This window comes from Colius striatus, chromosome 1 (assembly GCF_028858725.1).
Source record: "Colius striatus isolate bColStr4 chromosome 1, bColStr4.1.hap1, whole genome shotgun sequence".
NCBI lineage: Eukaryota > Metazoa > Chordata > Aves > Coliiformes > Coliidae > Colius > Colius striatus.
This window is the reverse complement of record NC_084759.1, coordinates 193,297,989-193,581,213: the sequence shown is the minus strand read 5'-3', so window position 1 is coordinate 193,581,213 and position 283,225 is coordinate 193,297,989. Positions and strand designations below refer to the sequence as shown.

At 41.3% G+C, this 283,225-nt stretch overlaps 1 protein-coding gene across 1 annotated transcript; it reads left to right on the top strand.

Moving 5' to 3' along the window:
• Positions 1-60,426: 60,426 nt before the first annotated feature.
• LHFPL3 (LHFPL tetraspan subfamily member 3) lies at positions 60,427-236,469 on the top strand. The gene is made up of 3 exons (XM_010195960.2): positions 60,427-60,895; positions 235,178-235,414; positions 236,450-236,469. The coding sequence occupies exons 1-3, from the start codon at positions 60,427-60,429 to the stop codon at positions 236,467-236,469; spliced, it is 726 nt and encodes a 241-aa protein (XP_010194262.2).
• Positions 236,470-283,225: the final 46,756 nt, after the last annotated feature.

Genomic DNA, 283,225 nt, shown 5'->3' with positions numbered 1-283,225 from the left:
GTCCAGATTAAAACCTGCCATTCCATTTTGTACCATTTTGCAAGTGTGTTATTTAAAAAATTGCATCATTAAATGCACACTAAAAGAACATTAGAAGGGCAAAAGTATATTGGACCAAGTAACTTTAGTCTGTCTGAAGTACACTTACTCTGTTGCTGGCCGTTCTGGGGAGAGTAGCTCCAGACAAACTGTACAAAGTTGGTCAAGTGCCTAGCAAAGCAGTTTGAACATGTTTGAAGTGCCCACCATAAACCAAACAGTTATTACTTAATGCTAGTTGAAATCACAGATAAATCGATGTGTGAGCCCATGTTGCACTTGTAATTTTAAAAAGTTATTGAGTGCCTTCAAGGTACCAGCCCCTCACTCTCGCACTACTGAAACAAGGAAGATCAAAGGTAGTTAGGCTTTGTAAGAGTAGATTTGGATAAAAAAGGTTCACCGTGATGAACAGGCCCTGGAGACAATTCTGTGGGCTTCAGGAGTGCAATACATTCCCTTCACATCCTTTGCTATCTCTCACTCAGCCCTTGTGTCGGTGCTGGGGGGAAATGCCAGTGGGGAGCAGGGATTTTCTTCCACCAACACTTAGCAGTAGAATCAGAAATAGAGGATCTGATCCATAATTTCTCATTAAGTTTGCTTAAAGATAGAAAACGACGAATGTTTGACAATCTAATCCTTAGTGATTATAATCACCGACAGTGAATTTTCAAGCAATTAGTAGTAATTAAGCTCTCATTTGTAACTCATTAATATGAAAAACAGTAATTCTATGGATGACATACTCCCATAGTGTCTAATGCAGGGGATTTTGGAGACAGAAATATAAAACGAACCATTTAGAGTTTCAGATCTGCAGATGAGATTTAATAAATGTATCATCAGAGCCAAATACTGCTCGAATTCCAGCTGGTTGCTCAGGCAAATCTATTGCACAGCATCGTAACAGTTTGCTTAGAATTTAGGCCCCAAGGGGAGCAATCTGTTAAAGGTGAGGGAGAGAAAATAAATATTTTTCCTCAAACTTCCAATAAACAGCATCAGTTCATACTGGAGATAGTTTTATTTAGTTACACTTCTATTAATTCTAGGCACTGTTTACTTTCCAATTTATTTTTCTGGGAAAATGATGTCCTGGCGCCAGCCTCTTCAATTAAATTAGTGTGTTAAGCAGAATGTGTGTTTTTTTAAGAGAGTACGTGGCAGTTTGCAGTAATGTATGTACTCCTCACAGAGAACACTTTGCCAAGAGCATACTGGTTTTGCATACAAAATTGTTGAGTTTTTGTAAGTAACATACCCTTTATAAACAAAGAAGACCAGTGGAGATAAATGTCACTATACATTAAGTAACCAGAACTTTTAATTTAACATTACATATTAAGGTAAAGTCATACCAAGGTGACTGCACTTCTAGCTGCAGTCAGTCCTACCTGGATGACCTGAGTTTACTTGCCTGAGCACCTGAAGCTAGACTGAATTAAGTAGCCATGTGAGTTTGGGCTTCATAGCTTTCCATAACTGGCACTTGTGGGTGCTCTTCAGAAAAAGGAACTGTTATGTGTGAGACTTACCAATCCACTTTCAGAATTCAGTAAAAAGCATAGATTTATGGCCTGTAAATTTAAGCAATTCACCAGCAAGCCAAGTTTTCTCTGGTTGTATTTTAGACAAGTCTTCTGTTCATGTTACTTATTGTCAGGTGAATCGAGCTTTTATTTCCGTATTTCAATATGCAAAACTATTTTCTGCTGGAATCAGACTGAAAACTGCTTCTTATCACAGGATCTTAGAATTGTAGACTGATTTGAGTTGGAAGGGGTCTTTAAAGGTCACCTAGTCCAACCTCCCACCATAGGCAGGGGTATCTCCCACCAGATCAGGTTGTTCAGAGCCCCATGCAATCTGACCTTGACTATTTCCAGTGATGGGATATCAGCCCCTTCTCTTGGCAGCCTGTTCCAATGTTTCACCATCCTCATCTTCAAAAATTTCTGCCTTATATCTAGTCTGAATCTGCCCTCATTTAGTTTAAAACTATTCTCTTGTCCTATCAAAACAGGCCTTAATAAAAAAATTGTCTTCATCTTTCTTATAAACCCCCTTTAAGGTCTCCTTGGAGCCTTCTCTTCTCCAGGCTGAACAACCCCAACTACTTTCTTCTTCCTGCAGGGACCTGAATAGGGTCAGGACTGGGTGGAATTATCAAATAACAGTATTTGTTTTTTCACAAGATAGTGACAGACTCAGAGGAAAAGCATTGGAAAAAAGGCGGTCACTTTTAGGTGAAAAGACCTTTTTCTTCTGTGCCTGCTGCTAAGCAGCAGTTTGGCTACCTAAATGTGGTATCTGTAGTTCAACAAAGGAAATATTTATCTCAGCTGACCTGTGAAGATGAAGATGAGTCCTCATGCTTACTTATTTCTTCAGTTATAGTTTGTTATCATTTTCATTGCAAAGTTTCAAGAGAATAAGCATACATCTGCATATTAATGAGTTGTAAATTAAAGGGATGTACCGTTTCATGACGTTATTTGTAATGCTTTACTTTTCTTACTTCCTAAAATATAATAGTGTGCAACTACTGAGGGAAAATCAGTGCTTAACGAAAATCTGCACCTGAACAGGTTGCCATGCTGGGAGATGTTCTTCTCTCACAATGCTGCAACACTTGCTGCTCTGAGGCAGAAATCAGGGCAGTAACCAGTATCTCCAAGCCTTTCTGGTCTACATAGCTACCTGATGGGATTTCCCAAGTTTCTGCTGTGAAACACAACAATGTTTGCCAAGTTTCTCTAAATACAGTCAACATGACTCTATGTGTGTTCTCCTATTCATCTGGTAGTGGAAATATTTACAAGGTATCAAGCCATTGTAAAGGAAAATCACCCATTCACAACTGCTTAAGAGAGCTTTCCGTGTTGTTTTAGTGTCTGAAGTTGCTGGAAATGCAACGTCTGAAAGCTGAACCCCAAGAGAGATGGAATCTGAGTATCATGTGAGGATATGCCTGACGTAGCCATACATATGGGACGATGCAGCCAGTCAGTGTGATGCAATGCAGCTTATATCACTGTTCCCTGGAACAGAAGAAATGACAGAGTGCTGCATTACCTGCAAAGACAGATTGTAAACTGTAGATGTGGCTTCTCAGTACACTGACAGCAGAGCAAAGCACCTCGAGCAACAGGAAATTAACCAAAGAGTTAAAAAGTCTCCCAGTTAAAAGTTGGGAGATTAGCTAATGATTAATGTTACTCTATATGCATTTCTGATATGCAAAATCTATAATCCCAGTTTTTCATTGGTGATCTGAACCAAACCCATGGCCTCTGGTCCTTCCCCCTCCAGTCCAGACACATGTAGCTGTGCCGGGGCAAGGTAGGGGCTACAGAGCTGCATGGACTGAATCATGTGGCTTTAACCAGGGTGCAACTATGGGCGATTGTCCTGGTTTAGCAAGGAGCAACTTTTGCTTCGTAACAGGGGGAGCAGGTTGCAGTGAAGACCCGGTAAAGAGTTTTTGGACTCTCCCCCGGCTCCTGGGTTCACACCCACCTTCGGCCCAGCTGGGCCAATCTGGCCCCTCTGCCATCACTATTTAGGGGATGGGAATTTGAAATGCAAGGCAGGAGGTGTAAGAGTGATACAAGATGGAGGCGACCATGCGGACCCTTCAGCCAGAGAAGGAGGAAGGAAGGAGAAGCAGTAGACCAGAGACCCCTCTGCAAGCCGTAGCGAGAATGCAAGGTGTGCCCCTGCAACCTATGGAGATCCATGGCAGGGCCGAGAGTTACCAGCAGCTCCATGTGAGTGAGCCCGGATGGGCAAGGGACTGAGACGGCCATGGCCCAGGCCGTGTTGGAGAGCCTGTGTGCCGCAGAGCAGCCCCACACGAGAGGCAGAGAGGAGCTGCAGCCTTTCGAATGGGTGCGCGTCGGAGCAGCCCGTGCAGGGCTGCCATGTGTGAGAGTTACCCCACGGACTTGCAGGGAGGACTGGTGCAGAGCCCACCTGTCCTGAGGAGGAACAGACGGCAGAAGCCATCGGGAATAGACTGACTGAAACCCCCACTCTCTGCGCCCCGGGGCCGTTCAGGAGGAGAGGAGGTAAAAACCCCGGGATCAGGGCTCTGAGCCCGGGAAGAGGGGAGGTGCGGCAAGAAGATGTTCTTAAAGGGCTGGTCGGACTCTTCATTGTTGTACTACTCTGTGTCGTTTTATTTTGGTTATGTTTTGGGGTTTTAAGATTATGTTTTCCTTGATGTTGCGTTAAATTATTTTCCATTTTCTTCCCCAAGCCGAGTAGCCTGGTCTGTTTTGTCCTAAACCTTAAGCGGCAATGAAGCTCTCCTTGCCCTTTGGCAATTCTCAGCCTCTTCGGTACTTGAGGCTAATGGTGGTCTTTTGTTCCCTGATGGGCCTAAACCACGACAGCGATTTACACAGTCACTTTTGTTAGAGACCCCTTAACGCTTTCATTGAATCTACTTCATCTGCATTTCTACAGTTGTAGGCCTATACAGCAGCTTCTTTTTTCCCAGTGTGAATTGAATTAAACCTAGAGTTCTTTTCACTTATTTTAAACTCCCCATAGTGCCAAGAAGTAACTCACACTGCATTTATCTTAGCCCATATCCTGAGGTACCCTGAACAGATTCTCTTGACAGCCTTGGCTCACAGCTTTACTCCATTTACAGAGTCTTCTGTGCTGGTGCATGACATCCTAGAAATGTTGAAGTGATTTTTTTTTTCTCCTATGACATCATCTGTGATGCAAGATTCACATTCCATGGGAGAATAATCTGTTGGGAGAGTTTTCATTTCATTGAATCTGGCACATAACTGCTGAAACATTCATTGTGAACTGGCTTTCATTCATCTCTGTTTGGGATTATTTTAAAAGCTGTTGAGTTGCTGTTTCATGGTCATAGCCATATCATGTTGGGTTTTATTTCTGGGGTGTTTCTTTGCTAGCTTCCAATAAATTATGAGAGAGAGATCCCAACACATTTTTGTTGGTGTAGAATTGAAAATGAATTTTATCTTTAAATATAAAATCAGCTATCAAGGCTGCAGGAGGAAACAGCTACTGAGTAATCACATTTGTGAACTAAACTTTAAAATCACAATTTTAATCTCTGAAAGTATAAAAGCAGCTAAATTTTGCCCTGGACAGATAGACTACTTACTGAGACTAATAAAAAATCCTGTCTGCTTCTCAGCTTGAACTTTTTTCTTCAGCTTATTTGCCATGGCCATGCAACTGTCTCAGTCTCATGCCAACCTCTCAGCAAAATAAATTTGGCATTTAAGTAAGCATGGAGGAGAAAAATTATATGCTAACAGTTTTTAATAATCTTAATTCATTATTGATTAGTGCTAATGACAGTAAGCAAAAAAATTGATTTGCTATTTGTACTGAGCTTGTAAAATTAAAGCAATTAACCAATAAGACTAACAGTGATAATGTACTAATTTCCCATTTCTAATTCACTATATTAATAAAATGATGTCTGTTCAGTGAGTGATAAGCAGAGGAATTCAAGTTAGTTTTAGGTAGTAGGTCTTTCATTGCATTTATCACTAGCATGTTCTGTGTTTTTTCAACTACAATAAATAATACATGATTTGAGGAGAAAAGCGGTACAAACCTTGGTAGATAGAAATTTTTTCCTTTACAAGACCCTTGGGTAACAATAAATGACCATGTAGGACTGACTTCTTTCTTCTTTGTGTATTTCAGCTACTTTGTCAATATTTATAACAACCCTATTTTTTTCTCAAGGCATTCCAGCACTTAACCTGCAAAACCTATACTTGGCTTTTATCTAAATAAAAATCTGTGCTGCCTTTGAGAATTTCTGCACTCAGAAATTTTTTTTCTTTACTTTCTAGCATGGTCTTGTAGTCAGGTAAACCTTGTGCTTGTGACACAAACAGTGGATTTGCTTGTTATACTTTTAATAGTTAAAACCGAGTTTATAAAATCAGTTCTGAAACCACATGTAGTGTTTCACTGGTATCATATTCTGAGCTTCACATGCTACCTTCAAGCTGTGTTTCTCATGTGTAGGTCTAGCAGTTGTTGGCCTCAATATACAGCTGTGTGCGAGAAGTTCACAATCAACAGGCTCATGTTGATGACTCTCCCCCCCAATCACCCAGGATCTTTGTATAAGATTATTTCATTCCAAAGCGTAATCATATACTTCATAATTATCACCTACATATTGTTCCTATGTGTATGTGTGAAGTTGCAGTCCAAAAGATTGGAGACAAAGAAGATTGATGTCCAGAATAAGCCACAGTCATAGGGTAGCAGAAGCCTAATAATTGCCTTTTTTTTTTTTCCCCCTTTTCTTTAGTATCTGTTGTAACAAAAAGCCATGTTTAGGTAGAAACTGGGAAAAGATAGCTCTGCTGATATTTAAGAAGATGTACAGAAACCTTTTAAGTGAAGGTGGTGTTGATAAGAACAATGATGAATGAGACTATGAGCTAATCAGAGATGCTAGCAACATTTCCTATTAAAGAATGAGGAGATGTATGTGTAGTGAGGGACCATGTATGCAAAAGTGCTGTGCTGAATAGAGACATCATTTCAGAATAGAGAACCACGGTGGTCCTTGGGTTACAAGCAACCAGCAGGATGGAGATGTTGCCCACAGAAAATCAAGAGAGGGAGAGTCCAGTCAGGTTAAGAGCTCTGGTTTAGACCCTTTTAGCTCAGCGTGACTTTTAGTCGTTGAGAACTGATGGGAGAGAGGCTGTGATTTTTACTTTTGTACAAAAAAAGACTGACTTGGAGAGAGAGGGTTAGTATTACTGAGCCAGAATAGAGGTCAGAATCAAATTTGTATTCTGTAGAGAAGATCTAAAAGAAAAAAAAAAAAAGTCTGCTGATATTCTGTCAAGAAGTATTCTCTCAACTACGAGTGGAAACAATTTTCATTTAAGGACATTTCAACTGATGATTTCAAACTTCGAGAGTACAGTAACTGTTTTCTCTGTGAAACTAGTGAAGCTGCCAAAGCCTGCCTTTGTGTCAATATGTATTCTGCTGATACCTCAGTTTTATTTGTTTACGTCTCAGGACACTGCATGTGTTGAATTCTGTTTGATTCTGAAAAGATCAAAGGCAAGACTGTCTAACAGCCACATCAATTATTTATTAATCAAGTCACGATATTGAATATGTCTTGATCAAAATACTTCTATGGTTCAAAAGGGAATACCGACCTCTACTTCATCCCAGCATAATTCAGAAGCTGATATGTCAAAGCTACTGATTTTCAAGTGGTCAGTGGCAGACATCCTAGAGACTGCTAAACCTGTTACATATATTCTAATAAGCAAGTGACTGACTGAATTAGGAATAGCACAAGAGCCCAGAGGGGAACAGCACATATGAGAGCAATGGGCCTTGAAGGAGGAGCCTGGAGGGCCCTGGGGAGATCACTGAGTGTGAATACTGGGCAGAGGACAATGAGACCAGGCTGTGATGGAGAGTCCTGGAGGTGTGAGCATCAAATGAGAAACAGTGTGCAGGAGGTGCTGTGGTAGGCTTGGATATATCCTTGACATCTAGTAAAACAGTTTGCAACACCCTTTAACAAAAATATCTCCCAGAAACAGTGATGCTGGTTCTAGAGCAAAGGAGTGGCAAGCCATCCAGCAAAATGCTGTCATTATATGATAAAGTATTCTAGGGGTTTTTTTTCTGTAGTTCAGGGTGAAATGAGACACGTAAGAATGGACTAAATCTTGACAATATTTCCACGACAATTATGAAAAAAAGGTGTGATACCCTATGTGTTTCTGTAATTGAAGATATAACTCATTTTGGTGACAGCTCAGATAGTGTCAGTGAAATAGCCTTGACCTAGAAAATATTAAATCTGGAACAATCACACAAGGAGTGCAGGTACGATTCAGACAGATTCAATGAGAGACTTCTCAGTCATTTTCTCAGAAGAAAGCTGTAATATAATCGTCTTTCTGAAAGGGGATAACAGTGGGACAAAGACTGTCTTGCCTTAATGCCCTGCACTGGCAGATGTGGCCAGTGACTTGATGATCCCAGACCAAGGGTAGTACAGAGAATGTCCCCAGCTCTTATCTATGCCTGTGCCTCTGGACTTGGTGAGTGCTGCTGTGTCTGAGAATCAGCAAGGATCAGACCCTCACTGCAGAAGTTAACTGCCAAAGCATCCAAAGCATTTGCATATCATTTAGTGGGAGTAAGCTTGCTTTCTGGACTTCCTAAAGCAGATTTCCATGCTGTTACCCCTTCAGACCAACAAGACATGAAATAAAGAGTAACTATTTTGCCTAAGGTTTAATTTTTCAAATTTACATCCCAGTAAGTATCAATTCTGTTTATGAATAAGTCCAGGTTATCCAAGGAGAGAACTAAAAAGCTGTAACTTAAGAAAGTGTTAGCTTAGATTTTTGATTAATTGTTTTGGAGTGTGAGAACTGTCTTCAATTATGAAGAATTATGTTGATAGTTGCTTAAAACTAACATATACTAGTACATGGTAGCATTGATAAGAATAGATTTACAAATTTAATGATAACCAAATCATGTACAATTGATTTTTCTAGCCTCTAGTGAGGCTAGAGATCACATGGTCAATTACATGATTTTAGTTGTATTGGAATTTACAAGATCCCTTTTTCTACATCTCATTGCATTTATATAACAGAACTGGCATCTAATTTCAAGCACTGACATCTCAAACTGGATTAAATTTTTTTAAAAGATTAAAATTGATTTGTGGCACTTTCATATGGCATCCTAGAAGAACCCAGGTCTCAGAAATGTCTAATATTCACCAATATTCACTAATATTCTTAAATGTTTTATGCTGTGCATCCTGAAATGTAACCATCCCAAATCATCTCCTGTCATGGGCCATAGTTGAGCCCATGTGGATCTTTTGTGGCCTTTGTGACATTAATTCAAATTTTTAAAAGAATGGAAAGGCATGGCTGGCATGTTTTGCCTACTTGTAGAGCAACTTCTTTGTTTCTTATGTTTAAAAAAGAGCTGTCTTATGTTACTTGGATTACAAAACTGTGCTGAGGCCTTCCACCAAGCAACAGATAACTGGGGAGACCTTCTGGGAAGCACTGAGATGCAGATGCCTTTCATAGTACACCAGTTAGTCCATTCCTTACTGGCCTTTCTCTTTGAAAGAAGATTTTAAAGCAAAGATTTACCTCACAGCACTAAGAAGTCTGTGTTAAATAGAACATGCAGACAGTAAACATTTCTCACACCTGCACAGTTTAGAGGCCTGCAGCTCCATCTAACACTACCTGGCTTTATCATCTGCAATGCAACAAATGTATTAGAAGTAGGTGGTCAATCCAGAAACTGCTTCTTTTTGCCCCTCTTTCCTGAGGACATTGATGCTGTTAGGAGAAAGAAAAGTTTCTACTTGTATTGCAGCATCATGAGGAGCTGGATTGGTGCTGCAGCAGTGAAAATGAAGCTATTTAGACTCCTGGCTCTATGGGCTACTGCACTGGGGAGCCTGAGCCTTCTCCTGTCCTTCACAGTCACTGCATGAATAGCATTGGCTTAAAAGAATACACTTGTCTCCATGACAGTAAGAGATAAATCAAGAAATAAGAAAACTTGGTACAGATTGCAGGGATGATCCCACACTCTGCATGCAAAGTTATTGATAGAAGATGAACACATGCTGCAAGAAAGCCTCCTTGGAACATCTGGCAGGATTATAAATAGATGCATATTCCCAGAAGATAGGAGAAGGTTAAAAACAGTCTCTGCTTTGTGCTTGCTGTTGCTAGCCAAATCATACATCAGTATAGATCAGGAGGTAGAAGAGAAAGTGTTAGCTAGTGGCTGGTCAAGGTAGAGTCTGTTTTTTAGTAGTAGCTCCGTTCTGATACTCCACAAGCATCAAGGAAGCCATGGGGGAGCAAGCAGAAATAATTAGGGAACTGGTATGTCTAAGTAAAGTCCCCTGCTGCTGACACCTACTTCAGTGCTTTGCAGGGCTCAGCAGTGCCTACAAATTGCCAAAAATGTGTCAGTGGAGAATGAAAACAGGGTTATTTAAAGCAGGCAAGAAGAGCATCCTAATGTCCCTGTGCTGCACCCCTGGCTAAGCTTCACCTCGGAGCCCACAGACACACAGTACACATAGCCACAAGGAAAAACCAGGCACACAACAGGAAAATCAAATTACATCATGTAGGCAACTTGTTTTCCTGGTGTCCTCTGGTGAACAGTACCAGTTTGGCCTTTGTGCCTGACTTAGTTACCCCAGAGGCTTAAAAGCATTTTGGAAACCAGCAGGCACTGTTTCCGTAATAACAACTCACAGCTTCCAGGCTGTGTGGGATAGTCACTCCATCTAACCTACCTGCGAGGCAAGGAGCCCCAGCTACAGCTCCAGCTCAGGAAATAGTGAAGGAACTTTACTCAGCCTTTGTTAGAGTGTTCTTCTAAATGAAGATGAATTTTATCATACAACTAGGATTTAATTCAAGACAGCACTTTTCCTTCCCCATGCGACTCTGAAACAAATTCAGATGTATTGCTTTGCTATTAAATTTGTTTGGGAGCTCCCACTGTTATACCAAAGCTTTTTCACCTCCAAAGCATTCTGTTGAAGCAGAAAGATACTTGCTTGTTGGTTTTTAAAACAGAGTTGCATTTATGCTAGGAGAGGAAATAACTTCTCCAACATTTTTATTGTATCATTTACATTGCAGTCAGGTTCTGGATAGCTCACCAACTATTTGGCATTTCCCACCTTGCACTGTAGTCTCTGTTAACAAACCCAGACCGGAGGGCAGGCCACATGCCACACCATTTAGTGATGGCCAAGCTCACACCCAGCTCCAAAGCATTCAGCTCAGCTGGCTCATGCCAAGTGAGCTCACACAAGCTGGATGGAAGAGATTCATTCTGGGTTTCTCCTGGCTCTGGGATTCTCTGCAGCCTCTTCCTTCAAACTGTGACTATGTTGCTTTTCAGTGGTCCTGTTCTGCTGACAGGAGCTCTAGCTGAGCACAGAGAGTAAAGGTCTGCCTCTGCTTCGAACTCTGCTCAGACTATGCTGGGGCATAAAAGCTCTTTCCTGCTCCTTTCTCTTTGTCCTAGGTCTTCATCCTAGGACAGGTGGCTACAGACTGACAAACAAACATGCATATGCTTTGTTTTAAGTAAATGGGTATTCCACTGAAATGAGCTAGGTCTGTTCACTTAGTTAACATAAAGCATATGCTTAAATGCCACCAGGATAACTAAATCTTCACAGAATTGAACAGCCTGTACTGGAACAAACCTCTACTGTTGAAAAAAATGCATTTGAAGCACAGTGGTTTCAGATGCATTGTCAGTGCCTCTAGTAACCCTTATGCATGTTTGATTTGATTGCTGCATGCCGTAGCCTCAGGGAAACTCATCTATCTTTTTAATGTACTATATCAGTTGCTAAACCTCATGTGAAGGAAACCAGCATGAAGTATGTTAAACATGAAAAAGATTAATATTCATACTTCTACTGCATCACTTAGGCTGTAACTAATGTCAGTTATTCCTGCAAAGGTAAGGGCTCTGAAAGAAGTTCATACACCATTTTACTGATGGCAAAAATAGGAACCTTAAATGTGGACTCCAGCCTGTCTTCCTCACAAATGCAGGTCTTCATTAGAATTGGAATGACAAGCAGGATGGGGAGCAGAGAGACATGGATGGATTGATGGATGGATGACACACACAGAGGAACGAAGGGTGCTTCACAATGTTTTTCTGAGTCATTGAACTCACCAGACCTTGTGGTTCTATTTCCATTGTTACAAAGAATTAATCTTTGCATTGTGCAGCATGTTCTCTGCAAGAGACTAAGAACAATGATTAGCACCAATGCCACCTCCTCTCCTTCCATTCAGCACAGGACCTGCAATGGATTCCCCATCTGCTTCGGTGTTTTGGCTGGAGGCTGCTCAGGGCTGCCACCTTCTGCCTATTTTGTCTCCTTTTACAATGGCTCAGAGAGGAAGGGGCTGTTTCACGAGATTAGTATTACTATAAGAAAGATCATTGAAAGGTGTCGGTTTAAGCATTGGGAGCAGTGCACTGCATGCCAAAATCCTATGACATTCTCTGGGTTTACTCATCTATCCATATAAACTTGGATTGGGCAGAATCCAAGCAGAATAATTAATAATTAACAAAGCATTAGTTTGATGACAAAATACTTGCAGATTTGTCTGTCTTCTTTGGGATTTCTCTGCCACACAGGCATTTCTTTAGTCCCAGGTTTTGTACATCCAGCACATCCAATCCTGGTCTCTGGAGAAAGAGATGAAGCACTGAGCATCAGATACAATCAAAATGAACTGGAATGAGTAAGGTAAGAGGCAAACCAAACCATTCTCATTTAATTACATGCCATGTTTCTTGCAACAATTTGTGGGCCTGTCTCCTAGATTATGTGGGCATACTTCTCACCAGGTGTGGGAGAGGGAAACACATCTTGGAGCTTACCTGTAAGCAGAATTGTTCAAGCCCACCTTAAGAATGAGTAGTTATTAAAATAAAATAAAATAAAATAAAGAGGTATTAGTGTCCCTTACAGCCTGTAGACACCAAGTACAGCACTTCAATTAACCCCTGGTCACTTTGGGAAGAGCATACTATTCCATGGCCTTGCACGAAAGTGGGTCCAAGGCAAAGGGACACTATAGTGTTACTGTAAAAGTCAATAGCAGACCTAGCAGATTTTTCCGTCTTTCAGCCTTTGTTCAAGGCATCAGTAGCCTGGCCCCAATGCATTCTTTATCTCAAGTACACTGACTGACTAAGCCTTATTTTAGCTTTATCATTTATATTGAGTCTCCGATGAAGCACAGATGCTGAGGTGAGCTCCAGCAGAGGCAAGAACTGAGTGCAGACATTTCAGCTTGCAGACAGCCTTCCTCAGCAGCCATCCTTCCCCATAGCAGCAGCAGAGGAGTTAACCAGGTGGTATGAGACACATACTGGCCCATATGATCAAAACAAAGCCAATGTCAGGTGACAGCCTGCTCTCCTGCAGCTCCAGCTACAGAATCCCTATGGCAACTTAGCCAAAATGAAACTTTCTTCATCCACATGTCTCTGCAATTGTGTGAAGCTCTCTTTGAGTGCCCCAAAAAGCAAGTGAACCTGACAGCAGATATGCTTTCTTGTCACCACAGGGAGAAGGTATATATATTCAGTGATTTTTTTACAGAGATCATCTTATTCACAGAATCACAGATTCACAGAATGGTAGGGGTTGGAAGGGACCTCTAAGTATTAACTAGTCCAGCCTCCCTGCTAAAGCAGGTCCACCTAGATCAGGTCACACAGGAACATGTCCAAGTGAGTTTGGAAACCTCCAGAGAAGGAGACTTCGCACCCTCCCTGGGCAGCCTGTGCCCCGGCTCCCTCACCCTTACAGTAAAGAAGTTTTTCCTTAAGTTTAAGTGGAACTTTCTGTGTTCCAGCTTTTTTTCACTACCCCTTGTCCTGTCACTGGACACTACAGAAGAAAAGTATTGCCCCATCCTCTTTACACACAGCTTTTAAATGCTTGTAAGTATTAACCATAGAATTATAGAATCATTCCTCAGTCTCCTCTTCTCCAGGTTGAACAGCCCCAAGTCTCACAGCCTTTCCTTACAAGGAAGATGCTCCAGCCCCTTGATCATCTTGGTGGCCCTGCACTGAACTCTCTCCAGAAGTTCTCTGTCCCTCTTAAGCTGAGGAGCCCAGAACTGGACACAGGACTCCAGATGAGGCCTCACCAGGGCAGAATAGAGGGGGAGCAGAACCTCCCTTGACCTGCTGGCCACAGTCTTCTTGATGCATCCCAGGATGCCATTGGCCTTCTTGGCCACGAGGGCACATTGCTGGCTCATGGTTAGTTTATTATCAATCAGGACTCCCAGGTCTCTCTCTACAGAGCTGCTCTCCAGCAGGTCGACCCCCAGCCTGTACTAGTGCATGGGGTTGTTCCTTCCCAGGTGCAGGACTCTGCACTTGTCCTTGTTGAATCTCATGAGGTTCCTCTCTGCCCAACTCTCAAGCTGGTTGAGATCTCAGTTAATGGCAGCACAGCCAGATCGTCTCTGTTAACAAAATCCATGACCACATTCAACTCTATTTCTAGAAAAAAAATTCCTCACAAAAACACTGCAACACTCAGCAGTGTATGATTCACTGATCCCTGCAACAGCCACAATCAGCAATAACTTGGTCTCTTGAATATATTGTAGCACCACAGAGCAAAGATCACAGAGAGCGTTAACAGAGGCTGAAATAGGTGAGTACAATGAACACTCCTTAATTCCACTTCGGTATTTGGTTTTACAAAGAGTCTATGGTACAAGTTTTTTTTGTTTCAACATCTGTACATAAGCAAATACTGCTAGAGTGGTCCCAAGACACTTAGATTTTTAAAAGTCTAAAAAATCTGGAGAAACCTTCAGAAAACATAAAAAAAAATCCTTAAGTCATTCAGGTTCCCTACCAGTAACAGGTAAGATATTATAATGTTTTATGCCTCTGAGTTTTTTATATTACCTCTTATTTCTGTACTGCCTCAAAGTAAAGTTTATCTGAGCACAGGGAATTAATATTTACTTCAGTCTGCCTTCATGTCGTGGTTTAGGCCCATCAGGGAACAAAGACCACGATTAGCCTCAAGTACCGAAGAGGCTGAGAATTGCTCAAGGGCAGGGAGGGCTTAATTGCCGCTTAAGGTTCAGGACAAAACAGACCAGGCTACTCGGTTTGGGGAAGAAAACAGAAAATAATTTAATGCAACATCAACTAAAACATACCCACAAAAACCCAAGACATAACCAAAACGAAAAAACACAGGGGAATACGTCAATGAAGAGTCCAACCAGCCTTTTTAAGAACACCTTCCCGCCACACCTCCCCTCTTCCCGGGCTCAGAGCCCTGATCCCGGGGTTTTTACCTTGCCCCCCCCTGAACGGTTCGGGGGCCAGGCAGTGGAGGTCTCAGTCAGTCTGCTCCCAATAGCTTCTGCCGTTTGTCCCTCCTCAGGACGGGTGAACTCCACACCAGTCCTCCCTGCGAGTCCGTGGGGTAACTCACACACACAGCAGCCCTGCACGGGCTGCTCCGACGTGCACCCATTCCAAAGGCTGCAGCTCCTCTCTGCCTCTCGTGTGGGGCTGCTCTGCGGCGTGCAGGCTCTCCAACACGGCCTGGGCCATGGCCGTCTCCCCACACAGTCCCTCGCCCGTCCGGGCTCACTCACATGGAGCTGCTGGTGGCTCTCAGTCCTGCCACGGATCTCCACAGGTTTCAGGGGCACAGCTGCATTCTCGCCACGGCTTGCAGAAGGGTCTCCGGTCTACTGCTTCTCCTTCCTTCCTCCTCTGGCTGAAGGGTCCGCATGGTCGCCTCCATCTTGTATCCCTCTTACACCTCCTGACCCGCATTCCAAATTCCCGTCCCCTAAATAGTGATGGTAGAGGTGCCAGATTGGCCCAGCCGGGCCGGAGGTGGGTCTGAACCCAGGAGCCGGGGGAGAGTCCAAAAACTCTTTACCAGGTCTTAACTGCAACCCGCTCCCCCTGTTACTAAGCCAAAAGCTGCTCCTTGCTAAACCAGAACACTTCACCATTGTCCTAATTCCTGATACTTCAGTTCCTGTAACAATAAACAGCATCTCAGTTTATTTCAGTCTGTTTTCATCTAAATATTAAAACCCTAATAAAGTTTCTCCAAATGTAATTTTCTAATTTCCCCATATCAGTGCCAACTGCAGACATATAAACTGCAGCTCAGGAGCCCCAGATAAAAATACTTATAGTCTTGGGGAGTCAAACCAATTTTTCTATGTGTTTACAATGAGCCTGGTGTCCGTCTTTTGATACATCCCAGTGAGGGAAACGTCCATCATTTATCAGGAATTTTAAGTAACTTGTCACTCAGGACCTAATTGAGGATGACATTTCTTGTTGCTTTCCTACACTGTGAAGCAAGGAGGACTGTGTTTTCAGGTGGACTGGCTACTGACAGGGCACTAGATTACCCTGAAGGCTGATAATCCCTAATCTCCAAAAGAGCAGTAGGGTTCTACGTGGAGAGAAGTTCACTAAAGCTTAATGCCAATGAGTTTTGAGGGCAGTTAGGTTTCACATATTTCTGTGCTCCGTACTTCTGACACATCAGGAATGCAGGAGACACACCAAGTACATGCTGTCTACATGACTAGATGTACAGTAGCCCCTTTGTTTCTAAACCTGTACAAGGGCAGCCCATTAGATGCTCTTAATGGAGGAGGCTTTTGATCACTACTGCTGCACGTTTAATTGTTTAAAGCTCCAACACATATTGCAGCTATGAGAATATAGTCATCATTTAATATTTAACCATGAAAAATGTTGAACATTTCTAAAGGTCATTGTCTTACACTTATTTTTTGTATTAGTGCATTTTGGAGAGGTTTTTTTTTCTAGGGAAGTAACTGCAATCCTACCTTATATATGTGTCAGAAAACTTACTTCCCTGTGCATGTTTGTGCACATATTTCATCTTCACCTTCAGAGGAATACAGAAGAAAATAATCATGAAATCATAAGTAATCTACACTTTTAACATAAGTTTGAAGTATGCTTCAGTTAAATCTTTTTGCATCTTGGGTTAGAACAAAAGGCAGCTGAAATGCCTCTAAACAAGATATCAGTTTGAGGAAAGGCTGACTTATTTCACTATAATCTAAAGAGTGAAATGACAGTATGTGAAATGGCTAATATCCACAACTGTATAGAAAGGCACATTGACTGGTAAAATCTTCAACAAATATATGAAGACTTTAACAAAGTTCATTCTAGGAGCCTTAAAACTCTACAGCCAGCTGTCTGGGGTTTGGGCTGCAGCAATCTGGTTCATTTATGCACCTGATACAATAACATTTTAACCTATAGTTGTTGATCCAGAAACTCTGGAAATAGATGTTTCAAGCCTCACCTTAATGTTCAACTAAAGGACATGCAGGAAACTCAGTAATTCCCCTGTTTTATTTCACTTGACTGAATTTTCAGTCCAGTAAACGCCATCACACCCATGTGTGCCTGGCTCTTAGTGGATTCGATTCATACAGAGCTCTGGTTCACACTAACAGAGCACAGACAGCAGCCAGGAAGGGAAAAATGTCCTTGAAGTGCTGCTGTCAAAGAAGTAGGACATGTGGGACCTTTCTTTTTCTGTCTTTGAGAGTAGGTCAGGCTATAAAATACGAAAGTTTCCCTGTAGCCCAGGCTGGAATATTTAGAAGTAATAGTAGCTGTTTTCACTGCCTAAGGGAGAAAAAGGTGCTGTTCAGCCATTCTTTCTGAATGAATCTACTTGTTTCTGAGACTGCTGAGAAGTTGAGACTCCATTGTCTGAGGCTCAAGAAGGTCTCTCTTGTGTTCAATAGACGTTGACATAAAATGTTCAAGAAAAGGATTGTTTAAATTGGAGTCATATCTGTGATGGTTTAAGAAGATAAGCATGATGAGCCTTCAAGGGAGTGGTAACATCTTATTAGGCCAGCAGAAAGTTGGGTGAAAGTGCTGTGCTTTTCATCTTGCCTGAAGGGCTTTTGTGCCTGAAAGCTCTTCTCTCCATCTCCAGCTGCATCAGGCAGTCAAATGGACAGGGAACCTCTCCACACAAGCCTTGTGTCTATCAGTAAGAAACATCATCTCTCCTCACCTGCTCTGATGGGGAATTGCTATAATTTCTAAGTTGATTTTCTTCTCAAAACTCTTCTGTCTGTCTGAGTCAGATTATCTTGGAAAGCTCTAAACAGTAGCTCTCTCTAAGAGAGAGTTGCACCTTCTGTGGTTCAGTGCCACGGCAGCATAGCACAGGGCTGACTGCGGGCTCAGAGCAGAAAGAAGTTTGCATCTGCCAACACAAGAACACACAAAGAGGTGTCTGTGCCTCAAGATCTCCTCTCCCTCATCTACGTGGGCATTTTAGGTTTTAAGGAGATTGGAACAAGAGTTTTACATCCAGCATCTTACTCTTGCAGTTAAACTGCCATCTTCTTTGAGATGATCCTATGGAAATTGATAATTAATATGCCCCATTATTTAATATTTAAAATACACTCTTGTAAAGTAAAGTAAAGTAAAGATGTAAAGTATGAGGTTCATTTGCATTCTTCACCAGATAAATCTGGAGATGTAGCAGTACATGCTAAATGGTGAAAAGATGTTTAGGTACCTTTCTCAGGAAAATGACTTCTCTTCCCTGGTGGGTTGTTGTGATTACTCAGAAACTGCATAATCTGAGATGGTGATGCCTGTCTCTTCTCTTGGATGATTAGAAACTGCCGCGATTGAGAGACGGAGACGCAACTTGATGCAAGCAAAGTGTCCACTTTATTGAATACAGGCAACATATTTATATATTCAGAAGGCCAACGAGTCACATGCTGATTGGAACAATCAACTAATCATCTCATACATATTACAAAAGCTGAGCTCCTGATAGGCTAATAAAGAACATACGACCCTGCCAAGAGGTTATTGTGTTGCAAAACTAGATAAGTTTCAAAGTTTACTTAGCAGGGTCACAAGATCCTGTTCTTTTGTGCTTACTTCTGCATGTTGCAATTCTCCACCACCCTCGGCACTTCTCCATACTGACACAACAAGCCTAACGGCCAAAACCAACTTTATTACTTATATATATCTATATAATTACTAACACCCTATAAGCTCTACTAACTCCTATTCATACATAACCCACAAGAAACCTTTCTTGTCAGAAAATATTTAAAGTATAGTTTGTCTTCAGGTGCTTTCAGTTCCCAAAGCAGTTACATCAGAAAGACTTAGAACTGGACCAGTGTTATTTTCTTCTAACCTGGTGCAGTTTTATCACTAGAAAGCTGCTATTGATGCATATGCTGGATGTGTGGGTGCCTGTTCTGACAGGATCATTGTTTCCCCAATGACATTGCAAAGTGTCTCCAGATGAAGAGGATGGTATTGCTGTGCCTAAGCCAGTATGGATAACATTGTGGGAATTCTAGTTTGGGCATGACTTGAGACAGAGATACAAATTTAATTTAGAGGACACCCAGGCTTCCCATTGCTCTCTGCTCTTGGTTGTGGTTTCTGTACTTGACCAAGAGCTGTTACTGCTCCAAGGGCAACAATTCTGGATTGTCTCCAGCCATTATAGAGATTATGGAATACATGTCCATAAAGAGAGATGTACTTTCTCCTTTGTTTATAGTGCTGACTGATTGAGTAATAGTGTGTATTTGTAATTATAACATCTAAGCGTATTTGGCAAATATCTCCAAGGCACACATGATCACACAGCACAGTGCAATTCCTCTAAATATAAAGGGAAGCACTAATAATTGTATTTAGCAAAAGCATAAATATGCAACTAAAAAGTCATATGAAAACAATTCAAAGTCTTTCTTTTTAATTCCTCCTTACATCCTCAGGGAAGAAAGCAAGAGACAGCAAAGCAACAGCAGAGAACAGAAAGAAGATACGTGGCAAGTGGGTCAAACTACTTAGAGATTTAAGAAAAAAAATAAAACCAGCAAAACAATGATTTTAAAAGATTTGAGGATGCAAGGGGAAAGAGACAGAAAATGCAGAGTATGGAGAGGAGACAGCTGAATGGTCTAGTTGACACTAGACCTCCTCTAAAACAGACCCATAGAAGTTTACTGGCATTGGACTCAGCTGTGTTTTGCAAAAATCTGTCTCCTAGCAAGCCATCCAGCCCTGGCCCGTGGTCTATACTTCACAGGGAAATAAGTTCAGTTCTCTGGTAACACAGATTAGGAGAAGGATTCTGGAAAGAACAGAGAGAGATTGAAAACTGGACTGGAAAGGCTGAGTGATTTTTTGAGAGGGAAGCAGGGCTGGGGGAAAGAGTGCCTGCCCTGGTCAGCTGTACTTCTAATCTTGTTATCTGTCATACAAGTGTCATGGTTTAAGCCTATCTGGGAACACAGCACCATGCAGCCACTTGCTTGCTTCTGAGGAAGAGAAACTGTAACAAAGGACTTCATGATTTGAGACAAGGACAGGAAGAGTCAGTCACCAATTTATGGTCACAGGCAAAAAGAACTCAACTTGGGGAAAAACAGAATCTATTTAATCTGTTACCAATCAAAACCATAGTAGGATGATGAGCTTAAAAAAACTATTCCATTGCTCCTGATTCGTCTACCTTCTGCCCACCAGCGGTGCAGGGAGATAGGGAATGGTGGTTACACTCAGTTTATCACACACAGATTGTCTCTGCCTCTCCTTGCTCCTCATAGTGGGAGGATGCCTCACACTCTCCCCCTACTCCATTGTGGGGTCTCTCACAGTCTTCCTTTAAATTCTCCCACATGAGTTCTTCCCACAGTCTGCGGCTCCTCACAAACTGCTCCAGTGTAGGTGTCTTCCATGGGCAGCAGTCCTTCAGGGATAGAGTGCTCCATCATAGCCTTCCCACAGTCACAGCCTTTAGGCATCCCCTCACATTGGGAAAGAATCGTTCCCGGGCTGCACGTGTATCTCTGCTGCCTCATGGCTTCCATGGCTGCAGGGGCAGGGCCTCGCCATGGACTGTACCACAGGCTGCAGGGGAACCTCTGCTCTGGGCATGGAACATCTCCTCCCCCTCCTTCTCCACTGATTTCAGTGTCCACCTGGTTGTTTCTCTCATCCCAATTCGTTCTTCCACTGCAGGATTTTCCTCTTAAAGATGATATCACAGAGGTGCTTGATTGACTTGGCCTTTGCCAAAGGCAGGTCTGACTTTGGAACCAGGAAAGCTTCTAGAAGCTTCTCATAGTGGCCACCACTGCAGCCCCTCACCCACTGCCAAAAAAACCCACAGAAACCCAATACATCAAGAAGTGCACATGCACATGTGGAACACTGGTTCCTGTTCTGGCTAGGACACAGAGCCAAATAACTTTTAAATAGCATATGTAATCATCCATGGTCAATCTATTTCAGACAGCCACAGCAAAGAGGTCAATATATATCTCTCTGGGAGTGGGAGACAGTCATCTGCTAAGCATTAAGAACCATAATAACTTTGAAAATAACTTTGAAACATAATAAAACTATAGACCAGTTTTTAAGGCATACACAGCATGCAACACTTTCTTTCCTCCTATACATCAATGTCTTTCTCCTTCTCTCGTTCCTGTTTCAGAACAGACCTCTGAAAAGATTAGTTGTGTTTCTATAGTAATCAGAAGAACAGAGTAACTCAAAAAGGGAACATCTTTCTGAGTGTGTTAAAACACAATCCTAGTGTATCCTCAACTATTTTAAGCTTTCTTGCTTCTCTGGTAACAACAGTTCAAGCTTTCAGGCCTTGTCACATCAAAGAGCGTTAGCCCCATGTTGCTTTGAAATATTTACAGATTTGCAAAGTAGCTTTGATGCTTCCTCCCACAAAGAGAAAGAAGTCATTTAAAAAAAAAAAGGGTGCCACTTAGAAAGAAAAAATGGTGCAACTTAGAAATGAAAGGCTCAGCTTCCACTTCATCAGTTATGTGGCACTGAAGGTTAGTGAAGATCATCTCCCTGGTGTTCAGAGGTCACCTGCCATCAGCTTCAGTATATGCTGGTATTTTGGTAGGGTTGGGGAAGCGAATGGAGGTCTCATTGATAAAAGGGTATTTCATGCATGGCAAAGTCTGAATGACTCCTCTAAGCAAGTTATTCCAAGCTTTCCATAGAGCCTCAGTACTTGCCTGAATGCATTCAATTTGGGTTGTTTTCAGCAGCTAAATGTCACAGGCCTGTATCATTGCTTGTAAATATTGGGTACAAGGGGCATAAATGAAGGAGCTATGGCAAAACCAGGCAACATACTGTAGAAGCTGAACAAATTGCTGATAGAGGTGGAGAAGACAGAGTAATTTTGACCTAAATGTGCTTTTCAGATTTCGCTTTCAATAACTTTTGATATCATTAAGGTGTCAAAATAGTAACAAAAAAAAGAAAGGAAAGACCAAAAATTAGAGCAAGCTGAGACATCCTGAGGTAGCAATGGATGTGTACCTCCACAGTACTTCAACTGCTGCAAATTTAGATGCCAGTTCAGTATCAAACACAAGAAATGCATGCAACGTGGAGAGGGCATAAGTACATCACATAGATGGGAGGAAGGACCATGATTTTGTCTGACCTTTCTCTCCTTTTTATAGGTAACCTACCTGCATTTCCAGGAGGCCAGTGGCACTTCTTGAGGCTGTTTCTGGTTCCCAGCTCACATCTCCAGACTGGCAAGCCTTTCTCTGACAATACTTTATCAGCAGACAGTATCTTCTGTTTAGTAGTTTTGCCCTTCTAACCTGTCTGCCTTGCTGGCTGCTCACATTAGGTTGGTTTCATGTATTTTTCTTTATTGCATTTGTCTGCCAAGTTTGAAACTCTTCCTGGTTTATGGCTTCCCCTTTATCATTATCAACTCATTTGATAAGGTCCTGGATCAGATAATCTTACCAAAATAAACGTTATTATATCCACATCTCTTTGTCAGTCAATGTGACTGCCTCCCATCACTGCCTCCCATTTGGTTATTGACTAGGTTTGTGTGTCTGCATCATCTGGCTTGTGGTTTCCTTCTCTTCTCATGCCTTTTTGTGTTGGGAGGGTACTTGACCAAACACTCTTCAGGCAGCACATACTCTTCCACAAACCCTCACAATTATAATTAGGATCTTGCTGAGCAGCGAGGTGCATGCTACCAGACACCAAATGGAACTGGTCTCACATCCAGCACATTCCATACAAGTAGCAGGACTTTGAACTTGACACAAAATTCCACAAGAAGCCAGCACAGAGATTTTAAAATAGGAACGTTATGTTGAAACAACTGAGTGCCCAAAACACTGTGAGCTGCTGCATCCTGTATCAGCTGTATTCAGGAGATAACATGGTTGGTAACTCCTGCAAACAAAGAACTGCAATAATCCAGCCCTGAGAAGTCAAACCAATTCAAAATCCTCCCCTCTGAGGAAGAGACACAGCCTGCTGATATTTCATAGGCAGCACAAAGATGGCCCAGTAGTACAATGCAGACATATCTGTTGATCAGACTGACAACAATACGAGGGCTTAACTCGGAGAGATGGATTTAAAAGTGCAAGAGGAGGTGAATACTGGGATGGCAGTCACATTCAGCAAACGTCTCATACATGAGCCCCATCCAGCTCAACAGTGATTGCTGTGTCCAAAGACTGACTTCTCTAATATCTCCTTACAACTTGAACTAATACAGTTACTGGTGTCTCACTTGCCTCATCCTGGGCTTATCTCCCTGCTGCTTGTTTCTTTTCTTTGTTTTTTTTTAAAACAAAAAGCTTAAAACTGCGACACACAGCCACCAGGACAGAGCATAAGAGATTTCAAAGAATCATAAGGGAAAACTTCTTCACTGTGAGGGTGAGAGAGCACTCACTGGAACAGGCTGCCCAGATGGGTTGTTGAGTCTCCTTCTCTGGAGACATTCAAAACTCACCTGGAGGAGTTCCTGTGTGACCTACTCTAGGTGGTCCTGCTCTGGCAGGGGTGTTGGACTGAATGATCTTTGGAGGTCTATTCCAACTCTTAAGATTCTGTAATTCTGTGCTTTTGTGATCCCTGTCAGATAAGATATCTATTATGATTAAAAATAAATTTCAACAGAAACTGGTAAGGCCTCTGCAGCTGTAACCATCAAACAAAACAAATTTAAATGATGGGACTGAATGATGCCAATATAGCAAAAAAAAATGAAGATTCAAACTTGCCACTTTTTTTCTCCATTGACCTGTCAGCAGTTGCAACAGTGAACATGGAGTAGGACAGGGCACAGGGAGGGAGAGGTTAAAACACCCTCCTCTTTTCATAAAAATCTAGACCACAGGATCTCCCCAGCACTGTCCATATTCTCACCTCCCACAGGCACCTGTGTCCATCCCCCACCATGAGCGACATTCTCCCTTCTCCACACTATCTCCTTCAGAAAATCCTGCCTCTATGGGGTAAGGCAGCATTAATTGAGTCTGTAGAAAGAGCAGAAAGCCTGAGTCATTGCAGTTAAGAGAGCAATGTACACAAAGGTCAAAGAGGCACCTCTATCTTTGTGCTAATCAACATTTCAAATCCATCATGTGCCTCAAATTAATTTCCAGCTGAAAAGCAATCATTTTTCAAGCACTTGATACAAACCACATGTAGAAATTAGACGTATGTTTGATTGATGATAATTTTTTCTCATCAGAATGGTTATTTATGACACTTTCAAATTTGATGAAATCAATTCATTTCAGTAAACTCCAATTTTTTTGTTGACAAAACTGAGGAGCATTTCCTTGGCAATTCCTGTGCCAAGTACCAAAAAGATCCCACCTCACCTTGTGTTTTAGTATCATCTCTTTGGCACGATCAGACCCAGGGAACACCTTTGCTGCAGTCACAGGGCTGATTATATGCCATAGAAGTGCTCACGTTAACTCTGAACTAGCAGAGATGAAGGAGATTGTGCAGCTGATGGGACACTCGTTACTAGAGCACAGGTGAGGTATCATGCAGTACAGTGGAGCTGTGCAGTTCAGCTTCTCCTTCCCTCTCCCCTCAATCAAATCAAGCTTGATCCAGTCTTGGGGGGAGCCCTGTCAGTCCCGTGACAGCTGCAGAGGGCTCAGAGAGGGCTAATTATGGCTCATCAGTAGAAAATAGTTAAGGAAAAGAGCTCTTCATTCCTCAGTCACCACTGGGATAGAGCACAGAACTATTTGTCTGGGATTGTACTAAACATGTGTGTTCATTCCCTGAAAAAGTACTAATCTCATCAAATTACTGCAAGGCAGTACAAGTATACGTGGCTGGCACATTTGATCTGTTATTGGCTGGCTCTAGATACAGTGCTTACGTCCTCAGAGTTCTTGCAGAACCAGCCCAAGACTGAAGTAAGCATCCAAGATCTCCAGAGTACATCTCCTAGGAATTTAGGTGGGCTTTTTCAGTGCTCTGGTTGGACTTGAGCCCTCCTAACTTCTCATCTTTCCCACCTGGGAAGAGGGGAACATAAGCTTGGGAATGGGTTGATGATCCTTCCACCCTGAAATTTACTCCTGATCCTCTTTACAAGACTAGGAGGAAACAGTGTCCCATAGGAGCAGGCCAATAGAGGAGAGAGAATGGTCCTCCCTTACCTGTTGAAGGATGCCCAAGTGACAGTTGTTTAGTGAAGCATTCTTCCCTGTCTGAGGAGCTTTGTGAGATCCAATACAACAGTCACACAGGGAGTTCACCCTCTGATATGGGCATTCCCGCTCCCGCCACACTCTTCAGAGTCAATCCAAAGTAATTGCAAAGCTGTCTACTGGTGATAAGTAGTGAAAGACCTTTATGGGTTTAGGAGGCTGCTTGTGGTGTTATGGGAGGAATTCACAGTGCCTCCAAGAGAAATAATCTCAAAGTAGGTTTGCTTAGCACTAATGAGAAGGTACTGGTACTCAATTGCCTGTAGTTTCCATGCATGCCAAAAAGACATGTAGTCTCATCAATCCACTTTAGTTGTGAGCCATTTTTCTTTCACTTTTAATATTCTCAAGCCCAGGAAGTGCCAAGGGGATTACAGGACAGGCTGACTACAGAGGAGTTATTTCCTCTGAAATCATGCTCATCTATCTGTCAGGAATTCTTGAAACAGCTGCAATAAATATTGAGGTTTTTAATATGGTTCACGAGTTCAGAGACAGAAAAATCAGTGCTCAGACAGCTGAGATTGCAGTAGTTATCTACGATGTCAGGGTACACATGTTTCTGTAAAAAGAAATCAAATGCAAAACTGCTCTAAAAAAAGTGATCAAATATGGTTAGAAGGCAAAGAATGACTGCTGGAGGAAACAGAGGAAGATAGAATCATAGCATTGTTTCAGCTGGAAGAGACCTAGCCCTATCAATCACTAGACCATTTCCCTAAGTACAACATCCAGATGGGTCACTAGAAATGAGTATGTGTAGTGGTTTTGCCTCGGCCAGGTTTTGGTTGCAGGAGGTACAGGGGTGGCCTACAGTGGTGAATAACAGATTTGAGAATCATAAAATCACAGAATGGTAGGGGTTGGAAGGGACCTTTAGAGATCATCTAGTCCAACTCCCCTGCAGAAGGAGGTTCACCTAGATCAAGTCGCATAGGAGAAGTTGTTGACAGTTAAACTGCAGCAGTAACAGGGAGTGAGAATGTGAAAACATCTCCACAGACACCAAGATGAGTGGAGGAGGGGGAGGAGGGTGCTTAGGCCCTGGAAAAAAGACTGCCCTGTGACCTGTGGTGAGGACCATGGTGAGGCAGCTGTGCCCCTGCAGTCCATGGAGGCCACTGAGAAGCAGAGATCCACTCACAGACTGTGGAGGAGCCCATGCTGGAGCAGGTGGATGCCTGAAGGAGGCTGCGACTGGGGGAAGCTCACCCTGGAGCAAGTTCCTGGCAGGACCTGGGAGTCTGTAGGGAGAGAGGAGCCTATGTCAGAGCAGGTTTGCTGTCAGGACTTGTGATCCTGTGAGGGACTCAGGCTGGAGCAGTCTGTTCCTGAAGGACTGTTCTCCCAATGGATGACCTACATTGGGGCAGGGTATGAGGAGCTGACCCCATGGGAGGCCCCATGCTGGAGCAGTTCTTGAGGAACTGTAGCCCCTGGGAAGCACCCACGTTGGAGAGGCTTCTGGAGTCCTATCTCCCATGGGAGAGACCCCACGATGTAGCAGTGGGAAGTGTGAAGAGGCCTCCCCTTGAGAAGAAGCAGCGGCAAAGTCCATCTGTAATGAACTGACCGTAATCCCCATCCCCTGTGCCACTGGGAGGGAAGAAGAGTCCAAGGAAGAAGGGAGGTGTTTTAAGGTTTGGTTTTATTTCGCATCTCCCTGCTCTGTTCTGGTTGTTCATTAATAAATCAAACCATTTCTCCCCAAGTTGATTCTGTTTTGCCCATGACAGTAATTGTTGAATGATCTCCCTGCCCTTAGCTTGACTCACAAACCTCTCGTTATATTTCTCTCTCCACTGTCCAGTTGAGGAGGGGGAGTGATAGAACGACTTGGTGGGCATCTGGCACCCAGTCAGGGATAAACCACCACAGTATGAAAGGGCCAGGAAAGAAATATTAGCTCCTTGCTCAATTCTAAATTGTTCTACAGTATAGTTGATTTCGTATGGTATTTGCCAACACCATATATGTACCCAAACAGCATGACATAGGCTGCTGTGCTAGTTCTCAAAAATCAACCAAATGCTTACAGGATTATTGGTTGTAAACACGCAAATGAGACATGGCTCAAGAGGAGCTACAGATTGCTCTGAAAGGCCTTGCTGCCCACAGACCATTGACTGGAAACAGATCCTGTGGGCTGAAATCTCTCTCACAGTCCCCTCAGCCTTAGAAGAGGGGTGCCCAAGGCATATGAGGAGGTGCACACACATGCTGCACTACATGTGCATTTCTCAGCTGCAGCTGTGGTCTCACTGAAGCTGGAGTGTTTAACCCCACACTTAACGTCATCATGGAAAAATAGATGCAATGAAACACAATTTACACTAAAGAAAACAGATACTCATATAGGCATAGACACCCAAGCATGCTAAGAGATGCAGCTGGGTCAGAATTTACTTCAGGAGCTGCAGTAGGCTAGAGGCCTGAGGGTGAAAGAGGAAAAGGAAGCATGAATGTCAGCTGGAGATGAATACAACAGAAAGAGGATATCATTCAAAAACTGCAGAAGACCTTGTGTTATCTTACCACAGCAGATAAAACAAGAAAGTCTACCTTCCCCAAGTCCAAGACAACCCAGTCCTGCAGGCCAAGGGCCAAACTGCTATAAAGGGAAGATGGTCTGAAAGTCAAGGAAAGACAGAGTGTACACTGCAAGCAGGTGAAATAAAGATTCTCACCTGTCAGCTTTGCTGGTGCAACAAATAAAAGCCTGTGATGAAAATAGGGAAACCTCAACGGAGTTCCTGTGTGTCCCGTATCGCCAGTTGTCTGTGGTCCCATTAAAGCCAATGGCGGTCTAGTCAGTGTAGTCAGTAGCACTTAATTAATGTAAGGGGTAATTAATCTGATAAGAAGTAAGTTTCTACTTTAGGATGAGATGAATTACGGTATTGACTTTATTGGCTGGGTTTCTATTGACTTTGATGGAACTCTAGGGTTATTTATTGAGAAGTAGATGCCTACATCTGGATAACCATATGAAATCCAGCTGACTATCCCTAAAGCAAAGAACATGGAAAAGTCAGTGACAACAGCAAATTCTGGCCATGGCATACAACAGCATTACAGGAAATAAACATTAAAAAATTGGCTTTCTTCAGCCCTGGTCTAGAATAGGAGCTAACTGTTCAGTGTTTTAAAGGTGGTCAGGAAGCTTGGACTTTTGTTAGGTGATGAGGCCCAGCTAAGACTGCGGGGATGTCTGGTTAACCACTAACTCAAATACACACCAAGGCCAGATAGCAATCAGAGAAACCTAGACAGCCCAGCACGTGGGAATCAGTCCCTCCTGAGCACTTCACAGGTGAAAAATTAAGCAATTGCCACTGTTGAAGAACACAGGCTTTCAACAGAAGAATGTTGCTCTGCAATGCTATGCAAACCAAGAAGAATGATTGCTAAAAGGACTTATTATGGGATATTGGAGTGCACTACATGTGGTGATCCTTAACAAACACCCAGAATGCAAATACATCTCCACAAGAGTCTCTGTGGAGAGGCCATCCACATAGTTGCATCTTTGGCTGCCAAAGACTATTCAGGGATCAACTAGGTCAGCCTGAAGCCGATGTGGAAGAGCTTGGCAAGGAAAACCTACATTAAAACCTACCTCTCTGCATAAAACAAATAGGATGCTTGAGTAGGAGTGTCTCCCGAAAGGGTAGGAGAGCTTGGGTTTTTCTGTGTGTGCACATGAACTTGACTCTGTACTTTGTGTATTGGGGACATAGGACCTTGATGTCATGCACCAGATTGGTTAGCTGGTTTCATCTCAAATGTGGGTCATGTGAAGAGGCAAAGAGGAGAAAAGAGGAAGAAGTACAGTCCCGCTAACCATGGGGACGAAGGCTGCAACCAGGTCTGCCTAGCTGTTTTCTCTTGGTGGGATCTGCACTGCTTTACACACCATGCACACAGCAAGCTGTCAGAGGGAAGGTTCTCCACTGTGTACAGACAGACTGCCAACAACCGCCCCCCTCACCGCTCATTCATCTGCACACAAATCAATGCTCATGCTTTGCCTACAGATAGCTCTCATCTGTCACAGCAGTGACAGCACCTGTGGCATCACAAAAAACAGAGGCAACTAGGTGGCACAGGCTGCTGCACAAAATAAAACATAAATGATGAGAAATATGGAGTGGGTTGGTAGGGGCTAATGCAGACGTGGCTTAGGTGCTACTTTGGTTTTTGATTCTTTACATATACAGAAAGAAAGAAAAATGCATTATGCACATAGAGAAATACACTTTGCTATACAGAATGTATTGAACAGTGCAGATAGTGCACAAGTCTAGAAGAATGACAAGCAAGGCCTTTTTTGTTGCTTTTTAAAAACAACACCACAATTCTTACAGTTCCTTTTGTATGCCATGGATTCTAGTGAGAGCTAGAGCTAGTTTAGCTGTAAATCAATAATGACCAACCCTCTTTCAAACATTAATTGTGGATCTGGGGAGAAATCCTCTTTGTGTCTCAAATGACCACTTTCTGTGAGAGGAGTTGTCAATGAGAGCAGTAAGGAAACCCTTCAGTGCTCACAACCAGGACAATGGCTTGAGGGTGGCTTGAGTATAAATTAAGGATAGCATGAGGATAGCTTGAAGATGGCTTCCATGTACTGATTTACCCAGGATTTCCAGGTGGTGAGTTGCCTGGAATGCCAACTACCTGAGAACTGGTAGGATGCTAAAACTGTCACACTTCTGGTTAAAACAGGAGTTTGACACCAAAGTGAAAGATGCAGCAAGTGTGTGTAATGACAGGAATTTCTGCAGTAGTAAAAGGTCAGTTAATCTTTCTGAATAATTTCAGAAGAGCAGGAAAAGCTAGTTCCTTCACACAGAGTATGTACGGCCAAATAGTCATAACAAACCCCAAACAACCAATCTTCTTTCAAAAATCAAGGCCTATTTCTTGATTTTGGAGTTTCGACTAGTGACTTCAGATCATGAATGCAAATCTGCATCTTGACTCTTTCATTTGTCACTCCAAAGTGGAGCTCAGGATGCATTTTGCTTCCATGCAATTGGCAGATGTCCCTCCCTGATTGCAGGGTCATTGAAATCACCAGCCCAAGAGCAACCTTCTCTGCAGCAGTATACTTCTCTTTATCTGTTTGCAAAAACACAAGATGGACTTTGGAAACTATCTACTACACAACAAAATCAGTGCATATACAAGAAAGCAAATAGAATGATGAAGGAGAAAAACAATGGTTAGACATTTAAAATTCAACCAGGTCTTAACATTGCAAATGAATACAATTACAGCAACAAAACACTGTGCATGCTGCAGAATCTTAGTGTCACCAAACCAAATAGTGGAAGTGGGTAGGTTTCTCTGGAGGTCATTATTCCAATCTCCTAGTCAAAGCAGGACAGCCTACAGCACATTGCTCAGGAGTATGTTCAGCCACATTTTTAATATCTCCAAGGAGGGAGAAGCCACAACTTCCCTGTTGCACACAACTTGTGCAAGTACTCAGTCACCTTCACAGTATAAACTGTTGGATGCTTTTCCCAATATCGATATGTAGTTTCCCATGTCTGTTTCTTCTGGTTGTTTCTGGGCACCACTGAGAAGAGTCTGTCTCCTTCTCCTTTGCTCTCCCTCATCACATTGATGAGATCCCCCTTTAACTTCTCTTCTCCAAGCCAAGCAGTCAGTCTGTCTGCATAGGAGAGATGCTCCAGTCCCACCTTCATCAGCTTCATGGTCCTTCACTGGACTTGCCACAGTATGCCTGTGACATTCTTGGACTGGGAAGCCCAGAACTGGAACGAGCACTCCAGCTGTGTCTCACTGGCCGTGAGCAGAAGAAAAGGATCACTTCCAAGATCTGCTGGTGATATGTTGCCTATCACAGCCAGGAGGTTAGGGAGAATCATGAGACTCTGAATCAGAAGATGAGGGTACTTTGGGGCACTATGGCTCTGGATGCACAACTCAAGTTTCATTTCTAAAGTGTTTTGACATTCAGTAAGGGGTATATTCATTTAGACCTCAGAGGACTTTCTCATGATAACCCATATTTGTTTGATCTTGCAGTTGTATTGTACTTGAACAGTTGATCAGTTTTGCTTATGTTGAAGTAATTTTTCACACAATTAGCTGGAGGGCGACAGTAAGAGAGTTGGTTCTAATCCTTTTACTTCCCACAGGTAAGATCAACAGCCAGGCATTTTCAGAAGGTTCTTGACAGGAACATGGTGGAAGTTTAAAATAAAAAGCCTACTGTTGACGTCAATGACACAGCACTCCTTGGCTGAAGCAAGAAACGTTCAAATTAGCTTGCTTTTTTCCCCTTAAGACCATTAATAAACGGGTATTTAGTTTGCTTTGGTTTTCCCTCAAAGTCTTCACAAATGTGTCGAGCTGTTTCAGCTGTTTCACCTACAGACTTGAAAGCAGGAAACAGACAGACTGTCATTAGCTGTTTGAATTTTGAAACTGTACTCACTCAAATGCCACAGTGCAGGGGCTGGTGAGGTGGGTGCAGGTTGTTTTGCAGCAAGGGCTTGCACAGCACCAAAACTGGCAGAGCTTTCAGGTACATGGAATGACTGAGCCCTTCCTTCTTCCCAAGTGGGGCAGATGACTTCAGATCTATCTGAACAAGCAGCATGGCTTTGAGCCTAGGCTCTGAGACATAGCCATGGCCTTGGCAGGAGAACCAGCAGTCATGCTCATTTGTACCCAGCTTATTAAAGTGGATGATAAGACAATCCTAGCACCATTCATATTCCCAGTACAGCACCAGAAGTGGTGACATTTACCTTCTGTCACTGTGATGTGATGACATCGCCCAGGAGAGCTCTAGCAGGCCCTTGGTTTCAAAGCATCTCAATTTGTTTCCAAGTTAGCTAAGTCCAGACTTCAGGTGTTCAGTGATGGAAGATTCAGAACAGCAGCTGCACTGCCTGGGCTGTTACATTGACACCTAGGGCTGAAACCATCAAGTAAGCCTATTGCAGTCCCACTTGCTGTCCTTTATGGCCATTGGCATTCCTTGCACTGTAAAATTTCTCCTGTATGCAGTTACCACAGCATTAGTGGCAGCCCATTCCAATTGATTTCCTATTTATGGTCCAGAACAAATATAATAAATAGATGTGATTATTTCAGCAGGACATGTGATAAACTGTGGACTCATCTTACATCTCCTTCTCACCATTCCTGAAACCTTATCCCAGTTCAAGCATCATGTGCACTTTCTTGCAGACTCCACTTTTGCTCTTTTCCGATAACTTTCTGCTGCTTTTGCCCATGTGCAAATACTTTTTTGTTCATGACCTCTCCCCATTCTGGCTTGATTACTCTGCTAATGTCACTCTGGAGAAAATCCTTTCTCAGATCTGTATGGGCTTCTTGCTATTGAAGGAGGTAGTTCTGAGATGATGCCAACACCTCTGCTGTCTGCCTGTTCCATCCAAAAATTCCCGCTGAACACAGTTAATGTCCGTGTCCTCCTCTGACTGCCAGGTGCACTCTGTCTGCATGTAAGTGGATTAGTCCATGTACACTCACAGTAAATCTGCACATTGTCTCCCTGCTTTTAACATTCAACTTACTAATAATACTGAATTATTGATGTAGTTGACAACTTTTTTTAGTACCTCTGTGCTTCCAGCACCATGATTATCTCATACACTGCAGTAGCTCTCCTCAGTGTAAGTATACAGGCACTATTTCTCACTCTTAAAAGGCAGTAATGGTCTTTTTCGTGTTTCCAGACCTCCTTTTAATGGATAATGAAAGGAGATATGAACAAAGAGAATGAAGGAGAAGAAATAAAATAGTAAGAAATCAAAAACAGGAAACTGTTCACTAGTTTGGAAAATGATTAAGTCAGATGTTGAAGGAAGAATTAACAGAGAAGTGGAGGTTGTGAGGAGAAAGAGACAGTAGTGAAAGTGGATAAAGAGAGTAGTAAAAGTGGATAAAGAGAATGTTTGGTGGAACAAAAGACAAATTAGAGACCCTGATACATCTGCTTTCTGGAGGAAGAAAGATCTGTCCCCAAGAAAGACAGGGAGCAATAAAGCTTGCAGAAACTGACATAAAAAAGGGAAGTGGGACTGCAGAAGTGTTTATGGGGAAAAAAACAATCCAGAAACCAGGGGTACACTCTGTGTAAGAGATGTAGTTCCTATTAAAGGAGAGACACAGATTTTCTATAACCTAGGCATTCTTAGAAACACGGAAGAAGGGGAAAAGCTACAGCAGAGAAGCACAAGGAGTATTGGCCTGTTCATCTTCAGTAAAACACCCTTCACTTAATTGTTGACAGGAAGATATTCATCTGCCTTGTGAAAAGGAATATTAAATATTTGAGATGCCATTCTTGACCTAGAATCTGTGCATGTGGCTCATAAGTGCTGGGAATTGTGCCAGATGACATAGCTCTTGCTGCCCATCCCCACATCCTCCCAGCTCTACACTCTTCTGCTGATCCCCACTCTGGGGGCTGTAGGTCGTGCTGCCTGCCCTACCTGGACATGCAAGTCAAGTAGCTCAATCTAATGGTGAGGAAAAACATTTTAGGACATGTCTGGGTCATTTTATGCCAGGAGACGACTAGCAAAATGAGCAGGTGTGCAGAGAGCTTACCTAATCCAATTGTGCCGCTGATGTCCACAGAGATAATCCATCTGGAGTGCTGCTTCCCCAGGTAACGGCTGTAGGAGCCTGTCACCAAGACAGTTATTTACAGGCAATCCCCAGAGACGAGTGACTGCATCTTTGAATTCCCTTCAGCTTTCACTCACATAAGGTAGAGCACATATGTCTCCTGAATTCAGAAGAAAATCCAATATTGAAATTGCCATGGCACCTGATTCTCTAGCAGATGTGCACATTGTAGACAAGTGCTATGTGCATGCAAAGTAAAAGTCAGGGTCTGCATAAGCAGAACTCAACACCAGACCTCCTCACTTCCCAGTGGGGACTGACTTCATGAAGTATTGTCAGCCCAGAGGGAGCTCCATGCTTCAGTTACAGCAGCAGCTCAAGTATAGCTTATGGTCACTTGTTTTGGTGTTGGGATAGATTTTTGGTTTGACTGCCTGCAGTCTTCTCCAAAGCAAAAGATGGAATGAAATTGCCAAAGGCAAGTGAAACGCTTCAGCTAAAGGAGGATGGAAAAGCTTAACTGGGCAGTTATACTCAATGAACATTACCAAAAGTTTCTGGCACTGGCAGATCTCTGCTGTGAGAGCAATTGCTGGCAGATGATAGAAGGATTGCGGCTGGAATGTGAGCAGAAGCATGTTGACGCTTAGTGGATCACACAGTAGCTTCCCTGCAAGGGGTTGAGGGACCAGTTCACCTGCCTTTACCTACAAACACAGACCACCAAGAGGTGATCTGTGAAAACACATTCTCCAAGCAAGCCATCATACTAGTGAGTTCAAGTTACCACCACATCCTAGCTAAACTATTCTGCACCTGCAGGACAAGAGGAGGAATATTCTTACTACATCCTTCCAACTTTCTGATGTAACACTGCATCCTGCCACATCCTATTCTGGGTATGAGAACTTCACTGGGAGACTTCTCAGACTGCTCAAAGTGTGTTTCCCCCAGCCAATGACCCTATCTGGGTAGAAATGCACCATTTTTCATCATTTATACAGTAATATGGTTAATTTTCTATTACTCTGAAGGCCATATTGACGACTCTAGTGCCATACTCAGATCTACTTTAGTCCCTCAGGAAACCAATCTGCTCTGAAAGTGACTGCTTCATACAGAGAAGGTTTCATTCTCCATTTGATTTGCATTAGCATGGTACAAAGTGGCTGTGACAGATCACAAAAGTTAGTCTGTGTCTTAATGGCTTTTTTTTTTTCACCTCCTTCCACCTGGACAGACCGCTTATCATAGTATCTATTATCACCTCCACTTCTTGTTGCCACTTGCTGACATTAGCCAATTTGAAATCTTCTTCAGATAAGTCTGTTCCCTCTCCCACACTCAGCTCACTGTGAGCTGGGGCAGGTTCATTTCCCCGAGTTCAGCGCCCAGAAAGGAAAGGTACATTTGCCAGGAGAAACCCCCACAGTCACACCCATGTCTCATCCATCACCCTTCTAAACTACATTTTAAGTAAAGCCCACCATTCTGGAGTCACCCTCACCTGAAGGCTGGTCTTTACCCTCCTAGTTGCTGCATTTTGCAAAGTTCCTCATTAATCTGACTTCTAATCAGCCACTCTGGCAGCTGCCAGTTGCACATCTGCACGAATTTTCACCTTCTGCCTGGGTTATTGCAAGCCCTACCAGTAATAGTTTCAGGTCCTCTCTTGAAAGACCTCTCTTGGCCTCCTATTAGCTACAAAAACACTCTCATCATCCCAGAGTTTCTTAATGGGGCTGCCAGGTGGTGTCTGTGCACATTGGTGCAGTTTCTTCTGCTGACCTCCATGTTGTGGTTCTCCTTGGACCTCGGACCTTGGACCTTCGCTCCCATCACAGCAATCACTGCTGCTGTCACACCAGCTACAAATACAATCGTTTTGCAGGCTGTTATACACCTCCCTTACTAACACAGCTCTTTCAAAATTACAGCTCCAAAGTGCTCCAGACTGTCTTGCTTACAGCCTCGCAGGCTGTACCCCTAAGAAAACCTTCCCTAGTTTATGGCCCCATATCTCCTCTGATTTTATACCGCTACATTTTACAGCGTTTTCCCTTGCTGCAATTATTGTGCTTCCTAAGGTTTTGTATGCATGATGCCTTATAAAAATAAATTGAACCTCTGCTCTTTTTACTGTTTTCTAGCCACAGGGGAAAGTAATTCATTTGTCTGAGGAAAGAGGGGTGGAGAAGGCACCAGCTCTAGGTCAAAACTCCCCAAACGTAAAACAGATTACGCTTTGCTGAAAGGCAGAGAGATCAAAATGTTTCCTTGAGCACCTTCCCAGACATATGGAGATTAAAGTTAGAAATAAAATTGGTTTGTATATATTTCCCTTCCCTTATGTCACTTTATCAAAGATAGTGATTTTCAAAAACGTCTCAGTAATAAATCAGAAATAAAACTTTGGAGAAACTAATGAATCTTCACTTATTTTTTCAGAGATGCTTTTAACTGGCTAGCATCCCACAGATATGCATGATCTCTCTCTGCATGGGTATTTATTACTGCTTCACCTGCCTCACGTGCCTTTTAATAAACATATTAAGGTGTCAACTAGATGCATTGCATCTCCAGTAAGAAGTAATTTTGCATCCTTCACTTAAAAACTAGTTTTGAAAGGTCTCAATTATTCCTCACTGAATCACAACAGACAGCTTGATGTCATTGCAGAAAAAGTGCCTAAGGGTGCTGCTCTTTCCTTTTCCTCAGGAACCAGAACAACGGCAATGGCACTCTCTGCACCTCTGACCTCTCTACTCTCCATCTCTCAAGCCAAAGAAACTTTGCAATTACAGTGATGATCTCAAAATGTGTAAAAAAGCATTTCAAAGGGCAGTTATATAAGAGTGGAAGAGAGTATGAAGTTAGTTAATAGCCAAAGCTAGACAATTTTTTACTCTGAATCTTACAGCATTTATTGCTTGAAAAATAAATTATTTATGACATCTTTCCACATCAGTTCCTCATAATGTAATCCTTCTAGGAGGCATTACATCAGTGTCGCTCTCCTCTCTCACAGCAGGAATTGTGTGCAACTTCATTTGCAGTTTGTATTAATTACAGAAGATGGCAGTACTAAAAGTAATCATGATGCTTGGCTGATTGGAAGATTACTGCATCTTTTATTCCTTCCCAGCCTGGCTTTACGGAGACCATAGCACACCAAAAACAAACCAGGCTTTGAGGCAGAAAATGTGATGAACTCCGGGACAAAGAGAAATTTAGTAACTTCAGGTGAATTTAAAGGGTTGGGTTGTATTCAATACGAGTAGGAATGGTTCCTTATATTATTTAATTACATTAATGTTCCTAGAAATACTATTTCTCTTAGTTCTATATTTCCTTCAACTTTCTGCAGAGTTTTGGAAACTATGAAGGGAGATGGATCTGTCGGTACTGGAGACTTTGTTCAACGTGGAAAAAGTATAGGAGGGGTCATCCCACCATACTCAAAAGGTGCGGAGTCATCCACGCAGAGAAGACATGTAAGTAAATGTCTTTGGGCTACTCTGGGTGGAACATCCCAGTAAGGATCTGTGAGCTCACCCTTTCTCTGCATCTGAGAACTACAATTGGTTCTCAGGAGCCTGCCTAACCTGGAACATGACCGCAGCAGTGATCGGAAGTCTTTGGAATGAACAATTCTGCAGGCTACAGTCTGAATTATTGAATGTGTTTTTCTTTTAATTATTAGCTTCCCTAAATCCACATGAAATACAGGAGATGATTTATTACTGGAGGGTTTTTTTTTTTCTTCTGAAATCCTCTGCATAAAGGTAAGCAAGTAATTGACTTCTGGGGATCATAAGACCATTCTGGCAAGTAGCTGGAAAAATTGCTCTCTGCATTTCTGTTTAGAATCTTTAAGAGGCTAATTCTGCTGCAAGTGCACAAAGCTTCAGGAATGAAACTGATGCAAAACACTGAAAACTTGAGCCACCAAACCCAGGATTTAAACCCTTAATGTTGAAGGAATAAATCAAAGAATTTGAACTGGTTACGTTATTTCATTTTTATTTGTGTCTGGACTTGGTTATTTATTTTCTTGGATACAGAGATCCTGTACTGAGAGATAAAGACAAAAAATCTAGTTTTACTGCTGATTTGCATGAGAGTTAATAGCCCAGTGACTTCAAAAGGATCAGCACATAGCTCACCAAGCCTGAATTTGGTTCACGTAAGAAAAAGACGAAATGTGCTTATGCAAATAAAAATCGCATAAAAGCCTTAAAGGATGAAATCTCACAGTCATGGAACCCACAACAGAAGAAAAACTGAACAGGAGAAATTCAAACTCTGCTACCACAGAATTTCACCATTTTTTTAAAAGTTGTGTGTGTCAAGTGATTGATTTCTTTATGCAAGTTATTTCTTTACCTAAAGCTCCCCGGTCTTCAGTGATAAGCCTGCTGCAAATAACACAAGTGAGGGTGTGCAGATGATATTAAAAATGTTGCAGAAATGGAAAGGATTTTCTTCTGAACAGACCTCAAGTTCTCATTTAATTTTTGGTAATACTGCTTTTATGAAATTATTTTCTGTAACTTCAAAGCTAATTCCAAAAGGAATTGAGGATGGCAAAAACTACTTAAAGAACAAAGTGGGAAAGCCTACTTTACATTAACCTGCAAATTGAGACAGGCAACAGAAGAAACAACCTTGAAGATCCACTTATGCACATGCATTATACACAGACACAGCCCTCACTTTGGCTCTGTGTTCCCTATTGAATAATCTGCCTTCCCAGAACGAATGTTGTGAGCAATAACTACAAAGAAGAGGGGAAACGAGGGAACTCCATTGAAATATTACTGGGGTGAGTATGTCCACTGGTGTTGGGCAGATTCTCTTTCTTCCTGAATCAGTGCCTTTGTGCCATATAGGTGCAAGCTGGGAATTCATAACTGACTTAAAGTTAGTGTAATTAAACCCTGTGCCTGTTAATCTGTCTCCTCTTGAATAAATTACATCATTATATTTTTAATCAAGGCAAAGACAGAGCAGATCAGCCTATGGGATCAGAAACCTGGCTATGCCCTATTCATCATTGCCTGGCTCTTGTCTCATCTAGGAATATTTTGAAAAGTATCTTGCCTGAGTGGCACTGCAAAGCATCCAACCACAGTAACAGGATTGAGTTTTGCAAAATGAGGAAAGGATCATGATCAGTGAAGAGTAACTTGCATCAAACTTTCCCTTTTCATCATCCCTTGCTCATAGGTGCTTTCAGTTGTGATCCTCTTGTCTGACTGCCAGGCATGACTTCATCGTCCAGGATGCTTCGGGTCATTGCTGTGAAGCTGCAAAAGGCTTGCTTTATTAAACAAATCCTCCTCCTAGATTTCCACCAACACAGCATTATTCTACTCTTTTGGCATACACAACACATCCAAGTGCACGTTATACCCCATATATTTGTTCTGCCAAATCCGATTGTTTTACTGATGCTGTTCAAACCAGGACCAGTTCTAGCCCAGATCCTACCAAGCACTGCTTCTCGTTCTGAAGTGACCTACAGGCCATCACTTGTTAATGTACCCAATCGCCAGAGATACAGAGGAGGCAGGAGATCTGAAGCTCCAGAACGCACATTTTAAAGGGCAAATACAAAGGGTGTTTGTGCTGTGGCAGTACCAGGTAGGTGCCAGTAGGCACACTTGCAGTGCTGATGTGGCATCAGAGGATTACATACCAGTCCTATTTCAAACACTGGTAAAATAAGAAAAGAAATGTAAAAGAGAGAAGTATTGTGATTCCTTATTAAAAAGTAGGTCACAGGTGTTAGTTTATGGCTTGGGAAAATGTCATCAGCTATGAACTTTTTGTGTGATTTAGCCACTTTGAGATGATATTCAGTAAAGCTGGTGACAATAGTAGAACTATAACATATGACTGGTTTCAAAACCAAGCACCTTATAAAAGGATGTGAGAGTGTTCAAGGATTTAACAGAGAAAATAGATAGCTCTCTCTTTCACTGGTAAGAGACCCAGCACAAAAAAAACCCTTAACAATTACATTCTTTTAGTGCCTTTTACTTAGTTACCTTGGGAGTCTTTGCAAAGCAATCAGGAGCCAAAGAGGTCAAGCTTCTTCATGTTCAGTGTTCCAAGGTCAATCACTCTGAGCAAATCGGGAACAAGCATCCAGCTACTCTGATCCCTGAAGTCTCCTCCAAACTTATAGAGTTCATATTGATCAGTATAAATACAGCAATATCAGTTAACAAAGTCATTAACTATCAGATGGACTTTTGCAAAAGGCCAACCCTGGTTGTCTTTTCATAAAGTATTTACTATGCACAAGAGCAAACAATTACTTGTACTCTGTTTGGATATGATGATGTTACAATTCAGATACCAACAAGCCTCTCCTATAACTCACTTTGTCCTTTTATAATAATGTGATGTCTGTTTCATTCCTACTGAAAAATAGTCTGAACTTCATACTGGTTTAAAAACAGAACCTACATTGACTTTATTGATCTAGTTCTTAACTTGAAAAAACTTCCACTGTGTCCCTTTGAAGACTCTTTAATAAAAAGAAGCACAGTTCCCTCAACTTTTCTTTATAGCCTGTTTTGCTGAGCTGGTGCAATCTTTGTTGACGTAGCCTGTACCTGCTCCAAGGTAATAATAACATATCGATGTATGCAGGGACTGATGCAGGGTTCAGTATTTGAAATAGTGCTTGACAAGTATCTTATACTTGTAGCTTGTCTTTTTATCAATACAACATTAGGTCTATTTTTCTTTCTGAGACATTAGTTGGGATGAAAATTCCAATTATTGTTTTCATACAAGCTCCCCCCGTCTTCTGTGATTGTTCCATTTAACACCTTTTCCTTGTGCTGTTTACTCTATTTTGGACTAATTATTTTACAGAATTCTACACTGAATTTCCTTTGCCATCTGCTGGTCTAATCAACCTAATGATCCATGTCCTCTGGAAGCAGACTGCATTATTCCTCATTATTTGCTCTGCTTCCTACTTCACCATCATTCATTCTGCAGACTGACTTGGCTCCAGTTCTGGGATACTGATGAGGGCAGTGACAAAACAACTTAAAGCAGATGTTAGGTAAGGTTGCCTCTAGGAGTATTAGTATCTTCTCCTAGTGCAACTCAAAGTAGCCTAAAACCCACCTGAAATGAGAGCAGGCACCACTGATCTCCGTGGCTACAATTACTTAATGTTTTCATCTAACCTGTGAGCATTGGTGTTTCTTAGCCATGCTCTGAACGGTGCCAGAGGAGGGGGAATAACACAAACTCCACTTACTACTTACATGTTACCAAAGATTTCTTCTACCAACACTGACTTAATGGCAATTTTATACCATCTTCAAGGTATAAAGCAATTGAGCGCTGTCATGAATGAGCTCTTGTTTTTAAATACTTCTGTTGATTGTTTTGATGTAAAATTGTTGAGGATGTGAATCAGGGCCCTTAAAACTGACTCATAGCTACTCCAACTGTAACACCCATGAAGCAGTAAATTATTGTTCAGGATCAGAATGACTTTTTTTTTCTGTTTTAAAAGCATGCAGCTCTACATTCAACAGAAATAAGCGGAAGGTTCAGCAACAAACGGTGTTTAAGCTCATATCTGGGTTCTAACACAGCCATTCATCCTCACTACGGCTTCTGCAGAGGCAGTTTCAGCAAACACAGTGACCACAGTCAGACTCCTGACTGAATTAGTAAATCTATTCAATAGGAAAAGTACCTTTTTTTTTTTTACAAGCTGAACAGTTCTCTGCTCAGGTATAGAAGGCACCGAAACTATTTATAACACATCTTCAGAATTAAAGTATACAGCTATAAGTTTTTAGGGGATGGGTGTTAGTCACTGGAACAAGTTTCTTTAGAAAGGCACCTGGATTTACATGTGTCTCTGAAAACAAGTAACTGCTTTTTTTTCATCTATAGCAATGAACATTAAGGAGTCTAGATCTGTTTTGCCCTAATAGGTTGTAAAATATCCCAGGGTATCAGAAACGTTTTTTGAGATCCTTGGGAGATCCTTCTGAGCTGGCAGCAGGAGGTGAAACTCTATTCTCTTGGTGATGTTAAAGAGTCCCCAACACCCTGGCATGGGTAACCAAACTGAGCCCTGGATATGGCTTCAGCCTATGTACCAAAACTTTCTCTGAAATGACATGGAGATACTTGCAGAGACTATTTGTGGTAGTGAAATCCCCTACAAATATTGAACAGCACCTAAGAAGAGCAAAGTAGTGGGGAGAGGGTGTTCTGAATGACAAACTGGTTGTCTCTGCAATGAATATGTCAGGTGTTATTTTTGCAAAAAAGCCAGTGGAGCTTCACATACTGCCAGCCTACCAAGGGCATTGCACAATTAATACCTTTTTATCAGCTGTGATTTATAAGATCTTTTAAAATGAAGAAAAAGATATCCTTTGCACATCCAACTGCCTGGAGGGTAAAGCGCAGATAAGAAAGCATTGTTGCATAGAGGCTCTGCAGAGAGAGTGCATCCTGGTCCCAGATGAGCCTGACAACGTTTGCATTCTCACAGAGAAGAAGAGCTAATCAAAGCTGTGACACGGTTAAGTTCCCCTAAATTAGAAGATAAGGAGGAAGGGGAACTGAAGTCCCCAGGAAATTATTTGATACTTCATTTGTACTCAAGAGGCAACCTGGTAACTGTCACTGTCACAGGGGGACAGAAATGCAGGAGAGATGCTGATTCCTTGAGATAACGCTGAAGGAGTGGAGCACTGCTGATTTGTTTCCTTGGCTTCTGTGCCCTGGAGAAATCTCACAATGACAAGTATGCTGAAAGCTGCTTTCATTGTTTCCCTTCCAGAATTCAGTTTGTAATCAGGAATTTAACCTTCATTTTTCCAAGCAGCTTGTTTCATAAGTAAATCTGCTGAGCTTATCTAGTTAAGGAGAACCTGGAAAATCTGGAGCCTGTGTGTGGCTTTAGAGGTGATGAATTCAGGGAGAGAGCAGCATGCCACAACCTGCAGAAGAGGAGCACATCTGGAAATTCAGAAAATCGGGAAAAAAAAGATGGTTTTTCTCACTATCTGGAAAAGTTTGGGTTTGGGGGTTTGCACCAGCATGAGCCACGAGGAGAAAACCCCTACTAGCAGGGTCTTACCAGCAAGGAATAAGAGGGAGAAACATGGAACTGTGCTCCTGAAGATTATTTAATACAAATAACAATATTGTATGTTAAACCTGATACAAATATGCATTAAAAACTGCAATGTGTTTGAAAGTGGCTGCATTCTTTGGGCAAGAGTATTATAAATATATTTAGGCAAGACTTTATAAAACAGGGTGGAAGTTGCCTGACCTGCATAGTTTAGGCCAGAACATCTTAAATGAACTGCATTTGTTAGAACATTTGTGTAGAAGGGCCTCTATTCATTAACCTGCAAGGCTCCTCGCATGAAGGAAGCACACCTCAAATTCTGCTGCGGCTTTGAAGAGCCTGTATGTAGCTGGAATTTATCTGACCTGAGTTTCTAGCTAGTGAATCACCATCTACATTTGACAAATGGTAAGAAGACATCTACTACAAAGTTTCTCTTCTGAGTTTATATGTGGATTGATCAAGTCCTCTCGTAGCCTCATCTTTGCTAATCAGACAGATTTGGGATGTGGATTTCACATTTGGGATGACAGAGTTCAGGTTAAAGGATGTCTTCTTTCACTGCAGTTCTGATCTTTGTGTGAACCATCATTAATTAATAAATATTAATAAATAACTGGGGTACCAGCTTTACACATACCAGCTGCACAAATATTGCCAAATATTCTCACTTTCCTTCTGTTTATGCATCCAGAATCACAGCTGTAGAGATGTTTTGCATCATTCATCTGTGATGTAGATTATTGAACTTAAATTTGTAAAATGTAATATTAAATGAAATCACATATAGAAATTAAGCAATATTGTGTAACTATTTAGTTTTAATATCATTTCTTGAAAAGCAAAGATGCACTGTAAATTTTTATATTGTTTTTAGATATGTGCTGAAGGTTGGCCCAACTCCCAGGAGAAATTGTTATCTGGACTTAATGCTTTGTCTCTCTCAAGAATATCTAACCACTACATTATTATAATGTGCAATTCTCTGAGTGGGACTTTCAAAGACCATGATTTCTATTGCTTTGATCTCTGGAAGTGATCCTAGGAAAATGGCTTTACAGAGAATTGCTGTTTCTTTTGTTGGCATAACACAGTTAATGCTACTGGTCCTACAAATCTGATGTAGTAGCATTGCTCTTTATCTTTCCTATTTTAGTGCCCTCAAGGTTTTTGTTCAGTTTTACTTTGGGATGATGTTTTGCATATGTAAAAAACAACAAAAAAGTTTAAAAAGTGCTTCTTTGTCAGGACAGATATGAAATTTTATGGCATCTATGGGAGAGAGATGCCATTCTCTTGTTGCCTCTGATGTTAAAGCACATTAAAAGAATAGGTAAGGAGACAAATGCTCAGATAGTTTAGACATATTAGGATTGAAATAATTAAAAACTATTGGTCTCATTCAAGATACAAAATTAAAATACTAACCCTTGTGTGTAGATTTGATATATACAGAAACACAAAATGTTTAGAGACAGCTTCAGCCTGTAAAAATGCACACTGGACACCTTCAGTAGTATTTAAGAGACTTGTAATTATTATACTAAACAATGCCTAGTGTGTTCAGTCCTCCAGTATCATGTTCAGATTGTGAAAAGCAGGTGGAAGAATTGAATGTGCAAGTTTTTCAGCAAGGACAGGTAGTTGTGCTAGTGGTAGAGACAGCAGCTCGTCTCCCCACTGTCCTGGAAGGGTAACAATTTCTGGTGAGATGATAATTAACCCATGATCAGCTCACAGTTTACCTGCATTCTCATAGACAAATAGTGCTTGCAGAGGGTTGAAGGAGGCATCTAGACAGCCACTGACTGAGAACGAGAATTACACCAACTTCCCATGCTTGAGGGCTCCAGAAAGCATGGAAAATTCACCCCATGATGCACATTTTAGAAGATTGCAGAGAACAAACTGGTCTCCCATCTGGGAGCAGCTACATGCTTTTGTATCAATGAGTGTTTTAAAACTTAGCTGAGATTGATTACATGTTTCAAAGTTCAGAGAAGTCACTGTGAGTGTGCTGGAGTTGTACCTGAGTGACGCTGAGAACGTAATGTCCACAGTCACTCTGGCATTGTTCTTCTTTCCAATGAGAAAGGTATGCAGCACTTAGGGGAAAAAAAACCCTAAACCAGGGATTTTTCAGTCTGTACTTGCTATAGACTTGAAATGACTTCTGGCTAGCAAATATTATCATGCTTTGCTTTCATGTGATATGCAGGAACTAAGAACAGTCTCTTTGTCTTTTGGACATTGTGTATTAAAAATAAAACAAAAAACCTGCAACAATTTTCAGCAGTCACACTGCACAAAACACAAGTCAGAAGTAACTAGAAGAGGTTCAGTAACCTTCTCATGCAAGATGAAATATTTAAACATATCATTGAGAAAATGATGGATGTGTGTCATACTGAGAAAAGAAGATCTATCCACTGAATTCCTGTCAGAAGCATTTAACCTCTCCTTGAGGGCCAAATGGTATCATACACTATCCATGTAAAAGAGTAACAAAGAGGTAGTTGACAAAAAGACAAGGAAATCTCTCTGCAGGCAGATCTCTATGTGCTCTGCTCCTCTGGACAATATTAAAAAAAAACCCCAAGGGTGGAGAGAAAACTTTTTCTTAGCTAATTTTTTCTTGGATTCAGGGACTCATCTGTGTAGAAAGACAGTTCAGCAGACCTGTCTGCTCCTAAAGACAACTGTCATCAGCATTAAACCTGGTAAACTTCTTTTTCTGGTTCTTTTTTTCTGTTCAGTGAGCGTATGTCACGGTCCTGGAGCCGACAGCATGTGAGCTGTGAGCTGTTCACTTTTGAGCTTTTGGGTAAGGCAAATGGCCCACATTTAACGTTGCAGCAACTGTATCTTAGGGGTATAAATAGAATAGTTAGCATGGTGAAGATTGGGACCCACCAGTGGAGGTTTGGGATTTCTGCTTTCTCCCTAAAGGTAAATGCTAGATAAATCACAAACTGATGAGGCTGGAGTTTGGTCTGCTGATAAGCATCAGACCATGGACTGTTTCTGAAGTGTCTGCAAAAATTGACAGAGGGAAGTGAGTCTGTTGTCATTCTATAAAAACTTGCTATACCAGCTTTGTACCTTCCCTGAAAAATATTTATGGGCCTGTAAGCTGGAAAAGGCTGGAGCTCTGTGCATGGCTCTGCTTGGAGCACGGTGCCTGGTCTGCTGCAGCATCACTGAGAAAATCATCTCAGGAGAGTGCTTCATCCAGCCTCAGCAGGCAGACATAGGTAAGGATTTCCCAGCATGTGAAGAGAGCCAGAGGGGAAATGTGTGAAAGCAAGAAGGGAATCAGACAGTTCTGCAGGTGGAAAAGAAAATGTGACATCCAACTATCAAGCACTTAGGCAGGTTCAGAGGAACAGCTTACACCTTCTCCTCTGTACCTATGGGATTGCTCAGCATCTGCTTATTGTGGGAAGCCTGCAGCCTCCCTGTCCTCCTCCAGCTTGCAAACTGCTCTTTCGCAGGATGGTGCCACTGTCACTTACTGGCTGCCACAGAAGCAGCACAGGATGTGCCACTATGATTTAGAGTGAGAACTCACCAAGATGTTTGCTGAGACCAACTGTGGCCCAAGGCGAGGACACCCACTCTTCAGGAAACGATTTTGCTCAGCATCCAGATGGCTGGGAAGAAATTTGGTAGAAGGAAAATGACACAGAGCAGAAAATGCAGCCCTGGAAAGGAGTAAGAATACCCTAGAATAAGGAAAAGCAAATGCAGACAAGGATATTAACCTAAAAAACCCTCAAAACCAGAAGAGTAGACTCTGGCTCCCCTGCAATGCACACAATGAATACAGACAAGGGACCAGAAGCTGCAGCGGAGCTGTCAGCTGTGTCAGGTTTGCCAAACAAAAGGGCAAGGAGTTGCTCAAGACAACAAAACATTTGTGTCTGCTTACACAGGTGGCTGCACCTCTGCAGCAGATCTGACAGTCAATCCACATGCAGAGAATGGTCTTCTCTGGTTGGCAGGTCTGGAAGGCAAACTGCTGTTGCCAGGGTGGCTCATCAACCCCAAAGGCAGGGCTGGGGCTGCCAGCACAGCCTGCTCGGCACTGCCACCCCTTGAACTGACTCAAAGGCTCCAGGATGTGTTAGATAAACATCTTTATTCAATTTTAAAAAATAACTTATTTCTAAATGTCTCATGAGAAAGGAAGACACACTTTTTTTGTGATGTTGATGTGGTTTGCAAAGGATTTATAACTTATCGTTAGTAAACCTTCAGACTCCTGCAGAAGTGCGCAAATGGTTTCATTCAAACTCCTGCAGAGAACATTGGGACCTCAGACACTGGCACGTTTCCCCCTTTTAGCAACAACATTCTGTCTTTACAAGTTTGTGTAATATACAAGAAAGGAAGAAAAAGCTAGGAGCTGTTTTCTCTAGAAATGCAATTATGCTGAGATGTGTTAAAAGATTACATCACTTTCAATTACATCTGAAAGAAAAAAAAACCCTTAAAATTCAAGGCTGAGATGGAATCTTCCTTATGTTTAATTCCTTACAATTACTACTGATACATTCAATGGTTTATATTCTGTGTTTACTATTTTCCTTACTGAATTTTGTGCAAAAGAGGTGGTTCAACAAGATCATATCAGCACTTGTGAACTGAATTTTTGATTTTGAAACTTTCACTTCTGTTACCCTGGGCACAAAAATCAGTCCCATCACCAATACTGGTGGTGGAGCAAATTGTGGATGCAGAGTGAAACCCAAAACATAGATGGAGAATATGTTGAGGTCAGGAGAAGATCATACAGTGGGACTTCACAGTTCCTACTTCCTTGTCATGCATCTGGCATCCTTGGGAGCAGGCTGAAGGAGATGAAAATCCAAGCAAACTCTGTTCAAAAGAGGCTATCTACAAATAATTGGAAGTGGTTTGTAGTGAGGTCTTTAATTCCAAGTCTGTCTGCTTTATAGAGGAATCGGGATTTAATGATACTTGTTGCAAATCTTTCCTGACATTCTTGAGATTACTGAGAACACACTTAAAGCAGCAAACTCTGCAAACCACTAACGTTCATTTTTCTTTATAGATCCTGAAAAAATAGAAATGTGGTTTGAAACTGATGTGGCATTTTTTTAATCATGCTTAATGGATGACCAGCAAATTGTGGGTTAGTCAATATTCCAGTGATTCCCAGGAAAATAATGGGAAATGGGGCTCTGTCAGATTAGTGTGTCAGAGTGCAAATTCCATACAGCATTTAACCTCCTATTGTGTGACATTCTCATTTCAAATTTACTACTGTCCAATATCAATATTGCAAGTGCTAAGTGGATTAAAGAGTAGCTGATATGTTTTATGGGGTATTTCTTAAAGAGAATGCTTAATGGAAGAAGGTACCTGAAAAGTTCTGCAGTGATGAGTGTCTGGCTCAACACTGTTCTCTCTTTTTCTGAAATAAAAGAGGAACTGGATAATAAAGTTTGCAAAAATTTATACACTAGCAGAATAGTAAATTCTGATGAGAACTTACACAACATGATTCACTCTATAAACTGCACACACAAGGCTGGGGAGCGGGGGGAAACAGCTAAATAAACAAGCAAACCAACCCTACTGCAGCCAACGACAAGATTCTCACTGCGTTTGACAGAGATGAGGTTTAACATTACTTGTTTTAATAGAGTCAGACTGAGGTTAACATTGTAAACAGAGATTGCAGCTCTGCCTGTGCAGACTGGGGCACTGTGTTTGGATAAACAGGACTGAAAAATATTCATGGGTCACAACAGATCAATCAGCTGAACCAGAAGCACTGATGATAAGACTGTTGCTGCAGGGCTGGACTGGGAAGCAAGAGCATTTTAGCCTCTCTGAAATGGAGTCCTTGGCCTGAGCAGATCCAGGAGCATCCACCCTGTTACCAGACAGATTAACTTTTTCTGTCATTTATTCTGTATTTCCTAGTTAATGATGCTGTGGGCCAGCCTGAGTGTCTCTTCTCTCTCAAAAGTCAAATGATTATTGATAAATTAGCAAGGGTTCAGAAGCAAGATGGGAGAGTAATCCAATACCTGGGAAGTGTGCGTTACAGTGATTAAGCACCTCTAGCAGCTTGGTTACGAGAAGTAACGTGATCAAGGTCTTTATGTGGGAAGAAGATGGCATGTGATACATTACAGTTCTGTCAGGTACAACAAAATCTAATACCTGGAATATAGACAAATAATTGTCATTATATGATATCCTAAGTCTTGTTTGGGAGCTTGTCACAGGCTATCCCTAGACCCTTTTCTGAACAAGTAAATCTGCAGAACAGATCTAATGTTCCAGTGTAGCAACTTGATTTCAAGACCCACATTTAGCTTCTGACAAGTTATTGTCCTTAGCTCTGAGGCCCCCAGACTAGGCATAGCAAGGAACACTACAAAGGAAACAACTGCATTATTTTTTTTACTCAGAACTGGTTTTGTTTATGAGCTGCAACATTTACAAAAGCCAAAGCCTGAAGGCAGTCTCTGTCTGCCCGGTCTCCCCAACCCAAGCACACCAGTCCTTTACATTTCCTTGGCCAAGGCATTTCCTGTAGCAGAGGACTGAGAGGAGTCCTCTCTCGGACTGTGGAGTGAGAACAAGCACCAGTTTTGGCCTCTGCCCACCATGGGCGTTTGCAGAGAGACATCCTGCATGGCTATGGGCTTTTGCAGAGGGACATCCTGCATGGCCCTGTGCTAAAAGCCTCCCCAGCACAGGAGGGAAAGGCTGCATGATGCTGATGGCCCTTCACCTCTTTGTCCCATCTCCTCCATCCCTGGTGACTGGCAAAGACTAAGGCAGCACTGTCAGGTGGGGGCTCCAGCCCATGGTGACTTCTGCAGGACTTTCACAAGACCAAATGGGATTTGTAGTTGAACAAGGAGAGACTACAAACTATCCAAAATACATACCCTAGTGACCAACCACAAGGCTTTGGTGTGGAGGTGTTCTGAGTGAATTGTTACAATCTGGGTTTTGCAAATGAGCCTATTATATCCATTTCTCAAAAAGACATATTATGAATCAAAAATCAATTCACATGTTGAGAAATTCATTCTGAGTAATAGCACCAGCGGAGAAAAAAACCCAACCCAAACCAGAAGTGTGTTGTTTCAGTGTTTTCAAACCAAAATGTTCTTGGTTTTGTTATGTAATACTAGTTCATGCTAAAATTGATCTGTGTTTAATGTTAATAAATAGTAAAAATATGTGAAAAGCGAGCAATGTGTCTGACTGGATATTAGTTTTTCGTAATTTATTTTCAAGTTGGCAACCAAACAGAAAAATCAATTGTCTCACAACTCTATTCACTAAAAATAAACACCAATCTTCCAACAAACCACTCTCCACAGACTTTAACTTTTGCCATATATAGTAACTTGTGTTTTTTTCCCAGATGATATCTTCTCACATTTTCATTCACATAAGTTCCCCTTAATTTTTTCTACTGTGATGATTATAACTAGTTAGCTTCTACTGTAAGTTTCATTAACATGATGTTTATTGCCTCCTTCAGATAATGAAGCTATTAATTAAAACTGTATCTAACAAGAATCCACTGGGTATGTGACTAAATATTGCTCCAACGTGGTTAAATGTTGCGTTTGATTATTTTCATTGTCTTTCAAAAGGTTTTCAGTACACATTGTAATGAACCTGTCCAAGTCACTTAGAATATTTTGGGCAACATACTCCAAAATGCAGTATCATGTTCTTCAAGAAGATCAGAATGCTATTGTCCTTCCTTCTTATTGCCATTTAACAGGTGAGAAGTATGCTGGATAAAATGTATACCGTGTAAAATCCTCTTGTTTACTGCTCATTGGCTTAATTAGCCTCCTCATTTTAATGGTCATCTGCATCTATTTTCCCCATCATTGTACACACACTTATTTTGTGCAAAGAGCTGCCAATTTCCCACAGTGAAACTCTTGATACCTTTTTCAGAGATATTAAAGTGTTGGCTCCACTCAACAGCTGCTTACCTTGGTACCACCATTAAGATGAAAAACGAGTTCAGAGATGTTTTTGGGCCAAAGATGATTTCGGCAGTACACGTGAAGTAAATATTTATTCAATTGGCAGCCTGGAGATAAAAATGAAGAGACATTTGAAAAATATGTTAGCATCAGGAGAAAGACCAAGAGTCTACAAAAAGCTTTGTTTTACTTCTCAGTAGAAAGGGAATATTTGTAACAGATGACACGAGGCCTGAAATTTGGTGGCCTTTTTTTGTTGCTTCATGGTATATGTAAAGTTTGATCATATGGTTAACACCTTTAGTATCATTATAAAGAGGTAAAATCCAGATCTGGAATAGAAATAAAGACCACTTAGATTTGCTGATCAGGGAACTCACAGAAATTATTGTGGGAACTGTGGGAACTCTTGCCTTACAGGCAAGAGGCTGAGGCAGTATCATGATATGCGTGGGGAAGAACTTTCAGACAATTAGAAAGATCATAAAAACAACAAATATAGTGGCTATGTTTAGAAAAGGATGAGAAATGAACATGAACATGAAGAATAGAACTGAAGGAGTTATAGATCCATCTGCAAAGCTTTAATTCCTGGAATAACATGGAAATAAACAGTGGTTTTTATGAGTACATGGAAGATAAAACAGGGATGTGTAAGACTGAACATGGATTTATCAAAGACCAGTCTTGTCAAATTTAATTTATTCTGTTCTATTACAGGATAACTCACTTTGTAGATTAAGACAAAGATATAGGTGTCCTATATCTTGACTCTTTCACGGCTTTAAAATGTCCTCTTATGTAATATTTTCATAGCCAGGTGAGGAAAGGCTCCTGGAAGATGAACACATAGGTAGGTGGCAGGGAACACTTTAGAAGAGTAGCTACATGTAGCTCACTGATGTATTGAATGTGTATATCTTCAGCAGTTCCACAAGAGTCTGTCTTGGGTTTGGTCTTAGTACCGCTATTAATGGCTTGAACAATGAAATAGGTTATATGCTTATTAAATCACTAGATTATATTAACCTGAGTGAGCTGCAAACACTCTGGAGACTTAAGCAGTTAAGTACACGAGCATGATGCTGTGCCCAGGTTAGTATAACCTACTTGTCATCAGGGCTAATTAATCACATTAGCAGGCTGCTAATGTGACCACACTGCTAGTGGTAGTGACAATAACCCTGAATGGCACCGCATTATGTCACAGAGGTACTCTTAAAGAGAAAAATGCTATACTTTCTCCATTTAATCTCTTTCCCCAGCCTGTTCCAGGTCAAGATGCCAATTTACTGGCAGGTCACCTAGGTGCATTTAAACATTTTGCCACAAATCCTCCTGGAAACACAGCAGACTTAGTTGTGCTGTGTTGTGTAATGCCAGGCTGAATGCTTGCTTTATGCTAGAATATCATCTTGTGCAGCATCAAAATCACTCTCTGCAGCTCCCAAGCTTTCCTTGCAGATTCCTCTATCCGAGTATTGATCAGGCTTGGCATGTTAGAAAGGTCTGCATAGCCCCTTACACCTACACTAAGGGAGTGGTAATTTTCCTGCTTTTCCTGCTAATTCATTAGATTGCAGGAGGACTATGATTCCAGCAGATCAATGCCAGAGGAGTTAATATCACCTACTTTTGCCTCCCTGTTGTATAGTTCTAAAAATAGAAACAAGCAGAAACGCTATGCAGCATCCTAATTGGCTTGTCACTAGGGTAAAGTAACTGGCCAGCTTCTGACTCAGTGGAGATCAGAAAGACCTTCTCTTGCTACTTCCTCACTAATCTGTTGTTTAGCCTCCCAGGAAGAAATATTTAGAAATAAATGTAATAGATATTTAATTAGATTAGAATATTAATCAGTTTAAAGCATCATATTTTAGCCCGTGTGAGGTAAATTTTTTAGTCATTGTCCACTGTGAAAAATTACCTGAAAACATCATAAGTCACATCCTGACTGCAGTAATATTATCTTGTTAAGAGCAAAGAAGGGACCTCAGCACTAGCACATATGATTTTTGAAAGCCTCATCAATGTTATGTTTAGCATGATACAGTCCTTGTTCTTTATGACTGAATGTTCACGGCAGTGAAGTTGCAGCTACTCACACATTGCCTGGGCCTCTGGAAAGAAAACTTAAAACCCACCTTGTTGGCAGAAGACTTTATGTACTTACCTTAAATCAGACTTAAATATTCTCCATGCAAATTCCAGTCTAGGAGACATATCTAAAATGTTATTATATGAAAAACATGCCTAGACACCAGCGTTAACTGTACAGCTGTCTTTGAAGATGTACAGCATATAGCTTGCAGCACAGTATTTCACAGCACTTGTTGTACTGAATCCAACGACCCTCTGGCAAACAGCTGCCACAGTCAGAGGCAAAATTTCCATCATTCCGGGAGGAGTCTCTGGTGGTGTCTCTGAACAGCACAACACAGCAAGTCATATCTATCTGGGCTCATGAGCAGCACCTCCAAGCAGGCTATGCCAGAGAGGTAGAGAGCCGCACCAGGTGGTTGCTCAGAGAAGCCCTAGATGCTGCACGAGGCCGCGCAGAATGCCCTTGGCATTGTGAGATAGATTAGCAGGCCCTGAGAGGAAGGATTTCTTGGAGGGCAGGGACTGAAAAGTTTAGATCCCAAGCTCTCAAGTGCCCCATAAAGTATTTTATTTTAGCCAGTGCATTTCAGAGTTGTTCTGCAACTCCTCCAAGTTAGAGAGGCTGAGGGGTGGAAGCTGAAGCAGGTCTTAGTTGAGTTGTGTGTCAGAGTGTACTGGTATCTCTTTTTCATTGCCATGGATCTCAATAACTGTTTCCACTTTCTCCATATTACCTCATCAAGTTCATCTGTACTCCTACCTGCTTTCCTCTTCAACAGCCACTGTTTATACCCTCTTTTTTTTGCAGATGAACCTATCCTGGGTTATGAAGTCAAGTCTTCTACTGTCACTGGAACCCTGCTACTTAATCCTTTCCCCATGCTTTTCTTTTGTTTAAGAACTGACAGGATCTTTTCTTCCTTCAATCTGTGCTTCTGCATACAACCCAGGTACTTCTTACCTTCCCCATATCCTTTCTCCCTCACTGCAGACACTGCTCCTTGCCTGACCACCACTCTCCTGCCAGCCCTGTCGCTGTCTGCTGAAATGCACCTCTGTCATTTGCAGCCAGCTATCATGATTCAGAGTTAACTTTAGGACATGGGACTTTTTCCTGAGGATTGCACTTCTATCATGGTTTGACATGGAGAGGTGTCTGGTAATGAGGAAGGGGCTGTAAAGATGGCTCCTGTAAGAAGTTGCTCAAAATTCTCCTCAGATCTGAGCCAGACTCACTTCTGGGGCTGAGCCACTTGGGCACCATCACAATTGATTTTTAAGAAGAAGTTGAATGAAGAGGGTTCCTCCTGTTTCTTCTTGATCTGTCCTTCCTTCTTTTCCAGCTGGTGGTGGTTCTTTGGGATATCGAGTCCTGCAGCCTGCTTGGGATGTGGCTCCAGCAGGGCCACACTGTGCTTCTCATCTCTGCTCTGCTTTCACCCACAGGAGCAGGACTAATTCAAGAGAAGTGGGGAAAATCTACTAAGTTACTTGCTCTCTAATTTTTAAGGCAGGCTTAAATTGGACCATTTATGACTGAAATAGTGACAGTAACATCAGTTTCACTGTCACTGATAGCAGTAATTCTAGCCAGCCCTTTGCTGTGTCTCTCCCACAGTTGTAAACACTACAGAAATAGAAAGAAATGCCATTTCCCACTCCCCGAGAAGGAACGTTTCACTGGTGCAGCCAGGCCCCAGGGGCAAAGAAAGCCAAAATGCGCAGAAACTGTAATAAAAAAGACATAATGTAAAAGTTAATGCTTCTTGATAGACAGCAAGAGCTCATCAGTGGCGAGGCTGTGGGTTGCCATGGTGACAGGGCTGCACACTGGGGCTGCCTGGGCTCCCAGCGCTCCCTCCACAGCCCTGGTCTCAGGCTGGCTGACTGGGAATCAGTGCTGCTCTGCGTAAACACACCAGTGAATGCTTGCAGCCGTTTCCAGACATCATGGGACAAAGACATGTATTTTTTAAGATTCTACCTACCAGTGTTGACACCCAGTTAACCCAGCCCCAAACTTACTGAGGTTATCTCAGTCATCAGAGAAATGGCACAAAAATTCCTGCTTGGCTTTTAGCATTGTCCCAGCTTCAACTCATACTGAGTACAGGAAATTAGGGAGCAGAGTGGAGACTTTCTGCTTTTTCAGCTTCTCCTTTGGATGCCCCACATATCCTTGGACACAAGCTGAAGCAGCCTCAAGATTACCATGACTTGCTTTCCTCCTCTTCCAACATCAGGATCTAGGTCAGTCCAAATGAGACAAGTTTGCTCTTTGGATATATCCATATCAGTTGTGTTAGAAGCGTATAATAGCTATATGTAGCTATTTAAGTGGGCTCAGAGTGAAATTACCAGTTCTTGAGTGGCATTGGGTAAACATGATAGCCAGTGAGACATGCCACTGAAACCTATGAGGAAACTCCCAGGAAAGAGGTGCAGCTCTAGTACTCTTACAAGCAGCTACACATATGAAAAGCTATCTAGCCGCTAGACCCCTCTATGACGTGGGGAAAAAAACAGTCTCTGAGGTAGAGCTGTATTTAAAGAGGGCTGGATGGAGTAAACTGCTTGGAGGGGTGGGCAAGTTGCTCCTGAATGGGGGTCTCTCCCTCCCATGTCCAGGTGGGCACATTTGGATGTGCTCAACAGTCTTTCCCAGTTCTCTCAAAACTGTCACCTCAGCAGGGTCTAGCCCCACAAAAGTCATCAAAAAATGATCAACAATGTGATCATATTTGAGACACAAAGTATACTTTTAAAGATTATACAAATTCTCTTCAAACTTGTCTGGTTTTAACCACCCACACACACAAAAATGTTTTTAAAAACAATATTCTGGTTGTAAAATCCAGTCCTGAAGAGGATGTGACAAAAAAAGAGCTGTCTATGCCACTTGATTTACATCCTCTTTGTTCTGCTTTTTGTGCTCACGTGCTAATTGGTAAACTGGATCCTGCCTATTAGGTCTGTGAGAAGCATCTGCTGTCCAGAAAGATCAGGATGATGAGAATCCCATTTCACCCTATACAGAACATTTGATGAAAATCCTGGCTTAACACTTGGACTTTTTCAAATGAGTCTAGATGGCAACCACAGGGCTGGGACCTAGTTAATTCTCAAGAAGAAAAATAGTGGAGGTACAACAGGGTTGCTGGAGAGAAAGGATAATCTTCTGAGGATTAAGATGATGAAAGCTGACCTGAAGAGCTAGAGACTATCCCTGCTTCTGTCACAGAGTTCAGGTAAGATGCTTAAAACTTTTTTCTAGATGAGCAGCAACTCAGTACGGCTCCTTCTGAGGCTTCGTTTGGAACTGCTGCAACTGAAATCTATAGGAGCTCTGCTTTGATAGATGAGGTCCCAGCTGTCTTTTAACTGTCTGTCCAGAATATAGCAACCTCACAGAGACATGATATTTTCTAATACTATGAAACACATATATTATTGTGGTAAGACCTATAAAAACACCTCCTGAGCCCATCTTCGGGTATGAGTGAGACTAGGTGTCATGGTTTTGTGTGGAGTCATTTCTGGTAAGGGGGAAGGGGCTGTAAAGATGGCTCCTGTAAGAAGTTGCTCAAAATTCTTCCCAACTCTGAGTCAAACCCACTTCTGGGGCTGAGCCAATTGGGCGCTTCCACGATCACTTTTTAAGAAGAAGCTGGAAGAGGAGGGTTTTTCCTGTTCTTTCTTCATTTTTTTTCTGTCTGGCAGTGCAAGGAGTTGGAAGAGAAAGAGAAGCAATCATTCAGACCCCAAGGTCAATGATGGGAGAGAGGAGGAGGTGTGCTGGAGCAAACTCCCCTGCATGCTGTGGAGAGGAGTGGTGAAGCTAAGATTTCGTTGTACTTCATTAAAAACGCAATAGGGGCAGTGACTATGCCCAGAGGAGGCCGTGTCCCATGTGAGGGGCCCTGTATTGGCAGAAGCTGTAGCTGTGGGGAAGAACCCACACCAGAGAAATTCATTAAGGACTGTGCCCTGTGGGAGGGACCCCATATTGGAGCAGGGGAAGAATGTGAGGAGTTGTCTTCCTCCGAGAAGAGAGAAACAGTAGATGCCATCTGTGAGGGCTTGACCACATCCCCCATTGCCTACCCCTCTGAGCTGTTGAGATGGAAGGAGGTAAAGATATCAGGAGCAGTGAGCTGGGTCCGGGATGAAAGGAGGGATGGAGATGGGAGATCTTAACATGCTGGTTGTATTTTTCACATCATCCTGCTCTGGTTTTGCTTTTTGCCTGTTCTATTTCTTGTAGATAATAGAATAAGCTTTCCTTACTTTCCTCTCTAAGTCAAGCAGTGGAGTCTGTTTTGCCTGGAACCATAGTTGGCAGTGAGCCCTCCCTGCCCTTGTCTCAATCTACAACATCCTTGGTTAACTTTTTTTCCTTACATTTCACTGGTCCCTCTGCCATCCTAACAAGGGTGGGAGTGGATGGGGGGCAGCCTGCAAGAGACTATTGTGGTGCTTCTTTGCTAGCTGGGCAAAACCATGACACTAGGGGATTCAAAGCTCTAGAGGGGGACATAATAAAAGATAATAAAAGACATTTAGGTGCTCCCCAAACCAGACTAGCACTACTTTCCCATTGTTGATGCATTAAACAGAAAGACTAGTCGGTATTAGAGTCCATGTGAAATCTGTGTCCTTTTGGTGCCAGAGGCCAGACATCCTAGGACAACCAACCAGCCACTGCTTGGACACAGTTGCCTGTGTCCTCTTCCCACACTTTTTACTCAGCTTGTCAGCAAAATCCTAGTTTCTTCCCCCTGCTTCTGACCTTTCCCTTTCTTGCCCAGAGTAGGTTCCACATTTCCCTATACCAGTCTGACACACTTTCCCTGGCTTCTTCTCCAGTCTCAGTAGTTTGGCCTCCTCAGCTTCCTTGGCCCATTCCTGCTGCAGAGTGTCTCATCTCTCCTGGTTCCATCCCAGGTACATATCTCTTCCTCCTGCCACACCAGTTCCAGGTTTTACCTTCCTTGTGTGCACATTCACAAACTCACTATCCTGAAACCTCCCATTTGGCCCAAACCCCTTCCCCACCACCTCCTTTCTTTTTGATCTCTCAGAACTTCTTGCTCAGCCCTCACCCCAATCTCCATCCCTAAATTATTTGCCTTGAGCTGCTTCAGGCCTTCTCCTGCCTTCTAGGTCTGGCTTGCATTGTCTCCATCTCCACACTTGATGGCTCCTTAAAGGACAAGGAAGATGGGTGTCCTACATTGAGTTCTGGGACTTAGTCTGCCTCAGCCTGGAGCAAACAGGACTGAGCATTGAAGGGAAATACCATCACTCCTCCTGCTGCTGGAGGCTGGAACAAGTTCAGTTACTCTCTAAAGGCGGCATATAAGCATGTGTATGAGCAGTCTGGCCACATGCAGCAACTGCAGTAGGAACACGATGAGGCAGAGGAACATAATGGGCACCTCCAACAGCACTGGACAGAGCACACTCAGTGGGAAACAGATCTGGAATTTTAGCTGTGGTTTGCATGCCTGGACCCACCTCCCTAAGAAAGTGAGGCATGTGTTGAGTATTTGGGATCCACGCTGCCTACTCAGCCTGTGTCTGAGTGAGCCATGCGTGCCACCCCGTTGCCCTTCAACAGAGGAGCGCTCTCACATGCAGAGCAGTAACAGCATGGGGCAGCCCCCTTTCTGCTCCCACCCTTTGGCAATAGCTTGCAAAGCTCAGACTCTCTTCCCAGGGAGAGCACAGGAGCCTGAAAACCTGTTAGCACACGGCACCTTTCCCTATCCCCTCTGTGGTACACTTAGGAAGAGCTGGCATGCTTGCTCCATTGCGCTGCACCTGTTTTTTGGCAGTCACGGGGCAGAAATCAAACTTTGCTGGCAGCAGATGAAACCTTTTTCACGCCAGCAGTAGTTTGCACGGGAGTCTCGCTGCTCGCTGGGGGCTGATGAGCACCAACATTTAATTGTGTGCGGCCCTCTGCCGGCACAGAGCTGCAGCCTGCGCAGCTCTGCAGCCTCCCTCTGTTCTGGCTGCGAGCATGTCCCGGGAGATGACAGCCCTCTGAGCGCTCTATGTATGTACCATCAGTTGCCGCTATTAACTCTGGCTCAACGCATAGGTCAGGGACTGCAAATCCAAGTGTCACTGGCGTAGGAATGATTATTACCACATGCTAATTGCTCATTAATATATGCTAATCACTGCTGCGTGCCAATGTGCTCAGCACACTGAGTGCCAGGCCAAAGTGACTTGATTGGAGCAGAGCTGCTCTTCTCCATCAGTGCCACCTCACCCACCCACGCCCAAAGCCACCACCGTGGCCTCACAGCTGCTTTGTGTTCACCGCAGTGGTGTTCTCCGTGGCCACCATCACACCTCCTGAGGTGAGGATCAGTCCTCGATGATTTGTGCCTTCCCCAGGCTCAAGACTTCGCCCCAGTGGAAGTTGCTTCAGGGGGAGACAAGCGTCTCCAGGCTGCACATATGTCAGGGCAGGGAGCCTCTGCTCATCCCACTGCGAAGGACTCAGCAGTTCCAGGCCCTGCCTGAAGACGAACTGATGTTTTGTGAGGGAACGGACAAACCACACACACAAGTTTTAAACTTTAAAATCTGCTGCCTGCACATGTCTCAGCATGAGCAGCTCCAGGAGCATCCCAGCCTCCAGGAGCGCCGGGAACCTACCGGTGGAGGGGCTGAGGGGAGCCGGCCGGCCGAGGGGCTGAGGGCAGCCCGGCCGTGGTTGAGGGCCCAGGTGCAGCGTCCCCGCTGCCCACGGCGCTCACCGCTCCTCTCTGCGTCCGCCCGGCGAAAAGGGCTCCAGGGGCCCCCTCTCCGGCCGCCGCCCTCCCCTCAGGAACGGCGCCTCGGACGCGGCCCTGCCGCCCCGCGCCGGCGGCCGGCAGTGCGCAGGGCGGGGGGCGGCGGCGGCCCCGCGGCGGACGCTGTGGCGGTCGGCGACCGGCGCGGCGGGAGCCGCGGGCGGCGGCGGGAGGGCGGGCTGCGGGGCGGGCGGTGCGCGGCGGCCGGCAGCGCCGCGCTGCGCCCCGATAGGCGGCGGCGGGCCGTGCTGGTGCTGCCGCCGCTGCTGCCGCCGCTGCCGCTGCTGCTGCTGCTGGCGCGGAGCCGCTGAAGCCCGGCGCAGGGGCTCGCCGGCTCTCGCACGCAGCGGCGGCGGCGGAGCGCGTCGCGTCGAGCGAAGCGAGCGGGGAGGAGGAGGAGAAGGAGGAGGAGGAGAGGAGGAGGAAGGGGAGGGGGGATCTTCTCGGTGAGGATGCCCGGAGCGGCTGCAGGGACGGCGGCGACAGGAGCAGGCTCGTCAGGAGCGGCAGCAGCGGGGATGCTCCCGGCTCAGGAGGCGGCCAAGATCTACCACACCAACTACGTGCGGAACTCACGGGCCATCGGTGTGCTCTGGGCCATCTTCACCATCTGCTTTGCCATCGTCAACGTGGTGTGCTTCATCCAGCCCTACTGGATTGGGGACGGTGTGGATACCCCGCAGGCGGGCTACTTCGGGCTCTTCCACTACTGCATCGGCAACGGCTTCAGCCGGGAACTCACCTGCCGGGGCAGCTTCACGGACTTCTCCAGTCTGCCCTCGGGAGCCTTCAAAGCTGCTTCGTTCTTCATCGGGCTCTCGATGATGCTCATCATCGCCTGCATAGTCTGCTTCATCCTCTTCTTCTTCTGCAACACAGCCACCGTCTACAAGATCTGTGCCTGGATGCAGCTGACCTCGGGTGAGTGGGGGCAGCGGCTCCGGCCCTGGGAGAGCTCCGCGCTACCCTGCCCGGCCCCACCGCACCCCGGCGGGGGCACACGCGGCTCTGGAGAAACTTGCGGTGCCGGCGGCCGCCCGGGCCGGGAAGGGGTAGCAGGAGCAGCGGGGAGGGGGGCGGGGGGGGGGCAGGCGGCGCGGGCCCGGGGCGTTCCACTGGGGCTGGCGGGGGAAGGGATGCCCGGGGAGTGTAGGGGGCGAGACGCGTCAGCTGCGTTACAGAGCGGTGCGGGTGGCAGCCCCGGGCCGTGGGCCGAGGTCAGGCTCAGCCGTCAGCCCCGCGTACTCCCCGAAGAGCCGGAGGGGCCGGAGAAATTGTCCCGTTTCAGCCTATGAAACGACCCGTGACCATCAAACAGCCGCGGGGAGGGCCGGCGGGCAGCGGCAGCTCCAGGCTGTCCTCCGGCGCTTGGTCTGTCGCTAAAGGTCAGGAGAAAATGGCAGTGGGAGCCGTGGGGATGCTTCGAGCAGGTGACAGTGGGAGAAAGCAACTGCCAGCCTGTTGAAGGTTAGTCCTGAGCTCAGGTTTCCACCTGGTTAAGGCAGTGTGCTTCGTCGTGGTGGGAGAGGATGGTGAAGTCTTTTGCTAGCCAACTGGAAGGGCAGCTGAGGTCGTTGGATGTTGTATGCATGAGTTTCGGTTGGGGTCTGTTCCTCTTGTTCTCAAGGTTTGTTTTCCTCTCTGTGTTGGGAGTGTAAAGGATAAAAAAGGATCATTTCAGCTGCTTGTTTTCGTTCAGAAGGTCTGACTTTCCCCATCACATCCAGTGTCTCCCTGGGGAAAGCGCATGATAAGGAAGAGGGAGAACACCAGGACATCCCTTTTTGCATTTCCAACACAGCTCTCTCTCAGAGTTAGTAGAGAATGGGTTATTTGTGTGCAGCTGGGAGGCAGAGGAGGAGGAAAAAAAGATCTGTAAGTTGAGATAGTAATAAAATCAATTTTAATGAGATAGAAAGGGTAAATTCTTCAATGATTTTGGGGGAAAAAAGAAGTCTAAATCAAAGCATACCTTCCACTTGTCCTCCTAATAAAACATTGAAATTGAGAAGTTTTGGCTTTGCAGGAATAAAGTGTTAGGGAAGCAAAGCAAAATGTCTCCAAAATGGGCTCACAATCACTTTTTCAGTCCCCTTAATTGACCTACATTCGTTTCAGTTTCCGAACAATAATTCTTCTGAGTTGTTTGCTGAGCAGCTTCAGCGTTATTCAATTTACCACCTAGTCTATGAGGCTTAGTGGAAAGTTCTGGTTTGTGTGAAATGGTTTTAACCATTTCTCTGTGATGCTGTTTTTATGTGTGTTACACGTCTTTGTATGCTGCTTCCATAACTTAGGTTTTCCTATGGTTTCTGTTTTTATCACTTGAGGATTAGGGTTGGTAGATTTTCTCCTGATTCCACTGAGACAAGATTTAGGTACATTATCTCTGCGTTGGGTATCCTCTTTGGTGCTGGTAGCTACTTTGCCCAGTAACACACATTCTGATATGATCTTATTAATTGTACATAGTCATGTCACTTGGCTCCAGATAGAGTTTCATCTTTGTTTCATCTTTGCAACACTGACATCTCCTCTGCTCCATTAAGGACTTTTGCTTTCAGCTTGCTCCTGTCCTTACTGCTCTGCTGGAAAAGAGTGGCATGAATATTCACTGGTTTGGTGCATCCTCAGCTTGTTTTGTTCATGTTCAGTATACAGTAGGACAGCACAATTTCCAAACCCCTTATACTTTCCAACATCAGAGATCATGGTGTTTTATTTATATGGTTCCACTGCTTCATGTCAACAGAAGCTAGTGCAAGGCAGATAAAAATGGATGTTTCCTTTACTGCATTTCTGCACAGGTGAATAATAATGTTTAGAAACCACTGCATGCAGCTGATCTATAGAAGCCCAGCCAGTCTATATCATGCTGCATGTGTGCAAGTGTGACACTGAATATATGTTTTCAGGCAAAATAACAGGAATTTTTTTGCACCTCCAAAGCTGGTAGATGCACTTTTGGCATTAGAAGGAGTTTTACTTCAGCAGCAGAATCACTTTTCAGATTGCTTGTCTCCAAAATTAAAATAATAGGGGCGTATGTCTATAGCCAAGTGGTTATTGACCAGCTTTCCTGGTTTGCACGTGAGTGCCTCAGAAGAACTGGAACAGTGTTGGGTTTTTAAAGAGCCTGACTTTATTGTTTGCTGAATATCGTACCTTAATTCAACATTTACCTGGCTGTTCATTTCTCTGTTACCTCAGAAAGTTGTCTCAATTGGAGAGAAAACTACCAGGAAAATCAAACTGGTTTAGGTTGCATCCTTTGAAGAGGAAAGTAATGGTGGTGGAACAAGGAAAATTTAGAATAAAATGTGCAGAACAAGAGTTATATTAAGTTCTGAAAGGTTTTCTTTGAGCTATATGACTCACTTTTGTTATTATTTTGCTATTTTGAGGTATAAGTAATAGGCAACAGAAGCCTAAGATGCTTATCTCAGAAATAACAGTATAATAATGTCATCTATATATGCAAATAGTTCTGTATAGCACAGGAATAAGATTGAACATGAAGCAGTAAACCAAACAAGTATGTGAGTATAGCTTTGGTTTTCCTTGCTGTTATGTATCTTAGTAGTGTTAGCATTCAGTCAGATAACATAATAATACTTAAAACTGATGTAATTTAAATCTCCTTAGAAGCAGTTTTTCAATGTGGGGTCATGTTTGATTTAGGATTTCAAATAAAAGCTTATAAACTAATTTTTTTAAAAGAAAGAATTTGGTCACATTCTATCCTACATGAGTCATTATAAATTGTCAGCATGATACAGCTCTTGTTTTGAAGAGGTGTTTTTTGAATAAGGAAAAGGTAAACAATGTCTTGGACACATGCATTTGCAATCCTTGTTGCTGTGTAATAATGTCTATGACATAATTAAGCAGAAAGATTGTAGGAAAAAAAGCAGTTTCCTTTCTTCATGTGAGGACAACATATGTTAGACTCCCTTACCATTTTGCCATGGCTTAGACTGGGTTTTTTTTTTGGTTCTGTATGCATAATGCTGCCAGGGTACGCTTGATATTTTGAGAGCCAGTGTTGGCTATTCCCTAGCCTTCCCTTCTGCAATTTCAAAAATAGGTGTACAAGCACTTGCACATATACTTTAATTTGAGCAGCTGTGTGAACACCCTTGGTGAAAACATCAGAAATGTGGTACTATTGCTTTTTACTACCCTGCATCTAAAGTTTGCAATAAACCCCACAAGTAAAGATATTTCTTGAGATTTATTCCTTTGTAAGTTAAATAAATTAAATGCTTCAGTTCTGCCTTGGTGGGTTTTTTGTATTTAGACGTTTGTCGTTACTTTTTTTCTTTACTAGGATGTTGCAAGTTACAAGAAAGAGAAAAGTAGAGAAAGCAAAAGAAAGGCATAGAACTGTCTCATGGACAAGTAGGATGAAACAAATGTGTGTGTTTCTCAGGACATGCCTAAGCTCATGCCCATGATAAGAATACAGCTGAACAAACAATGTAAAACCTCTGTACTTTGTCACACCACAGACCCATCTAGTCCAGTGATCTCTGGCCATAGTGTGTAACATGAGCCCACAGACACGTTGGAGAAGCTCATTTCATCCTCCATACTCTCTGTCCTTCAGCACTTGGGCTCAGGGATTTCCTGATATGTCTTTGCATTTAAAAGCTAGTGCTGGAATTTCTTATGACTTTGGTCACTTTTTGAACCCATGTAAACTTCTAACTATTATGGTGCCCTAGAGTAAGGAGTTCTATAACTTGTTGCATGCTATGTGAACATTCAGTAGGGTCTTTTATATTTTAAACCTCTTACTTGCCCATTTCATTTGATCCCTCCTGCTAATGTATTGGAAGAGGCTGTGAACAGGGGACTCCCAGAGGCCTTTCTTTTGCTGGTCCTGATTACACATTTGCTGTGTCTCTTCATTCACCTGTTTTTGAGACCTGATGAGTCTCTGGTTGTACCATGCCAGTGCTCATCCCTGCTGCCCTACCTTCAGCCGTTTCCAGTCTGCTGTATGCTATCAGAGGCAGTGGGACCACTACTAAACGCAGTATCCAAGACAGACAAACCATTCAAGACAGCCATTTATATAATGGCAATATAATATTCTCTCTTTCATTCTTTGTCCCTTTCCTAGTAATTTCTAATACATTGTTTTTCACTGTTAGTGAACAGTGTTCTGATGTTTTCTCAGAACTACTTGTTATAACCCTAAGATCTCAGTCCTGAAGCTGTAATAGTCACCTTTGAGCACATCAGTTTGTGTAGTGAGGTTTTTTCCCCTCAAAGAAACAACTTCATATTTGTTTATCTACATGGACTTTTTATTGCCTAGTCACTCAGCATTGTAAAGTCTTTCTTCATAGTCAGCCCTTATCTTAGCTACCCTGAATTAATACCAGCAGCAAACATTGTCACCTCACCATTTACCTTGTTTTCCAGCTCATTTATAAATAAGTGAGCAGCTCCCAAGTTCCAGCACAGATCCCTGCAGGACTCCACCATTGACCTCTCTCTGCTTGGAAAATTGACAGTATTTTCCTACCATCTGTTTCTAATTATTTATCCTTGCAAGGACATTTATTTTTATCCTCTGGGAGTTTACGTTTTTTAAGACTTATGAGTGACAGATTTATGAAATGTTTTTTGTAAATCCAAGTGGACTTTGTTAATGAAAATTTCTACGGTACGCATTATTTTTTACTGCTTTGGAAAACTGTAGTAGTTTTGTGAAAAATTACTTAAAATAGGTGTGTTGGTCCTACTTTTCATCACACAAATATCCTGTATTTGTGCACGTGCAGACAGACTTTCTTCTCTTCCATAGTTCTTAGCCATTTACTTAGTGCAGCTGTCAGTCCTTCTGTGGTTCCCCAGGTTTTCCCTGGACCTGTTTTAAAGTGGTTTTTCATATTACTCGACTACCAGTTCTTTGGAGCTGAAGTAACTGTAAGAGACAGGTTATTATATGCCACATTTAAAAGTTCAGCTAAAACAGATTATTGTTTCAGAATGAATGGGTGAAATTCTTCATTGCAGCTGTGTTGGTTTTTGCCTTTATCCTTGAAATCAGTTGGCAGGACCAGGTGACTTTTTATATAAGAGTCTTAAAAGGCTTGACCTTGATGCTCTTGGAGCCTTTGTTACTGCTGTTTGTCAGATCTTGGTATAGGGATAAATTCCAGAAAGCTAGAAAAAAATCCAGTCTTGCTCCAGTGTTTGGGCAGGGTGTCCAGTGGAGCCAGACAGGAGTCTTGTTCATGGTCCCAGTTTCCTTAGCAATTATGCATTATGGCTGCTGAACTTTGCAGGTTGCACAAAAATAACCTGTTTAATAAATTCTAGTAAGGATAACTAATTCCATAGACTGATTTGTATGTCAATAATAAACTGGGCTTGCTTCAACAGCCTATATTTTAATACACCAAATGAGATATAAGTCTTCTGGGGATCAAAATGTAGGAGACATCCTACTGATGGAAGAATTAAGGAAATTATGTGTTAGGAAAACAGCTATTTAGAATAGAAATTAGAGGATGTGTTAGATGGGCATCTGCATGTGAGCTCTCAGTGCAGTGCTGCATTTAAGAAGTAGAATGTGGTCACTGAATGTGTACCTAGAAAAAGGGACTGCTGTTGCTCACAGTGGTTCCTGTGCCTGCAATGTCCATGTCAAACATCTGTAAAGAATTTTTTTTCAAGGATAAAGTAGAAAGGATTTCAAGACTGATTTAAATAAATGAAAGAAGAAGAGCTAAAAGGATGGATTTTCTTGCTATTCAAAAGAAGATTAAAAATTGACAGATTATGGTGTGTGAGGTCTACAGGGGGAGATTTCAAGTCATGTTGTGCTTCTTAACTTGACAAATGCTGTATTTGGAAGCTGAAGTTACACAAATTTACATTAGCCGTGAGGTATATACATTTGTAACCTGTTAAGTTTCATTTGTTAATTATCTTTACAGTGGTTTCTTCTTCACTTAAAGGCTTGATGTAAGATTGAGCACCTCTTTCTGAGAGGCATGGCCTAACTCACCAGAAGCAAAGAGCCTTAACCACCACTGCTGCCAGCTTTTGTTCCCACCCTATACCCTAGTTGTAAAGCAAGAGGCACACGGGAGGCCAAAGGGAGAGGAATGCAAGTTTAGGAATATTGGGCAGGTTCTTTAACTGTTTCAGCATTGATGCTGACTTCAATAGGAGCATTAACACTTCCACCCAACCCACAGGGTGAGGCAACAGGTCATTTCGTGGTCAGAGAGCAACAGTGGGTACTGACTGCTATGAATATCGCCATACTGGCTTGGGAAGTGCTGTCCTCATGTGAATTGGAAGGTTAGCTGGGTACATTGGAAAAGTGAAGAACTGAAGGTTTTATTGGGAAGTTGTGAGTAAAATGAGTGATAGACTGCACAGTCTTCTTAGTTTCATTACTTTGTTTGAAGTAAACATTTTCATATATTTCACGGTTTGGCTATAAAAATGAAGGTAAAAGGTGTATCCTTGCGAACAATGGAAATGAGGGAGGAATGTTGTGCCTCAGTGTCTTCTCTACCAGTTATTTCTTTCCCCAGATACTGTGTGCCCACAATGTCAAAATTCTTTTCTGCATCCTGTCATCCGTTGCCTTTAGTAGTTAAAGTCTCCTAACTCCTCACAGGCTCTTCATCTGTGTAGTTGACAAGGACGCAGCATGTGTTACAACTGACAGAAAGCTGTTTGTGTGTTGATTTGATGTCCCCAGGTTCTTATCTAGATTTGTTAAAGAATAAACTATCTCTGTCTTTCCACTGGTTGCAATTTGGAATCCTTTCTGCTCTGCCCAGGAACCAGGTTTTTCAAAAAACTTGCAGAAATTTAGTACCTGATACATTGGTCACATTTGTTTGAAATTGTTCATCAGGTTCAAAATTGCACAACCACATCAGCCTTGATCCTACAGGGAGCCTGGCTAAAATGTATCATGTAAGAAGTGTATCTCATTTGTTTGTATGAGTGATTTGAGATTCTGATAGCAAAACTTGGTTTTGAAGGATAAGGGTGTTTTGGGAATGAAGAATGAGGTATTTTCTTTTGTTTTAGAGTGTAATAAAAATTTGAGCATCTTATAACTCTCTCAGTCGCCTTTTATGAATGTCCTGGGGACTGTGGTCCACTGTTTGAAAAACACTAAGATAACAGAATAGTAAGATATAAAAGGAAATGCATGAATTTATCTGGGCAGTTGGAGGACGAATTCCATTTCACTGAAAAAAAAAAAAAGATATATAGGATGGAAGAAAGGTGAGGAGAAATAAACTGGGAGAGAACTGAAAAGAGGAGAATATCACCTGTTGAAATGTGACAGGGAATTGAGAACTTGAATGCCATTGGGAGCGGAGTTTTGGAAAGCATCTAGTGTTGGTGCAGCTTTGCTTTCTTGCACCTGGAGGGGCTTTACTGGTGTAGGATATGGCTGCTGCTGGGTTCTTTAAAAAATGCCATCTAAAAGTTTAATGAAGAAAATTACTATATGGCAAAATGAAACCTGGAAGAGGAGAAACATGTGGATATTATCAGCAGCAGAAGCTATGGAATAAAAGAAAGCTAGATTTCAAACACTAAGGTTATTTTACCTTTTGAGAAACGAACCTTTTTAGCACTGTGGTATAAACAGCATTAGCTTTGATCTTGCAAACATAAAGGCGGCAAACATAACAGAAAGTCTGTGGTGTGATCAGACAGTGTGGGCTCAATATTTGAAAACTAACAAGATCCAGCTGTGAGGAGTGGCAGGGTCACATCAGTGAGGCTCCACACAGGAAAAAATAAAAAACATTTTTGCTCAGAAATGGTAAAATGAGAAAAAGACTTGAGCAAGCCTAGAGCCTAAAACATCTGAACAATTTAATAACATTGCTTGCTATCGGCATTGTTAAAAATGCAGTGGCAGCATGACAGAGTGAATAGCTAGAATATGCATTACTGTGTGGAATTGTGCAAATCCCAATTACTAAGAGAGAATTATGGCTAGAATCCATATGAAGCGGAATATAATAGACTTCAAGATCTATCTATTCTAAGGAAGAAACTATCTGTCTTCATGTTGACATTCAGAGATGCAGAAGACTTGAAATAAGCTGGCCTTAGAATGATAAGATCGTATGTACAGGGGGAAGAGGTTCCTTTATTTTCTCCTTGAGAAGCCAGATGCAAATTTATGAATTTCATTGATTTTAAAACGTAAGTGATGGCCTCTGTGGAGAGCCTCTTTGACACAAGCACATCATGTGCTATTTCAAAGAATATTATTCAATCAAGTAATTAAGACTGCATCAGAAGCAGAAAGCTACCGAATAAATGGTTTGAAATAAATTATTACAAACAGTTGATGAGTTGTCACATGTTCCACTTTCCTTATTTTCCTGGTTATCTTTCAGGAAGGATAAGTTTATCGGGAAGAAAGCTAGCCATGATGTACTTGTAAGGTCAAAGACAAACATTCTGAGCTGAGATGTTTAGAAAATGGTACCTGTGAAACCTTGGGAGGTTCTTTTGTTTACTGCTAAAAGTCAGAAGTCATGCACCTTACTTGTAGAAGTTCATTGAAGAAGGTGAGTGAACTCATATGATTAACATGGCCAGAATGTGTCTTGTACTGCTAGGCTAGACTGTACCTCTGCAACATCCGCCCTACAGTACTTTGTACTTTATTTGTTGTGATGAACTTTGTGTGCAGTAGAAGTGCGAATAAAATAGGACAAGGTCTCTTAAGATCAGGAAAGATTTTAGCAGGGAGGGGAGGAAAGCAGGCTAGCAGTAGTGTATTTTCCTCCTGCCTGACCTCTTGCCTCTTTGTCTGCAATAACAGGCTTCTGGAGTGGCTGCAGAAAAGCAAATGCTCCTCAGCTCTTTGTAATGTGAAATCTCTTGGTGTGGGCAAGAGGAGTCTTGGAGAGGGTTGTTTTGCAACAACCCAGATGACAGATGTAAGCATGAGACACCTACATAAATGATCCTGTGCTTCTTGGAGATTAACAGCCTTCATAGTTAGGCTCAGATATATCCATATCATCATCTTCTCAGGCTGCCAGGGCCCAACAGAGGGATATGGTGACTATGCTTGTACCTGCAAATTAAGCATGTCCAGAACCAGCCTCTGGTGCAGTCAGCTGGTACACTGGCCAGTGTCCATACTATTACATTTTTTTGCCACCTAAAACTAGGTCACCAGACTCATGCTGCCTATTGTGAGCCATTCCTGGCATGTCCTAACTTGCAAACTGTGCCCTGGCAATATTTTGAAGACTGTTACTTGGAACAGACTAAAAACACTCCTGTGACACATGCTGTGGGACAATTCTAACAATTTAATAGAGTAGACAGTTGAATTTCAATGCTTGGGAATGCTCCCTGGCACTGCTTAATTTATCTGTGTAGACATAACCAATATGTAGCAAAGTCTCAAAATGAGGAGCTCAAGAGTTGTCTATGCAAGAAAGTTAAGGTGAAATGGAATTTATATAGCTGTAAGTCAGTGCCATAGTATTCATTTCTCATTTTCTTTGACTAAATTACCAGTAAAAAAATCCGTGAATGAAAGATTTGCATGAAGTATTTTTAGCTCTGAAACTGGACTTAGCAATAACCTTGAAAAAGAAAGATATTTGTAACGTTTTGCAAGAGGAAGAAGAGATCAAAAATGTAGAACAAGCCACAAAAACAGTTTTTCACCTAGAGATAGTGGGAGGTCCTTACTTGTGAGTCTGAAAATCACAAGTGAATATTTTCTCTGATGTCGACTGTGTGCTTCAAAACGAAACCTTCTCCAGGTATCTTCAGCTTGGCTAATAGACCTTTGAACTTTGTAAAACTGTTGTGCATTGAGTCTTTGCTTGAGAGACCTCCCCTGCAGCTTCACAAAGAGTTAATTCAGTATTAATTCCATGAGAACAATTTTACTTTCCATGAAAGTAAAATTATTCATCCTTGTAGCTTTATGTTCCTCTAAAGAAAGTTAATTATGACTTGCTTGCTGTGTCTTAGTATGTAGCCTTCCTATTCCGAGTGAAGTTATATTACAGCATCAGTAAAATAAAAGGTTTGAAATTACAATTCACGGTCATTGTACTAGAAGAGTATAATCCAAACTAGTACAAACACAGGATGGCTTACCAACCACAATTGTTTGTGTTTGGTTTGTGTCAGACATTTGTATTTAATCAGATTCATTGGTTAGTGTGGCATCATCATCTGGCTCGCCAACAGCCATCCCCCAGGTGACGCTTCAGCATTGGCTGGACCTTGTGGAGTGAGGTGGTTGCGATGACACGGCCTCACCGGTGCAGAGTGAAAGGCCACGTGGGTGCGGGCAGAGAGCAATGGGTGAAGAGAGCACCTGAATGTATCTGTTCACCAAAGGATGGCAGTGGGATGTCAGGATAACGTGGCTGTGAGGAGGGCACGTGTGACCCTGGCATGCATTGCATGAAGTATTTGCAGCTGATTTAGGGCAATTTTGACACCATTACATGATGCAGTGTGATATTTCATGCAGGATTCTGGACATTGATGTCCAATTCTGATGGAGACAGCAATAGCTGCAAAAAGGAAAACCAATGACTGGTATTTTTTGCAAAGAGAAAACTAGGAAAACTTGATTAGTTAAACATAGAAACAGGAAGGTTGTTAAGATGTCCATAACTGCTGTGTGAAAACATATGGAATGACTAAAAAAGCAAGAAGGGAAAATAACTGTTTAAGCCAGTGATTTTCACTTTTAATTGATTTGATTTCTTAAACTTTTTCCAAAGATGAATCTGTAACAGTGCTTTGTAGCATTTGTTAGTGCAAATTTCAGTTTATTAGGCCTACTTTGCTTCACAACACTTTAGAAATCTCAGAAGTAGTTTATGAACCCCTCTGGAGTCCATGGACCGTAGAGTGAGAAGTAATGATTTTAAACTTATGACTAACAGTAGGATAAGAACAAATGGATATCATCGGGGTATAAGTCACATCAGCCTGGAAATTAAAGGAAGACATCTAAGAGTTAGAGCAGCAAGGTTCTAGAACAACTTTCTAGAGTGAGGAGATTTGGTAAAATACTGAGCTGTATGTTGGAAAGAGATGAGTGAAGAGATTATCAAATGTGGTTTGTAACACCATGCCTTGTTCCTCTCTGTCTCATTTCTCAGAACTAATTAATCTAGATGAATGCTCTTTTATATTCTAAGTCCATTTGTTCTGTTTTTTTAAAATAATATGACTCCTATCTCAGTGGCTTCTAGGATTGAAAATAGACAATGACCAAGGTCTGTAGATCTCTGAAGTCAGGCTCCATTCCTGCTTGGCATTCTGACCAGACAAGCAAGGATTTTCCTGAAATTCCCAGCAAAACTATGAAACAGTGTCAGCAGCAGCTGATGCAGTAATATGCTGCACATTTTCCCTTTGCATTCAACATTTTCATATGACTTGGATATGTAATTTCCTTTGAGAAAACATAATTTATGTCAGTTAAATACTGATGTTTAAAAGTGGAAGTGGTTGAAAAATAAACCTTTAAGGTTTCAAGAAAAATAGTTTACAAATTATCAATTCTATGACTAACCTGAGATCTAGTTTTTCTAGGGGTCCTCCCTAAAGAAGTTGTCCCTTGCTATGTCTGCATGCATTTTATTTTGTGATGCCATTCTGCTACGTAAACAATCATCCTAAATAGCTAAGTAACATGTAAAATCTCTTAATCTTGTTGATATGCCACTGGATGCTTCAGTTTTTGTGTGAACAGGTTTGTGTCAAATGCATCGAATGTTGTAGAAAGAACAGGCTCAAGTTGCCCTTGCTCATGCAAGAAAGGAAGCAAAGCATTGTTGAGTTCTCTGTTCCACCCTTGCTCCCTCCTTTCCTGCCTCCTGTGGCCATTTGAGAGGGAGAGAGAGGAGAGAGCACTTTGTCAGCGAGATAAACAAGTGTTCAGTGCATGAAAAAACTGCACATAAGGCACACTCTAAGCTTCAAATGAAACACTTTTAATCTTGTACATTTCTATGAAAGCTATTGCATGCAGCACACATACTAAAAATGTCTGTTTGGGATCTTACACCCAGAGGGACGGACCTGCAGATTTAAGTATCTGGGTTTAAATTTAGCCTTAGCAAATTCAGTGATATTCTGTTTGAACCTAAGATGGAATATTTAATAGCTGAGTGTTAAACATAAACTGTAACATTTCTCTTAGTTTTAATTGTATGGTATGTTAGAGGTATTGTGTTATCTGGGAATTTGTAACTGCATTTTTGTCTCTTCCCAATGGGCACTTTTTTTTTTTTTTATTCCCTAGGGCTTCTTTCTCCCATGTCAAGTCTGAACCAAATGCAAAGCACAATTCTACAGACAGCTTCATTTCACATTACACTACATCAGGCGATTGGTAAGCATAGATGCAACAGCAGGGATGTGCCAGACAGTGTGCAGTGAAATGCCTGACTACACACATCTGACTTAGCCTGTCAGACTGCAGCAGGCTGGTATCACCATTGGCATTGGCAGACCTGTAACCTGGCTCTGGCAAGGCCAGTCAAATGTTTCTGCAGTGAATCTAGGAGTGTTCGGGGCCTTAGGGTATGATGTCAGTCTATGGAGGCCAAGCCATTAAGTAGTTGCCTATATCCAGGTATCTCTGCTTAATGATCCTGTCTGACCTCCAACTTCATTTCCAGGAGAACACAAGACTTCTATAGGTCTTGTGTCATCTAAACACGGATATTTCACAAGTGTTAGAACAGCTCAAGTGCCATTAGGCACCAACATACTGACAAGTGTATCAAACCTTAGTTTCTACTATTAACTTGCCTGTAAAACACTTTCATTTAGTGTTTTCAATCTGGAGCTGAATTCTGCTTTCTGTGGTCATGAAGTCAGCCTCGTCTCAGACACCTAATTAGCTCTGGATATGAGCTGTCCTGAATGAAGGCACTGTGCATGGGTAGTGTTGGCTGTTCTGTCATCTGGGTAAGCCTTCAGAGTCCCTGGAGCTGTCCAAATGGCTATGTAGTCAGCTAAAAAGGCCTGCTTTGGCCAGTGGTCTGCAAAGAGATCATGCATGGATCTGACTACTACAGTGGTTTAGTTTTGGTCAGGAGTGCATTTTTAAAGTTAATCTTCCAGTTTTCCCAGCTTACTATGTTTTGATTCACTTTGTGCAGCAGCCTTGGGATACACAAATTGTGTTTCTTTCTAAATAAATTGAACCAGATGTCCACCAGGAATACACTGATGCAATTCTACCACAAATGTGTGTGCCTTCCACCAGATCAGAGTAGAACTGGTCCTCAGTGAAACCCCTGAAGCACATGTGTTGTGGGTGTTAGGCCCTAAGCACTGTGTTGCTTTTTAGATCAACTCTGTTGCAATAGGCAACTTGCTAATGTAGATGTAAGATATGCTTTCCTACATTGGATTTTATAAAATTAGGCTTGCCTGTGTCTTGGATTTATCCATTTGAGTTTAGGGGTGATTAAACAAGTGTTTTGTTCTAAATTAGCAATATATTGTCAATCATAGTTCCTTCTTAATGTGCTTTTGCCTGGGATTTAAACAAATCTGCAGTGTCAAAAATGCAGGTATCAGAAATATGATAAAGGAATTTGAATTACCTGATGCTAGAGGAGATTAGTGGATAGTGTATGAAGAGCTGCAAGATAGGTATTGACAACTGCTAAACAAAGCTATTGTTATTTATTGCTTCCATTTATCACACTACTAAAAGTCAGGTTCTAATCATTTAAGTAAATACCTCAATTCTACTGAGCTTCAGTGATACCTGTCAGATTTTAAAAAATGCAAATAGTAATGCATACTGAACATCAACTTCTGAAAAAAATGTAAGAGTCTGAAATGAAATTGCGTTAGTATTTTTTTGTGTAAGTTCTGCAGTATCTTCAGTTTTGATGCTCTATCCTCAACAGACATTATGATAGGTCATCAATTTATATGTGGATTTAGCCAGTTGAGAACAGAAGCAAGGAAAGCCATTGTAAATGAATGCTCATTATTTTGTTCTGTAAAATAAGGTATTTAAATTGTGATTTCTCAAGCTCTTTTGGAGTACATTATAGTATTAGTGTACTGACCTAGAATCTGTTGGTGTCAGTGAAAAGCTGCCCGTTTGTTTAACAGAATCTGTTACCCAGTCAAAGGTTTTGAGCACGTGCCTTAGTGGGCTGGAAACATGTTTTAAATGCTTGGCTTAATTGAAATCTAGAAAAAATATGCACCCATATTAGGCTACAGATGTCAATCAAATGTATTCCTCTATATCATTTTTCATTATTTGTACAAACATATGCATTTTAATAAATAATGGAGTAGCAGATCCATATCAGAAAACTAAGGGCTTAACTTCTGAAGAACATTCAGCAATGCTGGCTTGGTACTGAGTAACCTTACTCTTGCAAATAATCCCATTGTGTCTGTGCTATTCAGTATTAGAGAAGCTATTAATTCTTATATTGTATGACATTATATTGAAAGCTCACTGCACACTTTTAATGTTCAACGTCCTGCTGTACCATCAGATGAAACACAGTGTGAGTCCACAAGAAGAGAAAATTTGTCTTTATGATGTAAACATAAAGTGAGCCTTGTGCAATCAATTTTATATCCAGTTAAGTCTTTTAAAGAGGAATAGCTATATGGTCATTTGGTACATAACATAGTGTGCTTAGCATGGAGCCACTTTAGAATGCAGTGACAGACAGTAAGGTGGGAGTTAATACATATTATGCTATTGCAGAGGTTAGTAAAGGCATGAGTGAAATTATTTCATTAGCATATAGCTTGTATACCAAATTGTCACGTGCTGTAAAATTTATCAACACATATCATATAAAAAGGTTTACAGCAAGAATTACCCTAGCAGCTGATTAGAGAGGGAATTGTAAAATTAAGTACATCACTCTTTAGAAAGTAGAGAATAACGTAAGGATGGTGTTAGTGTAGTGTGAGTCAGTCCCTCAAAGAGAGAATATTAAGATGCAGTTGCTGTCTGTCAATATAATCAAAGACCATAGGAGTGAAAGTGTTTGCTCAATTAAGATTATGAAGATAAATTGCAACCTAAGTAGCTAGACAGGTGGCTGTCAGTAATGCGCTTATATTTCTTACCCACTTAAATAATTCAAGTAATAATAAGCTTCCAAACTTCATAGTTATCTAAAACAATGTGAAACCTTGCATTCAGGTTACTGCCATCTGTCCTTCCCTCCCTCTCTCCTTCTCTCCCTTTCCATGGTGTTTTGTGTTCTCATAGAATTATGTCCCTACTGAGACTACAAGCCCCCTAGAGCAGGGACTGGATTTGATTTGATGTTTGAACAGAGCTCAACATAAACTGAATCCTGATTGTGGCCTCCAGCCTTGACTGCCGTGCAAATTCCAGTAAAAATAATAATTATTATTTGAATTTTATTTGAGTAGTGTGAGTAGCACAAGCTTGATGAGCTACCCAATTGCAACAATAGTAACTATGTGCTGAGCAGAGCCTGCTGTGTGACCTTGGGTAAGTCGTTTCACCTTTCTGAGTTTTCCCAGCTGTAAAATAAGAGATAATTCTTTAAAAAATGCTCTCCTGGCATGAGCTGTTATTACTGCAAAGAAGTGATTGCATGCAGATTCTGGGTCTGCTTTGTGCAACGTGACCCCTCACCCGCAGAAAAACACAGAGATCTTAGTAGTAGTCAGTGTAAACAAGGAAAAATGGTAATTACCTAGAGTAGGATAAAACAAAATTAAACATATTTGTGGATGTACATCACTGTGAGCAACCATCTGTAGGACGATAAATAGTGGCATACATGTATAAACACACTGGGTTGGCATTATAAACAACATATTCTGTGTGTTTATCTCTGCATTAATGAGGTACTCAGCTCGGTTTTGACATCTGTCACTTTGCAGTCGTGGCAGTGCGGTTCTTAATTTGAGAACAAAATTCATGGGGATTATTTTAATCTTTCATTCCATACACTGGAACTATGTGTGATACGACACATTTGTCCAAACCAGGTTTTTCCATTGGATGACAAGACTAAAATGACTGGATAATGTAAGCAGATGATATGGCTTTAAATGCATCATTTCAGGAATCCAAGCAAGTACTGAGGCCGTGATCATCATGGGCAGGCTTCAGATGACTCCTGTCATACAAGGAGGAATGACTGACAGATGAGCAAGGTTTAGCTGATCCTGTTTATTTGGCCACTTCAACATTCAGTAAAGTGTTACACTTCCTTTTTGACTTGCTTTTTCTTTCAGACAAAAACTGCAGCATATCTAGATATATAGCTCATGCTTCATTTGCTCACAGTGCCAGTGAGTGACACCACACTGATTCTCTTTTGAACTTATGTGAGTGACAGATTGTTCAGACCACTGGTTTTCAGCATCCCCAGTGTACTGGTGTGCAGCAGGGTTTTCTGCTGGCAAGAAATGATGCAGAGAACAGAAGTACAATTGATACCCAAGGAGTTACCGAATATATTCAAGCCACATCCTGATACCATGCAGCTGAGTGCTCTACCTTTAGATTCGACAAGATTTAGTATTTCACTTTTTCCTTCTTCCTATACGTGTTCTGGTTGTTCAAGTATGACTAGTTTGAGTGGATAGATGGTAGCATGAAGGAAAGACGACATACATAGAGAAGAAGATCTATTTACAGAGTGACTTAGAGGAAGAGCAGCCAACATTGATTTTCTGCAACTGGTTAGAGAGGGGCGACCTCACTTTGATCAGAAAGACCAAATCTTGGAGGCTTTCAGTGCTTTCCACTATAAATCAGAATTTAGTTTAAGTCTCAATAAAGAAGAACTTTCTCCTTCTACACTATTGGCTTCACTTAAGGAAGTATTTTTCTAAGAAATATATTTGACCTTTTTGAAAGCAACTAGTGCATCTGGGCTAATTCTCACATAAGATGTGCTCATGAGAAAATGCAGGTAGCCCAGAATTACAGGAATGGGTAATTAAACACCCTTTATGCAGTCAAGGTTGATGGCTGCCTAAGTAGATTCCACTGTAACATTTCAAAAGCAAATAGATAGTCATCTGTGGTGCATTGCTGCAAGCTAGATTCCTGGTGTCTGAAGAATAGAGAAAAACCTGCAAATTGTCTCTTAGAAATTCTCAAAGGCTGTTCATGCTATGTATGCTCTGGTTATCACTTTACTTGTGGTTCTGACAGAAAAAGTGATGTGAGCACAGAAGTAAATGGATAACAGTGTAACTCCAGGTAAATAACCCTTGCTATTGTATTACAAGTATATCCATTTCTTCTCTAATGCTAATACCCATCTGGGAAGAGTTTCTTTCCAAAAAGCATGAAAGCGATAAGAAGATAACAGTTTTCACCCAAGGGTAGTAATCTGACAAAGATCTGGATACTATCCCTGAGCAGTGAGTTTTAGTGCTACCTGCAGAGATGATGGATGGATAATTTCAATCACAAACACTTAGAAAAATCTGATGTGGGGCACTGTTCCAGGAAAGCAATGCCAAGAAGGGTAATTTTATTTTTTTGCAAGTTTTTGGGTGGTACTTACCTTATGCACTGAGGACCGACCCTTTCTAGGTTATTTCTTGAGCCACATTTTGTCGATGAAACTTCTGCTCCACAGCCAGGGAGTGCTTCTGGCTGGCGCAAAAAAAATAATAATCCATAGTATTGGCAGCAATTTTTATGACATATTGGGTGATGTCATTAAGGGAGCTGTTAGCAATCTGTCATTTAAGGAACAGCTTCATCGAGTCCAACGTAAGAGAAGTGATTTAATTCCATGTCTGCTTGGATTTCTCCTATATAATCAGTGGAGGCCCAGGAGAATTAGGAGACACAGCATGATATTATCCTGATTACTTTGCTGTCATTTGCAATTTATGGCATAAAATGCCTGAGAATAAAGTGTTCGTCCCCAGAGGAGCTCATGAGGGCTTGTTACAGGGTGCTCCTCTGATTCATTTAGCTATAGTGACTGTAGAGGGTAAGCACTTTTGCACAAAGAGTAACTGGGATGACGTTAGCATCTAGCTCAGGTTACGCAAACACGGTTGCTGACAAATGGCAGAGACAAGAGAGTTCTGCAGGAATGTCCATGAAGAGGTACATGAAGAAGCGCTCTTCCTGGTAGAGGGCTGCACATTAATCCAGCTTGTACCCATCCCCTGAATTTTGCTGTGACTGTTGCAGCTTTCTGTCAGCCTTCATTTCACCTCCAGGTGACTTGATCTTGTCTCTGGGCATTTTCCCATGAGGAAGGGAAGCAAAGGTAAGGATGTCCCACAGGGAGGACAGCTCACTAGAAATGGAAGGAGGGCATGTTCTCAGGTTGCCTCTTTGAAAGCTGCTCAGCTCTTCAGGGCAATGTTCTGTTTCTGGATGTGTTCTAGGTCAGAGAACAGAACAGTAGAAAATTGTCCACATTGTGGTTTGGTCATCCTGCATAGCACATCTAGCCTTGTCCTGCTTTGATTGTAAGGCACAGAGGTTCTCGAGTACCACCATCAGAAACGTAGCTGGTCCTTCTTGCTATTTCTGCAGAGTGGTCCCGTGGTGCTGCTGTGGGAATAGAGGGCGACCACTCCAGTTTGTTGCCAAAGGATGTGTAAAGCAGAAGCAGAGGTTGCTTCAGAAAAGATCAAACAATTAAAATATGATGGAGGAAGAAGACTTCATGCTCACCTTGCTTCCAAGTATCTGATACTACCTGCTAGATGAACCTTTAGTCCTACCAAGTATATCTGTTGTTATGTATTAATTACTCCTTTGCAGATGGGTTCTTTCTGTGGGCCAGGGCATTTTCCTGCATGAGGTGTCAGTCAGAGGTCTGCCTGACAATTACCATCCTAGTTTGAATCTTGAAAGTGCTTTGGGAGACTTTTGATCTTCATAAAATGAATTTACAGATCTACAGACTTTAAGGGCAGACAGGTCTGTTAGCTTTACTGGGTAACACATGCCATAGGGTTTTACCAAGCTATTGCTGTACAGAGCCCAAATATGTGAATATTTGTTCCTTTACTCTGCTGGAAACTGTAATGAGATGCAGTGAGTGTTTACTGCCAGAAACAGAATCATTCTTTACACTTCCTAGGACATAGCTATTAAGTTTATCTTCTGCAGATATCCTATGATTTTAAGAATATAGTTGTGGCTGATTTAGTAAATGGTTTGTGCATAATATCTCTGAGTGAAAAAGTGCCCTAAAGTAGGAGCAGTATCTGATAATACCTAGTTAGCATTTATGCAGTGGTTTTCAACCATTTCAAAATATTTTGTACATAAGGATAGGCATAGTTATCACTCTCATGGTTTTTTTGGTCTCACCAACTGAGGACAAAATGCTTTGCTGTCTGCCCATTCAGTAGTGGAGCTCAGAACAGAATCCAGCCTTTTGCTCTGCCCTGTTGTTTGGGTCTAATCAAACTGGTAGGATTCATGCTCTGCCTTTTATAGGTCCAGTGCTTCTGCAAGCAATTGAACTTGAAAGGAGTGGATGACCATAGATTCAGCAACTTGACTTCTGAAATGCAACCGTTGTTCTGACAGTCCCTGGGAGGTGGTGGGAAAGATGTGGTGAGGATGAGAGGTAAGAGATGGGACTGGAGCAAGCTGTAGTCATGAGAGCTGAAGGTGTATTATATACAGTGGGAAATTATACAGTGGGAATTATATAGTGAGAAACAGACTTGGCAACAATGCAAACTCAGATACGTGCCTTGAAGATACTCTAGTTCTTAAATCTGATTGTAAACTAACCATGAGTAGTCATGAGTCAAGACCTTCTAGACTCAAAGGTCTCCATAAAGATACGACATCACAAATCCCTAATACATTTGGTAAGGACTAGAGTTAAACCCTTTCAGATTCTCATTTCCAGACTTTGATCTACAACTGCAGAGGTTAACGTGACATTCTTGTATACTCACAGATGGCCAAAGACCAGCACAAAATTTGATACATCACAAAATATCTGAGATATTTGGTGAAATTCTGAGGATGAGTGATAATGGGGAAAAAAAATGACAATTACTTTAGAGAATGCAGCCTGAGCTTCAGTGGTAGACAATTCCAAATGTACGTTTTTAGGTGGAGAAGAGTATTTTTTTAACTTAAGTAGAAAAAAACTGGGAGAAAAATTTGAAATCTAGGTAGAATGAAAGGGCTGGATGCTGATGCTATTAAAAACCAAAAAGTTTTATGTGAAGGACAGAAAAATGGCAGAACAGGTAAATGTGTCTAGAAGAACATTTATGGGAGTTAAGTGCTAGTATGTAGGGGAGCGTTAGAAATTGGAAAAATATCTGCCTGAGAGAGATAAATTTGGCTATGCAATGTTTGTCTGTAAAAGCAAAGTTTAGTAGAAAAAACTCCTAACTCTTGTAGGTTTTTAAAATAAGTCTTAATTGTATAATTTCTAATAAGCTGCAAGGCTTACTTCCTTATCACAAAATTCCTCTAAGCAGGAATCAGAAATAAAAGCAGAATGAGATTTTCAGTTTCTAAAAATAGTTTGCCAAGACTGGAGGTTTTTTTCTCTTCCTGTTTGCAAGAGAAATCACTCTGCAGTGTTTTATTGAAGAGCAAGTGGTATTGAGTAAAAGAATAATTGATAAGTGATTTTTCTCCCTTTCTGTTCTCTAAGTTGGATTTTGTTGTGCCGTCTAGATGAAATATTCACGATGGCACTGACCCCTTTCTTGTGCAATTTGTCCAATGTTTGTTTGGAGATGTTCAGAAGTAGTGGAGCAGAAAATCCCTTGCTACAGCCAGCATTTGCTGGGATTACTCTTCACATCGGTATATGTTGAAGGAGATTCACTGGACGAAGCAATGAAATGGATGTATGGTTTCAAGACTAGAAATCTTTTGTGAGTGTGATCCAGCGAAACACCTTTCCCAAAGATGGAAAGCTGTGTTCTATTTTTATGAAAGGAGTAAGAATACAGAAGTTGAACGGTTCTTTGAAGCGTGCACATTTGAGTTTCAGTTTAACGAGAGAGGTGAAGATAGTGCTGCCTCTTTGCTTCTTTTTGATTCCTCTGAAGGGTATTTTTGGAGTGAACTGAGGCTCACTGTTTCCTGGGGGAATCTCAAGTATTTGCTTATGTGTTGTACTTGACCACACCGACTTCTCTGCATGGCCTCTGTGAAGGACAGTCTTAAGCATGGGCTTAAGTCTCAGTTAATTGAGCTATCAAGATAAGTACACATAGAAACACATATGTGTCTGGCAGAGTGACCAAGGCATTTGTGTTCTCTGTTTTGATAATTTGCCAACTTTGCTAGCAGTCAGCCTTGGGAGCTGATCAGAGCAGTTACTTCTGGTTTCTGAGAAGCACATGCTTCTCCTTGGGTACTCAATCATACTGCAAAGGAAATGGCAATCAGAACACTTCATTATTTCTGAACTTCTCCTGCTTCTGAGGGCTGCCTCCTTTATCCTATTGTCACCTTTTGCTCATGAGAGACAGCTAAGGATGGCTGAGAGCATAGCAGGTGCAACATGCAGTGTGAGCAAGGGCCTTGGCTGCTCTGTTCTCTGTGTCAGGTGTGTTACAACAGCCACCTGGCTCCAGCACTGGCGTTTTGGGAACTGAAAACAACAGCATTATCCCTTCCAGCCTAAGCAGCTGTGTCAGAGAGGACAACATCTCATGTCTTGCTTCCTCCCTGAACTTCCCTTGTGTTCCCTAGATCTATATTGACATTTTTATTTCTCTATACAATCCTTCCCAAAAAGTCTCTTCTCTGTTTTGACTCTGCTCTGGCCAAAGCGGTTTGTAGCAAACATCTGAAAAGGCAGGTCTTACTGAATTCAGCACCAATTGGACGAACTTACTGCCCATCAGGATAAAGAGTGTTTCCTGAGGGGAAAGGTACCCCTTAGATGGTGGTGGAGGTGAGACAAGCTTTCAGTCACAGGCTTGCACCTGCCATGTGTGCCTCCCAGGACAGCAGGCAAGTAATGTTCTGAATTTTATTTCTAACATTCAGCTGAGTGGAAGAGAATGTTATTCCAGCAAACTCTTAGTTGTGCCAGGTAGTGGAGAGGTTGGTGGGATAACCTGGGTGAAACAAAAATATGGATGATATCAAACGTGCAGATAAAGCAGTAGAAACATGTACATGGAGGAAAAGCAAGCCAGTGATGTTGTTGGTTGCATGGTGGAGTAGTGCCTGAACAATCTAGGTGTATACACGGTGCTCTGTGAATGCAGCTGTATCCCTTTGTGGGATACCAATGGTATGCAGCACAGGAGATTGTCTGACTGGCATCTGAGCCCTGTTATGTTGAGCCCTGTCCAGAAGGAGGTACATAGAGACTCCTGTGTCCCAAAATGTTCCATGTTCAGAACAGGCAATGAAGGAAGGCAAGAGCGTTGGAGAGAAAAGTGATGGCTTAAGCATGGTGCCCCAGAGAGCCAGGGTACAGCCTCTATCTCCTGACTCATACTCTAGTTCTAGTTGCTAAGCTCTGCTCCAAAGAGGTCTTGAGAGGGCTCTTTGGGCTAATGTCCATGGATTGAGCTGAGGTGTTGTTAAAGAATGTTCTGAAACTTTGTTAAGAGGTATTAGTTGTAACTGTATGCCACCTTGCTCCACAGCCCTCGTTTCTCATTTCTAATTCTCTCTCTACCTCAATGTGGCACATCTTAACATCCAGTCCATCTCTGCTCCTCTGTACGCATGCCTGCTAAAAGTTTTTATACTGAGTAGCTGCCATAAATGTACAGTATCATCTTTCCTAACCCGATTAACTCAGTATTTTTTTCATTATTTGATTATTACAGTAACAAAAGGCCTGAATGCCTTTATGGATGGATGACTAGAGAATATATTTTTGTGAAAAGGATCCCTGTTTTATTTAGGAAGCAATTCTAAAAATGGCTGGAAAATCCTTAATGATATTTATTCTACTCTGACCTAAAAATAGCTAAAGCAATTTGAGTAGGAATGAAAAATCACTTGCATTTAGAGTGTCAACTCTAAGTGGAAGGCAACCTACTCTCAGATCAAACAGTGAGGTAAAAGTCAGGATTTCCTAGTTTAGAATCAGAATTTTGATACTTTGCAAAAGTACCATTGTGGCTTTTAGCACATTATACAGTTTCTCTTTCTTTAAGTTTGCTACACAGATTGTTAATTCTTAGGTCTGCTGTAGAAACATCATAGTTAACATTTCTAAAAGTGCTTAGTAGGTCATGCTGTGCTACTTTGTAGTTGGACTATGTTTGAATACAACTCCTTGCTTACTTTCATGTAGATTATGCTGTGTTGGCTGAAATGCCTTGGGAATATTGTTGGAGAACAAGAGGTTACTATGTAACCTGTTAAAAGCCTGAAAACTGTTTCTCATCCCTGCTTCCTTCTGTCATCTGGGTTTGTTGGAGCACTTTGCAAACATCCATCACCTGAGCCTCTGAACCTGAGCAACTGAAGGGCAGAAAATTGAGGTTGAGAGAAACTTCAACCAACAGTTTAGACTCAAGAGTCTAAGTCTGAAGATGCTTGTTTTCTGAGACTAGGTCAAAATCGCTTGAGAAAGATGTTACATATCTAGGTCCATAGCCTATAGCTCTAGTCTCTTAATAACCAGATTAGTCTTGCTGTGACTGGCAAACATTCCTCTAAATAGAAGAGCTATAACTGCTTGAACCTCAAAAGACCAACACCACATCACATGTCAGTGATCCTAACATGAAAATAGGGCATAGTTTAACCAAAAAGTCAGTGCTTTCTTTTCAGTGAGATAATATTTACCATTGGACCTTTCCATGACAAAATGGAGATGAATCCTGGTTTGTCTAAGGCACAGTGCTGTGATGCAGCTGATGGTAACCTTACATAATGAAAAGCCCGTTTCTGTGAAATCCCTCAGATAACAATTCTTTTATGTGCACATAGGGAGCTGGAGACCTCTGTGGAGTGGGGTCTGTAAAGTCTGATGCATGGAGGCTGAAAAAAGCAGCACACTATCTACAATGCCAGAAAGACTTTATTTTAGCTCAGTGTAAGGGCCTGGAGAGTAGTGCAAGTTTGCAGCAAGAAGGGAGAAGTGCCTTTTTGTCAGCTAAGACATTGAGCACTAGTCTTCAAGCTGGTCCATATGCTGGAATCTGGTGTGGAGAGTGAAATGCCTTTTCTTTCTTTCACCTGGAAATTCCATCTTCATTGATTTTCACAGACTATAAGAACAAAGGGAACTGCTTTGAACATCTAGTCTGACCTGATGGATAATGTGTCCCTTGAGACTTCCTGGAATCAAGCAGATTTTAATTAAAGAAAGAAAGAGAAAAAGAAAAAAAAAAAAAAAGAGAAAGAAAAGAAACTGGATCTCCTGCCTGTCCTCCAGATTCCTAACCAGCTCATACTTCAGAACTTTTACTCATAGTACTTCTCCTGTGGTTACTATTTCTTTTCCAGTTTTTTTCTACTTCAGAACTGGATTGCAGAACATTGTGAGTGTGTGGAGTTTTTTGTTCCTACAAAGGCTTTGCAAAGGCAGGAGGCTATAAGGAAGGGCTTGTTGCACTGAAGGATTGAGCAAAAGCAGGATGAATCTAGTTCACTTTGCTGCAGAGGCACAACAGCCTGAGAGTAAAGGACTTTGAGACGACAGAGGCCAGGTGTGCTTACAGTGAGATGTGATGGAATTCCCATCCTTAAGACCTGGAGGTGAAGAACGAAGCTATAGAAGTAGCTTATCATCTTAAGATTATTTTTGTAAGCTTTGAAGCTAGTCAACAGATGAGATAGGTTAGGAAAAGGATATTCTGTGGTGCAGCACCTCCTGGACTTCACAAAACCTAAAGCCCATGGACTTCAGAACCTACCTACGGCTTCTGCTCTCACTTTGTAGGAGGAATGAGACAACAACTGGACTGTCTGCAAAGTCAGAAGTCTGTTTCCCTTTTCTGCTCTTCCCCATCCGTTCTCAGAGGAATGTGACTCAGCAGCCCTTCAGGGGCAAGACTCCACTCAAGCCTGAAGCATGAGGTCAAGGTGCTTGGCTTGGTCTGACTGCCAAGAGTATTACATTCCTCTTGACAAGGAGCAGCAAGGATCAGACTGCACAAAAGTCAGTGTAGTTGGGTCACTATGTGAGATAGCTGTCAAGCGTAAGCACCTCAACATCTGATTGTTGTTTTGCAGCATCAACATACTTTAACTTTTGTATACGAAACAGACTTTTCCATTGATGTCTGCTTCCCAGCAGGAAAGCAGAATGCAAACCAAAGTTTTCATAGATAGAAAGATGCCAGAAGCTCCTGTCCTGCTATATAGAATCATAGAATGGTAGGGGTTGGAAGGGACCTTTAGAGATCATCTAGTCCAGCCCCTTTGTAGAAGCAGGTTCACCTAGATCAGGTCGCATAGGAAGATGTCCAGGTGGGTCTTGAATCAGTTAAAACAAGCTTGTGTCCTCTTATAGTTCAATATGTCCTGAAAATGTAGCCTTTTTCTGCACCTTATTTGGCTGCCAAAATTCTCCAGTCATCACCCTGATGTCCAGCCACTCATTCTGCTCACCTATCTGATTCATCTTGCTTTTGGTGACTATGATCCGTGTCCTATTCCTCTGTCTGTCGTGGTCTGTGAGCTACTGTGTTGTCAGGTCTGTCCAGCTGAGGTGCCAAAGAAGAAGTCCAACATGAATTGTTCATGCTTTATAGAAATAACTGTTCAGTGAGTGAGGCATTTCCTGCAGTTAGCAGCATTTGTGTTGCATAAAATGCTGGCTTCTAAGGAAGATCAGATTTCTAAAATATACATTGTTTTTCCGGACTCTGTTTCCACTATATTAATTTCCTGCTCATCCCTAAAAGAATGAAAGGTCATGCAAAAAAGGCCACAGACTATTTCTGTTAGGGCATTCATGTTATTTTCTTACTGTTAAATTTTAGACGTCTGTTTGAAAACAAAGACTTTGTTTGAAAAAACGGCTCACGGCTGCCCAGCTTCACTGCAGAAGAGAGCAGAGCACTTGCAAGTGGTGTTGACAGCTCCAGGCAGATTGCTAGGGGTTAGCAGTGTTGTGACAGAGCACATCTAACTTCTTAACTGACTGTGCTCTCCAGTCATCAGACCTGCTAATTACTATGTAGCACAACTAAATAAATAATGCATGCTGCGTTTCTCTGAACTTATAAATAGACAAGTGTTACACAATCATACAGACCTCCCCATTAATGGTGTGCTGTAGTGTCCTATCTGCTTGGATAGACAATTTGTTAGGGTATCTGTCCTGCTATTTAGTGAGAGACTCAATAAGAGGTGATGCTTTTCAGCTTTTCTGCATTTCCTAACTCTTTACTGGGTAAAAAAAAAATGACAGGATGACTGAGCCCAAAGAGTGATGGTGAATGAAGCTCAATCCAGTTGTCATAGTCTCAAGTGGTGTTCTCCAGGACTTGATATCAGGTCAATTCTGTTTAATATATTTATCAATCAACTAGATAAGTGGGATCAACTCTCAGTAAGTTTACAGATGACATCGAGTGGAACTGTTGACCTGCCTGAGGACAGGAAGGCTTTTTGGAGGGACCTGGACAGGCTGGAGTGATGAGCCAAGGCCAGTTGTATGAGGCTGAACAAGGCAAAGTGTTGGGTCCTGCACTTGGGCCACAACAACCCCGTGTAATCCCTACAGGCTTGTGGTAGAGTGGCTGGAAAGTTGACCAGAGGGAAGAGACCTGGGGGTGTTAGTTGACAGCTGTCTGAAAATGAGAGGAAACAGCTTCAAGTTGTGCCAGAAGAGGTTTAGATTGGATATTAGAACAAATTTCATCCCCAAAAGGGTTGTCAAGCATTGGAAGAGCCTGCCCAGGGAAGTGATTGAGTCACCATTCCTGAACATATTTAAATGCCATGGAGATATGGTGCTTAGGGACATGCTTTAGTGGTGGACTTGGCAGTGTTAGGTTAATGGTTGGACTTGATCTTAAAGATCTTTTCCAACCTAAATGATTGTATGATTCTAGATCCTTGCTAGTAATGCTGTGTTTCACCTTCCTAATCCATAATGATATAGCTGGGAGTCATTGATTTACACGAATCATTTATATTCTGGCTTTGGCCACTATCAGTTCACATTGTGAAAGGTTTGGAATCGCTTTATCTGATGATGAACAGCAATAAGGAGACATTTCCCGTTCCTGTTTGGAGGGATTAGTGACAAGATTGTTTCAGAAGTAATGTATGCAAAGGCAATTCCAAATCCATCAGAGGAAACATCCTGGGAAAAATTGGTTCTTTTCTGAGCTAACCTCACGGTGTAATTCCAACATAGTCTATGTAGCTGGTTGGAAATTTTAACAGAAAGATTTTTCTTCAGAAATTGATGAATTAAAATAATCAAAGCCACATGTAGCACTGTGCCTGTTGCAGAAAATAATAAGGTAATGGCAAAAGTATCCCCCATCTAGGAATTACTGCAAGGAATATTCCAGAGTAGCCCATTGTCTGAGATACTGAATATCCACTATCAAGTCATTCCACTACACTGGAAAGCCTAAGTTCCTAAATTCTGCCCTGCCCAGCAGGATGCCCTGACTGTCACTCCCTTGTCTGTCCTGTGATTGCTCTGCTTTTTATGGAAAACTTCAGAAAGGTTTTGTTTGCATTGCAATGGGGAGTCGATGTCTTTTAGGTTTTGCAGAGGAGCTGTTCCCTCACCAGGTTAACAGCACACACACAAGACCACCCTGCAGTGCTAAAAGCCAGTGTACGCCATTGCTTCCACCTTCAGCTGTAGAAGAGCTAGTTGTGGAGCTAACGGGAGTCTCTGAGATGTCACTTGCTGAGCTGCTGCCCTTGCTGTGCTGCTGGGGCAGCTGAGCGGAGCCCAACGTGATGGGGCGGAGCTCTCTCCTCACCATGCTGCTGCTGGCTCTGCCCCTGCCCCTGCACTTGCCCCTGGCCCTGCCCCTGTGCTGCAGGCAGGCAGCAGTCCTGCCTGTTCCTCTACGCTAAGTGAAGAAAGGAGGGGAAATTTTCTTGCATGCACTTTCCTGCTGAGTGGCTCAACAGAATCAGGTCTTAAGGCTGTTGTTGTGTTTGCCCCTTATGGAGAGAATAAATAGACCAAATAAATAAATTAAAAAGGCCAAAGGCTTTTTGTCAATGGCTGTTCTTTAATTGTGTTTGGATCCTTTTCCCTCCTACCATGTAACTTAGAGGAAGCCCTTTAGTACCAGTTCTCATTAATAAATGAACGAGTCCTTATTAAAGATCATGCATTCCCATACACTTTTCCAAAGTTTAATATCTGTCCTTCCTGGGATCTGTAAGAATGCAAAGTATTTCTCAGGGTATTAGTATGGTGTATTGTGTTGCCTTTTTGTGTATGAGGCTAATAATGAAAGAATGCTCTAACCCATATTTTGTCTGTCTAAAATTTCATTACTGTGGACTTCTGAAGGTAAAATAAGTTTTAATGTCCATACTATCCTCATCGAAAATTAATTTCCTTGATCATGGAGAGAGAATAACGTTACCTGTAATTAAATGACTAAGAGCGACAGCCTTTAGCCATTTTTGGAAGCTTTTCTGTATCATAACATAAATGGCAATATAGTCAGATTAACCATAACGACGAATGTTTTATCCTTTATCCTTCTGTGGCTGTGTCACAAGGTCACATCCATATTATTAGTATATTTGGTGTGTGTTTTTCAGTAATTAATTCAGAATTTATGACTCTCATTTGTTTACATAGTATTTTTTGTTTCAGTTTGTGCTTTCACATTTATATTAATGTCTGTAATATTCCAGATAAAAATACTATGATGAGGATGCTGACAAAATAAATGTGCCGAGGGAGGCTTTAAGGAAATCCAAAGTGACATCTGTCCGTTGGTGCATGAGTTGCTGGTTTTAGGAACTTTTGTGGTTTCTTGATTTACCGTTACTACATATGCTTGAGAAATAGATCAGATGGTAGGCTTTGAAAGGCCCAACAATCCTTAGCAGTTTAGATCATTCTGTTTGGCTGAATACTGATAAAGCAGATTCAATTGGAATACTCTCCTGTTTCCCAGGCCATTTGAAAATGTGATTAATTTTATGTTCCTTTGAATGCTGATCTGATTATGTGGCCCACATATTAAGCTAACTTTGATGCCACTGAACTGGTAACTAATAGCACGATGTTTTCTGTTCTGTGAAGGCAAGTCCTGAAGTTGTTAATGCAGTTCATAAATTCAGCTGACTAGTGACCAACCTGTTGGATTACACCCTGCAGAGCTGTCAAGGCTTGACGTGAGGCAGTATTATAAAACCTAACTGTGATGATTCAATCTTTTTGATTCAATCATGTCAGCAGTGTGCTAGGTACTGTATGGGCAGTACCTACTCCAAATTGTCTGCTTTCTGAAGTCAGCAAGTGGTAGATAAGACATATATAATATATAAAAATATATACATATAATATTTTCAAGGGTGTCTCTTTTAAAAATATTTAATAATTTCTTTATTTTCATTGTTTGACAATGTTACTTGTGTATGTCAATGTAGAAGTGAGTCTAAGGGGGGCTTCAAAGAAAAGATTGTACCCTTACAGAACAGATAGATAATCTGCTATATTGCCAAAGAATGATGCCTTAATCACAAACATTATGTGTAGGATTATTTTTAACTTCAAGGGAAGACTCACCAACTGCAAAACTGCAAATTCTTAACTGAGCTCAGCTTTCCAGTGTCCTGCATTTGCACTTGGCCACAACCTATTGCAAAACTTTTACTGTTATGTTGAAATCTTTGACCAGTTTTGGATCTGACTGTCTTAGGGACTCTCTTTGCCGTTAGCCTGCACTGCATCTGTTGCTGTGGGCTGCTGGAAGAACTCAGGTGAAGGATATATGTCCTGGCTTTGCTGATGAGCTGCTGCTGAGTGTTGGTGAGGAGTGTTGTCTCCTCAAGCCTTCACTTCTCTCTTACCCTTTTCTCTCTTCTCCAGACCATGAGTCTGTTTGCTTTTTGTGCTTTGGGCAAACAACATCTGCAGCCTATGAGAACAAAGTCTGAACAGAGACTTTGAAATGTCATATGTGTGACCATAAAACCCCCAATTGCACTAATTTATTAATGCAAATATTTCTGTTGTAAGTGCTGCAACTTTGCACTTCCCTGCTTGTAGCTGTTCTTTCCTCCTTTTAATTATTTGTATCTTTTTATATTGAAACAATTTGAATCTATTTATGTTGCAAGATGCCATAGAGTAATGAAAGGCATTTATGGGTTTCTTTGTTGAGCTGCAGAAAGTGTTTTAAAAGCCTTATAGCTTTATTTTTCTCTTGGAATGTCATGCTACTTACAAACTAGCATCTTCATCAAGGCTCACTTATGAAAGGACAATGCAACTTCCTGTGCTCATTGACAGTCCTTGGAGCTTATTTCACTCCCTGCTTTTTTTCTGGAGACTATATTTGAAGTAGGTAAGATCACTGAAACCATGGTGAGATGTGAGAAGCTACACATAAATTAGATGTCTGAAGTAACAGTGATTGCTTTTAACTTGATTTCTCTTTCTCTCTGTTTGCAGGCAGATGGGAGAAAAGGTCTGTACTGCAGTCATTTACATGATTGCCTACTTTATGCCTTGACCTAAGAACCTGAGTAGTGGTAGGTAGCATAAGCTCTAGTCAGGAAATAAAAGGCCAAAGTGAACAAGAGGTTTCATTGTTTAACCCTTCCCTACTGCTTTTACTGAATACAGCTAATTTCTGTCACTTCCATACAAAGACATTTCAAAGTTGAATAGTGATTAAAGAGGATGTTTTAATCTATCTATCTTTCTTTGTGTGAAAGATCTGCATTTAACAGCTGATTTTATTAACAATTTAAATGTAACTGATGAGTTTTCTGTATATTGTGTCAGTCTTTGTGGCAAATAAACATTTCTGTAAGCACTAAAGAGCTCAGAAGGTACACGTGGTGTATGTTTATTACTCATCTGAATTCATCTTTTCTACCTGTAAATGGTGGTGGGTGGGAGTCTTTGAATTGAAAACAAAAGTGTTTAGCAAGATAAATTGGAGATGACAGCAACATTCTGAATTAAAAGAAAAGATACAGAAGCAGAAAAATTCAGTGAAGAAAACTTGAAACAGAGTCTTTGGGAACAAGGAAGCAATAAGAGAACAAGGAAGAAGAGAATTAGACAAGAGAATCTCTATTTCCCGGGAATCTAGGACAGATGATGAAGTTGCTTGTGCAAACAAGTGTGTTTGATTTCATGCCTAATGCATATACAGAGCAAGGAATCATAGAATACCAGGTTGGATCATCTGGTCCAATCTTTCTTGGCAGAAGCACAGTCTAGATAAGATAGTCCAGCATCCCATCCAACTGAATCTTAGAAGTGTCCAATGTTGGAGAATCCACCACTTCCTTGGGGAGATTATTCCAATGGCTGATTGTTCTCATTGTGACAAATTTTCCTCTTGTGTCCAATTGGAATCTCCACAGGAATAGCTCATACCCATTATGCTTCATCCTTTCCATGTGACTCCTGGTAAAAAGAGAGTGTTTGTCTTTTTTGTAGCTACACTTTAAATACTGAAAAAGTGAAAAAGTCTCATCTAATCCTTCTTTTCTCAAGGCTAAACAAACCCAGTTCTCAGATTTTCATCATATGGCAGGCTCCCCAGTCCTTTGATCATCTTTGTGGCCATTCTAGGACTTTCTCCAGCGTGTCCACATCTCTTTTTTTGCGTAGTGGGATTAAAACTGAACGCTATATTCCAGGTGTGGCCTGACAAGCACTGAGTGAGGTAATGACTTCTTTATCTCTGCTGGTGATGCCCTTGTTGATATCATCCTGCATCCTTTTGCCTCTGCTGCAGCAGCCACATGCTGTTTGCTCTTGTTGAGCTTGTCCATCAGGACCCCCAGGTCCCTTTCCACAGAGCTGCTCCTCAGTCAGGTAGGTCTGTGAATGCACTGCACTCCTACATTATGTTTTCACATGTGCCAAATCCAGGGAGACAATGTCCTCTGTTCACCCCACAGAGCAGTTTACCTTGTAGAAAGTGACCAGGTCTGACAGGAGCTGAGTCAAGTGCTGACTCAGCTCTTGGTGAACCTGTGCTGGCTTTTCCCAATCATGTGCTTCATTTGTTGTGAATAACCCCCAGGAGGATTTGTTCCATAACATTCACATGGGCTGAAGTTATAGTGATGGGCCTGTAATTTCCTGGATCTTCCATTAAGACCTTCTTGTAGATATGGGTGGCATTAGCCTGCTTCTAGTCTCCTGGGATGTCCCCTGATCTCCACAACTTCTTAAAGATTATGGAGAGCAAAATCAAAATGTCAGCCATCTCTCTTAACAGGGATAACGTCAGGGACCATCAATTTGTAGGGGTCAGGCTCCTGTAATAGTTCACATACCAACTTTTCCTTCACTGATGGGTCTATGTTTGCATCAGCCTGGATTTTGTTCCCAAGACCTGGAGCCCAGCAGTGCTGGTAAAGACATAGGTGAGAAAGTGTTGAGAACCTCTGCCTTTTCTGCATTGTCAATGACTGATTCTGTTCACCTGTTTAACAGTGAGCCAATATTTCCCTTCTATTTCTGCTTTTTTATGTACCTGAAGACCCCTTTCATGTAGTTTTTTGACATCTCTGGACAATTTAAATTCCAGTTGAGCTTTTAATTTTCAAACTGCACTTCTGAATGGCCTGCCAATGCCCTTGTAGTTTTCAACAGGTATTTGTCCACTTTTCTGTCTTTGGTACCCTTCTCTTTTGGTTTTGAGCAGACTCAGAGAGCTGCACTTAAGCCAGGGGACTGTCTTGCTCCATCTACCCCCTTGCCTTTAAAAGGGATAAACTAGTTTTGTACTTCCAGAAGAGCTTTCTTGAAAAACTCCCAAGACTTGTTAGCTCCTTTATACCCCGTGGAAGCTTCCCTTGGAATCCCTCCTAACTGAGCTCTGAGTGAGATGGAGTTTGCTCTTCTAAAATCTTCAAAGTCTTACTCTTAGTACTAACATCCAGCATGCTCAGCAGGATCCCAAACTCCACAATATTGTGATCACTGCAGCCAAAGCTATCACTAACTGAAATATTACAAAGCAGTTTTTCTTGGTTTGTGAGGTAGCAAGTCCAGTAGTGCATCATCCTGCTTGGCACATCTAACATTTGTTTGGGGAAGCAGTCCTCTACTCATTCCAGGAGCTTGATGGATGACATGTGAGTTGCTGTGTTGTTCTTACAACAAATGCCTATGTAGTTGAAGTCACCCATAAGAATCACTTTCTGTTGAGCTGAAGCTTGCTTAAGTGACTCCAGTATTGGTTCATTGGCCTTGTCTTGGTTTGGAGATAGGTAGCAGATGCCCACTGTAAGATGCCCCTTGGAGACAGCCCCTCTGATCTGTCCAGGGGTATTCAACAGGGCTTCCACAATCACCACAGTTGACTTCTATACATCCAAAGTTTTCCTTAACATAGAGTATGACTCCTTCTACTTGTCTTCCCTGCCTGTCTTTATGAAATAGCCTACAGCTATCGTGATCCTTCAGTCATGCAAGTTGTTCTGCCATGTTTCAGCTAGTCCCATGATATCATAGCTTTCTGACTGGACACAGAGATCTACCTCCTCCCATTTATTCCCCAGGCTGTCTGCCTTGGTATACATACACTTGAGGTGGTTGGTCTTCTAGTTCTCATCATGGGAGGCAGCTGAGGAATTTTGGTCATTGCTCTGGTTGGTCTGGCTTATTCCCCAGCTGGTTGCAATGGCATGAGTATTGCCACTTTGGACCCTGCCCCTTGCGCCTTTCAATTTCAAGCCCACCCCACCAAGTTGGCCAGCCAGCTGCCTAAGAGTCTCTTACTTCTTCAAGACAGGTGAATCTCATCACTCCCCAGCAGGCTATAGTCTTCGAAGCATGTCCCATTGTCATAAAAGCCAAAATCCTCAGAATGGCACCAGCCATGAAGCCAGAAGTAGATTTACATTATATATTCATTTCTATTTCTGGCTGCACCTTTTCCTCTAACTGGCAAAATGGAAGAAACTATAACTTGAGTACTGGTACTTCTTGCTTGCCTCCAAGGCTTTGTAATCTTCCCTGATTCTGCTCAGGTTCTGGCTTGCAATGTCATTCATGCCCAAAGGGAAAGTGTAGCAATGGATAGTAGTCTGTGCCCTTGACCTTAACTCCTGGAATGGCAGAAGCAGAATGATAGAAGCAGACTGAGTGATGTCAGCTACAGCATCTCTGAGCTGTTGTTCAAAGGTGCTGATGACTACAGATATCAAGTCAACAAGAAAAGGAGGCTGCAAGTCAGATGGGAGACAGCCACGCAACCCTAAGGCCATGGAGGGAGAAGTGCACTGATAAACATGCTTCTGGGTGTCTCCCGGATTTTTACTCTAGTGCGTGCCAGATCTGTGTGTAGAGATACAGGATAATAGCTTTTCAGCTACAAACAAATAATTGGTAGTTATCTTTCCCAGACAGGTTTTTGAACAGGATTGTTTCTTTTCTAGCCAAGCCCACAACTCAGAAGCTAAAAGACAGGTTTGGAGTTTTTTGCCACAGAGCTAGGGATTTGTTGGCCACCTTAAAATAAGTTATCTAATAAAGGAAGCCACAGTTTAATTACTTGCTGCTTTCAAGGTATATGGTGTGATCTAATATTAGAAAGGAAAATACTGTTCCAATACTTCATTGCAACCTTTAAAATTGCACCCATCCTTTCTGTTGTTAGGGCCAAATAACTTTCTGATGCTGAGGGGGGAGTGGCTTAATTACACACAATTCACAACTTAGGTAATTTGGTATAAAAATTATATACACAGACATGCTTGAATTTTTTAAAAATATTAGTATAACCTGGAAGACAACAAGTAAAATCTGTGACTGTTTAAGGCAATAAGCTCCAGTTATTTTAAATCTGAAAGTAATTGTAGAATTCCTGTAACATGTATTACATAGAATCATAGAATTATAGAATGGTAGGGGTTGGAAGGGACCTTTAGAGATCATCTAGTCCAACCCCCCCTGCAGAAGCAGGGTCACCTAGATCATGTCTCATAGGAACATGTCCAGGTGGGTCTTGAAGACCTCTCATGGAAGGAGACTCCACACCCTCCCTGGGCAGCCTGTGCCAGGGCTTCCTCACCCTCACAGTAAAATAGTTTTTTCTTATGTTTAAGTGGAACTTTTTGTGTTCCAGCTTCATCCCATTACCCCTTGTCCTGTTGCTAGCCACTATAGAAAAAAGGGATGTCCCAAACTTCTGACTCCACGATTTAGATATTTGTAAATGTTAATAAGATCTCCCCTCAATCTCCTCCAGACTAAACAGCCCCAGTTCCCGCAGCCTTTCCTCATATGAAAGATGTTCCAGTCCCCTGATCATCTTGGTGGCCCTGCACTGGACACTCTTCAGAAGTTCTCTGTCCTTCTTGAGCTGAGGAGCCCAGAACTGGACACAGGACTCCAGATGACTCACCAGGGCAGAGTAGAGGGGGAGAAGAACCTCTCTCAACCTACTGGCCACACTCTTCTTGATGCATCCCAGGATGCCATTGGCCTTCTTGGCCACGAGGGCACATGTGTGGAACAGACATACATCTATAAAATTCATAATCTTTGTCATGACGTTCTCAAAGTTCAGGTAAAGGTAGGTATCTCTGGTGTCATATTCAGGGACTGTTTACCTGGTTTTGGATAATTTGTAGAAATCTTGAGGATTTTTGTTAGGTACAATTTTCTGAAAACACATGAAAGGTCTTTAGAATTTACCCTCTCTGGATACACAAGCACTTTGATGTTTGAGTAAAATGTTTGGAAGCAGAAATTATGCCACCTTCTTTTAAAACCCGTGTTTTTTTGCTCATCAGAGTGATCCATGAAGACATTGTGCAGTTTGCCACTTTGCTAATTCCATTTATACAGTTGTCAAATACAATTTATTTTTAAAGATTTTGAAATACCCCATAAACTGAATGTTCTGTTGCTGACCCAATAGATCTGAAACTGGGAACAGCAGAATCCATACAAGTGAAGTGAGGATTAACATGATCAGCCACCCATCAGCAACCATCAGACTCATCTGTGGTGATGAAGCAGCTCCAAAGTCAAGCAGGAAAGTCCATGAGGGTTGAGATGTCACATGGCCAGTGCTCCCATCCCTAGAATATACCCCAGCAAAGGCCAAGAGGAGAAGTCTAAGCCCAAGCACAGCTGCTAAGCCAAGCCTTCCCAGCATCTCAGCACAATCCTTTCCCACCACTGGGCTGTCTTCATAGCAGTCATATTCAGGATGACATCACTGCATTGTGCCAGAGCAGACCTCAAACAGAGCAGCTATACATTTGAGAGACAAAGAGCAGAATAGAGAGCACCAACATGCATGGCAGATTGTACATCCCTGCTCCTAAAACAATCAAACAGAGCTGCAGCTTGCTAGCTGAGCTCCTCAGGTAACTCTCCTGTCAGGTGACATCAAGTCTCGGGAGCCTCCAGAGTTGTGGTGGTGTTCTGGGATTAGATTACCCTGCTTTCCTTTATCCAAATCCACCCCAGTGCCTGCCCTACGCTTGCACTTGCCCAAGGATGGGCACATTCCCATTCTCATCCCCATCCTGACAGCTGTACCACCTGCATCTCTAATGACAATCTGTGGCAATTGATGTTTGGTACTGCTGCTAGTTTCCATTGAAAAGAGTTGTGTAACGCTCAATCTCTCGCCAGTGTGTTTTGGGAAGCTGTAATAATTTCCAAAGTGCTCTGTGCTGGTTGTTACTCACACCAAGTCACCAAATCACAGTTCAGAGAGGTTTTAGTTGTGTCCTTTCTGCAGCATGTTTGCTTCAAATTCATCTGAGCTGATGCCTATCTTAAGGTTAGTAAAATAAACTGCTCAGTTTGTGGATACGTATTTCAACTTGGATTTGGTCACGATAATTCCCATCTTTTTGGTAAAAATATCTAGCTGTCTGAGTAGGCAGAAACTAGAAATGCTAACCCACATATTGTATCTTTGGAAAATAACCTTGACTGTCGTGGCTGAAAACATACCTTCAGGGAGCTGACAAATTCGGTCAATGAGGACTTCTTCAAAGAGCAGATATGCAGAACAGAGATTTTGTTTGGTTTGTTCCAGAGCATTGTGGTGGTGAAAGGTGAGGTTTCTCAAAAAATAAACAGACCAACTCAGAGATCAGTAAAGACCCAAGTGAATAACCATGCATAATTAGCTCCCACTGCTTTTCTAAGGTACTCTTCTCTATTTATTTGAAGGGAGTCCAGGAACAAGATCTGTTCATGGGCACTGAACAGAGATATACCGGGGAAGGACTGGATCTTTACATTTTTGTGACATTAAACCTTTTTCCCCCCAAAGAGGTGGACATAAGGTAATTTGTTTAAAAAGTCAAACTTTAAATATAAATAAACCTAAGTTGATTTGACTTGCTAACAAGTCTTAGGTTAACAAAGGCAAGATGTAGTGAGATTTGGACATTGTAAAGATAACTGAACAAAAATTCATTTTACTGGAGCAATTTTTCTGAACCAAGAAAGAAAGGATGCCAAGGAAATTACTACTGTAAAAATGCTTACCCTTCAGATTTGAGTGCACAGGCAAAACACAGCACTGAGTAGGTCATTTTCTTCAAGACTGTTTTGGGATGTCTCACTTCTTCTCCAGCTGAGCTCTCACTTTCTTATTTTCTCATTGCACACATTGCTGTTCTCCCAGCTAACCCATGTCCCTGTGTATATCCTTGCAGATAAGCTCATCTGGGCTAGGACCAGTTAATCTCTGCCTTTAGTCAGAAAGACAAAATGGTGTCTAATTTTGCCACTTTCTGCAAAGTTTAATCCAGGCATCATAATTAATGCTCTTCTTCTGCTTTCCTTCATTGCCCAGGAAGGATGATACGATGAACAGGTCAGGAAGGGTGATATGATGAACAATTTGCTGAACAGAAAGCAGAGAAATTGTTCAAAGTGTGAGAGGTGGAATTAATATGCTGACAGGTTCTGTCTGTCAGATGATTTCTTGTACTGAATCCAAACAGCCCAAACCACTGAAACCTCTGTAGGTACTTTCACTCTCTGCTTATTTCTCTTCCAGCCTGCAGAGAAGTGAAAGATTCCTTTTCTGGATCTGGCTGCAGGGCCAGGGGACACCATGATTGTCACACAGACAGACCATAGTACTTCACGAAGAACACTTAACCTACCTAATACAGCAATAGGTGATCATGGGGACAATGTGTTGGTTTGAGCTCAGGACCCTTGTCCTTTGCAAAATCTTCATGAATTCACCATCCAAGTGTCTATTGTTTTATTTTATCAAAGGCTGTCCTCTCATAAAATTTCCTCCAGGAACTCCCAGATTTTCAGTAGTTTTAAAGCTATGAAATGCATTCATAGTGTTGTGAGAAGGGAGGGATTGCCCTTGTGTTTTTAATATTTCATATGCAGTCCTGAAATTGAAGCCTCTGTGCATAGGAAGCATTGAACTGCTCTGACATCCATTCCCACTTCATCACCAGTAGATAAATCATCAACATTTCCCTTTCTGCAGATTACAGGATGAGAGAAGACAGTAACGTTTTGGGGTTTTTTTTCTGAATATACTTGCTCCTTTGAGAAATTACATTTTAGTTTCCTACTTGGGACAGTGTTTGCAATCTGTCACTTCAGTCAAGGCTATCTCAACAAAGCATCAACATTGCTTTCTTGTGCCTGGGTGAGGCTGCACAATCACAGTGGTGCAGTTTTTCCAACTATACAGAAAATTACTCCTCAAGTTTGCAGAATCTGTTGGAGATGGTGTTGGGGTAAATGCTCAGTCTGCCTCCCCTAGAGGTCAAGCTGCAAACAGTCTGTGACTGTCACCATTCTCGGGAGTTTATTGCACATTGTACAATTATTTTCAGCCATAGAATTGCTTATTTGCTGTAATGAGTTGCCATTCACTTTAACTCAGCACGTTCTTGCATCAATACTTTTCCAAACTAATACTAGTTTATTCCATCTAGGATGAGAGGAATAGGAAATAAGAGTAAGCCATGACAGGAACAATAACAGGAGTCTTTGTAACTCTGAAAGTGGCAAATCACATTCTACTGATGCAGAATCTGTTTCTCATCCAGACCACAGAAGTTTTTGCAATACTTATGATTTATTAAAAACAAATATCTGTGATAGGAACAAAATCCTACAAAACTCTACATATCTGAGAACCTTTGGAGAGCTGAGCAGTTCAATGCACAGCCTCCTTTATTTATGCTGCTGGAAATTTTTGTTTTGCTGATAACATAACTCCAATAAACTTCCAGGCTTTGGAACAACTCAGTCCTTTGGCTTTAGGTTCAGATTAGCATTTGCCAGTTTATCGCAGTCTGATTTTAAATATTTTAATTCTTGCAGAAACGTTTTTTCTAGCTGGCCTTAGGGTATCACTTGCAGATGACATAGGAGCTGAGAGAGGTAGACTGCGTCATACACGTTCTTTAAGCCTGTCAGATGTGGCAGGTGCACTGTGTAAGTCAGGAGTGTCACTGTACATTGCTGTAGTCCAGATTCAGATGTGAAACTCGTGTTTCCTCTATTCTTTCTATTTACTTCACCTTGCCAAGGCTCATTTTTATATCTCATTGGGTTGCTGCAGGGTTAGGTTACCATATATCTGTAATAATGGGTAAGAGTAATTTCAAAATACTTTCATTTTCATAGACTCAGAAATAAACCAGGTTGGAAGGGACCTCAAAAAATTATCTGCCCAACCTTTTGTAAGGTATTCTTTCTCCACTTCTGATCTGATTTTACCATATTTTTTCATAACTGAAACTCTATATGAGCCCAGAGACTGGTTGAATTCAGTTATGCATTTCCTCATTGACAAGCAATGTTTTTCCCTCTTGAATATTGCCATATGGCAAAGTTGATGTCATTCCCTTAAAGTGAATGAGACTGGAAGAATGATTTCTGGTTATTAACCAGAAGCATCTTAGACTATGCTGGAACAAGTTTTTTAAGTTATGTTTTAAATGACATAGAGAAAGAACTCTTAGCTCTTAGTACATATCCTGGAAGCATCTTAAATCCCCACTGAGGTAGGACTCAAGGGCCTTGCTTTCCAAGGGAAGGAAATTAGCCTAAGAGTATGACTGAGAGTTATATGAGAGTATAACTGGTTGGCTAGATGAGGGATAGCAGTGGATGTCATCTACCTTGACTTCAGCAAGGCTTTTGACACTGTCTCCCATAACATCCTCATGAAAAGACGGTATGGATTGGATGAGTGGATGGTGAGATGGATCAAGAACTGGTCTGAATGACAGAGCCCAGAGGGTGGTAATCAATGGAGCTAAGTCAAGTTCAAGGCCTGTGGCCAGTGGGGTTCCACATGGGTCAGTTCTGGGCCCAGTCTTATTCAACATCTTCATCAAGGACCTGGATGAGGGAACAAAGTGTACCCTGAGCAAGTTCTCCAATGACACCAAACTGGGAGGACTGGCTGATTCACCAGAAGACTCTGCTGCCATTCAGCGGGATCTCAACCAGCTTGAGAGTTGGGCAGAGAGGAACCTCATGAGGTTCAACAAGGGCAAATGCAGAGTCCTGGACCTGGGAAGAAATAACTCCATGCACCAGTACAGGCTGGGCTGGAGGTGACCTGCTGGAGAGCAGCTCTGCAGAGAGACACCTGGGAGTTCTAGTTGGTAACAAACTAAACATGAGCCAGCAATGTGCCAGCCTCATGGCCAAGGCCAATGGCATCCTGGGATGCATCAAGAAGAGTGTGTCCAGCAGGTTGACATTCTCCTTCCCATCTACTCTTCCCTGGTGAGGCCACATCTGAAGTCCTGTGTCCAGTTTCGGGCTCTCCAGCTCAAGAGGGACGGGGAACTTATAGAGAGAGTCCAGAGCAGGGCCACCAAGATAATCAAGGGACTGGAGCATCTTTCTTTTGAGAAAAGACTGTGGGATCTGGTACTATTCAGCCTGGAGGAGACTGAGGGGGTCCTCATTAATACTTACAAGTATTTAAAAGGTGTATGTCAAGAGGATGGGCAACACATTTTTCTGTAGTGTTCAGTGATAGAACAAAGGATAATGGACAAAAGCTGGACCACAAAAAGTTCCACTTAAGGAAAAACATCTTTACTGTGAGGGTGAAGGAGCCCTGGCACAGGCTGCCTAGGGAGGATGTGGCGTCTCCTTCTCTGGAGGTTTTCAAAACCTGCCTGGACACATTCCTGAGTGACCTGATCTAGGTGGACCTGCTTGAGCAGGGGGATTGGAGTAGATGATCATTAGAGGTCCCTTCAAACCTCTACCATTCCGTGATTCCGTGAAATACTGGCATACAAGCCGTATACTCTAGTCAGACACCTAATCTGGAAAACTGATGGACCAGGACCTTTGAACATCACATATACTCTTTATGGTCAATATTTTGCCATAAAGTCTCTTGAAGCTTAAGCTTCTCCACTTTTTTCCCCATAGTATTCCTTTACAAAAATCAGGGCAACTCATTAGGGTTTTTTTTTTTCAGCTTTTCATCCATCTTTCCTGATCTGTCATTGTATTCAGAGCAAAAATGTGTCCCTGTTTTGTTATCTAAAAGGCAGTAGCACCCCAAAACTCCACAACAACCTAGGTCTCAAAGTGTATCATTTGTTTCATCTGACCTAAATTTCTCATTTTCTTTTTCTTTTTGTTTTTTTCTTGCAATACAAAACAGCTGTCTAGCTGATTCTTGTATCTCTCAGCTTTGGTGCTCTGTCTTACTCCATTTAGCCTCCTACTTCCTGAACAGAGTAGAAACTTTGGCTATAAACATGTATCTTTTCTTATACTAAAACTACTATTTTTCCAGCATTTTTTCCTCTGTGCAGGCATTATCTAAACGAGCTCCTATAATTTTTCTGCAAAGCACCTATTTTGTTTGACTTAGAAACCACTTTTAGCTTCTTTTCTTTGTCTAATAAATATCATGAATCTTTCCTTTAACTTCACACATATTAAATACAGAGCTGTGCTTACAGAGCTTGTGGCAGTGGGTCTTTCTCACTAATGCTGTCTTCCTGTTATGGGATGTTATTACAAGGAAATATTGAAAACCTTCTTGGAGCCTTCCATTTCCTGGTACTCACCAGTAAATCCAAGTCCAGCTGATAAAGTACAGGCTGATTCATTGACACTTCGTCCTGAAAATTCTCAGTGGTACTGGGCAAGTTTTTGGCATCTTTTCACCTTATTGATTCTCCCTAAACAGTTCTGGTTTAGAGCATTTTTGACTGTAGTTAAAAATGTCTATCTGGGCCCTGTTCCACTTACATATAGGAACTAGCTCCATAGCTGACAGAAAGGGCAGGATCCCAATCTGTATCACTCAGTCTTTTGCTTGGAGTGGCCCAAATGGGCATCCATTGGCTTCCCCATTTCCCCCCAGAACTGATGTTTGTGATATATCTTCTAATTTCCTTGATATAACTCATCTCTGCTAGCAAATTCCAGATCAGCCAAGTCTTCTTCCATATATTATAGAAGAACTCTCAGTCTACAGTAGACACACAAATGTCTTTGCTTACTGTTCTAGTTGGGAATTTTTACCAGAGCTCTGCTCTTACATTGCATGAGAATGCAATGTGACCATACCATGGGGTTGTTTATGTGGAATATCCTCCTGTTTCTTCATCTGTATGGTTTCCCTTAAACATACATGGTCATACATGGCCCATCTACACACCCACAAATGCCCATATATCCCTACACCCCAAATTACTCAGCATTGTTTGTTTCAGAAAGTTTGAATACTTTGCTATGCACTGCATCTAGATTTTAGCTAGAAACATGTGTTCTCTGACATCTTTAGTGATGTGAACAGTGGTACCTAACCCTACTAATTTCAGTGAAGTTTAACCAGGTTTGAAAATACTCTTGCCTTTAATTAACTTGAAAGAGTCAAACCACATCCTACAAACTGGCACCACCAACTGTGGCTGTTGGGATTGCTGTGAGCTGACAGGTAGTCAGAACATCCTTTGCCCAAGTCAAAGGCAAGAAGTATTTCACACTGAGAGTTGCAGTGAAAGTGGTATAATACTCAGAAGGTGGATGAAAGGAAGAGGTAAAGGTGTCTAAAGACATGGTAGTAGTCACTGTATTTTTATTTTCTGTAAGCAAAATAAGGCTTGTCTACTGATTCAAAGATAATGAATATAAAGTGGGTGGATAGATTTCTTTTAAAATGTAGAGTAGAAGTCAGTTGAACATCAGGATATAAATGAGAAGGTTTGAATATAAATGAGATGGCAGAGTAAATAACAAGATGTAAGAAGAGGAAACTTTTTGCCAGCAAAGGTAATGTGTTTTGTTCTCTTAGTCTGGAGACATGAGAGACTGAAAGAACAAAAATGGAAATGACTGCTTGGGGTTTAATGATGAGTACAAACCACAGGCTGGAGTCTTTCTCAGCCTGGTGTAAAACCAGAGGTATCAAACGGAAATGAGAAAAGCTGCATTAACATAACACTGGTAAAAGTGATAATCAGACTTTGTATGATCAATCTAGAGTTCATCATGATAGCTGAAGGGTTTACACCAGATAAGGATATTTCAGGTGATGATGGAAGCAGTTCAGAAGAGATTGTTTCAGCCAGGGAGGAGATAATGTATCTAAGCATGGTCATAAATTTTTGGGTTACACTAATGGCTACAAACATTTCAGTACTGATTCAATAAGTGAATGCCACGGCCAAGTTCATTGATATAGAGATCTGGAACATCTGTTTGCACAGGCAAATTAGCACCTCCTTCATTGGTCCTACTGAACTCTATAGAAGTGGGGTTTTTTCTGAATCATAGGCTAGGAAAAGCAGTTTATTTTGAAAATACTATTCTTTTGAGTTCTTTGCTACCTTTTTTCTTTCAGATGTAGTTCATGTGGAAAGACTGGTGATAAAAGGAAGATAGTATCAGACATGATATGGCAAAATGACTGATGCAAAATGCTGTTCAGAAATAATCTATAATTGGGAATTCTGATATTTCAACGATTATGTTAAAAAACTTCAGCTTTTCTAAGGGATGATTCTAATTCTTAAAAGATTTCGTAGACTGATTACATAAGAAACTGTGTACAGAAGCAAAAATCAATTAGAATATGTGAGGTCCTGATTTCTCTGTGTGTGTGTTGAAAGTGTGGATAGGTTGAGTGGAGGTAAAAGTTATTCTCCCCAGCAACAAAATATTGTTGTACTGTTAAGTACAGAATGTGTGATAGAGCAGTCTGTAAGTCTTTTTGAGTAGGTTTGTAGTATACTGCAGTATGGATTAGTGACACTTTAATGCACATGTATGAGACTGTTTTCTTCTTGTTGTGAACATCAAGAGTTACTGTTCCACAAAGAAATTATTGACTACAGGTTGTTTTGATAAATATTTGCCCTGAGGTCAATAAATCTTGATATTCATCTCAGCAGAAGTCAATATCCACTTATTAGTGTTATTTTTTAAAACAAGGTTATTGATAAGAGTACAAAATAGCCAGGTGCAGGTGACAGGCTACTGATAAATGTCTTGAAGATGTTAAATCAGAATTGTCATGAGATAGAGAGGTACACTACTAATAGCATAATGTATAAACTACTAATAACTCTGGAAGATACAGCTGGGTTTTTAAAATATATCCACTACATTTGAAGTGTAATGAAACACAGAACACAAGTGCTTGTACCTTGGGCATCTGAAAATTACTTAGGCATTGCATGTTTGCCAAGTAGAAAATTTACATGCAATAGATTTTGAGGTTCAGCAAAAGAATATGTTAGATGGTTCATACATTCAGTGGTATTTTTTATTGTATGTGCTTCTTATAAAGTAAGAGCTAGAGTAGCAGAGAGCCATAAGATCATTACATATATTGAATGTGTGCTCTTTTGCCCATAATGTGCCACATACTACATCCACAGGTAGCTGAGAATATGTGTGTACAGCCAAGAGAAAAAAAGCCTAGAGAACTAAAATTGTCAGCTAAGGGGACTTGTTGGCATTTCTAGTGGGCCTTTTATAAGTGTTTGAAGAAGCAGGCTAGAATTTCTAGTGAAAGTGAGAAGAAGTAAAGAAAGTAACCCTACATTTAGCTTTCTTTTCATCAATAGAGATCAAGAAATACCAGGCTGGATGAATTTATACTCTCTGTCCTGCTCACTTTCCTTCAAAATATTACCAAAAAAAAAGAGGCAAATTTTATTTTATGATTCTTATTTCTTCATAATTCTACAGCACAATAGAAACCAGAAACAGTTAGAAAACATCCAGATCCATCCTGGACAAAAGGCTTCACGTTGTTTGGATTGGTGATAGTTATATTCCAGGATACCTATTATGATTCTAGAGCACAAATATCTATAAGGGAAGTAATAATATTTTTTAAATGTGTTACATTCATTTGTTGAGTTTTTTGTAAATCAGAGGGGAAGAAAAATAAAGGAAATACTGATCTTTTAATGGTGCCATGCTTCTGAAGATAGAAATCCTCTAGAGAAGGATCCAAAGTAGGAATTGAAGGAAATTACCTCCTGATACCTTTGATAATGTAGAAAGGAGGAAAAATTAGATGGGATTAATTATTTTCCTTTAAAAAGGCACATAAAGATAGTAGATTGTTCACAAGACAAGAATCAAAAACTGTTCAAGTCACATAAATGTAAAGGAAAAACTTATATACTATCTGAAAAGTGTGGCAAATAAAACTAGCTGAAGCACATTTTGTGAAGAGAGTATCACAACTGATAAAATTCTAGCTTGTCTACTGGGAAGGAGGAATCATGAGGAAGAACTTTGTTAAATAATAACTGAGAGGAATTTGATAAGAGATTCTACATCTCTTTAAATCTGCCTTTTGGAGTTCCTCACAAATGTATATGTATCATGAAACAGAAAATCGACTGGAGAATTTAAAAAGTAAAAGTTTTGTGTTCTGTCAACCTCAAGAAAATTGCAATTGCATTAGAGGAGTCAGTAGCTTAAACTGAGACTGAAAGGGTTGTAAGCAACTTAACATTTGGGAAAAGCCCAGGACTACTGCAGAATAACAGTCCGTAAAATTACAGACTAATTACACCAGGTCTTTGTTAATGTTCTGACAAAGACATTCACCTAGAAGCATGCACTGACTTACTATCAGATGACTCACAGGAAAATTATGCCACAGATGAGAATGCTTTCCTTATTACCAGTGTCTCAAAAATAGTAATTAAAAAATCATTACACTGAATGCTGAAGAGAATAGCCACTGGCCTTGTAAGTACAGTGAGGCATCTTGGGTTTTAGATATCTCCAAGGTAAATATCTACATCTGAAGCTTCCTTTATAGCTAAGTAAAATAAGTTGCTGTGTGCTATTTTTGGAGGAGATAGATATATACTCAGACACCTCAGAAGTGTCTTGGTCTTTTCATTGCCTCCTTTTGTTATTGCCTTTAAGCAAAGTCCAGACAGCAACACAGATGTACCTATTTATCACATTGAAGTCTACATTTGAACAGATGAATCCTCCTCCAAAAGCTTTAGGCTACAAACATACTTATTTCTTCAAGCCACTTTTCAGGTAATATATAATACGTATTGTTCTATAACCTTATAACCAGATCAGAAAAAAAAACCAGATCAGCCATCACTTTATTCTCTTGATGCAGTGAGGGCCTGTGACTTAGTGGAGAGACCGATTTTAAACTTTAAATATCTCTATCTGTGGCCCCTGGTAAAACAGTATCTAAATGTTTTATACTCAGTCTGAGATCTAATTTTCTAGCAAAGGGATATTTCAAAGGCAAAGAAAGTAAAGATGATCTTTTAAAAACTTTTATTTGTCTAGTTAATAGAGCAACTAGTGGGGGGAGGGGAGATCTTGTGTGTCTGCTAAATTATCTGAAACTGAACTACAACAAAATGACCTTACACTTAGATGACTTTGAACTTCATTTTATGTAAGATGTATCTTCTTTCTAGGCTCCTTTCTAGGGCAATTTTTGGTTTAGCCAAGTATTGAGTTACAAAGTAGATATTTCTTAGAAATGTTATCACTTATGATGGAGAAAGTCAAAGTTCAAGAGTTCATCTCATACTACATAAGACATTGCAAAGATGATTTTTTAAGTATGTATGTACATCTTTTAACAGACTACTTACTGAGTATTCTTCATTTTCTGAAGTGATCACAAGTGGGAAACCTAATATCTGGAATAAAATATACATTGGCTAGACAGATAGTATACTCTACATACAAATTATTTGCCTCATGTCTTATGCTTTTCCATGTGGTTTTGACACCTCTAAGTTTCTACTTGGAAAGCAGAAAAAGAGGTTGTGAGAAGGAGACAGCAAAGCAAATTTAGGATTAATATCTTCTATTAATTTTAAGTGTCATGGTTTCTGAAATAAAGCAGGCAGAGTGTTTGTCTGTTTCCAAGAAAATCACTCTGCTTTGGAAAGCGTTTAACCAACATTCAGTTACAGCAGACAGTCATTTAAGTAGAAATACAATACGCCACCTGGATTAGGAGAAAGTAGGCAGCTGTTTGGATGGTGGTGTTAAAACCTTTCTAACGTTTCTGTTGTGGCACCTCAGTTTTTATAAAACATCTTTTTGAGTCTATGAGTTTACATCATAATTGGCTTCTAGAGGTTGGGCTGCAAAGTGACTGCATAGTTCACAGATGGTAGGTGTGCTTTACATGCCACAGCCGTCTTTTGAAGTAAATGGCCATATAAATTATGGTGTCTGTTGTCACTTCTGGTTAAAGGAGACAGTACTGTTTGTTGAGCTCATTATGTTTGCTGTGTTGCTTTGGTATAGGTATATGCTACAACGAACTGCTTAGACATTGTTTTGAGAAGGTAGGAGGACAAGCAAAGCTTTTGCTGTGTTAAATGAAATGAATGTGCTTGTGCTGAGGTCTGAGGTACTCAGGCACAGCAGCCACTGGAGAGCCTGTGGTGCCCTCAGTTAAGGTGTAAATCAAGTGCCTAATGCTGTGTGAGGTTTCCAACTGTCCTCTTCTCTGATGGGTTTCCTGGGGGAAGATTTTGGTCAAAGTACAGAATAAGTAGGGATTATTTGTAATTGGGCTTGAAATTTTATTCTGAAAGAGTAAGAGGATCATCCTTGCAAAGCTTCTTCATTGAGTTTGTTCCTGGTGGAGTTTTCCTGCATTGGCATCTATGCGTGCTGGGGAGCAAACTGAACTACTGTCTCACACTGCAACAGGGTTTCACACATTATTTTGCTTTATTCTCAGCTCAGTCCTTCCAGGTTTCTGAATGTGTTTCTTACAGCCATTACAGATAATGAGGCACACTGCTAAGAATGTCAGCTTAGTTACTGGTGTTTGGCCATGAAGTATGGTGTGAGCATGTGAGCATAGGGTTTTTTTTCTGCATCCAAGATCAGCCACAGCCAAGAAAGAGCAAATAACTTTTCAGACAAACTCTTCCTAAAATTGTGCATCTTGTTCTTCTGTTCTGATTAACAAGGAGGCCTGTACTTTTCTTAGTGAAACTCTCTACATACTTCTATTGATCATCTCCCTCTGAAGCTTCAGCAGGATGAAACATAAAATCTTGGTTTCACTCTTTAAAAACTAACATCCATAATGAGTTGAGCTCTATGCGTTGAGAGTCCTTGTTGACCTCTGCAGGAAGGGAGGATGCTGGGCTTCTCCCCAGCATGCATCCTGTGGACAGGGTTGGACTCACCAGCCTTTGCTCAACCACCAGCCTTGAGCAGGTGGAGTCTCTGCAGACTTCAGACAAGCAGTAAATGTAGGTGAGATGGATTACCCTTTTTATAAGGAATACTTGACAGCGTCCTAATCGGTACAGCTAGATGCAGGACCACTGATGAATGTGTTCTACTGTTTATAATATCATAATGTTTAATGAATGCTATTACTTGTACTATGTGATGCCAAGAAGCTCAAATTGAACATCTATGCCTATCTTAGTTTGGACATTTCCTATCCCTGGGATGCTTGATGTTGTAAGCCTAAACTTCTTAGTGATACCTTGGGGTAATTAGTTATAGTTCATAAAGGAATACACAAGAATAAGGGATTCAACAGAAACTATTGTCTTAAATTAAAATAACAATGTAACTAATGAATACTTTTCTTGTAAGTTTGCTTTCATTAATGATGCTGGTGGGTAAGGTTATTGGAGCATAGGAGCAATATATGCATTGAAATTGCTAAGCAAAAATAGATTAGTCAGTTTCAGTTAACTCTAGCAAAATAATTAGTATTTGTTGAAGAGAAAAAGGACAAAAATCAATATGAAAGAAAAATATTTATTCTGTCCAGAAAGAACTAAAAAAATGAAAAGTAAAATCCTTAGAAAAATGCACTTTCAAGCATCTTTGAGAAATGAATGAAAACCAAAGTAAACAACCATTGAATGTTCAGAAATTCAATGTGATGAAAATGAAAATCTTTAAGAATAATTAAGGGAGATCAAATCTTGCATTACAAACAGTAGAAACAAAACCTTAATCACAGTAGGAGCCAAGGTTGATAAGACAAAGACATCAGTAACGGTGTCACAAGTAAATCATTAGGGGGCTGTGATCTTACTGTCATTCCACAGATCAAATTCCTAAGTTTTTTAACTGGGAAATTTATTTGCTTGAGGACTGCACAATTCTGCTGGATGCTTTTAGAGTGTTTTTGCTCATGCAAAGTACGGAACATCAAGAAGCCTATATGTAAAATAAAACTCAGTGACATAAAGGAAAATCTATCAGAAATACTTTAATAGGAATTTATCTTCATCCCCACAATGACCTTTTTGATGAACTTTGGTATGCTAGTATCAGGGATAGTCTTTGAAAACTCAGCTGAAAATTGGGGTTTTTCTTTAAGACACTGTTTGAGGAAAAAAAATGTTTCATAGCAAATGTAATGCATACAGCTCAGGGACTATGTTCCGAAGAAAATCTATTCAAGCAAGAAGCATCAAAGCATTCAAGCAAGGCCTTGAATGAGTTATTAAACAGTAAATAGTCTGGGAATGAAGGTAGAAAAGTAGATATGAAAGGGAAGGCAGTGGATGTGATGAGCCTTCTGCAGAAGCTGTTTTTTCCTCTGGCCTGTGATTTAGATGTGAATTTATTCTGCACTGCACATACTATTTATATCTTTTCTCACCACCTTTTTATCTCATGATTTTGGGTTTGGAGTGACTTTAATGGGAGTAAGGAACAAGACTTAGCATAAAATAAAGATGTGATCCTGAGAGGCAGGCCAGGATTTGGCCCTTGTGAGGATCAAGTCCTGAAATATTAAGGGTCATAACAGTTGCTGATTGCCTGCCAGTATTTTCCCTAAATTATTGCCTTAAAGTACTCCAAGTTTAAATGGAAGGTGTCATTTTCCCCCAAGTAAGCTATTTCTCTTTGGCCATTAATTGGAGAAAGAATACTGTGAGCCATCTGTTATTCTGCTCAATTTCTGCAGGTTATGTAGCAAATTTTAGTGATTTTTTTTTTTCCAGTTCACTGATTTCTCTGGCAGTATCATGTTTTGGGGTAATTATTTCAGCTTCTAAAGATCATTTAAAGTATAAGTTTGCTATAATTATACAGATATACAAAAAGCATAGCTTACTTAGAGGGCAACTAGAGAGAGTATTGATAAAAAGCATTTAATCTATAGGTTATCAATATAAATGCAGCCGAGCCCTGTAATAACTTAAATCTTTAAGATGGGCACCTATCAGCCTATCCAGCCTTGTTTAGAACAGTCTTTGTTCACAACAGAGGTCTCTTGTCTACAGCACTCCTTTCTATTCTTTCCCTCTGTGAACTTTGTAGGATTTCTTCTTGGTAGGCCATTTTCACCAGGATTTTGGACACTGGGATGTAGACTCATTGGTCTGCAACTAACTGGCTTAACATTCTGGAGTGGGTGAAAAAGAACCCTTGTTTTTTGAAAAGAATTTTCAACCAGAAAAAGAAACATTTCTGGGAGAAGGAAAACAGGAAAAAAAAGATTTTTTTTTTTTAAAGGAAATTTGCATCACTAATAATGTTTTTGCCTGCTAAATAGACACATTTTTAGTGTGATAGGCTTTCAGGCTGCCAGGACAGCTAATCTAAACCCCTGGATTACACAGGCCATGTGTACTTCTGCAATGAGTTTAGTTTGAAATAGGAGATGCTTTTCAGAGAAAAAACCTCTGAGATGTTTGGTTTCTAGTGATGTGACGTTTATCACAGAACTGAAAAACTGTACCAGTGGTAAATCATCCTTCCCAGACAAAGAGTACATCTTATATCTGAATGGATGATCCGCAGCCTGTTTCCAGTTCTTGGGTCTGTTTGGCAGATGGGGGAATGCTTTGTGTTTGACATGGTGCACTTTGGGCTGTGAGGAGATGCTTTTTATTTTAAAATATCTTGAATACCTTGAACCTTTTCACATGCACCGTGTTTTTCAACTCATGATTCTTTTGTCTCTTTTTTGAACTCCTTCTGACTGCTCAACCTCTGTCTTGGACTTTGGGCATCAAAGCTGGATGCTCTATTGCAGGACTGAACTAAGATAAAAGCCTGTCACTCCAGTGAGCATTTCCACATAGAAGGATGACAATTATTCCTTCAGCAGAACATCTTACTGAAATGCCTGTTCATCTGAAAACTGCTCAGTACTCCCCAGCTCTTTTCAGATTTGGATTCTTTTCTGTCAACAGCATGGTCTCTGTCTGGCTGTGTTGGAGTTACATTGTTTGGTTGTGCTGGTTCCCAAAGCAATCCAATCCCCTCTGCTCTGCTGGCTCTGTCTCCTCGTTATTTAGCCACTCCTCCAATCTTTGTCCCATCTGCCAACTTTATTAGTAATGATTTTATGTTTTCTTGCAGATCAGTAGTAAAACATGAAGAAGAGTAGGGCTAAGAAGTAATGCTTTTAGGATCCTATTGGAAACACATGTTCAAGAATAATTCCCTAATGAATGATCAATTACTCAGGCTTTAATCCCTTTAATGTATGTCATGTTGATTTTTATATCGTTAGGTTAATCAAAACATCATGTAGCAGGCACCATCTAAAGTAGCTTTTAGAAGTCTATTATACCATAATGGTTACTTTTAGCAACTCGAAGCTCCATAAAAAAAATCAAATTAGTTTGACAAAATCTGTTTGCTACAAGCCCATGTTGATTGGCAGTAATTGTATTAGCTATCTTTATTTCCTTATTAATCAAGTCCCTCTCAGCCATTTCATTATTTTCTCTGGGATCACTGTCAGGCTGACAAGCCTTTAATTACCTGAGCTGCCTGTATACTACCTACTGAAAACACTGGCACAACAGGACTTTTCTTCTAATGGAATGAAAGTTTATGTCCTCACATATGAAGAACAATAGTAATGGCACAAGCACCTCTTTTAAAATTTTAATTGCATGCAGAGCAATTAAAACACTAAGAAGAAGAACATACAGCTTTGTTGCATATGGGATATATTCTTAGAGGGCAACAGAAATACATAGCAGAGTTCACACTGGATGAGCAAGTAAAAGTAATCAATGAACATTAGCAATCAGGGCACATTACAGACAGGCAGAAAGATAGCATGTGTCTTATATGGAAAACAGTTTTTCTGATTGCAGAGGATTTTAACATTACCACATTCATTTGGAAATATGAGAGCCTTGATAAGTGGAGAAATGTTACATGAAAGTAGCATTTATAAGTTATTACTTTCTCCACTTATCTTTAGGCCTGTCAATCAATATTTTTTCTTAGTCAGTCATAAAAAATATAAACAAATTAGAAAATTGCTGAAGTTTTCTGCCAGAGAAACCTTACTAGAAATCCTTGCTTATATGTTCAGTTTTGCAGATATCAATGTCTTGCTTGAAATCAGAAGCTCTTTTTGCTCTCCGATCGAGCAAATACAACTTTAGTTACTTTTATTCATAATTAATAGATACAGATTTCTAGAACCAGTATCCTCAAGGAGACATCTTGCTTTCTTCCCTTCCCACTCTCCTGGATACTGTGTTCTCATCAGCTGGATGTTGTCAATGGGGTTCTTTGACAGGGGCACCTACCAGGCTTGTGTAGGGCTTTCCAGGCGAGTGTTGCACAGGTTGGCCTGTGTTCATGCAGGTTTTCTCTGGCAGAAGTACTAGGCAGGAGGAAGGTCTCAGACCAGCACAGGGTGATAGTTGCTTTATCTGAGCAGATGCAAATGTCAGCTCAAAGCTAGGAACTCTCTTGCTTTGTTGAAGGCTGCAGCCCTAGAGAAAAAACAGACAAGCAGGTGAGACCTTGAGGGATGTGTGCTGTTCTTCTTGGAGACCTACAGAAATGAGGTTACAAAGGTGAAAAAACTCTGCTTTTCTTTCCCTCAGGCTGTGTAGCCATTTACTGAAGACCTCCATGGAAGTGCCCCAGCTGGGGCTGTCCTCACATGGCCGCCCAGGTCCTCGGCCAGCGGCAGGGCTGCAGACACTTCAAGCTGCAGACACAGCATGAAGGTGAGGCTGGAGCAGAGCCAAAGTAGGAAATTTGGGTTTTTTCAGAGTCTTTGGTGAAATGTGTTCACCAATGAGCTGAGACCTGATTCCACACAGCAGGAAAACCTACTCTGCTCTGCTAATGAGGGAGAGACACAGAAGCAAACCCCGTGTAAGGACATCTCTCCTTTTGCTAGCTCTCTCTGTCACACTCTCATAGAATCGTAGAATTGATTCAGCTGGAAGTGACCTTTAAGATCATCAAGCCCATCCTTTGTCCCAGCCCTATCAACCACTAGACCATTTCCCTAAGTGCAACATCTACCCTTCTCTTAAACACCTCCAGGGATGGTGACTCCAAGCACTTCCCTGGGCAGCCCGTTCCAATGCCTGACAACCCTTGCAGGAGAGGAATTCCTCCTCAGATCCAGCTTGAACCTCTCCTGCTGCAACTTGAGGCCGTTTCCTCTTGTTCTATTGCTTTTTACTAGGGAGAAAAGATTGACGCCCCCCCCTCCCCACCTTGCTACAACTTCATTTCAGGTAGTTGTTGAGAGCAATAAGGTCTCCCCTGAGCTTTCTTTTCTGCAGGCTAAACAGCCCCAGATTCCTCAGCTGTTCCTCAGATGAGACACACTCTCCTTTGCAGAGGGGTTTATCTTATTCTTTATTTGTTTCCAAAGCAAACTGAATACCAATAAAATAGTTACCTGATTCCTTTTTAAATGCCTATGGGAACATCACTATTGCTGCTGTGTCTGGAAGCCCCACTGCTGCCAGGGGACATCTGCATGGTGGGAGTGTGCAAGCCAACACTTTGCTGGGCATGCGGAGTGGTCAGAAAACAGATGGTGGAGAGGAAATTGGTTTTCCAAGACTGCTTCACCTCTTACAGTACCAACTGCTGCAGGTAATGCAGTGTTTTCTTACTACCCAAATGTTTTAGCCAGAGGAAGGTGCTGCCGAGTAGGTGACTGCCCTCGTGTTGCCTGTTTGCTTGTCTTTTTCCTTAGCTGATAGCAGGCTTTTTCTTGTGCAACAATCTGCCAGGTCCTGTCATACTTTGGGATTCATCATGCCCTGCTCTTCCATGGTTTCACAGAGGTCTGCAGTTCTCCCAGCAGAAACAAAAATGACTCAGCCAAAGCATGGGAGCAGACTAATGTTAATTAATGGATCGATTATAATCTAAGCAATATGTGTGTCTCAATGCTGTGTCACTTACAGAGCAGCCATAAAGATACTGAGCTTTTAAAACCAAAAAAGGAGTGGTATTCTTTAACACTCAGGTTGCTCAAACCTGAGTTTTACAGTATCCTTACTAAAAAGACGTACTTTTAAAACTTTAGTCTTTGGTCTTGACGTCACAATTGCTCTAAGCTGACTGCTGTGTTTCCCTTGAATGTCACCCCTCTCTGTGTGAGCTATTATGTGAACAGTTGGTCAAAGTCAGAGGAGAAGAAACCCTTCTCAAAATGATAAATTAAAAGTCTTATCTTTGCATCAGGGCATGGTCTTATTTTTGTGGTAGGGATCATATTCCCACTTTCTGGCCTGTATCACTGACATTCACTTGCAGCAACTATGACTTAGCCATGACATTGAAGAATCCTTCTTGCTTAGCAAGAGGCTTTATCATGAAGATGCTGATTTACAGTGCAAGACCATCATACTTTTCCTTGTACTGTACTTGGACATATGTATATTTTTATTAGAAACTCTTCATTCCTATATAAAACCAAGTTTTAGTTTCTAATTATTTCTTAGGTTTTCTCATATCATACCCATTATTTCCATCTTGTAAATAAAATGTGCTCAGGGACAGACGTTTGCACAGATGGTATGTCTTAATGGGCTTGTACCAGCCTAGTATTAGATATCGTTGCCCATAATAGTTAACTTTCAGTTTTGAAATTCAGAGCATTTTACTGTGGCTGGTTGAATTCAGCAACACTGGAATCATGTAAAGTATATTATTATACTCACTACTCTTTAAATTAGATTTATTGGTTATGTCATTTGGGGTTTTAGGTTACCTACTTGACATTTCTTTGTGTATAGCATAAAATGTGCTAATTTTTATATTTGTAAAGTAAAATGTGCTGAGTGTGTGACAGGTTCTGTATAGCTATATCTGAACACAGCATTTTATTTTGTATTTCAAGTGAAATCAGTACTCACTGAAAACACTGTGTTAAGATCCCAGTCTAACAGCTTTGGAAATCTGGTTTTTGTTTGGATTTCTTGCACCATTCCCTGCATCCTCTGTTCTCCTCTGGCTCACAGACTAGTACAGCTGGAGGATCTACAGTTTGCCCAGGGCTAAAGGAAGAGTGGAATGATGCTGCTGTGTTCATATCCTGATTCCCCGTTGGGTGTCAAGCAAGTAATTCTTCCACTCCATAAATATTCAAAAGCAGAGGGAAACTTCTTATCTTTGAAATTATTTGCCAAGCTATCAAAATTTACAGAGTATATGAAGGATTTTTTACAGAAATTGTCTTCTGCATAATTCACCCATCCAATTTCTTATCAGATCAGTCCAACCAGATCTTTCTGCTGACTCAGGCTGTGGTGATCATGCAATCCTATGAAATGTTTACAAAACCCACAGTTTCAGTTTGTAGCAGAGAATTATACAGAGTGAATTATATTTGATATGGGGATTGATCACTGTTCTAATAAAAGGAAATAAAATGTTGAGTGCTTTGTCTTAATTGCTCATGAAAATGGTTCGTTTGACTTAATCAAATACTCTCTGGAACCAAACCCAGTCAATTTTACTGAGTCCTTATTGCAAACAACTCCAGTGAGGTTACCTGTGTAAATGATAGGACATGAAAGACAACCTTACATATCAGGAAGACACACATTAATTTGATAGCCCTGGGTGATTTGCAGCTGCCCCTTATTTTTCATTCCTTGTACTCCAGAGCAAACACCTATGTGCTCATGTTTCATGCTGGTGGGTGGACAAGAGTTCGTTTCTTTGGCAGTGTTTGCTCTGTTTGGGTAGCGAGTGGCCCGTTATGGAGAGCAGGATTCCCCTGGCAGCGAGCAGGGTCTGACAAGTCCACAAGGCCAGGCCATGATTTCTTGCACTCATGCATATAAGTGCCTGCTGCCACAAATGAAGTCAGAGCAATGACTCGAGTGTCCTCCCATTAGCAGCTGTGGAAATGAGGTTACATATTCAAGAGCTCATACTTTTTAACCAAGATGTCTAATAAAATTAAAACATTGTGTGTTCAAGTGATCAATTAACTTCTGCTTTCTTATCAGCTTCTGTAAGAACCAGTGAAATACTTTCTCGCAGTCCAGGTCTTGAAAAGCTGCCTTTGATTTTATTAGAAGAGTGTATATTTAAAGCCCTCAAATAGGCAGCTTTCTGATGATGTACCTGGTTTTGGTGTCTAGGAAAAGGCAACAAAAGGAAGCAGGGTGCTGTTAAGTCTGTCGGGACTCAAATGAGGAAGAATGGTATGGTTGGGAAAATATATTGGATTTTTAAGGCTTCTTCACAAAATAGCAAAAATAAAGTGGAAGAATGAACACCAGGCTATTACCATAGTGCTGTGTAACACCGCACCAGGCTTTCATTCGTGCCACTTAATTATTTTGGGGAAAAAGCTTTCACAGAAAGATTAGTGTGGCTGGCATATGCATGTGCAGACTTCTCTGTTTCTCCCCAGTATCACAGGAGAGCAGGCAGACACCTCACAGCCCCACTGGTGCAGACCTGTCTCGGGACAGCATCATGAGCTACGGGGTTGCAAGCAGAGGCACCTACCAGCTGCTATTCCCCCTTGCATTTGTCAGTGCACGGATGAGATGTGTCAAATAGTTGTGTGTACCCATCATTTGCTCTGATGAGATCCTTTTCTGTCCTATTTTTCCTTTGTTGATTTTCTCTCTGTCTCCTTGGACGTACCTTCCAGGACACTCAGGGTACTGGTCTGGTTTGTCAGCTCCATTCAGTGTTTCTTTAATCAACAATCACCTTGGCTTAACTGCTCAGGCTCTATCTAGAGCTTTCTTTATGTCATGGTTTGACATGACAGCCTTTTCTGGTATGAGGGAAGGGGCTGCAAAGATGGCTCCTGCAAGAAGTTGCTCACAACTCTCCCCAGCTCAGAAAAGGCTCACTTCTGGGGCTGAGCCAATTAGACGCCTCCACGATCACTTTTTAAGAAGAAGCCGGAAGGGGAGGTGTCTTCCTCCATCTTCTTTCCTTCTTCTGCCCCTTCTTCTCTTCTTCTGGCTGGTGGTGGTGCAAGGAGTAGGAACGGTGAGAGAAACAACCATGCGGACTCCAAGGTCAGTGATGAAAGGGAGGAGGTGTACTGTAGCAGAGACTCCCCTGCATTCTATGGAGAGAACTGGTGAAGCTGAGATTTATTTTCATTTCTTTAAAGACCCCGCATCAGTGGTACAGACTCATTTTGATAATGAGCCCGCATCAGGGGCAGAGACTCATTTTGCTAAAGCTGACCCCGGACCAGGGGCAGTGATTCACTTCATTAAAGACCCCGAACCAGGGACAGTGATTTTGGCCGGAGGAGGCCTTGTCCTGAAGGAGGGGCCCTTTATCACTATGGCCGGAGCAGGCCCTGTGCCGAGGAAGGGACCCAATATCCACAGCTGCAACTGTGGGGAGGAACCCACGACAAAGCAGCTCATTAAACTTAGGCCCAGAAGAGGCCTTGTCCCGAGAGAGGGACCTTGCAACTGCAGAAACTGCAACCGCGGTGAAGAATCCATGTCAGAGATATTCACCAAGGACTGTGTCCCGTGTGAGGGAACCTGTATCGGCAGAAGCCGCAGCTGCTGGGAACAACTCACACCAGAGAAGTTTGTTAAGGACTGTGTTCCGGGGGAGGAACCCCGTGTTGGAGCAGGGGAAGAATGCCAGGAGTCATCCTCATCTGAGAAGACAGAAGCGGCAAAGCCCATCTGTGAGAGACTGACCACATCCCCCACTCCCTACCCCCCTGAGCTGTTGCGGGGGGAGGAGGTAGAGATATCGGGAGCAGTGAGCTGGGCCCGGGAAGAAAGGAGGGATGGGGGAGGGAGATCTTAAACTGCTGGTTGTAATTTTCTCATCATCCTACTCCCTTTTTGCTTTTATTCTGTTCTGTTTCTTGTAGAATAAACTTTCCTACTTTCCTCTCTAAGTCGAGTACTGGAGTCTGTTTTGCCCAGAACCATAATTGGCAGCGAGCCCTCCCTGCCCTTGTCTCAATCCACAACAATCTTGCTTATCTTTTTACTCCCATTTTGCTGGGTCCTCCACCATCTTAACGAGGGTGGGGGTGAATGGGGGCATCGAGCAAGAAACTGTCGTGGTGCTGTTGTGCTAGCTGGGCCAAACCACGACACTTTAGTTTTGTTGATGAATTTGTCTCTGATCTGAGTTTTATACCTGCTTTTGATAGAGGATAGGGGGAGGCAGCATTTGCATTTTTAAGTATTTGGAGGTGTTTGGCCAGAGGGTAAAATCCTGTTCGTTTTTTTCAGCTGTTGAAGTTCAGGTAGATGGGCTGCCCAAGGATGAGGAGCATGATTTTACTGTCAGTTTGCATTCTTGTATCAAAATTAACAAGATTTCACCAGAAAAATCAGTCGTGTTTTTTTCCAGAAAATACCATTTAAAATTCAGGGAAATGCTTGCCCAAATCATGACTTATGGTCAGCTATCAAAGTGAATATCAGATACCTTCCAGCAGGATCTCCCCTCTTTGTGTACTTTTGTTGACTTTAGATCTTTTATGATAGAGATTTTTTTCTTTTTAAATTCTGCAGCTTTGTCTGATGGCTAGGCTCAGAAAATCACAAACTAGTTATTTCAGCTGCAGCATCACCCTGTAGAAATATCTGGCAAAGCAAATGAAACCACGGTGGTTTTGGTTTTCTTTGGTGAGTGCAGTAGAGTAGTGGTCTCTCCCAGTCTCTGGAGGTGCACTCTGTGCCACGGGGTCCTGGCATTCCCCCATGTCTCCTGGATCACTGGAGTGAGACGTGATCACAGACATTGCCCACAGCATGTCTCCTACATTTGTCTTGATTTACGACAGCAAGGAGCCCAGTATGATTAATCTTGGTAGTGTTAAGAGGAGCTGAATCTATCGTTTGGAAAGCTATTGTCAATCCATCGTGCAGAAGAGGTGTTTCTATAGCAAACCTTGAATTTCCAGCAAAGAAAAACCTTTGTGGTCCAGTGATAGTTACCAAACCTCAGCTTCTGAACAATTAAAGGGCGTGGGAAAAAAAGTTTGCTTTAATTTGTTAAGAAACTCTCTGCACTCTGTACTTGCCATTACAAGTTGGATGGAGGCTGTGTGTGCTCTCCATGGGCTGCACTGGAGGGGATTATGTGTCAAAGGGAAAAGAAATGTAGCTTTGTGACCAGAGTCCTGAGACATCCTTCAGACAAGTTGGTGGCACTGCATACCAGCTTCACTTCATGACGGACTCTCAAACAAGGAGCAGTGCACCTCAGTATGGCATTTTGTGTTGATGAGAGCACAGCACGTAGGACCTGTTCCTCACCTTGCTGCTGCACCTATCTTATGTGTAAAAATCACAGAGGACTAAAGTCTGTTTTATTTGCTTTGGTTTATGGGAGAGGGGCATAGATGTTGCAGTTCTGGAAAACACTGCATAGGCAATTTGTATTTTTTTTAACCTCTGGTTCACCTTCCTCCTTCTTAGCATTTAAGTCTTTCTGCCAATAGATCTAATTGAACCTGTGATGGAAATTAAACATTCAAAACACATGCTGGTCACAGCAAAATAACCATTATCCTTAATGGGAATTGTATGTGCATATTGAGTGAGGGGATTCACCACTTTGCTTTTAATTCCATGTCATTTAGAATTACTGAACGAATAAGAGTGTGTGTTTCTAGGCTTGTTTTCATCCCCCTAATGTACAAAAGATCAAATCCTAATTAAGCAGAAATAATTATCAGTCCATCCTCTTGCAGTCCTCCTTTCTGTGTTCCACTGAAATGGTTCTGAGTACATATAGATAGAGTCAAAGATTAGCAGTGCTTTGTGGCCAAATTCTGATTTTTAATCTTGCAGCAGGTCTGTCTCATTCACTGCCGAGTTCATACAACAGTAAATATGATAGCTCCATAATTAATCTGGTTTATAAACAAATACTACTATGTAGCTGATAGTACAAAATGCTCTTCAGCAGCATTCATCAAATAAACACTTATTTGGGCATATCCTTTGAAAAATTTATCTAACGAGCTGAGATTTCTTGTCAGACCACAGCATGGAGCTAAATTTCTAGCTTGTGCCTTCAAACCACCACTGGCCATGAGGGGAATGCAGGGTGTCTGAAGGACAGCAGCATTTCGGAGGGTGCACCTACAAGGGTGCCATTGTTAGGACACCTCATTTGCATAGGGCAATCCTCTTGGGTATCTCAGAGCTTATCAGGCACGCCTGTACTCCCTGTGTTACAGTCATTCCAACCTTCAGTCCTCTTGCTTCTTGTCAGAATATACCAAGCCCAGCCTGAGGCAAAGCCTGTCTGGGATGGTGGAAGCAGCCATGGCATCTTGTTCTGCCCTGGTTCACGTCTGTGCAATGGCACTGCCATCAGCTGCCTGTACCACAGCAAGTGCTGGGAAGTCACAATGATTTGCAGCAACTGCTCTGTCTCACAGCTTCAGGAAGATCATGCCGTAACAGGAACTACAACGCATGAAGCATCTCTTCTCTTGTACTCACCATGCTGGAAGAGTACAAATTGTTCTGAAAAATAGCTCTAAAAAATTAGATCCTCACTGACGACTGTATGTGCTAGTTTCAGAGAATGTTTGTGGGTGAGCTGGGGAGGATATGGAAGGAGATGTGTGTAACACAGATACCTTTAAAGCATCATCAGCAGGGGTGCATATGTCCCCAAATGCAGTCAGGATGACCAGACAGATTTTTTTCCAGCCTCAACTGTGGCAGTGACATTTCTTTTTTTAAAGAAGCAAGTCATTTGTTGTTTTAAGCAAAAGGACTAGGACAGTCTACCTGGAGGAGGAGAGAAATCTCCAAGGGAGGCAAGGGGGAAGAAGATTCATATTGTCCCTTAAAATATTGTAGATGACGGTTTGTGTAAGAGAAGGTTCAGCTTGATTCTGAGGTTGCAGTGGGAGTTTGAGAGGTGCAGGAGTATGAAAAGAAGTTGGCCTTTGTGCATTTTGAAATGAGCACATTTCAAGTGGAAATAAAAACTTCAAATGCCACAGGCCATGAAATGAAATTTTGAATGATATTTCAGGGCAGAATTAAGCACTGGATGCTGTACAATCTGAGAGTCGTGCTGCAGACAACCTGGGACCTACAGCTGGACATGTGCAGTGGCCACAAACATTTCAGGCCTTCTCCAGCTAGCAAGGACATTTTGGCTTGTGCCACTGATTAAAACCCATTAGTGTATCATCATGAAAGCAGGGGGAGTATGATGCTTCTGATTTGTTTTTATTTAGGAAGCACTGTGAGGACGGGAAATGTGGCGACAGTGGGCACAGAAAAGTAGCGTCTGGAGTCAGGAGGTTAATATGGGGCTACCTGGTGTGTTGGCTCACATGGAGAGGCGAGGAGTGTGGGGCTTAGCAGGATTTCAGTCCTCATACCTGCTGAAAATTGTCTCTTCCTGTGATTACAGCATGTTTTTGTGTTCAGTTAGCTAGCCAGGGCAAAGAGAGTGTCTTATACCCTTGTATTTCAGCTGTCTTTAACTCACACACTGTTGGAATGAGAGCAATTGAACAAGGTCTTAATAAGAAAAGTGAAACTGTTGTCTGAAGATTGTTCTCTTCTTGTGGAATTCCTTCAGCCTCAGTTATCTTGTGCACTGTAATTAAAAGAGCACTCTGGAAAAATGACAAGGAAGTGGGAGCAAAATCTCTCCTGCCAAGATTGAAGGCAAGAGAGCTTCCTCCCAGTGAGAGTCATGCAAAGGCCAACCCTTAATGTCACAGAGCAGGGTACATATTTGCCACTGCACTAAAAATTATTGCTAAAAGATTTTTTTACAGCTTAATTTCCATAATATCCAACAGCCTCACAATCCTTGTTCATTTTCATTCCTGGTTAGTGAAGACTAGAGCAGAGCAGGCTCTCTGCACACGTAGTAGGAAAGACATAGTTGAAAAGACATAATCAACTAGAATACTACCATAGACTAAAGGTAGATTGCTGAAGGTAGTTAAGCACATAGTTTTCTTTAGCCTAGGACATCTCTCTAAGGTTGTACAGGATGATCAGACTATAGTGGGGAGCCGAATCCAAGTGCGTTGAATCCTCAATTAAATCTTGGATTATCAAACTGCCAAAGTAGGGAAGTTTAGAAATGCAAAGGTAAATGTATGCCTGTGTGATCCTTATCCCGGTTTGATGCAATGAATTTAGAAAAGATGGGGTTTGGGTGAAACTTTTGATTTCATAATACTGTGATCAGCATATTTAGTACCTCTGATCCATTCTGGTAACACAAGAATGATGTTTCAGAGATGCAGAACAGCAAGCAAAGTTTCTTGTTTTCAAGCCATGTTTTTTTCTTAATCAAAGCAAGGACAAATAGTCCATCAAAGTTCCTGCCCTGTATCATCTGAGCAGAGAAAATGGAATGAGTGATGTGCCAGTGATGAATAGGCCTATTACCTTGTAAATTGTACCATATAGTGCCTCTCATAACAACACAAGATGCTGATGCATTTTTTTTGATTTGATGATTTAATGCCTCTTATGTTATTTTAGTTCTCATTCTGGAAGCAATGTGGACAGGAAGACGTGTATCTAATACATATTGAAGTTAAGGTTGAAAAGTTTATTTCACATAACTGTGTGATAAAGAATCGTGCTTTATATTAGCAATAATAATAGGAATGCAATAATGCAGTCTATGAGTTGTGCTATTCTGGTACCATGTTTGGAAAATTTCAAATAAAGCTACTTGTCTCTGTCACTGTGGGATATTGTTCAGTTATAGACAGTGGAGAATTTTCAGCATTATGAAGTCCCTGAGTTGATGACCTAAGCTAAAGTTTTGCCATTCCCATGATATTTGGATGCCCTCAGTTTTGGGCTGTTGTTGTTGCAAATAGTTCCAGAAAGGAATGCTAAATAATCCTTCCTATAGATAAATTAGTAACTTTTTGGCCCACCTAGGTCACCTGGGTGTGAGATGAAGCCAGATAATTTGCTGCATTTGGCACAGGGAAGAAGTTACTAGTGTAACTAAATTTTTTTACATTCTTTCATCAGAAAACTGATGTTTCTGCTTCTACAAGTGAAAAACATGCTAACGAGCTGCTTTACATGATTTTTTAGGTGCAAGTGACTTCTGTAAGAAGTCATGTTGAAAAGCCCCGGTGGACACTGGGGCTTTCTGTTCAGGTTTGCAGTGGAGCTCAGTCACTTTAAGATGCTCCAAAGAGGCCTGCAGCCATTGCTGTTACAGGCAGTCATTTCATGCAACTTCTTCCATATCTCCATCACCTTCTATCTTAAACATAGTTAGCATAGTAGTCTCACTGCTCAGTTCTTCCAATGATTAGAAGTGACCTTACCTACTTCTGGTATACATATGTTAGCAATACACCTATACCTGTTTATTTTCTTTGTGTCTTCTAGCTTAACCAGCTCTTCTTCCCTGAAAATAAAAATGCAATTTTTTATCCCCACTACTGTATTTGTATTGAGTATTCATAATCTACTCTCTACTGCCCTCTGCTATCCAAACAAACCATGTTCTGTAGCCTCTTGTAAGTTAAACACTTCGTCTTCCATAGCATCAAGAATGTTACATCTCCGTTCTTGCTCTGAGATCACCTTTCTTAAACATGTAAACATGCCATATTTTCATACACAATATTTCATACACAGCATTTCTTTGTGCAATGCTGTTACTGCTTCCCAATCTCTGTGGAAATACCTCTGATACATTCTAAGATTTTTATGGCATTTCTGCTTCACATCAGTGGTTTGCAGTGATTCTCTGATGAGCCAGTGCTTCTGGATATCTGTGTCTGTCTAGACATCAAGATGTCAGTCCTCTACCACTGCCAGATGGTGAGCTCTCTGCTTATACCAGAAATGTTCATTATTAGTTCCTAGGTACATAGCCTTACATTTTGCACAATTGATTTCCATTCATTTCTATTCATTCAGACCTCAAGGTCATGTGGTTATTACTATGTGCAATCCCACAGACAGAACTCCTCCTAACAAGGTGTCTTCAGCAAATTATTACCACCCTCTTGCACTTAGTTACAGTCTTTAATGAGATTGATGCCCAAAATGAGTGTCTGAGGAAATCTCCTGGTGACCTAGAGGTTTGCTCTCAGGTGTCATTGCGAAGGCACAACTGGCATTTGCTGGGATTTATCAGCATATTTTCAGACGTTGCTGTTTTGTGGTAGTGTCTGATGGCCACCAGCTGCCCCTCCTCATCTCCTCGCTCAGCTGTGTTGGCAGTCTGCAAAGCGATTTGGGAGGAGGCAATGGGATGTTCCACTCCAACCCCTCCATTCCCATTCAGGGTCTACAGGCACCTTTTTCCCTCTCCTCTTTTCCCTTGAAGTCAATTTGTCCTTAGCCTAAATGCTTTGCACTCTGGGATAACTTTTAATTCACTGTAAACACCAAGATTGACTTAAAGTCAACACATTTTACCATAAATAGAGTGCATTTCATGACAAGTACATAATTAACTTTTTCCTAATTAGTCATTGGCTGCTTGCCAAATTAATTCAGTCACAATATGTATTATTATTTGGGATGATACTAAACAAATTACTAATGTGTTAACTAATTGAAAATGTTCAAATGTCAAAACTTCAACAGCCTACAGTTTCCATTTGGAGGCAGCTTAGAGTTGTGTTGCAGCAAACTGAAAAAGTTTTTCCCATAGTTTTTTATGTGAACACCATTTATTACCTAGGATTGATGCCATCTTCAGAAGTTAGGACCTGTCTGTAAACGAGGTAAAGTTTGATCCTGGAGTAACTGATTTCAATGAAGTTAGCTTAAGGGTGAGTTTAGCTTTCTGCTTAGGTATGTAGAATGCTTCCAAAAGGACATGGTAAGGCACATGCTTTTGTGCAATAATGAATGCTATTACCAGGTGGTGAGTGATTGACTTTTAGTTAACAAAAAATACAAATTAAATTGGTACATCTTAATACCATTATTTGAAAATAATGGTTTGATTAGGCTTGGAACAAGCCTCATTCGGTGCTCTGCTGGGAACTACAGGGCTCTCCTTCCCCTGATTCACTCTCACACTTTGAACTTGGTCCCTGGCACTTCCAGCTCATGCCACTGATGGAGCAGGGAAGCAGGGGGATGGACAAGACATGCAGCTGCATCATCTTGTGCAGAGCAACCGGTGACCTTTGGCTACTGGAGAGATCCTGCAGGTCTGTGTTTTCCAGGAGATGTGCCCAGCAGCAGGGCTGGTCCCCGGCACGCTGCCATGTCCTCCAGCGAGGCATGCACTGTCTCACATGATGCTCAGGCAGCAGGGTGATGTGACTTTGGAGAAAAGGCTTGGTTCTCTCACTCCGTGGATGCTGGGGCTGCTGGAAGTGTGCTGCACCACCACAACCTAATTTCAGTGTGGCAAAGGCAAAAGATTTCACCTAAAAAGAAAACCTTCTAGTTCTCAGAATTTTCTATGGGGTTTGCCACAATCCCTGTCATCATCCTGGGACATTTAAAATGGTAATGACGAAAGAGGATTAAGACAGATAATGAGTTGTTGGTGCTGATAGGGCAATACAGTGATCATTTATTTGACTTTTTCATGTGTTAAATCACAGGGCAACAGGGAAGAAACATGCACCACTTATGGACTTGTATTTTCTTCCATTTCCCTCCTTTGCATTTTACCAGTTGGGGGTATATTGAAGTGACCATGTTAACAGCCAGCACAGGAGACACTTTTCCTTCTCTTTCAGCTTCTGATGCACAGTTCTCCATGTGCAGCAGCACCCAGAGTGCCTGGTCTCTCTAATCATGGGCTTGCTCCATGCAAGCTGAGTACTCACAGCCACATTGCCATTAGGCTGGTGGAGAGAAAGGTGCTATGAGCCATATGAGAGATAAGTGTCCCCACATTTCCAGGCTCAGCCATTACCTGGAACTGGAGGAGTTAAATAGCTGTTAAGCCCAATGAGCAGCAAGAAATGAAGTTTATAGACACAACATACATTATTTGCCAGTAATTGTCATTTGAGTGAATGTCAGCAAATCAGATAGAGGGCTCATGTAATTTTCTTAGCAGCTTTGCTTTGTGGTTAGGAAGTTAGTACTGGCAGGAGGTAGCAGAAATACTGTGGAAGATGTTAGAAAATGAGTGCAATCCAGATTGGAGAGAGGAGTCTGAATACAGGTATGCTGAGTTTAATGTTGCTTACAAACCCACAGTTTTAGTTGCCACTTAATATAAAAGGGTCACAAAATCTGAGCAAGGTCTGGCACCACAAGGTGTCTGGAGGAATCAGAAAGTATTCAGAGAGAGGAACCTGAGCCCTGTCGCTAACACTGCAGGTCTGCAGCCCTGCAGTGCAGGAGGTGGCCCTGCAGGTACCAGATGGCTCTGAAGGAGAGGACCTGGTGTGCACTGGGGCTTGAGTTTTTCCTTGAACAGCAAGTATTTTCATGGGACATACTGACTAATTTTATATTTTAGCTGTAGTACCACATGGTCATTATTTTGATGGAGTTAATCTAAATCTGAATAAGCAAACTAAACCATTGAGACCATTATTTGGCTGCAGTAATTTGCACACAACAGCCACCCATTGGAGATGCAGTGTTGAACCTGGAGGTTTTGTGCTGTGCTGTAAGTGGAAAAGTCTATTGCAAAAGTGAATTGTATGCAGTCTCATCACTTTAGATGAAGCAAAGAGCATCCCCAAAGGGCTGGATCCTGGTCCCTGATGCCTCGGCGTGGTTTTGTAATTATTCACTGTCTTGCTGTTTCTGGGCCTTCACTCACTGATTTCTACCAGCACAAGCAAGACACATGTCTAGTCCTGAGGCAAGTGCCCATGCATGTGAGCAGAGGCTTTGCTGAGGGAGCTCCCCTGGCCTTGCACGCCCATGCACAGTGGGTTCTGGACCTCTGGGAAGACAGGAGGTCTGGCTGTTAGGGTTGCCAAAAGTAGGTGGCTTTTGGTTTTCTACTACAGGCAGCTTTCTGTAAAGCAAGGATCAGAAGTGCATCCTCAATGTGTATCTCTCATTTAACTATATGGACCCCTAGAGTGATTTGCTTGAGTATGATGTTAGATGAGGTGAAAATATCCCTGTTTGGTATTGGCATTGTGTATATGATAAATATGCCACATCTGCCTTACGGCTCTCTGTTCAGGACAAGGTCAATCTCTTAGGCCTCCATGTACAGCACCTTGCACAGTAGGTCCCTGAGCTTATCTGAGGTCTCAAAAGGTCACTGCACTGTATCTTCACATGTTTTCTTACTTCTCTGGGAAGACCAATATTATTGCAATGTGATCAGTAGAAGTAGTGATATATTAAATATCTAAAGGGTGGGTGTCAGGAGGTTGGGACATCCCTTTTTTCTATAGTAGCTAGTAACAGGACAAGGGGTAATGGGATGAAGCTGGAACACAAAAAGTTCCACCTAAACATAAGAAAAAACTATTTCACCATGAGGGTGAGGGAGCCCCAGAGGGGTTGTGGAGTCTCCTTCCTTGGAGGTCTTCAAGACCCGCCTGGACATGTTCCTATGTGACCTGATCTAGGTGACCTGCTTCTGCAGGGGGGTTGGACTAGATGATCTCTAAAGGTCCCTTCCAACCCCTGTCATTCTATGATTCTATGATTATATACACATTTGTTAATGAACATGTCAGTCTTTAGTCATAAAGAAGATGGGGTTTAAAATGTTTAGCAAATGTTTTTAAGGTAATATACTGCAGCAGTCTGTTTTAACTCAGCCACCATAGTATACATTAAATATCCAAGTGCTCTGGACTGAGCAAAACAATATGTCAACATTATGCAGGAGCTGAATACTAGATGCATTTTAGATGCCCAGTGAAGGAAGAGAGATGCTACATCACTGGGAATTCTTCTTGACTTTCAATCAAATAGCTGATCTGAAATGCCAAACACAAACTGCATTTCATTTAAAAATGCTGCTAGGTAGTCCTTGATTGAACACTTTGAACCTGATCAGAATCTAATTTGGTTTTGTATTACAGAAGACACTTGTATTAGCACCTCTAGAAGATCAATAACAGATTTTAATGCATACTAATAAAAAAGGTCCTAATTCCAAATACAGCTTTAAGTTTCACAAGAGCAACATAGTTCTTGCTAATCAAATCTCTGTGTTGAACAAGAAGCAGGGAAATGGAGTACTGTTTTCAGACAAACGTCTCAGAATTATACTAACAAATGCCACAAAAGGAAACAACACTAATCTATTTTTCACAGTTGGGAGTGCAATTAAATGACATGTTTTAGGGGAAGACGCTTCCTCATGAGGGAGTCCTGGCTTCTTCCTGACAATTGGTGTTGCTGCTCAGTGCATGCTGCAGTAAAAAATTTCCCTTTATGACAATAAAAACTGTCATCAGCTGTAGAATTAAGAAAATATGGAAGAAATTATGTCCATACATGATTGCTCATACTAGCAAGTAGAGTATTGACTGGCAGAATGATTTTGCTCAAAGGATTTGCCATGGTTGTATAAACTCCATACTCAGCTAATTGATAGTGTAGACAACCCTTAGTCTCTCTCTTCCATCATACCCCGGCCAAGGCTTCTTTGGCAGACTGGCTCCCTAGGAGTGCTGCTGCAATAATAACTGTATGTCAATTTGGAAATAATATATTCATTCAGAATTCTGTATGGATAGGATGCAATTTGATTTTTTAGGATTTATTTTATTTTCTGCATTGCTCTGTTAATTACATTACTGGATTTGGTGAGCAATACCTCAGCATGCCTCACAGATTTTGGCAGCTGATTGCAAACCTCGAGAAATTGATCTCTGTGGTTTTGTGCAGCACTGCAGGTGATTCAGTGGGTGCAGGGTGGAGGAAGATTCCATTGACACTGTAATGTCATTCCCCAAACTTCTCTCAGTGAACTGACCATTTCTTTTCATCAGCACTATTCCACACATTGCAGAGCCATGCTCCTCTCTTTGGTGTAACATCAGATTCTCAAAGATGTTTATCTTCACTTTACTAGCCCACATCTATTCCTTGGGGCTGAAATTCTGACTCTGTTGTGGCTGATTGAGGTTTTGGGGTTTTCCTGTGTACATACAGTCATAGTCATTCAAAGGATCCGAGTTTATTTTTGTTCCTCAAACGTGTAAGTCTACTTACACCAGACATGTAAGTCTATATCTGTTTACCAAAGCAAACAAAATATCCCAAATGCCGGGGATTATGTTCATAATATGGCAAGGGTGAGACAGGTTGTATGAATATAAATCAGTATTTATACATTGGAGCCCTGGCTTCTGTAGTTTGGCTTTTTCATTCTTGAGAATTCCATAGTGATTTTCATTTAACAAGGATAAACTATTTCTGCAGTTTTTTAATTGAATCTCACAGCACAGTTGTGTTTCCACAGACCAGGGCCATGGCGAGTAGAGTGCTTGTGTCTGAGCAATTTGGGGTCACTGGGTTATGTCCTACAGAGCCCCTGTCGGACACTGCTGCAGTGAATGAGATGGCATATGGGATGCCTTGAGTTTAAAATGCCCAACCTTTTCCCTTCAGAAGTAACAAAATGCTCTACCTGATGTACCTGGAAACAGGTGTCCAGCACCAGTGTTGTCCTAATGGAGACCTTCTGTGAGTACTCTCCTTCTGTAACTAAACAACACCCTTTCCCTTTCCCTATTCATCTGGCACTTGAGAATGGAGTGCTAACACCATTTTGAGACCAAAGTTTGCAGCTTAGTTCTTGGCTAGCTTTTTCATGGCATCACTGTTGGCTGGCCTGGACTCCACTGGGAGATAATGGCCTCACTACCAGCAGCAATGGTCTCTGCAGCTGATGACACCAAAATAAGCACATAGAGGGCTCCAGGCAGGGAAGTTGCTTCCATCTGAAAAAAAAGAGAAGGAAATCATCCCTGCAGAAGGTGATCCTCAGGCCTACTTTAGTCTCTTTCCCCTCCATCCTCTGTGCCTGATCTGCCAGGCTGAAGTTTCAGTTCCCAAAGCTGAGCACAGCTCTTGCTCCCAGGCTGGCTTGGCAAGTATGTCTCTGGCTGACAGCACTCTGGAGGCCCCACCAAGCCTGTCCCCATTCCGGGGACAGCTGTTCCAGGGATGGGGTGGGCTACAGGCTGGGACTACGACATGCAGGACATCTAGCAGTGGGGAAGTGTCTGTGGTTTGGTTGGCATAACTGAAATGTGGGCTGCTTTTGTAATAGGGTGAGTAGAGGTAGAAATGGATGGATTTCCCTAACCACAGGGCATTGGCAGTGCCACACTGCAGCTGCCCATGAAGTTTCCACTCATGTCCAAAGAAGTTTACTTACCAAACTGTAGGTTTTTTGCTATTGTGGAAACTACTCTTTACAGAAGTTACTTTTGACACTCTACTCTAAAAATAAATCAAAGACAGTAACCATATTAAACGTGGAAACTAGCATGTGCAATGGGAGAGTCATGATTTTGCTTGAGATTAGAGGCTGCACAAACTGTTACAAATCTGACAAGGAAGTGTTTTGTCACTGATGGCAGGATACTCTATTTCTGGCCAAAGTTGCTTCAATTTCATAATTGTGGATTTCTCAACATTTCTCAACAGTACTTAATATTATTCCCCTACTGATTTTGTTGTTGTTATTGTTCAGGAATGCAGTGTCTTTTTTGTATTCATAGTTCATATGAATAAGAATTTCTCACAAAAACTTTCTTCCCCTTGCTGTTATTTGCTATACTGGAAACTCTGTTCTTTGAGAAAAAGAGATTTTGGTTTTAGTTCATTCTGAAATAGCAAGGTTACTAATGCAAAAACAAATCTAGATACAGTCCAGAAGTTGTTATGAATATTTTGTTTGCTGATGACTTAAGTCTAGAAAGGTGATATCAAGTTTAAACTACATTAGCTTTCATACTGAACACTAACTATTCCCTAATGACTTTAGAAATACAATTTACTCATGTGAATACTTAATCTTGCTTACTAGATTTTAAATTGGTAGAATAAACGCTGCTAAAAAGAAAATAAAACCCAGAACTAGTTCAAGTTATGTACATAGTGGAGGTTGCAAAACTATACTTTATTGTTAAATTTGTCATAATGTTTGAAGTTGATTTAGGACTCAAAGGACATACTTATCTTTGATATGGAGAACTATATATGGAACATAAATAGTTCTAAATAGAGTTCAGCTAAATGTAAGTCAATAAGAGGATGGGGTGGGGGGGCTATATTGTATCTCATTACTTTTTCTGCCTTCTACATACAAAAAAGAAGCACCAGATTCCTAGCTTTTATCGTTTCAAGCATATGTGTTGTCTTAGTACTCTGATACAGGTCTTCAGTGTCCCTCTGCAGCTTGGGAGCCTGAATTCATGGAAGGCAATGCCTAATTTCCCCAAGAGTGCATAGCTGTGGTGTCAGAGGTGCATGTTTCATTCTGCTAGCAGTATATCGTCAGAACATAACAACTGATAGCAATTTGCAGCATCCAAGATACAGAATAGGTTGCTTGGAATCCTACCAGCTTGTTAAACTCAAAATATAGCTAGGTGCAAAAGGAACTCACATTAGATGTAAAGCCAAGAATTTAGTCTATTTAAAGCCTTAGGAGCCCAATGAAAGAGTAGTTATTACTCCATGTACAGTGATTACAATGAACACAAGTTCAAATTGTTAGATATGCACAAACCTTTCTAGTAGCCATTCATTTCTCTGGTGCTATGCTTATCCTTCTATTGGTCTGCTGAGTCCCACTGTCAATGGCTTCAGTCTTGGAGTATGGAGCATCTTCAGCATCCCAAGTCATACAACATTGATGATTTCCTCCTAGGATCCTCTTGGGATCATTTTTGTCTTTACTAACATGTGTAGCAACTTGCAATTTCTTCATGGGCTTGTAAGTTCACCTTAGATCCAACTTTACTCTCTCTGGTGGGTGTTTGGTCTTTGTTCTTCTTGGTAGTCCTAAAACTGGTTTTACTCAGCTCACAGTCCTTAGATGATTAGTAATGCTTCAGTGGGGAGCTGCTTATAGCCCTGGAGCCACTGGTGTCATTGCTGTTATGAATCTGTGATCATTTGGAAGGAATTTTAAAGAATGTTCTTACTTTTAAGTGAGTATTACCAAAGGGCTGCTGAGAAAACTGATGGGGCTGCTTTGTTAGCCTCAGAGGCAGAAGTCTTAAAATCTGGAACATTTTGAAATTTAAATTGCAAGTAATTCTTCTTACAAAGCTTATCAGGTGAGTTGTACATATTATATAATGTGCAATGCTGCTCTGATCATAGCAGTGATTATTATGCAAAGCCTTATTCTAAGGTAGGTCTTGAAATGCCCTAAGGACACAGCAGGGAAGTGTTGGGGAATTCAGGATGCATTTTCACACCTTTATTCTATTTCATTCCCTTACATTTCACACTGTTCTATACCAATCATTTGTTAATGACGAACAGACCCTTTCCTTGGTGTCATTTGTTCTTGAAATTGTACCTTACCTCTGAGATAACCACTGAAGTAAGAACTAACCATTCAGATGTTGCTCAGCTTTCAATCAACCTTTGTATATCAGATACAAAGAGAAAGTGACCCTGAAATGCAATGACCTTCTTGGTGCTGCAATCTCAAATCAACAAACATAGAAGAAAATAATTGGGAACTCTTTTTTGATATCACAAGGCTGTAGTATTCAGTTTGCATTTTTTCCCAGTCAAAACATTGAAAGTTATGATACAATGATGCTCACTTAAAAAAACAAGAGTAAGAAGGTGCAGGATAATAGGACTATTGCCTTCAACAACTAGGCTAGCAACTGGGTTTCACATAAATTGGATTATTCCACAGCATCATCAGTCTAAGTAGACTGTTACGCTATAGCAGAAGTGGAAGCCTTCACCATGCCAGTGTGTAGTGAAACCCAGCACTGGTCACTGGCTGGGCTGCGACTCCAGACAACACAGGTTCTGCTTCCAGCTGCCTCCTGGTACCCAGGAGGACACTGATCTTTCCCCTCCACTCACTATTGCATGCATTTAATTTGCTGACTGACTGCAGCAATTCTCGAATTGATACTTATTCTGAATTCTTCATCCCAAATGACTGTACATTTATACCATAAGAAGGCAGTTTATTTGTTTTCCCAGTGGTGCCAGTGGCATCACAATGGAGTTGATTCTCTGGCCATTAGTTATTGGAGTGGATAGTTAGATGCATAGAGAATAGACTGTCAGCCATTAGCTGAATCTATTTCCTAGTGCACATAGTTAGTCAAAGTTCAAAATGTGTGCCTTTTTTAATATTGAGAATTTTTTAAGAGCTTATGTTTACTTGTAGGATTGTTTTTCTCTTTTATTTAGTTGCTCAGTTGTTGAAATGATAGTATTAAATTCTAAAGTCTTTAAATCACAGCTGTCATGGCTTTCAGTTAGTGTTCATCTTTGCCTGGAAGCAGTAAGTGTTCATCTAAGCATGCAATGGTTTATGGATGAGAGTTTGAGAGTACTGTAGGTATCCAGTCTGTCTGGAGATCCACTCAGCCTGTAGGGCAGAGTCACATTTCTCACCTCTTAGGAAAGCTTCCTACCTCCTTCACTGTGATTATGGCGATATAAAGTCTTAAAGCTCATGGAAAGGTGTGAACTAAGCTCTTCTCCTCCTGGGCAAGCAGAGATAGATTTCGTTTGCACTCTCTCTCTGCTTTAGTTACCTCCTGCCAAATACCAGTGTTTCCCATGACTCAGAGCACCTCCTGCCCTCTGAAGACTTGATTGCCATCACCTGCACAGGTCTTCCAAATCCTCCATGGCCTGGACTAGTGCAGTCATCCTATGATGTTTCAGAATGGTGGGCAAGTCAAGGATGTTCCTGGCTCTGCCAACATCAGCCACATTCATGGAGATGTGTCTGGACATCTCTGCTGTACAGGAATCAATCCAGGAAGGAGGGTTAAGGTATATCCAGAGAAGTTGTTTGCACCCATCTCCTTCTAGGGCTGATTTGGAAGGGTCTATCTGAGGCGCTTGGTGTCACTTAGGTTCAAAGGAGGCACTAAGTTGTGTAAATCTGACAGAAGAGCACTCACTGTGGAGGACAATTCCAGATGCAGACACTTCTCAAGGTTTGATCAGACTTTGAGTATTGCATCCATGGGCTGAGGCTCATAACTTCAACAAAAATCAGCTGTAGCAACCAAATCCTTTTGTTGCTGTGGGCCCAATCCATTACAAGTCTTGAGCTTCCAGCTCTCACTGTAACTCCTGACATCTCACTAACCCCTCTGAGGAAGACAGGCTGCCCAGGCTGGCATTAGGAACCTGAATACCATTGTAGTTTATGGCCCTAGGAAGTTAGCTTCAAAACAGCAACAGTTGTTCTCCCTTCCCAGACATGCACTGACCCTGGCTGATTACTGAAGCATTAAGGTGGACCATGTTTCACCCCCGTCCCCAGTACTAGATAGGACAAAGGTCTACTCCAACACTTGAAGCCTAAATAAGCAAGTTTATCAGGACCATAGGTATGTCCATCTTCCTTTTATATCCTTCAACTCATACTTTGTATTTTTCAGTAGGTTAGGATTCTTGTTTGGGTTTTAAGATGGACATTTACTTTTGCACAGTTTGGTTTAGCTATGCATGCAGGGATGCTGTGGGATGGTAACCATAGTAACTGTAGAACATAGAAGAGGTAATTTCACCCCTAAAACACTTATTACTGGGTTTGTTTTTGCTGGAAGTGAATTGTCTCGTTCAGTGAACAATAGGAGGAAGTGGAAAGAACTTACTTATTTCACAGTGATTAAACAAGAAACTGAGACAGCATACAGTGGGAGAAAGATGCATTAAGTTCTCCTCTGGTATGTCCAAGAAGCCGGTATAGACAGAAAAGATCAAATAGAAATCTTAAGTGTTATTTCCATACAAACTTTAGTAACAATTAAATAATCTAGTCTGAGGCTTTCTTATCCACACTGGGCATTTTGTCATCTTTGTGAACACTGTCTGGTGATCTCAGGAGGCTGGTGCAGGGAGCTTCACTGGTACAATGACAAAGCCATGGTTCTGCATTACATGTAATGTGTAATTTGCCCCTTACTCCAATGCAGGTGCCTCAAATACAGCAATAATACAGGGTTCAGTACCTCATCTTTGATGTCCAGCTTTGAATTCCCCATCTATAGCTGGGGAACAAGAGTTTCCCAGGAATTACCCCCAGGTGATAGAGCTCAGCACCTCAGGAAATCATCCTGAACACTGAGGCCCCAGGAGGAAGGGGAAGGTGAAGTCAAGGAGCTAGAGCTGGAGTTTGTTTCATGTGATTTAAAACTGCTTGGGAGAACACAACAGTATGAAGTAATACAGGAAAAGCCAAGAAGCGATTTTGCTGTAGTGACATCTCCCTCCAGCCTGATGAAATTGGCCTGTTGTATGACAGGTCAGATACAATGTTCTGCACATGACCAAAACCTTTTTACCTACTTGACAGAGGTCTCCATTTGACCCAGGGTGTTATATGATGTTTAAGGACAAAATAAAAATCATGACAGTATGCAATAATGTGAGTTGTTATAATCTGTCTTCCCCTTGATAGCACTTAGATAGGTAGCTGCTTTTATTGTTGAATAAAGTCATTATTACAAAAGCATTTCTGTACTAAGTAGTTCTAGGGATTTATTTTTATATGCATTTGAAAAATTAATGCCTTGATGAATCACACACCAATAGTTTCTTTTCCTAGAAATACCTTTATTCAAGGCACTGCTAAGCCCAGCCCTGAGGAACTTAAAATTTACTACACTGCTTGGAGTAATGAGATTATATTGATAATATCAAATTTGTAATAACTTAGAAAATAAATTACTCTCTACTTTTGAACTGATATTTACTTTTCCTTTCTCTCAGAGGGAAATAAATTTTAGAATAAGAGAAGCTGAGTTTTACAGAATAATGAGACTCTATGAGTCAGATATTAATGAAAAACAATAATGGCAAGAACTGTTGAGTTAATAAGAAAGGAAAAATTAATCTGGCCTAATGCTGAAATTGGATTTACTTATTTATCTTTTTAGGAACTTTCTTCTATTATGACTTTTCACAGACTTGACTTTAGTATTAGTGTTTTCGTCTTGTGGAAGGACTTTTTTCTCTCAGTTACACCCAAAAAAATGTTACTTGGGGACTAAAAAGCATTTTTGCAACAGTGGAGAAGAACAAGAAGAAAAATAACAGATATGTAAAAGTAGACACCTTTCAAGACTATGCTTTTTTTGCACTTCTACATGGATAAGCAAAGGCATATAAAACTTCCCCAGTGAATGTTTCAGAGTCTCGTATGCTGCATTTCTTCTTTACTTTGATCTCTGGTGCACATTCCTCATGAAAATGTTGGTATTTCCTCAGGTTTTGCTCATAGCCCTGAAAACAATGAGCTAATTCTCTGTTATCTATCAGAGAAAGTGAGGAGATACAGTAACAGCAGCTGCAAATTCAATAACAACAACAACAACATGAATGGTTATTCACTTCCTAAAACAATTAAAATGAAAGTGCTAAAATGAGGTGTTTTGCCTTAAAGAAAAAAAATCCTTAGAAGACTTCAGATGTACAGCAGAGAGGGAAGAATGCAACAAAAATATGTTAAAATAAAGTGATAGTTAATAAATATATTGATAACAAGAAAAATATGATTTAGAGATTCATTAATAACTGCAGTTAACTGAAGCACTCGCTATCGCAATAAGCAAGCCATGTCTGTTTGTAAAATTTATTGTCAATTAAATGTTTTGTAAGTGAATGCCATAAAGCAAGCTGGCTCTTGTACAAAAAGTAAAGAGGATTAATTGGTATTTTTAACTGAATTGAAGAACATACTTTGTTCTCTGAAAGAATCTGATTTCTTACCTCAAGCTGCAGATCTATTCCCTTTCAAAAGGTTGTGAAAATATTTTTTCCAGTGTTCAAAGGATGTCTTTTTATGTCCCTTCCTCCCAGCAAAAAAATAACAAAACCATCTAAAGTTCAGATGTTCAGAAAAATATTGCCCTGAGGTCTGTAACCAAATACAAGAAATTTCCTACTGAAAGCATTCACTCTCCCTACAAGATATAGGTAGTGACAGGTATATTTATTTTAAAGGGAAGGTGCCCCAGCCTGTCTGCAGCACAGCTTGGAAGAAAACACTGGTAACTGCAACTTCAGTAGCTATGGAGAGGGAGACTTGTCAGTTAAAGTGATTCTTGTGTAAGGAGCAACATCACATAAGTAACATCATAGCCATCCACTGTAGGTGAATGAGCTGGAGCATAGCAGGTTGGATGTCAGATCTACTGCTGGGTTATTTGGTCCTTGTTCTCTGAGCCTGGCAGTGAACAATCAGGACCCATTCTAGCTTTGAAATCTCTGGGGAGTGACTAAATAATCTACTAGTCCAGTTGATGGAGGCATTAGTTTCAGTGGCATTTGTCTCTTCCTAGATTGTATTGACCCAACCAGCCCAAAATGGGAACTGTTCCGTGTTTGTGTTGATTACCTAGTTTGCCTACCATACACACCTGCTGAGAATGGACTAAAGCCTGGATGAGCAAATATGTTCTTAATATTTTGTTTCTCATAGTAATTAGAAATATCCCCAAAGCAACTCGATTTTGTGAGCTCTCCAAGCTTGCTCTCCCTGCTGGTTTAAGACTTTATATTCAATATACTTTGGTTTGCAGCGTATCATTTGTGCTGACATGGTTTGACTTGGTTTTGACATTGTATTATTGTCTTCCCAGCCTTGCACTGCTGGCTGTGTGAGTGTCTGATGATACTCAGTGGCATGCAAATAAATGGACAATTACAGTTGGTACAAACATCCATTGTATTTCACAATGTGCAGGCTCCGTAGTTGATTTCCAAACCTAAACATGTGTTTTCAATATGCTGTTTTCCAAAAATGCCCATTACTGTCAATCCAGGCTACCCTTTGGAAAATACCCTTTCAAAACATCTTTATTCTGTAGTTAGTGCTTGATTAGCCCGAAGATCTGAGAAAGGTCCTGCTTCCCTCTGTGGGGTGCTCCATTTCTCCTTCATCATCACCCTATCATCTGGATGCTTGCCCTGAGCCCTACCCTCAGTCCCAACAGATGGAAAGCTCAAACAACTTTCTGTATTATGTTTCATTTATGTTTAAAAGCTTACAATACTTTGGGATATTTCAACCCATTTGTACAGGGAGAATAATCCCAGACATCTCTCCTGTTACGTCCCAAGGATGTATTGGATGATAAGGAAAGAAGTTTTTTCAGTTTAAATATCCAGTCCAACATGCCAAAGGTTTTTGTGTTTTTTTACTGCTCTGAGGATGTGATTCACGCCATGATATTCTCCACGCTGTGTATTAAGTGGCCTGGAGCCATTATATAGGATCTGTTTCTCTGCCTTTGTGCAGTGTTGCCTTCAGGGCTAATGAAGGCACTTTGGAAAGGCCAACTTCCTTCACATTTGTTATAGTTCCTCCAAGAATCTTCCATTTGTTTAGGGGTTTCCTGTACAATATAAGGGGGGGGGGGGGGGAAGTCATGGTGACAGAGCCAAGGGAACTGGGGACTCAAGCCTGAGTGACCAGTAAGACCAGTGAGCTTTTACTACTCACTGCAACTTACTTTTACTCCCACAGTTACTCTTGTTCTATTGCTTGTCACTAGGGAGAACAGACAAACCCCTGCCTCTCTACAACTTCCTTTCGGGTAGTTGTAGAGAGCAATAGGGTCTCCCCAGAGCCTTCTTTCTCCAGGCTAAACAGCTCCAGATTTCTCAGCTGTTCCTCATATGAGACGTGGTCTGAATCCTTTACTAGTCTGGTAGCCCATCTCTGGATCCTCTCCAGCACCTCCCTGTCCTTCTTATAGCAAGGGGCCCAAAACTGGACACAGTATTCGAGGTGAGACCTCACCAAAGCCGAGTACAGGGAAATGATCACCTCCCTCCTCCTGCTGACAGCACTGTTCCTGATCCAGGCCAGGATGCCATTGGCCTTCTTGCCCACCTGGGCACTCTGTTGGCTCGTGTTCAGCCACTGTCAATCAACACTCCCAGATCCCTCTCTGCCTGGCAGCTTTCCAGCCACTCCTCCCCAAGCCTGTAGCACTGCTGGGGGTTGTTGTGGCCCAAGTGCAGGACCCAGCACTTAGCCTCATTGAAACTCATGGCATTGGCCTTGGCCTATCTAGATCTCTCTGTAGAGCTTCCCTTCCCTCAAGCAGATCAACACTTCCACCCAGGTTGGTGTCACCTGCAAGCTTACTGAGGGTGCACTCTATCCCCTCCTCCAGATCATTAATAATGTGTTAAACAGAAATGGCCCCAGTACTGAGCCCTGGGGGACACCACTCATGACTGGCCACCAACTGGATTTAACTCCATTGAGTTAAAGCCTCAGCTATAGCCAAACTACTTCATATGTAAAAATAAACGGTTAGGAACCAGGGGATTGCATTACTTTGAGCAAAACCACTTAAACGTATCCCCAGTTAAAATATCTGAACAATTTGAGCATCAAGGAGTCCCAAGAGACAAGAACACAACAGATGAAGTTGTCCTTCAACCCTCCTTGTGGTTCTGGACACGATAATGAATCCACTTGTGCTGTCCAGAAGTGCAGTGGGACTGACTGTATAGTGTGAAAGCAATCTTTCAACAAACTCGTTAATTTTAGTATTTGCAGTTTGAAGTAGTGTGTTACAGTTTCCACTGTACTTCATCTTAAATTTCCAGCTGCCTGACAGAGTAGCAGAAAATGGGAAAACTCTTCAGTGGAAGTCTCCAAGACATGAATTCAAACACAACATTTTCATGCTTCTGCACTCTATTTCCTCCCTTTTCATGTTTTTCAACCCCTAAAAGAAAATTTCTATAGTAATAACTGTCTTTATATCAGCCATTAACCACATCAAAGAAATACAGTTTAATACTAAATAGGCGTCAGTTATAGAGGGGCCACCTTGAATAATGAAATCCCTAGAACAGTGGCAGTAATGCTAATCTTTGTTTTGCAAATATTCCCCAAGGCTTTTCAGTGAAGGAGCTAAATGCTCTTCTGCAAACATCAAGTCTTCTTTAATTTCTTCCTTTGTTTTCCCTTCTGTTTTTATAGCCACCATCTATTTTTCCTTTCCTAACTATGTACTTAACTTAGCAATGTTGTTTTGAACTCTTTATGATGGGCTTCCAGGGTTAAATTTAGCAATTACGGACCCTGTAGTGTTCAGTTGGCTATGAGAATGTATGGTCATGATAGTTTATGCTGAAAAGATTTGTTTTTAAGGAAGGAAAAATCACTGTTTGACTGTCCAATAGCTCATTGATTCACTAAGAAACACGAAAGATCACTTGATTTGTCCTTTTGTGGTTGCAACTCTGCCCGTACTTCTTGGAGAAGAATTCAGCAGGGATCTTGGAAGAGGCAAGATCACATCTGCACTTCCTTCCACATCCATGTGAAGGCTACCTCTGAATTTATTGAGATGCATTTTTTGCAAAGGAGCATGGCTGTATAATATTGCTGTGTATGTTAGAAAATTCAGAATGACCTCTAGGACTGAGTGGATCCATGGTGCCTAAAACTTGGGATGATATCCAAATCTTAAAATATTTCTGAACATGTTAGTTAGTCAGAAGCAATATCAAAAACGTAATATGAGATTGCAGCCTTTGTTGATAGCTGAGTTTTAAATGTTGTAATCTGGAAAGTAGGCAAAATGGTTTGGGTATTTCAATTAGTATTCATATTGGATGGGCTTCCTTATTTGATCATAAAGTCACAAATCAGAGCTTATGCATGGTTGCCTTTTGGGATATTGATCCATGTCCATGCAGGCAGCCTGGCAAAGCTTCTGTTAAATTAATGCAGCTCTCAAGAGTGACTGAGCAAAGGATTAATGTAGAAGACTGTTAATCAAATTAAGTGTTTCCTAAATTTTTGTAATACATTTTATGCACAAAGGAAACTTTGGTAAGAACTCATTATTACAACAGAAATTATTTATTCTATTGTATTTCATAATACAAATGGAAATTTGTTCTCTTCTTCAATGAAATCTAGTATTCAAACATAGCATGAAACCTGGAAAATAGCCTGTATGCATACTGATCTGCAGCAGGAAAAGAGGATGTGCAATATGGAGAAAAAGGTTAAATGGAAGTTCATACCTTGTTTAGTCATTCATATGTCATAGGGAGAAATTTATGGATGTCTTTATTGATACCGTAAAGCTGTCTTTGACCTACTACTGTGAAAAACTTCAGTGGTTGCTTTGTACAAGGAAAGCGAGTTCTTGGCCCAAAAGCCTAGACTCTGACTCACATGCACAGGGACAAGAGAGCTGAACCCTTGCCTGCAAGGTGCTTACTGTCTGGCAATCTGACCTTCAACACAGTCTCCTGGAAAAACTATATGCCCATGGCTTGGATGTACCTACTCTACAATGAGTGGCTGGGCCCAGAAAGTTGTAGTGAATGGAGTTAAATCCAGTTGGTGGCCAGTCACCAGTGGTGTTCCCCAGGGCTCAGTGCTGGGGCCTGTTTTGTTTAACATCTTTATCAATGATCAGAATGTAGGGATTGAATGCACCCTCATTAAGTTCACAGATGACACCAATCTGAGTGGGGCCATAGACCTGCTTGAGGACAGAAAGGCTTTTCAGAGGGACCTGGACAGGCTGGAGTGATGGGCTGATGCCAACTGGATGAGGTTCAACAAGGCCAAGTGCCAGGTTCTGCACTTGGGCAGCAACAACCCCATGCAACAATACAGGATTGGGGCAGAGTGGCTGGAAAGCTGTCTTTCCACCTGTGGAAAAGGACCTGGGGGTGTTAACAGCCAGCTGAACATGAGACAGCAGTGTGGCCAAGAAGACCAATGGCATCCTGATCTATATCAGAAATAAGCTGGTGAAGGATCTAGAGAACAAATCTTATGAGGAGCAGCTGAGTGAGCTGGGGATGTTTCGTCTAGAGAAGAGGTGGCTGAGAGGAGACATGATCACTCTCTACAACTATCTGAAGGCGAGTTGTAGTGAGGTGGGGGTCAATCTCTTCTCTCTAGTAATTAATGACAGAACATGAGGAAATGGGCTCAAGGTGCTCTTGGGGAGGTTAATATTGGATATTAGGAAGAACTTCTTCACCAAGACGATTATTAAGCATTGGAATGGACTGCCCAGGGAGGTGGTGGAGTCACCATCCCTAGAGATATTCAAAAGATACATAGATAAGATGCTGAGGGATATGGTTTAGTGTAGTGATAGTCTTGGACTTGATGATCATAAAGGTCTTTTCCAACTGCAATGATTCAATGATTCTATGACACCAGCACGTGTCCTTGAGGACAGCTGGAACATCTGGATCCCAATGGGATCTTCCAATTGTGTCTGGCACTTCTTGTGTAATGTTAATGTACTATTGCTGGTAATTATGTCCAGATTAACAGAGCTAATAATACTCATTTGGTCTGGTAGGTGGATAATTAAGTAGTGTCTGTAAAGAAATGCCAAAATGAAAGCACTATTCAAGTTCTAAATAGAAATATTTGTTACCAAAATCCTAGGAGTATAATCTTGCAGTGTATCTAAGTAGGCAAAGACTACCTGCACTGGCCAAAGGGGTTGCTGGGGTACATCATCATTTCTGACTTCATTGAGAGCTCTGGATGTTCATTGCATACATGAATCAGCTTTTCACGTGTGGCTTGATGTGTCACAACAGCTGTATCCCTTTCTTTCTTTTTTTCACTCCTGATTTACAACACATACTCCAAAGCATGTTTTGATCACTCATACATGCCAGACTGGGCAAAAATACATTGGATTTGTATGAAGAAATTCAGATACATGGAATCAGTACACTCTGCATATAGGAAACCTATTTTTAATTTTAAAGGCATCCATTGAATATATGAAGAGTTCATAATATACATGAAGTTTACGTAATTTAACAATTACATATATCTGGGTCTGTGGTTGACAAGCCTGACTTATTTTGGCTGATAAATTACCGGTTGCATTAAGTAATTGGAATGATTTAAGACTATTCAGCAGAAATGCAGCTGAGGGACATTACAGTGGGTCTTTTTATTTTTAAAGCGTATATTTTAAGAGCTTAAATTGCTGCCATAAACACTGTTTTAAACTTTAACCATGCAAGTAGGTCCATTTTCAAAGACAGTCATTTATTTGTCTAGCAATAAACAATAATTTATGATACTCATTGTTGATTTTCATTGACTCCCCAGCTCTTTGGCAGTAACAGAATGCTGTTTAGTTGCTTTTGTGAAAAAGACTATATCATTATCATTTGTGTTATTATGTGAGACAAAAATACTTCCTGTGTTTAAGAAAATAATGGTTTGAAGGTTGGAGGGAGGCCTGAGATTTATTTTGGTTTGAAAGTCCCTGTCTGTGGCAGAAGTCTGTTGGAGACTTCTCCCCTGTGGACTCATGGTGGTTATATGGAGGGCTGGAGAGCAGATCCTCCCACTCCTACAGCATCTCTGGGGAGATCAGGTTAAATCTTCCCTACTCTTAGGGCAGTTCTTCTCCCAGTCCCACACAAGGCACATACAGGGGACAGCATATGTCTGGACTGTGGTTTCTGAGCACTATTTTGATGTCTGAGTGTTAGCATGAGATTCTTTTCTTTGATACATAAACCACCTAATAAATTGCACCTTGAATGTATGCAGTATTTCTTAAGGTCAAGTTACGCCACTCCCTAATAAAATACAATCAATAACCATTGCGAGAAGCCTGGAGGGTAGTGTATCATTTATCTTGAAACCTTCTGCTCTGAATAACAATTCTGACTTCACTTTTCAGTATAAATCGTGATCTCTCCTGGCTTCTGCCAGGGATACCATAAACCATGTCGTTATATTTATCAAAGTCCCAGCATCCTGGCATCTAAACTATGAATTATTGCTGTAGTACAAATGCTCAAGGAAGTGTTTCGCATCTTGTCCTAGCCTAGCTGGAAAGCCTAACACTTACAATCAGATAGCAGAGAGGGCAGGAGAATTTGTAGAAATGCTAATTAAACTCTCCCTTTGGGGATTAGATTGATTTCATAAATACACTTTAACATTTATTTATCTCTTTGTTACATGCCCATAAACTACTTAGGACCCCTTTTAATGCTTTATAAATAAATACATGGATTAATTAAATGTTTCTTTTGTACTTTCCAGGTAGACTCAGGAAACTCTTGAAGTTCACCAAAAAGATTTATGCACCTTGCTGCATAATGCAGTACTTGATGTTATTATTTCATTTTTTTTCAATACTTGAATAATGTTTAAAGGAGTTTTGGGGCAAAATCAGGGTTGTAATTTTTGGAGCCAAAGTCTCCTCAGCCTTTGGAAAAGACTGATCCAGGATTTTCCGTGAGTGACTGGCCTCACAAATTAAGTCTCAGCTTTTTACTTCATTTGCAGGGAATTATCTTATTTAAATTGTGCAGGGAGCAGTTCTGTTAAGCATTTACGTGGAAAGGATGAGAGAAACACAATAATGTGTCTCTGCGTAAATATTTTTATGAACTGTGAGTAGCCTGCATTAAAGATTAGGTAGGGAATATTTGGTTAATGCATTTATGTATTTATAAAGTTCTTTCATGTGTTTGGAATGGATTATGGAGGGGTAATACAGTGTCAGGAAGAAGCCAACATCAATTTGTCTAGAGCAAATCATGTCAAAACAAAATAATTCCCTCCTAGGGCAAAGGAAAGGGATCTGAAAGCAGGCTGGAGAGGGAAATATCATCTAGGGCAAGTGAACACTGGCTTCGATAACTGTGCTCACAGAATGAAGACTGTGGTTTAATTTCCAACAGGAGCTCCACAAGGCTGTCCTGAGCCCAAAACAGCTCAATGCTTACATCGATGATATGAATGGGCTACTAAGGAGGGTACTTGTAAAATCTACATGTGACAAAGGAGCTGGGGGCCAGGTTTAGAATTCAAGATGATCTTCCAAACTGGGACAAAATTCTGAAATATATAACATACCACTAATCAAGTTTCTGTAACATTTTTCCCAGCCTCCCTCTCACGTTGGCCACTGGCTGCATGGTTCATCCTCCATGCACAGGTGCCTCTTCCAGATCTCCTTTCTCATTCAACCCTTCCGAGTAGGGGGCCTGTCTATTCACAAAAAAAAAACCCCAAAACCTGACTTGACACTGGACCCATCACTTCAATTTCTTTATCTAGACTGTGTGGCAAGTGGTGAGGTTGACTCTCTGCAGGAGACTGACCAGAACATACTGAGCCCAAATGTTCAGCAGTCTGAAACAAAACCAACTCCAGCCACAGCTTCCCTTCCTGTACGTGTGATGAGTTCCACATGTGTCACATCATGCATTTCTCTCATGCACTTTTGAACCAGGTGGCTTTGTAATCCATAAACAATGCATACAATCTTCTATCAGTAGCCACACTATCTGTTTGGCTTATCCAGTTTGTCTTCATGTTTGAACATTCCCCAGGTTCATGTCCCTCCATACAATGATTCCTATATCTGTGTAAACCTCTGTCAGTCTTCATAAGCTGCACACATCCCGGTTGTCAGTATATCATCCAATTGCACAACTATAGTAATGAGCCTGCCTGTTTTTCAAGCTCCATAGCATTGCTGTACATATTAGTAGCAGCTTTTGCAAAGCACTGAGCACAGGTAGGATCCTGTGTCCCTGTGACTTTGTTATATAAATAGTCCAAAACTTGGCAGCAGAGTCCTCTGGGAAGCAGGAAATGATGTAAGAGATGCAGTGGATCTCAAGCAGAACACAAGTCAGCAGTGTCATTGTTCTCCAAAAAAAGAGTAGAGCCATGGTAAATGGAAGACATTAAACAAATAATGAAAGACAGATGCCTCTGAGAACTAGTGAAAACTTAGCTGGAGCAATCAGTCCAGATTTGGGCTCTGCACTTGCAGAAACAATTGGATTACGCTGGAGAGCAACACTCTAATCAGAGATTTAGAAAATGTGGTGCAATAGGAAAGCTTGAGAAAAAATTGTTTGTTTAGTCCAGAGAAGAGGCAGCTGGTGGAAGCCAAATGTTGCTTCTCTCAAGAAATCTCCTGCCCCCCTTTTCTACTGCCTCTGCTGGGAATGAGCCTCTCTGTATCTTCTGTAAGACGGATAAGAAGCAATTTGCTTAAATGGAAAGACATGGAGAATTAGGTTTTATTTTAAAATACTGCAGCTGTGAAAGAATTTGCTGAAGAAAATTGTAATATCTCCATCATTGGACAATCCTGATAACAAGTCAAAGATATCTGTGTGTCAGGAGTGGTTTTAAGCACCATTGAACCTAATTAGATCTGGCAGAGATCAGCCCTTCCCTCAAAGACTCTTCCTTCCTCTCTACAGGAAAACAGGCCTTTATCCCAAACAAAACACTGGCTGTGTGACCAGCACTTAAGCTGCTGTTGGATTTGCCCTCAGGCTCCTTCTCTTGGAGGAGCAGATCATCACAAAGGCAACTTTTAGGGTTGGGTTCTTTTTAAATGAAGATTTTATCAGTTTTATTTTCAAGGTGGTGCTTAAAAAGTGAACCTAAAAAGTGCAATCATCAATAGAAAATTAGCATGTTAAAAGAATCTTTCAAATCTCATAGCTTTCAAGTTGACATTATTATTTTTCATGGGACTTACTCATGTTTTTGAAAGGTTTGGAGGTGTCAGGCTGGTAATCTTATACTTCATATTCACATAAAAGATCCATAGTCCCACTGAAAATTAGAGGCAATATCACTGAGTAAGAATTGCTTGTGTGACTTGGGTCTTTGCAGAGTTAAACCCTTCTTTGCAAATTTCTAAGAACTGTCATCCATGAACCCCAGAGCAATTTAGAAACCTTATTTAATGTTAAAGATCAACTTGGCTTAGGCCATAACTGAGTTCAAGCAGCTTTGTGGAGCTGGCTGCATTTCAGTGGTGAAAAATAATCCCTTTGGAAAGCAATTCGGTTGAGTGTTTGTAGTATTTGAAGTGCTAAAAAAAATGTAGGGCAGATATTCTGAGATGCACACTGGCAACTGTCTAAGCCAATTCACTGATTCAATGAACTCTAGGTAACCCTGTCAGGGCTTATTCCCACAAGGAGTGGGAATAAGGCTGGGGACAAACTGTGACTGGTGACTGTGACTGGTGTAAACTTTTCACTTACTTTTCTGTTTGTAGCTCTCATGCAAAATGTCCTGTATTTCCATGAGTAGGAAGCTCTCAGTAGTCCTGACAAAGTGGGTCTGAACACACTTCCCCCTGTTGCCACCTTCCTGCTCCATCCATACCACCCATGTTGTCATCTTTCTGGTTGTGTAAGAAGGATTCATATCTTCAAATGAAGAGATACTACATTCAGTAGCACTTCATGCCAGAGGATGGATCATAGGATCACACAGGCTGGAAGGGGCCTCAAAAGGTCTCTTGTCCAATCCACAGATGCTCCAAGCATCTGTGGGGGTCAGACAAGGTTGCTCAGGGCTTTATCCAGTCAGGTCTTGAAAACCTCTCACAGACTATGTGGCCTCCCTGGGCAGTCTGCCCCACTGCTTGACATCCTCATGGGAAAGAAGTTTCTCTTCTTTCAGCCTGAACCTCTATTGTTTCAGCTTATGCCAATTGTCTTTTGTTCTCTTACTATGTCCCACTATTCAGAGTCTGGCTGTCTCTGCTTGATGACCTCTTCATAAGTACTAGAAGGCTGCTGTCACGCCCCTGATGTTATCTCTTCTTTGGGCTGAATGACCTGTAGGTCCTCATCTTCTTCTCACAGAGTGCTTGCTTCAGCCCCAAGCAACTTGGTGGTCCCTGATGGACTCCAGTTTGTCTATGTTGTTCCTGTTTTGAGAAGCCTCAAACTGGACTTATATTAAAGATGTAGTCTGTTAAGTGCTGAGCAGAGGGAGATAATCACTTGTTTTACTGGGTGTGCTTCTGTTAAATCAGCCCAGGATGCTTTGGCCCTCTCTGCTGCCACTGGCTCATGTGCAGTTTGCTGTCTGCTTCCCAAACGGTCAGTCCTCAGCTTGTATTGTTGGAATGTTTTCTTCCTTCCCAGACGTAGGACTTTTGTCCAAGCATTTGTCCAAGTTTAATTTTATAAGATTCACCTTAGCCCTTTTCCCCAGCCTATTTTGGCCCCTCTGAATGGCAGTCCTGTTTTCAACCATTTCAGTTGGTCCCCTAGTTTGGCATCTTCTGCAAATCTAACCAAAAGACACTTTATTGCCTCCTTCCAATAATTGGCAAAGATGTCAAACAGGTTGTGTTCCAGGATAGAGGCTTGTGTTACCCTCCTTGTCACAGGTGTCCAGGTAGAGTACAACTCATTACTCCCCTCTGCATCCCACCACCCAGCCAGTTAGTTTCCTGTGTAGGTGTCCATCCATCTTGTATCTACTTGGATACAAGAATATTGTAGGAGATGGTGTTGAAAGCTTGCTGAAGTCAAGATGAATGGCATCTCTTGCTCTCCTCTCACCCACAAGCCCAGTTAATTTAATATAATTGGCCATCAGGTTGGTCAGATATTATTTATCCTGGGTAAATCCATACTGGCTGTTCCCAGTGACCACCAACTTCTTCACATGCACAGAAATGTGTTCACAGAGGACTCGCTTCATGGTTTTCCAAAGTGGGGCTAAGCATCCTCTAGTTCCCCACAAAGACCTTTATCTGTTTTGAAAGTGTGTGCAATCTCCTTTTCACCAGTTGCTGGGAACTCCTGATGATCTTTGCAGCCTTCAAAGGACTATAGATAGCAGCCTTGCAAGGATGTTGGCCAGTTTTGAGTGTCTTTGGGTGCAACCCATAGGTCAAATTTTCTGAAGCCTGATCTCAAGCCTCACCCACTGCTGGTAGAAGCTTTCCACCTTAAATCCTTTCAGTACACAGAGACCTGGGAAACATCATTGGTAAAGACATCTTGGTTTAGGAACCAAAGATGCTTCTGAGTATAGGTGGGTTGCTGGAATTAACTACTTTCTTTCAGCTAACTGTAGCTATTAGAAGTGTTAGTAACAAGCTTGACCCTGACCAGGAGTAGTCAGAGAAGTTAACAAACACTGTTGACTTCTCTAAAAATTTGGATGCTTTGGATCCAAATTTAAGAGGCTTAATGTCAATTATCTAAAGAATTTCAGTTTATTGTTCACTGGTCCTATCAGGTTTTATGATTTAAAGACTGTTGGGATTATTTGGTTTATTGTTTTTTTAGTGGAAAATAATATACTGAGGCTGCAGTTTACAAGTTTTAATTCTGCCTTCTATAGGAGGAGAGGTTGTCTCAAGATTAGCAACAGGAAAATAGAGGTAATTCAAACTTAGCACAAAAAAAATCTGTGTCTTGTTTTAGTGCAACTGTGAACTGAATATATCACTAGTGTGTATACATGGAGTCTGTATTCAGTATTCATGGACTACTAGGCTGTGCAGTCCATGTTCCTTTATCTGAGTTCTTAAACAAAGACAGAAACTATAGTGGCTTTGTTTTATACATAGATTAAAAAATAGAGGCAGGAGAAATTGTCAGAACCAGGTCCCGAAATTTACTGTACCAATATCATCTGGCACATGCTGTCATGAAATTGAGTAGCACAGTGGTGTGGAGCAGATCCTGGAAAATAAAGAAGGGATTTGGAAGGGGATGCCATGAAGCACAAGCAAGGCATCACATGCTTGAGGACTGATAACAGCATTCCTGGGGGAAAAAACAAGCAAACAAACAAACAAACATGGGAATAAATTCTGTAACTCTTTTGTGTGAAGAATTTACAAAGAAAAACATGGTGTTGCCACATAGGAAAACAAGCTGCACATACAGGTACAGATACTAACAAAGTACTTTGAGAAGGGGTATGTGGCAAGCACTGAGATCTCACTAGAATACCTGAACCAGGAAAACAGGTACAGTAAGCCTCCTGACAGTGATCCTCAGATTTAACCAGCAGTAAAATGATCCTGGGATATACACAATCTCAGCCCAAAATCCTACAAAAATAGTAAAAGTAAAATATCCCTGAATCAAAATAGCTAAAAAATACCTTTGTAAATGCATATATAACATTGTGGGAGATAAAAGCAGCCAGCAAAGTATGCTGAATGTGATTGAAAAGGCCTGGCCATTTGGATTTCTGTATTCACTGTTTCAAGTTACCAGAAAAACAAGGAAGTTATCAGGGCTTCACAACAGCACTTGTTCAAAATAAAATTATCATAGTGCTTTTATAATCCCCTTCTGAATCTTATGAAGCATTTTGAGGCATAAATCTTGGTGTGCCTGTCTTGGTCCAGAGTTTGGTTGCCAGAAAGTCAGCACATTTGCTCACAAGTGTCATGCAGATATCGATGCAGGGGAAATAACACAACAGCTCAGTAAGGCATCATCACACTGATACCTCTCTTTATGCTGGGACTCTGTTTTTCCTAGAGAAAAGAAGCTGTTTGCCAAAACCCTGTATCTACTGTGGTCAAATAGCAAAAACCCCACTGATAGCTATGAATTCACGATTTCAGTCTCTAGTTTTCCCAAACTGAGTGACTGTCTGCCATACCGAAAATTTCACCCAAAACATCCTTCTGGGGCTGCCTTTCTAAAGATCTGTTTAGCTATTATGAATATTCAGTGCCTTCCTTGGCATTTATTCTGGCATTGAGTTAGTGTGGCCTGCAGAAGCTGGAGAGCTTTTTTTGACCACCTTAAGGACACTTTTCCGATTCAAGATCTGAAAAAAAACCTCCATCAAACAGACCTGTGACAGTTAGACCTGTTGTGGTCCTCGGTCTAGAATCTCTTAGGGGTCCGGGATTAAGCTCACCACAAATCTGAGATATCCTTCTTTTTGTTATTCAAAAAGCAACTTCCTCACTGGGTTTAACCTTCTGGTATCTTTGTCAAATGTTCCCTCAGATCTATTAAAAGTGAAAGCTCATTTCATGTTGTATCAAAATAGCAAATTTTGTTTGTTTTGTCAGCAAGGAAACACTGCAGAGAATAATCCTACTGAGGATTACAGAGTATTTTGACAAGTAGTAAGTGCTCAGATTCAGTTAAAGCCTGTTCCTTGCTCAGTAATCCTGGTTTAGACTAGCAGAGTAAAGATGCTGCAGGAATACACAGTCCTCAAAAGGAAAGATACAGATGAATTTGTGTAGTTCCAGAGCAATTGAACCATGAGCAGTATCAGAAAATGCAAAGAATGGTGCAAAGCATGAAGAAATACCATTTAAGGGAGGTATTTCATATTATTTGTTCTGAAATAAATCAGAAATCCTAAACATCTGATTATAGTAACTAATCTTCCTTCAACTCAGCACTAGCATTCAGGGTGTTATATATGGTAGCTATTAAAGAAGAGTTTATTCTCTACAAAATATACGTTTGCTAAATGAGGAAATAGGTACCAGGAAAATCATTCTGAGAATGTTACTTTGCCTTCATGTAGATGTTTGCCAAAGGAAAACATGCATTTGAAGCTCTTTATCTCCAAGTTCTGGTTCTTGACACGTTTTGGACTGGTTATTGCCAAGTGAAAAGATTTGAGGCTAGATTCAGAAGTAGACTCTTTAGAGTGTAATTACCAATCTTAGAAAAATTTAAACAGGGTTATTGCTTATGAAGCTGAAATTATATCTAGCATCTGGACATACTATCCTCATTCATATGGGAATTAAAATTATGAAAAATTGGTAAAATTATTTCCAGAAATAATTTTAAAAAGACCAAAAAACAAATGGAAAACAAGAGATAACACTTAAAAGCTACCGATAGCTTACACTGGCTTTCCTTTGAGGAAAGATCTTTTGTTATTTTTTCATTACTGCCTATTGATAATATCTGGTGACACAACACAAGTCATCACTGATGGTGTATAACATACAGATAAGCAGCCAGCTACCTAGTACAAGGGTTCGTTTTCCTATGAAGAATCACAGTATTTCCAGAGGGCATGTAAAATGGCATGCTGGTTCTTTGATGATTTAAGCCCAAAAGCATGGGTCAACCCCTATTCCTTGCGAACACAAGTATGATGCAGGTTCAGTAAATGATCAGTGGTTCTGGGGAATAAACCCTCTGAAAAAGATGGTGGTACATCTTGACAGACCATTGGGTGGTCACTGCATGACTCGAGTTATTCCAGTAAAACCTGTCTTTGGCAGCCTTTGGGAGATCTACTTCTCAAAAGCAACTGGGGGAAAATCTCATATTGGGAATACTATTTTGGTCTTTGCATTATAATATTTTACATCTTTAGCAATTGTGGCAGTGTGAAGTATTTGGAGGGCTGCTTTCCAGAGAAGCTGCAGTCTTTAGCTTATATTCCAAATGACCAGGTACCTACTATGTTCTAGTTGGTGTATGTTCAAGCAAAGCTTGCTTTCTGAGTAAAACCAATTTTGTGTGACCTACTCTTTACCTTTGCCTTTACCCTTTACACGAGCTAACGTAAGAGATCTGGAGATAATACAGTTTATAAATATCTGCTTCCATCACTTCCTTAATGCATCCTTTTAGTTTAGGCTGGAGTCCTCTGTGATATTCAGGTCTCACTTGAACAGCGTATAGATTTTCAGATCATTTGTCTCATACACTCATTGTCTCCTTGAGCTGGTTCCTTATCCTCTCACTTTGTCCTCTGTGTCCCCTTGCCCTTTCTCTGTCTGGCAGGAGCTTTTCTCTTGCTTTGTGTGTGTCTTAAAATAATAACCTTTGCTACATATAGATCTGCCACATAAAACCCAGAGGCAGTTTAGGGAGTTAAGGCAGAATCTCAATAGCTAAGTCCAAGAGTGTGAATCTCCTTGTGCCATCTCATCTTTTTTGTATGGGTCAGTCTGTTGACACCTAAGTTTTCAGTGTGCAGGTTCTGTGGAGCCAGGAACATGTCTAAAATGCCTTCAATCTTGGCAGCATTTTGCAGTTTAGTGCCTGTCTCACGTACAAAACAGGAGATATACAAAATCTACATAACTGAAGTGACTACAGGGTTGTACTACACCTTCATGCCTACATCTGCTTCTGTGGGTTCCCACAGGTCCCGTTTCTCTTGGCTGTTTTTCTCCTGCAATGGGAGATAATGCTGCCATCCTTGAATCCAAACACTGAAAGAATTTGCCAGAATTTCCAGAGTAGATGACAGTCTCATATTTCTTAACTTCAGGAAGGTAAGAATGAACCACCAACCACAATCACTGTTGAGACCATGTTGCTTTGCAGCAGTGAAAGGAGAATTGATTTGACCCAAGGGAGTTCCACCATGGCCTGAAGGAAAGGACACCTGCAGTGCTGTCTGCAGGCTCCTGCCATGAAGCAGTCTCTGGATGAAAGGCAGATTTCTGATGTGCTCCACCAGCCAGGTCATCTTGCTGGCCAACAGCAGCTTGCAGTTTTGCTTTCAAAAGCATGTTTAAAGCCTGCACCTCCCTGGTTCTCAGTATGAGGAGCATGAAGGACAGGTCTTTTAGGCCTTTGAAATAACATCAGGGCTGACCCCTGGGAAAGCCTAACACATTTTTAACATCTATTTTTATTTTAAGCTTTAAACTGGGTATCTTTGGCACAGTGATGGCCTATTCGTTACAGGACCAATAACAGAAAACTCAGGTCTCTCAACTTTTGCAAATGAGCATGATTCATCTTTGAAATGTCGAGATTGGTTGCCCAAACTCAGAGACCTGCCACTCATTAATTACTCCTGCAACACAAAGAAAGCACATAGAATTACAGTAATGTACCTGACTACTCTATAAAGGCTGAACTTTTACAAGTGATAAATGTTAATCTTATAGGAAACTTTTCCAATACTGAAAGAAGCAACTGAAATGAAGGATTTGAACCAGATCCAAAAAAAGAAGGAGGCATCTACTGGTCAAGCACTGCAGTGCCTACCATGATTTACCTACCTGATCCTGGCAACTAGGTCTGAATCTGTCACATATCTCCAGTTCCTCTGTAATGCTTTGCAAAAAAAGGGGAGACACAAGGAGATGCATACTTAACACTATACAGTCCCAAAACATATTTAGTCTGTCCCATGGAGTCACTTCTTTCTGTGAAAACTGTCTTTGCTCTAAAGAGAAGAGGATGAGAGGACTATGTGCAACACAGAACAATCTCTCTGTAAGAAGTTGAAATCAGGAAAGACAACATTACTTTCCCTCTAGCTCAGCACCACATTTATGGAGAAACCAATTTTTCATCCATTTTATCAGATACTGCCATTAAATTTCCAGGTAATGTTCTTGTCCTTTGCCAAGTTCTTTGCAGGGACTTTGTTATATTAAGTCTCTGTACAAAGAATTACCTTGAATTCAGATCCAATTTAACAAGTGAAAGAAACTCGGTGCAAAGGGAATTCTCCTGGCAGATATAATCAGTGCTTACAGGGCAGGGGATCAGAGCTGGTACCTACTCCCTCTATTTTATTTTAGAAACCTTTTTGCCTTTATGAGGTTTTCCACAGGTCTCAATCAATCCAGAATTTATCCCGTCAAACCAGTCTGAAATGTGTATTTGTCCCCATTGGTCTGTGAGGAGAGGTACACAGGAGTCAGGAAGAAAATGAAAGGTTGAAAAAAGGACATAACAGCAAATGGAAAACGTTAAGAAAATGAAGGGAACTGGGTAAATTGGACACAGACCCTGCAAGGAAAAGGTACAAAGTCAATTTTGTAGGCATGCTTGAGTTCCACAGCACTGAATTACTATGAGACTTAGATGAAACTTTTCTCTTGATTTCCATCTTGCTGAGTGCCTATAATGAAATGATATCCAGGCTTTGGAGACCATTTGATCCTTTCAGAGAGCTGCTGGTCGTTTTCCTATAGCCACTCCGTCAGCTGTAACATTACTGTCACCTGGAAGCCGCGCAGCCTGTCTTTCCAGGAGAAATATGAAAACCCTCTAACTTTGTAGGTAACTTTTCCATGTAGGCAGAGCATCCTAACAGCTGAAGAAAAAAATTAGAGGCATGTAGCTTTTTATCTTCAGCCATGACTAGATATAGATATAGATATAGATGATATAGATATAGATGATATAGATATAGATATCTACAACACTACAGTGGTATTTAAGCCACCCAGCTGGGTTGTTCCCCACCACATAAATCTGCTGGGCACTTGCTGCTATGGGGAGGCAAAAAATTGAGGTTTAACACTAGTGGCAAGAGCTGAGGAAGAGTGATCTGGCAGGGAGCCTGGGAAAGAAAAACAAGCAAGTTGATGCTCCCTGAACAACGATGGTGTTTATGTGGGAGCACGTGGTTGATTTTGAGGCTAGGAGAAGGAAGCTCGTGCCTTACAAATATTCTTGAATCTTGTTTCTTAAAGTTTATCTGGTATTTCTGCAAAATGAAAAATCCCTGTGAATCTCTGTGTATGTGTTTGCTGCAGAAGTGTGACAAAAAGACGGTAAAATTGGCAGCCCAGCAGGGTCTGCAATGTTCCAGTGCAAATCTAACACCTGAACTACCCAGATGCAATAAATTGATTTGTACAGGGTGGAAATGGAAGGAAAACATTGTCCTTTTCAAGGCTTTTTTTATCCATCTGTTCACTCATTCCTGTGACTTATGCTCATGGTTTTAAAATATTTTCCCTTCCCAGAACCCTGTTTTTAACTTTTTCTTTGGTTTCATTTTACTCTACACTTTACTGTGTATTTTACTGTGGTAAGTCTTTACTTCTGACCACAGACTTCAATATCAAAGCATTTTTCCAAGGGTAAAGCACTTTATTTTCCAAAAGTAAAACTATGCCAAGGCTCAAATAACATTCAGCTTTCTGATAGCATTCAACTTACCAACTGCTACTGAGTTAGTCCAGAAAACAGTGATGTATTCTGAGAAGTAACAAAATGAAGTTTATCTCTCTAGAAAACATAATTATACAGATACAGCCACCTGATAAATTCTGCACTAACAAAAAGTGATCTTCAAAGCATACATAATTTCTCTTTAATACAAATGGCTATGGCATACTTTCTAAGGTTTTAGTTCCCAATTGACTTTAGAAGTGTAAAGATCAGTTGCATAACTTCAGAGCTGCATTTAAGCCCGAAGGATGACAAGTATATTACAGCGTCTTAAGTCACAAGAAAAGCTCAAGGCTGGCCTGGGACTCCTAAGTGCTCAGGCAAAAATTAAAGCTATAAGGAGAAATATCAAAATCCTCCTGTTCTCTCCAGAGATCTGCTCTGTTGTTACAGGGCCACTCAGCCCAGGTGAAAGCGGCAAAGAGAGCCCCACACACGTGCTTCAGCAGCAAAATCTGTCCCTTTGTATGTAGCAAGATAGTGGCAAGGGTGAATGTGCCTCTTTCTGTCCTCTCCCTTGGAGCTTTTGAAAGGTGGTTTTAAGGCCTCTGAGCTGTCTGCAGAGAGTTAATAAAGCTGTACTTCTGGGGAAGGCAAAAGTCAGCAACAGGGAGGTTTATACTTAATATAGGTTCACTCTCAGCCTGCAGAGAGCTCAGCTCTATAACATACCAATGCTTCCAGTGATCAGTAATTTCTACCCTGGTAAAACGCTGTGTTTCTGCCACAGCCTGTTACTATTTACTGGCTTTGCTGTTGTTCAGAGGAGCCTTAATCACAAGGCAGGAATGGGTACTGCACAAATGCAGAGCATAAAGGCAGCCAGGTATAATTTAAGGTGAGAGAGTGGATGAATGTATTCAGAGGAGTTCAAAAAGCAATGAGATAATATATTTCATCAAATGTCTTACTGCTGTCAAATTAGACTTTTTCCTTTTATCTGGATAAAAGGAAATAGTTGCCTTGCCTGGCTTGGGTTGAACTGGATGTAGTGGTCTAAGTCACCTGCTCCTTGTAATCCGTGGAGAGAAATGGGCCAAATAGTAATTGTTTCTCTCTGACTGGTGTCTTAGGTGTGTCTTGGCCAGGATGAATCCTTTCCCAAGGACTCTGTCTTGGGATCAGAGGCAGGGTTTATCAGGTTTAATTCCCACATGAAGTTAAAAGATGGTATCATACCTATGGGGAAAATGCAAAGCATCAACATAGCCCTGGGAATGGCTGGTACCAGCACTCCCAAAATTTGTCAACTGTCATGCTCTGCAGCCCTCTTCAGTCCTGTCCATCTGCAATACCTTCTTAGAGCTGCCCGAAGAAGATTTTGCGGCTGCCCTGCCTTCACAACTTCTAGCTGAAGTAAATCTCTTCCCTGGAAGACATCATGCTCTGTACTCAGAATAACAGGTTGACATCATATGCTCCAGATATGACCTTAGTTGAGTTTTCTGGTCACCCTTTCCATCTGTGGGGCATTTCAGTATTGGTCTTGGGTGCAGAAATAAATCCCAGGACAATCCCAGTTGCCCTGGAGTTTCCATTTCTGTGGGATTCCTGGAGATACGATGATAAATTCACAACCAACACTCCAGAAACTCATTTTTTAGTGAGATACGTGGAAAAGGTACCCTTGCACAAAGGAGAGGGGATAATTAGCTTAGAGCTGTAAGCAAATAACGATTGCAGCAATATTCTTCTCAACATAGGTACTCTATGCAGGAATAAAAATGATGGTTCTTGGCTTTTATCCCTCTAAGACGGTTGAAAAGGCACTAGCTTCTTTCATTATCACTTCCTCAGTTTGGTGTTGTGGAGCATAACTCCACGTCCCCACAGACTGGCAGCATGTGCTGGCTGGATACTCCTGGCACCAGGGAGCGGCTCTGGGTTTCCCTCCCCGTGCAAAGAGATAACATGCTCCTGTGTGCAGCAGCCTGATGCCACAATGAGATTCACCACCCGTCTTCAGCTGTCTTATATCTATCACAATAAAAAACCAAATGCCATCAGCCTCTGTTAAACTCTGTTAAACTGAGTATTTTTGTGCAATGTCCAGCCTCCTTTTCCACTGCTTGCTGAAACAGGGTGGTGTTAAGCTTGCCAGAGGGATCCATCCAGCTTTTTGTATTTGTAGCTGAATGCAGAAGCTTGTTCCTTTGCCATGAGGAAACTGGGTAAAACAATTTCTTGACCTTTCCTGAGCCGGTGTGAGGCTTTCCTCAGTCCTGCACCAATGGGACCACTGGGTCATGCTGGGAAGAGGGCAAGTTCATTTTGAAAGCCTTCAGAGTGTTGGACTACGACCTGGGCTGCTTTAGCAAATTAGTGAAAGCTGTTAAGGAGATCAGCCAGGAAGAAAATTCAGATTAGTCAGTCTTTCTAAATACGTAATATTCAGAGTATGAAGAATTATTTAAACCCCATCAAATTGCCTTTCCTGGTGAAGATTCCATGCATGATATACAACACTGACAGCATTCTCTCCTCAGCAGATGTGTACTGCTAATATTATTTTTACATTAAAAGATAAAGCCTACCCTTACTGCACTGCAGACAGAGCCAGTCTCTGCCACGCTGAGCAGACAGCCAAAGCCACGGAGGACAACAGGAGTAGGAAGGCATTGCCCTTCAAGGGTGGCATTGGTGTCCTCTTCAGGGAGGTTTTCCATTGTTTTCTGAGGACAACTTGCACAGAGCAAGAGGAGAAGATTTAATAAGCAAGGGGGAAGCCTACTAGTGAAGCAACCAGGCTGGTGAAGGTGAGCTTGGCACTGCCTGCACCATGCAACTCCCTGCTTTCCAGGCACTGGCAACAAAGCTCTGCAGGCACAGCCCAGGCAGGGTTCATGGGACAGCATGTCCCGAGGCCAAAGTGGCATCCCACACTGTTGAGCTGGCATGGTCTGACCAGCTGGGGCAGCAGGGCTGCTGCTTTTGTGCCTTTTCCTCCTCATAGTTGAGAGGAAACCACATGCAGGTCAACCAGGCTGCAGTCCCCCTCCAGATGGATAAAGCATCCCTGAATATATGTTTAGTGCTCAAGTGTGGATAGACAGCAGAAAAGACATAGATGAGACAAAGGTGCCCTTAGCCCTGGCAGTTACACAAGGTGGATTTTCAGGGCTGTAGAAAGCCATTTTGCAGTGCAGCTTCTCTTTTAGTGCAAAGTGGGGTTTTTTTTCTTGATATCTGCCATTAACTGAGATGCTGATGATCTCCTGTGAGTGAATGAGATGTCTGTAGCAGTAACTGGTGGCACGTGGGATGAGATTGCTGCAGGATCGGTTTCCCACCAAGGCCAGCTACACCATTTATCTGTACTCACAACTCGTCGGCTTCGGTGAATGGCTCTCTCACACAGAATTGCTGAATATCCAGGCTGCTTTGTGTGGTTTCTGACTCTAATCAGTTCTACTGAGCCTGTGATATTATTTTTTTCAGTAACATTTCACTCTGGCATCTCAAGTGTGAAAATACAAACATAAGAAATACCATCCTAGGCAGAAAAAAAGCCCACATCACTCCATCCTCTGAACTCTGTGGTGGCAAAAGGACTTGGGCAAAGAGCATGAGCCTGGCCACTTTCTCCAGCCACTGCCTTGCACTCCTCCAGTATCCCCCACCTGCTCCCCTTCCCCATTCACTAATGAATCCTGCCCAATCCTTTTGAAAATTCACTGGGGAAGGCCTGGACAGCCTCCTCTACACAAAGAGGGCTTGTTCTTACCTCCCAGTGACTGTACTGCTGTGGTGGGCTTTAGTAAACAGCAGCTCTGTTTTCACCTTCTCCACCATCATCCCAGTGCCATGCCACCAGCCTGGGCACAAGAACATATCCAAACACCTTCCATTCTCTTCTCCCTCAGTCCTTCACCAGACAGACTGTACTGAACTTCACCAACACTGACCTTATTTCTGCAGCTGTCTTAATGGCAACTGGGAACACCTTCAATGGGAGACCTCTCCAAGGACTTCCCAATTTGGCCCCATTTTCAGAAGATGATGTGATAAATGCCTTTACCTAATGTTGTACTTAGATATTTAAGATACCTGAAACTGCTACCTGTGTCAACCTTTTATTTTTTAACAGTTTTGCCCTGCAGTGAGAATATTCAGTGGCAATGATCACTGGCTAGACACGTGTAGGAAGTTATAGCTAGAGTGCAAACCACAGCTATTTTCCCATTGATATCCATTCAATCTTTAGCTTTATCAAACTTTGCCAGCCAAGAAAATTCGTGAACTATCTCAGTCATCTACTGACTTGAGGAAATAACTGTTCTCCCTGTTTTTTCCTGGCTTATAAGTTCATTCATAGAGCAGCTCACCTGTGCAAGATTTACAGCAAAAATTAAAGGAAATAAGTCCTATAAATTAATCAAGAAGCCTTTTTAAATTATTAAAATATTCTGTGCTTTCAATCAACTTCTTAAAATGATTTAAAAGCTGCAGAACATATAAATTAGGAATGAATTTAAATTAAGGCATAATTTTTGTATTTATACATTCATTCACAAGCTCCCTGATATTGAAGCTTAAGATATTTTCTAGGTTATTGAATGACATTTCAATGCTATAAATTCTTTATTGTGTTAATAATAAATACTTATTTATATACTAGGAATTCACCTGTGAGTTTAAATGCTGCAGTAAAGAGACGACTAATAAAAATACAACTTTTGTGCTTTCCTTTATTGTCAGGAGACTCAGCAAGCTGATGTACTTTTCTTAGTGCTGAATACTGATTTCCATCCTGGCAAAGACTTTGTTAACGAAAATAAGTTTGGTGTCAGTGCATTGGAAAAGCTGGCAAAATGCTGACAAAGTGGAATGCATTTATCTTTGAAAAGCTACAGATTTTTAGATCTTCCCATTACCTTCTGAGTCCCAAAGATTTGGAACTAGGGAACTGTACCATTGCTATCCTGCTTCTAAGTATGAAGGGATAACATTTATTAAATTTAGCTATTGGATTAATAAATACCAATGCACAACTGAAGATGAGAAGATGCAGAACAAAACCAAAGGCAATCACTTTCTTAATTTTCTGGGGAAAAAAATTGCTCTCAAGTAAGAAAGTGCCCTGTTTTCTGAAACATGATATCATGGAAAGCAACGAAAATATGAAGGGAGAGGTGCGACAGAGTGCAACACCCACGTATCTACCACCCCCTTCACTCTCTGTTTTTCTCCTGGCTGGGTTTTGTTTGGAACAAACTTTCTCTGTGGTTGTCTTATTTTCATAATTTTCCTTGTATTTGTGCCAGTTTTTGTGTAAATCTAATGTTCAGAAAAGACAGGTTGAGCCTAATAGTACTCTTTATTATAGTATAGATTAAGAGCTTTTAGGAGTTGTTGGAGCGGTTTGTGGCCCATCAAACTCTACATCTGCAGTTAAGATGAAAAAGCTTACAAGCATCGAAGCGGAACAGAGAGAATCAGCCATCCTGGCAGACGTAAATGGAGCCACTTACGTTTTACATTAGATGATGTCTAAATCCAGCCATCCCTTAATGCACACAAATCCTTACCTAAGGGAACTTGCTGCATATATTTCAACAAGGTTTGTGTATGAGTTAGGTCAGGAATAAAAGTATTTTGGAGCCTAGTCAGTCCAGTGACTTCCTTGATAAGGTCTCTCCTATGAGGATGACTTGAAGCTCTTGTTTTCTGAAAGCTTATGGCTGAAAGTACTTGTATCCATATTTTCCTTTCATGGAGTCCAGTACTCCATCCAGAGGAACAAATATCTCCTTGCCTCTTACAGTGTAAGAGCTGTGTGTTCCATCACCTTTCCAAGGATGGAGGTGAGGGTGACTGGCCTGTAGTTTCCTGGGTCCTCCTTCTCCAGCATATTCTGAATATTTCAATTATTTGTAAATAATCTCACAAATTGTAAAGTATTTTTCATGGCTGAAGATGTTTTGCCAATTAAGACTTGTGCTTGTTTCACAGCACAGTGTAGCTGCTGCATAAATGCCTCGTTACCAATATTTTGCTCACTTTACTGCTTCTGACTCTCTCAGCAGTTATATGTGTGTCCTTTGTATCCAAACTCACTTAAAAACTCTTACTTTAGATGAGACTGTGTTCACTTCAAAGGAGATGAGAGAAAATATTGTACCTTGGGAACTTGGTTTTTTTTCCTCCCCACCTGGACACTGATTTCTTGAAAGGAACTTTTAGTGTCAGTTTTGCATCCCTTAAGTATATGTTAGCTTGGATTTGGGTGTTGTCTGCAAAGTGACCACAAAATAGATTAAAAAAATGAGGGATTGAGTGATATTACCATTGCCCATTCCTTCCCCTATGCATATTGGACACCTAATACTAAAATCAGATTTCACTCACTTATCTTCCATTACAAAAAGCCATCTGTTGTGAATTCCACATTCAAATGTTTTAAATACAGTATTGCAACACCCATAACTCATGGTACAGCATCAAAAAAAAGAAGCAGCCAAATACTCCAAGAGATTTTAAGGGAAGGATTCGTTGCCAGCCAGCTGATGCCAAAACTGTGGAGAGAATTGCAAAGTGCTTGGCTAACCCACGCTGTGTGTTGACTGGGGGGAGACTGATGTGTGGTTGATTTCTGTAATGTACAGGAGATAACCTAGACAGGAGTAAGGGCTTTAGAAATGCAGAAAGGAATAATAGGTGAACTGAAAATCTCTGTTCTGATTTACTGGAAAGGCAAGAAATGAAGAAGTGACTATAAGTGAAGGGGCCTATGCAGTGAGGTAGAAGTGATCACAGGATGGGCTCTGAACTGTCCCCGGTACTGGCTGGATGGGCATGGCTGCAGCATCCTCTGCAGCCTGCTTTCCTTCTTTGTCCTCCCACCATCGTGCTCCAGCCCACTTAGAATGCAAACCTATATGAAATATATATTAGAACCAGCATTTTGCTGTTTCATTTTGAACTTTGTATATTTTCCTTCCCTCTGTGTTCAAGGGAAATTGTTGCAGTGTAATTTGAGTCCCACTGCAGTTGAAGCTGCTGAAGCTTGCAGTGAAGTATGCACATGTACATGCAGTTGAATTGGCAAAAAAGAAGACTGATTGGCACTGGAAATAAGAGCTTGTTGTTTTCACCCATAAATATATTTATTGACAAATCTGATCTTATGGATACCATCCAAAGTTTTTTGGGAGAATGCAAGAGCATCACGTTCCAGCATGAGCTGCATATCCAGTAGGAATGCTCTATAGCTCACAGTGTGCACATTTTAAAAAACCAGGAACTTCAAACACCACTGAAGTTTAATTAAGGTAATGATGTTCTATTTGTGCAAATTTGCTGTAGATATTTTTGTCTGTAAGTCTCCTGACATGTTGCTGTTTCCAAGACTTGATAGATACAGGAATATGTTACAGAATAATAGAAATGTAGGCCTGGAAAACAGTTAAGTCTGTTTCACTGCACTGACACAGAAAATAAGTGACCTAAAACATATTAATTAAAAATATGCTTAATCAAACAAAGCAGTATTATTTATGGACAAATTTGTCTCTGAAGTTTTTAGTCCATTATCTATCTCACTATTTAAAGTGGTCCAGTCAGGAAGCAGAAATAACACAATGTAGCTTAGATAGTGAGGTACACACAATAAATGAAGTATGATTATGCATTTTAATACACTGCTTTATGGCAACTGTCGTGTCTATACATTTAAGTGAATACTGAGCACAATTTGAAGCAGGCAGGCTCTTTTTTGAAATAGGGCAGAACAAATGCATGTTGCTTTCTCCTGAGCTGAGAACAAAGCCAGGGTGCCCAGTGAGAAATCCTGACATATTTCTGTAGATAAATTTCTCTGCATTGATCTAACAACAGGGCTCATTAGAAGATGTTTAATTGGCTCAACGACTTCTAGAGATAGTAAGAACAAGAGGAGTTTGAAAATATGCAGACCATAATTAAGGGTGAAGTTGAAGCTGCTTTTGTGATCAGCTGGTGAGTGCACAGAAAGCTCTGGATCTTACTGAACTTAGCACCATGAAAGCTAGTCATCCCTTAAGTAAATATTAGATTGGATCTTGGTATTATCTGCAAAGTGATCAGAGAACACATTAAAAAATATTATGGGTCCCATTTTCTGGAGTGGGACCTTCACGTTGCAGAGCCATGGGGCAAGCATCCCAGCATTTAATCAACCCTGTTACCTTCTGCTTTGCCAGGAGACTGTCACTCACTACTCCAGGACCTTTTCCTAGACAGCACATAGGCAAATATGCTGATCTTGGAGAAAGAAATTATATTTATTATCCCAAAAAGCTAATAGGATCATTCTTGTATACAAATCCCTGTTATTACTGAATAATTGTTCAACAAAAATATTACAGCCAGATTTTGGCCTGACTTCACCTTGCCAGTTCTGTAGTGAAAAAAAAAAAATTAAAGTAAAACCTAGAACAGAATAGAATAGAACATAAATAGAAATAATGGAATGTAATCAATTTACCCCCTGTAAATCGATTTGTCTAGCCTATTTTCTAATTCATGTACTTATTATTTACAGTATTCTGCAGTGTTGCATTCACAATTCAATTACTCATTTTGTAGAGGAGTCCCTTTTATTTACCATAGACTTGCTTGATGATTTTGCTGTATTCTTCATAGTCATTGTGTAACTAGAAACAGAAAAAAGCACCTTTTTTGTGCCCTTCAAGACCACGTTGTCATCAGTCTCAGCAGCACAGGAGAGTCCCACAGCTGTACTCAGCCTAGCTGCGAGATGGTGCATGTGCTCTCCTGCAGCATAGCTCAGACAGAGACCAAAGGTGGGAGCCTCAACTTTAAATGCAACTCCTGAGCAAAGCAGAGGAACTTGTGCTAAAACTGACCACAGTTCTCCTTGAAGCTGGATACCAATTGTCTTCCAGCCTGCTGGCCATGTGCTTGTTACAGCTGTATGACACAGCAAAGAGTATATTTGCACCTGCAAGATCTACAGCCTTTAAAAACAAAGTCAAATTATGAAGGATTCTTAGAGTAAAAAAAACGCCATTGCCTCCATAACCAGCTGCATACCAAGATAGATACACAGCTATTCAACAACTTGCTCTGTGCCACCCTGCAGGAAGCAGAGTGATGGCAGAGGAGTGGGAGCATGGCAGGGGAGCACATTCCAGCCCTTGCAGAAATCTTTCTACACAACAACAGTTACGAAGATTTTTCTGGAAATGACCAGACACTCCTGTTCCTGTGATTGCCATGGCCAATACCCAGCACCAGCTGAACCCATCTCACCCAGTTTGTAAGATATAATGGATTTTTCCCTTCTATACAATGGAAATTGAGATAAATTTTCACTTCCCTCTGGAACTGTCATCTCTTCTTCAGCTCATCCTTCCTCTAGCAAGTCTGCCTCACTGGGTTGGCATTTTACGTTCAGAGCTGATGTGCTCTGACAAGGGTCAGGACGGTTTCTACAGATGATGCCTCTCCCATTTCTTGGAGTGTATCTGCTTTCACTGCCCTCCAATATATGCCATACAAGAAAGCATGTAGCCCTAATTCCCTACTCTAATCTGTAATTTGAGCCTTCATTAACATTTATGAAATTTTAATGAATATTTCATTCTGCTACCCTTGAAGTAGTACACACAGAAAAGAGTTGGTTCCCGTACAGTCACCAGACATGCCTGCAGAAGAGAAGCTGGAAATCTCTGCTAGAGAATTATTATCTGCAGTTCCTTACACTGGGTCATTAATGCAACACATTGCTCCTCAGTAATGTTATGCACCATCTTTTACACCATTTCCATTTGCTAGCACATTCATTTAAATATCAGCCGTATGACATCAGTCACCGAAACTGCATTAACATGCTTCTGTGGTCTCCCAGAAGTTTTGAAGTTAGGTGAAGTCTTCACATGTTGACTATTTTGGCAGACTATATTGTTCTACAATTTATCAGTTGATAACTTTTCCTGCCTCACAGTCATTGTGTTTTCCCAAGTGAAGAACCTTTGGCTGAGCTCTGGAAATATATGCGTTTCACAGAAATGAAAAGTTATTAAATCAGTACTGCAGGGCAATGCAGAGGGATGATCTGTTTGTAATTCTGGGAAAAACAATTTAGAACACTGTTTTTAAAGCTTAACGAAATTACTTAAAATCTCTCACAAAAACAACCAACCTTTTTCATCTGGTCTCCAAGGATTTCGTTTATCTTTCAGATCTAGTTGCTGCAAAATACTGATAATGCAGAAATTCCATGAGGCGTTAAATCTCCATCTACCAGTGGCTTGCAGAATTAATCAAATTACCTTTTAAAGTTAATGCAGTCGGTGAGAAGAGTTTAATGATATTCAAAACCTTCATGGTAATAATTACAGATGAAGAGGGTCAGTCAGTTGAGAATTAATGCAAAAAGTGCACAGAATGATAATCTGAATTAATGTATCAGACCGTGCAGAAGGCATTGAGAGAGTGAGCCATGAAACTAAAATTCATTTGCTTCCATTCAGAAGAGTGACATAAACTTGCACGTGTGAGAGTTTGAAGTAAAGGATGACTATGAGGCTTGAGCTATGCTAGAGAGGAGGTGGTATGTTGAGAGAAGCGAAGGAAGGGGAAAAAAAGAAGAGAGAAGATGAACAGGGATTAATCTTTCTATCACAACTCAAAGGCAGAAGCTTTTCCACAAATTTCTCTCACTCTGAGAAAAGGCTCTTTGCCTTTTTGATTTTCTTTATTCTGCATGCATATTTTGTCACCATTTTATGAATGATCAAATAGCAAGGGCAGGGTTTGAACTGTCCTTTTTCATATAGTTCATAGTTCTTCTGCTAACAAAGAAATTGAGTGATTCTGAAACGGCTTTCTTAAAAATTAATACAATGTGCCCCCACTTAAGTTGAATCTGGGTAAGCTCGGGCTGCACTCAGGTCTCAGAGAAAGGGCTGTAAGAGCAGTCTGTGTCCTAGCAAATCTGGAAATGAGTATTTGTGTGCGCCAACATTGCCTCCAAGTACCCATCTCTTCCTTCTGCTAATTGGCATAAAAAATTACTGTCACTGAGAATGTCACGGCACCTATCTGACTGGAGATCACAGAATCACAAAGTCTTAAGGGTTGGAAGGGACCTTGAAAGATCATCTAATCCAAAAGATACCATATTGCTGTCTGAAAAAGACTGTTCAGGGCATTCTGAAAAACAGGATGTGCTAGATTTGTGTGGAGATAGTTTTTGGTAACAGTGGGAGGGGCTGCAGTGGTGGCCCCTTTAAGAAGTTGCTGGAAACTTCCTCTAGCTCTAAGTCAGACCCACCTCTGGCCCAGATGGGCCATCATGTGGCTCTGCCATTACTATATTAGAAGGAGAAGTCTGCAGTGGGAAGCAGGAGGTGTGGGGTGAAGGGGAAGTGACTATGCAGGCCCTGAAGTGAGGGAAGAGAGGAGGTGTGCTGGAGCAGAGACCCCTCCTGCATCTTGTGGTGAGACAGCAGCTGTCCCCCTGAACCCGTGGAGGGTAATGGTGGAGCTGAGCTCTACCTGCAGCTCATGGAGGATCCCATGCTGGACGGGGTGGCAGTGCCTGGAGGGGCCGTGACTCTGTGGGAAGATGATGTTGAAGCAGAATATGCCTGGAGTTCTGCTGGCATGGAGGAGGCCTGTGCTGGAGGTATCTGTGAGGAGCTGCAGCCCTTGGGAAGGACTTAAGCTGGAGAGGTACATTAAGGACTGTATCCCATGGGAAGGACCCCTCATTGAGGCAAAGGGAAAATGTGAGGAATCCTTCTCTGAGGAGGAAGGAGCAGCAGAGACCATCTATGAGAGACTGACCACATTCCCCATTCCCTGCCTCCGTGTGCCACTGAAGGGGAAGGAGGTAGAGATATCAGGAACAAGACTGGAGCTTGGGAAAAGGGAGGAAGGTAGGGGAAGGAGGTATTAAACGGTTGTTTTTTCTCACCACCCTTGTCTGTTTTGCTTTCTGTTTGTTTGAGGTTCTTTTTAGTTGGTGGCATATTAAATTAATTTTGTTTCCTTCCTTGATTCAATAGGTGACTATTTTCCTGGGACCAAAATCAGCAAGTGAGCCTTCCCTGTCCTTGCCTCCATCCACAAGGCCCTTGGTTATCTTTTCTCTTCCCCATCCCACCACGGGGACTGGGGGAAGGTAGGCAGTGAGAGAGTGGTTGCCTGGTGCTTTGTTGACAGTTGGCCTTAAACCACAACATAATCTTCTGTTATAACTAAACTATTCCAAATATCTTTATAGTATTCTTTTTAAAATATTGATCATCTTGATCATGTATGTCCCACTTAGCATTTTTGCCACATGTATATGACTTAAATACACTTCTGTTTTGTTCTGTTCCTCTGAGACATGTCAGCTGTAGTCTTTTCCATACTATTAAATCAGCTCAGGCATCATATTATAAATGCTCCTAAAAACTGAGGCAATGTTGCTTTTATGGTTAATTGCATATTGAACTTTCTGTGTGCTGTTTCCACGTTTCAAGCTTCACTGCATATCAGCCATTTGGATCCTTATTTTGCATGTACAAAGGGACTATCAAGTGTGCCTGCTGAGCTGCCTGCAGACAGCCTCTTTACATAGCAATACAATTACACAATTGGACTATAACAGTACAAATGATGTTTCTGCATAACCATATATGCTGCACTTGAGATCAGCAGTGCTCAACTTGCAGCAGCCAGAGAGCTGCGTTGAAGTTGGAGGTTTATAGGGGCCAAAGATGATAATGGATGAATCCTTCATCATAATCATAGAGTCACTTAGGTTTGAAAAAAACCTTTAAAATTATCAAGTCCAGCCAGTAACCCATCTCTGACACATCCAACAGTAACCGTGTCCCTAAGTGCCACATCTACGCGTCTTTTAAATACCTCAAGGGAGAGTGACTCAACCACTTCTCTGGGCAGTCTGTCCAATGCTGGACAACCGTTACAGTCAAGAAACTTTCCTAATATCCAATCTAAACCTCCTCTGACACAACTTTAGGCCATTTCCTTTTTACTTATCACTCGTTACTTGGAAGAAGAAACCAACACCCACCTCGCTACAACCTCCTTTAGGTAGTTGCAGAGAGCGATAAGGTCTTCTCAGCTTCCTTTTCTCCAGGTTAAACATTCCCAGTTCTTTTAGTTGTTCCTCAACAGACTCGTGCTTCAGACCCTTCACCAGCTTCATTGCCCGTCTCTTCAGCACCTCCATGTCCTTCCTGTAATGAGGGGCCAAAACTGAATACAGCACTCAAGGTGCAGCCTCAGCCCTGCGAAGTACAAGGGGACAATCCCTTCCCTGATCCTGTTGGCCACACTATTTTTTATACAAGCCAAGATGCCTTTGTCCTTCTTTGCCATCTGGGCACACTGCTGACTCATGTTTAGGTGACTGTCAACCAACACTTTCAGGTCCTTTTTCTCTGGTCAGCTTTCCAGCTACTTTTCTTCAAACCTGTAGCAAGTCAGGAAGCCGTATCAACTTGTGACAATGTGCCATTTTTGCAGCTCAGATTCACTGCTGGAGGCTGCTTTGCTGTCCACATGCCTGCCTAGGGAACCAGACATCTAGTGCTGCTGGTTTTATCCTTCAAGCATATTCCCCAGAGAAAGCTCAGGAGCTTCTCCCAACTCTTCCATAAATCTCGTGGTGCAGCTGTACCTTTCTGGGGCTGTTTTTGCTGCTGTATAAAACAACTGAAGGGCAAATTGAGCATATCATACTCTGGCTTGGGGCTGAAGTCATCCCAAGTAGTGACATAAGGACATACATTGCCATAATGCCAGAGGTTGAATATGGCTCGGATTCATTCAGCATAGCTGAAATAACATCTGATGTATAGACACATTTAGAGTTATAACTTCTATTCTTTGTTTTTATGTTGCATTACCACGAAATTTGACACTTTCCATGCTTTATTGAGAATATATTTGTTTGCATGTTTGTCATTTGAGAATTGCAGATAATTGTTTTGGTTGTGTTCAGTCTCACAATCTGTAAGGCAAAAAAACAAAGTAAACTTCCTGTGGTGTAAGGGCTTTTTTATGAACTACTGAGAAGCAGAGATGATGTAGTTATAAAGTGTTACGGTTAATCCCATAGTCATCTTGACATTTGCAAAAGGAAAAATTGTGCAAATACTCATGGAAGTCCTGTGGTTATGGAGCATATTCAGCATTGGTAGATAGTTGCTTTAAAAGTAAGTATCAATATATTGGTATTTTCTGTGACACATAGGTTATATGGGTCAAGGTTAACTCCTTCTGATTCCCTCTCCTAATTTCATCTGAAAGATACAAGAAGATTTTCCAGATGAGAATTTTGTAGTTGCAGCTATCAAATCTAAGGACTTACTTTGAAGAACTCTGTAAGACTAGTGAAGATTTTCCTTCAAACCATTTTCCAGTAGCTTTTTATCAGGACTGGGACTCTGGTGATAACTGGCTGTAAACATAAAGTTTTCTTCAAAAAAATGAGCACGAAAATGGTGTTACCCAAAAATGAAAATCAAATCCAGATTCATTCCTAGATATGTTTCTGACAAGTTAAAAAGGCCTCCTTCCCTCTTCCCCACTCCCATCACCTCCTTCCCAGCACCGTTTTGCAGCAGTTAAACCATGGAGGAAACTGCAGTGCAGGTGCAGGCTGGGTTGGTGTTCTGGTCCAGATGTTATCACAGGGTGTGAGATGATCAGGTATGACCATATCCTGTCACATCAATGGCCATGAAGAATTGACCTACAAGAAAACAAGTCTGAGCAGATGGTGTCCATCTTTTATTTACTGCTGCCCAGTTGCTGCGTTTCCTGGAGGAAAGCTCTTTGGTGCTGATGGTGGCGTAAGCTGCACAGAGAAGTCATAGCAGCTGTCCTGCAGCCAATAGGTTTTCCCTATTTCATACCTGTGTCATAGAGCCAAAGATCAGATTTACCAGCTTTAAAACAGGTTTTGGAATTCTGTGCTCTTTAAGAAACATCCTCCACGTAACACCTTCCGTTCCTCATTGCTTTTAATAGCAACACAATAAAATCAAACTTACAGTTTTGTCAAGAAGATTCACCAGCCCTGGCCAAATTCTCCTCACAGCCCTTTGTTCTGATCATGGGAAAGAAGAAAACTAACAGTAATTTTCTTCTGCCTTAGAAAAAGAAAAAAAGATGTCACTGATTTGGATAATCACTGAGTAAAGCTTTCTGAGATCGCTTTCTGGCTTTGACTGCTGACACTGCATGAGTTTTTTAGAAAATGACAAAGATAATGATGCCTTTGGCTGCATGTTTTTCATTTGTGCCCTCTCCATATCTCAAGGTAGACACACTGTGCTTCCTGGATGTGTTACATGGTGGCAACTACTGGTCCTGGCAGTCCAGGCAGACCTGTGAAGGTAGTAAGCCTCAGGGCCCACAAATCCCTGGGTGTACTTTTCTAATTCCCCCCTTGAGCTGTGACTGGAAAAGAACAGCTGATTCTGTTCTGAGAAAACCAACCAGTTTGGCGGTCAGCTAGGAGTTTTCTAGCATGGTGGGAAGTTGCTGTGGCAGCTGGAAGCCTGTGCTTGGCAGAGCATTGCAGGGTTATTGCGGTTCCGCTGTGTTGGTAGGGCCCCAAAGGGGACTTTCTCCATGCAGCCAAGGAGCAGGTACACTCGGATTTATTAGTTTCTCCGTTTCATTTCTGAGTTGTGCATGGCCATGACAGCATGTACACTTCGTATAACACAATGCTTGTTATTTTAACACTTACTAGTGCATGTCAACCCTGCCCAGGGCTAGGCCCGTAATGAAAGCAAAGCCCATAAGTTTTGTTCCTTCTTGTTTCTCAATTTCAACGGGTGTTTGATCCCAGCCCTGTGTTTCCCAAGTGCCATCTGCAGTCCATGAACAGCTGCTTCTACTGTCTTTCTCTTTGCTGAACCCAGAAAGTAAGTTTTCATGGCATATGATACATTCTGGCATCCATCATAGAATCATAGAATGGATCGGGTTGGAAGGGACCATTAAAGGTCATCTAGGCCAATCATTCTGCAATAAGCAGGGACATCTTCAGCTGTGTCATATTGCTCAGAATCATGTCCAACCTTGGATGTTTCTAGGGATGGGGCATCTGCCAGCTCTCTGGACAACCTGTTCCAGTGTTTCACCACCCTTGTAGTAAAGAATTTCTAGTCTAAATCTAGTTCTTTAAGTTTAAAACCATTACCTCTTGTCCCATCATGATAGGCCCTGCTAAAAAGTCTGTCTCCATTTTTCTTATGAGCTTTTTTAAGAACTGAAAAGCTGCAGAGATGTCTACTTATAGCCTTCTCTTCTTCAGGCTGAACAACACTGACTCTCACAGCCTTTCTTCAAACAGAGGTGTTCCATCCCTCTGATCATTTTTGAATCTCTCCTCTGGACCTGCTCCAACAGGTCCATGTGTTTCCTGTGCTGAAGACCCCAGAGCTAGAAGCAGTACCCCACGTGTGTCTGACCAGAGCAGAATAGAGGGACAGAGTCATTTCCCTCAACCTGCTGGCCACTGTGCTTTTGAGGAAGCCCAGGATACAGTTGGCCTTCTGGGCTACGAGAGCACAGTGCCAGCTCATGTCTTATGGTTCATCCACTCGAGATTTTGCGAGTGGAGACTGAGGCAAAAGTATTGTTGAGTATCTCAGCCTTCTATTAATCTGCTGTTACCTGTTTGCCAGTCTTGTTCATTGGGGAGTATGTTTTCTGTGACCTCCTTTTGTGGCTGGCATACCTGTAAAAGCCCTTATTATTCTTTGCATCCCTGGACAAGTTGAGTCCCAGCCACGCCTCAGCCCTGCTGACTCCATCCCTACACAACCCAACAGCATCTCTATATTCTTCCCAGGAGACCTGTCCCTGCTTCCACTGCCTGTGCATGCATTTCTTGCCCTTTATTTTGACCAGCAGGTTCAGACAATGTCTTGCCTGTCTTTTCCCGATTTCCTACACCTGTGGATTGAGAGACCTTGTATTCTACAGAAAGTGACCTTAAAGACCTGATAGCTCCGTTCTGCTCCCTCATCCTTGAGGGCAGATTCCCAGAGGATCACACTGACTAAATCCTTGAAGATCTGGAAGTTTGCTTTCCTAAAATTCAGGCTCCTGACTTTACTCTTTGCGTGACCCAAATCCCTCAGGACTGTGAACTCCACCAATGCCTGGTCACTGCAGCCCAGGCTGCCTTCAGTTTTGGCCTCACCCATTAACTCACTTGCATTGGTGACCAACAGGTCCAGAATCACACCCTCTCTGCTAGTGCTGTTACCTGGCTTCAGAGTTGGGGTGGCAGAAGTCCCTCAGCACAATGCCTCCTGGAGCTGGAGTGAGAAGGCTTTGTCAATAGGATTCTCTTAATCAAGCAGTCTGTAGGAAACACCAGCCACAAGGTTCCCACAGTTGTCTCAGTCTGTAATTCTTATAAGCTTCCAGCCTGCTTGTGGCTATTCTTGAGGCAGCTCTTCACAATCTATCCATTTCTTCATGTAGAGGGGAACCACCTGAACCCCACTTCCTCTACCGTCCCTTCTTTCTTAAAAAAATATAAATCTAATAGAAAACATCAACTTTCCTGTGCTCCTCAGTTTCTTGTGCCACCTGAGTCTGAAATCCAAAACTACAGCAAGTATTCATATCTAGCTTGGGTGTTTGAGACTTAAGCTTCAAGGAATCTTAAAATACTTGATCAATGGAAAATAATACTAAAACCCACTTATTCATACACACATTAACTGAAAAAAATTAAGTAGGTTTTAGCCAGCAGTTGATGAGCAAATTGTCCAAGCCTACCGAAGAAATGATCTGTGGGTATGAGGGGTAATTAATTTATTCCAGTTCAGAAATTCCTCCTGAGATGTCAGGTGGTATGCTGCATTACAGCATGAAATATTTAAGCCCTATAGTTTCAAGAATGATCCTAGAAAGTCACAAAAAAGTCCTAAGAATAAGACAGCTGCTCGCTGGGCAGCACTGTATTTCACTTTATGTCTCAGATTCTGCAAAGAGAAGAAGGTTGTGCCTCTGTGGTGAAGGTGTGGCTGGACGTCTCCAGTCATGGAGACCTGAGGACAGGGAATGATGGCCAGTGGCAGGAAAGTTTCTGCATTGTCTGAGCCCTGATGAGTTGCTGGATCTTCCATTGTAGCCTCTGTGCCACCAAGGATGCCTTTGGAATAGGGTGTTTTCAGGTGCTACAGCACTTGCCCAAATATTTTTTTGTTTCCAAGGAGCCCAACAGAGCTGCAGGCATGTTTTTTGGGACACAGATTAGACATCCTTGAGCAAAACACAGTACAGGGTTGAACAACTGAGTGTCTCAGGTTCCTCAGCTGCCAAAGGAGTAGAGTATATCCTCACATGGATAGTTTTAAAAGAATAACATTGTGACCTATTACAGCAAATCCTTGAACAGACAATACTGTGGAATCATAGAATCATAGAATGGTAGGGTTGGAAGGGACCTTTAGAGATCATCTCGTCCAAAATTTAGCTTTCCGTGTCTTCATGTCCTTGAGTTGTGTGTTTCTCTACATTAATGCAGGGACAGTTTGTGGTAGGGAACTACTTTGTCTTTCTAGCTTTGCATATTTCTAGCTTTGTGTTGCCTGTTCATACCCCAACTAGCACCCACTCCAAGCTTCAGCTTTCTCTGTCTTTGGGCCTTCAGAAATAGATGTTTTTAAAAATGTCATTCCTATTCCAGATTAGTGTCATCTCTTTCATGAGGAAACATGAGGAAGCCTTGTCTGTATTAGACTAAAAGAAAACATTACTTTTGCAACGTTGCATCTACTGGACTGCAATGATGCTCCGAAACTTGCCTTGAGCTTAAGATCTTTCACTCCCCAGAGACTGTCCCTGCAGGAGGAGGTTGTGGCACTCCACTACATTTGTGCCAGCAGATCATGGGCATGCATGTTGCTGGGCAGGACATGAGGCTGCAACAAGAGGGCTCACTGAACCATGCCCTTGCCTGAAACCAGGGAAGATGAACTCTGAGATCACCATTTTTGCTAGTTAATTGCTTGCTTCGAAAAGGCAGGTTAGATGTTGGATTCTTTTATAGTCCCCAAAGACCTGGTGTTTTCCTTGTAACTAAGTGAGCCTAATTAGATGGTTGGGCCACTGCATCTCCTAAGGCTGTGGGGTGGGGTTTAATTAGCTGTACCAAATGCTGAGAACGTATGATACTTTGGCCATGATACTCAATACTGGTGGTCATAGAAAACAGTGACATCAGCAGGAAAACTTTAAAATCAAGTCAAGAGTGTGGATGGAAAATTATATATTTTTTGCTTAAAAGAAGAATAATTTATCTCTTTTTTGGACACGCTACAAAAAATGAGCAGAATAAAAACTTATGCTGGTATAATACTGAGCTTTTATCTTCATCTCTGCATATTGAAATTAAGGATTAATGAATTCTCCACAGTCTGTTTTCTAATTATTTTTTTTTAACAATGCATTGCTCTGGAGACAGATGTCTTTTTAAAGCAGAGAACAGGCAGAGTTTAGCAATGACTGTGTGGATTTCCCCCAAATACATTCCCAGTGAATTTTAGCTCCAGCATTTTTTATTAACAGATTGTTTAGCATTCATGCTCTTTTGATCTTTGGCTCTTCACTGAGATTGTCAACACAGCTGCAGGAAAACACCACTTACATCAGTGTGTTGTATGGGGACCATTGTGTTGCTAGGGAATCATATAGTAAATAAAACTCACCTGAATGTAAATTCTGAAATATTCAGTATGTGTGCTAAAACAACATAAAGACTGTATAACAGAGTAAAGGAAAAACACTAATTACACTTCCTGAAAAGAAGCAATTGGAATTTTACTTTGTTCAAGAAAAGAGCCTTGTGTTCAGAGTGGAGGAAGGTGATAGAAATGCTTCAATCCCTCTCAGAACCCCTTCTTATAGACTGGAAGCCAAAGTGCCACCATTCTGGCAACTGAAATAGCAATAGCAATACACTATGGTGTGGTCAAGTGGTAAGGGCAAAGATAAAATAATGAATTTAATCAAGGTAACTGCAGTTTGCTTCCAGGGGTGGGCACCCAGAACGCAGTACTGTCGAACACTGTGTTCATTTTTCATGTCCCTGTGTATTGTATCTTCACACATGCACCCTGCACCGTAGGTAACCAGTGTGCCTTTGGAAGATCTCTTCCTTCAGAACTGACAAGAAGGAAACTTTTGTGGAGGAGCAGAAAAAAAAGGCAGGGGAGATACTAAATGGGAAAAGTGCTCACAGTAAACCTTCCTTTGTAAGGCTACATGTATAACCCCTTTTTCTGTAAAACTGTAGAGAATCAGTTTTCTCTGCAGATCACTTGTGGTTTGTATGCATGAAAATGCAATATTTCTGCTGCAGCAAAAAGCTTTCCAACGTAGTTTTACAAATTGCTTTGTTGTAGTCATGTCTTTTTTATTGCTTTATTCCCTTCTTAGAAAGAGAAATAAGGTAAGTAGGACTCCTCATAAGCTGCCCACAGATCACAACCCTCAATCCATCGTATTATCTGCCTTTGGGTTGGTTGTGAATCTCAGTAACTTTGGACTTGTGAAGCAGTAGATCTTTTGTATGCAATCCGGTTATAAAAATGCCAGGCGATAATCTACCACATCCATTTATCATGTGTTCCCGTGCTAAACTACCCTCTCCATTATGAATGCATGAGTTATTTCTAGTTCTGTTTTCACCAAAGATTCATTTTTAGGAATAGACATCATATTTAAAGACAAAACCCTAGAACTAAAGTATTTGCCTCAAAGAAAAAGAAGGATGAGACAAACAACTCCCTGTTGTATAGCTATCTGGTAGAGTAGATCAGAAAACTCTTGTGACACAGGGAATCAACAGGAAACATGGATGCACCCATCTGCTCCTCCTCTAGAGGAATGTACTGGTAGTGTGGATAGCATTCCTCCATCAGGATCTCCTCACAGGCATGTTTTCTCTAGCTTGTCAATACCCAGTAGCAGACATCTAGCTTTTGGGTTACAATCTGCATTTTGCAGAAAATATGTAAATAATGTCCTGTGATGGTTTAGGCCTATGTAGGAACAAAGGACCATGATCAGCCATAAGTACCAAATGGCCTTTGGAATCCCTTAAAGACAGGGAGGGATCAATTGCCACTTAGAATCATGGACAAAACAGATAAGACTACTCAACTTGGGGAAGAAAACAAAAAATTAACTTAATCTGCCACACACCAAAGATGTAATGAACAGAAATATCCAACTGAAAGCAATACAGAGTAGAGTGAATGATGAAAAGTTCACCCAGCTCCTTTAAGATCCCCTTCTCTGCACTCCTTCTCTCTTCCCTGGCTCAGAGTCTTTACTCCCGGTGTCTTTACCAGGAGTCTTTGCTCCCGGTGTCTTTACCTCCTCCTCTCTTGAACAGCTCAAGGGGGGAGGAATGGGGGTTTCAGTCAATCTTTTCCCAATGGCTGCTGCCACTTGTCTCTCCTCAGGTCAGTCACTTGTGTCTCCTCGGGGCAATCACTTGTCTCCGCTCGCCCATCCTCCCTGCTCCTCTGCAGTGTTCCTCATACAGGCAGCCCTGCACAGGCTGCTCCAATGTGCATTCATCCCAAGGACTGTAGCTCCTCTCTGTGTCCTCTGCATCAGAGTTCAAACCACTCACCCCCTCTGGCACAAGATATCCAAAACTCACCCCCTTTGGCACAGGGACTTCTCAGAGCTGCTGGCAATCATTAGTCCTACTGTTGCCCTCTGTGGATCACAGGGGCACAGCTGCTCTCTCCCCATAGGCTGCAGTGGGTTTGCTGGTCTGGCACAGCTCCTTTCCCTTCCTCCTTCTCTGTCTACGGGGTCTGCATGGTCACCTCCATCTTGCCCCATTCTTTCACCTCCTCCTACAACTATAAATTCATGTTCTGAAATAGTGATGGCAGAGGTGCTAGACTGGCCTGGCCAGTGGAGGTGAGTGGAGTCTGGAGTGGTCCAAAACTTCCTGGTCCTCCCCAGGAGGGTCAGGGGAAGCTTTGGGAGCTGTGTATGGGGACAGCATTATAGCACCCTCTCCCCATTACCAAGCAAAAGCTGCTCCACACTAACCCATCACATACCCAAGCCCAGAAAACATCACCTTTCCTGCCTTTGTTACATGTACTTAAATCCATGTTCATTGGAATCTGAGGTTATTAAAATCCATTGGTTTATCAAAAAATCCTAACATCCCAGGAACATGCATTGAAATACATGAACCCAGCTGTTATTTTGTTAGACTGACTAATTGCTCGTAAGCTACTTGAAAAAAAACTCTCCCTGCTGAATTCAGGGAATTATTTAGTATAACTAATCCTTTCTTTCTCACAAAAATAGATCAAAAAAAAATCATACTGTCTCTGTTCAAACAGCCCAGTCTCTCTTTGGCCTAAAGGAGGTTGAGTTGTTCTTTGCTGTTAAATGAGATATTGATTTCCTATTTCTGCTGGATGACATCCTGTCATGTGAAAGACTTTAATCAATAGATCATATGTCAGCTGTAGTTACTTCACATGTCATATTATCATTAACATCATCATCATTTTTATTAGTTTGCATTTCTGCTTGGGTCATTCCAAAATATTAGCATGTATTTTCCCTTGCACTTTCCTCTAGTTCCTCTTTAACGTAGGAAACCTTGCAACATCAACTGCCAGAGAACAAACTTGTGCTGTCTTAAGCCAAAACCAGTAAAGTAAGTAGTAGTAAGGAAAGGAATAAAAGTAAGGTAAGGAATTAAAGAGAAAACTGACCTTCTCCAAAACCCTACTGCTGCCTTACCTTTTCTGTGTCATCCTGAGTGAGCTGTTCCATCTTTACTCACCTGTTTTTTTCTGTACCAGAGAAGAAATGAGCTTTTCTCCTTCACATTTGTGATCACAGAACTTCTCTTGGCATGGTAAAAGCATAGGTCCCACCCTGTGTGGTAAACAAGTTTGGTTCCCCACTCCTGTCAGTGTCTGGTGCCCACTGTGCATTTGCCCATCTTTCCTGCATAGGGGTCAACTGAAGCCCCAGACCTCAGTTCACCACAGCATGCTTGTACTGGAGTATCCACACCAACATGGGTTGTCTGTTGCACTTTGTCTCCTACAAAGTGCAATAATTAACAAAAGGGAATTGGTCCCTTTACTCTCATTCCTGCTAGTTTTTTACACAGCTATTGGTCTCACTTATATGCTTCTCTGTTACATAAAAATGGTGTGAGAGCTGGATCAAGTCTTCATTTCTGGAGAGAGACATTCTGCTGTTCATATTGTCAATCCAGACACCTCGTTTTTCATGAGATCTGCTGGGACGCCAGGCTGTTCAGAATTAGCCCGTGTAATTTGTCATATCTCCTTTTCCCAGGCTTTTCTATAATGGTGTGTTTCTGTTGTGTCTAACACATTTCTGACAACTTTCAGGTGCATTTTTGGCAAAAGGCACAGCTGGAATCTCTAACAGAGGAATAGCACACAAATTAATTTCTATGATTGCATCCTTTTTTAGCTATAGGTGTCCCTTTGCACATCTAACACATCATTAATGGAAAGCTGTTCTTTTAGAAGTTAGTGGCTGGTTTTTAGCATTTTCAGAAACTCAGAATAGTCAGTGAAATTTATTCATCTCATGAATATATTTTTTTCATCTACAGATACATAATCTTTATTTTTATAAGAAAGCAATGAAAGCTTATGTTAGAGAAGCAGTTTATGAAATACACTTAACTTGTATGATTAATGATATCCTATGAAAACTTTCACTTTAAACATTCTTTGTGGCTTACATATGAAATAAATTAGCTGCATAATGAATACATTTTAGGACATTTACTAACGAGTTTTATGAGTCTTTCTCCTGTAGAATTTTAGATGTTTCAGTTTATAATTGATAGCAATTCTACATTCTTGCTTCCAAGAGGCCAAAGCATAGCTCTCTGAAATACAAAAAAATATTGTACATCTGACCTTCAGCTCTTGAGAGAGACAGTTATCCAAAACATAAAGCTTTGCACTAGAACACAGAGCAAGTCTTGTGATGCAGCAGCAAATCCTTTTATTCCACTGTCTGCAGTTGATAGTCTAATGATGAAATATTTTAGTTTCAAGATGTTTAAAATTCCCATATAAATGACAGTGAATGTAAGGAGTTTAAATTCTTTGACTTAGGAAGAAAGTAGATGCTGGCAAAATACTAAGCTATATCCATAGAAACTTTAACTGTATATGTGCATAATTTAAATTTTACTTTTTATGTAAAACTTTATATTATGCACTCATCCCACATTTTCACAGTTTGTTTTCAAGCTATCACACTGGACTTCTATTTCAATACAATTATGAAAAAATCTCCGTACCTATAATTTGATGTAATTGGGTTGTGATGGGAGCTAATGGATGGATGAAATACCTTTTGACAGCTTTTCAAATTCCATGGGGAAGCAAAAATACCTGTTCTTTTTATATAATTTGATCTAGGACTTACAATTGTGATTATGATACTTGTAACTGAGGGAAACACTACCTTATACCAGGATTGCTCCTACTGAATTGAATGAGGCACAAGGAATTAGACTCTCTGGTCTGAAAAAGGGGTTATCTGACATTTTAGCTTTCCCACTTTCACTTGACCTTCAAAATAAATCCTTGTGATTTTTCCTTCTGACTTGGCAATGAAACTGTCCTAATTGTCCTGAAATTCTTCCTTTCCTGCACAAACAGTTTTTGATCATGAAGCCTTTCATTTCTGCCCTTTCAGAAGGCATCAGTAGTCAGCCAGTGATCAACAGCAAAATCATGGGTTATTGATATGAAGCAGTTAAAAATGTTGACTTACTGAAGTCAGTGGGAATTTTAATTTTTATCTTCATTACTATTTTAGGATTTATCCCCAAAGAAGTTATGTGTTTTCACAGGAAGATAATATCTTTTCAGATAAATTCAAGCCCAATGGCAAGTAATAAAACTTGTACATTTCCTTGAAAAGTAAGGTCTAAGCCTTATTTGTTAGTTCATCCCCCAAACCTGAATAAGTCTATATTTTTTAAAAAAACATTTGAGTAGTAATTTTTTTAGGTTATAAATCAAAACCATAACCTAGTTTAGCAAAAGTCCTAAGCACACATTTAAGGAGATGCTCATGGGTTTTGATAACTTTAACTCAGAACTGAAGTGCTCCGCGCAGTTGTGGAGCTACTGATGCTTTTGCTGGGGATTCATATTAACATTTCATAGATGAAACTCCCATTTGAGCCAGTATGGGAAGAAAAGCTATCCTGCTTTGCCTTGACTAAAGAATGTAGTCTTCACTACATCATCAAGAGTAACATGGGATGCTGACATTATCACTTTATCCTGTGCATTTTGAGTTACTGTGTTGATTTGTAGGTTCAGGCAGAAATTAAGCTTCCACATGGAGATTATTAACAACATACAGAGAATGACTAGAAAACTTAATTTGCTAACAAACAGTTTTGCAAGCACTTGTTCTAAGAAAGCCTGGTTTCCTACATATTTATATCTCTTCCTTGTTTGGCTTTATGACAGAATGATAGGGAGATTTTCTGTTGTCCATGCATATGTGTACAATAACCTCCTCCAGAGTAAATTGACTGCAACATACAGCCAGTCATTTGACTGCACATCTCATCTGAGACTCACAGTGACTGGTGTAAGCTTCTGAGTGTCTGAACCATAGTGTCTCCTTTGTGTAGCCTGCAGCTTCTCTGGATTCTGTGGGATCTTGATGCTCTTTGAGACCTTTGCACTTTTGTCCAGAACGGTAGAAAGTGGCCTATAGATTGGGAAGTTATTGCCAGCTGAGAGAAGATGAGGGCCCGTGTATGTATGCTTTTTAGTGCAATCCAGAGTGATGTGAGAAAAACCAGGAGGTGTCTCCAGAAGGAGTATTTACCAGGTCTGCTGGAAATATATAAATAAGATACTCTGGATCATGCAAGACGTAGAAGAACATGTCCCATTTTACCAGGTCTTCCAGGGCAGAGCTGTGCTCTAGCTCCAGCAGAGCCTAACCACACTTCCTCCTCCCAAGGCTTCTGCTGCTGACCTGGAGGATGATTCTCTGTGGCTGATGGAGACCCACCGGGCTTTTCTATGTGATTTGTAGCCAGATGCTTTGGAAGCTATACCTCTAGATACCTTTTTGTCACGGAGGAGATGAGTGTCAGAAGCTTTACTCAAGCTTACACTTCCTTCACATCTCTAAATATTGCATTAATTCCTTGATTCCAGGAAAGACAAGATTGCAGTTTATAAGCTTCGCTTTAAGATTAATCATACTTACTGCATGGTGGAGTTTCTTTTTTCAGTCTGAGCCTGACTGCTTCAGCAGTCCCACAGCTCCTAGTTTAGGAGCTATGACTTTATTAAATAATCTGAAAGTTTCTCTCCCCTAACGTAGTCAAGGTCTTTCTTCCTCTGAATCATGCAGGAGGCCCAAAGTAATATTCAATTCAATTTAAAAAACGAATCTCAGTATTTAAAAATCATCAGTTAAGAGAATATTCAGTGGAAGCTTTGGATTTTCTTCTAGAATCTGCTTGTAGTAAACCAAGAAGCAGTTTAGATTTTAATTTATTTCTCTCTCCTGGACATCCGTCACTGCACAGGTTTCACAGTCAAAATGGGATTCAGAGTTATGTCTGCCATTACTTCAGTGTTGTCTCTGACACTGAATCATACGGTGTATGTGGCATTGTAACTGAACTGTGTGTTGCTTTTTGAGGTTCTCTTTATGACTCTGTTTCATCAGTCTTGCCTCAAAGAGGGGAAAAAGCTTTCCTGGTTAAGATTATAAGAATTATTTTTTTTGTCATGACAGTTATGACAAATCTTTGCCTGAACATATATCAAAATTAAATTACTTCACTGTAATTTTTTTCTCCTAGTCAGGAAAGCTGTGGAGGAATGTCAGGGCTATTCAGCATCACTTTTCAACATTTACAATCCCTAACACATAACTGAGTTTTCCTCCTTTGGAAAAAAAGCATCGTAAACCTTCATCTTTCTATGTTGTTACTAATAGCTGGAGGAAAGGCAACAGAAATCTTGTCTTAAAGACAACTGAATCTAATAACTATGGTTTGCTATGTTAGCTCAGACTGGAACCTTTTGCTATTTGAGTGAGATTGTTGGACTAATTTCAGTTAGGTTCTCCCAAAGGAAGCCCCCTATACATCCTGATTGATGGAAATCTATTTCCTACACAAGGAAAGCTGTAAGAATTGCAAATTTCTCAGTCTAAGTCTCTGAAAATCCAATAGTTTCTGGAAGATTTCAGAGATCCTAACTCCCTGGCTGCCACTCCTGCAAAGCTTGTAGACACTGCAAGAGCAGAGACCTTCTGATCCACGTAGCATAGAGAGCTTATAAATTTTAGAGCAGCCGGGAGAAGTGCTGGAGGCAAAAGTTTCTCTGGTACTCCAGCTTTATAAATGCCACAAGTGTCATTAACCTGTTGGGTATTCCTGATCCTAGCCAAAATAAGATCAGAGAGGGATACCTTCTGATACCTCACTCTGAATACATTTTACTCTTGTCTTGGTTTCTCAGTTGTGAACTGCAAAATAAGTGCCAGATACATTGGAAAAAAAAGTTTTGTCTTTCTGATTCTCTATTCAAAAGGAAAAGGTTTCTTGTGAAATCAAAGTAACCCATGAAGAAAACAGCCATTTTTGTAATGAAATGGCTATGTAGTATATGAGAATATGGATCTGTGTTTTTGTAAAGATGCTGAGCAAAGTGGTACGTTTCTACTTTAAAAAGAAAAGAAGCAAAAATAGGTGATACAAGATATTTCCCCAAATTGTCAAGCCTCTAGAATGCATTCCATTCCTAGTAGCTCAGAGGTTCTTCTACATTCTTTTTTCTTCATTGATGCTATTGTCCCAGCTGCAGATGTCACCTGCTGGGACATATCTGAGCCTGATCTGACCTACCAGGGTTATTGACAGCAAAGTAGCTGCAGGAGCACAAAATATAGTACAGGATATAGTACAGTCTTCAATATTTTGAGTAAGTTTTGCTCGAATTTGAATTGAATAGTCACATCAGCCAGTAAAGCTGCCTTGGGTATGCCTGCAGTAAGGCAGATGAAGCCCACTACACAGCTGCGTGAGTGAAGTTCAGTTTGATACAAGTACATATATGCACAGAAAGCACCTGTGGCTTTAGCAAACCAGAACATCAGGCAGGGGAAAGCTGAGGCAGAGACTAGCTTCTTACTTTTACACAAATTGATTTCCCAAGCAATCACCAACAAAAACAGATTCACATTTGACAGAATAATTTCAAATGGAGGTTACACATATTTTGCAGAGTTGAAAGCATTTCATTAGTACCATTTGGAAAGCAGGAATCTGTGCTCTATAATTTATCACTTTAAAAGGAAGTCATGCTTTCTGCAGCATTTCAAGAAAATTTGTTGTCTTCAGTAAGGTCGTTAAGAGGAGAAAGCAAAAAGGTTTGGGGTGAATCAATTGTGACAGTGATGATGATTTTTGGCGAGATGGATTGCAAGAAGTATGAAAAATGTTCCTGGAGGTAGGCTGGTTTTTTCTACTTACAGTGCCATCACCTTCATCTTTAAGGCCTCACATTCTGTTGATAATTTACTTCTCTGGACCATGGTACTTCCTTGTTAGTCACATGCTGTGTTCACTTACTCTCATTGCTGCATTTCTCTGCTCTGTTTTACCTGTTCATTTTCAAGCTTTAAGTACAATTGCAGGTCTTTGTTACTGCAATGTAGCTGTTGGAATGTCACTAAAAAATACTGACATTCTAGTAATTTCAATTGGAAACTCCTAATCAATTCTTAGCCCCAGACTAATCTAGTTCCTACATAGGCACAGGTTCGAGGAAATTAATCGCTCCTTGCATTAACAGTCACAGAACCAAATTTTGCTTCAGTCTTGGGGCTGCCTATATCCAAGCATTGTGATTGCTTTAGGATGCAGTTTTCCCATCAGTTTTGCTCCCCTGTGTGAATGCAATACAAGGAAGCAGGCAAAGCCAAGAGGAAGGATCTTGCTTCACCTCTATATATGATATATCTTTCTGGAGATCTCATAGGGGCATTTTGTATTCTCCCTTTACTCAGCCCACCCTTCTTGGAAACTGCCTCTCTCTTGTGTCCACAGCATAATGGATGTCAAGTGCACCCACACCTTGGATCTGTGCATCAGCTGGGAAATGATGTGATTCAGTCATCTGCCACCCTTTACCCATCAAGGGCTCTGGGAATATCACCACCAGCAGGCAGAGTGGCCAGAGACCCTCAAACCACCTGTATTTCACACCATGATGTGGTACCTTCAGTGAAGAGACATACAGCTCCAGCTGGCTGGTGCAGATTGGGTGCAGGATAAAGTAGCTGGGGGGCAATGGTTTTTTGAACCACATTTGTTGAGTTTTTCAGGGATAGCTAATATAAGTGAGGGGAGACATAGCTGCTTTGCAGGCTGAGAGATGCAAGTGATTTGAAATATTTCTGAAGCAACAAATACCATTGAAAGCAGAAGCACAGGGACAAACTCAGCAGGTGTGCTAATGGATAAAATCAGAGCTGGTTTTCAGACTGAGCTTTACAAAGCATGTAGGGAATGATCCCCTGCATGCAGCATACCAGAACAGGGGAATGCTGTGAGCAGCAAAGCCCAAAGCCTTTGTTAGATCCTTCAAGGTCACACAGAATCATAGAGTGGTAGGGGTCAGAAGGGACCTGTAAAGATCATCTAGTCCAACCCCTCCTGCTCAAGCAGGTCTGTCTAGATCAGGTCTCTCAGGAATGCACCCAAGAGGTTTTTGAACACTTTCAGAGAGGGAGACTCCATGACCTTCCTGGGCAGCTTGTGCCAGGGCTCCCTCACCCTTATTTTACTTAAAGTGGAACTTTTTGTGTTCCAGCTTTTGTCCATTACCCATAGTCCTATCACTGGACACTACAGGAAAGTGTTCCCCAAAAGAAACAGGAGATTGTCCTGATGTACCCCTCAGAGGAATGAGAATCAAATAATTAAATATGTCCTTCAAGATACAGCATGAAGTGCTGTGAAATTATGCCTTAAAGACCTGCACCTGCCCTAGAAGCCACTGTCCACATTCTTTGCAAACAGAGGGCTTTATAATGCTTCCCCAGGATGACTGACTCCCTCTGAGCACTGCAAGGAGAGCACGAGATAATAAACCAACTGAGCTCTGCTGCAGCCTCCAGTAGCCAGCTAGTTTCTCCCAGTAGTTACATAGGTGCACAAGTGCAGGGTCCTGAAGGAAAGCATCCAGATGCTGACAGGGTCAGTGCTTCTCCCTGGATAAAATTGATCATCTGCTGCACAAGCAAATGAATATCACTTCAGCTCTCTGCTGTGGGCAGGAATGGACTCTGACAACATCAACCCCATAATAGTAATGAGTGAAACAAAATAAATCAGAATATATAATGATGTATCCTATCCTCCACTTGCTTTCACAGGCAAATGCTATCAGGTTCCACTTGGGCTAGAAATACCACAGCTGAGGGGTATCTGCCAGGAAGAGAGAGAGAGAAACATGAGGGTTTCTGTCATTCGTGAGTGGTATCACATGCTGTTATATCAGGGGTGTATTACAGAAAGCTGTGCTTTTCATACACAGTAAACATTCAGAAAATAAGTGTGGAAGCCTATCAGACAAGCAGTCTCTCCTTCTGTCTTCTGCATGACTCTCTGGTATGGGCAACTGTAAATACTGCTTTTTAACCACTGGCTCTCACAGGTGGAGGAGAGGTAAGGCTGGGCAGGGTCTGTCTCTTTCTACTAGTAGATGGCTCCATAGATTTGTTTGGGGAAAGAAATTTGTATCTGATGTGTACAAAAATTGCAGGTGAGGTTTCTCGTCACAGGAAGATCAGGCAGCATGTGAATGAGGTCCCATACTGACTCCTTCAGAGCAAAGTAATATAACCTGTTCTTAATCCTCACAGAGTCAGGATCAAACAGAATGTGGTCCCATACTGTCTCCTTCAGAGCAAAGTAACATAACCTGTTCTTCATCCTCACGGAGTCAGGATCAAACAGTTCAAGCCTTCACCTGAAACCTCTAACAGGCTCCCTAATGGGCATCACCAGCAGAGAGAGTTCAATGAAAAGGTTATTCATTAAACCGAAAAGCAGATGTGAACCCTTCCAGGAGATACATATTTTTCAAGAAAAAGGGTAAAGGTTCTGCATTCCTGTGTTCTCCACAGGTCCAAAAAAGGAGTGTTTTGAACTTCAACATTTGACATCGTCTTTTGCACTGGCAAAAATACATTATTTCAGATGAGAGAGGCCAGGGTGAGCTGTAGCCTGATTTTGAACTGTGCTGCCAGGGCCCAATGCCCACAGGGGCACTGTGCCTGCTTTCCCTCGGCATGGGGCTGAGATGCAGCTGCAGCAGTGCAGTCAGTGTGGCTCCTTGGCACAAGGAGCTACCAGGAGAGGAAAATCAGCTACAGCCTTGTGATAACTGGAGAAAAAGAGATAAAAATACCAACAGTTTCTTGCCATGCCTGCCTGGGTTCAGGTGGTAGAGCTGGTTGTCCCCAGCAGAGCACCAGGTTGTGGCTTCCCCTGGCCCCAGCACAAGTGAGACTCTAGCCCCAGCCCTGACCTTCCTTCTGCCACATGAAAGCTGACTCTGTGTGCTGCAAGGGCTTTTGATCCATCTCCAGACATGGACAGATCTCTGGGGTTCTGCTCAAATCTGCCTTGTTATGAGGTTGCGAACACAGCCTCACTCGTTTTTTTTCTCCCAAGTCCTTCAGTCTTTTTCAAGCTTCTTTGAATGAAGGACTTTGCTATGCACAGAGGGGTTTCTGGGTCAGCTTTATCAAATAATCCTAGTACTGGCGGTACATTTTATACCAGTAAGATAACTTATATCAGTTTCTTGAAGTAAATAAGATTTAGTGACAAAGTTTGACACCAAACTGGGAGGACTGGCTGATTCCCCAGAAGGCTGTGCTGCCATTCAGCAGGATCTCGACTGGCTTGAGAGTTGGGCAGAGAGGAACCTCATGAGGTTCAACAAGGACAAGTGCAGAGTCCTGCATCTGGGAAGGAACAACCCCATGCACCAGTACAGGCTGGGGGTTGAACTGCTGGAGAGCAGCTCTGCAGAGAGAGACCTGGGAGTCCTGATTGATAATAAGCTAAACATGAGCCAGCAATGTGCCCTTGTGGCCAAGAAGGCCAATGGCATCCTGGCATGCATCAAGAAGAATGTGGCCAGCAGGTCGAGGGAGGTTCTTCTTCCTCTCTACTCTGCCCTGGTGAGGCCTCATCTGGAGTCCTGTGTCCAGTTCTGAGCTCCTCAGCTCAAGAGGGACAGGGAAGTGCCGGAGAGAGTCCAGCACAGGGCCACCAAGATGATCAGGGGACTGGAGCATCTTTCATAGGAGGAAAGGCTGCAGGAACTGGGCCTGTTTAGTCTGGAGAACGGGAAATTGAGGGGAGATCATATTAACATTTATAAATATCTAAAGGGTGGGTGTCAGGAGGTTGGGGCATCCCTTTTTTCTATAGTAGATAGTAACAGGACAAGGGGTAATGGACACAAAATGAACACAAAAAAGTTCCACTTAAATGTAAGAAAAACCTATTTCACTGTTCAGGTGAGGGAGCCCTGGCACAGGCTGCCCAGAGGGGTTGTGGAGGCTCCTTCCTTGGAGGTCTTCAAGACCCGCCTGGACATTTTCCTATGCAACCTGATCTAGGTGAACCTGCTTCTGCAGGGGGGTTGGACTAGATGATCTCTAAAGGTCCCTTCCAATCCCTACCATTCTATGATTTTGTGATTCTATGACTCTTTTTTTGATAGAACTATTTCTGACCTCATTTTCTTGAATGTGAGAATTCTTTTGCACTACTAGTTGGGTCATAGCAATAATCATTTGAGCCTGAATGAGGTAAATAGTCTTTCCTTGCTGGTTTTGTTTTTCATGGGAAAGAGCTGCCCTTCAAATACTTAACAGCAAATGTCACCTACATATGAAAAAAGAAAATACAGACCATGCTTCAGAATGCACATATCCCAAAACTAGGCTTGGTTATCACAGGGTAATCCCACAATCCGTTCATCATAATCTTGATAAATTTTCCACAAACATAGCTTTTAAATTCACTTCTTTGCTCTACATGCACCCTGAAAGTGGGGGACTTTTTTTCCTTCCTTCTCCCACTTTCAGGAGAATCGAGCTCATCACTTCAGGCATGTCCCAGAGATGCACACAGCAACCATGGCATCTCTCAAATCTAAAACTTGCAGATTGCTTAAAGGCCAAAAGGGTCCATGGGCAACTGTGGGATACTGAGGGACTGCTGAATCACTGAAGTCTTAGAGCCTCTGAGGTACTGAGATTTCACTCATTTCTGTAGACCCATGTAACTGTTCAGTGGCTGCACACTCCATCAATATGCCTGCAGCATTACTGGTGCACTTACAGTGTGCCAGAAAAGAGATTTGAGCCCTCTCCACTCCCAGGCAGCATTTGCAGATTGCTCAAACGATTGTGTAAAAGTGTGAATTTACATAATTTCCCCATCTGACAGGGAAATGGTACCTGGAGAATCAATTTGCAGGCAGAGTTATTAGACAGGAAAATACAAAAATATTTACTTTAAAAGGAAAGGGGTAACATTCATCTGGATATGGGTTCCCCCAGAAATTTGGACTTGGTTTCTGAATCACAGATATTCTTCAAAATTCATGTTAACTCCAAATGAAGCCATATCTCCAGCTTAATACATTTTTTGTGGCGAGCTCAACCATCCATCTCGAAAGTTGAATACTCTAATTCAGAGCATTCAAGATTTACTAATGTAGCTCTCAAATTATAATGCAGATAACAGTGCTTCTCTGTGAAAGCATTCAATTTAGAGATAAAATAGAAAAGGACACTATTCTGCATTTCAGCATTGCTACAATTTAAATGCTGCAACAGTGCAATTCATTCTTGCATGCCTTTGGCTAACTGCCAGCGCAAAAATGGTGTGTGGGGAGAGGGAGAAAAAGAGAAGACATTATAGAATAATAAAGTATGCTGGGGGAAGGGTGATTTTTATGGTAGGAACTGTGCCTATGCAATTATTTTTGTTGCACAACTCCAGTAAAACTCTGCCCATAAATTGTCCATGGGCAGGCTTGACCCATAAAATACATCGTGTTTTTCAAGGTCTGCCAACTATTTTCCTATTGTTGGTTCTAGTAGTTATTGCATTTGCAAATGAAGAAGCAGTAGAAAAGAAACTAGAAAGTGAAGAGCAAGACTCAGATTTTCTAGGTTCAAACAGAGCTGCCTTCAACAGACAGCTTAAATGTTCTCACATGGAGCAGCGCTGAGGGAGCTCTCAACCAACATGTGCTGCAAGGCTGGGAGTATGGAAGAACAGGAGAAGAAGCTGGGGTGTCTTGCACTGAGATTTCCCTGGCTGAATTGTTTTAGAACAGTTTGTTCACATTACAGTTAGTGCAAGTATATTATTTTTAACTAACTAAATATTGTGACTCATGCAATAAAAGGAGACATATACTTGCACTTTAGCAAGCCTGAGAACGGTGTCATCAACATTAAAGAGTGGTACACTTTGTGACAAGTCGCTTTAAGCAAGCCTGCCTATTTCCACAGGGCAACTATGTCTCAAGCCTATGTAAATGGAAAATAGCAATAATGTTTCTTTTAAAATAAAAGATGGGCTGAAAGTTTCTGTAAGAACTCATTTCCAGTATCACTCACCCTTCCAGCTCCTACCATTCTATGATTCCCCAGCCAATATCATGGTCCAAAACGAATGTTCTGGTCATACACAAGGTATTTCTGACAGAACAATGAAACAATTGTCAGTCTTCACCAGTTGTTTTCTTACAGAAATTCTTCTTTTCACATGAATTACCATCTTACAAATCTTACAGGTTGTCCAGAGACAAGCTGGTTTCTGCAGTCTGCCAACACTTTGTGGTTCACTTGGAGGAAGCCCCAAGTGTGATCATTTGAAATTAGTAAATTTTTAGAACACAGAATTGAACTGCAAAATGTTTTGGCTGTGTTACAGTGGGGTTTGCAGCAGTGAGGAGTGCTGTTTATTTCTAGAAAAATGGAGCTAGGGATTTGGAGTTGTTCTGGTTGTGTTCTTAATAGAGTCTGTCTGCTGTCTCTGTGTCCAGCAGGGTTACTGTGGACATAGTGTTGATTTCTATTTGGAAACACAGGAAGCATCATATGAAATAAAGCTAAATGTCAGCCTAGACCATCAGGCATCCCTGAGCATGCACGCCTACAGTGAAGTGGAGCACAGCAGAGAGCTAGTGTGAAAAAGGTGATGGAGTAGTACTTGGTGGTCTCCAGCATTTGCAACCAGGTTTAGCATGGCCATGTGAAGCCATCATTTGCATTCTTTCATTTAGGCAAGACACTGCACTAGGGTGACTGGACTGCACCTACATCAAAGATGGTGAAGTCCAGGGAGCCCTTTGCTGCACTGCAGAGGGACAAGTCTGTTCATTTTGGCATTTAGCCATCAAATGTAGTTTTGTTGTGTATATTTCTAGCAGCTCCTGAAACTGTAAAACTCTTACAGTCATCAAGCTAATAGGTAGCTTAGTGCATTGGGTTTGTGTCGTGGGCTTTTGGTAGCAGGGGAGGGGCTACAGTGGTAACTCCAGTGAGAAGCTACTAGAAGCTTCCCTTGCTTCAAGTCATACCCACCTCTGGCCAAGACTGAGTCAAACAATAATGATTATAGCACCTCTGTGGTAACATATTTAAAAAGGGAAAACCTGCAGTGGAGATAGAAGTGGAATGTTTGAGAAACAACCTTGCAGACACTAAGGTCAGTGAGGAAGGAGGTGCTCCTGGCCCAGATCAGAGGTTCCTCTGTAGCCCACGGTGCAGCCCATGGTGAGCAGGGGAAAAGTTTGAGGAGTCCTTCCACTGAGGAGGAAGGAGCAGCAGAGACAATGTGTGATGACTGACTGCAGCCTCCATTCTGCATATCCTGTGCTGCTGTGGGAGAGGAGGTAGAGAAAATCGTGAGTAAAGTTGAGCCTTGGAAGGAGGGAGGAAAGTGTTTTTAAGATTTGGTTGTATTTCACTTTATCCTACTCTGATTTAATTGATAACAGATTAAATTGATTTGGTTTTCCCCAAGTCAAGTCTGTTTTAGTCATGACCATTACTGGTGAGTGTTCTCTCTGTCCTTACCTTGTCTCACAAGCCATTCAGTATATTTTCTTCTCCCCATCTCATCTCGGTGGGGAGGAGTGAACAAGTGGCTGTCTGGTGCTCATGTGCATCTGAGCCTAAACCATGACACTTAGAAAATTAGGAGTTTTTATATCTGTTTTATTATATCTTATATCAGTGTGTGCTATTAGCTCTATTACTTGATATCTTGTAATAAGGACATCTACGTATTGTTTAGCTTTTTTGTTTTCTAATTAAAAAGAAGACATTTTGTTTACCTTGGAAGCTTGTAAGTTAAGAATTGTCTGTTCTGTTCCTTGTTCATCCCAACATTTTGGCTGTTTCTGTAAAAAAAGGAGTTTATACTGAGCATAGACACAGGTCTTCTTCCTTTGTGGCTGCATTACATTTCCAAACTAGTAATGCAGAGGAGTCGTTCAGACCACTTCTTTCACATTTGTCTACGTCCTAGCTGTCACATCAGGATCTGCTTGAGGAGTTCCTCTTGTTCTTTTCTATTTTTGATTAATCTAAATAACGTTTTATTATTATTTGTCTATCCTCTATTTCTCTCAAGTCACATGTAAATATAATTAGCAGCATTAGTTTCAGTCTGGGACTTCACCTGCTCAAGTGTAACCTTCTATCATATAGAGAAGCAACCCTTTATTGATGCTTCTGTTTCTACAGTGTGTGCAGGCTTCATCACTGCTTATCTTTCACGCCATGATTTACTCATCTTCTCAAACAGAACTCTGCCAGTGGCTTTTTGAAAGTGCTGCTGAACCATGTCAGCTGCTTCTGTTTCCATTCACTATCTCACAGGGTGGTGAAAAATGAAACAAACCTCGCCAGTCTCTCTGTCTGAGCAGCAGTTTAAGGAGTGCAAGAATCACAGTTGTGACTGATCCATTTGCCTTTTGTTCCTCTTACTCAAGAAAAGGGCAGCTGAAAAATCTTCCCTGCTACAACATTTGACTTGTGCCTTTCTTGTTGACTGATCCTCACTTTTACAGCCTTGTCTTTCTCTATCTTAAATTAAATCCACATTAGATATCATTGAAGCCAGACATCCTTTGAAACTTCATGCTGATAGGCAGAGGCAGATAGCAGCTAAGCAGCAGATATTAAAATACCAGGACCAGCTTTAGGAGAGGAAGTTATAGTCACTTTACAAATACATTTTTGATTTATTTTATTCTTTCTTTGCTCCTAAAAGGGAAGTAGCAGCACTCTTTGATCTTAGAAGGCTGCAACATGTTGATGAGTGTAACAAAACTATTTCCTTGCTTATTATAAGAGCCAAAATGTTTTGTTCTTTCCCATCATTTTAGTATTAGATTGCCCCGAAAATTGCAGAACAAAGCAGCTGATACTAAAAGGAAAGAATTCATCTCTGCTCATAACATGATTCAAAAAGAGACTGGAGAAATGCATGACATGAAAAATCCATTGTAGCCATTAAACACTGCCTCTGGCTCAGGAACTCTGTGACATGCAACAAGCTGCAGAGTGGGGAAATATCCCTATATATTTTCCCTATGCAATCTCTTCTTTCTTTCCGTGCTATCTGCTGTTGGTAGCTGTTCAAGAGAAGGCACTGGGCAGAATGTGAATGCCTCTGTGATGTCCTGCTCTCCTGTATGTTGGAGGAAGGACAGTTATCAAGTGGTGGCACTTGCCTGTATGTGCATGGAAAGTCAGGTATGACCCAGAGAGACAATAATGAGCCAGTACACCTCATTGTAAGTCAGTCAGATCTGCTTTCTTCCCTTACACAGAACACAGGAGCTGGAGCTGCTGGACAATTGTCTGATTGTGTCTCCCTGAGAAAAAAACAAAGGCTGTCTAAGAAGATGGGCACTTCAATACAAACAGAAGTTATTGTTGCTTTGTGAAATTCTTTAACAAAGATTACAGAGACAACATAAGCATCTTTGAAATATGATGTCTTTGACCAGCTGTATGTGCAAAGATGGGCTGAAGTAAAAGGCAAGGAGAGGATGCACAGTTCCTTTTGATCAAAATGATTGATTGTTACAGTGTATGATAGTCCAAAACTGATTAATGTTCTTAATGAATTATTTTAGTCTATTGGTGAGTTTTGTTTTAAGTCACTTGTAAGTATACATTATCAATATCTTCCTTTGCTAAAGAAAACTATTTTTCCTGGGGTTTAGGATGATTTGTCCAGAACAACACATTCACAATTACAGACCTTAGAAATCTGAGGTTGCTTCTTCACAGGCAGGAGATTTAACTAATTATCATCTAAAATGTACAACTTTCTGATAACATTCCCCAAAAGGCAAGATGCAGAATGAGATGGTAGTAGCTAGAGAAGCCACAAATATCAAAATACAGCTTCTGAGTAATATTTTAATCGATGATTAGTTAATGGTGGTCAGTGTCCTGTCCTTCAAGAGAACAAGGTGTAAGCCCCAGATGATGACTGACCTTCCCATCCTCCTGCATGATGGGCTGAGGCTCCTTGCTACAGCCTGGTCCTTATGAAGTATCTTCTGCCTTCTGTGGTACTGCCCAGAAGGTGATGGTCCTGCATTCCCCCTGAGACTGAGCAGCCCTTCTCGGTGGGAGATGCTGAAGGACTGGGGCCTTTTCAGGGATTGCTGCTTTCAACTAAGTCAAAAAGAGGTAGGATATCCACACCTGCTGTTTGGCAGACGTGGTGGCAAATTGGTCACCTGATTGATATTGTTTATGCTCAATTAAGAAAGCACAAAATCAGCACATCTTCAGCACAGACTCTGGCCCTGTCACACATCCCGTGCACAGTGGCAGCTCTGCGCTGTCAGATCCAAGGTCCCAGACTTCCTCGGATTTCTATCTCTTCTCTTTAATGAAAGTTGCTGGAAGAAAATATCTCTTCAATCTCAAATTAATTAACTATGAAACAAGATCTGTGAATCATCCAGCTGCTTAACATCTGGTCAAACACCTCTCAGCTGCTTGGGAATAGTTAAATTCACTTTCATTAGGTGGACTCAATGCCAGTGACACTGTTCCTAAGCTATAGTCATCACCAGTCATTATTGACCCCTTTAAAAGATCCTAGGAGATATCTCACTGAAGAAGCTGCCTTGGGTCAGTCATTCCAGGGAAGACAGAAGATCCTATAATTTTTCATTTGTCACTCATCTTTCCTTCCTAAAGCCAAAGCATCTCCTCCCCTGTGGTGCCAAAGCTCATCTGCTCCCTCTAGGTTTTCTCTCTCATTTCCTTTTAAACATGCCTCCGAGCTTGCAGGATCATTTCACAACGCATCTACATATGCAGTGTGATGTCTGCATACACAGTGTAACTCTGAACTCTGTGCAGGCTTGTTGATGGAAAGAAATACTCATTCTTCTCTGCACAGAGTGGTTTACTGCTTCCCCATGCCAGCCGATGGAGCAGCAGGAGTTGTTAGATAGAGCCACTGCTGTCAGTGCTGCCTGTCGCTTTGGGGGGTCTCATTTTACACAGAGTACTGCCTCCAGCTCTGGGATCCTCAGCACAGGAAAGACACGAGCCTGTTGGAGCAGGTCCAGAGGAGGGACACAAAAATGATCAGAAGTATGGAACACTTCTGCCATGAGGAAAGGCTGAGAGAGTTAGGGTTATTCAGCCTGGAAGAGTGAAGCCTCCAGGGATATCTCATTGTGGCCATTCAGTACTTAAAGGGAGCTTATAAGAAAGATGGAGACAGACTTTTTTGTGAGACCTGTTGTAGTAGGACAAAGGGTAATGGTTTTAAACTTTAAAAAGGGTGGATTTAGACTAGATATAAGGAATAAATTTTTATGATGTGGCTAGTGAAACACTGGCACAGGTTGTCCAGAGAGGTGACAGATGCTAGAAATGTTCAAGGTTGGATTGGGTGAGACTCTGAGAAACCTGATCTAGTTGAAGATGTCCTTGCTTCAACAAATATGACCTTTAAAGGCTCCTTCCAAGCCAAACCATTTTATGATTGTCTTGTGTCTCCACCACAGAGCCTGCAGGCAGGTATTTGGTGATTTGTCATCTGGAGGAGGAACTGAATCAGCTCCATCCGTTCCAAAGCCTTCAGCATTAGATATTTGTCTCCTGCTTTAAAGGAGAAGGCAGTCCCCCTCTCTACAAGGGTAGTGCTCGTGGTGTGCTGAGGGCTCACGCCTGGGGCTGGCACATCCCCACCGCAGGCACCCATGCTGTGAAGTGCTTAAGGAATATTATACAGTGAGGAAGCAGCCTGCCTTTATTATTTTTTTTTACCCCTAAGTTCTCCATGCTCATCAAGTTTGAAAGCCTAGGGCAAGATTAATTAAAATCAGCGGAGCAAAGAAAATTAAGCACTTAAAAGTGCTCTTTGGGGGCTATCAAAGCCAGAATAATTCAAAATAAATATTCAAATGTCTGGAGCTTGTTATGAGACTATTTTATCATTCAGCCTATTCATCCTTTTTCTCTCCCCTATTTCTTTATCTGCTTTTCACAGGGCTCAGCAGATGCTCTTTCGTTGGTGTCTCACACAAGCATGTCTTTGTGCAAACTCTGCTCCCATGCACCTAAAATAAAAATCACACTCCAAACACACAGCCTAATCCAGCAACTCTTACTCACACTAGTAAGCCTTGCAGAGGTATAAATAGCACTGTTCAGATTAATGGGGCAATCTGTAAGGGAAAAAAAAAAAGAAGAGTAGGTTCACAATTCTAAGTAACAATCATGGGAAGAGAATCTGCATTTTGTTTTGCCTAGAAGCAGCACAATTTTGTGTTGTGTATATATATGATTATCAGGAAAAATCCTATCACTTGCAGGTATCTCTGAATGCCTCCCCAGTTGTCTTCCAGATTGAAGCCCAGAGTAGATGCAGCATCCTCCATACAGGAGGAGATGTAAGGGTAGATATTCAATCTAGAGGAATACCAGCTGTTTGGTTTTGGGTTTTAATTCAATCTGTACTTCTGTACCAACTAAGTTGTATGGGTCCTATGTGATGCTGTCTGGTAGGAAAACATGCTGATTAATATATGTCTGCTTCTACTTGAGGTCTTAGTGACTCTTTTAAAGTAATTCCAGGCAGAGTCCATCACTTGTGAATGGATTTGATACTTCTTAGTTATGGGAGGACAATGAAGGTGACCACTGAAGTCCAGAAAAACAGTCATTGCCTACTTAGACTGTATTCAACCTTATTACACATGGTGAGTAGTGGCATTCAGAATTCCATTGCACATTGGCAAACCTACTATTGAACTTATCACTTGAAGGAATAGGAATCTGGAGGTGAATTCTCTGGGTTACACTTTGTGTTTGTTAGGTAGGAAGTAATCTCTGAGACCCCAGGGCCCTGTCTGCTTGTCTGTAAGCCATGTGCTGCACTGGGCTGTGTATATTCTGAGCTATCAGGCTTCTCTCAATGCCAAAGCACTGGTATTACATGATGAGTGGGAAACACAGTTACCTGCAGCCCAAACTATGCTCTTGTTATTTTTGTGGTGTCAGAAAGCAGATCAATACATATTTCAAGCTACCATATAAAGCTGTTACTTCAGATCTCTTTTTTTCCCTCCTAGATAATTTCCTGAGTTCTCTCCATTTAGCTGGCTGATTGGAGTGATACTGAAGGGCACAGCTCCTGTGCCAGACAGAATGAAAGCTTGTTTTCAGAAAGCTCCTCTGCTTCCAGAGTATGAGATATTGCTACCCACAACAGGGCTACTGGTCCTCTGGCTCCTGTAAGAATCTTGTAGCCTCTGAATACAATTTTAATTTTGGGAAACCAAAATTGTTTGTTTTTCTCTGCTCAAGTGCATGATGGTTTAAGTCAATGTGAAGATGTCATAAAAGCTGTGTGATGTGAGCCACGGCACAGACTTCACTATGGGGATAGTGCAGCACTGACCCAGGATTTCATTATGAGGGTGCAACAGTTTTGATCCTTACTGAAGTTCTCATTTTCAAATGCAGGCTTCTTATAGTGTGAAGTGCAATTTTATATGTGAAGCTTGAACAGAAAATAAACAGAGGGCTAATGTGTGGCCTGAGTGAATGAGTATATACACTACATTCTCCTAGGGACACACCAGTCTAAAAGGTTCAGCTCAACAATCTACAATTAACCATTTCTGAGTGAATAAATTCCATCATGAAGCCTGATGGAAAGCTGGCAAAGGTAATGCAGATGCTTCCAGAGACTTGCCAGCTCTGATCAGTTGCTGAGTTTTGTAGGTGTAGTTGACAGACAAGAGAAATAAAGGAAAAAAATAAGTCATTCAGATAAAAAGCCCTTTTAAAAACCAAATTGCACAGCTGTTACTTTGCTTTTAGGATATTTTGATAGAAAAAAATTAGCAACTTGGTAACAAAAGATTTTAGTTGTTGAAAATCTGGAGAATACTGAAGCTAGGTCTTCAGAGAACTTTTCCTCTAATTACCTCTACAAATTATTTCGAGGGGTGTTGCTAGCAAAGAAAACTCCTGTTAGCTCTCTGCATGGGAGAGAAAAAGACTTTTTGCCTCTCCTTGCTGCTCTTAAAACAAAAGAAGCCAAAAAGAAGCAATTTACCTAGATGTATTTCTGCTTCAGAGACTAACAAACCTTTCTTATTTCTAAAGCCTTTTTGCAGTTTGGATCTTGTATTGGTGTGTTACCCTTACAAAAACTCCACTGGATAGGGAAGGGCATACTGGGAATTTGTTTTCCTGAGGAAGGTTTAGACTTATTCCAGTTAATAAAAATTAGTCAAACATTACAGAAAAATTCTTTATGATCAATTTACACTTTCAAATAATGAATTCAGTCTGGGCTAATTTGCACCCAGTGTTTGCTTTTCATAAACATTTGAGTGATGAAGTTTTACTGGCATGGATGCTCACAGAAAGTGAATAAATTCACTAAATATTTCATTAATATGACTTGCTTTCACAGAGCAATTAAAGCCCTCACTAGGACTGGAGCCCCTGAGAGATAGTTCCCAAGAGGAAATGTCCAAGACCTCATCCTGTATTTTATAGCTTCAAGACAGAGTCTCTGCCCTTCCCCTCTAATTCCCTCTCTCCTCTCTGGTCACAAATTTAAAAAAGGTCACAAGTGAAAAATAAATTAAAATAAAAAGCTTCTTTCTTCCTATGCCCTGTCCAAACCCTTTTTTTATCCATGTGCCTATTTCTCAGTTTTAAATGTTGATAATAATATTTGGCTTCTTTGAAAAATCTGAATTCTGAAAATGTCAATGTTCAGGTATTTGTAGAGGAAAATCTATTTTATCTGGGAAGCATTTGCTATTCTCCTGTTGTCTGAGGTGATATAAATATTACAGTCATGTACTGGCAGGTAGACATAAAGCTGCCCTTCTTCCATCTAATAAAGAGGAATATGAAGCAGAAAGGCTTCACCATATGTATTTTTTTCTTTAAAAAGGTTACTAAATTAAAGATTCAGATCACCTGTCATGGTTTTTCCAGCCAGCAATGAAGCAGCACAACAGTCTCTTGCTCATTGCCCCCCATCTACCCCCACCCTCGTTAGGATGGCGGAGGCCCCAGTGAAATGGGAGGAAAAATGATAAGTAAGGTTGTTGTGGATTGAGACAAGGGCAGGGAGAGCTCGCTGCCGATTATGGTTCCAGGCAAAACAGACTCCAGTACTCGACTTAGAGAAGAAAGTAGGAAAGTTATTCTACTACCTAAAGAAACAGAACAGAACACAAAGGAAAAAAAAAAAAAAGGAGTAGGATGATGAGAAAAATACAACCAGCACTTTAAGATCTCCCTCCCCCATCCCTCCTTTCTTCCTGGGCCCAACTCACTGCTCCTGATATCTCTGCCTCCTTCCCCCTCAATGGCTCAGGGGAGTAGGGAATAGGGAATGTGGTTAGTCTCTCACAGATGGGCTCTGCTGCTTCTTAGATGAGGATGACTCCTCACATTCTTCCCCTGCTCTGATACAGGATCCCTCCCACAGGACACAGTTCTTAACGAACTTCTCTGGTGTGGGTTGTTCCCAGCAGCTATGGCTGCTGCTGATACAGGGTCCCTCACATGGGACACAGCCTCTTCTGAGCATAATTTTAATGAGCTTCTTTGGTGTGGGTTCTTCCTCACAGTTACAGCTGCTGTGAATATTGGGTCCCTCCCAGGGGACACGGCCTCCTCCGGCCATAGTCACTGCCCCGGCACAGGTTCTTTAATAAAGTGAGTCACTGCCCCTGGTGCGGGGTCTTTAAGAAAATGCAAACAAATCACTGCTTCACCAATCCTCTCTGCAGGATGCAGGGGAGTTTCTGCTCCAGCACACCTCCTCCTCTGTGCCCTCACTGACCTTGGAGGTTCCATCATTGTTTCTCTCTCTCTCAATTCCTTGCACTACCGCCAGCTGGAGAAGAAGAAGGGATGAAAGAAGGAAGGAACAGGAAGAACCCTCCTCTTCCAGCTTCTTCTTAAAATGTGATTGTGGAAGCACCCACTTGGCTCAGCCCCAAAAATGGGTTTGGCTCAAAGCTGGGGAGAGCTTTGAGCAACTTCTTAGAGGAGCCATCTTTACAGCCCCTTCCCCCTTACCAGAAACAGCTTCACGTCAAACCATGACACCACCAAACTGACCAGTCTTGCTCAAATAGCAGCTTTTGTTGAGAAAATGTCCCAAAAGGGCAGAAAAAAATGTGAAATCTGTGGGAGCCTTCTGTATAGTCATGTGAAAACTGCATTATTTTGGTGTGAATTGAATAGCTGACATTTTGCTCAATGGAAAGCTAAAGCCATCTCACTGGGCTTTGCTTTGAGAAAGTTAATGTAGTGTAAGTTGGTTTTCTAGGCTTTCTTGTTTGTTAATGGAGAAAGTGAAGTACCTTCAAGGAGTCTGACCCTCCAAGGAGTGAATCTTGCCATGCTGAGATTAGTGCCCAAGCTGCACGTGATAAGTCACTGCCAGATTTCACAGAATCACAGAATCTCAAAGGCTGGAAGGGACTTCAAAAGATCATCTAGTCCAACCCCCTGCCAGAGCAGTACCACCTAGAGTAGGTCACACAGGAACTCATCCAGGTAGGTTTTGAATTGCTTCTTTCTTTTCTCCAAGTCTAGAGACTTAGATGAGAAGCTCTGTTCCTGGATACTTCACGTGAGGCAGGATGGATGCTGCTGAGCAGGTGAATCCTTGCTGGACTTCTCCGTGGTCCCAGGAACCACACAGGAAGCTCTGGTTTCTGCCAAACAGCATCATTTAATAGCAAAAGGCTACAGCTGAGCCCAGGAGCATGTGGGGTCATAGTGCCCAGGTTCAGGTGCCGTCTACAAGCCAATGACTGGGAAGCATGAAATCAGTGACAGGCAGCCTGTGGCGGGAGGAGAGCAGACATAGACCCCTGGGTCAGCCCTCAGAGAGGTAGAAACTGCTGGAAAGGTCTGTCTCCCCACCCCAAAATCAGCAGATCACTACAGGAGAGCCTGCTGTCTGAGCAAGACTCCCATTCTTCCTTGCATTACTGGCTGTTAAAGTGGCTGCCAAGAACAGTTTAAATACATTCTCAAGATTCAGTTGTATTTGAGGGTTGTAAGGAGGAAGGAAAATGGCTCATGGTGGTAATCTTGCCCACAGCTCAGCTCCTGTGTCAATTAACAGGGAACTCTGCTGTGAGCATCATTCCCATGTGCTTGCCAGACAAGAATATCATCCATCACAGACTGTGACAAAGGTGTTCTCACCTATGGCAAATCTAATCCATTTAGAAACTTTGTACAGCTTTTGCCAAAATCTTTTCCTTTGAATACTTATCCCTAGACACAGAATTCTTCCTTACCACCAAAATAAAAATAATGAAGTTTGAGCACACCACTATTATTTACAAGCCAGTATCCTCTAATAATCATATTAATTCTCCCACCATCCACACTTAAATGAAAACCTGTCCACGTCACTGTTCTGTTTCCGTGGTTACAGTGACTTTCTGTTATTTAGGTGTGAATTTCAGATGTTAAACATGGTGTCTTATTGCTTTTGTGCTGTGTTAAAGGTTAGAGGGGATGGCTGAGCTTTTGTCTGAGTAAAACCAACATATCCTTATTAACTTAAATAAAAATGGTAGCATTTACAGTACTTGCATGTTTCTATTTTTTAAACAATTATAGGTTGTCATGGTTTAACCCCAACTGGCAATATGCACCACATAGCTTCTCAGTCACTCCCCTCATGTCAGGATGAGGGAGAGAATTGAATGATTAAAAACCAAAAAAACTAGTTTGACAGGTAAAGCAAAAGCTTCATGTGCAAGCAAAGCAAACCAAGGCATTCATTCCCCACTTCCCATGGGCAGATAGATATTCAGCCATCTCCAGGAAACTCTGCCTCCAGCATGTACCCTTCCTTATTCTTTCTCTAGCTTTATATAGTGAGCATGATGCCCTCTGGTATGGAATATCTATCTGGTCAGTTGGGGTCAGCTGTCCCGGCTGTGCCCCCTCCTAACACCTTGTACACTCTCAACCTCTTTGCTGATGGGATGGGGTGAGGAGCAGAAAAGGTCTTGCCTCTGTGTAAGCACTGCTCAGCAGTAACAAAGACATCCCTGTGTTATTAATACTGTTTCTAGACAAATCCACAACATAGCCCCATACTAGCTATTATGGAAGTAAGTGTTCTCAAATGTTGGCACCTTGTGGTTCTTTTCATCATACTTTCATAAGAGCATTACTTGCATCAGCACCATTTTTTTACTTGGCAATTCTTTGTGAATTTGCTTATTTTACAAATATTCCTGCTGTGTAAGGGGGAAAAGGCAGCTTATTCTAAGTTTCATCCAATTATGTTATAAGATCCCACAAAAGACGAAAATTAGTCTCTTTAGTTTTGTCAGCTACTCTGAGCTGTTCCAACACCAGCATTAGCTAACATGTTCTTGTCCTGGGATACGACTGTTACAGAAGCACAGAAACTGCCATTTTAGATCAAAATGTCATCTCCTTGTGTCTGATATCCTGTCCTTGACAGCTAGGCATGAGAAAAGTATACATTAAGATGAACAGATGTTCAAAGAATTCATTACTCTTTTGGAATGTTTTTGTTACCTAAAAGAGTGTAAGGCGAGTTTTCTGGATTAGGAAACGCTTTTGGTTTTCCAAAATCAAGCCCTGGTATGCAGTTAATGACTAATGATTGTTCATTTTTAGGCTTAAATTAAAATCTTCTGTCCAGAAGTAGTAAGGAGGTTTTCCTATGTGATGGATCAGGACTTAGAATCACACAATCATTTTAGTTGGAAAAGACCTTTAAGATCATCAAGTCCAACTGCTAACCTCATACTGCCAAGCCCATCACTATACCACATCCCTCAGCACCTCCTCTACATATCTTCTAAATATCTATCTCCAGGGCTGGCGACTCCACCACCTTTCTAGGCCACTCATTCCAGTGTTTAACAATCCTCTAAGTGAAAAAGTTCTCCCTAATATCCCATCTGGACCTCCCCTGGCACAACTTGAGGCCTTTTCATCTTATCCTATCATTCATTAGGACAAGCACTTCCATCTTACAGACAACTAAGATCACTCCACACGAGTAAACCTGCACAACAAAGCAAGTTGCTGCACAAAGATAGTGGCTGGCTGGCTCTGTAAATCATAGCCATGTTTGTGTAATGCTATGCCCAGGCTCATTATCTATGCTCCTCAGCAGAGCAAATATCCTGTGCATAGGTCCACATCGACAATCTGTATCACTTCCGCTCTCAGAGCTTCCTACATCAGCATTTATCTGGGGAAACTGCATTTTCTTGTACTACGAATTACCAACCTACGTGCACATACCTTGGGAGAAGTGTGGGTGTGCTTCCTGCCAAGGAAGCTACAAAGCAGCTGTGCAGCATCCCTGACCAGGCCACTATAAAAAGTGCATGCAGTTTGTATGGTGGCATTGGGTAACCTGCATGTGCCTAGCCATGCTGGGCTAAATTTTCTTCAGACATTGCTCAGTTTCTGTGAGGTCTCTGTGGATTTGTGTTAAGTGTAATGATGTTAAGAGGAAGCTGCAGCTGGGGAGCTGGAGGAAATGGAAAGAACAGGAGACAGTACTAGAAACAAATATTCTGTAGCAGCAATCTCTGATGTTAGTAGCTCGTAGTCCTCAGGGAGCATCTGGTGTGGTGTACACGCCTAGTTGGCAGGATGAGCCAAAAAATAACCTTAAAAGTAATACAACAAGATGTTACACCAAATAAAATTTGATAATGTCTTTCTTAACACATACGACCTTCTGTACATTAAAGGCACTTTCTAAGTATTTAAAATTCCATCATGTGAGTCAATTTGGATGAGCTTCCTTCTACCTGATTGTAGCTGTCTAGGTGGCTTTCTCCTAGTTAGCAATCTAGTTACTGAAGGGAGAAAGATACTTGTAGGGAGATTCATCCAGAGAACATCTGATCTGGGTTCCCCAACAAGTGCCCAGCTAGGCTGTCACATGCAGCTTATCAACATCATCCAACCTTGTGAGAAACATGTGAAAATTTGTTAGACATGCCACATAAAACAAGAGATAAAGAGAGCTTTCAGTTTAGCTTTGTGTGATATTTAACAAAAATACCCTATGGACCCTTCTGTATAACAAGATTTTTAGCCTGGTTTCCCCTTGAAATGAGACACATGCAATCATGCTCTCTGTCTATCTGTCACGTTCTTCTCAGAAATCTTATCATCAATGGGTGCACTTCAGTCAGATCTGACAGAAGAGACCCAATGTCATATCTTCCTGGAAGATGTGATACAGACGACTTTGACAAAAGAGTCTCAAATTAGTTTATTCACTGAATGAAAAATGGCAACAAGAGCTCAGTGGGTATCAGTTTGACCTCGTGGTTGGCTTTTGACAGCCTCTGTACTAGCAAGTCAATAAACACACATGAAGCTGAGAACCAGTTAGAGCACCTGCTGCTTTTTATCTGGTCAGCATTAGGAGATAAGGGATTGAGATCTCTTTATGCTTGAGGGATTTGAAAAGCACATTGTTCATGTCGACTTCTCTGAATTCAGCATCCTTCCAGGACATGATAACTTAAAGCATTGCCCATATATCAACTTCTCAGTACAACCTGAATGTTAGTAATTTGCAAGTTTGAAATGGTTGAACGTCAACACAATTTGCACAGTCTAATTTCATTATCTTGAACAAACAGTTATCATTTTGATTCTGTAACTATGGAAGTGAAAAGAGTAAGATGGGGTGGAAAAATAAATGGTAGAATGATTTGTGCAGAAATGATAATGTATGGGTTAAATACAGGCCAAGAGAGCAGAATGGTGGAAGGTGCCAAATAGTGAACCACCTTCCAGAAAGATTAATAGTAAAGGCCTTTATTTTGTAGTTCAGTTTGAAATGGGATTCCTCATTGACTTAAAAATTAAGCCATGATAGTGCCAGGATATTCCCATTGATCTTTTACATGTCTTTTGCTGTTCTTGAGCAGTCCTCTCTTGTTAGCATAATATTTTTTACAGTTTTTCTTTTCTTTCCTCCCATATTCTTCCTCCTGACTACACTTACTGAGCTTCTTTTACCAGTCTTCTCTCCATTTCTCCTGCAGAGGTTCCTCCATCAAGATATTCTCTCATTCCTCCTACTCCTCCCCACTCTACCCAATGCTCTTTTCCAGCAGCACACTCACTCTCTGTGCTCTCAAAGACTCAAGTGTTTGTCGACATTTCAGCTTTTCCCTTCCTCACTCAGTGACATCCTAAGAATTCACTTTTGTCATCTTCCCTATGTAAAATAAGAGAAATTTGAGCAAACAAAGGTGATACTGTGTTCAGGCCTTACTGAACTATCCCATCATCTTCTTGTTGCCACTATTATCTTTACTAGTATTCCCTTCTACCATCTCTCTGCTTTGTCTTGGGTAGTGAACCACCTGCAGTGCTAGGCAACAGGCTCTTTGAATCAGCAGAAGTATCTTTCCATTTCAATGCTCTATGACAAGTAATGTAAGTAAGAGTATATTCCATACTGCTAACTACTGCATATTTCACAAGCTCTGAATGTGATGAATCGACACCAGGGAAACCCACCATTTTTCTATTCCCTGCACAGTATGTTTAGATTTTACTGTTTAATCAAGTGATGCTTAGCTCATTTGAACTGACTTATGTACAGTTCTCAGTCGTCAATTCCTGCAGTCTAATCAACAGCTTAATAACACCCAGTAAACAGTCATCATGCTCGATTCTACTGGCACGCTGCACAATGAGGCAATGATCTTGAATTCAGGGACAAGACTCATTCTGGATCCACCCTTGTTGGTACAGAGATGAATTTTCATTTTGCTGAGCAACCAGGAGGAAAGCTAGTCATGCAGTGCAGTAGGTGTGTAAATTTACTTTTGGGTTTTTCTTCAGTCAAAGAGCAAATTTGTCACAGGTCTGTATTTTCTGTACAAAAAAATAGGACCTGGAGTTAGTTAAATGAATGCTATAGAAAGCAGCTGTAGCTCAGTAGGCTTTAAGAGTTGTAGAATGTTTGGGCAAAAGCCTGTTTGAAAAGTGCTAGTGCAAGTAAATTCAACAGTGACTTCTGAAGCTGAGTTCATCACTTACTCCCATTAGAGGTGACAAATATATACCAACCCCCTTAAAATACATCATGCAGCCCTTTCTTTCCATTCCAGCATTAACTGACACATCTATAGGAAAATATTTGCAATTATTTGTAAGGAATACACAGTTCTTTAATTTGCCCAGCTTCTTGTAGTCTCACATTATAAGACTAGATGGATATATTAATGACACCAGGATGTACTTTCATGTGTTAAGTTGTAATTGCATCATTATGTTGTAATGACATCAGTGACATAATATCCCGTTAAACACGTTTTTAGTTAAGGAACACTAAATCTGTAAATCTACAGGTTAAATTTCTCATTTCAGTAAACATACATCACACATGTATCATAGGCAGAGATATATATGTGCAGGTGCTATAGGCAAAATACTGCCTGTAGTAACCTGCCTTTAGTAGCTCAAAATGTGTGTGTGTTATGTTTGATGAGTTAGCATTGTTGCTTGAATTCTGTCTTTAATTTTCTGGTTCTGAATTACAGTCAAAATCATAATGTTGCAGTTAATAACTTGCAGCAGTTTGACAACTGGATGACACAATCTGTTGCCAAGATAAATAATTTCTTCCTACTGGAAAACAGAACATCACTCATAAGCTAAAAGAACTGCATAAGGAAAATGTATCTTTTAATGGGAAAGTGACACTGATGTAAGAAGTGTATACATTTTTAAAATGTGTTCTGTCAGCAGAAGGATGTCTGTTTGGATTGACATTGATATGCTTTTTATTGTTTAGGTCCCACTCCTGGGGCTTACCTTTTGCGTATTCATACTTTTCCATTCAAAGAGAACAAATTTTGATCAGAGGAAATTTATACTATTTGAGACTGTAAACTCAAAAACTGTTAGGAAATTTGGTTATGGTCTCCTTGTCTCCCTTGCAGTTTCAGTGCACCGTACTTTATTGTTTGAATTTGCTTAAACAACTTCATGGGATGTGTCTGAGATACTGTGAATTATTTGGTACTAATTAAAGAAAAATCACAGTTATATGAATGACTCCAGGGCAGGGAAATCAGATCAAAAGAAGGAAAATCCAAAGTTCTCAAGATTTTTCACTTTGATTTTTATCTGAATTTGTGCATTTGTATTTTAAATGTTTAGACGTAACTTATCCAGAAGCAAACAGTCATTTGGGGGCCACGTTGAGCATGTAAATACAGCTAAAGCACAATAGAATAGATCTTGTACTGATGTATATTCTAATTAACTCCAGCAGGGATAAAGAAATTTTTAAAACGTTTAATGTTTTTCTTTTCAGATGCTGTAACAAAATGATGTTTCTATATTAGAAATGTTGCTTTAACTGAATCTAATATTAAAATGTGATTGAATTGATACTAGTTCCCAAGAGCACAACATGTAAACATATATAACATCTGAGCGTAAGCACACACTTTCTTGCACAGCAGATGATGGCACAGTTTGTGTGTGTTCCCTAAATCCCTCTTAGACATCTACTTGCAGCTAAAGAGGACTTTGACCAAAAAGTGTAAAGCAATTTTTGAATAAGAGTATCTGAAATATCCCTTGGCTGAATATGATGAACTGCCATCCTTTATCTCTAAGGGTATCTGTCTTGTAATTCTTTCCATCCAGATCATTTTTCTGTGGCCCGAATTCTGTTAACATTATATATAAAGTTATTACACATTCATTATTCTGTTTAAAATATGAGACTAACTCCAGAGTGACTGGACTGTGTGAGATCAGAATTTCTCTTTGGTTGAAATATAAATGGAAACTCATGTACTTTGGAAATAGATATGCTAGGGAACTGAAAACTCCAAAGTTGGAAAGAGAGTTGTATTTAAGAAGGCTTAAGTAGGCTTTGCTTTAATCCTTTTTTTTCAAAAATAGACAAGCTGAACAATTATTAATTCAGAAATGGTAAACTGCCCAAAAAGACAATGCTATAAGGATAGAAATACAAATGAAAGAAGGTCAAAATGCCTTCTAATATGATTATAGCTACATATTAGGATATTCATGATCTATCAGGAGCTTAAGAGCAACTGAACCCTGGCTTATCTATACACAGTTTGTTTAACAGGGTAGAGATAACATATTTAACACAGCTGGAACCAAAGTATTTATTTTCTTTTACAGTAGTAATTGTCCACCTCTGCTGCCTGCCTTATTATTTCTACAGCAGAAGAAAATAAATCCCTAGACAGTGGAGTGGGAGACAGAAAAGAGGCATGACAAAACCTCTTAGGGTGAATAAATTTCTAATTAAAAGCAGAGCTACTGGTAGTGCATGTGTACTCTGGCCTTCCTCACCTACAGTTTGCACTTTATGGCTTGGTTCATGGCACTTTATGCAGTTTGGATTTACAATGCAGAAACATTGTATTACAGAGACCAGAAGAAAGACTTCAGAAACAGTCATTCAGAAAAAAAAAGTAATACAATCTGAAATAAAATGAAACTTCCAGTTAACTAGCATGTGTATAGCACTTTAGAAAGTTCCTTTAATAACAAATTACTTGTGACTTGCTTCAGCTAATATGAAGGAATGTATTGCGATTTATCATCTTTTCTCTGACTAAAATTTAAGTCTGTCCGAGACACAGTCAGAGCTGTGTTAGTCCCTCATTTGCTCAAATACCAGTGTTAATAAAACCAGGGGAGATGCACAGGGCAGAATTCAGCTTCCAAATTAATACTGCATTTTAGACATCTATATATGGAGGGCTTCGTGCACACTTAGTGCCCAGTAATTCCCAGTATAGTTACTGGAGATGTAATCAATACAGTGGATGGAAGGTGGACAGGTAGTCAGGTCACAAGGAAGCAGGCATATTCAATTGATGAGTGGATTGCCACCTAGATTCCACTGATGTATTGACCACATCTCCATGTTGGAGTGTAAACAGTTCAATTTAGCAGTCTTAATCTCTGCAGACATTGCCAACGTGAGTGCTGGTTGTTCTCACTTGTGTTAGAATGGATTGCTGAATGGAGCTAAAAAAAAATACTGAACTATGTCAATGATGATGTCGATGGTAATACTATGGGCAAGAAACTCTTACATATCCATGGAGTCTGGCTGCATAACTAGACCTGCCTGAGTGTTTGAAGCACCCAAAAATGATGTGCTTACAATCACTAGTTGAAATTTTATATCCTTTCATACCTAATTTCTGATGAGCTTTTAAAGAGCCAAAGGACCGTGATGGTGATCATCTACATTGAGTCTCTGCTGAATACAGACAATTGTTATGTCAGTAGATCTAGGACAAAGATTTAAAGGCATTGTTCCCCCTAGTCCTTCCCCTTAATGTTACTAAATTGTTGTAGGAGTTTCCAATAGGGCTTCTACTACTGAGTTGTGAGGTGTGAACTGGACCTCTTTGCTTTCCGTGCTCCTCCCTGGAGGAGCCTGGGTGTGTTTGGATCCAATCTCACCACTCCCCACCCCCCTCCCAACACTAATGATGAACTTGGACTGTAAGTTCTGGTGCAGAGTTGGATTATTACAGCTCAAGCTGTATCCCCTCTTGCAAGAGCAATCCTGAAACAAGAAATCCCTGAGTTATTACACGCTTACAATCTAAGCTTCCTTCCTCTCTTGCAACAGCTTGGCCCCAGCAGTACTATTCAAGTCTGGAGTCATCTTGTTCCTTTATCTGTCTGCAGTTGATTTCTGGTTTTATCTTAGAAGTATCAGTTTTATGCAGTTTTATCAGTTTTATGTCTTAGCTTATCTGCATTTGAGTGGCCTTGATGTTACCAGTCCTTCAGTTTACTTCAGGTAGGACAATTATCTCCTCCTTCTAGTTTATCAAATGACTCCCAGTGCTTTGTTACCCTGAAGTTTGTGGCCTCAGTCCTCAGGACTCACATAGCTGCTTAGCTTTAGCAAGTTTCAATTTATCCTGGGTTTGTGCAATTAATTCTAATATTTTTAAATCAAGTTATTTAATTTCCAACATAGATACGGATTCACTCCGAGTCATGGAGTAAGGAGGATTCGTGCAAGTGCACAGCCATATACCTCCCACCATAGGCTGTGGCTGTAACCAGCTTTCCATTTATGGAGCAAATGCAGTTTTTAGCCTGCCTGCACTGGTTTGGGAAGGGAGTGAGGCAGAGGACAGATACTCTCACATTAGAGCCTTTGCAGCATTAAGCATTTGAGATAAGGATTTTATTTTTGCAACATGAAGCTGATGCTGAATTACCAAAGAAATCTCACGTGTCCCCACAAATAACTCTTCACTTTGAATTGTTTTGTGTAAGGGCGCCTAAAAGAATTCTGTTGTGTAGCAATTTTATATGAAGTTCATTATGTGTGCAGAGGGATCGTCCCTGGTGCCATGTAGTCAGTTTTGCACTTGACTTCAGTAGAAGCAAAGATGGGTCCACAGTGAATGTACATCCAGGGGAAATTACACCCAGGTACTTTTCAATGAAATGTTTATCCAATTTAAAATAAATTCCTCATTTCCTTATTTCTTTATTTTGACAAGCAGTGCCCTTAGTACTTCAGGTTGGTTTATAGATGTTGCCTTTCTCTACAATGTATTTACTTAGAAAAATCTAAGCTCAGCTGCAGCCTTTGATGTTGAAGGAGTTTATATGTGGCTTTACTTAGTAAATTCCTCCCCAGCTAAAAGTACTGAAGTACTAGAGCATCACACTGTGAAGCACAGCCTGAATAGTTAATATTACCTGGAGTGCAAAGGGGAAAGAATGTTTTCATGATATTCACGCTTGCAGCTTTTCAGGTCTTGTGCATAAGTATTTACAAACCATAGATATCTTGCATGTGCATCAGTCAGCCACAATATAAATCTTGCCTGAGCAAATGATACGATATTATCTACATAGTCGGTAAAATGTACCGATAATCTGAAAATGTTGCCTGGAGTTTTAAGCTGTTGCAAGCATTATGATCCTAGACACTATTATTAACCTATCAGAGTGTTCAAATACATCAAATTAGAAGTCTGACAGTAGAAGGCTGCTTAACATTGCAGAGAGGAAAAAGGCATGTGTTCAAACATTTCACCTTATGTAAAAGCTTTAGGAACAGTGTTATGTATGGGGCCTGAAATTAGTCTGCTCTGGTCTAGTGCATTTTAAAAGAACAATGAGTGAATTTGATGTGTTTGAAAGTGAATCTCTGATAATACTGTTCTTGATTCCTTTCCCGCAAAGCAGCCCTACATGTGCTGGTACCAGCACACTTGCACCAGGACATCACCACAGTGGTATAAGGAGGGTATGTCCATCCAGAAAAGAGGCTTTGCATCCAGGGCTATTTTTAGCAGGACAGGCATGAAATGCAGTCTTTAGGTGATGTGTCTGTGCTGGGTCCAGAAAGTTTCCTACCGTACACGTAAGGGTTTGAGGTGCAAAAACATGATGCCCTGATAGTTTCCTTTTCTACACATGGGAGGTATTTAGCAACAGGATGTAGCACATAGAGAAATCCCTACAATGTGACTGACAGTCCCTACTACCCAGAGAAAGACTGATGCCATCAGAAGTGCCCTTGTGCTTGTGATGAGCATCTGGGTAGAACGTCTAGTTCATGGGACTCTGTAGCTATAGGAGGCCGGGCTGGGCACAGGCTCCTGTGTGCATTGGCCCTGGAGCAGGTCCCAGCAGAAAGCTGATGTGGTGAATTTGTTTTAATTTACTTTTAATTATTTTATCTGCATACCTTCAGTTGTACTTTCAATACTTCTTTTTATGAAAACATTGAAACCTTTCACCCTGAGGTAACTATTTTAAAACATTGTGAGAGTCACAGTGGAATGGTGAGAGCTGACAACACTAATAGATAATGTGGTTGAAATGTAGGCTGCTCCCAGGCCTTGAAGTGCTTTCTCAGAACATTCCCATGGGTTGGGAGCAATCAGACAAAGGTGGCGTTTGAAGATGCTGAGATTTATCTCTAGCAGGAGCAAATACATAGTTTCTCTCATGCTCCAAGATAAACGTTTCACTTATTAATTTGGCTCACAGAATTTACTTCTGCTGCATCAGCAGAGATAAAATGCAACAATCTGGGACTAAAATCTTGCATCTCCTGTAACAGGGTTTGGGATTGCCAATTTACTGATTTTTTGTTTCTATGTATCATGAGAGGTGCAAATACTCAACAGCGTCTGATTTTGCAAATCTTTGCTATGGCGATTCATATTAGAAAATGGAGCACAGGGCACTTACTAAGTTCAAACATTTCCTTCAGAATTAGACCTACAGCTGTAATCTGTGAATGCTGGAGCTTGGGAGAACAAAAAAGACAACTTTAAACCCTGGCAAATTGACTTTGAATTCAAGCATAATGAGGGAGAACAAAAAACCCAGATTTGAGGAACAGCTAGTAAAAGGCATAAAAACTACTAATCTGTCTGGAAAAAAACATCAGAAGGAGGAAAACTGCCAGAAGTCCAGGAAGTTGATCAAAGTAAAAAGCCTCTGAGAAGTCTCTGATATAAGTGTCAGAGAAGACAGGAATAATCTAGGAAAAGAACCTAAACCAAATCTTCTGTACACACAGTTGCCTTGGAGGAGTCTGGGGAGGTTCCCACACAGGAAATCTTCCTTCTGAGAGACTTACTAGATGCCCTTTTTTAAACTGAAATGGAGATAGAAAAGTTCATGGAATAAATAGACAAAATGAATGATAATGTATCAGAAGGATTAACAGGACAGATAGGCCAAAGAGTTATAAAGGAATTTGGGAATGAAGTATTCAGTGTTTCAACAGCACTGTCTAACCTCTTGCTTAAAATTGCTTTGGTACCAGAGGCTGGGAGATAGTTAACTTGATATCAGTTTTCAAAGACTTTAGAAGAAAAAGAAGGAACTGCAGAACCGTAAGTTGATGACTGTACTGAGCAATCTGGTAAAAATTGTGGATTAGTGGCCACATTGGAAAATGTGAGATAAATACTGGGAATAGTCAGCATGGATTTAAGTAATGGAAATTGTGATTCCACAGAGTAGCACTGAAAATGATCAGATAGAGGCAGCAGAGAAGAGTAGAGACAGGAAACCTCTCCCATACTAGGACAGTCTGAAGAGGCCAGGGCTCTCCATCCTTGCAAAGACAGGAGTCACCAGAGATATGGAAAGAGTCTATACAAAAGTAGGAGGTACATAGGTAAGTCTGTCAGAAGGATATTGTGCACTGTAATTTCGAATACAGGAATTAGGAACCATTAAATGAAAGTAGCAGGTGAAATTTTTGAAACAAAATTACTTCCTTTTTTTTTATCATCTAATGGATAACTAAGCTGTGAAACTTTATATCTCAGGACGTTGTCAACACTGAAAGTTCACAAGAGTCAATGAACTGAACAGATAATTGAGGAAGGAAGAATTTGTGAAATTTCACTAAGTATAAAGAGACCTCGCTGGAACTGCAGATTGTTTGGGATTGGCAGAGTGCCCCAGGGCATGCTGCTGTATGTTTGTGCTCTTCTGCTGCTTGCTGCTGGGGACAGGGTGTAGAGAGATGGGAATAAGGATGATGATACAGGGTGAAACAGCTGATCTAGCACACCTGAGTTTATATTGCTATGTTCTTCTGAGAATTCAATTACACTATCTTCCTCGGTTGTCCACAATGACAAGTAGAGGACCAGACCAGTAAAGATATTTAGGTTACCCATCTCATCTGACTTTCAAAGGAGATAAACCAGTCAAATAAGGATAGGCACCTAAATAATATATACTTGTTTACTGTCAAAAGAAATTATTTTCCTTTTAAAAAATAGCATCATCAATGGCTTTATTCAAATTGAAGCCTACAGACCTTATTTCCCAGTGATACAGTATTTTACTAAGAAATTAGGTATCAGAAAAGGACTGGTGCTTGGTAGAGGCTAGATGTGTTATTGCAAGTGACAGGACTGTGACAAGGCAGCAGTCCTGCCTACCGGCGCTGGGAGAGGGATGTCCCTGTGGGACTCCTTCTTACCATTGAGGTGAGTGAGACGGTGAAATGCCTTTTGGTTTCTGCACTACTGTTTTGACAATGTTAACAGAAATTATTAGAGGAGTCTTTAGCATTAAGATTTGTTACTGGTTTGTGAGGATTTTGATGCATTAATAATACAAACTAAGGCTAGATAGTGGGTCGAGGGCCCCAAATGTATAGGTATGTTAAGCATTCAGATACAGATAAAACCCTACAAACCTAAATAAAGACAACCAAGCCCAAGTCCCAACAGGAAGATTTGCAATTTTGAAAAACATATGCCTCTCCAGCTCACTACAAGAGGAAAGCATGAATGTGTCTGACTGACTGACTGACAGGACCAAGGGAGCAATCAGCCTGCAAACGTTTCTGACGTTCAAGGAGGAAGACAACAGGCAGGAGAAGACAGAGAAATCCCTGCAGAAGCACATGGAAGCATTTGTCTGAGAAGTGGAGTAGTTCATTGCAGAGAGATTAGAAAAGTAACATTTAAATAGAAAAATGAGAAGACAGAATGAAAGAGAATGAAAGACTGAGAAGAAAGAGAAGAGAGCTCAGGAGCACTTCCCAAAGCTGGGTAGATCATCACATGCCACCTCTTTTCCCACTCTCCTGAACTCTAGATTTGTTCAATGTAGACCCTCTTAAGGATCTTGCATCTTGGGTCCTCATCAATGCATAGGTGTTCAAAATCATGGTAGACTGTTCTTTTTTATGTCTCCATTCAGCTCCTTTGAGAATGGAGATGTCATGGCAATAACTCTGGAAACCATGGAAGCTGCAGCTAGCCAATGAACCTATTTGCCTAATTCAATATAAGTGCACATTACAAATGCACTCATTCTCATGTAGTGCAGTTTTGGATTAAAATCAAGGTACTCTTGCAATGCTCTATGGGATGCCAGCACTCATCCCAGGAAATCTCTGGAGGTGTTTCCACCACAGAGATAGAGACAGTTGTTTTCAGCCATCTGGACAGCAGTCAGGTGAAGGCTCATCTACTAATCTTGTGATTAAATGGATGGTTATTCACAGGTAGGACTGTTTTGGTACCAATATGCCTGTATGTCAGAGGATCTTGACTTGTTGAGTTTAAATCACAGTATTTCAGCTGGGTGACATCTGAGAGACAGAAATCAATTGAGTCTTCAGCAGGCATTCATTCGCACTGGAGACTGACTCTGTGGGTGCCTTCACCTTCACAGATAAGATATAGGTGCCCAAAATACTTAATAGTGGCACACATCTCTGAGAAAGAGGTTTTTTTCCACTTCCCCAGTTCAGATAAATATTTTGGAAAATGTTGACTCTTGGATATAATCTGCCTTTTGTGTTGTAGGCAATGTATAAAACCCATCCACTGTGTGCTATGTGGAAAGAGGGTTAGCAGACAGAAGAAATACCCAGAGCAACAGATGGTAGGTGACGTGGCAACTGAGTAGTGATAACCTTAATCTAATTAGTTTCCTAATCAAGATTAAGAAGATACCAAAGGTGTGAGAGAAGGTGAAGAAACCTGTAATCTAAAAAAAATAAATAAATATAAGAGGATGAAAGACATGCTGATGGATAAGATGAAGGAGGTGAGGGAAATCTTGCCAATGTGAAAACAAAGTAGTCAGACCTTGCACCAGCAAGATGCACAGAACAAGAAAAAGAGGGCTCTATGACAGAATTCTAAACTGTTGTGTGGGTAACCAAGTGACTAGGGAGGGTCAGCAAGTTAAGCAAAAGTGATAAGAATAATTTTGAATGTATATAGGCATTTGATAGGAATGAACAGTGTTTCCATTCAAAAACAGTTGGAGGTCACTTATTTTTGCTGAGGCTGTGAGAAATACAAAGATAAGTGAAAGAAAAGGCTGAGAGATTTCATAGACTCACAGAATGGTAGGAGTTGGAAGGGACCTTTAGAGATCATCTAGTCCAATCCCCCTGCCAGAGCAGGTCCACCTAGATCAGGTCACACGGGAACGCATCCAGGTGGATTTTGAAGACCTCCAAGGAAGGAGACTGCACACCCTCCCTGGGCAGCCTGTGCCAGGGCTCCCTCACCCTTAGAATAAAATAGCTTTTTCTTACATTTAAATGGAACCTTTTGTGTTCCAGCTTCATCCCATTACCCCTTGTCCTATCACTAGATACAATAGAAAAAAGCCATGTCTGCAGTAGAAGCCGTTTAAAGGAGCATTTCCAGCCTTTCCTTTCCCCTAAGACTGTGTATATTTAACTCCCCTTTCCATAAGGTCCCAGCAAAACTCCCAGTGCTTTGTCAGCACCCTGTGAAACCAGGGCTACTGATTAGCTTAAATCTGTGCAGTTGCATCAGCTGAGCTCGCCTCCCTCTTTTATATACGGGACAGATAATCTGTTTTGTACAGCTCCTGTAACTGCTATGACATCTGCTTATGCAGTACTGAGAAGGGGTACATGCAGAAGGCATAGAGGATGGACATTGCCAACCTAGTGTAGGCATTTGCTTCCCAGCTGCAAGAGCTGGAGTAGAGCAGTGTTTATGAACCAAACCTCAGCAGGTGTGAAGAGGGCAGGGGACACATCTGGAAGACTCAGCAGGTTCTGCAGAGAATTTGTGTGCAGAAGTAATTTCTTTCTTGAGCCATGCACTGGCAAACTTGGCAAGAAAAATCAACTGCAGGTAAAACTCAAATTACATCTTTTCTACTTCTGATGAAAATGCACTTTATTTTCGAGGGATTCTCAATAAAAACAGAGCACTTACAGATTTCCTGAGAAATTTCTGCAAATGCTTCTGGTTTGCATTCAGTCAGTACAGTTCACAAAGATCAGCCTGAACACCTGAAATGTTCCCACTGACCTGCTGCACTCTTTATTGGCAGAAAAGTTTCAGACAAATTGTTTCTCTCAGGTCTGCCAAAAATGAGAGGTACTTTAACACTGGTAAGAGGGAAAGCATTAGCTGGCAGCCCTGTCTGGCAGAGGATGTAGAGGCAGCAAATCTATATTGAGAGAAACTGAAATGCAAGGAAGAGAGGCCATTAGTGGTTCTTTCTGCACAAGAGTGTGAGTATGGCTTTGCATAGGATCTTCCAGAATGAGCTGCTGGCTGTCAGATCAGGTTGGTTAGATTCAATAGGAATTATTACATTTCTTAGGTTTGTTTCTGACTGTCCACAAGGATATTATTACAGAAATAATAATTTACTTAAGCAGAAATAAAAATCTACTTGTTAAAATTGTTAAAGTAAGGATCATTATTTTCCCTGCTTATTAGAGCCCTGCCAGGCAGAAGCAAGGTACCCTCAAGCTGATACAGGGGCATCACAGGAGTCCCAATGTCACAAAAGGGAAAGCTCCAAATAACCAGTCCATAATTGTGCCTTTTAACTAATTCATGCATTCACTTTCAGGAGTACATAAGTTAACACATGACAACATAATTCTTGGATACACAAATTATTTCCACCAAATTTATATTAGCACTCTATTATCTTGTTCCCATGGTTACACTATTAGCACAATTTAACATAGCACTTCCCTGCTAACCAAAAATAATTCTAGCAATTAACCCAAATAAAAGTACTTTGTTGTTACTGTCTAGTTTAACCACTTGTGCAAGGTTAGTATAACCTCTCTGATCAGAGAGTTCTCTCATATATCAATATACCAACAGCTGAGATTACTTTCATCCAGCACCATTAGATGTCTGCTTCTCTGGTCTTGAGTTGCTGCAAAGCAGCAAAGAATCCTACCTGTACAGGATCAAGAAACTTGATACATCAAATCTCTAGAACTGTAGTATGTCATTAGTTTCCATTCAAACTGAGTTTCCACTCAACAAGCATAGATTTGTCAAAAGGAAATTGTTACTTTGGGGGATGCATTTGTGAAACATTGTGGATGTTGAATAGGCTCCAACACAGAGTGGTCAGAAGAGATTCATTTTTAAAAAGGCAGCATTGCAAACCAGAACACTTCTTCAGAGCAGCATGGTCAAAGTGGGGGTGTAGCAGTACCAGTTGTGCTCCAAGGACCCCAAGATGTCTTTGGATCTGTGGCTTGGTCTGTTGCTCAGACTATGCTAAGAATTAACTTCACTGCTGTCTGAGCAGTTGCATGAATGAATGCTAAATGTGGTTCTCATTAGGCTAAAAATGTATCAAGGTGGTCATGTTTCAATGGATGAGAATCAAATATTTACATTGTTAAGGCTGTATGGTATATCTTTATACCATACTCAAGATACCATGACCCAAGATGGGAAATATTATTCTCATAGTAGAAAGACTAAGAGGAGAGAGGCTTTCTGATTGTGGGGTGCTCCAAAGCAGGTTTCCGAGGTGAGTGCCTCACCAGCAGCCCTGTCCATACACTTTTGAGTTAATTTGTGCTATTCCTGAATAGACCAATTGTATCAGAAAGCAATTGTTACACATGTTTTCAGACATTTTCAGACAGTTATTGCAATCCCAGTTAAACTTTTTCATCTGGCTCCATCCCTGGATCCAATTGGGTTAGAATCCTCTTGCTCCCTTTGGAAACACCACATTTCCTGGTTCATCCTTCTTAATCAGATGATGGTCAGCATGCACTTCTGGGTTTTCAGAGGTCACCTAGCAAGCCCTCAAGCTTCATACACAATTTTGCAGGTACCCAACTTTTCCAGCAGCCTATGTCAGTGTCATTGGTTTGGATGGGACTATCAATTTTTTCCTTTGCCTTGCATTGCTGTTTTGTCTTATGTTATTCCAGTCCTTTCAATGTCTGAACAGATATCTTAATTTCTAAGGCAGAAATCACTAGCAGTGGTACATTAATAGACACATGCCAGAAATTTTAAATGGAGTGAGACCTACTTTCTGTGACTTCTGGGAATCAGTACTGAAAATCAGAACCAGAGTGGTTGTTTGCTGTATTGGAAGTACTAAGGATTACTTGCCTTCTGAGGCATCACAACACTAGAACAGTACACATACTGGACTTACATAAATGTTCAAAAAGGTATTACAACTTGATATCATAAACCACACAAGGGTTTGCTGACAACTATGCTGGTAAATTTTGCTATATAGTGCAAATCTTGGGGTTAGCCAGCAAGATAAAAATAATAAATAAATAAAGACACAGGAATGTATTGCCATAGAACTGAAAAGAAATTCTAAAATTAACCCTTCCACTTAGAACCAGTAGGAGAATCAAGACTACCAAAGGACCTAGGCAAGGACTGTTGCTGTCATACTGAACAAAATAAGACACGTTATTGATCAGACAGCAAATGGAAAATGAGATGTGCTTGCCAATATAAGTATATTGTATTACTATATATTGTATTAAGATATATTATAATAAGATATTCACAAAATTGATGCAGTTTTCTATAACATTTTTTCAAATATTTTACATTTTCTGGACTCATGTATATCAAAAGCAATAAATTTAGGAGGCTCAGCAATGTCCCAGGCTTAGCCCTTTAACAGGAAAAAGACAAAAGTCAAAAACATCACCAGTGTTCCTGGTCTCATTCTCCAGGGCTCTCTCCCACTATCCTAAGATCAGATGCTCAGTGGGAGAGATGCTGCTGCCCCTGATACCTCTGCTGCTCTTAGCTTCAATGAGACATCAGTTCCTGAAAGACAGTAAAGTCTCACTGCCAAATGTCAACTTTAACGAAGAAGCGATGCAACCAATCGGTCTCGGAGCCTATTGTCCATTTCTCCTTTCTTCCAAGCAAAGCTGTTAGGAGATCAGGAAGAGCTATAGCAGAGATAAGAGAAGAATAGCACATGGCAAGCTGTGCTGGCATAAAGACACGTGCGTGTACCTCAGGGGCATTGAAAGGAACTGTACAAAAGTCGATGCCGTTATGGTCCGTTCAGAACTTGCCTTGCCTCTGTGCCAGTCCGTTTGCAATATCGGCTACCGCTGATTTGGAAATCAAATTTAAGTGATTGCAATGACTTAGCTAAATCGTTACATTTCCAGCTCAAGAACAGGGCTGCCTCCTTCTGCTTGCACTTCTCTCTTTCAGAGGGGAGACTGCCCCATATTCCTGCCTCCCAACTACCTGTATCCTCCACAAAGTAAGGTCCTCCTCTCTGTAGGCCTTTAGCTTTTCATTACCCACTTCCACTTGCCTGCAGCATAAAGGTGCTTCAAACCCTGTCTTACCTTTCTCCTACCCCACAGACCACTCTCAAGTACAAGTGTGGCTCTCCACATTCCAAGGAGGTGGGGAGTCAGTACTCGGAAGAAGAGATGGACTCCCACCTCACTACAACCTCCTTTCAGGTAGTTATAGAGAGTGATCATGTCTCCCCTCAGCCTCCTTTTCTCCAGACTAAACACTCCCAGTTCCCTCAGCTTCTTTCTCCTCATCAGACTTGTGCTCCAGACCTCTCACCAGCTTCAACAGAATTGCAACAGATCCTAGAAAGGGCCTATCAATTACTTCTTCTTTTCTTGCTCATGACAGAATGTTTCCTAGTCCATCATGTCATCTTTCTACCTGACTTACTCACTTCCTCTGAAACTTTACTTTCTCCACTAAAGTACATGGGGAACACAAAGCCCCAAGTAAGGGCAAAGGGATCATAGTTGTCATTCTCATAAACAGAGGGCTGGATGCCTACAAGTTGCAGATCTTAAAACACCTCTCAATTCAAAATTAAATCTCCTTTTCTTATCATGGTGCATTATATTCTGGGAATCTTAGCCATGCTTTGACAGAGAATATGGGACATGAGAACAGTGACCATGAAAGTGCAAGCAGATTCTCAGCTTACAACAGAGAAATCTCACCCTGGGTATTTGTCTTATCCATTGCTGAACAACGTCTTGAATCTCTCAAGCAGCTTTCATTGGAGAGATTTCTCTGACTGGACACTGAGCAACAGAAGGCACAGGCATCTGCCTGGCAGCTGTTTGTACCTCAGATGTTTCAGTGCTCCCCGTCTGCCACTCAGTGTGCTGAGTCAGGGGAGGGCCACAAAGCTGGAGGAGAGGCTCAGCATATTTAAGAAAACTTCCCCCACATCCCTCTCCTTTTATTTCTTTTCCTCTTGCAAGTGTTTTTATCGTTTGTGTTCCTTTCATGTCATGACAGTCAGGAAAGAGGAGGTCAGATGACAGTTTGTTGTATTCTTGGTGGCTATTTTGAAGTCAGTCACTCAGTTTTGACCACTGACCCTTGCTATTTCAAGTACTGGATTGAATGAATTATCCCACTTTCCAATCATTTCCAATTATGACTGTCAAATACCTTTAAGTGGTCATATAAATGGAAACATGAACATGACCAGGACACCATACCAGATGTTTCTCTGGAGCAGTAAACAGTGAGGAATGAGTCTTTAATGCATTATTAATATACTGTTACTGCTAGTGCTCCATAACATGTATCAGATGAGATTCAGACAAGCCCCTGCAGTCGAGAGCTACAGTAGTGTAGATAGATTTTGGTAACAGTGCAGAGAAACCTTGCTGGTTGTGAACTCAATGGTTACGCAGGTGTAAGCTAAACTGGTTTCACAGAGTGTAGCCATAGGAAGGAGAACAATGAGCAAGAGGTTTGCTGACTACAATACAGGGCAATCCAGGTCACAAGTTTTGCTAAATTTATAGTCAAAGGAAAATAAATCTGAAGCTTTTCAGCAAAATGGCCACAGTGCCTGAGCCTGCAGTTCACCTTCGGTGCTGCCCCTGCACTGAGGCTCAAACAGGTGCCGTTTGCATTGTCCTTGTGTTCAGCTCTGCAGTTGCTGCAAAGCTTGTAACACAGAAAAGTGATGATCCATCTGAAGACAGAAGGTGTAAGACCTTTGCAATTGCCTGAAAGGCCCAAAGTAGTTGAATTTAGCCTCACAGAGAAACAAATGCTAATGATTTTTAAATACATGGATCAAATTCCATCTTTAATAACTATTTAACAGCATCAACTTGGACAACTTAAAACTTTCCATGTTGGCTACAGCTACTGAGTTTGTGCCAGAACCTCTCCCTTGATAATTCAAAACTACCTTCTACTTTACAGCTTAAATGTATTCTTGGATACTTTATATCCATTTGTTCAGGTGCCAAGTCTGCCCTTCCAGTTAAGTAGCTCTTCTGACTCTCTGGGATCCATTCTCCTGTGTTTATACAGAGTAATCATAAAATTCCTCAGTGCACTAGCACCACATAAGGCATGCAGATGTGTTTTCTAGGCAACACTACATGGGTTTTTAGAGGTTTTCACCTCCTTTTTTAGAAGTGAGTACTCATTGACTGTGAAGTTGTTAATTTTCAGGAGCAGAAGGTGGGACCAATGGTATTTATTATGGAATCTACTATAGACTTAGTCGTAGGAATTCCCTTTCTGTATGACTATCTCTGCATCTTGCTTCCACCTCAGAAGCCTGCAGAACTTTGCCATGTTTATCCTGAAAACAGCAGCTGGTGTTTTGACTTCCAGACTTCCCCACTCACCAACATGTTTAGATTTGCTTTCAACTGCAGTAGCTCCAGAAGTAAGTTGGAGGCACGCACTTCCCAAGTACAAAACCATACTGTTGTAGTGATTCAATGTTTGGCGAGAAATCAGGACATTTTGGATGAAGACTGGGAAAAAAAGGAAAATCACCTATTGACTCTCCTCTTTTCCATTGCATTTTCAAATGTTTAGCATATTTAATAACATTTTAATTAATATTAATAACATTTAAATAGTAAATAATATTAATTCCTATATGATCTGATCTAGGTGGACCTGCTTTGGCAGAGGGGGTGGACTAGATGATCTCTAAAGGTCCCTTCCAACCCCTACCATTCTGTGATTCTGTAATAACATTTAATAAGGAAGCGAAAGGGCAAATTTCTATGAAGACCACAGTGAGAGAGTCCAATAGTGAGCACCTTCTTTACCTCTTACCCTCATTTATTGTGTTAGATTTTCTTCTCTATTTAATATATACAATACCATTTTTTATCTTAACTTTCTGTAGTTCCATCCTAGCTCCTAATTCCTTGTCTGTTATTCCCCTTAGATATCATTCTTTATTAATTTCAAAGATATTTATCTCTCAATGTCCTCATAAGAACATAGGCCTGTAAAAGACCTACTAAATCATCATATCTCCTCCCCTTATCATGCGCAGTTACAGCATCATGCAATACTTTTCCTAAAGTACCATATTACATCTTAAAATAATCTTCCTCTGAGTTTGGTTGTATCAGATGTCACTCTTCAAAAGATTAGAAACCACCAGCACTGATGACTCTAGTGCTTACATTATGTTGAGAAAACTTTCCCTGGTACTGCCAATGCTCCTGTTTAGTTTTTTCATGGGTGCATTTTACTGGTGACTCGTGGTCCTCCAAGGACTGATCAACATTCTCATATGTTTTCTCCTCTTTACCATTTGTCTCAATAGTCTTGCTAGTGCCTCCCATTAGTGTATTTTTCTACCAAATCTTTACCCTTGCCAAAATTTCTAACAAAAACACTACATAATTGACACTGAAACTGATCCTTGAGGTGCCCCATATATATCCTCACAACAGCCCCAGATTTTCCCTTCAAGCAAAAAATGCCAGCTCCCTATGAACAAATATCATAAGCACCCTAAATTATCTTGTTATTCTCAGTATTCTCTAAGGTTTGGACTAGATGATCTTTTGATGTCCCTTCCAGCCCTTGAGGTTCTGTGATTCTGTGTGTGTGACACAGAATCTTTCTGAAGAGCATGTTACTTAGCTTGCTTTTATAAACTACTGTTTCCTAGCTGACAGATAAAACCATGATAGCTACCATTCCACTTTGTATTTCTTTCCATGTCTTTAATTATCCTTTCCTTGAATAATTATTCAAAGAACTGGGATCAAACTGAGGGGTGGGTGTTTGCTCCAATTACTTTTCAATTCTCAAATTTGTTCTGTTTCTTCTAAAAATCAAGTAACATATATGTGGTTCTCCGGTGTCTCAACAATAAATTTGTTTAGAAGACCTTCTTACCAGCTTTGCAGCTCAATCTGTTGGTTATTTCATTTATTTGGGGCTGGAGGGTCCATTCCTCCAGCTTGAGCACATTATGACTGTTTTAGGTTTGCTATGGGCTTGGAGGTAGGAGTCACCATTTCCAAATGCTCTTGCCCAACTGACAAGGCATTGTCTTCCTGTTCTCTGTCATCCTCCTCATTGAAAAATGAGGCAAAGAATTAGATTCTAGCCCCAGCATCCCTACATATCTGCTTTTCTTCTTTCCTTGTTAACCTAAATGAAGATTATTTGACTTTTTGTTTCAATTTTGTTTGAAAGATTCATCACAACTTGACTTTTGGCAAGCTGTCTTTTAGACCTGCATTATCTAACCTTCAAAATATGTCTGTCTTCAGTAACTAGTCTCTCTGCCTATCATTTCTAAGGTCTCTGCACACATCTTTCCCTTTCTCAAGGCCTTTGGTGGGGGGAAAAGTAATGAGGGTAAAAGGAAAGAGCCTTTGCTATTCATTCAGGCAGAGCTGAAAGTACCTCTGGAATTTTATTCATCTTGTCAAGATACCTCAGAAAATGTATATCTTTGTCTGAAAGAAATTCAAGGCATTCCTCACAATTAAGTATGGACCTCTTTAGTCTAGTTAACTTCCTTGCTAGTTTCTTTAGCTGATCAAAGTTTGTCCCTCTGAAATAGGAATTTTTTTAACCCAGTTTCAGGATCATTTTTATTCACATTCTTTTATCTATTTAAATGTAATTGACTCATGGTCACTGAAGGTAAGACTATTTTCTGCTCTTCCTCCTCTTTACCAAAGCCATGTTTAAGATAGCTTTGCTACTTGAATCAGTAACTTGTGATGAAATGTCAGTCATATAAATCTCCAGTGACAGCTAGTGTAACCCATTCACAACAGCACCTATTCTCCAGTCTGTCTGATGTAGCCTACACTGTTTGTACGGAATTTATTCATTAATTAAATCTAGTACATTTCAGTTGATATGACTTGGCTAAAAAAACAGATTCTTCAAGTTAGCATTAAATTAGAAAGCTGTAACACTTCTCTGTGACAGCATTCAAAAGAAACACTTTCAACAGTAAGGTTTGTTACCAAGCAAAGCCAAGCCAAAATTGCATTAGACAACTGCGACCTGACAAAAAACCAAAGATGTGATATTAACAAGTAGTTCCTTCCTCACTTGCATGGTTCTGTTTCAGGAGACTCTGGCATGTAAGAAAAGTGACTTTTGAATATCCCCACATTGTCAAACAACCTGGCTTCATGGTGGGTGACTCCCAGGCAATGGCCCTCTGAGCACGTGCATTTGCAAGCACTTTTGTCATTCCTGTCATCTCTAGGCATGGGCCTCCAGCTGACACACAGAGCTTGCAACACACATTCTGTGATACAAAGGCATATTAGAAAAAAAATGGTGGGCTGTGAAGTAGTTCTTATGTTATTTTAGACACTGAAACAGAAAAATCAGAAGAAAAATCTCAGCAGAGCCCAAGGCCAGTGGACAGCACACGAGGTCATACAGTGCAAATGTAACTTTTGGCACATACCTTCCTGTGGGTTTCTAACTACCACTTCCCATACCTGTTTCATTGTAACAGAGTATTTTTATCTCTTGTCCTATAAAATTTCATTTTCCTCTTTTTTCATCGATTAGTCATCTACCTATGCTATAGCTGTTAGCAATTCATTGTCGTGACATTTCCAGGGGTTTTTTTCCCACACAGTGATTAGTCCTCCATCCATTAATAGTCTCTTGTTACTATATTTTTTTCTGGATGAGGTGCTGTAAATACTGTGTATAATTGAGGTTGGAACATCAGAAGTTGTGATCTTTCACAAGGAGTCATTGGAATGCATTTTCAGAGTCACCTTTCACATACTCATAAAAATCTATAATACTCATATTATCTTCATGGTAAAGCTAATAGAGTTGTTGTACTGACTAAATTATTCATAGAACTGTGTTAATCTCAAAGTTTAATTATCGTAGCTAATGATCAAAACTTGGGAGTTAAATGCTCCCACGATGATACAACCCCTGATGGAATTTCTGTCTCTATCATATCAAAGGAATCTCATATCCATACATGAATCCAGCACTTGAGGTCTAAAACAGATCCCCATAGTGCAATAAAATTTATCTTACATTTCTTCCCCTAGATGATCTTAACTGAAGTAAGTTGCACTGTCTTTGCTATTCTTTTCTACGTATTTATAGCTTAACACGTTTCTCATATATAACATTACTGCACTTTCCCATTTGTTTCTCTCTTCTGAACAATTCTTTAGTGCTCTTTAGTGCTTGTCTTTGGGAATGACTGTTGGTCAACCATATTTCTATTATCCAGCTTCACAGCTTGGAACTGTCTTTCAGTGTCTAAGCATAACTAGTAGGCATCAAAATATCTTAGTTATCTGTCAACCTGGCTGAGGTTATGGTGAGTCTTCTCTCCCTGGCTGTCACTTTCCACAATGTTATTTTCTTTCCCTTTGCTGTCCAGACACTACCTATTTGGTCTTCTTTTTTCTTTTTCTTAAAATCAGCATAGGAAATACAAATATCTCTTGATATGTGTATATATATATCTTCTTACTAGATTTGGCATCAGAAAGTCAATGCCCTATAAGTCAAGTGGCAATAATTGTGCCAGGTCTTTTATATTATCACAGGAATACAGACAGAGGTTCTCTTCCTTTTTCTTCCTCTTAGCACTGATTATAAATGTTCTTAATCCTGTGGAGATGTCCAGGCATGTCTACATTACCAAATAAGATGATGTGAAATAAGAGAATAAGTAGATTAAAACAGTTACTGCTAAAGCCTTCTCAAACAGGGTTCTGGTGTTTTATTTCAAATTAGAACTACTTTTGTCACCTTGTCTCCTGGACAAAATGCCTCTATTTACACGTGTTTTCTGAAGCTCTCTGAAGGAAGATTATCCCACAAACCTTTACTCCTTCACTGGCCAAGAAGGGAGCATCTCTGAGCATCTCAGGAACATCTGCTTTTGTCCATGTCACTTAGATGAAAGTGGCACATCAGTGTCATGAAGTAATTCCACAGGGCAGCTCCCTTGCCTCACTTGGGAGCCCAGGGCACAGAAGTCTAGATATTTTTTTTTCATTCCAGCTCTCCAAGAAGACTGCCCTTGAATTTTAAATTTCCCACCACTTTTCTCACTGACTATCTCATACCCAACAGCAATCCTCTGGTTAGCAACCCTACATGAGTACCACCAAGATATCCTACTGGCAAAGGAATTTTCAATCTGCTTGTAGCACAAATTATCGGGCTGTGTCATCTTCTTGTGGAGCCAGTTGGCACCTCTCTAAAGAACCTCTCCAAAGCTGAAAACTGGATCTCAACAGTCTTCAAACTATGCAGCAAATAAGAAGCCTTATATGACATTTGCATCTCTGCATATGAACCACTTCAGGTGTCAAGGAAGCTCTTCATGATTCAAGAGCCTTCTCCTAGGCACAAGTTTTGTGATGAAGCCAACACATTGAGTCAGAATTTTAAGATCTCCATCCAACATTAAAAATCTTTTGGAAAAGAACTTCCAAGCTTCTCCAAAAATAATCTGGTTTACATGTACCAGAACTCTTTCTGTGAATGGAATTAGTAAATGAAAGAATCAGGGAATTTGTTTCAAAATTGCACATTTACTGCAAGCTACAACACAAATATAAACACAGAGAATTGTTATCCAACTCATTAGTACAGTTCATATCATATCACTCAAGGCAATCTCAGCTACATGAATGTTCAGCCTCTGTGTTCACTCTGGACTGTATTTGACCCTGTGTCTTCAGCCACCTCCCCATACCCTCCCTTTCTTTCCCAGACACAAGCTCTTTAAAAACTATAGTCCTAATGAATGTTCCCCCAGCCAGAGTCTTCAGTTTATTGGAGTTTAATGGATCACTGTAAATGTCATTTAGAAAAAAATCTGAAAACAAAGAACTTGTCAGGTTTTGGAAACACGGACTTTAGAGACTCTTGCATGTGTGGGTATAGAAAGAAAATAACTGATCAGTGTAATTCCCATGCCATTTTTTTAACTCTTTTGTCATGAAACTTGCCATCATCGGGTTCTACATGCAAGCAAATTAGGTATGTTGTCAGGAAAAGAGGGAAGATGAGAGAGGAGTCCTGCCAGCAGGAATTTCTCAGCACCAGTTTTCTGTCAGCCTTTTTATAAATAGAACCTCATTCCATGCAATGATATAATACTAATCTGTCACCATATTTGACACAAACATAGGATCATGAACTCCTTGCTTGCTAATTACCATTTGAGCTCATGCACAGAGCATGGGCTGTGATAATATTAGCTTGGTCAGAGTCACAAGTCTGTCAGTGCCAGCAACAATTCAATGTCTGTTTCCAGTCTCTGAAAGTGTTGTATCTTCATCCTTTCATCCCAGGAGGCAAAATCCTGGACTTCTTTTCTTAGTATAAATAATTTATCATGTCACTCAGAGTCCTAAAGGAAAATCATGTGAAATTTTCTGTTAGCTGTTGAAATGAAAAATAAGCTTTTAAGAAGAGAAGTAAGTGTGTACCAGACATGTTTAACTGTTACTTAATTGTAACAGCTTGAAAAGCTTCACCAGACTCCAACATGTTAGAGAAACAATTTATTACATCCTATCTTGTAAGAAAAGTAAGAGGAGGGACTGGAGGAAACCCAGGGCCGTGGTTACAAAGGCATGAATCTTGCCAATCTTCTCAAGCAACCAAAGGGGAAATGATGTGGATATGATCCTTTTAAGTTTTAGAGTTGTCCAAAAAGTTCTGAACAATGTTGGTGAAACTTATCAGTCATTTAGCAATTTCCCTCTACTGCTTCTCATGAAAGCTCTTGATTAGCAACAGAGGTCCCAGTCTGGCCAGTATGCAGGCTCGGGAAGGTGGTGCTGACCTGATGCATTCAGTTCACATACAGGAAACTGCCTTCCACCAGTGTAGATTTAACTTCTTCCTTACTTGAATCAAAAAATCTGTGAGAACTGATGATTTAAGACTTTTCATTCAATAGATGAGCTTTCCAAATCCAAAAGGTTCTGAATTTATTAGAACTGGATAGTAGTAAAACAGTAGCAGCCTTTGTTACGTTTCCATTTCAGTCACATTACCATTAGAGACAGTGGAAGCTTAGACAAAGCTATGGGACCCATCTCTGTGTTACAGAATCGTCTCTCAGCAGCTTCACTGAAATTGCTTAAATGGTTTCCATTTTTCAAATTTGTATAAAACTGAAAGTAATTTTCTTCTAGAGAAAAATCTTCTAATCTTCTTTAGAAGGATTAAAATGTAAAAAATTCTAGCAACACAAAGTGGATCTGTAGGTGGATTTTATACCTGTCTTTTCAGTCTTGTGGCTGATAAATTAATCATTATCTGGTTCATATTTTTGAGCAAGTCTGTATTCTTAAAGGCATTCAGTGAAAAATATTCACTCAGCAAGTGAAAATTCGAGGCTGACTAATTTTACTTATGTTAACTTCTACAGGTAAGATATGATTCCTGCATCTGAAGATGCTGACCAAGTAGTCATCTAGTAGAAAGCATCTAAATTGAGCAGGAAAATGAGAAAATAATAATACTATCCTTGATATCTGACTTCATGCAAAGGAAGCTAGTCTAAGCCTTATTACCAAGAGAAGTCCAACTCCAGTCCACAGAATAACTCCAGAAAGTTAAGTAAGTATATCAAAATGTGCAGGAATGGAAATCAGGAAAGACGAGTTAATTTGAAACCCGAGGAACACAGCTGGGAAGCCGCATTGAGTTCCTGAGATAAGGACCCATATTTTTAATTACCTAGGGGGAAAAGAACAACCTTAAATTACTTTTAGGAAGTACTAAAAACATATGTCTGATGTGCTATGTAATAAAAAAACACAGAGACATCAGTGCTTGCTAATTATTCTTGAACTGTAGCAGAAAAAGTCCACATTTATTGATCATTAACTAAGCATTAAGCTTCTTTTCATTTTGAGGATGATTAATGAAAGTAAACCGGGTTTGGTAGTGGCTGTTATACAGTAAACATCTGTCCACATTTACCTGGGTAAGTACAGACATTTTCACCAACACCAGGAGTATGCAGATTTGACATGTCAGGCAATGCTTATGATACGTTGATAATATTTCTGGAAGGATGTATAGCCAGCTCAAGAAAGAAAATTATTGTACGGTACGTCTCTAAAGTCTGGGAGAGCTTATGAAATTATGTAAATGAGTTAAGGCAGACAATAGGCAACTATAATTTGTCCAACCTGCGTATTCTGAGTAAATCAGTCCTTATCTAATTGTCCTTGTTTCTAAGCCTAATTGTCCTTGAAATTATTATAAGCTGTTCTATTTTCCCACAAATGAATTGCTCAGGAAGAATTTGTCAAGTGCCTTAGGCACACATTTTATTCTCCATCAGATGCTTTCTGTAGACATGCTTTCATGACTGTGTCTACAGGAATTGTGCAGCTGTCAAAAAGAAAGTACCATTCCTGAGCTCTGTTTTCACATCTCTTTCCCAGTATTTCATCAGGTGTGTTTTTGTTTTGTGGGCATGAGAGGTATGTAAAATGACAGTGCTTATGCTTGTCCAGAAAAGACAAGAAATTGTTGCAATTCTCAAAGTGAGGGAAGCTGTTGGTTGCACAAGCTACTCTGTGTATAAACTGTTTTCCAGAGGTATGGTTCAGCAACCATTTAAAAGACTGAAAGATACACAGTGTGTTCTTTTAATTTAGCACACAGAGTCATAGAATGGCAGGGGTTGGAAGGGACCTTTAGAGATCATCTAGTCCAACCCCCCTGCAGAAGCAGGTTCATCTAGATCAGGTCACATAGGAACATGTCCAGGTGGGCAATTTAAAGCACAGAATACCAATATACTATTAAGATTTAAAAAGATGCCTTAGGATCCATTCTCTTGTCAGCCATACTATGAAAGAAGGGCTAATGCTGGAAATATGCTTGTTTCCAAGTTAGAAAAGACAGTACGGACAAGTACCAAAAGCATACAGTTTTTCTGATTCTCCTAAATACAATAACAACTGAGGAATGAACTCATTCAACACAATCTTTAGTTTTATTTTTCTTATTTTGCTTATTTTTTTTTAATTTTCATATCCTATCCTCCTGAAGCTGCCTCTATGCCATTGCCCTGGCTAGTGCTGCACACATGTCGTTTGCTTGAGTGAAGTCAATGAGTCCACCAGTATGACCAAGGGCTGCAGTTAAGTGTATCCATGCACTATACCCCTTGCTCTGATAGGAAAAATGCTGTAAGTATCCAGCTGCTCTGTCCCACCTTACCAATATGCTGTCTCCCTGCCAAAAATCAGTTCGAATTGGACAGGACTTCTGGAGACTGCCTGGTCCATCACCACACTCACACCAGGGCCAGCCCTGTTGTATAGTATGTCACATGTTGTTTCCCAGGGAGAGACATTGTCCAAGAGCAGCCGGCAAGGAAGAAGTCATGCCTTTACTGCTCTCATTCAGTTGTGCCCAGTGACAGTCCCTGTGGGCAGTGGGATATCAGATCCTATGTAGAAGTACCTTCAGTCCAGGCCGATGAGGTTGGCATATTGGCATGTTTTCTCAACCAGGGCTTTTTCTCAGCTAGTGTCTCAGTGGGGAGAGACCATGTTAGTGAAGATTCAGTGTATGGGTTTGCTTTTCTGTATATGTTTCTGCAGTGTAGTGTCCTTACCTCATATCCTCTCAGGGACAGAAGCCCTGGTTCTGCATCCCTGTGGTTACCCTCTACTGCAAGGCATGCACTGCAGAAGGAGGAGGGGCAAAAAGCTCTAAGGCAGCAGGACATGTCTGAATGGCAAGTTCTGTGCCAGCCCAAGCCTGTGGCCAAATCCAGGTTACTAAAATTCTGGGAGAAGGACTGTGACCCATTAGTTTCTGATCTCATTTCCCAGGGAACCAAGGGTCGAAGCAAATTTCTGCTGTTTAAAATTAAAGTCAGAATGGTAGAATCATAGGAAGGACAGTCTTTTAGAAGTTATGCAGGGCTGATGGATGAGAACCCAAACATCCACCCTTTGCCTCTGTCCTCACCATGGTAGGGCTGTCCCTGCGGGCTGATGGATGAGAACCCAAACATCCACCCTTTGCCTCTGTCCTCACCATGGTAGGGCTGTCCCTGCCCAGAGCAGCTGGTGATTGATGTTTTTCATGTGAGTGGAGGCTTTTCATTTCTTGTGGTGTTAAAAAGATCAGTGCTTTTTTGTGTTTGAGATGTCACGTGGTGTTTCCTCAGGTAAACCAGATCAGCAATTGTCAGTGATGTTGACAGTTAATTTTTTCCATGCAGAGCAATGGCATCACTTGTGTTTTTGAGGAATATTAAACCTTATGTGTAAAACGTATTTCAGTTAAAGGAGTACTACCAACAAAAACCCACTTGCTATTACCTATGTGTGTTACAAGTACTTAGATTACCAGAAATGACAGATGGATTTTTCCCTCTTTGCCTGACCGTTTGACAGTGATTCTGTGTTTCCTTTGAATATCCAGATTTATTAATATTTTTCCCCTTTTTATGTGTGTATGTGAGCCTTTCATGTTACAGTGAAGAACTTGATCTCACCAGGAAAATATGATTGTGCTGGTACAACACCCAACCAGATATTCAGGGAGTAATTTTTTTTTAAGCAAGGCATGTGACTGGTGTTGTGTCTTAGTTTTTTATATTAAATACTTAATTGCAGCATATTGTTCTGTGACTGTTTTTAAGTAACCTAGCTTCGAAGCTCCGCATGAAAAAGTGTGTTGCTTTAATGATAACTCTGTAGGTTCTCATCAAAATGAAATTTGGGTCTCATTATCCCATTGTTCTCCTTTTCTTTTTTCTCCAAGCTGCCTGTCTCGTCCTGGGTTGTATGATTTTTCCTGATGGCTGGGATTCAGATGAGGTAAAACGGATGTGTGGTGAAAAGACAGACAAGTACACGCTGGGGGCTTGTTCAGTCCGCTGGGCATATATCCTGGCAATTATTGGAATCTTGGATGCCCTGATCCTCTCATTTCTGGCATTTGTGCTTGGCAACAGACAAGACAGCTTGCTAGCAGAGGAGCTCAAGTTGGAAAACAAAGGTAGGACTGCTTTAGAAACACTATTATTGGGTGGCCTCGAGGGCAATTGTGTAAAAACAATGGTCAGTTTAATTTTCTTTTGTACCTAAAAGTTGGCATGCTGGCTTGCTTCCTAAGTTGCTAGGAGAGAAGAAATACAAGGGGTAGAGGAAGTTGTTTTTTTTCAGCCTCCAAAATCTAAGAAAGTTCAAAACTGCCATAATTGCTGCACTATGCATGACTTACCCTTTACAGTTTTTAGACTTGGAGATGGAATGGTTTTGTATTACTCACTTGTACATTATCTCATTAGCCTTTAAGTTTCACCATCTTTTTCTGTGCTCCATGTGAGAATTGCTTGTTTGGTTCCTTTAGGATTTTGCACTGTAATATGAATGGCTGTAGTATGGCACATTATTCACACAATCAGAATCTCAGAATCTTAAGGGTTGGAAGGGACCTCGAAAGATCATCTAGTCCAATCCTCCTGCCAGAGCAGGACCCACAGTACATGGTAAGGGGGGAATGGTGACTTGGGAGACTGGCAATGAGCTATGTCATGGGATCACCTATACAGCAAAGCACTGGTGCACTAATGAAGAATTGTTGTTTGTGTGTGATTGTGTTGCATTGAGCTCATTAGCCAGCTGATAGAATCTAGGATGCTGTACTAACTGAATATTCATGCAGTGTGTTGAGGATAAAACACATTTCTAGATTAAGAACACGAAACTGGCTCAGGTCAGTAGTTTATCATACAGTTGTGAGAGGAGGGATGCTGTTCTGTGAGCATGTGCAAGCCTGGCTGATTTCTGCAGCCCCTGCCTGTTGCACCCCAGCATCTACAGCTGTGTATCTGATGGCATCAATACCACAGAGGGCATGTCCTTGCCTTGTCTTTTTAATGGACCTGTTGTTCCTGGAGCTGTCTAATCCCTTCTGAACCTGCTGATACCATCAGCTTCTGCAGCACCACATGGTAGCAAGTTCCCAAAGCTCACTACTGACTGCTAAAGAGTAGTTTCTTTTATCTGTTTCAAATTGATCCCCTCCTAGTTTCACCAAGTGTCCTCTAGTGCAGGATTCTGCATTCAGCGCATCTACCATCTTTGTAGTTTGGTGGGTTGCTCCTAATAATAGCAAAGATAGTAGAAGTTTTTCACCACTGGACTGAAAATCAAAAGCTGTTTGGCACCCCATGTTGTCCAAAAATAGCTGGTCTCAGTCCTGCTCCAGAAGGACTGTTATCTATCCATATATCTGAAAGCACCAGCACACTGGCCCCAGCTCACTGAATTGCAGACAGTCAGCACACTCAGTCCAGAGATAAATGGACTTGAAGACTGAACTTCACATACAATTCCAGACCTGGTTAGAGCCTACTAATGGTGTGGGTTAATGGAAGTGTGTGTTGCTTGCAATTGTGTGTGTATATCTGTTCTGCAGGTAAACTGAGGGCATCGGTTTCAAGGACTGTACTTTTCCATAAGAATAATATTCGTCTGCATTTGAGAATTAAAATCCTTATCAGAAGGGCATTCACAGCTATGCCACGAGTGCTTTTGGCATCTGCACTGGGTCTGATTTGTCTATACTATCCACAGCTCATGAACTCAACAACTACTTGTATCAAAGAACCTCAGCTGTTTTGGCACTTTATGAGCAAAAAAAAAAAAGCTTCTGGAGACTCATCACCTCTCACATTGCTGGCACAAGCTCCTGCCAGAACATTTGGTCCTCAGCATGTCAGACAAAATCATTCAGCAGCTCATTTTCCTTGGCTTAAACACAGAAACGTACCTCATCACTAGCTTCAAAGCAAACCAGGACTCAGCAAAAAGACACCCACCCCACTTTGCCCTTCACAGTCAAACCTAATGTTCACTACTTTTTAAATTACCTCTCAAATGAAAAGAAAAAAAGGCAGCTGGTCTTCTAAAAAGGACATCTTCTTCCCCTCTTGTCACAAAAAGCTTCTGCTAAGCAACAGCAAGGCAAGTCTAAATTCCCCTACAGCTCCCCAGCATTTCCCCACCTGCATATGTTGCCACCAGGCACAGCTGCAGCCCTGGAGGAGCCCCAGGAGAACACAGTGAGCCGTGGGTGGACATCACCACACACATCAGTGGTAGAGATGTAGCAGGTGTCAATGCCAGCAGAGCACCAGCTCTCCACTTTGATGGCCAGAGATCAGTCCTGCTTCTGGCCTTTTGGATGCCAGGAAAGCCTGCTTACATCCTAGTGAGCAAATATCCTACCGAGACAACAAGGCACAAGCACTTAATTCCCTCCAATGGTCTCTGATCTCTGCATAAGATGGGCTGCAGCTCTCCATCCCTGACACTGTGCTGATGGATCAGGACTGTAGAAACATGATCCCTGCAAACCAAGGAGAGGTTTCTGCCAGAAAGTCTGCACTCTGAAACAGGAATTAGGATGTGTAGATGTGTAGGCAGCTAGACATTGTTTAACAGTGTTTAGGGGGAAGATTTCGAGTTTATATGGTCAGGATTGTGAGGCAAGTGCTGGCTGCATGCTCAGATGATTGGTTTGGATAGTGATGTGTGTAGAGGATGTTGATTACTTACACCATAATGATGGAACTGGTAGAACATTAGGATCAACATTTGTCCTTGAGCTGGCACCATAGAACAACCTGTCTGTACTCTTGGCTCACACTACACATGCATGAGGGTTTTGACACCACATAAACTAAGCCCCCTTTCAGGTTAAGAGATACTGAAGAACTCATCAGCATTAGTATAATTAGTATAAAAATACTGAGATATGCAATTGTCACTAGAAAGTTTCCTGTACAGACAAGCAGGTAAAATAAGAATGTAAGCAATACCACTCAGCCTCACAAGCTACGTGAAGTCAAAGACCTCACAGCAAATAGTCATTAATATTAAGCAACCTCCCATTTCTACTTCACCCTACTCATCTACATGAGGTTCATGAAGGAGCCTTGTGATGGCTCCTGCTTCTAAGTCAGCAGGTATGAATGAGGAGCATCCTTTTTTCAAGGAGGAGTCCCTGCGCTGCTGCTCTTCCAGGGAGCAAAAAGTATATTAGGGATAGTCCATTGGGTGGGATGCGGTGACTTCTTCCCCTTGGTGGTAATAGTGTCCTCTGGTCACAGATCTGGACACTTTAAGAGCCATGGCTCCATCATGGCTTTTCAGGAGAATGCACTTGGGGAGCAACCAACACTGTACTCAAGAGGAAACTCTGCTTACCCTGTCAATTCTTTCTCTGCTGCTAGGGCTTTGCTTTGTGCATATAGATATCATTATGCAGTAGCTCACTGGAGAGGAAGAGGCAATAAATTAAGTATAAGAGTCACAACAGTGTTCATTTATGTGCAAAACCTTCAAGAACAAGACATTATTAAGCAGCAATCAGACAGCTGGACAGCTGTTTTCTTAATCAGGTAATAGTTCTGACTGGAGGCTTCATTGCAGATGAGCTCCCGCAGGCTCATTAGTGAGAGTGTGCGGTGGCTGCGTGAGGCCCTGGTACCACAGTGAGTTCTGAGCAGCGGTGACAAGGAAACAGTTAAAAGTACGTGAAACACAACAGGGTGATAAAAAGGTGAGAAGATGACAGAAAAAGAGCAAGCTGAACTTGTCTGTAGACTCACCATGCCAAACTGTCCCTCTGCTCTGTGCTTTTGATGACTACAGTTCTGTATATTTACATAGGTTAATGAATGCTCGTAAGGAATTGGACTGTTAAAATTATTCATGGCAGAAGACAGCCATATTTTTGCCATAAAAGAAAGTTTCCTTTTTCACCACAAGATGAAAATTGTGCTTACTCATTTCTTATTTGCTTAGATATGAGATTAAGCTGCTACATGGGTTTTACATCTGTGAAATATAACTCAAGTTTATCAGTTTTTATAGTCTATTTAATGCAGTTTCCTAATCATACAAATTTTACACAACAAGCCATACTTTTTGCATTTAAAAAGCTTCCTTTTCGAGGCAGAAAAGGTATTTCTAAAAAGGCTTTTATGTTATGTTTATGCCATTAGAAAGAAGAACAGGGGGAGAGCAGCATTACATGGTTTTCTTTACAGAAACTAATGGTAATGACTTACAGGCCTGTATGTTACTAAACTAATGGCATGCAGGGTGCTAACAGCAATAGTCAGAATTCATCTTAGCTTTAAGCTTCATCAACACCATTTTGAGTGTCAACGTCAGGCATAAACCTTGATATGTGGTATAATGACATAATTTAACATTTTGAACTGTAATATCTTAATGTCATAAAATTACAGTTCTGACCAAAGGGTAAAGAGACCAAACGAGAAGTTTCCAGAAGAAACTGAGAAAGCAAGACAATTACTTTTATGATAGAAAGTGGTAATATGGTCTGCATTACATGTGATAAATACGAGAGCATTCAGAAGAAACTATCCTGTTAACTAATATGTTAGAGCAGGTGGATGATGCACTTTGTGGGCAGTTGTGGTTTCTCTAATCAGCAATTGTGGCTTCTCTGATGGATAGAAGAGTTCACAAGGTGTTTGTATTTAACATTTGACTCATCTTTGGAGGCAATATGGTCACAGATAAGCAATTTGCACTAAAGTTTTCCTTGAGTTACAATCCTGGGGCTGAAATAGATAATGGGCCAAGAGGTATACAATAGATTTGAAGGTTTCCTCTAGTTCACAGTGATTGCAACTCAAGTGAACTTAAACTACACCACATCACTCCCAACAGCCACAAAGAGCTTGTCGCAGAGCTCAGTGCAGGATGCCCAACTCAGGACTTGACAGCTGCTTGACACTTACACCCTTATTATTCTCCATGCCAGTGCTGTCAGGACCTGATCCAGGTTGTTGAAGACTGGCTCTATATATCTGCCTAAGCTGTAGTAACTGCAGAATGAACACTCCTAAACACAGAAGGTAAGGGGAAGTTGTTTCCTGGTGATAAAGCAGTTTTCTGTAAAAGATTAAAAAAAAAAAACCTTTAGCTAGAGAATTGTCTTCTGTAAACAGAAATAGTCTACCCACACGATTGTTGCTGCAACAGAAGACCATCTGCAGAAGTCCCAGTATCTGAATCTGAGTGACAGGAGGCCAGCAGCACACTTGTCCCATCAAGGGACTACATGACAGAGTGTGCATCAGCTGTCATTCTTCAAAAGGAAATAGCTCAGATCACAACGCAGGTGCAAACTGCTGCAAAACTGCAAAGCCCTGCTTTATCAACATGTAGCTCTCATGGCACAGATATTCAGGCTAACTTGTTCAAAATTAGGTGAATAATCGTGAATATTGGTAGCTGATTTAAGCTTTCACATTCAGCTACAATGCATAAAAGAATTGCCAACAGCTCCAGTAGTAATAAAAAGTACAAATCCAGTCAGAACAGCATGTATATTCCTGCATCACCATGTTCTCTAGCCAATAAAATTATATAGTCCCTTTTTGTAGAGTTGTGCACTGTCAGACTCCTCCTGATACACAAGTCAGTGTATGCACTTTCCCATTTCAGTTAGCATGTGCTTTTCAAAAATAAAATGCAAGATTTCTGTTACTCTTTTCTTTCTTTTAGACTGATGTTTCTCTTCATGTCTGCTAGTCTCTTCATCTCTAAAGACTTCAAGATTCACACACTTCAGCCTCTTGCTGCTTCAATGTGTAGCTCCACGTTCAAAGCACTTAAGGTGACTTTGAACTCAGAACCAACTTGGCCACTTGAATTGCCACTTGAGAAGGGAAATGTGGAAGAAACTCGTTGGGGAGTGGTCTGTGATGGATTGTTATAGACAGCCTACCACATGCACTTGCCAGACTGCAGCTGGCCAGAGGAAATTGGAACTACGTCAAAAGGTTGATGCTCGTGCCTCAAAGGAGAGGTATTTAGGTACCCTGCTTTTCAAAGGCAAAATCAGCCTCTTCTTTGAAACCAACAGCCATAAGCTCCAGGTTGGGAATTCCTGGCCCTCATTCCTAGCTTCAAAATATTATTCTCTGCCGTGTCAGCCAAGAACAGTCTTGTCACAGCTGTGAAGAGCTCACATGTTCTCTTTCAGCTTCAACCAGCAAGTGTCTCATCTATCACAGCATCACTGCAATTAGTTCCAGTTGTTAATTTCTTTGGTTAATTACAACCTATTTTCCTTCAGGTATCACCTCCACAATAAGATACAAGGAGCTCTGAGTGGAAGAACAGTAGGCAAGCAGTACAGGACATGTTTTATTTAGAAACCTACAACTAGAAGCCAAAATAAAACACTTTTTTTTTGGCCAAAATTTTCCTCCCTTAGGTAATGGTGACCATTTGCCTGTGATTTCAACTATATAAAGTTTTTTGAAAAGAGAAACTATAAACATGGAGATTTCATTGTGGTGGCATCTGAGGGAGCTTCATCTCTCCAAGATGAAGATTTTATAGCACTGCTTTAACCAAGGTATGAACTTTCATCCACAGACTATATGAACAGTCAGTGGATCCAAATCCAGGGCTTTTCTTTGCAGTGCCTTAGTGTCATGCACTCTCTTTTGCTCAATGTGTATTGAATTCTGTCACACAAAGAACAGCTCCAGCCTGAGGATTTTTGGGCCCTTTCCTCCACAGCAGTGTACAGCATTTTGTGTAGGACATTGTCACTGGAGATCAGAGATGGAAGTTTGAGAACCTCCAATCTCCTCAAACCAAGGCAAGCAGAAAATCAAAGTATTTCTGAGATTTTAGTAGGAACTGAGGGGAAGAAACTGGGAGTGAGACCATAAGTCAAGGTTCTTCAATACCGATTTAGAAGACAATCCCAGGTCTTCCTTTTGAAAATGTCTACTTTTGTGGTTATGGGCATGTGAGAAGCACATTCATATGCATGTGAGAAGCTATTTAGACATTTTTACTAGTATTGAATGGCAGCAAGGCAAAAGCCCTGGAGCAGTATTCAGAATAGCTGAGCTTGGTTCCTGGTTCTCTTAGTTTCAATCTGTCATTTGATTTCTCAATTTTTCTGTCTTTTACATATCGAGGAATGAGACTGACTTTGTTGATAACTTATGTTGTGGTTCAGCAATGGAAGGTGAGTTAGAAAAGTTAAATTGTGGTAGAATTATTATTAAAGTACGTATTCTGAGACTAAGACATGATAAAAGTATTTTATCATGGAATTGCTTTACCAGTGCGCTAAATGATGATATTCTTAAGGGGAGGCAAATGAGGCATCAAAACTAGAAGTTGAAAGCTGATTAAAATACCTTATTAAATAAAGGTCAATCTCACAGTAGTGCTGATTGATATATCAGCTGATCAGTTCCTTTCCAACTCTACTTTCTATAATGAGAAAGTAAAATTAGTCCTAAGCATATGCATTAATTACTTAACTGAGGAAGCTGGAGACCACGAATAAAGAGTCCTAGTTCCCTGCTGATTAAGGAAGTGAAAACATGGTGAACTGCTTTCTGTCTCATAGCAAGATGGATCCCACTTATAATCTCATACAATAGCCTGGTTACAGAAATTATCATTCTATTTAACAAGTTCACAATATGATGGACGAAGTAGAGGGACTTAAAGGCATGCTAGTAGCAAAAAGCTAGGCAGCCTCAAAAAAGCAATTCTTTAACAGTATAGAGGACTCAATGCACAGCATGGGCTCTATGCTCAGCTGAAAACTTCCGTAGGGCAGCAAGGCACAGACAGGTTGAGCATTACAAAATGGAGTGACATGGTGCATAGGAATGGGGGATGAAGTCATTAGAAAGGGCTGCCACAAGCTAATCCCCATGTTGTTCAAGACAAGTCCATACAAAGCCTGGACAGATCTAGAGAGGAGGCCCGTGGCCTGCTACAAGCAATACCATATTTATTGAGCTAGAAGGTGACAAGTCTGACCGTGCCATCACTACTAGTTGCATTAGAAATGGTGTTTTGAGCCTTGAACAAAAAATCTGAGGTATTTCACAATACACAGATATATAAAAGGGAAGTAGCTAGGTCATATTTCATTCCAGGTAGGACTAGACACACACAGAGATTGTATCCCGCCATCCACATCTTCTTCCCTACTTAAAGAAACCACATTTTTAGGAGGAACAGCAGAGAACAGGAGAGTTCATGACTCAGCTGGTCTTGCATGAGTGTTTTTGAGTAAAGTGCTAGTGTAGACTAAAAAATCAAGACAGATTTGTGCCAAGGATCTGGACTGTGACTAGGAAGAGCTGATCTGTGAGAACTTTTCTGCTTTCCAGTCCAGCCTGACATTTCAGAGAGGTGTCTGATCTGTCCATATGTTCACACCAGCCCTAATGTCACACACAGAGGAAGCCTCTAGAACTGAGCTGTATTTGTTCCTTGTTGAAGTAAGTTCTAGCAATTTTCGTATAAATCTTTCTCATTGTTTAAAATGTCATTAGTTTTATTATCCCACTTTCACTGTGAAATTGTTCTCACTCTTCTTCAGCAGTTTCATAAAACTGGGATAATTTTCTATTGGCAAACAAAACGTGAAAAAAAAATCCAGTTAACCTCTCCTTTACTGGGTATAGTGTCAACAGTAACAAAAACTATGTGTCAGAAGCTTTAGGATAAAGAAGCTATCAAAAAAATTTGGATGAAAGCAAGGCAAACAGCCCTGATTTACAAAGTTATACCCAGTGAGACATGTAAGTCATACCTAATGAGATAATTTGAGGTATCTGGTTTCTGTTATAGGTAGAGTCCAAGACCACATCCTGTAGTATCAAGCAAAAGTTGATCCGTTTTGTGCTGACGGGGCAGCTTTTTTATATTTACCTAGTCATTATTATGTTACTTTACTCTAGAACCTTTAAACAGTTCCTGTTATTTCTGGACTACCTTCAGAATTGATCTGCACTTTCTGTTGAGTCCCTCGTCTTCTCCTGGATTACAAGTTTGGTGGACTCCATCGTTCCCACTGATCTCTCCCTGAGTGCCAGGGAAACCTGGCCTTGGGACAGGCCCGGGCTAGGGTACTTACCTATTTTAGTTCCTTAGCTCTGGGATGATCCCACTAGGCCTAAGTTTGCTGTGACTGAAAGTTAGGATTCTGCTTTTGGCTGCCAAGATCTTTGTCTGTTGACTTTGATATGTCTTTAGAGTTTTTCTTTATACAATACCAGAAGACAGTAGTGGAAGGGAGAGAGATGTGATATTCATGAGTGATATTGCACTCAAGGTTGCTTTAGGTGTGTTCCAACTTTATTTGGTAAAAAGGAACACAATAGATAGCAAGTGAAATTACAGTTCAAAGATGTTTTGACTGTTTCTTGTGTCAGGAGGAGATATTTTTTCTTAATTCATGTTTTAAATTAAATAAATTAATTTACCACAGAACATGGTCCACATTAATATATTTATTCTTTCAGGCATTTGGCATGCAAGCACTGCAGCTGTCAGAAACATTTTTCTGCACTTACCTTAAGAGCATTTAGCATGAAATGCTACAAATAAGGTAAAGCTGAAAATAGACGTTTAGTTGCAATCCTGTTTGACTAATGTATTTACAAGAGCACAGCTCACTTCATTTTACAAACCACCTCCACCTGAGTTTTGTAAATCTAAAAATGTTCAGGATCATAATGAGCTGGCATGAGGATATCTTTGCACTAAGTTATTTATAAATCTTCTCTCATCTCAAAGCACTTGCACCCTTCCTGTTGTCAGCTTTTTACACGACAGACCATTACTCTGGTTCATATACACTATTTCCCTCAGTTCCTGCCTTCTGATGTTCCTAACTGATTCTCTCCTAATCACTGACTGTATTGTTCCTGTCTAGTACATGTACACTGAAACCAAAACTCACTGCTCCTTTTATAACTCTGCTTCAGACAGAGGCTGAAAAGATCAGCATGATCATTTAAAATACTCTCCGATATCACACAGGCTATAGAATGGCATGAGTCCCCTCTAGTTCATCTGTGCTGTGTAATCTGTGAAATCAGAGCTGGGCACTGTCCCAGGAGTGGGTTTGAATCTTCCATACCCAGAGATGTTACAGCCTCTCTGCTTCTGCTCTGCATTTCCTCGTCTTCACTCAAGATGCTCAGTAGCCCTTCTGTCTGTCAGCACCGCTCCAGCTGATGTTCAGTTGACTTTCCACATGTTCTCTGTCAGTGTGTGGCTACATTTCTTGTTCCTTGAGGTATTATTCTGCATCAGACCATGCTTACAGAGTGAACCATTCGGTAACACTCACGAAGACTTCTTTGGTCATCTTCACCAGAACATCTGAGACAGAGAGAGAGAAAGAGAGATAATGGATATTCCTACTGATTCCCAGCAGTCTGGACAAAACTTGGATGTTGTAAGTTTCTTTCTTCTTCCTCACTAGAAGATGATGAAAATATGTGAAAAAGAAGAGGAGACCAGAGGCCAGCTTCTTTCTTTTCTACACATACACTGAATTCAGACACAAAAGTATGCCAATATAAGCCTGAACTAACAGTGTTACGGCACTTTGTGTCTTCCTTCCCTACTCTTCCAAGGCTTTCAAAAGCTCCCAAAAACCAGTCACTGCACTTGGATAGTTCAGTCAATAAAAGCAGGTCTTTACAGAATATTCCCCACTGTCTGGTATAGCTGAAGATCCTCAATGCCTACTGTAAGGTCTAATAGGTGAGTAGATCCACCAGCATTGTTGCCAGCAATGGGGTGTAAAGGTAGATAATTTATTGCTTCCTGAACAGAGAAGCAATAGTTTAGCTGTACTTTTAAAATTTCTACCATAATAATGTGTGTGAAGGATAAGTGCACACTGGATAAGAGTTGAGAAAAAATATCAATGTTATGTAAATGCCTGCTGAAATTGATGCATCTGGAATCTCTGCAGAGCACTATAGTTCAGTTATTTAGTGGTTACTTCTGAAAAAGCAGATTCAGAAACTACATTAAATTAGTATAGGTAAACTTGAATCATTTCATACAAAATGTTTACTACCATTCTTTTTAAGTAGATTATTGAACCAAAATCCTTGAACTTTTCCACTGGGCACTCTGGATGTGATTGTGCCATAGGATTTTTTCATCCATTAGAGCAATTTATACGCTTTTGAAATGGTCATGAACCTTACTTATACTAATACTTGAGCAAAGAGTTTCAAACAACATTTTTCAGGTGGTTTCATGTTTTATATGCAGCAAATATGTTCACATTTCCTTTGAAGAACTGCCACTCTGACAATAACAGTTGGCTGACCTCTTGCAAATTGAACTCTGATAAAGCAATAAAGATCAGCCATCATTTATCCTATAGAGACAAATATTGGTCTACTAGAGAAAGGGGAAGAGTACTAGAAATCATTCAATGTGTTTCAAAATTAAGGAGATAGAAAATATTGTCAAAGTTGATTGGAAATTTGGTACAGAAGCCACGTTGGCAAAGTATGAGAGTGCCACACTTAGGAGAACAGCCACAAAAACACAGTACTTGCATCCTTAATGGAAATGATGGATTTGGCAACATGGAAAGAAGTAATGCCAAATGGTTATGGAGCAACTTTATTTGGGAGAATAAAAATTTACATCAGCATTAAGACTGCATTTCTGTGCCCTTTCAGAACTAGCCTACAGCATCAAATTGTTGAATTTTAAATGATAGCTGAAAACCTCTGAGAGTTCATTGTCATTGGCCTCAGCACTTCCAAGGCCTGGCACTAGCTGTCTAAAGAACAAAACTGCCCTCCGTTGTTCTGCTTCAGTTTTATAAGTGTATCCCTGCTGTTCTGTAGGTGTTAATTCTTAGCCCATCCAGATAAAGACATGTTATTAAGTAGAGTAAATCTTCCCATGTAACCATCAGCCCAACTATTTTCCTGAAGAGGACTGACAAGCTTGCCTTAAATAAATCCCTAAAAGGGCTCTGTGAAATGATTAGAAGTTGCATTTTCACAATGATGCCAGAAGATCAGCAGGTTTATACACTGATCAATCATTTATACATTAGTGAGCAGCTGGCATCCGAGGCTATCTGCTCATCTATCAAGCAGTTTTCACAAAGGTTAGAGGTAGTAAAGTTGTACTTAGACAGAAATATAGGTATAAAAATGTTCTAAAAATGCTAAGTACTGAGGATTATAGCAGGAACTGATAGGATTTCAGGTTTCAGAATAATTTCTGTATTAGGTCCTGATCACAGATAATTTACCAAGGTGTCACCATCTTCCCCAAGTTCAGCTGAAGCTCATCCATTGTTTTTCAGTACAGTTAGTGTCCTTGAAGACAGATATAGAGTATGTGCTCACCCAACATCAGTCTCAATAAACCTCTGAGGATAACATTGACCTTTGCCCTCTGAACTACGGAAAGTGTTTTTGAAAGAGCAAGTTGAGAACCTCTGGAGGTGGGTGCAAAGAGGAAGTCCAAAGGCTACTGCTTGGGGCTTTGGTTCTCATAGAGTGGAAGGGAGTGATTCTCCATGTTACTAGGCAAAGTCTAGATCTGACTTAGTGAAGAAATATGAAGAGAAATCCAAGAAGACAAGTTCGTGGTGCTGTGAGGTCAATCAGAAAAACAGAACAACCAACAGTCTGGGTCCTGCTGGTTCACCTGAAAGGGTTAATGGAATCTTCATATCCTTTCCCTTTCTGCCCAAATCCTTACCTTATGCCTGTGAATGTAAGCACACATGCTTTCAGTGGTGCCATTGTCTCAGTTTTTGTGCTTATCACTTCACAGAATGCCTTCTTTAGTGTGCACTTCCAAGCTTTGAAGTATAGATGTTTGCACAAGTATGAGGAACATGTAGGACCCTTCAGAGCACTGGAAGCACAGGTGCAGTTACTAAGGCAGGGAAATGGGGTAACCACTGCAAGAGTTCCTGTGGCCAGTGACATCAATCCCCACTAGAGCACACTATATGCCACTTAGATTCTTTTTAAATATTCTGGAGCTACCTCTAAAACCTGACGGGTTAGTTCAGCACCATCTATCTCTGCTAAACCTGTATTACATATTCTCCCATTATTCTTCAGAATATTCTCTAAAGCTCTGTATGGCATTGAAATCACAGTTATCAGCCTGTGTTGGTCTAGATATTTAGTTAGGTGTCTTCTGACATAAAACAAGGCCCTCATCAGTAAAGTTGCAGAGAAAGTACAATGTCTTTCAAACTAGTCATTTGTAATAAATAATATTAAGTGTTTGATTTTCTTTTCCCATTAGTTTTCTGGGGCTGTGCCTCATTTCCACCATGGTTCTCCTTTCTTCTTGTTTTCCTTGCCTTTCTTCCCTCTCTTTTCATAGATCATGTATTTGTATACCATTTTCTTAGCAAATATCTTTATTTCACTTTTTTTCACACCTTCATCTTTCATAAGCCCAGAAATAGATGTTTTCTCAATTTATGTTTTCATAATTATAGATAAAACATTGTCTCATCATTCAAGCAGAGCAAAACCAGAAGGTCAAGGGATTTTTTTCTGGGTTTTTGGGTTTTTTTTTAAGTATGTCTAGTATTACTTTCTAAACTAACAGTAAAAGCATTCTAAATGTCATTCTTAGCCTGCTAGGGAACAGCAAGTGAATGTTATCATATAATAAGTATACATAAGCTATCACTCAGATCAAAGTCCGCTGCACTAACCAATTCCATTTTTTTTAACAGAAAAAGACTGTAATAATTCATCACTTGTCCAGTCTAATTCATGTTTTGTGCCTTTTTTATAAGAGTGGAATTTGTAAACTGGCTGGCTTTGACAGTTTGAGGTACTTGGTACTTTCCATTTCTAGATCATTGAGTCAAGTATAGCACATATTTGATGAAAATAGACCAAAAATTGTAGCTGGAGGATGACTGACAGCTGATATATGTAGAAAAAGGTTAATTTCTGCTCAACTGATAATAGACAGATGCCAATAATGAAAAAATATACATATCTTAACCCTCTACTAACAAACATCCTAACTAGGAAGAATCAAATGAATGGAGAACATATCTACCTTTGGATGCCTTCATCATTCCACTCCTAACTTTAGCTGTCTGCTACCTGTTTCTATAAATGGAATTTACCTAGACATGCCTCTCAAATCTCTGAAAATTGGGTTGCCAGTGTCATATATAATGCACATAGGAAGCGAGGTCTTGTCTGAAAAATGGTAACTGCTTGCTCCTGACAGGACTGTTCTTGCAGACTGGGCAAGTGATGGAGATAGGTGGACTGTGAATATGTTAGGAGAGAGCTGATGAATTTTGGCAGGGCTATATGTTAGAGCCAAAGGTCAGCTTTCAATGGCTTGTGTCTTCCTTGGAAAGTACAGCAGCCTTTTTGTTCCCACTCCACCTCAGCATTTGAATACTATTGAATTAGTGAATTAACCTGGTATTTGACACTTCTTTTTCTTAACTTTCAAGAAGTTTAGTCTCCAGCGATTAAAATTTTGCTTTGTCTGCTGTTTTCTAGTGACAGATTAGCTCCCAATTCCCAATGAACATAATGAGGTATTTAAGATAAAAATAGTCCTCCTTCTGTTATCCACTCTCCCATTTCGATAATCTGGTTTTTAGCTTGCATTCTTGTTTAGAGAAAGAATTTGTGTCTTATAGCAATAAATGACTGGCCCTCTCATCCTTCCAGGACCACATTAATACTTGGGTTTAAAAAGTTGATGGGCAAACCAGCCTTGGCACTACAGTGACAGGTCATATACTTGCACTACACATTTGTATAACACAAGTAAAGGAACTCTAGTTACTTGTTTAGATTTGCAACATGTTCTAGTTCTGGAGTTAAATTCACATAATTTCAGAGGTGGTAGAAGGATGACATTTCTAATTGTCATATTTTCCTGTCCTCAGAGAAATAGAAGGACTTTTTCAATGACAATACATTCAGAAAGCTTACTTTCAACAATGTCACCATGATTCCTTGCAGCATGATGTGTACCAGCTAGGTCTCAAATTAGCACAAACCCAGTGCAAAAAATGCAATTTCAATGAATAGGACTTCAAGAAACAAAGCCTTTTAATTTCAACAACATTTAACAAAGTTCTTCAAAATATCATACTCCCAGAGTGTTCTGAAGATCAGTGTCTGGATAAAAGAAAAGAGAGCATTAGCTAGTGATCCCACTAATGGAAAGGCAGGAGATTCAGTGCTTAACAGCGCTTGGCTGACCAACTCAGCACAAGTCTCATGTCCGATATGCTGCACTGCCTGCCTATTCTAGATCATCTGCCATGCTAAGTAAAGTTAAGTACACTGAAACACTGCAAGTATTTCTGTATGTATATATATGTGTGTGTGTGTGTGTGTATACATATAGATAGATATAAGTGAATGGAAAGTGGAGTGAAGCCAGGAGTCCTGTAGGAGAGATGCTGTAGTGCTGCACCATGGGACACAGGAGAGATTAGAAAGTTTCAGGGTGTGAAGGGAGCTAGACATACTAGTGAAAGATCCAAGGACATGGGAAACACAGGTATCATGAACAGAAGGTGCATGGATGTAAGAGGAAACATGCTATTGCTATGGAGGCATCATGGGGCCGTTGCAAGGGAGCTGGGTCGCTGTCCTATGGCCACGTAGGGGAAGGAAGACATGCTGTACATAAAAAGCTGGGCTTCATGGACTCCTTGTACTTTTCATGCAACATTAGGCTCACTTAAAGCAGGCCAAAAACAAGTTATTCAAGTGTCTAAATAACTCACAAAGTATCTAATGAAATAATTTGTTTCAACTTTAAAGAAAATTATACAATAGGAAGTAGTGAGAACTTCATTTTTCAAAAGAAACTGTAAAAATTCCATCTCTGTTCAGCCTCAAACTAGTTTTTCCACTGCTTGCTTCAGCCATTGAACTGAAAAATTGGTTATTTACCTAACATTATACTTTAAAATATTTGCAACGCAGGCATGGCCAGTACCTTTCACTCAGAGCTTTTCTGTGGAGACAGTTCACAAAACGTGCCCGGGAACCGGCACTGCCTATTAAGTTCTGGCCGATAAGAACTCAGGCTGTGCTTCAGAAAATTTGTTCCCTTGTTCAGACGAAGATAAACAAGGTAGAAACCAACTGACCTGCCTGCACCGATTAGAATCTTCCTAGAAGATACTATCATTTCAGCAGCAACGGTAAGAAACTTTCCTGAAGACTGATGCATACAAAATAACCCTCATCTACAGATCACAATACAAATGTGCCAAATGCTACCAGGGCTTATGCTAGCAGGTTTGTGAGCTGAAGTCTGCAGTACTGATTGAAGCCATGATGTTTGCTGCAGCTGACAAAATAAATGGGCCATAGGCCATGCCTGGACAACTTCTTTCACCTTACAGAAAATAGATACTAACTATTTCAATGAGCAGAAGGCAGCAGTGTCCACAATATAAGTGGTTTGTAGATAAGCAAAAAGCTATATTCACAAATACCGTCAATCAACACTTTGCAGCAATTTCTTCTAAAGAGAAAGAAGTAGAGAAGAGCTGGTCTAGGAAATTCAGCATTTTGAAGATGCATCATTTCTCATCTCTGAGGAAAACATGAGATAACAGCCAGTGCCGTTTGCATGCAGCCTCGTTGGTACTGCACTGGGCTGTGCTGTGTCCATCAGCTCCATCCACGCTTCAGTCAGATTTTAGGCTGAAGCTGCACCCAGCACCTCCAAGAGACAGTGTGGGGCATGGGGAATTTTGGCAGCTGAATGAGTGTCCAGAATAAACCTTCACCATCTCATTTCTTCTGTGGCTGCAACAAACTACTTCAACCCTCACAGTGGTATGAGCAGGATCTGAATCAAGCCTGCAGCCTTTGTTCTAACAAAGCTAAGAAGATAGTTTTCTTCTGAAACAAAAACATCATTATCGTCTCTCCAGTTGACTGTACCTAGAGACTGATCTAGAGTCAGATTAAAGCTCCCAGGTCTAGGCATCCACAAACCAAACAGGTAGAACACAAAGTAGCTGGTATCCAATGTAAAAATCTTCTTAATTCAATTACTTTGCATGCTGAGACATTTTTAGGAGAGTGTTAGTACATCGAAACTTATCCTGTGGTAGCTAGAACACCTGCATTCTTCCATGCACTTACCTCCCTGAGCTTGGGAGAAGACATGGCCTCAGCTCTGCAGTGATGCAGCGGGGTTTGGACATGCTGGCCCTTGAGAGGTGCTGCTGCTCCAGGTCTGGACGCTGCAGCAGCAGCAGCATGGCTACGTACCAGCAGCGAGCCCAGAGGCGAGACATATCAGCACAACGTTTTGCTGACACAGCCATATTGGGTTTAGGACTCAGCTAATATCCACGCAGCACCTTCTGCCAAGTGAATGTGCTTTGAGCTGCCGGTTTGGACTCTGCATTTCAATTTCTGTATGTCACTTCCCTCCCCTGGATGTTGCAGAGATACTCCTTCCATCTGGAAAGGAGCATTTTAGGTATTTGTCTTTGGCCATATGTATAGCACCTGATAGAGTATGGTGCAGAAATCTCCTAAGCTCGCAGAAGCCCATGCAGATACAGGTCAAAGACGACCGTCTGAAGTCTTCATAGTCTCCTAGCTGCATCATTGCAGTACTATCTGAGCTAAGAAACCCAATTGACGTCGTACAGGGTTTATGGATTTGAGTGGAGAATTAACCCCCTGTTAGGACTGCACCCTCTCTTTCAGACACAGATAGTGATGTGTGCTCTTCTGAATTGTGTCATTTTGTGTGATGAACAAACACCAGGTACCCCTCAACATTACTGCCCAGCCTGCCTCGTCAAAAGCTTGCCTAGCTCTTTGCAGTCAAAAACAAATATAGTTAGGTGCAGGAAAGGGAGAAGTAATTCAGTGCTGGAATAACTCCAGTTGCCTGGATTCAAAATGAACACTGTATTTTTGCTCGAAAGTACCCAAAATAGCAGAACAGGAGGAGGCTGGAATCAGTCCTTGCCTTGAGGGCAGAGCAGAAGAGTGGGTAATCCAAAGACTCCTTCCAATTCTGTATGACTTTGTAAAGCACATAACTGCCCAGTGCCTCAGTTTCCACTGAGGGTCCAGAACTATTTGCTTGCCTCCAGTGTCTTCTGTAAGGATTTTTCAATTAACATTTCTGCAATGACTGGGGTCCCTCATGAGGAGGATATGATAAAAGTGCATTTTACTGTAAAAACAAAAAAAAAGCTAAAAATAACTCTCATCCCACTGAGGAAGTTGAAAGAAGGTGCTGTTTTGTTCAAAGGAGGAGGAAAGGGCACAAATCTCACCCTTCTCAGAGGCATGAGGCCAAGCAGCCGTGTCTACACGGCACAGCTGTACATCCCAAACTGACCTGTGTTCCTCCTGCAAACTCAGGGAGTAACGTGTCCACGTAGAGTGAGCAGGGTGAGCAGGGAGGACAGTGGATGTCCCAGCAGCAATCAGGTGACACCTGCTTCTCACACTGCTAAGCAGCTTGGCCAGTGCCTGCTGGCCAGCCTATGCTCATTAATGCCCAGTGCTGTGATCATTAATGCCACCCTCTCATTAACGCTGTACTCTCATTTAACACTGTGCTCTCTTTAACGCTGTGCCAGGCTCCACTGTGCACCTCTCGGCTCACGGTCTTTCCTGTTTTGCTTATGCAAGCAGCAACCCCCAAATCTTTATTGTACAGGGAAAAAAACCGTGTCTCATTGATCAGCAGATTCAGCAGGACCCGTGTGCATTGAGTGATGGCCATGAGAAACTTCAGCTGCTGTAGCAACTGTTCTGGCTGAGCTGCTGGAGGTCAGCAGTAAGAAGTGTTCACCAAGTTACACACAAATAAAACTCATGTGGTTGCTTTGATATCTCAGTCTTTGTTTGCTACAAGCACTCATATCAGCGATCAGCTAACTCACAGTAAATTCCAAGAAAGCGAATGTCTGACCAAAAAAGTTGTGCATTGTGCAGAGGTTTTCTCTGTGTGGTTTCACCTCGTTAGTTAGAAATCTTTGATTTTTTTTCTCTCCTTTCTCCAAAAAGTTTCAGATAATTGATCAGGAAGAAGAAAAACACACCACATGAAGTTAGGAATCATCCTCCCCGAATAAATAAGAACACTGAGCAGAAGATAGAGCGGCTCAGAATAGCACAAGCAGAACAAGCAGGTTGAGCTGTGAACAGCAAACGTGCAGAAATCAAACCCTGTTACTACAGAAGTCATCAGCAGAAAAAAAATGGATCTAAATTCACTGAGTAAACATTTGCTTAGAGAAGTTTTCCCCACTCTCCCAATTCACCGTGGAGTGGTTTCCATGCAGTTTTCCACCAATTATTCCACCCAAGTCAGTTTGTCAGGCAGAGAAGTGAGTGTGTTTCTCCATGAGCAGGTGTTTCTACCTCCTATTCAGTTAGGGATGGAGTTGCACCTACCATCACCCCATTACTGCCCAGCCCGCATTAGTCAGGAGCCAGATAATCCAGCTCTGTCTTCAGCAGACAGGCCTGTCCATGATTATGAGACTGTCACAATAAAGAGGTGACCTGACAATTTTATGGCACATTCTTAACAAAATGCTACCCTGTCCATCAGGAGGTACTTCTAGCTTGTAGTGGATTTGTGTGGCAAAGTTTTGGTAGGGATGGGACTACAGGGGTGGCTTCTGTGAAAAGTTGCTAGAAGCTTCCCTCATGTCCAACAGAGTCCATGTCAATCAGCTCTGAGACAGGCCCACCACTGGCCAAGGGCAAGCCCAGCAGTGATAGTGGTAGTGCCTCTGTGATGGCATATTTAAGAAGGGGGGAAAAAACCTGCAGCTGGAGGGAGGAGTGAGAATATGTGAGAGCAACAGCTCTGCAGACACCAAAGTCAGTGAGGAAGGAAAGAGGGGAGAAGGTACTCCTGGTGTGGTGCAGAGGTTTCCCCACAGCCCATGGTGTAGCCCATGATGAAGCCCTGCCCCTGCAGCCACAGAGGAGCAGACACACACCTACAGCCTGGGGAGGACCCCACGCCAGAGCAGGGGGATGCGCATGACTGAGGCTTCGACTGTGTGGGAAGCCCGGACTGGAGCAGGACCTCCTGCCCCTGGCAGGACCTGTGAACCCATACTGAGAGAAGAGCTTGTGCTGGAGCAGGTTTGTTGTCAGGATTTGTGACCCCATGGAGAACTTGTTCTGGAGCAATCTGTTCCTGAAGGGCTGCACCCCATGTCTTCATGCTGAAGCAGTTCATGAAGACTTGGTAACTGGTGAATGATCTCCCTGCCCTTATCTCAATCCATGAGCCTTTCATTGTGTTTTCTCTCCCCTGTTCAGCTGAGGGGATCGATAGAGCAGCTTTGGTGAGCACTTGGCCTCCAGGCAGGGTCAACCCATCACAAAGCCCTGGGGCTTCTCGAGCTTTGTGGGCAGGTGGGCATACATCTTACACTAATAGAGTACCCTACAAATGTATTTACTTGGATTTCCTTGCAGGCAGTCTGCACAGCTAACATTTTAGCAGCACTGGAAAATAAGCCTATAAGATTGAATCATTTGAATGCTCTCCTGAAGGCTCATGCTAATGATGTGCATTGTATGGCTGGTCCAACAGCTCATCACCACTGCATGAATGAGGCCCAGTTTCCTTCCCTACCTTGAGCATCTTCCCAGGTGCACCCTCCTGCCTTGTGGCTGCTGAACTGCATGTTGAAGCTCACAGAGAAAAAAAAGCAAATACAGTCTTGTTGTGTTAGTGATCAGATCACAGAAATTATTGCACAATGCACTGCCTGCAGGTTCAGAAGGGAGAATCAAACCTCTTCTTGATGGCAACAAGCTGTTAGACTGATGTGGCTGCTTGCTGGTCTTACAAGTATCTCAGACCTTTTAGAAAGACTGGTGCATCCTGATGTGATCGATACCTATTGATCTTGGTCAGCTGTGCTAGTTATCTGAGGTACCATTCAGAGGGGTTTTCCATTTTTCCCTCATTTTCACGGGGGTAACTTCTCAGAAGTCTTCCAGCACTGGCATCTTCTTGCATTAAACGTTGTGTTCACTGTAGTTAACTGCAGTGCTAAGGTATGAATGAAACTGGGTCACGCTTCTGCAAAATCTAAATAAGGCATTATTAACATGTCTGTCAACTACTGGGGATGTGATACATTTTGCAAACTGTTCATTAATTCTGTACAACAGCAGTGACAGGTAAGGCATTGTTGCCACACCTAGGGGTGAGGGATGTCTCGTGCAAACCTACATCTGCCTGGTTTGTGGATTTACCATCATTTTCTTAAAATTAGTAAAATGCAGATGAACACTGGAGACATTCACCTGAACTCCTCAAAGCAAGTCAGTAATTACCAACTATTAATCCCATTGTACTTTAATTCTGCGAATTGTAAAACACTTTTCAATGTCATGGAACAGATTGTCTCATCCACTTGGGAGCTGATGAAACTTAATAGCAACAAACTCTGTCTTTTTGAGACACTTTGCCCTGTCTTGGAAATGTACATGCATCCAAGTGCCTTACACTTCTGAAACTAAGGCTGACTCTACCAGAGCAGGGGCAGCAGAGAAAGGCATCAGTTTCCAGTTGTTACAAGGAGACTTAAAAGCCTTTCACAGAGTGAGACCAGCCTCACAGGGAGTGTGAATCTACCCTGCCAAAGCCATGGGGAGAATTTTCACTGACCCCAAGGAGAGTTGGATCAGGCCAGCATCCGACCCCACCATAAGAAAAGGAGATTAAGGCCACATGATAACAGCATCATTAACCTTTGTAGTGAGGGCATTCATGCAGGAATTTAATGTACTTTATAATCATGTCTTTGGATAAATTCCTTCATCTTTCCTCAACATCTGCTTTTAGGCATGCACACACAAGCACAACCATTTCATAGTGGCACATAATTAAATGGATTGGATTTTGGTGTCTCTCCAGCAGCCTTACAATAGCATAGATTGAAACTTCCATGATCACAGAATCACAGAATGGTAGGAGTGGGAAGTGACTGCAAAAGGAAAACTGGACTATACGTAAGGAAATACTTAACAGACACTCTGGGACTCACAGTTAGGGTTTTGGAGTTATATGCATGCTTTTTTTCTCCCTCTATGTTTAAAAAGGATGTGTATAACAGCACAATATTATTACACATTGTAATTACAAAGCCTAATTACACGATTATATGTCTTTACACTAATTACACAATTTAAAACCATTACAGAAATATCGTGAATGTATTTGAATCAATTAAAATATTTTTAAACCCTCTGAGGCAACTGACAAACAAAAAACCATTGAGGGGTAGCAAGCAAACCTGCTAAACCCATGGTATGATATCCCACTGGGTCCTATGAGAAACCCCTTGGTGCTGTTTTACTCTCAGATGAACTGGAAGGTGGAACATCACAAGTAAATGTTGCAAAAAAATATTTTGTGTGCCATGTACCTGGAGCGGAATTTCCTAACATGTTCTAGCACGGTTGCTCTATAGCAAAAGCTTTGTAGCCCAGACCTGGTGCTGGTGCCTTGAGAACCTAGAAAAGGCATCTTGTTAATGGCAAGGCAAGCTGCTGATTTGCTGGATTGAATCCAGCCCCATCTGTTATGGGCTGCAACCAAATGGGATAGTTATGAACATGTACAGAGAAGAGGGAAATTATAGAGCAGAGAGATCTAGACAGATAACAGACAGACCGTGGGGTTCAGTGCCACCAGAGAAGGTGAGGAAGACAGAGAAGAGGTTGGGCTGGAGTGCTGGTGGCAGCTCTGCTGCAGTCAGGTTTAGCAGAGGGAGATGCTTGAGGCCATCACCCAGAGCAGGGGCACAGGAAAGCACATATATGTGTTCTGTCATGCAGCATCTAGGTGCCCTGTGTAGGGAGCATGGCTGCCACCTCGCTCTATGGTGGAGGGCCTGCAGAAGATGTGAGGATGTCCCTTCTGCTGTTAACAAGAGGCATAGGAGCTGAGTCTCACATGGAAAATCTCATCTTTCAGAGAACATCTGATAGCCTATTGGTGAGAAATTGCAGAGAAATCTGTTTCTACTGGGCATGCTTCTGCTCTTTAGAAATAAAGACTTCTTTTTTCAAGGCGATTGTTATAATATTTTCCATAAGGACTAAACTCACCTGAGAACAGTCTAAGCCCAGGGACATTTCCAGAGTGAAAGGGAATATGACTGGCTCATTTGTTCCAAACCTTACCAAGAAATGGTCTCATTATGATCACTAGCACAGACAATGTATAGAAAACAATAATTCCTTTGGTTAGTCTGTATCTATCTTTATTCTATCTAAGCACTAAGGCTATTAATGCACTGACAAGATTTGTGTACAGACTAAGAGTACACCAGTAGCCTAGAAGATGCAGAATTAGTCATAGTCTCCCAGCCCAGCCAGCAGTGAATGAGTATATATTTTCCTGGCACAAGTGTGCTTTGGGGAATTCCACTCCCAGACTTTGCAGTTCCTCTTTACACACTGGCATGGTTTAACCCCAGCTAGCAGCTCAGCCCACACAGCCACTCACTCGCAGCCGTGGGAGAGAATTGAAAGGGTAAAAGTGAGAAAAGTCGTGAGCTGAAATAAAGACAGTTTAATAGGACAGAAAAGGAAGAAAATAATAATGGTGGTGATGATGATGATTATGAAGAAAAGAATCTGAATATACAAATCACTATGCAGTTGCTCACCAGCCACCGAATGATGCCAAGTTCCCAAGCAGCAGCCCTCAGCCAGCTTTCCATCCAGTTTATGTACTGATCATGACATCATATGGTATGGAATATCCCTTTGGTTAGTTGGGGTCAGCTGTCCTGACAGTGTCCCCTCTCAACTTCTTATGCTGCTCCAGACTTTCCTCTGGCAAGGGATGAGAAGCTGAAAAGTCCTCGATTTAGTATAAACCCTACTCAGCAGCAACTAAAAACGTGGGTGTGTTATCAACATTATTCTTACCCTAAATCCTAACCACAGCACTGTACCATCTACTAGGAAGAAAATTAACTCTATCCCAGCCGATACCAGGACATACAGAAAAGCAAGAACATTATTTAGGCTTTGATAATCAAGGCCTTCTACCTGCAGCATAACCATTAGAAGCTCAGCAGATATGTTTCATGGGATATATAACCCTTTCAAGATCTTTTTTATCCTAAAGGCACAATAAAAGCTTCACACAAGATAAAGATAGTGAGTCCAATTTCCCTGGTTTTGTTCAACCTCATGTAAATTTATTCTGTTTGCAGTTCATTTTGCAGTTTCATTCTCTGATCATTCCATATGGTTGTTTTAAAATAGCTGTATCAGTGTCTCCTTGTATGTATCTGCAACTCTGGGCTTTACTTTAGCAGGGCTGCTCTGTTCAAGAAGCTGTTCCTTTTTCCTCTTCATTTCTCATGGTTCAATCACATTTTGATAAACTTCAGAAGACACTCCTGTATTTTTCTCACAGTGACTAAGGGTCACTGGAACATGAGTTCCAGCAAGGCTCAGACAGCAGTAGCTGACATGGTGCAGGTACGGAGCTCACACACTGGTTTCAAACACATCACACCAATGAGCTGATTACAGCTGTATCTCTCTTGGCTATCACTTCACACATCCAGTGGGTTCAGCTCTGCTTTTTCTCCCTGTTTGGCCTGTGCAGAAATGCAAGCAAACTCTGCACAGAAAGACCAGATCTAGCTTCAGGCTAGCTTGTATAGGTACAGAAATGGAGAAGTAGTAGCACTCCATAAATAAATGCATCTGGATGCTGGATAATACTAGTGAATGATGCCTACACTATTGCACCCTGACTGCTGCAAGTCTCGCTAGGTAGCAGATAGGCCACAGCTATCCTCTTTTATCCTTGATTACAAGCTGCAATTGCTTGACCAGGTAGCTGCAACATTGGTTTTGCCTTACATCCTCACTATGTCTCTTCTGCAATATGTGTGTCAATCAAACACAGCTACAGTTTGGATGGGATTCAGATCCAGAAGAAGTCATCCATACATAGATGTCCTCATGTGTGAGGTACTTAAGCTCTTGTATCAAGGGAGATGTAGTCAGTACTAGTCAACAGAGATCAGAGTGCAAAGTCAACTCATCCTTCACGGGATGTACATCACATCCCCATGTTTAAGTGCCCACTGCCATTTGAGATTCCTGAGTGGACATGAGATATCCACAGTAGTCTGGGATTTAACTACTATTTTCATCCAGTGGCTTTTAAAGGGGCCTCGAGGAGATTCCTGTTTTTAAAGTGTTAATGAACAGTGCAACCTTCCTCCTAGTGTAAATAGAACTGAAATACAAAATCACATTATCCAACTTGTCCATCAGGTGGCAAACACATTTTCCACATCTAGTTTGGGTTCCTTGCATAAACTGTATTAATAAACTGCACACAAACAAGGTCTGAATCATTATCCTTGGTATTCTGAGCTGTTAGTTTACTGCTGGTGCCTCAGTTTTGGCTCACTCTGGTTAGTAATATCTATAACAAGGTTTGGGAGCTAACATGGCCCAGAGCCACTAGGCTTTAGAGAGAAGATTGCTTTGGATGGAGGGGATTGGAGGAAGGGAGGTTCAGGGAGGCAGGGATGAGCACACACCATACTGTGTTACTAGAGACATAACCCCAGGCCCCAGCTCGAAAACTTACTCTGGCAGATTGTGTGAATGCTTCACACACTGTAGTAGTCTCTGCTACTGGGGTTTTCTCTGCTGTTTCATTACCTGTCCCAGCACTCTCTGGTAAATCTTCCTCCACATCCTCTTACATTACCCCTGCTCAGTTTCTCCTGACAATGGGAGGAGATTTCCATGCCGGCTCTACCTCACCACAGTAAATATGCACTGCATGTGGTCTAAATTCATCCCTCCTGCTGGAATTTACCTTTGTTTACTTAAATAACAGCACAACATGAACCTTAATCTGAAATTCCTCTTGACCTTAGCAGTTTTGAGAGTCTTTTCCTCTGCAGGACTCCAAATGAGCCAAAGAAGATAGCTAGCCTTTTGGGCAAGGGCAACAGGCATTGAAAACTGTACATTAAGTACATTTAGCAAGCTGACTTGGATTTAGAAAAACAAAACAAAACACGACAAGTAGTTGGAAATTGAGCCAAAGAGCAAGATTTTGTGGTTGCATCTGCTTCACTGAAAGATGAAGACATTTCATGAACATAATGATATGTGGAAAGCAAGTTAAATTAGGCATCAAATACGTCTGATAATATGTTGCAAAAAAGAAAATTGAAAAATGAAATATTTCAACTGGCAATTCTTCAAATTAGAAATGCAGCATTTGGGGGATTCCCAAGTGCTATGGGGTTTTTCTCAGGGGCAGGAGAGGGAGCAGGGGAGCTTGTAACACCCTGCAGCCGTAACCAAGGGCTTGATCCTTCATCCCTCATGCAAACTAAATTCCCAGAGATGACTTTTAAGTAAACAGAGTAAGAACTTTCCTTAAATATCTGCCCTATGCTGAGTCATCATTGCTGGAGGATGAGGTCCTCTCTCAGCTCAGATGCAGCAATAGGATTAACACCCGCTCTGTGGCTGGTCTCAGCCCCTCATGCTGCCTGTTCATCCATCAGTGTCAGTTCTACTTTTCTCCCCAAATTAGATTAATCTGTCATTCTGGAAGTGATAGCTCAAACTATTTTCATATGGTATTGTTGCAGAGGAATATGTCTGAATAACTTCTTTCCCCATTGTCTCATTGTACTCCTTTGCTCTGCGTAGGTGGCAGGGACTACAGAAGGCTGAGTCAGGACCAGATCCTTCTGTGTGACTGCACAGATTTCATTGAAACCAGACTCCCACCCTTTCTAGTTCCCAAGCGACCCAATACCATTTTTTTCAAGGGTTAGATTGTGCCATTTACTAACTATTTTATATCTATAACTAGAACAGATAGCAAGCTGAACAGTTAAGCCCCCTGTAACTTCACAAGGCAAGCTTCCTGCCATCACATCTATCAAATTCCTGAGAAATTGCTGCCATGGTATATTTGACATACTATTGAAGGTGGTTTAATATAATTCCTACTTGATTTAACCCATGTCAGGAGGCAAATGATTTGCAAAATTCAGCCACTTGGATAACTAAGTTTGGAAAATTATTCCTTAAACCACGTGTCTGGCACTTGCTTTCCTTTCAATGGGTTACCTTAAAGAAGATTCCCACCCACTCCACTGCATGTGATGTGTTTTCTCAGTATGTAGCTCTTGTAGAAAGCTCCAAATGGCTGAATGCTCTCAAGGAAGTTTGGTACTTGAGAAAGCCAATCATTAAATGACACAGCAGCATTGGCATGGCTGACTGATATGGGAGACAGCCTGCCACTGACCTTTCTGCTTTGCACTGGTTTTCTTGGTTCAACGAGTGTATCCTATGCACAGCTCAAATATAGCATTGCTTCTAAACATGACTAAAATGCAGAAGAAATTAAAGAAGTGGTAAGTGGAGGCATTTTTTTCCCTATTGAGACTCCTGCCAAGTGTGATATAAGCATTAATGATTTTCTATTTTCCTCAAATATATTTTTTTCCAGAAGAAACAAAAGAAAAACTTCCATTTCTCTTTCTAAATAAACATAATAGCAAGGAGATGATGCTGTGTGAGCACAGTGAAAGATAGGCAAGCTTTACTTTCTATTAGCAAAACTAATATTTTATGGCTTGAAGAAGAAAGTGTTTTGCTAAGCTCTAACTAATTTGAGTAGTATCAGCCATTTAAGTTTAGGAATTCATTACTTGAAGATAGATTATTTTTATGGTGGAAAACAAACTGCTTGCAAATCAGGACTGATTTATTGATATAATTTTTTTTCTTTTTTAGACAAAAAGATTTACATGCAAATTTAATTCACAATATCTTTCTTGCTTTTAATCCATTCACATACAAAGCTAACGGCAATCTAGAGGAATATGCATGAAGTTTAGACACCTCAAGGTTATCTTTATGTGTGTATTCTATTATTAATGGACATAATAATTTTGATTTTCTTCTAATCTGTCAGCATTCAGGAGAAAATATGCTGAAATGTAAAAATTCTTTGCAATTTGCAGGCAACAAACAGCAAGGTTTTCTTGACATGAACTTGGGAAAGAGAAAACATCTCTAAATAAATTGTTAATAAAAAAAGGGCCGACTCTTCATTTGATCTCCTGTCATTCCTCAGACTGAAGTGAAGCAGAAGTAACCCCAAGTGTGCATAAGCCTGATCCAGCACTTTGTTTTCCAAGAAAAAACAAAATCCACTTTGTGCTTTCTCCAACCCAAAACTCAAGAACAAAACCAAACCAGAAAAACATATTTTGCCCATCAAGGTCAGATTGGGGCAGATCCCAATTCACAACAGTAAACTTATATCATTTGGGAGCTTGAGATTGACAGACACTTGACAGCCTGTCATCAAAGGCTACTTCCCTATCAGTCTTAAATGAGCCTCTGGGATCTCAGCCTTGCCCCTGAGAGGCACAGCATGCCCATCTATCCTCCAAAAGAAAAAAGTAATTCGTATGCTTTAAAAATTAAAGAAGTATCTGCTCCAAAAAGAAAATCTGAATGAGGCATTATGTAAAGTGAGAAGTACTTAGGAAAATGCAAATGCTTTGCATTGGTTGGACACAGAAGTCTTATTGCCAATGTTACACTTGCAGAGAAACACAGGTGAGGAGGAAAGCTAAGGAAGGGCCTGTGGAAGATTACATTTCCATGGCTGCCATCTCTAAATCTCACATCTTCACCAAACTCCACCCTGCTGTGCACAGGGCTCTGCAGCTTACATTGAAACATGTTTGAGCTCCCTTGGGGTACAATCCTGGCACCTTAGTTCACAAGAAGGTGCCATGTGGGAGGTGAGGTTGAGGCGTCGGATTTGTGACCTTGATTTCTCTGTGCCTCAGGCTTGTCTGTTCACTGCATGATTATGGATTAAATGCATGTTCTTGAAGTCTTACAGTCCACTGCTCTCCCTGGAAAGCTTTTTTCCTTTCCCTCTCTTGCTCTCACCAAGTGAGCGAGTCAGCTCTAAATTTCATCTTGTAAAAAGGAGTCAGTAACACTGTGGGGAAGAGGAGAAGCCATTGACCCACCGAGAAGCCTGGGGAGGTGATGGGGCATTGGGACTTAGGGAAGCAATGAGCTGATGCTAATGGAAGTAAGGACCTGCCAGTAATGTAGCCAATAGTGAGAGCAAAAACTGAATTAAGCTACAACTTACTACCTGACAGTAGGAGAAACATGGGGTCTCCTGTGTTGCTTTGATATGTGCCAAATGAAGAGTGACCTTCAACAACACAACCTAGTGTAAGATGTCCCTGCCCACAACAGGCTAGATGGACTAGATGATCTTTGGAGGTCTTTTCCAACCCAAACCTTTATGACTCTAGGGTTCACAAGTTTGACGATGAGAGTATGTCTTCACACAAAGAATTATGGTGTTATGGTTTCATCCCACTTTTACTGCCTGGCTCCATGTTGGTAGAGCAGAGTGAGGGAGCTGCTGGTTCTGGTAACCCACAGTGGACCACTGCTCCTGGGGCAGACACTGCAGCGTGGCCAGTCACAGATGTGCTCAGATCCAACATACCCTAGGCCAGAGCTGCAAGAGTCCCACATTTTTCCTGTGGCTGGAACCCTCTCACTGCTCCATAAAGATACTCACAGTGTTGCAGCAAAGAGAAATCACCCAGCAGCAGTAACTTCACTGGGACTCCCCATCCCAGCTGTTCCCAAATCTAGATTTTATGAAGCTTGATCAGTTCAGTGAACAACCTCTTGACCCTAGTGTCCATCTATCACATAGAGCAATGTGTTTGCCAGCAGGAATATCCAGCTGGACGGTCAATGATTTAATAAGCTTTTCTTCCTACATAGAGGTTATTGATTTCCTCTTTTAGTGAGAACAAAAGACAGCATTGTCAGAGAAGCTGTTCTGCAGCTCTTGCATCCTTTCCTCATGTATCCTTTGTTTTATTTCCCTCTGTCTGATTTCCATCATCCCTTATTGCCACAGATATGCTTCCTGTCATCTCCGTGCCTTGAAGCATCTCGTTTTCTTTTCACTTGTACCTTGATTAATGTCGTCATAAGTTTTGCTTCTCTGTGGAATGGTTGCCCTAGAAGGCTCTTTTCTGTGAAGACCATTGAGGTTTGGATTTTTTGTAATCATCATTAATTTCCACTTCTCTATTTCTCTTTGGTAATTCTAGGTATTTTATCCTGAGCTCTCAATTGATTTTGTTACTGTACAAGTTTGGAAGGTTTTGTTTAATTGTTGTTAAATCATCTGATTTAAACATTCATCTCTACCAGTCAAAATGCTATGCTTTTAATTGCCATCAAATACAGACTATGGGTTTAATTTGCCCCTTACTTCTGATTGTTCAATTGGGATAATTATAGAAAAGTCAATGGACTATATCACAACCAAACTACTACAGGCTTGTGACAGAGATTGCAATCAAGCCTTTCAGTTTTACATCAAATAACTCATTCTCTGTCCTTTTGAAAACACATAACTGACTCAATAGTTTTACCATTTGTTACTCCTCTATACCTCCTTAAAAAAGGAAATATTTCTGTGCTTAACCACATATCAGTGAGTAATATTGCTCAAGGAAGAGCTTTTTCCCTTGTAACTCTTGCATCCTAGGAGCAGCTACAGCAGACATTTTCCCTGGAAAGTCATTAGAAGAAAATATATGAGGGGTCCTGGAGGAAGGAGCGTGGGCTGGGAAGAGGTCAGGATCTTAAATTTCTTACTATGTCATCATGAGACTAGGCAATTGCCTACTGAGCTTCCATGGGAGCATCCACTTTGTCAGTGGAGATTACTGTTTTGGAACTATTCATGAGCTGGAGGAAAGTTGCACTCTCCTGAATTTGAATCCTCAAGGGCCCCAGACATGCAGTCTGGGTTAACACAAGGTACTGCAAATTCAACCACACTCCCTATGTCTGTCTTCTCCAAGGGCTGCTCCTCTTTAGCACTGTGCAGATTTTTTTTTCTTTTCTATAGTATATATATGGGGATTTTGGTAATTTCTTTAAACACTGAGAAAAGGACTCTCCATCCTGAATAAATTTAGAAGCACCACAATAAGAGTGTTAGTACCCACCCGGACATGTTCCTATGTGATCTGATAGAGGTGGACCTGCCTCTGCAGGGGGGTTGAACTAGATGATCTCTAAAGGTCCCTTCCAACCCCTACCATTCTATGATTCTGTTATTCTGTTCCCTACTTATTTCCAGCCTAGCTCTCCTCTCAGTATAAAGAGATGCATTTTGTCAGAGATAAGTATCTGAAAGCCTGAAATATCATTCCATGGCACAGTCACCTTCCTGTTGCAAAGCCAAGTGTGGGAGTTGATTTTTGCCAGCATCTTGCTATGAGACTGACAACTTATAGGAATAAAAAATAGCTACAGTCAGCTTCAAAGAAAGTGGGGATAATTGTTTTGTCGCAGGTGACATCATATCCACCTTATTTTGAGCCTTTTAGCCCTGTTGAGCTCAATCCTGCCATAGATTAAAAATATTATAGTTTTACTGGAAACCATTTGGTAGATTCAAAGGCACAGCCACAGTACAGTATGGCTAGTCTGGGACACAGGAGTGACTCACAGAATGTGCACAGCTGAGCTCACCAACTAAGCAAGGGTGAAGCTCTCTAACAGGCATTTGAATGGTATTGTGATTCCTCTGGGGAAAAATAATTGTTTATTTCTGTGTGAGATGGGAAGATGGGGACAGAGAGTGAGGGAGGTTCGTTGCAGTGCAAGGCATTTTAGAAACACAGCCAATCAGGCTTTTAGAAGTAAATGCCATCACTGGTTCCTGGCACGGCTATCCTGTTGGAAGGGGACAAAGAGAAAACAGGGACCTCTTCTCACTGCACAGACCCCCAGCTAGCATGCACACCCCTGCGCACCTCCAGACAGCTCATACAGGCTCCCAGTGCTTAAAGCTGGAAGAGATAACTAGATTTTATCACAGCTCTTAAAACCTCACACGGATGTGTCTGTATTGGGATGGACCAAAACATAGCATGTGTACAAGAAAATTAATCTAACAAAATCTTCATGACATCTTCATCAAGCACTGCAGACTCCTTCTCTTCTCTTCCCTCAACAACTTGTTTCCAACCCTCACTATTAACATGTTTTTTTCTAATTTCCCCTTCAAATATGTCTGGTTTGAGCTTTCAATCATCCTTTCTTTTCCACTAGATTAAAGAACTCCTTGTGAACATGGTTATACACTGTAATCAAGACCTTTCAGTCTGCTTTTTGATAAGACAAATAGTGCTTTCGACTCTCTCCCCATTAGGTGCCTTCTCTAGTCCGTGGCCCACTTTTGCAGTTCTGCTCTGCATCTTTTCCAGTTCTCCACTATCCTCAGTGATATGTGGATGCTAAGACTGCAGGCAGCATACACATGTCAGCATTGGCTCCTGCCTCCTTCTCAGCATCCCCTGTTCAGCCATCCAAGGTCTCATTATCCTTCTCAGCTATTAGAGAACCTGAGGTTTTATCTTCTTGCTTGGCCTCTAAATTCTTCAGAGGAAAAATAACTCCTAACTAGAGCAGCCATTATTTCTTCTGTGGAGTTTAACTCTGTATTTCGTTGTAGTTAAAAACAATGGATCCAGCTGACCAAGCAACAGGTCTCATTTGTCTGCCTTCTCTTCATCTTTTAAAGATAACATCAATTCTTGTGCAAGCTACAGATTTTATCAGTCGTGATCTAATGTAGCGTCTGCACTGCTGATGAGCAGCCGTATTTACTGAGGGTGTCTCAAATGGTGCTCAGACAATGCAGCTCATTACATTTGTTTCATGTGTGCTTTATTAAACCTACGTAGTGCTAATGCTATACCCTGCAATATCAAGTCAAACATCTTAGAAAGTCTATTACATTGCATAAGTCCATGTTTTTTACAAGCTAACTTGAAATCTGGGACAGCAGCAAAATGTTTGTGCTGTGGGCTTCACTATGTCTGCATTAGCTCAGCAGCTGGAGGCAATCTCCAGCCATAATAGCAGAGCAAGCTGCCTGTGCTTATTTACCCTGGTGCCTGCCTGCCTCCTTAGCAGCACAATTAGAGAGCCAGCTCAAGAGAGAAACTCCTCCACATCAATTCACTGAGAAAGTTATGATAGTGTTAGCAAGAAACAAATGTAATTTATTAGCATTTCTGTGGACAAACACAGGTGTTTACTCAATGATGATTACCTTACCACCAGAGAGGAATGACCTACCTGTAGGAGATTTTTAGGTGTAGAGGGGAGATTTGGTGATCTCCAGGGAGAATTCCCTCCCATACAAAATCCCAGACAGCACACTACAAATCTAAAGATGCATGTGGCCAAAGGAGGAAGCCTTGGCTAGAAATGAGTACTGCAGCCAGGAACCATGGCTTCATTCCTTCCTGGCCCTACAGAGGTCTCCAAGGACACTGTGAGACTCTTATAATGATGGCCACTTGGGAAGATTTAATATAGCAGAAGAAAGGACAATGATAACTGTCTTCCTGGAATACAAGGGTAAGAAGCAGCAGGGGTCTGTAGAAATGCTCTCAAGTAGAAGCTCTCCAGCAGCCAGGAAAAGCTGAGCATTTCCTCTGCATTTTGTGCAGAGCTCAGTAGGCTTGCATTTCAGATGCATCCTGGCCATTATTGTTTCTATCATCTGGCAGAGGTGGTCCTTCTATATTATATTGGCTTTCCTGGATCCCAAGCTTAGGAACTCATCTCTCCCCTCATGCTGCAAGCTAGCTGCCCGTTAAATCCTGCTTTGTGAATGCTTGAGGAAGGTTAGATCCCTGAAAGGTGGATGCTACAATGTCATGACGTGAGACCATGATCACTTTGTGAATCTAGCCCATATGGCAATGCCGTGGTTTAACCGCATTTGGCAACTAAGCACCAGCCAGCTACTCACTTCCTCCCTCCGTGTCAGGATGGGGGAGAGAATTGGAAGAGTGAGAAACATTATGGGTTCAGATAAAGACAGTTTAACATATAAAGTAAAAGCCATGCATGCAAGCAAAGCAAAATAAGAAATTCTTTCCCCATTTCTCATCTGCAGGCAGGTGCTCAGCCATCCCCAGGAAAGCCAGGCTTCATCACTCATCACAGTTGCTTGGGAAGACAAATGCTATCACCCCAAACGTCCTCCCCTTCCTTCCTATTCCCTCAACTTTATCTGTTGAGCATGACATCCTGTGGTGTGGGACATCCCTCAGGTCAGTGGGGTCAGCTGTCCTGGCTGCGCCCTGTCCCAGTTCCTTGTGCACCCTCAGCCTCTTCACTGGTGGGGTGAGGAGCAGGAAAGGCCTTGACTCTGTGCAAGCACTGCTCAGCCATAATGAAAATATCCCTGTGTTATCAACACTATTTTCAACACAAATTCAGAACATAGCCCCATCCCAGCTACTGTGGAGAAAATGAATTCTACCCCAGCCAAATCCAGGACAGGCAGGAGAAGTTCTGGAGTGCTCTGCACCAGCATACCAGTAGTGGAATAGGTCTATACTGACACTCTCTTGTCAAGGTCTTTACGGCTGATTTGCACAATCAAACTTCAAACTCCATCCAAATACCATTTATTTAATACTTGAGTACTACTGTGACAGCCAAGGAAAAAACAATGAATTTTGTCTTCTCTCAGAATCAGAAACTCCTTAGGCAACGACACAGGTTCTCAAAAACTGCTGAACTGCTGTGATGAGACTTTAAAGAAAAAAAATGCAACCCGAGGCAGAAAGAAGTCACAGAAGATTCCATCCCAAGTTATAAACATTAGCAAAAAGGAATGTCCAAAGCAGTAAGCAAAGAGCACAGCTGGGCAGCAAGGCATTCGGTGCCACAACCTCCCCAGTACAGCGGGACAGTGGCTGCAATGGGGCTATGCTGGGCCCTCCTCCAGCACCCCACTGCTTCCTGTACTTTGTTGGCTGCCAGCCATTGCCTTCTTGTGATAGCCTTCTTGTGATAAAGCAAATTTTAGGAGTCCCTTTTGTTTAAAGCAGTTATTAAGGTTGCAGCATGAACTTGCTTTCTGCAAAGAAATAGGTGAAGTCCAGACCTAAGGCATTCCCACTGAGTTGGATGCAAGTTCTCTTTGAGTTCCTTTGAAATCTCCCTCCTCTTTCACTTCAGATTTTAGGCTAATAGCTTTCTTTTCCACCCTTTCCTGCTGGAATAAGGACTTTTCTCCCTTTGCATGTGTCAGCAATGCTGCTGCTGTGGGGCTAGGAGGAAGAAAGTGGTGCCCGAGGCTGGTGATGGTTAACTTTTGGGGGAACCCAGTCTGAAGCAACTTTCGGAACGAGAATATCCCACAAAATCCATTCCCATGCTGAGAAGTTTCATGTACCTAATATCTTTAGGTACTTTTGAGAAACCTGGTCCCAGCATTCAGAAGAGAAGGACAAAGCACTGCTCTTCCATCCTGCATGAGCAGCCACCCAACTCAAGGGTGACCCCCTGGTCCGTGCATCTGTGCTGAAGTTAGATCCCATTGCCCCACAGACAGAGTTTCTCCCTGGGTTGCTGTGACTGTGGCTGTGGCTGTGCCATTCTGAATGGGTTACCTGCCCAGCTGTGCTGGGATGACCTTTATCACCCTGCACTGTGGAAGCTGCTACACTTTCCATAAATATCTCAATGTTCACTGCATGGGGGAACTGAAACTAGGGCTTCTTCCCTCTGATGTGAGGAGTAGGAACAACTGCCTTGAATTAGACCCTTTGGTCTGCAGCCACTGGCTGTTACAAAGAATTCTATTTTCCTTCCCCCTTCTGCACACAGGTAGTACTCAGGTTATAGTTTCTCTGAACGCTTTCTGTTGCAATTTTGCCTTTGAAATACACACTTTTTAGAAGTCACTCTAAGTTCTGATTGTGTCTCTCTTTCTCCTCAGGAGAGGAGGGAACGCACTGCCTGTGTCCAAATTACAGAGTTAGCTACCCAGATGCTATATGCAAGGCAAGCTGGATGAATAGTGGGAAGAGAAGCATAGCAGCAGTTCACAGGCATTGCTGTACATTTTACTCCTTGTACTGTTAGCATATTAAATTGCTGCTTGCAGAGAGAGCAGGAATGCCCCCAATAAAATGCAGACACAAGGATGCCAGGAGGGAGCTGGAGTAGCTGACACACCAGCTGGCTGTCAGCTCCTTAGACTCAGCACTCCTTCCCATCCATGCCAGTCTGCAATTTCAGGGGAGCTGTAGCTGCTCATCCCAGGGTTGAATTTGGGTCATCTTTGAACATTTTTAATGATTGCCTACCTACTACGTTTGCTAATCGTAAATGCTCAACACGGGGGAATTTACATGCATGATGTTGCTGCAAGAGAAGGAGCTTGGCTGTGATGAAGAAGAGGTGGTCCACATAGTTCCTGGATCCCTTGGCCCCACACAGCAAGATGCCAGTGCTGAGCAGTGCTCACAGTTCCTGACTCCTGCTGAAGAAAGCAGAAGGAATCTAGTGGCCCTCAAAAACACAAAGTGATAAAAGGATGTGCACATTCAAAGAATGTGCACTGCAATAGCACAGGGAAGACACTCACCCTGTGCTGAGCTGCCCTCCGTTAGCCATCCCTTCCAAAGAGCCATGACAGCAACAGCAGCTGGAAGACATCTGTTCTCATAGGGAGGAAACACTGTTCAAATTAATTACAATGGGTCTAGTATTAGAGTTACAGATGGCATTTATCCAATATTCTTCTAAATGAGTTTATTCTGGTCCTGCATAGCTGTGATTCCTGATTCATACTAGTTTGAGATGCAAATCAGACCTCTTATGTAGTGTACTGTCTATTGATGGTTAGAAAACTTAATTTCTCCTAGAATAGCCTGGTTCTGCAAGAGGACATAGCACTGAGAGCCTTTCCTTGTGCAATAACTTTGCTTGAGAAACTGATTACTCATGATTTGTATCAGATCTGAATTGCTGATATCTAGGAGAGTGTAGCACTGGGGTATTTTAGACTGAGATTGCTCTGCTATCTGTTCTACTGCAGCTCTCTTCTAAAGTAGACTTTGTATTATAAATTACTTTATAAAAAAAAGTGTGGCATAGAGACATTATATACCCTGTAAGTACTTTAAAATTAATTTGTTCTTGAACGTGTCCATGTATGAACAAATTTGACATAAGCCTTTCAATTTTATGCTTCACTACAGAAATTGTACGAAGTACAAACTGTAAATCAACTGCCACACTTGCTGAAATGACTACTCAGCTATGAAAAGAATCTGCCCAATATTTAAAGATTTCAATACAAAAATAATAATGTGTACAAGAGAGCTGACATGGAGCCTTGGGACTTTCTGACCTAAAACAATGAGATTAGCCAAGTAGCTTCAATGTGCACGTCCTCCAGGTTGTGGCTGGCACAGAGTGATGACAAGGTTGCAGAGAGGCAGTTGAGATTGAGGTGCTGTCTTGACCACCACATGGGTGGAGCAGAAGGATTCACCAGCAACCCTGCTGTGTGTACAGATAGAGCTCACAGCTGCCATGGAAAGTGGTGGTTTCAATGTGTGTGATTGATGTTCAGAGATGGTGAGCAGCATTTAGCAGCAAGCTTTTTAGTTCATTTATCAATTAAAAAATGCATTTTGGGTCATAACAATTCTTTATGAATCTGAGTCAAAATTAGCAATAGTTCTGTCTGAGAAAGAGTTTGGTCCTTGGTGGTAGTTTCCTTCCTCCCTCCCAGGTGACTGATGGTGGTGCAGGACATGTAACTCCAGCCCTGCTTTCTCAGAGAGAGGAACTGCCACTGCCCTCCTTCAGGGTATCCACAGCTCATCCATCACACTGCCAGGAATTTTTGAGGAATGTCTCTGAAGTCTCCTCTTTCAATATGGTTTCATTTGGTATAAATGGCTTTGATGGCTGTTGCCTCCAAGCTAAAAGCCACTGGTGCTATGTCTCAGCCAAAGGCTGTACCACACTGCACAGTCACTGAAACACATGCTCTTCCCCTCTTGACTGCTGAGCATTTGTACCATTGCACTGAAAAGTTAAATAACTGCACAGAAGAGCTGGAGAATTTCAGGTGACCTCTGACTAGAGCTAGGGAACAACTCTAGTAAAATAAGGGCTCTGGTTCAAATCCCTGCATATAGCAGTGTGGTTTTGACCTCAGTGAACATCTTTTCCTTTGAGTATCAGGTCAGGGGGAAAAAAAAAAGCTGCCAAACTAGACTCTTCTGCTTCATGATGCAAGGCTTTTTTCCCTTTACTTTTATACCATGTCCCTCCAAATTAAAGTTTTCAGGATTCCAGGATTGCATTTTGGAAGACTGATAGAAATATTTTTTTTTCTGGTTCTGCTGCTGAACCTAAAAAAGTCCATGATTGTGTTACAGCTGCCATGGTGAGATCCCTCCACTCACATTGCCATGAGTGAGGCAGGGAGTCTAGGGAAATCAGAAACAAAACCATCAATTTAAAAGACAATGAAACTAAAAGGGACTTTGTCCCACTGCCATAGAGATAAATATTGCAATTCCAGTTGACTGTAGTGATTCAGCAAAGAGATCTTTGTCCTTAATACCTCACCTGAGTGAGTTTACTATATAAGACATAGACCTCAAAAGCAAAATCAAGCTTTTTGATGGGAGTAAATAACTTCAGGAACAGATCTTTTAAAAATCATGCATTGATGATAATAACAAAGGGATGAAAACTGAAGATGTGATCAAACGGATTTAAGTCCAAACTTTGTTGCTTGCCTGAGAAGACAATGAAAATAAGCTTCAGTCAGGAAGAGATGTAAGAAAGTGTTTTCTTTTCAATAGGGTGTTAAATGCTGCATTTGTATAATAAGCCCAATGTGGTGCATTTATTCTGTAGTTTAAAGGATGTTTAATATTCTGTAGTTTAAAGGATGTTTTGGGTAATGGAGGTTCCAGCACCCCAGCTTTGCATAACTTAGATACCATCCCTATCACATTTTACACACAAAAGAGCGACTTAAAGTATTGTTATTACCAATACCTAATTCTTACTAAAAACCCGAGAATGCTTTTGATGCAGGCAATTATTATTACTACTCCTTATCCTAAACATAATTAATATTACTACTACTGTGTGTGAGGTGGGGCTCAGTCTCTTCTCCCAAGTAATGAATGACAAGACAAGAGGAAATGGGCTCAAGTTGTGCCAGGAGAGGTTTAGATTGGAAATTAGGAAGAACTTTTTCACCGAGAGGGTTGTTTGACACTGCCATAGGCTGCCCAGGGAGGTGATGGAGTCACCATCCCTGGAGATAAATATTTAAAAGATGTGTAGATGAGGTGCTGAGGGACACGATGTAGTGATGGGCTTGGCAGTGTGAGGTTGGTGGTTGGACTCCATGATCTTAAAGATCTTTTCCAACCAAGACGATTCAATGATTCTACTAATAACTGTGGGCATAAAAAATGTTATTGAGCTTCTAGGTGTTTCCTTTTTCCAAAGTCAATAGGAAAACACATTTTTCCAAATGTTTTTGTTTAAAAATATGGCAGAACTACTAAGATATGGTACACTTCTCTGCTCTGCCTTGCCATTAGGGTGCTCTGGGATCCAGGGAGGTACTCAGCAGTGCACTGTCTGCTGTGACGCAGAAACCAACTCAGTGCTCTCTGTGATTTTCTTGCCCATCTCTTTTCCAGTCAGCGTGGGAGAAAGAAAAATGCCTTCTCCTGCTGCCTGCAGGCTCCAGCAATGAAGGTAGATCTGGCTCTAGAGTACAGGTCTCCATCCAGAAAAGCTTTTAAGCATGCAATTAATCCACCCCCATTTAGAAAAGAGCAGATGCATCTACATTTCGCCAAGGGAGACCCGGAAGCATATGCTAATTAAGGTGCTTTGTTAAGTGCTTTGGTAAGCAAGGATGGACATCTAATATGAGAACACAGGAGGGCAATGGGGAATGGGACAGAGGGAGGGCAGCTCCAGTGGCATGGAGACAGTGGGAGCAAGGATGGTTGAGAGTCAGACCATGGCTCAGAAGAGACTACTTCTATGTCAGTGACTTTCTTGGCTCCAGTGTCACTTTTTCCAAGTCACTTTGCTGTGCCATTAGAGTTAATAACAACAACCTCCTTGACAGTATCCTTCTGAGATTTACACAGACAAAGAACACATTGTGAAAGCCAAGTGTTAATGATGACATCTTCGGTGAAATTACTTGAGTTTAGTGGTAATTTCCATTATTTATCTAGAAGTTGCTTGAAGTCCTTGATTCTGACCTTGGGGACGCAGCTCAGACTAATCCTCCAAACACCATGGGCAGATTTAAGGGCAGCCGAGAGAAAGTAAAGCACTGCCCTTCATTAATGGCACGCTGTGCATGTCTCATTCGTGTGATCCAGCATCAATGTCTGCAGGGGAAACAGGGGCCTTCAAGTAAGTTATTTTCAAGAATTAAAATAACTGAGTGGATGGGAAGGAGAGTGAGATTTCCATTGCTGGGAGAAAAAAAATTGAAAAAATGGCGTTCACCATAAGTAAAAGACCAGATTGGCTGAAGAGCATGGTGTCTTGGGCACGGCCCAAGGCTGAACTCCAACTTGGCAGAAGAGGGCCAGGCATGAATCCAGATATTTGTGTTGTCCTGAGTTACATGCTCAGAGTACCCTGTGATAGTCAGGCAGACTGTCACCATGACTGCCACTTGCTTTTGGTACACGGGCTGTTAATTCACTGGATGTTTGAAGCAACTGATGAAAAGGTGTCTGATTATCTCCATTTCAAAGTCCTTCTCCTACAAAATGCTTTACAGGAAAGTTTCCTTTTAGGAGATGTACATACTCAAAAAGTGCTAAAGACTGTATTGTTCAAGAAAAGGTATGAATTGCTGTCATCTAAAATAAGCAACTAGTTTGCTGTACAGCAGAAACTTTCTGGATGTTACAAAAATAGCTCCTTGTATTAATCTGACACTTCTAGCCCCCACAGAGGTGTATAAAGCCATAACACTGGCAGATGTCTTCTGATGATGTCTTGCTGAGTCACTACATCAACAGCTCCTAACAAAAAGCCTTCCGTCTAAATATATACTTATATGCTTCATTAATTGCCGTGACGTGTAAAATAGGGTGTGTGAAGATAATAGAGGTTGCATGGTCTGGACTGCAATATGTAATTATAAGCCACAAAATCTCAGCATCATAGAGATTGTTTCCATTAGTGACATGACAAGGATTCTTACATCTTACTGCAAGATGTCTGTGGCTTTGACTCGGTGAGCGCTTTCCTTTTCCCTCAAGAATAGGAGAATTTCATCTTAAGAAACAAATTAAAGGAATACTTTTTATACCAAATATGCTTAACCTAACGATTCCTCCCTATTATTTCATAAATGCCTTGAGATTATAGAAGCTCGGCTAGCTTAGTAAAGATGGATCGCGTGGGATCCTGGGAATACAGCCATTGCATTAGTTATTCTTCCTTTCTGTGGTGTTAGGGTTTTTGGAAATAATCTGCATGTTTAATCAGTGGAGACTAATTAAGAAGACAGGGCATGCTTTATTGTTGTAGTAAAACCTGTTCATTGCCATAGGCAAGATGTCATCAATATTTCTCTGTGAAAATTACTACTTGCAAAATACATAATGGAGAATTTTACTGTAACTCTTAAAAAAGGTACAAGAACAATTTTTCACTGGGTACAAGCAGTGAGATGCAGATTTACAACTAAGTAAACAAATGCATAATTCACCCACATACATGATATTTTGGAAGACAGGAATTATAACAAATTTGATTACTTCTTCCTATAGCCCCAAATTCAAGGATTCCAAAACACCAGAGATTGTCATTAACCTCACTCCAGAGCAAGTCTGCTCTACACATCTAAATAAAACCAGTCAAGCATTAACATCAGTTATTCCACTGTAAATATGGACTTACTTCAGTAACTTTAATAGACTTTTTCCTAAATTCACAGTAGCAACAAGACAGTTACCACTGCCTCAAACAGCTGATTTACATGCCAAATAATATGGTGGAGTAAATGCCACTTAGGGCCTGTTATATCAACTTTGCTCCTACAAACAGTCACATTGATTTTAACAGGATCAATCAAGTCAGCAAGATTCACCCAGGCAACGTCTGTGTTAGCAGTAGGAGCAGTGCTGCGGGGTGAAGCGGCTTGTGCTGGGGCCTGATGACCCTGCCAGTGGCATGATGGGGAGAAGACCTTGTTCCAGCTGAGCTTGACCCCATAGTTGCCCATTATCAGCTGGAACAAGCACAGTAAGCGAGAAATTCACCTCAGAAGCCTTCTCTTAATCGCAGCTGAAATATTTGTGGGCACATCCCCATATGGCCCCAGGCCTGCCAGTATCCCACGTGCATTGTTGGTGTAGTGAAGAGAAGAGATTGGGTATCAGTCTTCCCAGTTCACCATGACTGGGCCTGTGCCAGAGACAGCCACCAGCTATATACACTTAACCTGCTTAGAAGCCTGTATTGTGTGTGTAGTTTGGGGTGCAGACTGATGCAGAAAGTAAGGCTCAGTGAAAGGTACATCCCTCGATGAAAGACGCCAAGGAAGAATTCAAGGAATAACAAGGGTTTTACCTCTGACCAAAGGAAAACAATGTTTATTAACCAGTTAAAAGCTAGAAAGTATTCCTGCTATGGCTACATGATACATACGTATGGAGGGGAAATAGTCAACATAACTAAGAGAGGGAGAGGAAAGTCTCCTGCAGAGAGGAAATGTTGCACAGGATAATAAACCTGTATACATAGCATGGGAAATTTGAGTGGACAGATTGGTTCCACTTCTGTTACATTTTTGCTAACTGGGTGATAACTAAGCCTTCATCTCCATCTCTTGAGATGGGGGGCCTAAATCAAGGCCTATGGGACAGGCAATAAGCACCTGAGCTCCCCTGGGTCTTCTCCACAGCATCCCAGGGATGAGACTGCACGCCCCATGTCCATCGGCAGCTGCACATGTCGGGGGGGTTGGGGGAGCAGGCAGACAGGACAGGCCAGAACATCCTCAGGCAGTCCTGGGGAACAAGAGAGCAGGGAGAGGGTGGAAGCCTTCGTTGGTGCTTTAATAGAGTCTCATTTTCTCCTAGGATATTTCCTAAGTGTATCCAATTGGTGTAATGCTGCTGAATTATAATGACTGCTGCTTAATCTGCACGAAACAGCATCAGTTCCACTTAACCGGGATGTGCCGGATGGAGACAGGGAGCCAAGCACAATTACATCACTGCAAATTCCCCATTGTTGGCTCCCACAATGCAGAGGGATCAAAATAAAATCAGGAAAAAGTAAAGTGATGTCAATAGCACTTGTTTAATAAACTCATGTACTTCATTATTTTTCCCAGCATTATAAATGAGGCAGCTGCTTTACCTTGTACATCAGTACTCAACCAGTGGGCATACCCTCGAGCACCTCTGTCTGTTCCATGTTTCATTGCTGAAATAATGACAGGAGAAAAGCCAAGAGGCATTCCAGTATCACTATACAGTCACAGCTTCCAAGGAAGACAAAAATTCTCTTGTAAAACAAATTATTTAAAAAAAATATAAACACACATATGGACAAACTTTTCTTCCTTCTTCTTACTGTCTACTGTGAATCTTCAGTGAAGCTAATATGTCAATTATCGTCACCAAGGACATGACAATCATTTAATCAACATATTTAGGTATTTCCAGCTACTTTGTCTAATTTCTCTGCTGTATTTCACAGTTATTCTGCATTAGACACAGATAGAAAATAAAACTGGTGTTATATTGCCTATTTGTGATTTATATGTCAAATCCACTTTAAAGTTATTATTTTCAGAAGAGTTTTCAAGCAATAGTAGAACCATTGATCTATGTTCTTAGTTAAGAAATGATTACTTTAAGATAGTGTCTCAAATTCAATCTATTTTAGCTGTCCTTTGAGGCTTCTCCTGGGTAGCAGAATTTTAGGCCAATTGATTACTCTGCCACTCCCTCAGGAGACACTCTTGTTTCTTCCATGCTCGTTACAGATTTTCAGCTCTCCAGCAGAATGAGATATAGATGTGTGAGTACATACTTTTTCTTAATACAAATCCTTCAACTTGTAGGTGACTTTTAGTGTCTGTCCTCATCAGACATGAGCAGTTTATACTCTTACACAAAGTATTGTGAACTCACAGTAAATTATATGAGTAGCTGACTGAAGACACAACATTCTTTGAGATCCAAATTATCTTTGGTTCCTCTGGGCTTTCTCAGGTTATTGTGGGCACAAATCTCACCAAAGCAGGTTTCTGTAGGTGCATCGTTAAAAGCACAATGTGTATCTGCTCATAGAATCTAAGCCGTTAGGAGAATTTGTGTATGTAAGGATTCGGTAGGCTCAGACTTTCAAATAGTACCTATGGTTTTGGAAGAATAATCAAAAGTTATGAGCATTGTATCAACAAGATCTAGATATATTATTTTTATTTTATTCTTGTATTTTCTCATCTAGAAGAAGGACTTCTGTAGGTCTGCACATGCAGAGATGATAACTGGTGTAGTTTTATCTTTATCTAATTCATTGTTCTGATTTGTGGTTGGTTGTTTTTTAATTTTGCATCTTTATTCAAATATTTTTGAAGTAGCTGGATTCACATAGTGTTTAAAATTGCCCACTGATCAAAAGGTGTTACTTGGAGGCTTGATTCTGTCATGAGAGGGAAAAAAAGCAATAAGACATTTAAATTATTTGCTTTTTAATGTGTTAATTTATGTTCTGTCACTATTTCTCCTCTGTTAATCCTATTTTTTCATCTACCTCTCTAGTAACCCATTAGAGTGACTCACTGGCTTTCAGAAAGTTCCCTGTCTGGATAAATTCAGCTCGAAGCCTGAACCATTCACGCTCTCCACACTAGAGCCAATAATGAGATTGTTTACAAATTGTACCATGATGTGCAAGGTCTCATTTGATTATACCTTAACTATTCTATTTTTCCCTCCCTACCTCACAGACGATGGAAATGCTTAAAACAAGTTAAGGTAGTATGACACAGACTAATGTAAGTGTGAGCATGGCATCCAGGAGAGAAGCTGTGAAAAGTTTGCACGCTTCTGCCAAAATACATTGCATGGCTTTCTGCTCTTGTCTCGTGTTTCTGATGTTAGGCAGCATGTTCAGCAACATGTAAGCATTTTGTTTGATATTTATATTCCCAGCTTTTGTATAGTCTTAATCATTCACCTTTTTGAGTAGCTTGTGGCAGCTGCTAGTGGCAAATCTGCAAGCTGTGTATGTTATTCTTAAGTAACATTCAGAAATACCTACAAGAATCAGATCCACTGTGGAACTGTTGAAGTGTGCAATTCAAGTGGGTTGGAAACAGTATCCACACCTCTGTGCCTGCCAGTGGAAAACAGCAGCTCTCAGTTTGCCTTTTCTAGAAGTCAAGCCTAGTACTAGTGCAGCTGGCTGCTGCGTATGGCTCTGCTTACCTACATCTGTGCCCTTGCAACGTGAATGCTTCATGATGACTCCTCTGTTGTCAAACTCTTACTTCGTGTAACAGATGACACACTGGAATTTAAAGTGTTATGTTATCACAATGCTCTGTTAAAAACAAAACAAAAAAATGTTTTCATGTGTTTATATACTTTTAATCTTAGTGTTTGTAATGCTTATGAAGGTGAGACCAAACATGACATACCCACACTGGTCTTCTGGTGCTGCCTGCTATTGAGAGGCAGAATTCGGTTATATCTCTGCCTGGGTTTCTGTTCACCTGGGATTGTCACTCATATTTTAAGTGCACTGTGGCTTTTTGTCATGAGGATGGTCAAATATTGAACATGTTTCCCAACAAGATAGTTCCATCTCTGTCCTTGGAGATACTCAAAACTTGACTGGACATGACCCTGAGCAACCTGCTCTAGCTGACATGCTTTGAGTAGGGAATTGGAGTAATGACCTCCAGAAGTCCCTTCCTACTTACAGCTGTCAATGATCATACAATTTCATGACAGTACGGGTGAGGAGTAGAGTGAAGCCACTAAAATATGCTGTAAGCTATCATTTGAAACCAGACCAACACAGATCAGTGCCCTGGTCACTGTTCCACTTTTCTGGATAATAAAATAAAGATTATCAGATGTTAGTTATTACTCTCAGTACATACAATTCAGTCACTTATAACTGAGCTACACATGTGGGTATTTGTTATATTTTCTTATCATGCAAGAAAAATACCACTTCACTCCATTGCACCCAATATGTGTATTACATGTGGAGTTACAGCATGTGTTATGTGAGAACAGGATGACTTGTCAGAAATGTATCTGCTTTTGAATTATTGGAGCTATGCCAGCTGACACTGACAGCTGTCTATGTGATGTTTTTATAGCTCTTCTCAAATTTCCCCTGTAAGATCTCTACCTCTGTTCCTAAGATATTACTGATTAGACTGTCAGAGTTGAGAAAATCCACCTAGCAAGCAAGGTCACCTTCACTGTTCTCAGTAACAAAGGAAAATACTAGGCTAACAAGGCTAAGGAAGTCCTAATTAACGGCAATGGCGACCTGAAAGTTAGAGAAGAAATAGGTCTGGCAAAATAAGTCTCTACAGAAGTAAGCTTGTTTTTTGAAACCATTGCAAAAGAAGCTTGGAAGCCGTATTTTCAAATATGCTTAGTGCTGGGGATGGGCTGCAGAAAAGAAAGGGAGTCAATAACACATTTGTGATTTCCCTGCCTCCTTCTCTTCAGTGGATTCCCACCAGAATTCAGAGCCTTTGAGACTCAGCTGAGGCCCCAAGGTGGTAACACAACAGATCTCTGTTCCCACCTGACAAAAAAATCACTGTGCTCCTTCAGCTCAGCCCCCTCACTTCCCAAGAAATTTGCCTGCTCGAAGAAGCTGGAGCCATGTCACACATGCAGAGCTGGGCCACCTCACAACCTCCCACCTCCTCCCCTTGCTGGCAGGAGTCTCACCTTCCCCTATCCTGCACACCAGAACATGAGAGCCAACTTCTACCCACAGTTGTTGTGCATGGTAAATAGATATCCTACAGATCATTTTTGATAGGAGCCAACTCATCAGTCTGTCTCTAGCACCACTTAAGGATCTTGAATTTGCCTTTGAGTCTTTCTGCACTGGGACATTGTGACAAGACATAGTCCATCCTCCCAAAGCATCAGATTAAGCATTTTTGCATTCATTTTCTTCCCCTAAACTACCCTCAGTCCGAAGTTCAGATTCCATGAATTGGTCTAATTCTCCTGGTTGCCACCTCTCTCTTCTCAACTCTCTGACCCCCATTACAAGATTGCTGCAACCAGCCATCTCTCAGATATGGTATCTAGCAGAGAACCACAGAGCTGTGCAACGTTTCAGCCTGTTCAGTTGAATAATCTGAGTGTTTCATACTGATCTCCTTCCTCTGCCATCTCTGGTTTCTATGTCAGCCCAGCACTGCTTGAGGGAGCCTATTATCCCCATTGACTTCCTGTGCATGGCAGGGATGTCTCCAACTCCATTTCCCCTATTTTACAAATGTGAGGAGCAGTCCATAAATGAACATATTTTTGGTTTTCAGTGCCCAAATGTGGATAATAGCACCTGTAACTGTGATTTAAATTCCAGAAAGGAATATTCAGATCAGATATGATGAATAAAAATCCCACAGCCTTTTCAGCAGTGGGAAGAGTGAAACAGAGGAAACAATTCCTTAAGGGTACTGTCAGCTTCCAGTGTTGGAGAACCTTAGGAACAAATCATTCAAACACATCAGAAGTGGTGCTGGTGCAATTAGCCCACCTTGGAACAAAGCATAGTCTGCGTGACCTCCTAAAGTTCTCTTCTGCTTTGTTTTTGTATGATTCTATTACTTTATGTTAGCAGTCTCAAGTCCAAAATTTAATCACCGTTCTAAGTCACACGCATGTATAAGTGGCTGAGACAAGGACACAAATTCAATGGTCACT

Coding starts and splice junctions, on each gene's coding strand:
- LHFPL3 (XM_010195960.2), top strand. CDS start 60,427: ATGCCCGGAGCGGCTGCAGGGACGGCGGCGACAGGAGCAGGCTCGTCA. Junction 60,896..235,177: donor CTGGATGCAGCTGACCTCGG/GTGAGTGGGGGC, acceptor TTTTTCTCCAAG/CTGCCTGTCTCGTCCTGGGT. Junction 235,415..236,449: donor GCTCAAGTTGGAAAACAAAG/GTAGGACTGCTT, acceptor ATCCCCTCCTAG/TTTCACCAAGTGTCCTCTAG.